At 47.3% G+C, this 241,880-nt stretch overlaps 1 protein-coding gene across 1 annotated transcript; it reads right to left on the bottom strand.

Annotated features, from left to right (window-relative positions):
- Positions 1-22,435: 22,435 nt before the first annotated feature.
- SMPD3 (sphingomyelin phosphodiesterase 3) lies at positions 22,436-212,534 on the bottom strand. The gene is made up of 10 exons (XM_066637360.1): positions 212,420-212,534; positions 152,461-152,551; positions 137,198-137,267; positions 73,612-75,238; positions 44,566-44,641; positions 35,520-35,675; positions 32,320-32,409; positions 30,222-30,285; positions 25,022-25,184; positions 22,436-23,128 (listed from the first exon to the last, which is right to left on the bottom strand). The coding sequence occupies exons 4-10, from the start codon at positions 74,953-74,955 to the stop codon at positions 23,027-23,029; spliced, it is 1,995 nt and encodes a 664-aa protein (XP_066493457.1). The 5' UTR covers positions 74,956-75,238; positions 137,198-137,267; positions 152,461-152,551; positions 212,420-212,534; the 3' UTR covers positions 22,436-23,026.
- Between the last annotated feature and the right edge of the window lie 29,346 nt (positions 212,535-241,880).

Here is a 241,880-nt window from a genome sequence, read left to right as displayed (position 1 = left end):
TTTATTGATAATTCTTACCAAAAATGCCAGAAAGTGTTGGCAAAGACAGGGCAGGTTGATCACATAGTGGGTGAGGGGCAGCGAGGAGAAATGATTGAAACAAGTGCAGGATTAAACGGGGTGGGGGAAAGAGAGAGAGAGAGAGAATGTGAGGCAGTGATTCTGTATCTTTGGAAGGTGTGGACAAGTGAGGGGAGGGACAGTAAGAGAGTTGCTAACTGTGAGATTTGGGGGGGGGAATATTCCTGGGGAAGGGGGTGGAGGAGAAGAGGAGAGAGAAGTGCCAATTGCCTGCTTATGTATTTGAGAAAAAAGAGTGCAACCAAAAGCCCAATCCTATGCATGCCTGCTCAGAAGTAAGCCCCATTATAGTCAACGGGGCTTACTCCCAGGAAAGTGTGGATAGGATTGTGGCCCAGCACCCTTCCTCTAAAAGCCCCAAAGTGCAGGGGGGGGGTCGCTTTGGGGAGTTGCAGGCAAACTGGCAAGGAAAGGGGACTTTCAGGGACTGCCAGCCAGTCCTTAGGTTGGGGGCCTCAGCAGACTCGCTGGCTCTGTACCTGCTTGCCTGCTTCTGGCTCCCTCTTCTCACTCACTCCGCAGCTCCCACCTCCTGGCTCCTCCGGGCTTCTCTGGTTGGGCAATCAGCACGCAGGCAGGCAACAACCGCCTTTGCGTCCAACCCTATGCATGTCTACTGAGAAGTAAGCCCCATAGTAGCCAATGGGGCTTACTCCCAGGAAAGTGAGGATCAGGTTGCAGCCTGAGTCATGCTCAGTGGCAGGAGCAAGCGCCAAGCGGACTCTGCAGCTGCTGCGTGCGACCAGCCCCTTCCCTGGCTGCTCCCTTGCTTGTGCTGCCTGCGGCTGCCTGCCACAGGAGGCTCAAAGCAGCCGCTTCTCCCGATGCAGGCACGCAGCTGCTGCCTGCCTCCTCTGATCCCGCAGCACACCTGAGGCAGCCTCATGGCACACCAGTGTGCCACGTCACAGTGGTTAAAAACCACTGCTCTAGAGGGTAGTTTTCTCTGTCCTGAGTTTTGGTCATCTTTAGCTATCTAACCTGCCATTTACTGAGCAGCCTGAGCAGGGCCAGGCTTAGGGGCTGTGGGGCAAGACAGTGGAAAAGAGACTGTGTAGGATTATGTTAAGAACTCAGTTTTGATGAGGCAGTACCATTATTAGGTTGGATCCAAGCCCTCTCTTGCACAGGTTTTGGAAGTTTTCCATGGCCCCCTTCTTCTGAATGAAGCTTCGGGGACCCCATTGGGTTCACAACCCACAGGTTGAAGAACACTGTTTTAGTGCCTTTGACTAAATGCCAAAGGGTTATTAAAGGAACAGCCTACAGAGAAGTCTGCCCTCCAGTGGTTGTGACTGGAAGTGCCATAAGGTTGGCAATGCAATAGAGAATTCCGCCCTGTAGTGGCTGTGAGTGGAAATGCTATGGGGCTGGCAAAGGAAGAGGGACCCTCTGGGTTACCAAAACTTACTAAAATTCAGCCAAAACTCCTAACAGGCAGTGTCTCTGCCATCTGGCCAGTATCCGGTGAGTTCTCAATGGTCTTGTGTGCTTACATGGTCATGGCATGATTCCCAGCAACAAAACACAAAAGAAAATAAATATCTTAAGAAGCAGATCTGTACAAAATGATGTACAATGGAAGCATATCAAATTTGGTTTCTGCTGGTTAGATATAGAGAGAGAGAAAGAGAGGGAGTATGGTTGCTCAGTCTTCCTTAGCACTTTTCCTTCTGTGAGCAAACTGAGGGTGAAAAGTGCTGGCCAGTGCCCATACATGACCGAGCTAGGATTTGAATCCAGTTCTGCTAGTCCAAGATAACCCATTGGACTCCACTGGATCTCCGTTTCTGTTTTCATTGGCTTTGTTTTCATTGTCAATTTAAATTACACAAATGAATTATTTTAAATGTTGGTATATAAATAACCCTGTAATGCAATAGTTCTCATACATTTTGCCTTTAAGGTCCCGAGTTCAATCCCCAGAGCCTCTTAAAACCTGGAGAAAACCTCTACCCAAAAGCTTGGTTTGCTGCTTGTAGTTAAAGCAAGGTAACACTGGGCTAAGTAGACTAATCAGTGTTCCACTTCTAGGAATGCTTGCAATATTGATTCATTTGCTGGAGGCACCCTAGAATCCCAGCAGAATCCAGATGATGACTATGGGGTATAGTCTAGGTGGGGAGCAGGGCACCCCAATTTGTGCAGAGCACACACTCCCCTTTGGCCACATGTTGTAGTATTGCGAGGCTGATAAGCAACTCAAATAAGCAACTCATAACAACTCGGTGCACAGAGATGAAGTTTCACAGGCTTTTATTTGAATTGTATACAATTGGTCCACGGGACTCATGTCCAAAGCATGAACCCCGTTTTGACTGTATCCAGAACTCTTATACGACTCTTGGCCCTTTGTCTGAAAATCCAGACTTCCCATTCGCTGGAAGTTTGACATCATAAATGGGGCTAATTCCTAATAGGATATAGATAAAATACCATTTACATAGAAGATAGAAAAAGGTGGGCAACAAGTGAGCAAAACCATTGATTGGCTCTGATTTACATACGGGTGGGGTTTCACCTTAAAACTTAGCCAAAATTACACAATTTCCAAAAGTTTTCAAAAACCAGTAGGGTTCACTGTAACATAAAAGAGAACACAAAAACACAAACACAGGTGTGGAGACTCCAGTTTGGCAGAACTTCTGACCCATTTATTGACATATATTCCCTTCAGACCCTTCCTAATTAGGATGGTCTTGGTTGAGCCACCTATCCTATCTCTTCTGCATTTCTTCTCCTGGTTTTAGTAAAACACTGTGGGCCCTCTGCAAATCTCTGTCCTTTAAACTTCTATTAACAGTTTCAGTAACATAATTCTATATGACTATTGTGACCAGTTACTTTGAGTACATTGGTACTGAGGGATCTAGAGTGGTGTGTATCCTTGCTAAGAAGTGACCCCTTTCCTTTTGATAGTTGCCAAGCACCTGCTAAAGTGTAATCTCGTTGAGCTAAGGCTTCAGCCAGCTCTTTGCTCTCTTATACCGTTGAAACATCACAACAATGTCACCTTCCCCGCTTGATTTTTCATATATCAAACTTTCACTGCATCACATTTTCCTTTTTAACAAATCCTTCTCCCATTTACCTTTAAACAAGTTCCTGATGTTACATGCACTAGGCCTCTCTCTCTCTCTCTCTCTCTCTCTCTCTCTCTCTGCACCTTCCTTATAAACCTGCACCAATCCCTCTAAACATACATTTCTCCATTTCAGTTGCAATTCAAACAAAGAGACTCTAAAAGCAGAAGTTTGTGGTGTTCTCTGTCTTCTAGAATTCATCCCTTGCAGATGTCCATGGTTAGCTAGCTAGACGCTTTGTTAATTTGTCAAGAAACATTGCCAACTGCTAAGCCTAATGTTGAAGCTTTTGTCTAAGGCTTTTCTAAAATCAAGCAGTTTACCCTGTACATGCCCAGTCTCGTCTGATCTCAGAAGCTAAGCAGGGTCAGGCCTGGTTAGTACTTGGATGGGAGACCACCTTGGAATACTGGGTGCTGTAGGCTTATACCATAGGCTTTAGAGACTGAAGGTTGCCAACCAAAGCTTACTTCTACTGTCTACAATGTTTCCATATATGTGTGTCCCCAGCATTGTAATGTCCTTGGTTAGACGTGTGCTTCTGCCAAGATGAAGCCTATTTATCTTTGCCTTAGATACGGCTCCCTTTTCCAAATTCCAAAGTGTATCAACATAGCCTTTGAGGCTCAAGGTCTCAGCTTCTGTGAAACTAGCAAAACAGCTTCTAAATAACCTTATTAACACAGCCTTTTGTGAGACTCCCAAGCTTTTTCTATATGTCTTCATGCTTTAGACAGACTTTTAAAATGATTCTGTCTTTGCTTATACTTTACTGGGCTTTTACGGTCTAGGGTCAAAGGTCACCGTGCCTCATTAGAGGAAGATCAGTTAAAAGGAACAAGATATTCCTGAAGGACATGTTTCTCCCAATTACTGAACATCTCTTAAAGAACTTCTGACTCCAAGCTTTTCTAGAACAAAGTTTGAAAACTACTGTAGTAATATATGGAGGCAGTGCAGAAATGCTTGGCGATCTGGGAGATCATACCTTCAGGTGACCACAAGAGGGCATGAAAGCTTTTTTCCTTCAGTAGCATCTGGGAGGTATTCTACTCTGGCATCAGAGGGGTCTAGCATAGAAGCGGTTTGTATTTGCCCTTCAGCTGCTCTCTGGAAGCTTGGATTGGAAAATTTTGCATGTGCGTTTATCTCTGGAATAACCAAGTTCACAAACAGAGGCACAGTAGACTTGCATCACTATGCAGCCTTTCAGAACTTTGCAAATATGAGTGTCGCCTGTGGTGCTTTTAATGGCAGTGTTTGTTGTGCAACTCAGCTTTGCTAGACCTGAAAGTTTCAAAGCACTGTCTACTTTAGTATCTCCTCTTATTAAATGTCGTATGTCCGACCATTGTTTGATTGTACTTACTTTGCTATTGGCTTGTCATGCGTGTTAATACCTTCTTGTAGTGTTCACTTGACCTGGCTTACTGAAGATGCTGGGCGAAGTGACTGTCAGGAAGCAGTCAATGTCCTACATTTACCCATGCCAGCTGCTGGCTTCTCAGCCAGCCAGCCATCTGCCTGGCCTGGCTTGGCACCAGGCACCACTTTTCTTCCTACGCTTATTACTTACCGCTTTAAAAAGACAGATCCTAGAAGAGGAAGTGTGTGAAGAAGAGAGGAGAGTGGTGGCCTAGAGCTCTCATGAGGAGCATCTAGGCCACTACTCTCCTCCATGTGCTTCCTCTTATGTTCTGCCTTTTTAAAATAGGAAGTGGGGTGGGGCACCAGTATCTTGTCACCTCAAGTGCTGGAAAACTGGCCAGTCTTGCAAACCACTGTGAAAAACTTAGGCCCTGTGAAGGTTGAGAAAATGGGCCTGGCTTGCATTTGTTTGGATGCTTCCTGCAGGGGGTCTTCCTTCTGAGCACAAGCTCTAAGAAGGCCACCCTGCAAGAAGCATCCAAACAAACTAAGCCACCTGGCTGTCTCCTGCTCCCACTGTGCCTGGTACTCCTGTCTCAAATGGGCAACAACTGGCTGTCATTCAGAATCCTCTGAAAGTGCAAGGAGCAATGGGGAAAGTCCACTGGCCAATGGGGAGGTTGGGGGCTGCCACCCCAATGGGCTTATGAGTGGTAGCTCCTCTTCCCATCTTCTACATAAGAACATAAGAACAGCCCCACTGGATCAGGCCATAGGCCCATCTAGTCCAGCTTCCTGTATCTCACAGCGGCCCACCAAATGCCCCAGCGAGCACACCGGATAACAAGAGACCTGCAAGGCTTCCTGGGAATTGTAGTTAAGAACATAAGAACAGCCCCACTAGATCAGGCCATAGGCCCATCTAGTCCAGCTTCCTGTATCTCACAGCGGCCCACCAAAAGCCCCAGGGAGCACACCAGATAACAAGAGACCTGCAAGGCTTCCTGGGAATTGTAGTTAAGAACATAAGAGCAGCCCCACTGGATCAGGCCATAGGCCCATCTAGTCCAGCTTCCTGTATCTCACAGCGGCCCACCAAAAGCCCCAGGGAGCACACCAGATAACAAGAGACCTGCAAGGCTTCCTGGGAATTGTAGTTAAGAACATAAGAACAGCCCCACTAGATCAGGCCATAGGCCCATCTAGTCCAGCTTCCTGTATCTCACAGCGGCCCACCAAATGCCCCAGGGAGCACACCAGATAACAAGAGACCTCATCCTGGTGCTCTCCCCTACATCTGGCATTCTGACTTAACCCATTCCTCAAATCAGGAGGTTGCGCATACACATCATGGCTTGTACCCCATAATGGATTTTTCCTCCAGAAACTCGTCCAATCCCCTTTTAAAGGCGTCTAGGCTAGACGCCAGCACCACATCCTGTGGCAAGGAGTTCCACAGACCGACCACGCGCTGAGTAAAGAAATATTTTCTTTTGTCTGTCCTAACCCGCCCAACACTCAATTTTAGTGGATGTCCCCTGGTTCTGGTATTATGTGAGAGTGTAAAGAGCATCTCCCTATCCACTCTGTCCATCCCCTGCATAATTTTGTATGTCTCAATCATGTCCCCCATCAAGCGTCTCTTTTCTAGGCTGAAGAGGCCCAAACGCCATAGCCTTTCCTCATAAGGAAGGTGCCCCAGCCCCGTAATCATCTTAGTCGCTCTCTTTTGCACCTTTTCCATTTCCACTATGTCTTTTTTGAGATGCGGCGACCAGAACTGGACACAATACTCCAGGTGTGGCCTTACCATCGATTTGTACAACGGCATTATAATATTAGCCGTTTTGTTCTCAATACCCTTCCTAATGATCCCAAGCATAGAATTGGCCTTCTTCACTGCCGCCGCACATTGGGTCGACACTTTCATCGACCTGTCCACCACCACCCCAAGATCTCTCTCCTGATCTGTCACAGACAGCTCAGAACCCATCAGCCTATATCTAAAGTTTTGATTTTTTGCCCCAATGTGCATGACTTTACACTTACTGACATTGAAGCGCATCTGCCATTTTGCTGCCCATTCTGCCAGTCTGGAGAGATCCTTCTGGAGCTCCTCACAATCACTTCTGGTCTTTACCACTCGGAAAAGTTTGGTGTCGTCTGCAAACTTAGCCACTTCACTGCTCAACCCTGTCTCCAGGTCATTTATGAAGAGGTTGAAAAGCACCGGTCCCAGGACAGATCCTTGGGGCACACCGCTTTTCACCTCTCTCCATTGTGAAAATTGCCCACTTTGTGGACAATTTGTGTCCAAAGTGGACAGAAAATTCTGTCCACTTTGATAAATGAGACTGGGCCATAGCAGCTTCTGTTCCTCTGAGGAAGGAAGGAGGAGGAAGAGCCGTCATGGGAGAATGGGAGGAACTGTTGCCTGCCACAATTAACTTTCGGGGACAGATGGACAGAGAGCCCCACACACCATGAGGAACCAGGGCAGTACTCCCCAGCGACCTGGCACCAGCATTCTTCAACTAAGATAACCTTTTTGGTGGAGATAATTGTGGATCTCCCCAGAGAGACCCCTGCAGCAACCATGCCTGCAGTTTTTGTTCAACGGTTTCTTCTCAGCTCTGTAATTGCAGTTATTTAAATGCTGTCTTCTAGATATTGTTTGAAGGATGTGTTTATGATTGTTGTCTGTCATTCTTTTGGAAGTCACTTTGATCTCTCCAAAAAGCAGTCTTGAAAATGGAGCAAATAAATACAAATGAGTAGGGGCTGGTTACCGCTGAGTTAGTCTGCAGTGCTTGATGGCCTCATGTTGTGGGAAGGGTCCCTGAGTGACATTGGAACTTGTGCAATGGCAGCAACACGTAACAACATTAAGGTGATCTTTGAATTAAAGGGAGGAGGGTGACCGTTTTTTCCCCCTACAACAGCCACTTGATTCATGCCATCCTTGCTGTGAAATTGCAAGGGTACAAGATGCCCCTTGTTAGGAAGTAGAGTATAAATAGCTTTTCAAACACACAGTAAATATATATTTTCAAAAACCCCGGAGAAGTACCAATGTATTTTCTACAGTGCCTGTCCTCATGGTGCTGAGCTTGTTTAGAAGAAACAGACACTTAAAATAAATACTAAATGTTTAACAGTCATTTCATGGCAGTAAAGGGATCTCAGGAAATAGCTAACAAACCCCTCTGCTGAGTCAAAAGAAGAAGAAATCTCACATACATAGCAATGGTTAACGAAAGTCAAATGAAACAAGGCAGCTTCTTCAGCATTTTGAAATAAAATGAGAAATCAGCAAACTTGTGGTGTGCAGGATTTTCCATTTCAGCCTTCTTGTGGGTCATGGATGTGACTGAATGTGATATGGGACTTTTCCAGAATTGTGCACTGTCGGGGGGTGGAATTACCTTCAAACAGTAGCATGTCTGGGAGAATGTAGAAGCCAGTGAGTGAACCCTTCCCTTGACTTACACATGTCCCTTTTAGTCTCAGCTCCACAGCATAATTGCCAGTTAATGTTCAGTGTGTATATCTGTAAGGCAAATTCTATTTTAGATAGGTGAAGAGGGATGCTTGGACATCAATACTGGTATGTTAATGACAAGCCATTAGTGCCTGAGCTCATCTGGCTAGTGTAGCCTCTTCCTGAGACATGCAAATGGGCTGGAGACCCTGGTCTGTGTGCAAAATTTGCATAGCCAGCCTTTCTGAGGGCTAAAACTGTTGCTCTTGCAGGCTCAGTTTTGTTTCCTAAATAGCAGCTGTAGGGACTTTTGTTTGGATTTGGGACTGTAATATGGGAACTTTTCCTCACTTCTGTCCTCATCTGGATTGGAGCTCCTCACAGTTGTTTTGCCCCATGGTTGTGGTCCCTGCACATTATCTGATACCCCTTTCACCATACTATCTTGTTGGCATCCTTCAGTCTCAGAAGACTATGGTGTCACGCTCTGAATGGTGGTTCTGGAACAGAGTGTCCTCTCCAGTGCGTGAAGCCTGGGTAAAGTAGGTATGGAGGATAGGCTGTTACCCATGCAGCAAATCCCCCCTCTCCACGTCGCTGAAATGGTCCAAGGGAAAGGCAGAGGCCAATACGGTTGGTTCCAGCGGCGTCGCAGGAGTTGCCAGAACGTGACTGTGTTTAGCCACGAACTGTCTCAGGGACTCCGGCTCCAGATTTTGCCTGGAGGTTGACTCCTGAAGCCTCTTCCATAACCGGATGTAGCCACAAGGCAGTGGAGGTTTGGGATCAGAGTTTTCCTTCTCTCAGATGAGCTGCCTTCCCAGGCTGACGAGTCCCATCTACCCGGTGGCTGTTTAGTTGCCTCTTAGGACAAGTACAGCCAAACTGAAGGCCTATTCTTATCCCCAGCCCCCAGGGTTTGTTTATCCTTGGGGATAAACAAAGCCACTGGGTTTGTTTGTTTGTTTATTCTTATCCCCAGCCCCCACCAAACTAAGGGTTTGTTTAATGGGAGAAGATTGGAGAGATTTGCATGGAGGGCTGAGCAGTGGAAGGGAGGCTATTTCAAGTTATGCCCAACTAACTTGAAATGAGATTTTTGAGTGTGTGTATATATGTGTGTGTGGGGGGGGAAGGGTTAGCACTCTGATTTTCCTTCATGCAGAGTCTCACACTGTCTATCACTCAAAAGGCTCAAAAGATCTTTTAGGGATGCATGCTCTAAACTAGACTGCAATTCAAGCTAAGATCTGGGAAAACAGTGTGAAACCATGGCATTTTTTTGTCTGAATCAGAGCATCAACTGGCATCCCCCTCCTATTTCTCTTTCAAGAAAAAGAAGCACTTCGGGAGACAATATCCTGTCTTGCAAGATGAACTGTTTTGAGTTTGTTAGGTTTTCTGGGTTGTTTTTTTATGAGCTCATTAAAACGACTATGTGTCCTCTGCTCAAGTCTTATTAGCCAGAGCTCTATTGATTTCCTTTTTCTCTGACAGGAGAAAAAATGAGGATTTTGGCTGGGTTTTCCCACGTGGCTACTTATCAAATGGCCCAGGGGAGAACTTAGGAACGGGAGCAGAAAAGTAGAAGTGTGGCTTCTTTGACTTCAGTACTTGGGTGGCAATCAATAGGAACCAAACTCCTGTGCACTTCTGTGCATTGATGCATTTCAGCTGACTGCGGAGCTGATCCTTGCTTGTCCAAGGGCCAGTCCCTAAAGAACAAAGCTCAGCTTTCACCTACACAAAGGGAAGTATCAGCATTGTGATATTTTGTTGGTGTGATTTGCCTTGAAGTTGGAGTGGAAATTCTGGTCTGCTGGTCTTGATGTGGTTCAAAGGTTGATTCTGCTATTGATGTCTACCTAGCAGGGCTGCTGGGCAAATAATCTGTTTTTGTCAGTGGCAACACAGAAATGGAGACAATAGTTCCTTCTCCACTCCCCCTCTCACCACCAATTCTTAGTCTTTTTCTTTGCAGTAGCGGCCTCATCGAAAGAGTAGCGTATCTGTGAGCTCCATTACCCCCTGCAAGCCCCCGCGCAGCCACAGGCGATCCTGGGGCCAGGCGTCAAAGTGAGGACAACATTGCTTGGCGCCACCCATCAGGAAGATGCTGGCTGCCAGGCAGCTGGTGGCAATCCCAGGGAGGGTTGTCCTGGCCAAGAGCTGGAAAGATATGGGGGGGGGGGGGAGAGAGAAAGAGAGGCAAGGGGAGGAAGGGAGAACAGAGGAGGTAAAAGTGTGGGGGAAAGGAGCACTGGCAAGGAGAGGGAGGAAAATCAAGAAAACCCAGCTGGGGAAGAGGGAAGCAAATGTGGAAGAGGTGGAGGGGGAAGAGCATGAAACAGGAGGAGAGGTGAGCGGACCAGGCTCTGTGGGGGTTTTGGGAAAGAGGAACAAGAACAGTCTGCCCAGGGAGGAAAGCCCCCAAGAAGTAGAATCCCTTTGCCTTCACCTCTCCCTGAGGGGTGGAAGCAGTGGAGTCGCTGGGTTTGATGTCACCCAGTGCGTAGCGGCCGGGCCGGCCCTGCCCTTCCTGGCAGTGCAGCTTATGACTTGTGCCCCCCCATCCTCTTGTGTCCTCTTTCTCTTCCTTTTAAAGGCAGTGCAAGCCATTCATTTCTGTACACGCAAAGAAATGGATGGAACATTTTCATTTTGGCTTTCTTTAATATATATTTATATATATATTTATATATATATATAATAACAAAAATGCCAGAAGGTTTGTATGTGCTTACCATATAAAAACATTCGTTTTGAGAAGGCTACCATACAGAAAGAAAGAAAATCATTGAAATGAAAAAATAAAAGTTCTTGTAGGCTTTCTAACCCTATTAATAATACAATATTTTAAAAGACAAAGATTCAGAGTTAAAACAGGTGCCGGTCATGGAGAGATGAGAGTGACGGCCGCAGTGAAACCGTTTTGACGTCATCTGTGTTGTCAGTGAGAAGAGCTAATGTGGGTTTTCCAAAAAGTTGTGACATGCTTGAATTCCACGTCACCTCCGTTCACCTCAGCCAGCCAGCATCAGGTGGGCTCTCCTGACTCTGTGAGCTGATATGTCTCGGCTGCAGCAGATTGGCACTAAGTGCTCGTGACTCTTGATCTGGACGCAGGAAAGACATCCACCAGGGGACTCTAAGGAGTGTCTTCAAGCCGCGATAGAGGAGATCCAGCTAGTGTGGCTATCAATTGACAAGCCTCCACGACAAGAATGGCTGTGAATCAAGGAATGGCTGGAGAATGCATTTCCCAGAGAACCTGTGGAAACTGCTTGCTCTGGGAAATCTTTTTCGGGGCAAAGGGGGAAGGTTTAAGAGAACACATCTGAGAGATGTTGGAGTTTCTGGGGCCATATCAGCCCAGGAAAACGTCAGAGCTGCGCTACTGGTTCAGAGCAAAGGTGCATCTAGTTCAGCATTTGGTTTCTAACAGTGCCCCACTAAACTATTGCAGCTCCTACGCTTTGGATGTGGTGGATGTTTGGAGTTCTGGAAGGCAAAAGGCAAACTTGGATAAACAACGTTGTAAATGACCCAGAGCATTTAAACTATTTCTCCAATCCATCCAATCTGAATAAGTAAAAAGGATCAGCAGAAATAGCAGAAATGCCGTCAGATTAGGTCCAAGATTTGTAGTGGAACAACACTCCCAGAGAGTGGCTGGGGCAGGATGTTGTGAGGGTGATTGGCTCTTGTGCACTGAGTACATGGTATGCAAGTTGGAAGCCACATTCTGTGCAACCGCAGGCTGCAGTAACTGAAGATCCCCTTGTGGCAGCCTGCTTGCAGATGTTGCTTCCCTTACGCAGCGGGTGCACTGTGGTCACACAGGGATGTGGAGGGGCCTTTCTAGAAATGTTCCTAGCCTGCAATCCTACACGTGCTTTCTTGGGAGTTAGCCTAATGGGATGTGCATCTGAGTAGACATGCCTTGGATCGTGCTGTTAGTCTTATAAAAAACATATCCTATCAAAATTATTTTAGGTTCCCTCAACCTTCTTCAGCTCTTTCTCCAGAATGAGAACCTTCACATATACCTTGACATTTCACACCTGGTCGTGACCCTGGCCCCAGTTCCTTTTATTCATGTCCACTGTGTTGCACATTTCCAGCCAAAATGGGGTTCTAGTGCTGGTGAGATGTGGGTGACAACACCTATGGCTTCGCTTGGGCCATAACCTGCCTTGGCAGTGGTGTAGCTTCAGGGGGGAGGTGCAGTAAATAACTGCAGGTGCTGCAACTGGGCCGTGTATGTAGCCACTCCCACTTGCCATTGTGCATTGCCATAGCTGCCCAGAATGGACAGCAAGTGGGAGGAGCCCCTTACATGGCGCATTATGGGACCTGCAGTACATACCACCCCTCTCCCCTGTAGCTACACCTCTGTGCCTTGGTGTCCTCTGTGGGTCTAAGGCATGTGACACTCTCCCAGCAAACTCTGTGAAGCTTTTCAAAACCTTTTGCTTCCTTTAAATTTCCTCCAGTGTTTCTGCCGCAGAGGAAGCTCAGAATTCATCTTGGTATGTTTCTTCATGTAAAATTAAGCGGCAACACGAAAGAGAAGATAAAACACTTCATGCCTAGCGGTACTTCATATTTAATTTGTGAAATATTATTTCATAAGAAGTCCATATTTTAAGAGTGCGACACTTTCTCAGGCTGCATCCGAGAATATCCTGTCATCGCTGTAGCTCAGTCCTTTTGCATGCAGAAGGCCCCTGGCTTCAAGCCCTGCCATCTCCAGCTGGGGAACACCCTTGTCCAAAACCCCGAAGAGCCACTGCTAGTCAGTGCAGGTAATGCTGAGCTAGATGGACCAATGGGCTGACTCAGTAGGCAGCAGTTTCCTAGGTTTGGGCACTAGACTCTCTGGAGTTTAGTGACTGGGACCATTTTCCAGGCTGTGTAGTTGGCAGGCCAGTTTAGGTTTCTTCTGCAGAGGTGATGACCCCATCAGCCATGGTCATTTTGTCCCTTAGGAAGCAAGATTCTCACTGAGTCAGAGTTGCTTTGAGGAGATGCACCTGATGTTGCTGCTGCTGCTGCTGCTGCTGTGAAGTTTTCTCTTCTGGTTAAAAAGACATTCTGGGAACTTCCAAGGGAAAACTGGGCCCTCCATCTGTCGGGTCGCAACCAAATCTGTGGCTGCTTTCACAAGGAACAGGGATGATATTTTTTTCTTTCCAACATTTCTGTGCTGACATCACGCAGGCACAGGATACATGTTCAAATGCTAACATTCCCGTGCTCTTAGAACACCACATCCCTTGACGAGGCAGACAGGCTGTCTCTTTTCCTGAGGAACAGCCCAAGGGCCGTATTGAATGATACATTTTGTACTTCCCAAACACCACAGTATTGTCTTAATGATGAGGAGTGCTCATGTGTTTCAATTTGTGCCTCCCTCTTCACCATACACCGGAAAGCAGCTGGGACAGGATTTGCAAAACCATCCCAAGGCCTCTAGATCCCTGGAGTAAAATACCATCCCCTCCCGTTGCTCATGGTTTCATTTACCTGCCACCTCCACTCTCCTCCTCCCACTGCCTGAGTTCAAAAATCAAGAAGGGAACACAGCAGAAGAGGAAATGTGAAGGAGAGTGAAAGGTAGAGTCCACACCCCTCTAGGCGGCCACTCTTTTCTCCTTCAACGTCCTCTTCTGCTCCTTTCCCTTTTTCCTTTTCAAATCCAGAAGCAAGTTGAGGAGGAGCAGAGGAAGTAGGAGGAGGAGAAAAGCAACCCCTGCCAATCTGCCACCTGAGCCAACCACCTCAGTTGGCATCATGGGTGCAACAGACCTGCCCACTTGTGTATTTTGAAGAGAAAACTCTGCCATACGTACAGGGATGCCTTTCCGAAAGGGATGCATTCTGGGCATGCATATGTGTTCACAAATTGGCCCTCAAGTTCAAAATGTATCACACCATGTGGTCTAACTCCTCCAGCACAAGGCACACTGAGAAACACTATTCATGCCCATTTCAAAGACCATCTCTATGTGCCGCCCTGGAAAATGAACAGCCAATTCAAGAGCAAAAAAATGGCGCACCACATCCATTGGATTCCACCAAGTTCAAAAACACCCTGAACAGATAGGATGAAAAAGGAATCACTGTAACACTTGAAAGAGTTCCTGCAGGAAGGTGTTCTGGCACAAGGGGATGTAGATTATAGCTGGGTTTTATAGGATGTGAACTCCCAAATTAGGGTCCCTTATCCTTCCAATCCGCTTTGGTTCTCTTTCACATCATAGCAAGTAATACTGATTCCTAAAGAGTTTCTGCGATCTATGTAGTATGGCTGATATCTGAGTAGCAGGCTGCTTTGCAATAATGGGAAAAATGTGATCATGGTTGCGTCAGGGGCTATTTCCTTTCTCAAACACCTTCCCTGGAGTAAGAAGATTCTTGTTTCCATTTGCCCTCCAACAGGATTCCAGTTGTCCAAAGCATTATCAAGGCATCAGAAGGCACAAGTCAATGCACCAAGGGGGCAAGGACTGCAGTTCCCAGCCCAGGTTTCCCCAAACGTTGGACCCACAAGACTAGTCAGTGGTAACAAATGGCATTGATTATGGCTAATCCAAAAGTAATCAAACGGTTTGTACAACGATTAACTTTCCTACTGTTAAAAACAGAGAATATTCAAGAACGAGAAACTCTGAAAAACTACTTCAAAACTGTCCAAAATAATAAAGAAAGTCATCTCAATGCATCTACAGTTGAGAGGAAAAAAGGCTTTTTTAAAGTTGCAGGAATTCATGGAAAGCAACAGGAAAGGAATTTTGACAGCTGTTGGGTTCATGTGTTTGTTTTCCTTCCCACTGTAAATAATGAAGCACTACTTGGCAGTAATTTCTATAGCACGCAGTAGGTCTACTTCAGCTACTCGGGGAAAGTGGCGATCCCACAGTCACGTACACTGTTTGAACAGCTAGTGGGGCGAGGAGGGCTACTGGTGGCCAAAATTCTAGGCAAAGATGGTGGACGGCACCCAAATTCCAATTCATACGGGTCTTTCTGTCGCAACGGTGATAAAATACCAGGGGATAGAAAAGAGGAGGGGAGGCAATGCTTCAGATAAACAGTCTCTCAGAAGAAGCATGAACAAGCGCACTGCTTGCACTGGGCATGTGTCGAGAAGCATTTTTTTCCTCCTTTTAGGCCTCTGAAGTCCTGTTTTGGGCTGGTTCTCATTGCAGCAGGCCAGGTACGATTGCATGGTTGGGTGCCATCCCGTTACGATGAAGGAGCCTTGTTTTCAGGGACACTTAGAGCCCAGATGTGTTGGTGGAGACTTGGACCTGGGAACTTCTTAAAAGCAGCACAAGGGACATGATTTGGAGAAGAGAAGCAGCAGGTCACGGCAAGTGTTTGACCCTCCCCCTCCCCCACAGCTGCTCCCTTCCGGCACGGCAGACCTCCCAGCTCCCAGCCTCGATTTGCAGCGATGCGTCTGCTGGGAGCAGGGCTGGCCTAAGCAGGTGGAACCCAGCAAAAGAGGCCAGATGTTGCCTCCTTACTTCTGTTCTTCCTGGATTCGGATCTTTCTCTTCATTTCTGTGTTGAACTTGGTAGAAACCCAGACTCCAGAGCCGGGTCTGCTCTAGCCACCAACTTTGCCCCTGCACAATGGGGACCTTGGGCCACTCATCTCCACAGCCCACCGCCAACAGATAGGGACACGCCTGGAGAGCTGCCCCTCCTGATGCCTGCCAGTCTCGTCAACGGGTTGGTTTGCTGCACACACCACGTGTCACCGCTCTGTGCAGTTGAACATGGAACAAGGATGGAGGGGGCCTGAGGGTGTTGTGTCTCTTTCCAGGCTTCAGGACCCTGTGCAGGAAAACCCTGTGAGGAGCTGAGGTTCCTCTCAATGAGGGGAGAGCTCCTGCATCTCCAGGTGAAGTTCTGCTTTGCACAATCCCTTGAAGTGCAGGGAGAGACACAGGAGCAACTTCTGCCTTGGCCTTGGGACACACAAAGCAGCCCTACGAGCTCATCTGGACAGTAAGCGGATGAGATCTGATCTATCCCCTGCTCTCAGCCATTTGCCTTCTGGACTGGCACGCTTTAAACACAAAGGGAACACGTTTGTTTACTGTTCCTTAGGCTTTCCAATCACAAATAAGAGCAGTAAGCAAATGAGAACCCCTGGGCCAGCCTATCCACGTGGCCACCTGAAGTGAAAGGTTAACCTTAACCACAGGTGCCTCCTGCCTGCCTCCAGGCATCTCAGTCTGCCTCTGCAGCGCTGCTCTTCCTCCTCCTCTCAGATGAGGAAGTGTGGAGGGCTGGAGTGTCCAAGCAGATCCCCCTCCCTTCCCCTCCACACTTCCTCTTTCACTCTGTCCTGCCCTGCCTTTTAAATCCAGGGGCAGGTGGAGACGGGTAGGGAGCGGCTTGCACACCACTGGATCTTGGAGAGTGGTAGGATTTGGGAAGGCAAGGTGGTGCTCAGAGGAGGAGGGTGGAAAGTGGCCTGCTTGGGCAACTTGAATAAAGGGGAGGTGGCAAACATCTCTCTTTCACACAGAATGGTGCCAAATTCCTTCCGAAGCTGCTGTCTGAGGTTTCATCATGGCTCATCAATATGAGGGCTTCCTGAAGGCAGCTGCACAGACATCTAATGAAGCTTCACAGACATTTTGGCTTCATTTTATATCCTGGGCTGGATCTCATAATCCACTGAAGATTCCAAATCTGAGTTTTGGGCAGGCTCTGGGCCCACCAGAATCTTTCCAGGGTGGAATGAACCCTCATTCGCTCCAGGATCATTCCTCATTCCGTTTCCACTACATTTTTATTTCTCCAAACTCATTGGCTTCTCTTCTACTCAGTTCCCAAATCGAGAAATTGTTCATCTCACCATAACCCACTGCTTATTTTTGTCTCCAGAAGACACCAAGTATTGTTTCAGGGGACTGCAGGAACCATGACAACCCTGTGCTCAGTTTTGCATCCTGCAATGACTTCTATTCTGGGCTGTTGAAACACTGCTCAGCAAATCTATGTTGAAAGCAAAATGTGCCTCCAGCAGTGGTGCAACTGGAGGGGGTGCAAAGCACTAAGTTTTGCATTCTGCCTCCATTCTGCTCTCACCACCTGAAATGGCTCTAAAGGGGAGGGGCCACTTGCACAGCATGTTCAGGTGCCTGCAAGACTTAGTGCTTTGCGCACCCTCTAGCTATGCCACTGCAGGTGGCACTGGTACAATGATGGAAACTGGGCCTTGCTTCTTCAGATGATCTTGGATGTTGTATTAGTAGCAATGCTGAACTGGCGCCCCCTCCCCCCCAAAAAATCATCACAAGTTGCAAATTAGCAGCCTAATAGCAGCTGTTTCTTAGATATTTTGGTACAGGAATGATGGGCTGGATTGACTCAATTATGCTACATTCTCCAAGTATTTTGGCTACTGGGGAGCAAGCAATGTGGGCACCTCCCGTCCTTAGGGGTATCTTAGATACATGACAGGAATGCTCTTCAGTGGATTGGCAATTAATCATATTGCAACAAAAAGCCTAAGGTTGTTTCCATGTGAAAAACAGATAAGCAAAGCAGCGTCAGCTTATCAGGGACATTTGATCTTTTTGCTCCATGGAAATGACAGGACCTCCTGGTGCTTGAGGTGCTGAGCCAAATGTCACTCCCAGGGGAAGTGCTGGAGGTTTGCCAGTTGGGTCCTAGCCAAGGGCCTATGTCCATCAGAGGGCCACCAGGCCAGGCCCCTTAATGCTCAGTACAGTGGCAATGGCAGCACCCCGTGCAATTGGGGTCCCCAGAACAGGGTTCAGAACAAAGGGAGGCTGATAGTGAGCCCCTCCCCTCACCCAGCACTGCACGCACTTCTGTCTCTGCTGTTGCTCCTCTCCCTGGATCTGAAAAGGAAGAGGGAAACAGAGCAGAAGAGGAAGGGTGGAGAAGGAAGTGGTGGTCTAGGACTTCAGAGATCATGCCACTTTCCTCTCCTCCACACTTCCTCTCTTTTCCCCATTTCCTTCTGGAGCCAGAGAGTGAGGGGCACAATGGAGAAGAGGGGGGTGGTCAGGCAGGCAGCCCTCCCCCCCCTGCCTGAGAAAACCGCTTCAGACAATCTCATAGATGGGCCTACAGTGGTTGGTGGAGTTTTGCATATTACTTATGCAGAGTTCCCCCCTCCTCACCAAGGTGCTCCTGTCACTTTAAGAGGAGGAAGCTCTCACAAGGAAAGTGGAAGGAGGTGTAGACCAGGATCTGTGACAGCTTCATTCATCAAATGAAATGAGATGGGCCTATGGCCTGATCCAGTGGGGCTGTTCTTATGTTCAGGCATCATCAGGCATAGCTAACGGTCTCTGAGCATTTAATACTGCACAAAAAGCAGTGTGGCACTATCATTATGGCCTGAAAATTGTGCCCCTTCTTAACCAAACAGCAGGAGGAAGACATGCAATGAAAAATGATTGTACTTCTCTGTTACTGGAACATCGACTAGGACCGGCTGTCCCAGTCGATGCTCCAATGACACAGAAGTCTAGTTCAATGGAGTTTTGGTTTTTAAAGATGATCAGGCTTCTCATTTAAATTTGGAAAACATCCCATCTTTTATATTTGAATTATATACAGTATATTTTTGTAAAACAAGGATTGCAATACATTTTGTCACTTTCCCTTTGCCTCTGAGAAAGAGCCTAGTCTCTCTTAAATGCGCCAGGTGGGTAAGATTTTATCAGAGCGTTTTGCACTAAATTTTTCCAGTGTTTGGAACTCTCCCCTCTTTTTCTGATCTTGTAGGCACCAATGTTTTTCTCCCCTCCTACCTCATGCCATTGCTCTGAGGGCACGACTGGCCCAAGGCCTCCCAGTACATGAAGTGGATGCCCAGTGGTGCCACCCCCTACCTATTGGCATGGCAGTCACTGCTGCCATTTCTTCTCCTCTTCTCACTCTCTGGATTTGAAAAGAAAGAGGAAGCGGAGCGGAGAGTGGTGGGCGAGACAATGTCCTTTTTGAATCCATGGAGCAGGAGGCAGGCAGACAGAAGCAAGAGCTCCTGGTGTGTAGCAATGTGGTTAAACTGGCAGACCCATTCAGGGTCAGCCCATCCATGAGGCCAACTGAGGATGATGTCTCAGGCAGAAGATTGGCTTTCTGCATACCATCTCTCTTCTCTGTCTAACATTCCTTCTTCTCTTGTACCATGGATCTGGAAAGGACATATGGAGGCAAATTGAGCGGTGGCTTAGACTAGCATTTCACTCCTTTTCAAATCCAGGGCTCAGGAGAAGCAGTGAAGGTGGCGGCGGGTATACCACTGTGTCAGGCAGGAAGGGCATTTGGCTCACCACTGCAGCTCTGGAGAACTTGGGGTGACCTTGAGGAGAGGGACACATGTAGGATGTCCCAGGTTTGATCCCTGGCAGCATCTCCAAGTAGGCGGAGAATATCCCTGTCTGAAGCCCTGGACAGCAGCTGCCAGTCTAGGCTGGCAATACTGAGCCAACGAGCCAATGGCCTGGCTCAGTACAAGGCTGCTTCCTCTGTTCCCTAGCCCCCATCATCTCTCAAAACGTCACCCACAACACCTCTGGCAACAAGAGGGGGCAAAGAAATAGAAAAGCTAGAAACTGACAAGAAAATCAAAGATGGATATAGCTTCAATGGCCTGACTTCCTGCAAGAGATGCAAACAGGAAGTGTGAGATCTTCCAGTTCTTAAAACAGCAGGCGTGTCTCTTTATTGACCTCAGATCCTTCTACATTGCCTTTCAAATGAATGTCTCAAGGCAGCTTACAAGCTGGAGCACGGCAGCACATTTTGGCTGATGTCTTTGAGAGCATGTGCTGTGTCAAGGTGAGCTAGTTCTGCAGTGCTTGTGAAAGCCCCAGGATCCCTTCTCTACTGCTTCTTCCCAAGTTTCCCTGACGCCTGATCCAAATTGGCCCACATTGTTGAAAAAAATAATCATTGCCCAAGGATTCCTCCGGTGAAGCCTGCACTGTGATGGCCTGGCTGCAGCTTCACCCAGGGTGCTCTGAGGCAAGATTGCTGCTGCTGTGCTCAAACTAGGTCCTGCACTTTGGGATCAGCCCATTCCAGGATTGCCAACCCTCGAGTTTCCAGGAATCAACATCAATCTCCATGTGATGACTGAGGGCAATCTTGGATCTCCTCGGCTTCATGATACTTCCAAAAATGATAATTCTAAAAAAACAAAAAACATCTTGAGGAACAGCTTCAGAAGTGGCCATCGCAGTCCACTCCCAAGCTGTCCTTTGGCACCACCATAGGAAGTGTACATGGGCTATATGAAACCTCATCTACTTTAAGCAGGAAAACCCCATCTGTGCTGCACAGCATGACGGCTGCTTGTGGTTCAGTTAGGGAACTCCACCATCTTTGCATGATTCTCCCACAGTGGTGTAGCCAGAGGGGGTGCAAAGCAACAAGTGCTGCAGGGAGCCTCACTGTGGCGTGCAAGCAACTCCTCCCCCTCCCCTTTGGAGCCATTCTGGGCGGGGGAAGCAAAATGGAGGCATTAATCTGGCTCCCGAGGGGAGGGGGAAGGGCTGCTTGCACACCGCAGTGAGGATCCCTGCAAGGAGTAGCACTTTGCACCCCCTCCAGGTACGCCATTGGGTAAGCCTTACACCAGCAGTGGCGAGCTGCAGAACCTCTGCCAGAGCAGGTCGGTTGACGGCAGGGGTGGTTTGGGGGCAGATCAGAGTGGAGATGGGGCCATGCGATTGGTGGCTCTTGGTAGCTGCCACACACATTGGATCGGATCCCCTCTTTCCGGTCTGGACCCGTCTCCTGAGTCTGACTACAGCTAGGTCTGAGGAGACTTGCTGGGGACCAGGCCACCTATGGGGAGGCAAGTATAAATGTTCTTTACATTCCTCTCCACAGTTGAGTGGTTCCCTGCTGGCCCATAGCATGCAGCATGTGCTCGGTTGGTAGTGCTGCACACCCTGGATAGCATGGGGCTATTTCGCTTGCACCATTACCTGGGAGAAAGTCCCATTGAATTCAATGGGGTTTACTTCTGAGTAGATATGCATTGGCTCATGCTATTAGTCACCATGGCACACCTGCTCCCAATGAGACTCAACTCATACATTACTGGAGTAATTGCCACGTCCCTGTGGCTGGACCCCACAATGAAGGGATCCCTTGGAATAACACTGGACACAACCACATCATCCTCACACCTTTCTGACTGGCAGTGTTGGCAATACTACAGCCTACATCATCCACCTGCTCTGTGCGTTCAGGTGTTCCTGTGATGCTGTGGTCGCTCACCAAGGGAAGCAGCAAGCCAGGCGTCTCCAGTGATGCATCCACAGGCTCTCAGGACCAGTTTCTCAGTCCTGGAATCAGCAGTCAGCAGAATCCAGTGATAAAGCGTTTCCTAGAATGTACCATTTCTGTTGCAGGCAAGGAGTTCCGCACTGCAGTGCTCCCCCCACAAATGTCTATGTTTACAAAACTAGTATGTCCAGGAAAAAGAGTCAGGGTAGCTTTTCCCCTGACATGCTAACTTTCTGTGTGCAGAAGAGGGTTCTAGTTTTGGAGGGAGGCATTCAAACATCTCCATTGTTGTTCTGCACACACTTTACACACACGAGAGCCCGATTTCAACTTCTGACATCTCTAGTTTTAAAAAAGAAAAGCTCAGATAGGAAAGATCTTGGGCTTGGAAAGACTCTGACTGGGACCCCGGAGCAGGGCTGGATTCATGTACATGTGAAGTATAGTACAGTATAGGACTTCACACCATGAGGAGCCTCTGTGGTAGGTCAAAAGTATTTTATATCTATGCTAATTAAGAAATCACAAAGGTGATCAGCTCTTCTAATCTGAAAATACTTCATAATGCAAAAAAGCAGAATGCAAGATAGTTTGTTTAATAAGATTTTCACTGCCGCTTCGCTGATGAATACATGCAAGTATAAAACTGTAATGATTCTAGTTCCTTGGTCCTTTCTGTTAGAATAGTATGCTTTTTGGGGGGTGACGCCACGGAAAGTGGTCTCTTAAGCTTGGTCTGTGCTAGGCTAGGTAGACCAATGATCTGACAGCTTAAGGTCATTTTTGTAAGGTCACGTGCCCATCCCATCCACCTGCAAGCCACAGTGGTACAGTCCAGGAAATCCTTCACCACTTGACTCTGTCATTATGAACTGGCCCTTGAGAGCATCTTTGAAGAGTGAGGCTGGAGCCAGAGACCACACGTGAGGTGATCGACTCTACTGTTAAAAGAGGTCCATTCAGGGGACGCTCTGCTGTTTCCCAAAGTTCACACTTCTCATTGCGGTCCTTGCGTTTCTCCCCCTCTCCCTGCCCTCCCCCCACCCTCCCCTCCCCTCCCCCCCACAGTATCTACTGACCATTCCATTTCAACGTGAGTGGCATGCACTGCGGACGGACGCATGCTTCTGATGCAGGCATGCTACTACCACATCAACAGGCTCAGAATGAGAAAAGAAAAGGAAACAAAGAGAAAGTGAGCCTCAGCTCGTTAAGGATATATAAAGGAATGAGGCAAAAAAACCCCTTGCTCCTGGAGCAGCACTAACACGCAGACGGTTACAAACTATATTGTGCTATATATCGGTATAAAAAAAGAAAGGTTATTTAGTAAGAATGGCACTGGTTCAAAGAAAGCGGGACTTCCAGCTGGATTCCTTTCAGTCCACAGTGAAAGTAGAGAAAGAGGCCAGCCCAGCTGCCTGGGCAACTTGTGACACTGGTCTGTGGGCCGACCGCCCCCTGCCTCCCCATGCAAATGCACACATACGTTCTTTTGGCTCCCCTTTTTAACATCCTTCTGTCTGGATGTGAATGGAGAGGAACTGGAAAAGCAGATGGAATCCTGGCCAAGGGATAGTCTGAGTCGGGCCTGGTCCATCTTGAGGTGGGGGGGGGGGGCACCAGAAAGAAAAATCACTCTTTGTCTTGCATCTTGGACACAAGTTTGGAAGTTCCCTCTTCTAAACCCTGGGTAAACGGTCCTCCTTTAAGGATCCTCTTCTCCTGTTGACACCATCAGGCGCATGGCTACAGGCAGATGGTCTGTCAGGCCTGCTAACTGAGTAATAAAGCTGAACTCTTCCACTTCCTGCAGAGAAAGCACAGGCCAAACATCAGCTCAGGGTTCCATTTCCCCCCCACATCAGATGTCCCATGGCGGAACCGACATGCAAGATCCAGCCAGGTGTTTGCTGATTTGCCGTTCGGAAACCAGCATTCCAGATCTTTATTCTTTAACCATCAAAAGAGAATTTTAATTTTGGTGCTAAGAAGCTGGTGTTGCTTCTGAAGAGGGGCCATTTTCCCCCTGCAAGATGAAAAACCAAAATATACGGCAAATCACTTTCTGCATGTTTACCATGAGGCTGGGACTGCATGTTACAGAAGTCAGGGCTATTCTGTCAAAAAAAAAAGGGGGGGGGAGACGTACAGCAGAAGAGCCCTGCTGAATCAGGATCAAAGTCAGCATTCTGTTTCCCTCAGTGGTCAACCAGATGCCTCTGGGAGCTGAAGACACACCCTGGCTACAGCCTCTGAACCTCAAAGTAATATCTCACCATCACGACTAGCAGTCATAGATAGAATTGTTTAGGAGTGTCTGAAAGCCTCCTCCGAATTTCTGCCTGGACTCTGGAGTCAGAATTATTTGGTTTTGTTTCCAAAATGGAACAAAAATGTTGGAAATCCAATGGTGACGTTTTTCATTTTTGAGTTAGTACAGAGCATTCCATGTGCACAGTTTGCTGCGGCTTTCCATTCATCCACCCCCCTATCCCAGCCACATGAGCAATGTGCACTGATCACAGAAGAAGGAAATCTGAAGGGCATGCGTAAGTGATCCCATCCAGATTCTTTTCTGTAAATTTTTACCAATATGCAGGAGTGCAGGGAGACATCAGAAAAACACAATGCTGTGTTGCAGTGTTTGGATCAATGCGTGCGCACGAAGACACACACGAGTAATATAAGGGGGATGCAAATAAATTAAAAGCTGTGGTGAGCAGCACTTGCTTCAATTCCAGAAATAATTTTAGCAAGTTTCTACTAAAACAAAGGAAGAGTCCAGAGCGCAGCCCTGGAACCAGAAAGGAGCAGAATGTAGACAAGCTGCTCCACTCTGATCAAGGCATTCTTGATCTTCTCTTCCCCCCCCCCCCCCGGGTAGCATTTAGAAACACTCATCTTGGGACACGGCCCCATCCTGTGTGTGCTTCAACTACACCCCACACCCACTCATATGCATGCATGCGTGTGGTGCAGGAGAAACAGACACTTGGTCATTCATGCTTAGAGGGGGTTTTCTCAGTTCTATATTTTTGAAGATTTCAGTTTTTGACCAACATGAGAATTGCAGACAGTGTGTTCTGCGCTTTTATTCCAAGGGCCATTTTTATAAATTATAATTATAAATTGCAACTGCTTTAAAAGTGTCCTTGCCAGGCGGTATAGATGGTGTATGAAGGGTCAGCAGATGCAGCCACATGCATGTAGAGGTGTTAATTTTCCACAGATTTTGGAGATTTCATTCTTTAAAATAAAATGAGAATTGCAGAAAGTGGTGTTATGTGTTTTTATTTTGTAAAACCCATCTCTAGTCATGTTATATGTATATATATTTAAAAACCTATTAAATATATAGGTTAAATATTAAGTTAAGCTTTTTTACCAGTTGTCTGTCTAGCCCTGAACTGTCTACTTAGAACAACAATGGGTTTCCCATCAACTGTAACTTGATCTCATTAGTTGCAGACCACAGGGGTCTTCTGCATGGAACCCATGGCGATGTGCCATAGAACTGTAGCTCTCAGCACTGCCTACTGATGGGGGTGGGAAGTCACCCAACATCTGACCTCATATCATAGGGTGAATGTTCTCAGTGATCCTACCAGGAGGACATTTCTTGAAGCATCATCCATTGTAACTGATGCCAGATGTGCATGCTGAAAAATTTCTGTCCACTTCATGGTTGATTGGAACTTACCACCTTCCACTCCAGATAGAGTCCTTCTTCTGTATAAAGCATGTAGTCAATCCGCCGCCCGTTTCCTTTCAGAGCTGCCTTCCTCCCCTTCTGACTTGAGGCGTGGGACTTGCTGGTGGGAAAGACAAGATAACCTTTTCGTCCATCTTCACTTTCCATCGTCCTGGTCCATAAGAAGACATAACAGTTTATAACATGTTAGTTCTTTATCTGTGTCATAATGAAAAAGTAAAGCTGTCTCAAGAGGAACTTTCCATCATTTGCTGGTGCCTAAACCTATAGAATAAGGGTTTCACCTCAAATAGTACAAGATGTGCCCCCCTCCCACTGCAGACTGACATACTCTAAATAGCAATTTTTCAACTAAATATGCAAAATTGTGATCCTGGGCATGCATCCACAGATATATGTGGATGATAAAAATACTTTGAACAGAATAATTAGAGCTTGAGGTAAGATTTAGCATTCTGGGTGCTCAAAGTGCTTCATAAACATGATTTTGATGCAACTCTTACAACAATCATTTTAGATAGGTCAGTGTTCTTACGCCATAATGCAGCTAGGGAAGCTGAGTGGGAGAGGAAGTGGGTCTCTTACAATAAGGAAGTTCCACTTTGTTCAGTGGCGATTCCTTCCAGGTAAGTGAGTTGGGACTGCAACCTCAGCCACTCTTGTGAAGTGCTTAATCTTTGCCAAACCACATCAAACCGATAATGAACTGACTAACATGCAGCCCAATCCCCAGAATTCAGAAGCACACGCCACCGAGCTCCCTGCTGCTCAGTCCTCGGTCAGCACACACACACAGGATCCAGCACTAAGAGGTTCTCTAGTGGAGATAAGAAATGTACAACAGTTCTTTCAAATGATACTTCTAGACTAGTGCTTCCCAATCTTTTTAGCACTGCAACCCAATTCAATGGCTGCATTGGCTGGGTAGCGCCCCAGAATGCCTTGTGGCAGCTGAGTAGTGCCCCAGAATGCCTTGCAGCACCTCTGCCAGCACCACCCTGCAACATTTTCACAACCCACTTGTGGGTGGCAACCCACAGATTGGGAATCACTGTTCTAGACAGTTTCGGATCATGACTTTGACTTCATAAGAAAGGCTGGTGAAAGCAGCACCAGCCTGTCCATGAGGCCAACTGCAGCTACCATGTCAGGCCAAATATTGGTTGGCCAAGTTGCCAGCTCTGGCTGAAGCTGTCCCTGAAGACTCCCTTCCTGCAACATAACATAACGTCATTATGCCAAGGACGCCCCGCTCCAATCTCCAGGACTGCTTCCACTTGTCCCCTGGAGACTGATGCTGTCCACCTGCCTCTGCCATTCCACCACCACCTCACGCTCCCTGGAGCAGCAGAGGCATGGCTGTGCCACTGGGGGGGGGGGCATGTGGCATTTTTTGCATCAACTCATGCAGTGGGAGATCTTTGTCCAGTCTTGGGTAAAAGATCTTCAAAGCAAGGAGGATTGAACCCACAGCATTTCGAGGTCAGGGAAAGAGAAAGTGATTCCATTTGTCTGTAAAAAGAAAGGAGTCATAACGGCTGAAGCCCTACAGCTCCTTTGTGGGAAAATGAGAAATACATGAAAATAATTGATATAATTTATTCCGACTTCCCAGCTCTTATCAGCCTTGAAAATGTAATATCCGGTGCTATCATGTTCTGAAGCCTTATCTTCGGAGACCTCATCAATTGATCCCTGTTTGCAGTTGCTCATTAAATTCAGTATCAGGGAATCAATAATTATCAATGGTCCCCAGATGGGCATTTTTAATTACAAGGCGGGGGGGTTCATTTGTGTGAAGAGGATGGTTCAAGCCGGGATTATTTTCTAATTAATTGCCTTCAACAGCATCAGTGACAGGTCATTCTTCAGCCTGCTTGGGAAAACTCATGAAATTTTCATTTTTTGATTCAATGAAGAGCTTTGCCTCTGATGGAATTGACCTCTCCTGAAACACCAGAAGATTATCTGCACCTCATAACACCAAATTAAATAAAAAGCTGCAAAAGGAGCTGAGGCATTTGTGACACATTTTGCAGTCTTCGCTGCAATACATTAACTCAGTGTTAATTCTACAGAATACTGCAGAGTCTTCACACTTTCAGCCTGAAGGAATCCCTTTCTGCGTCGGTCTCTCCATTGGGGAACCCTTATGGATGGCAGAGGTTTCTGGGGCATCTTTTAGGACACGCACAATGTTCATGCAGGGTGTTAGACAGGCCTTGGGACCCAATAACCCACTCTACAGTGCTCACCTTATGGGGTAGAATGGTCCACAGTTAGAAAATCATTGCTTGACAGCTAAGGCCAGCTGCTACTAATTTGAGGTGAAGAACGCACAAACCCCCCACTGCTTGGCTCCAGATGGCGTCAGGTTTTTGCACATGTTCCAAGCGAATGGTGACAAAAGCTCAAGCCTTTGTGAGCAGCAGATACAAATGCTTGCAAAAGTGTTTGCAAAAGTCTCAAACGAGAATCGCCCACTGCTTCAGGCACTGACTTCCTTGCTCTCCTACCTACAAAGCAAAGTGCTCGCGTTTTGCAATGGGGAATCCGGTGGTGCTGGAATGCTTCCAACTGTCCTTTTCTTGGGGGGAACTGGAACTGATAGTCTCAGTCCAAGCATCTTGGAAGGGAAGCAAATTTTATTTCCATCACTTCCACTGAAGAAAAGGGCCTCTGAGGACTCTCTCCCTCCCAGGTGGAAATTTTCCATATAGTGCTTGCCACCAGCGATCTTGTGAGTGGCAGCCCCAGGTTCAGTCCCTACAAGGAAACATGGCCCCAGGGCCTTGGAAGTGCTGCTGTCACTCTCTTCCCTCATCCCCAAGCTAAAAAACCTGCTTTGAGGAAAGCAGTAGTGCAGGTGCTGCCATGTGCCGTTTAAGTGACCCCTCCCACTCGCCATCAGAGCCATTCTGGCCAGCAGCACTGCTCAGAATGACTTAGGCCCAAATCCTCACCCACTTTCCAGTGCTGGCACAGCTGCGCCAGAGGGACGTGTGCTGCATTCTGCAGTTGGAGGGGCACTCACAGAGGCTTCCTCCAAGCAACGGAATGTTTTTTCCCTTCCCTTGAAGTTGCATTGCCTTTATGTTGGTGCTGGAAAGTGAGTCAGGATTGCGCCCTTAGATGGCGAGTGGGAGGAGTTCCCTGCATGGCATGTTGCAGCACCTGATCGAGCATTTGTGTCAGCTCAGTTTGTCACAGTTGGCCAAACATCAGTTGGCTAACCAAGTGTTCTGTTTGCCATCAACAACATTTCCTTTGGGCCAATGTTCTCAGAAGGCTTCAAAATACAATTGGCATGGATAGCATCGAATCCAGCTAGTTCAGTATTTGACTGGCAATACCCTAAGGAAAGTTCTTGTTTCTGATACCATGGGAAAAGGGGGCATTCCAGAATACTATGCCACTCATAGTGACATCTATTTGGTTCATGGGCAGTGCAATCCTAACTTGCACTGGAACAGGCAGGCCAGCAGGTCTGCACTGTATCTAGTGCAAGTTTGGGAATGGCTGAGGTTTGGCCCAAGGCAAGGGGAACTAATTCTCCTTACCCCAGGGAGAAACGCAGCAGCCCCAATAGGGCTACTCGGATCTGCATCACCCAAAGAGGTGGTGCAAATCCAAGTAGCCTGGAGCTGCCCTGGGCTGCCCAGGGCCGGATCCTGACCCCGCCTTCTGCTCCCCACGGGCCTCTCCACCGCCCACCCTCTCCCTGTTCGAAAAGGCCTCCTCCCCACCCTCCCCCAGCCCTCTGCACCAACCAAGCTCGGCTGGCAGGGACTCACATTCTGCCACCGTTGAGGCGCCTCTGTGCGCTGGCATGGCTGACTCCTAGGGAGGTACAAACATGCTTTACAGCACATTTGCGACCCTCCCAGGTCAGCACAAGGGACCTGCGCTGGCCATGGCTCAGTTTGGATTGCACCCTGAGCTACTTTGGGTCCCCATATGGGAGAAAAGCAGGATAAAAATACAACAAATAAATAAATCTATCCCAGTGATCAACAGAGGAAAACTGCTCTTTGGTGTGAAAAGATTGCATGAACTCACCCAATCACAATGGCTTTGGCCACACAATAAACTTGACTGATATACCGTGACACAAGAATATGTGTTCACTGCCCCCTCTGCACAATGGAATGGTGTTTGGTCAAAGAAACCAAAACTGCATCCTTCTTAGTTTGTGAGTATCTTAATTGAATAGCTTCTTCCACTCTTTCCCTTTACAGGACCCTATTAATCAATTTGGAGATGAAGGCAGATTGTAACTAAGTAGCCATAGCATTTATTGATCTTTTTAATAAGGAAACAGGTTCATGCAGTCACTCTCATTGATGTATTTAATACTGCAGTCTCCTTAACTTTATTAATAGGTTTCCAGAGATTGGTGCTGGAAGTCTAATGGCAGTCTAATTTACTGGGCTCATTCCAGGCTATCGATGCCAATATAAACAGGGTGATAAATTAGTTTTTATAACTTGGTCAAATTTTATTATGGAACGATTTCCGCAAGGGTCTATTTTAAGGCTAATCTAGTTTGTCAATGACATTAGTCCTTTCAGACGGATATTTGGGAGCTCTCTGGTTCATTCTGAAGATGGGGACACCATTTCAAACGAGCTGCTGGACAACTTATCAGAGGCAGTTCAGCTTTAAAGGCAAATTGAATGAGGTGTCCAGAAGGACAAGTACAAAACATGCTATAACAGAAGCAGTTTTTGGAAAAAGAAGTGCTGTATGTGAGAAGGTTTGACATGTGTGATCTTTCCTTGGAAATTCCCTGCAACTGAAAAACGAACAGCCCAATCCTATGCGGCATCTGCTGACACCCCGGAAGGCTCCTCAGGGTATGGGAACATTTGTTCCCTTGCCCCACAGTAATCCCCTGCCAGCCGAGTGGATCAACTCAGACTCGCACCAGTGATACAGCCAGCACAAGTCCATGTTCACCTGTGAAGGCAGTTCATATCCAGGAAGGGGGTTTGCATTGGCCACTGCTACCAAATTCACCCCCTTCCTGGGGTGTACTGCTATTCGTGGTTTCCGGTATCTGCACAAGCAACAGGAATCTACCCCCTGCAGATACCGAGGGATGCCTGCATTCAATAAATAAATAAGTGAAAATAGCGATGGTTATACAGGTGGCATGTATAAGGAGGTACATTAAGATGATACACACTTCTGCAGGTTATCTGGCGTGCACACTTCTTCATCGTAAATTCCCTCTGGATCTAACAACGTACCTGTGAAAAGAAAGGAACTCATGAGCTTCCCATCAGCCTTGGCCCTCTTAACTCCGTAAACTTGACTCTCTACTGCACTGCTTGACATGATGGCTTGCATCAAAGTAAAGAGAGCATAAAGCGCACATTTTTGCAATGGCAGGGCAGCATTTGATCACTACTTGAGTAGGGCATTATTTGATCATTATTTGTTTGTAACCATCTCAGTTTCACACAACAATCTGTTTCTGAGTGACAGTAAAAAAAAGAAAAGAAACTGTCTTTCCATCACTTCTTATCTCCCTGTCAGTTCTTGCTTATTTCACCAAGGGTCAAATCCTATCTAACTTTCCAGTGTTGATGCCGCTGTGTCAATGGGGCATGCGCTGCATCCTGTGGTAGTGGTGGGGGCAATCACAGAGGACTCCTCAAGGCAATACTTTTGAGTTTGATTTGCCATCCCCTTGTTTTGGAAACCTGCCAGTTGCCTAGGACTCAACTAAGAACACACATACACACACGCGCGCACACACAGGGGGGGGGACAGTTAAATCACGGAGCAAACACTCAGAAAACAGGGGAGTTCTTCCAGACACTGGGATCCAGGACTGTACAACCTGAAGGCATTTTGCTGACAGCTTTTGGAACTGTCTCCTCCTTGAGCTGTTTTGTTACAGGATTTCTGTCCCATCTCTGAAGATGGGAGGAAGCCCACTGCTGTCCATCCGCGTGAGAAGCAATTGCTGCGCACAGTTTCACAAGAGCACTTCTGAACCCTTCAAAAACTTTGCAACGTGGTGATAACAGCTCTTGAAGCATCCCAGCTGGAGCACATTTAATTGCCATTATGGGCTGCTCTAACAGCTACCTCCCTGTGGTAGCGCCTGCTTCCTAAAGAACGTGGTCTGGTGCTGCTCTCCACGGTTAAGTTGGGTTATTCTCGTCTGCTGAAAAATTGGACGCACAGCAAAGGAGGGAATGGGGAGGGGCTGCCTTTTGCTTCTCCATGTGGTAATTCTGCCCTCTGAATTTGGAGCTGTGTTTTGCCAAAATGACTCATCCCCTCTCCAACTCAGAGTTGCGTGTAGACAACACTTCAGCAGTGCAGGAACCACCAGTCCTGTAGTTGTTTCCACAGTGGGAAGGTTGAGGCCAGCCTGTCCATGAGGCCCACTGAGACAATTTCCTCAAGAGGCAGGTTGATGAGTGTGCTTGCCACACTCCTCCGTCTGCCTGCCTCGTCTGCCCACCTCCTCCGCTCTTCCTCATTCTCTACACTTGAGAAGGCAAAAGAGCAACAGAGAAAGTCAGAGGAGAAGAGAGTGGTGGGTTAGAGTGACTTCCATTCGATCGGCACGAATGAAATCTTTCTTCCTCAGGTAAACAGCATGCATGCAAGTGTGCAAGCCCAATTCAAGGGTTATGGAGGGACTGGAATTACAGGCTCCATCATCTGATCCAACAGGTAACGATGCCTAGCTTGGCAGTTACTGAAACAGACAAAGTCAGCATGGAGAGTGCAGAAGGGGGGGGAATGATTTCAAGAAAAGGGAAGAATGTGTGCCATGCTCAGAAGTGCAGGTTGCACTACCAGGAAAAACGGGAGGGCCACTGCATCCAAGGTTTTGTGCACCTGTTTCCCACCTGAGCTTTGTTCCCTGAACCAATTCCTCAGTCTGCCAGAGGATAATAATACTTAATGTTTGTACAGTGCTTTCTGAGCATGCAAAGCATTTCATGTGTAATATCTTGATGCTGTCCTTCAATTTCCCTCTAAGATAAGTAAGAATTATTATCCCCGTATTACAGACTGAGCCTAAGGAGAGAGCTGCTTGCCTAAGGCCATCCCATGAGTCCATGTCAGGATTCAAACCAGGCAAGTTCTGGTCCACAGCTCAGGCTCTTAGCTGGTGCCCTACAGAATGAAGATTTAGCTGTGCTAAAGCAGTGTATCAAAGGGACATGCAGGTGTACCACCAGTGTTTGTTGGGCAGGGGCTTCCTTCTAGTCCTAATGAACTCCTCCCAACCCCAAGGCCACAGTGCCAAACCTTACCAATTGCCCATGACTTGTCCTCCCCTGGACCAACGCGGCAGGGGTCCTTGTAGCATGTAAACAAGGAGTGCTGCTGCTCCAGCTTGTCATCTACGGAGAGAAGAGGAAGATCCATGATGCCACGGGGAGCAAGGTCAGGTAACACATGGGACTGGGTTTCAGAAACCCAAACTTTGAGGACCAAGAATATGGACCAATATGGACTAGATGATCCATATGACATCACTTATTGCACAGAAAACCTCATGCTGCTTTTTCAGATCTGTCTCTGTTCCTCTTCACCACTTCACCAACCATCCTAAATAGTCCGTTGTTATAACTATAATAATTGTTATTAAGTTATGGTGGGGCAGATGAAGTCTTCTGATTTTACACTCAGCCATGAAAACATGTTGGGCCATCCAGGTGTTCACCCCTTTAGCTGGGAGCGAACACTTGCAAGGTCGAACGTTCTCGAGTCTGCTGTAACCCAAATCCATGTGCCAATACTTGAAATGGATGAGATCCCCCAATCATTTCCCTGCATCTAGCCTGGCATAACTTCAAAAATATCTTTTATTTGCTTCTCCCTGGAGACTCCCTCAAGAGGCTGCCACAGGTGCTAATGTCGTCATTTGTCACTGTCTATTGTCAAGGCAACAAAATCCATAAATGTGAGTTTCCCCGCTCTGTAAAAAAAGAACTCTCGTTGCTCTAAAATAAGACAATATGAAGGTTATACCACTCACAGCGCAATCTTAACTGTAGCCTAGGAGGGTTGCGCCTCCTCAGGAGGAATCTGCACCAGAGCACAGAGGTGTGCTGGAGCATGGAGGCTGTATCCAGCCTCTGTGGCAGTTCCCCCAAGGTAAGTTGCATTGGCCAAGCTCGGCTGAAGCAGGGGTCTGGGGGGGGGTCGAGGAGGAGGCAGGAGGGAGGCGTTCTGGGGCAGGGGAGGGTGGCCGGAGGGCAGTCCCAGGGGCCAGCAGGGGAGAGCGGGAGGCGGGGCTGGGATCTGTCTGTTATGCCGGATCCCAACCCTGTTCCCCGAGCAGCATGAAGTGGCTTCAAGCCGCTCTGCACTCCTAGGACTTGTGCCGCCTCAGGAGGTGGTGCAAGTCCGAGGAGACCCACAGGGACTGCAGTGGCTTAGGTCTGATGGGGCAAATGCCCTGGGCACGAGTCTCTAGGACCCTGTAGAAGCCTCTCTGAGGCCCCTGACGGGGTAGGAAACTGTGCTTTTGGTTTTCCAGATTGGGGAACCTCAGAGAGGCTTCCCTGATGCGGCTAAGGTTGTGCGAGTCTCCATGAGCCTCAGGTGAGTGGGGGGGGCGATTTGCACAGGGAGGCTGCAGCAGCCCATGGGGGGGGCGCTATCACAGACCTTTGCCCCAGGAGGTCTGCTGCTGCCTGGAGGTAAGGGGAAAGCTTCCTCTTACCACTGGCTGAGCCACTTTGGGCCCCTATCCTGTGCTGGATACAGTGCAAGCCTCTTGGCTTGCCTGTTCCAGTGCAAGATAGGATTGAGCCTTAGACTGCCTAGCTAGAACACGTGTTTCTGCAGCCTCCTTGGGAGGGCTGCAACCTCATTTGTTAGTTGACATCCAGGGTTCTGGCAAAAAATGGGACTCTGTGAGTTTCCAGAAAGCAGCCCTCTGAGCAATATGTGCTGCATTACTGGCCACTACTTGTGAGTAGCATGGATGGCATCAGCAACTGCATTTGCGTGGCAGGGACACCCTCCACATTCAGACTGTAATGCATATAAAGAGCTTATCATGTAAACCAGCCCAATTGCATAGAAAATCCCCATGCCACTAGTAGAGTGTAAGGTCCCAAAGGACTCTTGGAGTGAGATCTAGGTGTCTTTGTCCTATGCCATGGCAGAACTTTGCCAGTAGAGGGAGCTGCTGCACTTCAGCACCAGCACTGCAGGTGGCCAGAAGGTGGAATTGCAGTTATCAGCTCCCCAAAGGTTAAGTGACGCAAGGGACCAATAGGATCCCACTAGCGGTAGAGCCCCTACCTTGCATGCAGAAGGTCCCAGATTCAATCCTGGCAGGATTTTCAGGAAGGGCAGAAAAACTGTCCTGTGTGAAGCCTGCAGAGCCACTGCCAGTCTGTGTTGATGGCACGGAGCTAGACGACCAAGGCAGTAGAAGACCTATACGGCTTGCGGCCAGAGAGGCCGCCTTCTTCCATACAATCTGGCTCAACCCCTTTGATTATCGGAGAGGGCCTTTTGCGGGTGCTGCCACTGGCAGAGATGAGAAGGGTGGCAGCAAGGAGTAGGGCCTTCTCCATGGTGGCACCAGTTCTATGCAATCCCCCCCCCCCAATAGCTTATGAACCACTCCTTCCTTAGAGGCTTTCCAGCAGGGTCTAAAGACATTTCCTTTTACACTCACCTTTGTAAATTTAGGGCTTTTACGCTGTTTAGTTTTATGGGCTGCCTTTTTACTGTTTGCTGCTGGTTGGAAATATGTAAATAAATAAATATAAATGAAAGCGACTTCCTGTCTTGACTTGCTTCTTCATCTTGGTAACACAGTTCTCAGGTACAGGCTGAACTGCTCTCAGACTGCCAGTGCCACTGCCTTCAGACTGTCAACTCTGATGAGTGGCCAGGTCTGGCCCGAGAGCAGGTTGCACCTGAGGTGAGGAACATCTGCTGCCTCTTCCTGCCACAACCACCTTGCTCTTGTCCATTCTCCGCCCTCTAACCTCCAAGCAGGATGGTGATGATGTCAATAGCCGCTACCACCAGAAAAGCCAAACAAAAGGCAGAGAACCACAAAGTACTAAGTGCAATGTGCAAGGGTCCCCTCCCCCTCGGAGCCATTCCAGGCTGTAGGAGCAAAATGGAGCCATATGCCTGGCTCCAAAGGAGAGGGGGAGGCGCTGCTTGCATGCCATGGGGAGGTGACCTGCACTACTTAGTGCTAGTTATGCCACTGCTGTAAACTATCCCAAAACTAAAGCTTCTGTGATTTTATATTAGTTTCTTCTATTTTAACAAATTATTTGAACAGCGTTGCTGTGCCCAGTGATTAACAACAGCGCTGCTCCACTTCTGCCTGGAATCAACACCTGCCTTGAAACCTTGAAACACTGCTGTGAAACCAGGAGAAACAGCAGTGACCAACCAGGAGCAAAAAGGAGCACCATTCATGTTGGTTTGGGGGTGGGAGGGACGCAGGGAAGGAAGGACCTTGTCTCACCTGATGAACAATTGTCAAAATTGAGGTCTCCACAGACTACATCAAATGCCACCAGCTCCTCTGGATTGGCTGTGCTGGAGGAGGAGGTAGATTTTCTGAAATCAGCCAGCCAATCCTGAAGCAGATCCAGTTGTTCACATCGAATAGTTGTGTCCCCTGTACAAAGCACAAGACAAAGCAGGCAAAATGTTTAGTACAGGACTGGTATTTACCATGGTTGTCTCTCCACAGCTGCCAGGGTGCGAATCTCAAAGCATTATGTTAGAATACCATAAAAAGTAGGTAAGGAAGCAGGGATGTGGCTGAGACTTGTAGAATTATGCATGCAATGGTGAAAGTGGACAGAGATGTCTTTCTCCCTCTCCTGCAAAGGCAGAACTAGCGGTCATCCTAGGAAACCAACTGGCAAAAGATTTAGGATGGACACAAGGAGATGCTTCTTCACACAGCACACAATTAGTTCATGGAATTCACTGCCACAAGATGTTGTGGTGGCCACTAGCTTGGATGGTTTTACGAGGAAACTTACCAAATTCATGTCTGCTCAAGACTGCTAGTCATGGTGTCTATGTGCAACATCTATGTGCAGCAGCAACATGTCTCTGAGTACCAGTTGCAAGAGACCAATAGTGGGAGAGAAGTGTTGGGTACCAGGGGCAGCTGTGGGGCACTGTGGGAAACAGGATGCCGGACTAGATGAGTTTTTGGTCTGATCCAGCAGGGCTTTTCTTATATTCCCTCAAATGAAAATGAACAACTCCGGCTTCCCACCCCAACAGCTTCCAAATCTCAAAACATTTTGCATCTTGATTTCTAAGGTTTAATTTAATTCCACAGAATTGGATTTCTCCCCCATCGTGCCTGAATAGTTGGTAATTGCAAAAGCAAAGCTCCAAACAGTTCACTTATCTCTCCCTAACAAAACATAAATATGTATGATAGCCAGCCATACTCCAAAGAAAACTGCCCTGAAACACAGGCTTCTGTATACTGCACATGGATTCTGTACAATGCATGTGGTACTGAAGCATTTCAACACAGTAAGCCAGTCTCCCATATTACAATATCTTTCTAACACCAATTCCAACATTTAATAAAGAATGAAACAGCATGTCACACACTTTCTTTTCTTGCATTACAAGGTAAATGGCTTGAATACCAGTCTTGAAACAAATTATTTTTTTTATTTATGTTCCACCTTTCTGTTGCCCTGGTGACTAACCAAACTATCATAAGAGCTGAAGAAAAATGCTCTCTCCCCCTTCAGAAAAATTATTTTTTGTCACTGCCTTTGGCTGTAGTGATGGACCTGTTCTCAGTAGCCAACAGTTGGTGGTCACCATTTTCTTCTCCCCAGCATGAATTGGACATAGGACTATACAGTATATTGTAATACATTTATTAATGTTTACAAACTTATACACTACTCCATCTCTCTTCAGGTGGACTCCTGGTGGTTTATGACTAAATAATTCAAAAACAGTAATTAAAAAAACCCAACCAAATCAGCACCACTACAGCAACACCTCCAACTGCAGGTCTTGGGTGTGGCAGCCACACACCAATCTCAGTGCCTCCAGCAGTCTCCAAAGTCCATTCACCCATCTGTCCTTCAGTCAGTTAGTCCATCCACAGTTCCAGTAGTCCATCAGCCACTAGTTCCTCAGTCCTTTACTCCATCAGTCCAGTCTCCTTTCCTCAAGCTTTTAACTACCCACACCTCTTTCCTTCCTGCAGGTGCTGCTTATATCACTAGAGACCCCATTGCCTCTGGTTGCTGCAGCTGTGCAGCACACCCTCTGCTGAAAGCCCAGGCCTTCACCCTTAAAGGGGCCACTGCTGACACCACATCCTGTCTCCTCGAGGGATCTTGCACATTTTCATTACAGGCCATGCCCAGGGGACACTTTGCCTCCTTCCTTTCGAGGAGAGACAGATCCCCACACACCGTATCTGAAGCTGCATTTCGAATGTCAAGGAAAGTCTGGAAAGCGACTCGTGGCCTGGTATCGGGGTCTGATACTGCAGCAAGAAAAGTATTTAATATATTCCTACTCCACCTTTCCTGCACTTATGCAGATGTCCAAGGTGATGTTATGTGGTTATAAGTACTGTAAGAAGGGGGGAATTCTATTTGTGTTATTCACAATTTGATCAACTTCAATTGTGTGCTCCACCTTTAGGCATCCTTTGAAAATGAAAAAGTCCGAAGGCAAAAGCCCTGTTCACAGATGTTACGGTCTTGGACTGTTAATGGCAGCTGCTAGAAAATGCATCCTTATCCTTGGCTGAGGCCAAATGCGAATGAATGCAAGAGGCAATCTGAATGATCAGCCAGTCAGTCGAAGGAAGAGCCTGTGCTTGTCTAAGAGAATGAAACTGCTCTGTCTGGAACATAAAGTTGGGGAGAGAAAAGGGTGAGTCCAAGACCCTCTGCTGTCTGAGCCCCCCTCCCCCATTTGGGCAGGTAGGAAGTGGGAGGCAGGGCCAGGATATGGCAGTTATATTGGATCCTACCCCTTTTCCCAGGCAGCCTGGGGCAGTCCCTGGCTGCTTGGATTAGTGCCACCTCCTAAGGTGGTACAGATCCGAGTAGCCCCATTGGGACTGCAGTGGCTGTCCCTGGGGTAAGAGGAAAAGTTCCCTTTGCCCCTGGCTGACTGAAACTTGCACTGGATACAGCACAGGCCGGCCAGCTTGCCTGTTCCAGCGCAAGTTAGGATTGGGCTGCCCGTTGTGCGAACAGAACACTGATGCTTGATGTTGGCGGCTTTCCAGAGGAAAGGAAATGATGGCAAATTCATCCTTAACCAGTCCACAGCGGCTCTACAGCGACCTGCCAAGGTCTAAGCGTACAGCCAGGTTTGCATCACCGGGTGGTGGCCTGTAACTTTTCACCATTTGATTGATTGGTTGGCATCCCAGGTCTGACACACTGGCTGTAAATATCCTTGCCACACTTCCCCAACTCATCATTCACACCACTCACTTGTCTGGCTTCAAGGAGAATCCAGTATCAATTGGGAAATCTTCCTTTCGAACCACCAGTAACAGCTGCCATGTACATGCTGTGTACTTTTTTTTTTTTTTTTTTTTTTGCATTAACTCATATTGAGCTGTTTTCAATATCAGCTCTTCTCAGGAAAGGAGAATTGTGGGCCTGACATATTTTGTGACAACCTGTGTGCTGATGGCACCAAAGACCCTGCCTTGGATCAGGGGACTCCAACACCACCTCACTCTCTGAGTCAATATCGGACTTAACATTTGGAGACTTATTAGGCTTAACTTCACATGAATTACCTCGACAACAACCTTGTAAGGTAAGTATTGCAAACTGCAGATTGCAAAGAACGAGGCTGAGGGGGACTGACTTGCCTAGGTCTCCCTAGTGGGTTCATGGAAGAGGTGGGCTTTGAACCCGGGAATCCCCGGTTCTCAGGTCAGCTGCTAAGCTATACCAGCTCTCACACAGCAGCTCTCCAGAAGAGGGAGCTGTGCCTTGAACTTGCTATTCATGGCACTTGGGGCGCCACCAGCATCTGAAAAGGGTACTGTGGTTCACTGACTATCTCTTGTTAGTAGATACAAAGGACTGTGGGGCTTTATCTGGGCTTCTAAAACCTCAGACTCTGGTCTGGGACCCCAAGAGGAAGAAAAACCTGTTCAAGCCGTTAGTTGAGCAAAGATCAGGCTGCAAGCTAACTGTGTGTATTTGCCTAACTGCCGATCTGGTTGTTGGTTTTCTAGCTCACCAGCCTGTTCAGGGCCTACCCAGAGCCAGTGCTAACATTAGGCCAACTGGGCAGCCACCTCGGCGCAGACCTCAGAGGCTTCTCAGCCCTACTGCTGAACAAAAGAAGCTGCAAAGACAGTTTTGACAGTTTTTTCTATACACACTCACACCGGAAATCCTGATTGACCCTGCCCCGCCCCCAGTTTCTGGGCATTGTCCATAGTAGGCACTGCCCATGCACCATTTAGTAAACCATCTGCACATGTGCACATCAAGCAGGGCATTAGACTAGATGACCTCAACGACCCCTTCCAGCTCTAACACCTGATGATCTTTATCAGGCTACTTTCTTGTCACTGTCGCTGCTTTGGAGGTCCTGTTGTGGACCTAAAAGGTGGGGCAGCAACATTTAAATAAACAGTAGATACACACACTGCAGGAGACATCCATGCAGTGACTGGCAGTCTATCTCTATTCTTCGAAAGCATTTGTTAACTGGGCAACAGCCTCGGGGCATTTCCAGATGAGGCATTCAGATGGTTACATTCGGTTCACTCACCTTCTACGGGAGGTTCACATGAGGTCGTCACTGCCCCCCTCCCATTACCCTCCTGTCTTTTCTCTGTGTTTAAATAGTTACATTTGTGAATGGGAGAAATTCCTACTTTCTGGAGAACAGCAGTACAGCCATGCAAGCAAGCGCTGCAGCTTGGACTGCTGCTGGCATGTGTATTCAGCCACCCCTTTACCGGGTGAGGTGCCAGTCTCTGCTTTTCCCTGGCCTGGTAGGAAAGGAAGCAGAGGAACTTTCTAAGGAAACTGGAGACACCCTAGCCCACCACTCTCCTCTCCTCCACACTTCCTCTTCCACACCACCCCCTCTTCTTTTTCCAAATCAGGGAGCAGGAGAAACAGCAGCGGCAGGTGGGTGGATGAAGGCGGCTGTCCTCACACCAATCTACTGCTTGAGACGATGGCCTCAATTGGCCTCAACAGAAGAGCTGGCCGGGTCTTCCCCACTTCCACTGATGATAAGCTGCAAAATCAATTCAAGCAGGAACCGAAGTTCTTGCACACGTATTTCAGAATTCGAAAATGGAGCCAGGCTTCTTCTCAGCAACAAACCATCTGACCTTTTCAAAACATCTCCAGACATGCTTTTGCTGAAAAACAGACCCAGGCCTGCACCTTCTGTGGCTCAACTTTTCCTGCTCGGCTGTCATTCTCCTCCTCTTATTTATTTATTTTTTCTCCAAACACGAGCAGTGTTTTAGATCAGATAACTAGCACAGCCAAGGAAACGCCAGTGTGAGGAACGGAGGTTCTTCCATTTTGTTCCATAAACGAACCAAGATTTATTGAAGGACATCTAAGCTCTTAAATGTAAGTTCTTGTATTGGAACAGAACATGACAGATAAGCCTGGAAATATGAGCAAACAGACAAAAGACAAACAGGAAAGGGAATTCAGCTCTTGAAAGGGAGACATGCTGTGAGGGCAGAGGAGGGTGATTTTGGTTCTCTCACGGTGTTTGCTTCTTGTCTTAAGGCTGGGCTGGATCCCTTCCAGAAGGCTGACAGAGGCAATCATCTCATCCACCTTCATCCACTTGCCACTGATGCTTCTCCTCCTCAGTTGATTTCACGGATGGGCCAGCCCATAACAAGTTCAGTATGATTGACGACCATATCCTATTGGGCTCTACCACCGCTGGAATGCTGGTGTTCCAGCGGTAGTAGTTGCTTTACGGCTGGCACAAATGTTGCTCCAGTAGCCCATAAAACCCTACCCTTCCAGAATGTTGCCAGAACGGCCAGAGCAGTAGTGGCAGAATAAGGAAGGACCACTGACTCGGGTACGTTGGTGGGGAGGGCGGAATGGGAAGGGTGGAGGGTGGGGCAGAACGAGGGAAGAACTGGGGTGGAGGTGGGAGGGGGTAGAGTCTGACACAGGTGACTTGAGCCAGATGCTATCCCCTCCAGACTGGCACCAACTAAAGAGCTGGCACAGGCCTAAAAAGACTCCTTGGAGAACGGGAGACTTACAGAGTGGTAAGGGAACATAGTTTTCCTTTCCCCTTTCAAACCTCCTGATCTTCCACCACCCCATTTTGGTGTGCCTGCACCCTATGGTAGGGGAAACCATAGGACTGGGCTCTGTTTTTATGGTTCGAGTGGAGAATGGCTTCACCAGTGACTCTAGTGCCAACTGAAATACAAAACAGGAAGCACTTCTTCAAAGAAGAACCAGAGACAAGAGGAGGGTCACAGTTTAGTGGAGGGCACAAGCACTGCATGCAGAATACACCATTCTCAATCCTTGGTATCTATAGTTAAAGGATTGAGGGTTGCCAAGCTGGAAAGTTCTACTGCCAGAGACCCTGCAGAGCTGTTGATGGAAACAGCAATAAGCTAGAAGGACTGATGGGCTAATTTGGGAGCCGGCAGGTTCATTTGGACTTGTGCGCCTGTTATTGCAGGGCTTGAAGCGACCATTAGGGAGGAAGCACAGAAGCTGCCAGGGAGCGCCTGGTTCACAGCTCTCAAGCATGGCCACCACACGGAGTTAAGGAGGGAGAACATTTCAGAAATGGGGGACAGGAGATCCCAAGCTTGTGGCGTTCTGGTTCCGTTTTTAAATAAGGACAACCCCTGCTGCATGGCCAAAAAAGGATCCAGGAGTTCTGATTAATTACAGCTCCCATGAATCTCTGTGCTGGTAATTTCTTGTTCATAAGACTCTGGGACCTAATGCAGACCCAAGGAGAACCCCTTCCCTGCATCCAGCGGTATAGCTAGAGAGGATGCAAAGCACTAGTTTTGCAGGAAGCCTCACCCCAGAGTTCAAGCAGCACCTCTTCCTTCTCTCCGGAGCCATTTTGGGCAGGGGAAGCAAAATGGAGATGTCAGCTCTGTTTTGCTCCCCCTGCCTGGAACGGCTCCGAAGGGGAGGGGGAGTGTCCACTTGCACACTGTGGTGGGGCTCCCTGCAAAACTGAGTGCTCTGCACCCTGCCTAACTAGGCCACTGCCTGCGTATCCTACTTGGTGCTGAAAGGAAGTTTTGGGCTCACAAAGGGGCTGGAGATGAGGAGGCCTCATCACGGTCTTTTGCCATTCGAGTTAAATAAAGCTCTGCTTTGACATCCATCCGTTTTGGACTTCCACCCTGCTCTGGTGCCTAACCAAAGTGCAAGGCATTGCTGTAACCTCGTTTGGACACAATCTAAACTGAGTCTAAATGAGCTCGCTCTAGGAGAGCCCTTTCCAAATTGAGACACGCGAATCACAGCTGTGACTAAACGACACCAGCTCTGTACAAAACAAAGTCTCTGACGCCATCATTTCTGTATACAGTAGCCTATCCAAGAGCAGAAGTGGTCTGTAAAAATATTTTCACAAAGCGAACACTAAAACTTTGCTAACAGTTTATGCTGGAAGTGGAAAGGCCATGACTGGGCATTTATTTCACGGCTAACATGCTCCACAAAGTGATTTTTCCCCCCTCATTCCTTGTGGATGTTTGAAAGCAACCCTTTTAAATTTATAACATCATCTCAGAGTTCTACCAAAAGAAACAATATTTATGAAATAATATTTATCTTGAGATAAGATTCAAATAATATTTAGATTACTGAGTGATCCCCAGATGGGGTGAGAGAAAACAGCTTTACTGGCCGAAATACTGTGGCTCAAGACTTAAAGGCACCCACAGCTCCTTCTTGATACTTTCATTAGCCAAGACATGACTCAACCTGAGGGGCCTTCCCTCCACCACTATGAGATGACGTTTTGCCACAGCTGGGGTGGGGGGTAAACAGTAAGTACTGCAGGTGGTGCAAAATGCAGTGTCCAGCAAAATGCCGTCGGAGCAGTGACGGCAATGCACAGGTGCTTGCCGAATCAAACGGCATCTCCTGCACTTTGCCATCATTGCCCGAAACAGCTCCGATGGTGAGCGGGAAGGGCCACGTATACGGTGTGTTGTGGCGCCTGTAGTACTTACCATTTTGCCCCTCTCTAGCTACACTACTGCAGATCTATGCAGTACGAGGTGAATAGAAAAGGTTCACTACAAGGACCAAAAGGCTGCCAAGAGATTAACAAATGACGTTCGGCAAATAGGCCTGGACAGCAGTTCTAGTGAGAGACGAAACCTGCCAAGGACTTACTTCTATACTGATGAAGGAACTGAGCACTCTAAAAATACACAACATTGACTTTTGAAAGCCAACGAATCAGTGCAGGGTCTTGCCGGAGCCGGCACAATCCAAACATGATGGAGTCTCCCCAGCCCTAGGAGCATCCCAGTTGCACTGGCTTCAGTGGGATGGTGGAAGAAGGAAGAAGTGTCCCAAGAGGCCTTAGAATTGTCAGCTCTGACTGAAGCTATTTCTGGATATTTTTTCCCCAGCATGATGTCATGTTAGCTATTCCTGGAGACCCCGTTAAAATCTTCAGGATTGCTTTCAGTGGTCACTTGGAGATTGGGGCTGACTCCTAGAGACTTTAGACCAATCCTGGAAAGCTGGCAACCCTAAGAGGGCTCCTGGGAGAATCCCATTGGCTGCCTCAAAAGTTGGGGCAGCCACCAAGTTTACTTAAGAAAATGTAGTTACAGTAACTCTAGGTTTCCTCAAGTACTCTTTGAGGCTGCTGTGACTCCTGTGTCAGTCAATGAGGGTGCAAGTCAGGTTGGCCAGGGATCTAAGAGAGTCTGGGTCTGAGGAGGCCCACCTGCTAGATCCAGTCCTGCATAGGAAGCCCTCACTATCTTGGCCCATGACAATTAACCATAGCCTAATAAGTTGGAGAAGAGACGGTTGTTCTACAGCAGAGGCCAGCAATTTATGGTCAGTGAGCAAGATCCAACATGCCACCCCAAATCACCCAGCCCGTAGTCTCAAAAAGATATACCCACCTGGCCCATGGTGATCCTAAAAAGAATTCAAGTTTGTAATTCTAACTTTGTAAGGCTTACGCTGTAAGCAGACCAAGGGCAAAAGCTTCCTTTGAGCATCTTTCTCTGTCTGGGCATGTGCCTCTCTGCACTGAGCCCACCTCCTTCTTGTCTACGGTCGAATTCTTACTGTTGATGGAGACAATGGCCAGCCCCTATTCCCAGCCTCTGTTCTACAGTGTACTTAGCCTAATGCTAAATCTGGCCTCACCTGCCACATTTCTAGTTGAATACATAACTGACAGCAGATCATGAGGGAGGGGTGAACAACCAGGCTGTTGATCCCAATTCTCCAATAGGCAGCTGAAGTTAAAATGGCCCAAGGAACAAAAAGATGATAGGAATCTATTACCTGCCAGAGCTTGCAAGTGAGTGCAGGAAATGTATCCCACGATTCTTTGGTCCTGAGGTGTACTTCCCACTTGCACCTGGAGAAAAAAGGAGCAAAACAATTAATGGCCCATCAGATTTCCATTGAGGATCCAGTGCAAAACACGAAGACTTGTTGCTAGTTACATCTCCACCTCAGGGACATGCAGTGGGTGGGGATGCAGGTGAGGCAGAGCTTCCACAACAGAGTTCTTTGAAAAGCGCTGCTGCTGCTGTGAGAGGTATGCAAGCGCTTACAACCCACACGCACAGCACATGAGTTGTGAGTGCTTGCACACCTCACATGGTGGTGGCAGCACTTTTTGAAGGACTCCAGTGCGGAGGCTCTGCCTCACCTGCCTCCCCACCCACCACACATCTCTGCTCTGTCCCCACCTTCTTCCAGTGAGCTCAGGGCAGCGTAGAAGGTTGCTAGAGAGGGTGATTGGCCCAGGGTTGTCCAATACGCTTCGTGGTCGATGGGGATTTCCTCCGATACGCACGCACAAGTTGCGTATTTGATTCTGTATATTTATTTAATAACTGGAAATGGGGTTTTTTCAAAACTATTTGTGTCTGACTTTCATTACAACCCACAGAGGTAGCGAGCTTCCTCCTTTTCTGTCCAGTTCACTCTCTCATCTTGAACACTGCTTTCAAGTTAGAAAGTTCTCCTACCATAGTGAAAAGAACATTTTCAAGGGCAGCATCGTGTTCACTCAGGAGAACCTTATGCTAGCACTGGAGATGAGTTCCTTCAGGCATTTGAATGCAACTATCCCATAATTCTTAGGAGTCCTGAGTGCCTTGACCGAAGTAGGTCAAAACAATGGATCCCAGATTCCCAGTCCCACCCTCCAAAATCAAGGGGAGCCTTGCACGCCCAAAGAAATGTCAAGGGAAAGCTACACAACAGGTGAACAGAGTTGAAATTAATGTTGCAACATTCCATGAACAAACTGCTGCGATTTGCACCAAGACTGAAAACAGCAGAAAGGTTTTGTGCTATGAAATTTGAAATCTTCGTTTCTAAGTTGAGTTCTTCATAAATGTTTGGTTTTCATGCTCTCAAAAGCTAAACTTTGCACCTGATCTCCAGTTTCTGTGCAATTTACAGGGATGAAGTAGAGGAGGTGTGCACCTCCAGGACTTCTCCTACAGCAGGAGTGCCCAGATACTGCCTTTGAAACTTTTGTTTCAAAGAACCTTATCTAAGGAGAAGCATAAGATTCAGTAGGAGGTCCATTTGCTAGGACCACAGTTCCCAAACTCTCTGGGAGAGCTTGAGCGGGAGAGGTGAAGGCAGCAACACAATCGCCAAGATCACGCCACTGCCAGGGACAAAAGGGTTGGTGTTTTTTGTTTTTTAAACTTACCCCTGGCAGCACCAGCCTTCCAGAGGGTGTGAGGAGCCCGCACTCTCCTCTGCTGGGCTCCCCACACCCCAGAAGAGCTAAAGATAGCGAACCCACTCCTGGTTTGTGATTGTGAAACCGGAAGTGGGTCATGATCATTATTTTTAGCTGTTTTGAGGCTTGGGGAGCCCTGCAAAGTGGTCTGCAGGTTTCTCGCACCCTCCAGAGGACCAATGTTGCCAGGGGTATGTAAAAACAACCCCTTTTGTCCTTGACAGCAGCACGATCATGGTAATCACTGCATTTACCACTGCCCCACCCCTTAATGGATTAGAGTCAGGGGTTCTCTGGCTGGGACATCATAATGCCCCGGTTTGGGAACCTCTGGTCTAGGATCCTAAGTGAATGTCCAGACCATCCTCTTTCCCAATGGCTGCCTGAGAAACAGTATGTAGTTCATGTTACATTAAAACTGCAAACTTATGCAAATTTACCTGGGAGTAAGTCTTACTGAACACAGTGGAACTCACTTCTGAGTAAACATGTATAGGTTAGCACTCCAATACACCTTTTGTATTGATTTGGGCTATGTTTTAATCCCATTTAAAAAATATTTATACATTTATTTTTAAATTATTGTAACCTCCTTCAAGAATTTGGGTTGAAATGAGCTAGATTTTTACATTAACTATAAGACGTTTCAAAGTAGAAGTCAATGGCAGAAGAAGAAACTAGCAGTTAGTATTCAATTAACCCACTTCTGTCCAGTCCACAGGTGTAAACATTTGATACATGTAGCGTATATGCAATGTTGGGCAGAAATGGCTTTTAATAAGAAATGGCTTTTAAATTCTATGCACATTTACTTAGGAGAAATTCCCAGAGAACACAGCGGTATTTACTTCTGAGTAAACATGCACAGAATTGCATTGTTTCATAGTTAGAGAGAGTAACAATTTAGCCATCATGCCTAACAGCCACTGATAAACCTGTCCTCCTCCACCCCATTTCAAGCCCTCCAAGCCAGCGGCCATGAACACATCTTGTGGCAGGGGAGTTCCACCAGCTAATTATGCTGTGCGTAACAAATGCTTTCTTTCCTCTAATCCTTTCTTTCCAAGACAGTTTACAAACATAACATTACAAGATTAGGAAATGAGCTCGTGGAGGTATAATTTCAATTAGATCAATGTCTCTTATGTGGTAGAATTATAGCTGGCCAGGTCATTGTGTTTAAACTAAGAATTCAGCAGGCTGGATTTCAGACATTAATGAGTCAGGAGGCCTGTTAATGGTTCTTGACAGCTCTGTAATTATCCTGAATGGAAGTCTCCATAGGGACCTTCAGGACCCTGTACATCTACTTGGGAGGTAGGGCTGAGATGTGTCAGGGGATTTGGTTCTCCGGAGAGAAAAACGCAGAGTGTGAACTGTAGATTCTGACAAGACTGAGACTTAGATGGGATTTGATCTAAGGGACTGCAATGGACATTGAGAGGAAGAGGAAGTGGCACCCAGATGTGATTAATGCTGTTTGCAGGAGCACTTCCCTCCATGCAAAAGCCCACGCCTGAATATTTGTAGGTACAATCAATATTCCAAAAAGTCACCATAAGTCTCAAAAGGAAACCTGAACCCCGATCACGCTGCATCCCTGGACTTTCCTTAGTCTTCTTCTTTCTTATTATTCTGCTGTTTCTCAGCGAGGGCGACCTGTATTGTATTGTGCTGTCATTCAATTTTTGTTTTAGTCACCTTGGGTGTCCCATTCGTTCAGGAGGATAAGAGGGATACAAATATTTTAAATAAAATAAAAGAAACAGCTTCTTACAGCTCAGAACAAGCAGCACAGGTGTGAGTGATGGGATGGTGCCACCTCTGAAAGCGGCCGTGAGCTCCCATGCCTGAGAAAGGCTGAAGGAAGAAGCCGTCCCCGGAATCCTGGTTAAAACGAAGCTGGCATTGCAGCAACAAAGCCAGCGGCCAAGAGAAGACTTCAAAGCGAGCTGGAGCAGCCTAGGAAATCAGTGTCAAGACAGCAACTGTATCTGCTTGGTGCCGGCAAAGCATGCAAGACTTCTGGAGCAACTGTGAAGGAGAGGTTGGGGACTCATCAGAAGAGCCCTACTGGGTCAGGCATGACAGGAAACCAAGCCTGCCCCAGAAGCCAGCCACACAGCAAACCATCGGGGCAGCTGAGCAGATCCACCAGGTAGACGAGCAGCAGAAGGGCTTGGATGGGAAAGGGCTGCAATCTGTAGATGAAAAGCAAATGGCCTCATCTGTCCAGCAGCCTGCCAGCAGTTGTGAGAGTGAAAAGTTGCCCAAAAAAGCCTTGGAGCAGAGAAAAGAATGTGGAGGAGCTGGAGACGGAGGATTTGCTGGGAGCTAGTGCCGGGGAGGAAGGCGAGACGCCACCCAAAGGGACGGGATCCTGCTTGCAGACTTCTCCACTCCACGTGGAAGGAAATGAGCAGGATGGGAGTGTGTGGGCCAGAAGAGGGACTGCCACTGCCTTGAGACAAAGGCGCTGCCTCATGTACACCCTGTGAAGGCCTTGGTGGGGGTGGGGGGTGGGAATCTGGTCCCTCCAGCCAGGGCACCTCAGTGGGTAAGCCAGAAGCCTGCAAACTGCAGAGGCAAAAGGAGGTGGGGACATTTTTCATTATCATGCCCGGTGATCATCCTGAGTACCATATTAGGATGATGGTGAGAAAGAGGGCATTCAACCTGCTGGCTTGAGAGGTCGCTGCTGGCTGGTCCTGGGCAAGAGACCCCCAATAATAAAGACTTCTGGAGGTGTCCCAGATCTGCCAAGTGAGCGCTGGGACAATCTGGGGTGGTCCAGGACCCAGTCCCAGGGCAGTTGGAAGAAGCAAGGGGGACACTTGCCACCAGTTCCCACTGAGAGTAAACATGCCTGGACTTCCCTTCTGTTCTTCATGGAGGTGCTAATCCTGGGATGGATATTCTCTCAGGGTGATGCTTTGGGAGGCATGTCTTGAGTTCAGGAATTTCTGGCTAACCCTCTGTGAGGGCAGGGTTGGATCTGGGATCCACTGGGGACAAAAGAGCACATGCCATTTTGGAAAAGGGAACTGTGGTTGTTAAGATTTGCATGCATTGGAAGTGGCTGGTGATAAGAGGAAATGGTTTTTCTGAGATGATGCCCAACTCTGTGAATTTGACCAGGGGGGAGAAGAAGAGAAGCTGTGTGCTGAGAGGGTTATTTATTAAGTACAGATTCTGCCAACTTTTCCTTACTCCCCAAAGATCAACCTAAATCTAACACCACAAACAAACACAAGATACTCCTTCTGACAAGTCCACTTCTGAAGCCTTTCCCCCACAGACCCTTCTGAAGACTTAATGGACCTGACTTGCAGAACACAGAGCGAGCCTGGATGCCAAGATGAGATCAGAGGCATCTCTCTTCCTTCCTCCTATAACTCATCTGCATGTTTGACTGGTGTGTTGGAACAGATAGAACGAGAAACTAGTGCAGGATAGGAAGAAGTGGAAGGTTTTCAGGCATCAGTGGACTGCCACAACAGCAGAAGGTAACTTTTCCTGCATAAGTGGTGGGGCAATGAAAAACCACTCACTCAGTACACAGGCAATGGCACAGTACTCTAGGCCAGGGGTGCCCAAACCCCGGCCTGGGGGCCACTTGTGGCCCTCGAGAACTCCCAATCCGGCCTGCAGGGAGCCTCCAGTCTCCAATGAGCCTCTGGCCCTCCAGAGACCTGCTGGAGCCCATGCTGGCCCGATGCAACTGCTCTCAGTGTGAGGGCAAATGTTTGAACTCTCACATGAGCTGTGGGACAAAGGCTCCTTCCACTGCTTGTTGTTTCATGTCTGTGATGCAGCAGCAGCAGCAAAGGAAAGGCCAGTCTTGCTTTGTGTAACGTCTTTCATAGGCCTTGAACTATTGCAAGACCTTCATTCATTTATATAAGTTCTATCTCTAATACATTCATTTATGTAAATTATGTAAATTGATTCAAATTTGAAACGTAAATTAATTCTTTTTTATTCCCGGCCCCCAACACAGTGTCAGAGAGATGATGTGGCCCTCCTGTCAAAAAGTTTGGGCACCCCTGCTCTAGGCCATGGCAATTTTGGCTCTGAATTTGATGGCTTCACCTGGAAGACTGCCTAGAAATTGGGGCATCTGCTGCTGTTTTGGTCAATCGCCTGGTTGATTCACCAGGCACCCCCAAAGCCCTTCCAGTGAAACGTAGGAAGTTTTTCGCTTTCACTGGCCTGTCTGCTCCTAGCGGGCTTCATGTGGGATGAGATGCTTCAAGAACCACAGGAGTAGCTCTGCAGTGGGCATGGTGGCTGTGTTTCCAGTGTAGAGTCCTGCATCCAGGTTACACAAATCCTCTGCCAAGGTGGATTTTGTCACCTGTATTCAGAGACCATGCACACTTCCTTGATTTGCACAGTTCACTCTGGATGTCAGTCACAGGGAGGGGCAGGGCACAGAAGCCCTGCTCACAGCCCCTGGAGACCTTATTCTGCTTCTGTTTCTCAGATTTAGCCAACGTAACCCTCACGCTTCCAAGTACATGTCATGCCTTGTTATCCATTCCAGAACCCCCAGTGGATTAAAAAAAAAAAATCAGTGGATACCAAATCAGTGGAAAGATAGCTTTAAAGACTCACTTACAGGTTTCTTGCTTTGGTATAGATATTATACTGCATTCAGCAACTAGATGGGGTGAATAACGGAATCTCAAGGAATAAAGTTATATTTAACAGCGCAGAGATACGAAATGGTATTTTGGCACTTTTTTTCCTTGTTACAAGGCATTTAAAGGTGGACCCTGGTATCCTTGGTGAGTCAAGGTCTCACCTGTACAAGGGGGTTCCAAAAATGCTGAATTCTCTACCCAGTCTGACATTTTGTCTGAGCTCCTGCAGAACTGTGGCTTACATGCTGCTCGGCCCATTTGTGTCCAGAGGTTTATGTCCTTTTCCCAAGCTAAGCAACATATTGGCCTGAAGCTTTCCATAAGAGCCAGCTGCAAGAGTGCTGGAGGAAGGGGGAGGAGGTAAATTATTTACCCCATGCTGCTTAAGGCTGGCACTCAGACCAATCTAGTTGCTGACTTTTACTTTATATTAAAGGAGTAGGAGGACAGAAAAATCATTGTTTAATTTGTCTTCATTATTAAAACCTCATTCATTTCATTACTGATTTATTAAGATCTCATTTGTTTCAATATTCCTTCATTAGTGTTTCGTTCATTTTCATAACGCCCATTTGTTTTTATTTGCTATGCACTTCAGTGGCAGAATTAGGGTTTTCTAACATGATTGTTTCCCATTGGAGACATTTAGGCAGGTCTGGGCCTTGACTTCCCCAAGGTGCTATCTCCATTACTCAATGGTATGCCAGTCACTGCCACTACTCCTCCTGCTCTGTGGATTCCAAAAGGTAGAATGGAGTGGGAGAGGAAGTGTTAAGGACAACAGAGTGGTGGCCTAGAGTGCCTTATGCTCCAGCTCACCACTCTCTGCTCCAGTGGGGGTGTGGCTTGCCAACTCTGATCCACTGCCTCTGCAAATTACAAAAGTTAAACATTTGCATCTACACTCCTTGCCTTGTTTTCTTCAGCTGCAGAAGTCCAGGGTTTTTGGTTTTATTTAAAGAGCCGGTGCAAATGAAGGCGCTCTCCTTCATTCATACAGTTCCTGTGAATCAAACTGGAAGTCCTGTACTTCCGCATTGGATGAAATTGGATGGAGCCAGTTCTGGAGATCAGTGATCCATTTTCTGCTTGCTTTTAGAGAGCGGAAAGCAGATTCTTCCCTGCTGCTTTCACCCCCAACCTGCATCACCTGCATAATGAATGGGCTGCTTTTCTCCGTCACACTTTCTCTCCGTCACACCCGGTTCCCCTCTACCTTTTGGAATCTCAGGAATGGAAGGGGGCAGATGGAGAGACATGGTGCCTGACACCAGTCCACAGCCTGAGGCTAACCAGCTCAGTCGGCTTCATGGATGGGCTTGTCCTCTTTTAAGAGATTGCCCTGCCCTTTAAAAGCAGTGCTCTCCCCAAATTTCTGTGGCCTGCAGCATCCCCCATGCTGCACATGCAGCATGCGGCTCCTGGAAGTGATATCATCATCACTGTTACTTCTGGATTTGGAGACCTCAGTGGACATGCAAAGGACAGGAAGAGCCTCAGGGTTGCTGGGAGGGTCTTTCCCAGTGTGTGACAATCACATACAGGAGCTCGGCCAGCCGAGTCAAGCATCATGGTTTTGCTGCTGGCTGGTGGGTGACCCACAATGCCCCACAGAGTGCCTCATGACCCTTCAGGGCATTACAATACACAGTTTGGGAGCCCCTGCCTGAAAGGTGACCAAAGAAAAAGCAAAGCAAAGCAAATGGATTTCCATGTGAACCTTTTCCCTTGTCATGCATTGCCTACAGGCCCTGTTCTTTCCTTATCCAACTGCTCATAAATATCTCCTCTTTCTTATGACAGATTTGTGTTCTCTCCTCCCACCTCCCCATTTATATGTGCCCTGGCATGGTGCCAGGTGAAGCAATTGCTTGAAATTAACACTGGCCAATAGGTTTCGTCTGACAAAATCATTTCACAGAGGCTGTTTTGTGTGCCAGATTTCCCTGCATTCAGTATTGCAACTTTTTCACATCCTCCTGCCACAAGGCAAGGCCACAGATGGAATGCAGCAGATTTGCTTGGGGCACCTGAACTCAGAAAGTGACCACAAACGCACTACAGTTCCCCTGTACGTGGTGATCTCTGTGCAGAAAAAAAGTCTTGCATATGGTACATATATTATGCGACTGTCCTACGCTTGATAATACTTCAGGCATCAACTGGCAGGTGAGAAAGATTTGCTGAAAGCTCTGAAGACTGGCTCTTGATTTTATGAAGTATTGCAAAAAACAACAAAAAACACACAACCTCACACATTTCAAGATTATATGCTGAAGGCTTGTAATACATAATGGCAAGAAATTAAGATTGGCAGGCTGGAGACGGGATCTGGGGAGGCCATAACATGTTAAACAGGTCAATAACTTCCCTATGAATGCAGAACAACATGAAAATGGAGACACTGTCCATTTGGTGGGCACCTGGAACCCAACCACTGACTGACCTGTTGTGAATGTGCAGAATATTAAAACCAATGAACTCCATTTGTTTTGGTTAAGAAATGAGCAGGAAATAAAGTGAAAGGGGTCCAAATGAAAAGCTGCTTGTTTTTCTTTTGTTGTGCAGAGAATTTTAAGGAATAGTCAAATCCCTAATAACGTCCTTTCAGAGAAATGATAAGATTGGCGGCTTACGCAGACCAATGGAAGACAATACTACCATCATCCTCATGATTCCCACATGGAACCTCCAAGTGTAGCTGCACTGTACCTTTGAATACCAATTGCAGGGGAGCAATACAGGGAGAGGGGTTTGCCTTGTCTCTGCTTGTGGGCTTTCCAGTGGCATGTAGTGGGCCTGTGTGGGAAACAGAATGAGGTGGGCCTCTGGCCTGTTCCAGCAGGGCTTGTCTTTTGATCTTTTGGTCATGCTGTCTATAGTCAACTGCACAGAGAATGGGGGCTGCTACTTTCCCTCTCCCTAATCAGCCACAGCCCATTTTAAGACTGATTTTTCATACGTGTTTCCCTCCACTCGGTGGGCACGTGTCTAGTTGTGGCAGAACTACTGCTGAACCACATGGAACTTGAACTGAAATATGAATCTACTCCAGAAAGAGTTTCAAAAAGCATGGCTGCTGCCACAGGAGTCTGATGCAGGAGGCGAGAATGGCAACAGAAGTCTGTTCCCAGAGGAACTTGGCAAGGGCACGGCTGCCCTGAGGGCAAACAAAAAGCCTTTGAAATGTATTTTGCAGTTCCCATATGCCTGAGTGTGCAGGCTGGATATTTGGCTTCAAGCAGAGCCTGTGCGAGATTTGCCGAAATCCTTTTTTTATGAGTTTGGCATTACTGCCCTCCTGCCTGCAGAGATTTCTTGCACTGTACAAAGCAGCTGTGTTTGTGATGCTAAGTTAATGTATTATTTAAACATGTTAAAACAGAATTAAATGTAAGACTAAAATGTTAATGGGTCAAGTGCTAATCTCTGGCTGCTAGAGGTGTAGGGGGTGTCTCTCTTTTCCATTTGGAGAGCCTAGTGGTCTCATGTCCCATCTTGTGGAACTCACACCCACAACATATTATTCATTAGCATTTATTATTGATCATGGTGCCATTTGCATGCATGACACTTTACAAGTCAGGAGGAGACAGGTCCTTCTGTCCCAGTGAGTTGGAACAGATGGCTTGAAAAAAAGTACTGGGAAAAAATGAAGGATAACATCGCTGAACGAGAATTCAATCCTGCCAAATGCTAATTGCTACTACACCATGTCCTGTCTCAGCTGGCCAAAGGAGGGGCCCAGGAGGAGCGATGCAGCAAATGAGGAGGAGTCACTTGGAGCCTGATGTCTCTCCATCACCTCTTATCTGATGAGTTCCCTGAATTTCTGAATGGGCAATGAAGGGACAAATGTTTCTGGGTGAGTGGTTCTGGGTGGGGGGGCTGAGTTCCGGTTCCCAGGGTGGCTCCTTTCCCAGTCCTGCACCTGAGCAGCAGGTATTGGCCCCCCCTCCTATGTCTCAGTCCTGGTCCCTCAAAGTTAGGGTTATGACACACATCAAATAGCAAATACAGTATTGCAGAGTTGCCAGCTGTTGACCTAGCCCCCAAAGTTGTCCTTTTAGTTCTAGGGCTATTCTTAAGGCCACTTTCACCTGCAGTAATTAGTGGCAGAGCTGGTTACCCATGAGGCCAACTGAGGCAGTTGCCTAAGGTGGCCGATTAATGCAGTGGCAGGACCTGCCTTCTGGCTTGGCCACTCCTCCTCCTGCTCTCTGGATTCTAAAAAAGAAGAGGGAAATGGAACAGTAGTGTGGGGAAGAGGTGAGTGGGAAAAACATATAGCCCAGTAAGGCATTGCCCAGCATTTCAGATAGCGTGTCAGGTGCCTGGAAGTCTTGGGGAACTTAATTAGCAGGTGGTAGACTCCATGCTACCAAAAGAGTCACTTGCTGATTTCTGCAGAATGAAGACACAGGAAGCGGGCAGGTTTCTTTTTCTCTGGTCTCAAATACTGACCTCAAACAGTGTCCAGTGCAGTTTTTAAAGAATTTAACACAAAGTAAATGTTCAACTAGCTGCACTGAACACTTCCAAACAAAAGAACATTGGAGAAAAGAAAAGGCAGGAGCAAATTCATTTCATCTCTCTTTTGAGGCCCTCAACTGCAGCTGGCCACACACAAATGAAGCCTGGAAGCTTTTCCCATCTCAGTTAATTTCCTGCCTGGAAAAGCAAAGATCATTTCTGCATCAAGCTGCTGTTCGAGGCATAGGAGCAGAGCTGGTAAATAAATGTGGCAGCCTAACCTTCAACTTTAGGATTCAGCACACACCCCCTCCCCCAAGGAGCACCTTTTCTAATGGTTGCTATTGGGAGTTGGCATTGCTCCTGGAGAAGTAATTTATGAACCAAGAGTTAACCTCTACTTACAGTAGCTCCAAACAGATCTCTAAAGACAGTGATCACCATAGCCATTCGGTTTGTGTTCTTTCCTTTAAACAGGGCTTTTATGTCTATGACGCCATTTCAAGTTCATTTGGTCTATTTCATTCCCCTAAATCTTCACTATAGAATGCTCTTATCGGCCAACAGGGAGGGTGGGGGCAACAGCTGCCCCCTTCCGAACTGCCGTCAATCAGCCAGGAAGGTCCAGTACAGGGCTTTATATGGGGTTTCCAGCAACTTGGAACCAGCACTGAGGCCCTCCTCCGAGGTGAGATGGGCGTCTAACAAGAGCAGGACCTTTATAACAGTGGTCCTGAAATACTGTGGAATTTCTGCCCCCGGGAGACCCGCATATCCTCAGTCCTCCAGATGCCGAAGCTTTTTGCAAAACTGTTGGTATGGGATGATTCATAACTGGGTGCTGAGTTGGATTATCATCGTTTTGTATTGAGGAAGCTGTTCTTTTATTGCTGCTGTTACCCCTTTGTTTTGTTTAATTGTTGCTGTGTTTGTGTAAGTGTATTGCAGTCTGCAAAACAGGATAATTCTTCCTCTTCATCCTCCTCCTTGCCAACCTTCACTGGCAGAGATGCTCTTTTTCCCTTCACTTCTGGTGCCTCCAACAGAGGTGGATCTCAGCCAAGCCTTACATTAGAATGGTGTGCAGCAGAGGCAACATGTGTATAAAATATTTAGATTGTCTCCTAAGTATAAATGGGAGGTTTGCTTTTAGAAGCCAACAGGGACATTCCTAGGACAGATCCAGGTGCTGCCATCAGTGTAAGGTGGCAAACTCTTGGAATGATTGCAAAATTCCCAAACAGTTCTGCTTCCTGGTACGTTGGTACCCCTATTCTGTCTCTATGTTTGCCTTTGGGAGATACCTACCTTCCTAATTTTTTTTAACATATGAACAGCCATTTGTCAGAGTTACATAAGTAACTGCCAAATACAGAGTTAGACCATTGGCCTATCTAGGTCAGCCACTGGCAGTGGCTTTCCAGACTTTCAGAGATAAATCTTTTCCATCATAACCTGGCAATGCTGAAGATTGAACCTGGCACCTTATGCATGCCAAGCAGGTGTTCTGCCACTGAACTATGGTCCTGTCTGGAACAGCTCTTTCCACAGAGTCTCTCCAAGTTGAACCTATGAGGGATGCATCTTATCTCCCGCATCCAGAGGGAGCTGCATTCCACCGAGGCAGATCATTGCTCCATCCAATTCAGGGAGCTTGACACTGACTCTGCGGGGTCTCAGAGAGGAATCTTTCCCTGCTGTACCGGGAGATGCCAGAGGCTGAACATGGTCCTTGTGTATCCAAGGGACTGGATAAACAAGGCACCGCTAAGCACTTGCCCCTCCCAGCTTGGGTAAGTTAATGCACGATTGTGCACAGCCTGCCATTTCACATACTGGAACTGCAGAGGTGCATATATTTTTTTTAACTGTCCGTAATATATTGTAGAATAAATATATTGTTCTAGTCTACCTGTCACCAGAAGAACAATACACTCCTGCTTTTAAAACAGTGGAAGACAGACTATTGCTGAGCCAATGAATGTAGCATTCTGTGCATTAATGACAGACGGGGTGGGAGAGCTACGGTAGTGATCCTTGTTATGAAAAGTCGCAACCATGTCCCTATGCTCACGCTGGATACCCTTGAGGATACAAATCACAACGACAACTCACACTAGGCGGTCTTCAACATCAAGCACTGGGACACACATCAAACCTTAACCTGCAACCTGAGACTCACCTTCATGAGTCCAATCAGCCATTAGCCATGTTGCCAGTATTCTCCCTTTTCCCACCCAGTGTTGACCAGTCAGCAGGTGCTGCTACAGTGTCATTCTGTTCCCTCTTTCCTTTCAGGCCAACTGGAAACAGGGGAGGTGTGGCATCAAGTCAATAAGGGTGACAATATGCTCCATGACTGAGCACAAACATGGCCCCCCCCACTTAACTTCAACACCCAAACATTTCCACCACACTGGCCCTTTCAAAGCATTGTCCATCTAGAAGGCTTGGCACAGAAAGCTGCTATTCCAGAAAACCAGGTCAACAACCTCTGCAGGTTCACAGAACGGGTTTCATGATTCTTGGATCCTGGTCAACATCCATGAGAAAACCAAAACAAAACAAAAATCAGAAAAAGTCACTTCAGGACACACAACGGACACAGTTCAAGTCCGTGGATGAGCCTGCTGTGCTCCATTCTAGTGAGATCAATGGGATTTAAGCATATGTTATGTTGCACCCAGCATGCTTCGTCTTCAGAAAACAGGGTATGCACGGGATTTTGGCACTGCACAGAGTGCGGCCCCAGGTAGCCCAGCAAGGCTCAGGGTCCGTGCAAGACTCACTCACTCAGGCGATTTGGAGTGAGAAGAAGAAAATGGGTTCCTGATTTCCAGCACAGTTGTGGTTTTTGGTGAAGATGCTGGATCAATAATTAAGTCTATCAGTCCTCCCAGTAGCTGGATCAGAGGCTTGCTTTCCGGGGGGGGGGGGGGGGGGATGGTAGAAAAAGTGCTGCCAGCCAGCCAGCCAGCCTGCTGAGATGGGCAAGAAATCAATGACTCCACTTTGGGAAGGTGGAAACAGTCTGGTTTCACCTTTAACATACACGCTTGCTCAGTGGTGTGGGGGTGCACACTCCGGGAGTGCAAAGCACCAAGTTTTGCGGGGAGCCTCCCCGTGGTGTGCCAGTGGCCCCTTCCCCACCCCTTTGGAGCCCTTCCCAGCAGTGGGAGCAAAAAGGAGGCATTCGCTTCCCTGCCTCTTTTGCTTCCACCACCCAGAGTGGCTCCAAAGGGGAGCGGAAGGGGCCACTGGCACACCACGGGGAGGCTCCCTAGTGCTCCGCACCCCCTCTAGCTACGCCACTGCACTTGCTGAGAGCCTGGGACATGAGTGATCCCCAAATTCTGATTTGTGGAAGATCTGTACAATGACAGAACCATGCAGGACACTCACGGCCCCTGTCAGTTGTGATGGAGACGGGGAACCTCCTCCCCAAGAGGCAGTTTCCCTCTGAGACCAGCTGCTGGATCCAACACAAAGGGGCATTCTCTTCAAGCTTTGCTTGTGGGTTTCCTAAAGTGGGTTGGCCACTAATGGATTGCCACTGCCAAGGCCCAGCTATCCGAGATGGACCAGTGAACTGACTCTATATTGTTACATGCTTATTGCCTGCTTCCCCCAGCAGTGAGAAATTCCAGGAGAAGCACTGGCTGAATTCTAGTTTCCTTTTGAAAGAAATTACTAGAGGCCTCCCAACCACCCCAAGGTTCACCGGTTCTTAGCATGGGCTGTCTTCACTTCCATTTCCAAGATCTTTAACTCTAGTCTGATCAAATCTGAACCTGGGGTGGACAGAGAGAAATTCTTTCCCTCTCTCAGAACACCAGAACCCACAGCACATGCACTGAAATTTATAGGCAGGGGATTTAGAACAGACGAAAGGAAATATTTCTTGAACCAGCATGTAATTAATCTGTGGAACTCATTGCCACAGGATGTGGTGATGGTGTCTGGCCTAGATGCCTTTAAAAGGATTTATGGAGGAAAGGGCCATTTCAGGTTACAAGCCAATGATGACTATATGTAACCTCTGGGTTTTAAAGGTAGCCTCTCTCTGAATACCAGATGCAAGGGAGTGGCAGCAGGATAGAGGTATCATAAGGTCTAGAGGTATCTGATGGGTCACTGTGAGATACAAGAGGCTGGACTGAGCCAGCAAGGCGCTTATGTGGATTTCTTATGTAAATCCAACCTCTTCCCCGCCTGTTCTGTCTGCCTGTTTTCTGTGCTCTTTCCACATAGATCACAAGAGGGGGCAGAATGGGTCACCTTTGAGGTTACCATGAAGCCAACCAAACTTCAGCATAAGAACAGCCCCACTGGATCAGGCTCTCATCTTCCAAGGGAGTTAAGAAAGCTTCCTTCAAACATTAATCCCATGTGAATGTTCTGGGATGCACTGGCTGAGCACAGTGGCATAACTAGAGGGGGGTGCAAAGCACTAAGTTTTACACCTTGGTGTGCAAGTGGCCCCTCCCCTTTGGAGCCATTCCAGTCTGTGGGAGCAAAGAGGAAGTGAATGCAGGGAGGCAAGGAGGCGAATGCCTCCATTTTGCTCCCCGCCCGGAATGATTCCAAAGGGGAAGTGTCACTTGCGAGCCACAGTGAGGCTCCCTGCAAAACTTAGCGCATTGCACCCCCTCTAGCTACGCCACTGGCTGAGCATTGCCCCATGGCCTGACTACGCCTTTGCTAGCGTGGCAGCCTGTAATTGGCAAAACAGTAAAGATGCTCATCTTACCGCAGCATAAGACGGATAGGACCCAGCAGTGGTGCACAGGATGGGGGGAGAGCGCCCCATACCAGTGCAGGACTTGGGGAGAGGGCAGCGGCCCTAAAGCACAACCATGGGGCAGTTTTGCTGTGGGGTGCTTTAGGGCTCATTATCGTACGGCCTCTGCTTGTCCCTTTACTCCGCCACTGCTGCAGAGCACCCACGGGGAAGCAGAACACTCTCCCTTCCTCCCCACTTGTTCATATCGCCCAGAGTCAGTGGCTGAAAGATGCACCAACCACATCAGAGAATGCAAAAGAAAATCTTTTGAGGATGCAGCTGTTGCCAGACAGCCAAAGAAACGGTCTGGTGCAACAGGGGGCCTGACAAGACCGCACTGTGAGAATTCTCTTCCAAGAGAATTTTGCAAGATGGAGTTGTGGCAGCACGAAAAACAGCCAGGGGCAGCGTGTGCAACAGCTTCAAGAGGAAACACTGCAGATTTCAGAAGGCTGCCAAATGTTTTTGGAGTGGCCAGAACAGATACCTGCTGGCCACGGATCATGAGACCCACTTGGCTTGTGCTGAACAGGATGCTGAGCTCCTTTGCAAAGACCAGCAGAAACACCCCTCTGCTCAATCCATGTTTAGAAGGTTAGGAACTTCGCCTCTTCAGGGCAAACAAGTCTGGCACTCCGTTCACTGTGAACAGGCTTCAACAAAAGCGGAATTCAGAGGCCTGTAGGAATTATGCAGATGTGGCAGCCTTGCATAATTTTCCCATTTTGCATAATTTAATCTGCACTTCATTCTTTTGCATAATTTATCCTGGTGTTCCTGCTCACAGACAAGGCAAGAATTTATGAGGAGTCCGACTCCCTGCCCAGAGAGAACTCCTCAGCCCCCCTTCTGGCTTCTGAAAGTCCAGCACACTCACTTGCGCGCAAGCATTTCTTCAAAGCTATGAGGACTAGAAACTTGGTGTTTTTCAATATGAAAACTATGCTGCATTAATAATGTGTTCCTGCTGTGCTTATAACACTAATAAAGCCAAGGGGCTTACATCTATAAGGACAAGAGGCAGTAAAGGAGAAAGGATGGAGTCATTTGAGGGAGCAGGATGCCTTTAGACAGCTGAGGGTGGAGGAGCTCAAACAGAGAAGGTCACAGGCAGGAGTATAGTGGACTATAAGAGGTGTGAGGGGGGAGGGGCAAGGCTATCGAGGGTGTTGAAGGTAAGGAGAAGGAGCTTGTGCTAGATTCAGGAGTGGACAAGAAGTCAGTGAGGGGATTTAAGGAGTGGGTGATGTGCAGCCTTGGCTCAAACCCAAGCGGGGGGGGGGTGCGTGTGTGAAGTGCCACCTCCCTCAACTTCCTCTCTTGTTTTCGCCTTGCGGCTCTCTGAACGCCTAGCCCCCTGTGCCCCAAGGGCTTCTGCCTCCCCTTCTCTCAATTTTCTTCCAGCTGCCTCCTTCCTTCCTCAGTCGTAGGAAGGGTGCTTGAAGGATGGAAGAGCTGCTGGGGCAATTTTTGAACATTGAAATGGCCGAGTAAACGATCTGCTGGCTTCCCCTTCTCCTGGGGGAAAGATCAAAAGATCATCATCTCCACCAGAGATGACCAAACCCATTTTCATGGGGGAGCATAAGGTCATCCATTCCACCCTGCACTTGTGCAGTCAGTGTGACAAGGAAAGTCTTTCCAGAAACGCCTAGTTGAGGCACCCAAGAGGTTGGGCAGCTCGATCCTAAGCTCCTTGGCACCACTGGGTGAAGCAGCACCAAAATGGCTCCCCCTGCATCTAGTGGGGCAAGGGAGGCTGCTGGAGGTCTCACTGGGGGGACATTGGTCCCCTTCCCCCGAAGAAAGCCCCAGGCCCCGCAATGGAGCTACTCGCAGTTATTTTGCCGGCGCAGGATAGCGAAGTTGAACCTTGAGCTTTGCAGCTTTGACGCAGGGAAAGGATCCAGCAGAGGACTCCTCCACCAGTCCCTCCCCTCCCAGGCCAGTCCCAGTGACTATCATTGCTAAAAGCACATACACAATAGCCTGTTAAAAGGACAGCTCTGTACATTTCCCCAGATGCAGTCACATCCCATGGGGCATCAAGTCTAATATATTAAAAAATAAAATACTGAAATGAATGGGGACCCACCTGAAATTGGCTCGCAACCCACCTAGTGGATCCCAACCCACAGTTTGAGAAACACTGATCAGTGCTAGAGCCCTTAGGATTGGGGTCTGAGAGGCCACTCCCATGCATACCTACTCAGAAGTAAGCCCCATTACAGTTAATGGGACTTATTCCAGGGAAGTGTGGATAGGATTATAGCCTGGGTTCTCTGACTGGAGGCAAAGTGGGATATGGAACAGAAGCAAAGACAGCCCAAGGCAAGAGCTGCAGCGCTTTGGCCTGCAACAAAACTCTGGAGAGTGGACGCAACCCGTGGCTTGCTTAGCGGAGCCCTCTGCTACCGACCTCCATCCAGCGCTCAATGCAAATGTTGGTTACTCAAGCAAATGTCGCCAAGCACTGTAAACTCCAGTGCTCTCTTCAGCAAAGGAAGCCAAAACCTGGTCAGTGTCACCCATGGAACTTCTCCCCACTCAGGGCGATGGGGTGCACACCTCACAATATTCTGTTGCTTTTCTACACTCTTGCAGAATCACAGCTTAAACTCATCCCGGAGACAGGAGCAAGTGACTAAGGGAGAGAAAATCGAGCCGCAGTCACAAGGATGGTGGCAACGAACATCAGCTGTCACAGAAACCCAATTAGGCTGACTTGACTGCACTCTGGCACGGCCTGGTTTTTCTCAGCCTGGGCACTTGCTGGCTCTCCTGTGGCTCCTTCGCTTTCATTTCAACTTTCTGGCTGTACTTCCAGTCCCTGGTTCTTAATCACCACTTCAGTGAATGGCGCCCAGTCATAGAGAGACGTGTTTTGCAGTGGAAAGCTACATATCTCAGAGGATCTCAAGCATTTGCAAAGGAAGCCACAATCTCCCGTTCTCAGAGGATGCTTTTCTTGACAATGGAGCCCCTGCAAAAGCTGCAGGCCTGGCAAGTTTAAATTTTTTTTTAACACTTCTAGAATCTAAGCACCAATTTGCTCCCTTTAAAGTTTACACAGCATTTCAAATGTTGATTGTCCCTTTGGCGCAGACAGAAGCGCTAGGAGGAAAAAGGAGAGAGAGGAAAGGACTTCATGAAATAAAAATAAAAATAAAAATACCGAACAAGACCGAAGTTAAATCTAATTCTGAATTCTGTTTCTCACAGAGGTCCAAAAAAGTCCACAAACAGAACCTGAAAACAGTAGCACTCCCCACACTGTTCCCCTCAGCAACTGGTATTGAGTGACTGACTGCCTCTGCCCAAGGAGTTTCTATACAACCACTCTGGTGAACGGCTAGTGAAAGACATTTTCTCCTTCATTAAAGCATCTAAGCTCCTTTTAAAGTGATTCCAAAGCCAAATTACACCTTATGCTAATCATGTAACAGGTCTTCTACATTGTCGATGTTTTAAAAAGGGACTGGGGGGGTGACAGCTCACAAAACAAAGCAGAAGATTAGGGTGCCTTTAGGGTTTAGGATTTGGCTTTCATTGAAATGTTGGTTCTGATCACACACACCCTGCTGCTATTTTAAGCAGCAGCAAAAATATTCCATTGGAAGTCAGTGGAATAACAACAACAACAGCCAGTGCTGATGAAAAAGGACTAGAAAAATGACACAGTACCTAGAGCTGGCCATTGAAATCACTGACTATGGACAAAACAAACCGAAGTGGTCACTTGGTCTGGGCACTTGGAACAACCTCAAAAAGTTTTGTGATTTACTTTAAACAACTGCAGCTTACTGAGAGCACCCTATCAGAACAGCAAATAAAATGGCGCTTTTAGGAACATCCCACACCAATACCTAGTTGATATTTAGGTCTCAGGCTAAGACTTGTATCAATTGCTCCAACACCAGCTTACAACTGTACTTCATGTAATTTCAACAATAAAAATAATATTGTTAACAAGAGTAATGTCAAGATGAACATGAGACATCTTGCCACAGTGTTAGAAAACGCAAAGATTGTACTAACCACCTAAAGCACTAGTTCGCTGCAGGAAACAAACCAACTCGTGTACTACACGGCTGCAGGAATAACTGAAGTATTTGGCTGCAAAACTGTAAACCTAAAACACCAAAGTAATGCATCACCAAAATGGAAGATCAGGCTAGGGAGCAAAGTGGCCATGCTAAGATCTGATGACAGCAGGCTGAAGGAGATGAAAGAAAAGAAACTGACAAATACAAAGAGCAAAGAATACCTGATCAACAAATACCGTTTAGAAACTAGGAAGACCAAAGAAGCTTGGGAAATAATTAAGCAGCAAGTCAGTGCCATTTCAAAAAAGATCAGCCGGCGTGACGCAAGAATTGCACAGCACAGGCAGAATCTCCAGTTCCAGAAAAATCAGAAGTGTTTTTACCAAAGTATCAACAGTGGTGGAAAGACTGCATACAGCCAGCAAACAATACCAAATAAGGACAGTATCATGCAATTCTGGGCAACCCTATGGGACAACCCGAAAGTATACAACAAGAATGTAGCTTGGATAAAGGAGCTGGAAGAGAAGAAAACAGGAAGGAAAAGAGAGAAAGCAGAAATGGAATATCTAGTTATAACAACAGAAATGATTAGCACGAGGGTGAAAAAATTAAAAATTGGTCTGCATCAGGAGAAAATGAACTGCATGGGTTTTGGCTTGAACACCTGACACGCTCGGACCCACGCATGGCCCTGCAGTTTAAAAACAAACTGCAAGGAGGTGAAACTGAAGACTGGATGACACCTGGCAAAACCTACCTAATCATGAAAGATCAAGCAAAAGGAGCAGTTCCTAGTAAAACTATAGACCAATAACCTGCCTACCAACAACATTTGAGTTGCTAAAAGGGGTCATAGCTGATGCAGTCCAGCAGCATCTTGTAAAGAACCAACTCTTCCCATCTGAGCAGAAAGTAAACTGCCCAAATACAAGGGGAACAAAAGACCAGTTCACTACCTCTTAGCTTAACCTTACAGCAGAGGTCTCCAAACCCCGGCCCAGGGGCCAGATGCGGCCCACAGCAAGCCTGTTTCCGGCCTGCGGCCAACCTCTTATCCCCTGAAAGCCTCTGGCCCACTCAACTGAGCATGACCAGAACTGTGCTCTGATTGTGTCTGGAGCCAGATTCTGTGGGCCAGAGAGGTTGAATGACGGAGCCCATTCATTCATTTGTTCACTCATCTAAGTTCCATCTCTAATTTATTTATTTAAATTTTATATTTAATTTTTTTTTGCGGCCCTTCACACCGTGCCAGATATTTGATGTGGTCTTCTGGCCAGAAAGTTTGGAGACCCCTGCCTTACAACATGGTTAGGAAGATTAAAGGAAGGAGGGAAGACTCTTGCACACCATCTGGAGATCTTTGAGAGGAGTAGCTGAATAGAACAGTTACTACTAATAAAGATCCCACTTCCAGACAATTGAAATTTTACTCCTGGCTTTGTCCATATCCTTACAAGCATAATTTTGCAGCAGCAAGGGCTAGAAACTTGTGGTTTTAGTTTTTTTGAAGTATTCTGAGATTCTCAGAAACCTGAATTCTGCATCTTTGCTACAACCTCACCAAATTGCTGCATTCACACAATCTCAGACCAAGGATTTCTACTTAATAGTTGCTCAACTGTATTTGATTGTCCCCTCCCACACACACACACTCTGCTGCCCTGTTTCCCAATCATAAATTTCCCACTTCGTTGCTTTAACCATGAGCCAAATATTCACGCTATGATGGCAACTCCCACATCTTTCTGTTTGCACAGTATTAGTTTGAAATATCAGTGTGTTTAAAGAAAAATTAATTATCGCCCCAGTTTGTTTTCTGCCCAGGGTGCTTCATCCCCACTCCCCACCTCCCCACACATTCTGTGAATTGGTTCATGCTGCGTGTTTACTTCTCCAAAACATCATCTGTCACTATCATCTGTCAGCCATCTCCCAAAAACTACTTGAAAAGTTTTATACTGAGGATATTCTTGGAGCACCAGCTCATGAGAACAGCTGGCATCTCTAAAACGCAGTGGTACAATCTGAGCAATCCTCAAACTCTTTCAGGAGAGCCCATCACTTATCACATAATTCATCCTCCATCCCACTCCTTGCAGTGGTGGACCTCCCCAGCACCATGACCTGGGCGATGGTGCCCCTCCACAGGATGCCACCGCCCCCTGCATGCAGATCTGTGCCCCCAACTTACCTGGAGCGCACGGTGCCTCATGCGACTCCAGGACGCGTTGAGGAAGCCTCCTGAAGGTTCCCTGATGCTTTAAACTGTGCTTCTGGCAAACCAGAAGCACAGTTTCTGACTCCGCCGGGAGCCTCAGGGAGGCTCCTGTGGGGGCCAAAAGGTGCAGAAGGCGCTGTTCTCAGGGCATTTGCCCCATCAAGTAAATGGGAGGTCCGCCGCTGACTCCTTGCACACCCTTGTTTCATTCTTGCCACAGAAGGGCTGCTTTCTCAACTGAATGACCCGTCTGGTGTATCTGGTGTGACAAGCCCTGCTTTCAAATCCCTCCTCAATCTGTTCTGTTCCGAGACCAACTGAGGTGGTCACCTCAAGCAGCAAACTGGCCGGGTGGTGGTAGCTGCTTCTTTCCATACCTCACCTGGAGTGCTCCTTCTCTTGCTCCCTGAATTCAAAAAGGATGAGAAGCACGGAATGGAAGAGGACTTGCAGAGGAGAGGAGGGTGATGACGTAGAGTGCTGGAGACACTCTAGCCCACTAAATTCTTCTCCTTCACATATTTCTGCTCCATTCCGCTCTTCCCTTTTGAATCGAGGAAGTGGGAGAAGGAGAAATGGCAGAGACTGGAGCATACATTCTGGAGTCATTGGGTAAGGGGGGGGCAGCATTTGATGTACCACCTTAAACACCAGAAGGTCCTAGGCCAGCCCTGGCCATAAAAACCTTTGGATGATCTTAGAGAAATTACTACCTCTTTGCCTTAGTTCTTCAGCTGTAAAATGGAAAAAAAAGTGGGCTAAACTGGGGATGCTTTGAAGCTGAATGGGATGAGGACTGTACAGCTCCCTGCACAAAAAGCACTACAGAAATGAGAAAAAAGAGCCAGAGAAGATGGAAACTGCCCACAAGCCCCAGGGAAATTCTTTTGGGCAAGACCCAATGAAATGAACAGAAGGTACAAAACGGCAGCACTGAGGTCTTGCATGGCTCCCAATCCCTTCAATAAGGCTGCTGCAGGAGAACCTCCCAATGCAACAGTATGGAATCAAAGTGAAACAAAAAGAGATGTGCATACAGGTTATTTCATAAAAACCTGCAGCTCAAAGTTTACTCAGAGATCATCTAGTCCAACCCTCCACTCAGTGCAGCCCACTGCTGTAGAGGTGGCTGACAGGTGGCTGCCCTGCTTCTTCTTGAAAGCCGCCGACAAGGGAGAGCTCACAACTGCACGAGGCAGATTGATCCTGGGCAGTTAAGAAATTAAATTCTATGTCATGTTTAGCCTAAATTGCTTTCCTTAAGTTTCAACCCACTGGTTCTAGATCTGCTTTGAGCAGCCACAGAAGTCTTCCCTTTCTTCTGAGTGACAGCCCTTCAAATACATGAAAACAGTATATCTCCCCTTAGTATCCTCTCCTCCAGGCTAAGCATATCCAGCTCCTTTAAACACTTGTTTCCAGTCTCCTTGCTATCTTCACTGCCCTCCTGCAAACCTGCTCCAGCTTATCAATGTCCTTAAAATGTGTTGCCCCAAACTGAACACAGTATTCCAAGTGAGGTCTGACTAGTGCAGAATCAAGTGGAGGTATTATGACTTGTGATTTAGATGGGTACCTGACAACAACCTCAGCGAGCCCTAGTACATCCTGGGCGAGTTCAGCAGCAGGGCGAGGAGGCCAGGGCCCCATACGCTGCCCTTCCTCTTCCCTAGAGAAAAGGGCTGCTATCCAGTGTACGGTTTTTAAAAGGACCTCTAAATAAAACAACAACAACAACAAAAAAGCTATGCAGTCAGACAGCCAGCAGCAGGGTGGGGGCTATCCAGTGTTCTGCATTGAGTGCCACATGTATGATTATATGCCTCTGGGGCATAAGTCATGGGTGTGTCCTCGGTGCAAGGAGCTCCAGGGTCTCAGGGAACGCGTCCGCTCCCTTGAAGCCTTGGTGGCCGACCTGGAGAAGCGCAGGCAGCCAGAGGAGGACCGTGGGGAGACTTCTGGGGACGATCAGGCTTCGTCCCAACCTCAGGCGTGCAGCTCCTCGGCTGCCCGAGTGGGAAGTCTCGGGACTGGAGGACGTCATCCTGGAGAGGAGGGAAACAATCCCCTAGGGGGGATCCCTTCTCCAGGGGATGGGCCCGTATCCGAGCGCACTCGGGATACTCCTCGGCGGGAGGGGGGTCGGGGGCTTCTTGTAGTGGGGGATTCGATTATTAGAAACATAGAGAGGGGGGTTTGCGACGGATGTGAGGACCGCATGGTGACTTGCCTGCCTGGTGCGAAGGTTGCGGACATCACTTCTCGTCTAGACAGGCTAGTAGACAGTGCTGGGGGAGAGGTAGCGGCTCTGGTGCATGTCGGCACCAACGATGTGAGCAAGTGTAGCTGGGAGGTCCTGGAGGCCAAATTTAGGCTTTTAGGCAGGAGGCTGAAAGCCAGGACCTCAAAGGTAGCGTTCTCTGAAGTGCTACCTGTTCCACGCGCAGGGCCAGCTAGGCAGTCGGAGATCAGGGGTCTCAATGCGTGGATGAGACGGTGGTGTAGGGAGGAGGGGTTTAGATTCGTTAGGCACTGGGGAACGTTTTGGGACAAGCGGGGCCTGTACAAGAGGGACGGGCTCCATTTGAACCAGAATGGAACCAGACTGCTGGCGCATAACATTAAAAAGGTGGCAGAGCAGCTTTTAAACTGATCCCTGGGGGAAGGCCGACAGGAGCCGAGGGGCATCCGGTTCGGGACTCCTCATCCCTATGGGATGAGGATGGGGAGGTTAGAGAACAACAAGACAAAGGCAGGGTAGGAGAAGAAATTGGGAAAGGTAGGGAGATGGGATGTGATAGACGGTTTGGCAAAATGAGAGGATGCGGGGACAAAGGAGCGAATAAGCAGCCCATCCTGGGGTATTCCGTGTATAAATGCTTTTATGCGAATGCCCGAAGTCTACGAGCAAAGGTGGGAGAACTGGAATGTCTGGTGACAAGGGAAAATATTGACATAGTGGGCATAACGGAAACCTGGTGGAATGCGGAGAATCAGTGGGATACCGCAATCCCGGGCTATAAACTCTACAGGAGGGACAGGCAGGGGCGTGTTGGAGGTGGGGTGGCCCTTTATGTTAAGGAAGGGATAGAATCCAGCAAAGTAGAGATTGAAGGTGGGTCCGACTCCACCGTAGAATCTCTGTGGGTTAAATTACCAGGCTTGTGCAGCGATGTAATACTGGGGGTGTGCTATCGTCCTCCAGACCAGAAATCTGATGGGGACCTTGAAATGAGGAAACAGATCAGGGAGGTGACAAGGAAGGACAGGGTTGTAATCATGGGGGACTTCAATTATCCTCATATTGACTGGGTCAATTTGTGTTCTGGTCACGATAAGGAAACCGGATTTCTTGACGTGCTAAATGACTGTGGCTTAGATCAGCTAGTCACGGAGCCCACCAGAGGACAGGTGACTCTGGATTTAATTTTGTGCGGTACACAGGACCTGGTTAGAGATGTAAACGTTACTGAGCCATTGGGGAACAGTGATCATGCTGCGATCCGTTTTGACGTGCACGTTGGGGGAAGAATACCAGGCAAATCTCTAACAAAAACCCTTGACTTCCGACGGGCGGACTTCCCTCAAATGAGGAGGCTGGTTAGAAGGAGGTTGAAAGGGAGGGTAAAAAGAGTCCAGTCTCTCCAGAGTGCATGGAGGCTGCTTAAAACAACAGTAATAGAGGCCCAGCAGAGGTGTATACCGCAAAGAAAGAAGGGTTCCACTAAATCCAGGAGAGTGCCCGCATGGCTAACCAGCCAAGTTAGAGAGGCTGTGAAGGGCAAGGAAGCTTCCTTCCATAAATGGAAGTCTTGCCCTAATGAAGAGAATAAAAAGGAACATAAACTGTGGCAAAAGAAATGTAAGAAGGTGATATGGGAGGCCAAGCGAGACTATGAGGAACGCATGGCCAGCAACATTAAGGGGAATAATAAAAGCTTCTTCAAATATGTTAGAAGCAGGAAACCCATCAGAGAAGCGGTTGGCCCTCTGGATGGTGAGGGAGGGAAAGGGGAGATAAAAGGAGACTTAGAGATGGCAGAGAAATGAAATGAGTTCTTTGCATCTGTCTTCACGGCAGAAGACCTCGGGCAGATACCGCTGCCCGAACGGCCCCTCCTAACCGAGGAGTTAAGTCAGATAGAGGTTAAAAGAGAAGATGTTTCAGACCTCATTGATAAATTAAAGATCAATAAGTCACCGGGCCCTGATGGCATCCACCCAAGGGTTATTAAGGAATTGAAGAATGAAGTTGCAGATCTCTTGACTAAGGTATGCAACTTGTCCCTCAAAATGGCCACGGTGCCAGAAGATTGGAGGATAGCAAATGTCACGCCTATTTTTAAAAAGGGAAAGAGGGGGGACCCGGGAAACTATAGGCCGGTCAGCCTAACATCCATACCGGGTAAGATGGTGGAATGCCTCATCAAAGATAGGATCTCAAAACACATAGACGAACAGGCCTTGCTGAGGGAGAGTCAGCATGGCTTCTGTAAGGGTAAGTCTTGCCTCACGAACCTTATAGAATTCTTTGAAAAGGTCAACAGGCATGTGGATGCGGGAGAACCCGTGGACATCATATATCTGGACTTTCAGAAGGCGTTTGACACGGTCCCTCACCAAAGGCTACTGAAAAAACTCCACAGTCAGGGAATTAGAGGACAGGTCCTCTCGTGGATTGAGAACTGGTTGGAGGCCAGGAAGCAGAGAGTGGGTGTCAATGGGCAATTTTCACAATGGAGAGAGGTGAAAAGCGGTGTGCCCCAAGGATCTGTCCTGGGACCGGTGCTTTTCAACCTCTTCATAAATGACCTGGAGACAGGGTTGAGCAGTGAAGTGGCTAAGTTTGCAGACGACACCAAACTTTTCCGAGTGGTAAAGACCAGAAGTGATTGTGAGGAGCTCCAGAAGGATCTCTCCAGACTGGCAGAATGGGCAGCAAAATGGCAGATGCGCTTCAATGTCAGTAAGTGTAAAGTCATGCACATTGGGGCAAAAAATCAAAACTTTAGATATAGGCTGATGGGTTCTGAGCTGTCTGTGACAGATCAGGAGAGAGATCTTGGGGTGGTGGTGAACAGGTCGATGAAAGTGTCGACCCAATGTGCGGCGGCAGTGAAGAAGGCCAATTCTATGCTTGGGATCATTAGGAAGGGTATTGAGAACAAAACGGTTAGTATTATAATGCCGTTGTACAAATCTATGGTAAGGCCACACCTGGAGTATTGTGTCCAGTTCTGGTTGCCGCATCTCAAAAAAGACATAGTGGAAATGGAAAAGGTGCAAAAGAGAGCGACTAAGATGATTACGGGGCTGGGGCACCTTCCTTATGAGGAAAGGCTACGGCATTTGGGCCTCTTCAGCCTAGAAAAGAGGCGCCTGAGGGGGGACATGATTGAGACATACAAAATTATGCAGGGGATGGACAGAGTGGATAGGGAGATGCTCTTTACACTCTCACATAATACCAGAACCAGGGGACATCCACTAAAATTGAGTGTTGGGCGGGTTAGGACAGACAAAAGAAAATATTTCTTTACTCAGCGTGTGGTCGGTCTGTGGAACTCCTTGCCACAGGATGTGGTGCTGGCGTCTAGCCTAGCCGCCTTTAAAAGGGGACTGGACGAGTTTCTGGAGGAAAAATCCATTATGGGGTACAAGCCATGATGTGTATGCGCAACCTCCTGATTTTAGGAATGGGTTAAGTCAGAATGCCAGATGTAGGGGAGAGCACCAGGATGAGGTCTCTTGTTATCTGGTGTGCTCCCTGGGGCATTTGGTGGGCCGCTGTGAGATACAGGAAGCTGGACTAGATGGGCCTATGGCCTGATCCAGTGGGGCTGTTCTTATGTTCTTATGTTCTTATGTTCTTATAGATTCATCAGTCATCTGAATTCTATTACAGGACCCCAAACTCTGAAATTTTTTAAAGATGTTCTCACAGTTTTACTGCTTCCAAGTTTCTGATTTTCAGATCGTGTGGAATGCTATTTCCCTAGCCCAAGGGGAACAGAGGGAGAAGGCAGATCAAGCTTATGTCTGATTCTACAAGGGCTAAAAATGTTATAAAGAAATGAAACCTAAGCTTTTCTAGATAACAAGTTATAGAACTGACCCAATGTTCTGGTGAATTTTGATTTTTGCACTGACATTTGCATTCTGGACAAGGGGGAACCACCAGTAAAGTACACAAAAACACAAAGGGAATCTTTGTTTTCTCCAGGGCTTGGACACCAAGACCAACTCAGATGAAATTGTGCATGCCTGAAAAAGGCTGGTTTTTGGCACCTCAGAAAGCTGTGAAATTCTGCAGCCAGCTCATGGGCACAGCTCAAGGAAGCCCCTGTGCTTTGGCAGTACTGAGAAGTCATATCGAAAAACAAATAATTTTTTTTTCAACTGAGACAGAAACAAGGAAGAACATTTAGCTCAGCTCTAAATTCCATGCCACACAGATACTGCATGTGCATAGTGACTTCTGGAGCGGCATGACCCGGAACTCCTCCTGCTGAGGTGCTGGGTCGGCTGCCTCTGAACTGCAGTAAAAATACAAAAACCCTTAGCACGCTCCTTGAAACTGCCATGAAACTTGCCATGAAGTGTTGGATTTCCAGATTTCACAGCAGCCCACAAGAAGCACAGTAAGGAGGGGGACCAACTGGAGTGGGCAGGAAGCAGAACATTGGGCCAGCGGTGGGGTTCAAATAAATTAACAAGAGGTTCTATGTCCTAATGAGCAATGAGCAACTCAGCTTCAATTGTCTGCCACAAAGGAAGTTGAAAGACTACGGCTGCACTCCTATACTGTACAGTACACACTTTCTGGGAGTAAGTCCCAGTCTACTCGCCAGTCGGGGAGGGGAGGCGTGGGGCGGGCAGCTGGGCTGCTTCTCTTGCCCTCCTCAGCAGGCTGCATCTGCGGGCGCGCCGGCCGTTCGCACCCTTTCGCAGGAGCTCGCAAGGGCTGGTGAGCGGCAGCCGTGTCGCGGGAGACTCCAGTTGGCCGCGTCCGGCTCGCCCCTTCAGCCCCAGCAGCCTCGGCACCCGCTGGGAGCGACCTCCTTTCCCCCGGGACGGGTTGGCCCCGCACGGCCGCTGCCCCCAGGAGGGTTAGCCCTGACATTTCAAGGCGCAAGCTCCCTGGCCAACAAACGGTTCTTCAAACCTACAGCTGGATTAGGTACGGGTTCTATAGAATAGGTGAGAACCGGCTGAATCCCACCACTGATTGGGGCTTGCATGGGTGGCTGTTTGGAGGCAGACAGAGGCAGTGGCAGATGGGGTGAAAAGTACTCCGAATCCGCTGCTCCCTCAGTCCCCTCACAATTAGCTGCTGATGCAACCCGCCTCAGGTGGCTGCGCGGATGGGCCCGCAGGGGGCAATTTCCCACACAAGCACATGACGCCGATCTGAAGGGTTTCACAACACAGAAAACGGAAGGTCCTACCTTGAGAAACAGGGCCCCCTTAGAAGCCAAGGAGTCTGTTCCTTTTCCGTTGGGATAACAGTGATAGGCAGCATCCATGACTGGATAGCGGCTGGCAAAAAGCAGGCCGCTGTTCACAAACTTAAATGTACAGCAGCCATGGCAGCTGTAGACCCCAACGTCGTATAGAATGTATTCAAAGTAATGATGAAGCTGTTCTTTCAACTTCTCTGCTGCTCTTTTGTCAAACACTTCCTGCAAGCACAGGAAGTCCAAGTTGGCAGGGAAGAAAGCAGAGATCTCGTGGTCAAAGAGCTCGTCTGTGTTTTTCTTTTTCCTCACAGAGGTCTTCTTCATGAGCGAGGCCTTGTAGAGGAGCTTGCTGTTGACGTTGCTTTGGTCTGCTGGGCCGTCCCCAGAGCGCATCTTCACCAGGGACTCTCGTGAGGCAGTGTAGCTATCTAGGCTTCCAGAATCCCCTTCTTTTTGCTTATGGTTGGGTGTCTGGCCTTTCAGGCTCTCAGCTTCAGATTCGGGCGAGCGGTCTGTGGGTCCCCTGTTGTTCACCTGGCCGCCTGTGCCATCGGCGTCTGGGTCTGAGATGTGGCTGTTGTCCTCCCCAGCTATGCGCACAATGCAGGTGTTGCCATCTTCTCCCTCATTGGCATCGCCTCCAGCTTTGGCATCTTTGCCGTCTTCGGTGTTGTTTGAGCCCACGTTATCCCCCTTGTACTCCATGGACGTCGTCCTCTTGATGGCTGCATTGACAGCGCGATTATTGCTATCTCCGCTCTGAGGCGAGACCAGGCTGCTGAAACTTGCGGCACTGATGGATGTATTTGTGGGGGAATCTATGTAGATTTTGATCTGGGGCCTGCTTGCGCCATTCCGGATCCGCCGCCCGATCTCCTTCGCTCGTGCCTGCGTGTTGAAAACATTGTTGAACCTCGCCAAGGAGTCTGGGAGCAGGCAGACATTGGCACTGGCAAAACAAAAGCTCTTCCCATTGCTGGCAGCTTTCCACTCTGTGAGCAAGGTGCTTCCATTGACTTGGCTTTTGTCCTGCAGCCTAGAATAGATATATGGCCGTCGAGCAGACTGGAGGGGGGACCATAAGAGGAAGCCGAGCAAGGCAAACGGAAGGGAGACCACCAGCAGTGCTAAATAGATGGGTGTGGTGATGAAGACACACAGAGCGTGGAAGTAGCACGGATCATCTGCCCTCTGCCGCTTCTCGTAGCTGGTAGGCACAAACGAGGCCACGAGCCTGTCTCCAAGCCAGTAACATGGGAAGATTAAGCCCCAGGAGAAAGAGTGCAGCGCTGACAGAAAGCCGTTGGGAAATGGGGAAGTGTATAAAACCATTGCAACTCAGTTAGGACACCCTCTCAGGACCTTCTACATGGTGTCACCACCGTTAGCCATCCATCAGAACATTCATTTGCGGGCAAAAGGGAAGGAAATCTTCTGCTCAAGTTGTGTCTCTCAGACTGCCCAAAGCAGAGATCACCTTAGGAGCACCATCTCATTTTGTGGCAGTGAGAAGGAAGTGTTCCTTTGGGCCTTGGGCATCGATATGCTTCGGGGTGTATCATTACTCCCGGCAAGGAGCCATCCCTGGATAGTCGAGTATAGTGAGAAAAATCACCTGCAAAAACAACAAAAACAATTGTTACAATAGGTCATCTGTGGAAGACGCATGATGTTGAAACTGCAAAAGAGAAAATAACCAGAGTTCATCTCATCAGGCCACCCACACTTCATCTTTCCCCCACCATTCCGTGTATCAGTTATATGCAATCATGACCACGGAGTCTTCCATGCAGGAAGAAGCTGTAGCTCACTGGCTCATTCCTGCTTATACAGGCTCCCATTCCAACATCTCCAGCAAGTCTGAGGAGAGGGGGCAAAATTCCCAGGGGGTCCAGGCCATTACAAAACAAACTATACAGTACAAAACAAATTTATTACAATTTGAGTTCCTCAATCTCAGTCTATGCAGAGGTGCATTTCCACTACAGCAGTGGTTCCCAAATGTACCTGGGTCACAGTGCCCCTCCAGTCTCCACCATCACTAAATCTTGCAAGATCCAAGATGGTGACACCCAAATCTCATGTGATTTTATGAGACCCAAGAGGGTGGTGCCCAAGGGGATCAGGTACCCAATGGCACCCCATGAATGTGTCACAGTGCCCTAGTCATGACACATACTTTGAGAAACCCTGCACTACGGCTTTAATTCACTTTCAGTGCACTTCTATTCCCCCAATGCATTCTGGAAACTGTACTTTGTTAAGGGTAGCCATAACAGCTCTCACGCTGTGTTCCTTTTAAGCTTCTAGTGCTAGAAGGAAGTGCTAGAGAGCTGGGTCATTCCAGCTGCTGAGAGCAAAACACAGGCATTTGCCTCCCTGTATTCACCTCTATTTTGCTCCCCTCACCTGGAATGGCTCTGAAGGGGAGGGGGAGGAGCTGCTTGCACACTGACATGAAGCTCCCTGCAAAACTTAGTACTTTGCAACCCCTCTAGCTATGCCACTGGGTTCCAGGGCATTCAGGTTGCATTCTTGTTTTAGGTTCCAGCACACTAACCAAGCCAGAACTTTTCCTAGCGAGCTGGGAGCTAATAAGACAGCCACAACCACGCCTATGTCATTTCCACCTATTTTCAATAGAAATGAATGCAGGAAATTGTCCTAAACATGCTGGCCTCCATATAATTGATTTCAATTAGGGGGCACCATTTTGTTGTTTTTAAAATCATGCTACTAGCATGCTGGAAACATCACCTCTGGATTTTTTCTAACTAATGCAGCTTCAGGGCCCAATCCTATCAAACTTTCTAGCACTGGTGCAGCCGCAATGCAGCCCCAAGGGAAAGGAACAAATGTGACTTCTGTGACTGCCTCCTCACCACAGGATGTAGCGCAAGCCTCATTGGCATGGTTGCACCCGCACTGGAAAACTGGACAAGACTGGGTCCTCAGATTCCTTAACAAACCGCTGCCCTCCCAGAATGCACTGGGGGATAGTAGTGCATTGAGAGTGGACTAAAGCTGTAGAGGAAATGCAGCCCAGGTCTTCCCCACAAGTACCAACATGTATTAGTACAGTTTAAACATGGGAAAGTGACGCTTACACCTTCAGACCAGAACTACTAGGCCCCAAGAGTAGGTCCCCCAGTTCAGTTCATGTATTTTCTCAGCCCCAATACCTGTAGTAAACTCCACCCTAGTTTAGTGTGTGTGTCAAACTCATGCCCTTAGATCAAGTTTGCAAGTATTTTGGCACTGTTTGAAGGTGCAATTAACAGTATGGAGTACAAATAGAATTCTGGAGCACAGAAGAGAAAAGGAAAAAGAGGGAAAAAAATATTTTCTTAAAAAAGGCCAGGCAAGGACTAGATGGGCCTATGGCCTGATCCAGTGGGGCTGTTCTTATGTTCTTATGTTAAGTTTATTTCACCTGGGCTTTGTTTCAAAATAAACACATAGTAATGACGGAAATAGTGAAAGCCATTCCTTGGGTCCTTGAATACCTGTGCAGCATCATTGTTTGTTGTTGTTGTTGCTGTTGTTATTAAGAGAAGAAGAAAGCAAATGAGGAGGACATTGCTGAGCAGTAAAAAAAAACCACAGAAGCACTACTCAGAGTAAGGATGTGGTGAGGATGAGCAGCAGCCCTGCAATCTCCAGTCATGAAGTGGCAGACTGGCAGCGGCGCCTTCTTTTGCCCACCGAGTGTCACTACTCCTCATCCTGTTCTGTGGATTGAAAAGATCAAGGGGAACAGAACAGCAAAGGAAGTGTGAAGAAGAGGAGACTGGTGGGCTAGAGTGTCTCCACTACTCTCGTCCACCACTCACACTTCCTCTTCTGCTCCATCTTCCTCTTCCTCTTCCTCTTCCAATCCAGGGAGCACGAGGAGAGTGATTGAAGTTATTTGCTGATGTGGCAGTGGGTAAGGGGGCAGCATTTGATGTGCCACCTCAGGTCTTGGGTGGGTCCTAAACTCAGTCCTGGAGAGCCACTCCCAGTCAGAGGAAACAGCAACAGAGCAACAGAGTAAACAGGCTGGATGGTGTGACTCAGCCAAGCAACTGCATACATGCTCATATAAGAGGAGGCACACCCAAAATGGAGATGCTGCCCATTGCTTTTCGCAGAACAAGGTCCTATATACACATAAAAAAAATGTCCCTACTGTCAATTCAAAAAGCAGGATTGCATTAGCAGCTTGGAATAAATTTGATAATCCCTTTTTGCTTGAGATTCTGCTATTGCTAAGGGTATTTGATTCTGGCAAGTAAGACTGGATCTTACTGAACACAATAGGCTTACTTCTGAGTAAGGTAAATCATACTGTTTTCAAACACCTGTAGTTATTGCTCATCTCAGCTCTGACTGCATCTTCGCCAATATTGCTTGCCAGTTACCTCCAGGTTGTTCCAATCCTTGGCAATATGTGTGCAGCATTTTATCACCTAAGCTAATCAGCCTTGAAATTACACAGAAATATGCAAGTGGCACAGGATGAAAATGGCAAGCTGTGTCATTTCAGGCAGAAGTAAACTGTGATCCTGGAGACAAGAAAACAGTGGAAGCCAATGGATGCTCTTTTTCCCTGTGAGAAGAACACAATGTGATAGAAGAGCAGAAGGGGCCCCTACCCTGGCACCGTGATTTCAGGCCTTCTGCTGCCACTCCTGCCCCATGCACTATTTCTTTCGAAAAACTCAAAGATGGAACTAGAACTTAAGACCCACATTCTGTAACCCGAAGCAGCCTAGCTTACCCTGCTCATGGTAGGACTAGCTGGGAGTTCTCTTTAATTTTCCATCAGTGTAGAGCAGAATGTAATAAGGATCCTGTTCTAAAGGGTCCAGTATCCACTCACTAAGGTAACTGGGGCTCTGTCCAATGTTCTCATTATCCAGGTCTGTGGAGCAGTCATGAAAAACTCTTGCAAACTGTTGGGGGCACCTTGGAATGCCTTGAAAATCCCTGCCTAATTGGTTAATGATCTGGAAGATTAGAAAGTTCTAATCTGCTGCTCTCTCTGGGGCAAATACTATGCAATTCTTAAGATGTGGAGAAGTTATTCCAAAGATGGCACATCTCTCTGGTGGGTAAGATGGCAGTCCTTACAAGAAGTTCAATTTCCATCTAATGGCCAGGTTCTCCTGATCTCCTTTTTACTACAAGGAACCACAGCAGATAAACTATAGCCACTGAGGCAGATTCCAGGGAAATGTCTCCATTAAAGATTCATAAATATACCTTAAAGTAAAAATGTTAGGAGCAATCCCAAAGGGCTTGTCAGATTTCTGGTTACATTTGTGGTTGACATGCCATAAGAATATCTTTCCTGCTTTTTAAAAATTGCTCATCCCAACGAGGACACTATTTCAGGCTAGATGAGGAGAAGGCAGAGTTTCAATGGAAAAGGGACAAGATTCTGACGAAAAGAAAGTGGTGATCAAGGAAACCGGACTGACTTGCCCTGTTTCATTTTCACACGACATATGGGGCTGGCCCAACACATACTGGTACTTGAGGAGATGCACCAAATGCCAACTACACCTCTTACCTGGTGGTAGACAAGCCTCTGATGCTCCTCCTCCTCCTCTGCCTACTTCCTGGATTCAAAAAGAAAAAGGGGACTGAAGTGGAAGGGAAAGTGTGCAGGAGAGGGCCGAGCTAGAGAATTCGAGACACTCTAGCCCACCACTCTCTTATCCTCTGCACTTCCTCTGCTGCTCTGTTCCCTTCTTTCTTTTCAAATTCAGAAGGCGGAAGGAGGATGAAATAGAGGTCCAGGCGTCATCGCTGCCAATCTGCCACCTGAGGCAGCCAACAGCCAACAGCCTCAGCCAGCGTCATGGAAGAGTAGGCTCTCTGTCTAAGCTGGCAGTGGCCCCACAGACACTGTGCTGCCTGAACCATGGCGTGGGGGGAATGGCTGGCACCATTCAGACAAGAGGAAGAGCCTCAGGGCCCAATCCTATCCAGCTTTCTAGCATCGGTGCAGCCGCAATGCAGCCCTGAGGTAAGGGGACAAGTGTTCCAACACCGTGAGGAGGTCTCTGTGAGGGCCTCCCAACCACAGGATGCAGTGCATGCCCCACTGGCACAGTTGCACCGGCACTGCAAAATTGGATAGGATTGGGCCCTCAAGCTCTACTCTGGACAGGCTACTTAGCAGCACCTGACAGGAAAACATTGTCTGGTTTCCCACAGAAGCTGGATTTGCACAGTGCTGACTGGCCAGCCCTTGTGACATGAGGTCTTAGAGCAGGGGTGCCCAAACCCCGGCCCAGGGGCCACTTACGGCCCTCGAGGCCTCTCAATGTGGCCCTCAGGGAGCGTCCAGTCTCCAATGAGCCTCTGGCCCTCCGGATTTGTTGAAGCCTGCACTGGCCCAACGCAACTGCTCTCAGAGTGACTGTTTGACCTCTTGCGTGAGCTGTGGGATGAGGGCTCCCTCCACTGCTTGCTGTTTCACATCTATGATGCAGTAGCAGCAGCAAAGGAAAGGCCAGCCTTGCTTTGTGCAAGGCCTTGTATAGGCCTTGAGCTATTGCAAGACCTTCATTCATTCATATAAGTTCATCTTTAATATATACATTTATGTAAATTTATTCAAATTTTAAATGTAAATTAATTCTTTTTTCCCCCCCAGCCCCCGACACAGTGTCAGAGAGCTGATGTGGCCCTCCTGCCAAAAACTTTGGACACCCCTGTCTTAGAGCAGCGTTGTGCATATTGCTGATTGTTTGGCCTGTATGCCGAACAGGAACCAGGAAGCATCCCTTTCCTTCTTGGAGCAGATTTTTATGTTAGCATTAAATGAAACAAACAGTACGGCTGGGGTCCCCACCCTGCACCCAGGCCCCCACCTTACCTCAAGAGGAGGCTCCAGGGCCAGGGAGCTGGGCAGCAGGAGGTGGGAGAAGCCAGCAGGGCAGGGGGAAAGGCAAGGTGAAGGCAGCACAGGAGAAGAAGGGAGGACTTGAAGCCCAGGGAAGGGCAGCTCCCAGGGAACTGCCTGTATACCTCCCCGGAGGGGCTAGGGGAGGATAGCAGGGAGGCCAGTGATGCTGAGGCTGGCCAGAAGCTGGGTGGCTGTGCAGCCAACAGCTCCTGCCCAGGACCCAGGCAGAAGCAGCCCAGCCAGGGAAGAGGACCTGGGTGCTGTAACCGCCTCTCCCTGCACCAGTGTGAGGCCTTCCCAGGGCTCCCTTAAAGGGCCAGCCAGCCAGGCTGAGCGGAGGCCTGCCCCAAGAGCTCCCTTAGGGCCAGCTGGGCTGAGCGGAGCCCTGTCCTAGGAGCCTCACAAATACAGAACTTGCAAGTGAGTCTTTGAGCAGCACAAAGAAGTTAGAAACACAAAAGCAAAACAACCCAGATAGGATGCCTGAAGGGGAGCGCTGAGGATGCCAACAGAACCCTCTGTTGACACGCATGTTGTCAACATTCACTTTGGACCAGGTACAGCAGTCCTCTGAGCAGAACTCATCCACCCACAAAAGTCCCTGCCTCCTCCTCTTTGCATGAGTTTCCATATGCAGTGCTGGGTTCTCATTATACCAAAGGGCTGGCTGTCAGTTGCAGTTGTTTTTCAAGGAAATACTCTGAGTGGAGAGAGCCAAGGTGGAACGAACCTCTGGGTTCCTGGGGGAACAGTGGAATTTCCAGCAAAGAGGTTCAAGAGAAGCCTGTGATTTCACTGATGAAAAAACAAAACCTGGTCTGAAAATGTCTTTCTTCAGATGAGACGCAGGCTCACACACGGACTCAAGAATGTTTGAAGCTGGTTTCCAGCCAGCATAATTCAAAACTGGACTACCTGTAAATGCAGACCCATCATCACCAAACCATATATGATAAAACTGGACGTTCAGAAGGGCAAAAGTAAACCAATAGCACCTTCCAGGGTGTGGGGCTGAACATTTATGGCTCTCAACTGAACTCTTTAATTCTGTTCCTAACACATTGATTCCTTACTGACAGGTAGCAACTCTCCAGGGCTTCAAACAAAACATTTTGCTACCTCAAAGATGGCAGTGATTGAATCTTCTGCAGACACAGCATAGGCTCTGAGCTACAGCCCCTCCCCAAGTCAACAATATGCTTTGGAATCATGTCTCCAACCAGGACCGGCCATCTATGTGGCCAACTGAAACAACTGCCGCAGGAGTTCTGGGAACAGTCCTGCCACCAACATTTCACAGATGAAAATACAGGCACACTTAATCTCATACCAAAGATGTAAGAGCATGACATTCCTCCCCTGCCCCCCTCCCAACTGTTTCTCCTCTCTCTGCTGGATGTGGTGTTTGGTTAAAAGTAAATACAAGTAGCCACCCCATATCTGTGGGGGATATGGTCCTACTGCTATAATGGATACCTGAAATCATGACTAATAGCAGACCCTAAATCAGGGATGGCCAAACTTGTTTAATGTAAGAGCCATCTATGATAAACTTCAGACGTTTGAGAGCCACAATATTTAAGAAGTATTTAAATTTTTAAATATATTTACTCACCATGATCATTAAACTTACATTTTAATCCAGTGGACTCACAGTTTATATCTGCTAAATAATTATAAAGCTTGAAAATTTCTTATTTATTTATTATTATTATTATTATTATTATTATTATTATTATTATTATTATTATTATTATTATTAAACTTTAGGTAAAACTATTGAAAGGATCCAGGAATTGCAACAATATTATTATTATTATTATTAAACTTTAGGTAAAACTATTGAAAGGATCCAGGAATTGCAACAATATTATTATTATTATTATTATTATTATTATTAAACTTTAGGTAAAACTATTGAAAGGATCCAGGAATTGCAATATTATTATTATTATTATTATTATTATTATTATTATTAAACTTTAGGTAAAACTATTGAAAGGATCCAGGAATTGCAACAATATTATTATTATTATTATTATTATTATTATTATTATTATTATTAAACTTTAGGTAAAACTATTGAAAGGATCCAGGAATTGCAATATTATTATTATTATTATTATTATTATTATTATTATTATTATTATTATTAAACTTTAGGTAAAACTATTGAAAGGATCCAGGAATTGCAACAATATTATTATTATTATTATTATTATTATTATTATTATTATTAAACTTTAGGTAAAACTATTGAAAGGATCCAGGAATTGCAACAATATTATTATTATTATTATTATTATTATTATTATTATTATTATTATTATTAACAGTATTTATATACCGCTTTTTAACGAAAAGTTCCCAAAGCGGTTTACAGAGAAAAATCAAATAACTACTGGCTCCCTGTCCCAATAGGGCTCACAATCTAAAAAGATGCAAAAAGAACACCAGCAGACAGCCACTAGAACAGGCAGTGCTGGGGTGAGGAGGGCCAGTTACTCTCCCCCTGCTAAAAAGAGGAGCACCCACTTGAAAAAGTGCCTGTTACTCAGTTAGCAGGGTTTATTTATCTTTTATTGTATTAATTATAATCCAAAAAGGACCTGAGCCAATGTATTTCTGTAAACTGTGGCCTGGCTAGAGGGGTTGCAAAGCACTAAAATTTGCAGGGAGCTTCACCGCAGCATGCAAGCAACCCCTCCCCCTCCCCTTTGGAGTCAGGTATACGCCTCCATTTTGCTCCCTCCACCTGGAAAGGCTCGGAAAGGGAGTGGCAGGGGTCCCTTGCACGTTGCGGTGAGGCTCCCTGCTTTGCACCCCGTCTAGCTGCAGCACTGTCCATAAGCCACATTTAATATGTCAAAGAGCCGCATGTGGCTCGCAAACTGGGGTTTGGCCACCCCTGCTCTATACTCTACTTACTGTGGCATTGCGAAGAATTCTGGGGTGCTACTCAGTGCAGTCATAGGGGAGGCTTCAAAGCGGGAGGTGAATGCTACCAAGAAGTGGGTTAAAGGGCTGTGATGCTAACAGGAAAGGAATCAGGCAGCGAGAATGCGAACAGGAAGCAGGCAGAAGGGTTGGAGGGCTGCGAGCAAAGATGAGTCATGAGTGTGACGGGGGGAATATGAGAACTATGGATAACTGAAACCGTGGAAACCATGGATATGGGGGGGGGGAACACTACTGGATGTACATCATTGTGATAATGTGCTACCAGACGTCCATACAGACTTTGGCAGCTGCAGTGCCTGAAATTGCAGGCTCTCTGACACTCAATGTCCACCATCCTCCTCTTCTTTCCTTTTATGAAGGAGCAATGGTGACAGCTTGTGCAATTCCAGGTGAGGGGACATCTTTTGACTGCTGCTGGGCTTTCTTGGGCTGGCCTCGTCAACTGGAAGTGAAATAAGAAATGCTCATACTTTGGGAGAAACAGATCCCTGTTTCGCTTCCTCTGAGACTCTTTCCTCCTCCCCAATGCCTGGGGACACATCGCAGCCAGGGGTGTACTCAAGGCAGAGTGGGGGGCAGCAGAGCTCCAGAACTTCTTTTATAACAGGAGTGATGTTGCAACAGCAGGGGCACTGAAGCACTAGCTCTGAAACACTTTTCAGAAGGACCTTCACTTTTCAGAAGGACCTTCACTGGGAAGAAGCATCAGGCCCAGCAACAGGCAAACTGAGAAATGTGCCTAGAGGCAGACAACCATCTTTTTTCCCCCTAAGAGCGGCTCAAGACACAGTATGAAGCTCAAGTTCTAACAAGGCTACAGTCCTATGCACTGAACACAGTGAGGCTTATTTCTAAGACAACCATCAGAGACCAACACTCAAATACACCCATTAATAAATTTCTCTGAGACATTTTTAAATCCCACTTTTCAATTTCTATACATTTATGTTAAACTACTGCAACCCACTCCAAGGGTTTGGCATGAAATGAACTAGTTCTTCAATGAAATATCACAAGTTTCCAAGCAGGAATAAGTGGTGGGAGAAGAAAATACTGTAATGAAGACATTTACAGTTGATTTTTTTCAGGGGGGGGGGAATTCTATAGTTTTGGTGGGGCCTGGCTAGGAGGGGTGACAAGATGAACTACTGTACTCTGAAATTTACCACTGCACCACTGGCCACAGTCCCATTGTCTCTGGAGCCATTCAATTTGATCTAAACTCAAAACACTCTGAATTTCACAGTGACTGCTCAGTGGAGCTGACTCCATTCACTTCCAAAACATGTTCAAGAAGAAGAAAAAGTGTTACTCAAACCTCTGCGTTTGCCCCAGTGTTTGAGCCTTTCAGAGTTGAGTCAAACAGTTTCCGGCTCACCTCAAATATCCAGCTCTGATCTCCATAAGCTACCAGCAGGCAAGAGTCTGCTGTAAACAATCTGTCAATTGGGCTACGCTATAAAAATTTGTTTCAAACAGGTATTCATAAGTTACATGAGATGCTAGAACAGGGATGCTAGAACATCAGGCTCATCTCTGCAGGAATCCTCAAAGACTGCAGCCATCCTTTATTTAATAAAATGGAGCCAGAAAGACGGAGCCGCATGTTTGGCATTAAATGAATTAAGAGCACCATGCGCTGGGCCTATTTATACACACACGAGGCACTGGGGAGATTTCAAATGCATGTGTATGTTGCCCAAGCAATGTGGAGACATACACAAAGCTCTTTGGGCCAGTGATTCATTCGACTTGGACTTCACAGGACTGGATTCAAATCACATTTCAGCTGCCAACACACCAGGTTGCCTGGTGATTGTGACTGTGACTCAGGATCAGCCCAAGCACAATGCTTCTTCCCCAGTGGTGACAGGAGTTGAACCCATAGTGGGCTCTGACTCCAGATGCCTGGTGTGCGCATGCACCTGTACATGGGTTGGAGGGAGAGCAACCTACAAACCACCACAAAGAAAGATCTGATCAAAGAAAGAAACAGCAGAGAAAACAGAAAGCAGCAAGTAAGACTCCAAACATCTGGGCTAGAACGGCTGGGGAGATGGTGTGGGGGTCAGTGCTTGGTACCTGGGGGGAAGTGGGCCCTGCCTTTACTGGTTCAAAGGCATTCCAAACATGATGAGGACTGAGGGGGCTGCCTCGTGACATTGGCAGGGGGTGTTCATCTGCCCGCTTTTCTCCTCCTCCTGCTGATCCCTGACTATGCAAAGGAAGAGGGGAGTGAAGCTGAAGAAACACTGTAGAGGAGAGAAGAGTGGTGGGCTAGTGCATCCACCTCTCTCCCCTCACTTTCACACTGTCTCATCTGCTTCATTCCTCTCTTTCTTTACAAAACTAGAGAGGAGGAAGAGGAGGAGCAGCATAAGCAAGAAAGGGGAGGGGTCAGGACCTGGCAGGCCAACTCAGATGCCCTAAGAGCATTTTTATTATTAAAGTATTTATTATTAACATATTATGATTAACAGCAGGCACCCCTGCTAACTGAGTAAGAGGCACTTTTTCAAGTGGGTGCTCCTCTTTTATTTAACAGGGGCAGAGTAACTGGCCCTCCTCACCCCAGCAGTCACCAGGCGAAAAGTCTTGAAGCTGCTGGCGCTGGGCCCATAACCTGTCGAGGAAGGAGCAGCCTCTTATCTGTTGCTGCCTGCGGAATGCAGCCTCAGAGACTCAGTCCACACGATAAACAGCACTTCAGACATAAATCCTTCATTATTTCAGTCTGTATTTACAAGGTAACGAAAATAACAGCAGCATAGCAAAGAAAACATAAAGACGGCACAACGAGCAATATACATGACCACCTGCCTTCCCACACATGAGGGCTCTTGCAGTCCTTTTAAAGCACTGTGTGCGAATTAGGAAGGGTGGTGTCTCCTCCTGGTGCTAGCTCAACACCTGTTACAATTAGTGAGCTCTCTTTTCACCTGACTCTTGGTGACTCAGCATTTTACACAGCTTAGGCCGGGGGTGCTCAATAGGTGGATCGCAATCTACCGGTAGATCGCGAGGCAAAATGAGTAGATCGCGGAGCCCTGTCTCTCCAAACTGTTAATATGTCAGTTTCGTCTAGTGACTAGACAAAACTGACATATTTAGCTGACACTAAACTGACACTGAAACGGACACTTATAGCTGCTTTTCAGGCATGCAGCAACAAAACTGACAAAACTGACTAGACTCCAGCAGGGGCTCCATACATTAAAGGGGGTGTCTGTCAGACGCTTCCTTCCCCCTTGGTAGATCTCCGGGCCTTGCTGGGTTTCAAAGTAGCTCTCGAGCCAAAAAAGTGTGAGCACCCCTGGCTTAGGCCCTACCTTATCCAGGCCAAATTTCCCCGGGGTTGTTTTCTAACCCTGACATCTTTTCTAGTGGCTGCCTGCTGGTGTTCTTTTGCATCTTTTTAGACGGTGAGCCCTTTTGGGACAGGGAGCCATTTGTTGTTTGATTTTGCAACCACTGTAGCCAAATCTGGTCTTTCCATAGAGCGGCCTGACAGCCATGTCCAGTGGCAAGCAGGGGGCAGGGAGTCAACTGGCAAGCGCCCTATTACTGCCTGGCAGCTGCAAGTCAGTCCACAGTCCACCACAGCTGCTGATGGGGTTACTCCAGGTGGCACGCCAGACTTCTGAGGATTGCAGCAATGGCAACTCCACCACTCCAACTGGCTCCGGGGGCAAAGTGGAGGGGCACTCACATGGCACAGTCGGGGGCTGTGAGCACAATTCAGAGTGTCTTACATTGGCCTGGGAGTGTTGCAAACATGCCATAAAGCATGTCTGCGGCTTCTTTCGAGTCAGGGAGGCTGGTACAAGGACGCTGGTGAGGCTTCAATCCTATATACCCTTTCCTGGGAGTAAGCCCCACTGAACAAAACAGGACTTACTTCTGAGTAAAGACATTATTATTATTAATTATTATTATTATTAACAGTATTTATATACCGCTTTTCAACTAAAAGTTCACAAAGCAGTGTACAGAGAAAAATCAAATAACTAAATGGCTCCCTGTCCCAAAAGGGCTCACCATCTAAAAAGATGCAAATGAATACCAGCAGACAGCCACCAGAACAGACACTGCTGGGGTGAGATGGGCCAGTTACTCTCCCCCTGCTAAAAAAAGGAGCACCCACTTGAAAAAGTGCCCCTTACCCAATTAGCAGGGGTCCTTACCCTGTTAATAATTATTAACAGTATTTATATACCACTTGACAACGGAAAGTTCACAAAGCGGTTTACAAAGAAAATCAAACAAACAACTAATGGCTGCCTGTCCCAAAAGTGCTCACAATCTAAAAGGAGGCAAAAGAATACCAGCTGACAGCCACTAGAAAAGGCAGTGCTGGGGTGAGGCACTGTCATGTATAGGATTGCAGATGTTCTCGTGCACATTTTGTTGATACGGCTGAATGTAACGCATCGCTCAGCTGCAACCACAATGCTCTGCTTTTTAGAAGGAGAGGCATCAAAGAACACAGTTGAACTGTGCCCATCAGATAGCCTTTGCCAAGGGCCACAATGGAAGGCCATAAAGCGTTTTGCTTTGCCAAGCAGGAGGGTCTGATCTCGTGGAAAGTTTTACTGGGTGCAAGGTAGAGCTGTTTGCATTCCTCTGTGTGCAGATGCATTAAACTATCTCAATGGAAAGAGAATCATTTCTTGTTATAATTTCTTGTAAAACCTCAAACTGCCCACCATGTGCAGAGGCCATGAGGGGAGAGGAAAACTGATGGCAAGGCCTTTTGAGAAATCCCACCTCTCGGGAGCCCCTCTTTCCCAATGAACAAGGCAGCAGCAGCAGCAGAAACATAGCCCAGCCAAACAGGCTTTCCTTTCACACACAGGCACACCAGTTCTCTTCCAAGGTGCATAATGCGTACAGGAGCAGCTCCGTTGAAGTAGGAGATGCAGTCATTTGTTCTAAATGAAACCCATGTGGAGGAAGGGATTCCTCATGGGTGTATCCCACATCTGGGAATAAAAGGTCCTTAATTCTGTTCTGATCATGGGCAGAGAAAAAGAGTCTATCCTGGGTGCATCTGGTGGTTGAAGACGATGAGAAGAAGAAGAGATGGCTGTGGGGTTGCTGTAGATTGGGGGGGAGGCTGTCACCCATCACCTTTTAGCCCAATCCTATGCATGTCTACTCAGAAGTAAGTCCCATTAGAGTCAGTGGGGTTTACTTTCCTGAGTGGATAGGATTGTCCTGTTTCTCTGCTACTGCTTGTCTTTCCACTCCCTGGACTGGAAAAGGAAAAGTGGAACACAGCAGAAGTGTAGAGGAGCAAAGAGTGGTGGGCTAGAACATCTCTGAAACTCCTCCAGCCCACCATTGTCCTTTACGGCTGGAATCGCTATAATAATAATATTTAATGATAAAATTTCACTGAAATAGGCAGAGGCCGAGTGAACACAAGGCTGATTCATGCATTACTTTGTTTAGACATACAGACAAGAAGTTTTAGATGTTCCTTTGAAACTAAAAGTGTGAACACCATGCAGATGAACTTATGCGTGCAAACCTGAGCATCATATGTGTCAAGCCTGGATCACACCCATGCATTTGTGCACGATGTGATTCCCCTGCACTATTACTGCACTTCCCAGTGACTGGCAGCTGAATGTGTAAACTGGTTCCATTGAACAGCACTGGGTTTGGAGGGAAAGTGACACAAGTACTTTTCTATTTTTTTAAAAACTTGCATAGCAGCAGCGAAGGTCTCAGTTAAGGTTGAGGCTGTGTGGTACACAGAAGACTCAGCCCTCTCCCCTTAAGCCTTGGTCCCAACAAAAATGGTCCCCCTTGGAACTGTTATTATCCTGGAAAAGGAGCTTCTGTTGATACTAATGGGAGCATCCTTTCAGGGGCTGTGATTTGGGGGAAGGGGTACTTCCAGTGGAATGATGTAAGGCGCGCCCTAGACCTCCTGATGGGCCAGCCTCTGCTCCTCCCACTCTTGGATATTCTAGCTCAGCACTCTCCTCCCCTCCCCTCCCCTCCCCTCCCCTCCACACTTTCTCTCTGTTCTCCTATTCCTTTTCCTATCCAGGAAAAAGAAGGAGAAGGGAGAGCAGTAAAAGTAGGTCGGCAAACAGAGGTGAGTGCCCCCCACCAATCTACTACTGAGGTGACCACTTCAGTTGGCCTCAATGGATGGGCTCACCCTGGAATCGTGGCAGTTCTGAATGGAAGGAAGTAGGAGATAGCAGAGGTGGACCTCCAAAACCTACGTCCTGAGTCTAAGGCTGAAAACCTCAGATCTGGCTGCCTAGCCTAGCTGAAGAGTCTGCGATGGCCCTTGAAAGCCTGAGACCAAGAATTTTGTCTGAGTTGGCAACCCTAATGATGACTCACTCACAAATGCAAGCACTGCTTCTATTCCTCAAGGGAACATCCGACATATGCCTTGTTGGATGCATCCCCAAACCTGAGATTTCAGAGACAGGCCTGGTGATGTCACAAGACTGCCAATCCTTGAAAAATGAGGGGGGAATAAAGCATGGGGGGAATAAAGCATGAGGAGGGAATAAAGCACCTCAGTACCAGAGCAAAACCACCCCTAGGGGAAAGGCAGAGCCACATAGCAGCCTCCACATTACCTGAATTTAACCTTGGCCACTGTCCACCTGAGAAAATAAAGGAATGCATGGAAAATGGGTTCTGAGCTGTCTGAGACAGATCAGGAGAGAGAACCTGGGGTCCTTGTGGACAGCTCGATGAAAGTGTTGATCCAATGTGTGGCGGCAGTGAAGAAGGCCAATTCTATGCTTGGGATCATTTGGAAAGGCACTGAGAATAAGACAGCTAATATTGTAATGCTGTTGTACAAATCAATGGTAAAGCCACACCTGGAGCATTGCTTCCAGTTCTGGTCGCCACATCTCAAAAAGGATATAGTGGAGATGGAAAAGGTGCAAAAGAGAGCAACCAAAATGATTACTGGGCTGGGGCACCTTCTCTATGAGAAAAGGCTACAGTGTTGGAGCCTCTTCAGCCTAGAAAAGAGACGCCTGAGGGGGGACATGATTGAGACATACAAAATTATGCAGGGGATGGACAGAGTGGATAGGGAGATGCTCTTTTCCCTCTCACATAACAGCAGAACCAGGGGACATCAACATTGTTGGGGAGAGTTAGGACAGACAGAAGAAAATATTTCTTTACCCAGCGTGTAATTAGTTTGTGGAACTCTTTGCCACAGGAAGTAGTGATGGGATCTTGCCTGGATGCCTTTAAAAGGGGATTGGACAAATTTCTGGAGGAAAAGTTCATTACAGGTTACAAGTCATAGTAGGTATGTGCAAGCTCTTGGTTTTAGAGGCAGGCTGCCTCTGATTGCCAGGTGCAGGGGAGGGCACCAGGCCACAGGTTGTGTCTGTTGTCTTGTGTGCTCCCTGGGGCATTGGTGGGCCACTGTGAGATATAGGAAGGTGGACTAGATGGGTCTTTGGCCTGATCAGCAGGGCTCTTCTTATGTTCTTATGTAAAAGCAGGGTCATTTTGGGTAAAGTAGCATCCCCATCACATGTGGGAATGGTCCTGTGCATGCCTAAGGAAGCTCAGACTGGCTGTGGCCCCCTGATTAAAGCAAACTTTTGAAAGCAAACCCAGGCTTGCCACTGCAACATGGATGAAAAGCTGTTTGTTGACACAAACTGGACCTTGACAAAAGCAAGGTTTTTTCTCCAAAGGCTCCAATTGGGCAGTACCTGGAAGGGGTAAAAAGCCTCCATGCACCCACTAGCTGACCTCATTAAATATTTTTAAAGTAGCCAAGTCTTGTCTCCAAATCCTTATTTGGTGCAGAGGAACAGTAGCAGAAGCATGCGGATCTGTGGACACTAAGCTCTGTTTACAGAGAACTGGAAAGGAGCTGTGTTTGCAAAACACCTTTGAGTCTGGTTTAGCCTCCGGATTCATAAGAGCTGCTGGAACTCGGTTTATATCTAAATAAATCTCAACTTTGTGGGTAGTTTGTTTAACAAATCCCTGTGAAGGTAGAGCGATGCTTGCTTGGTAGTCTTAGCAAACAGCTGCAAAGGAGAAAGAAAAAGAATGAAATGTGCCCAAAAATGCCTTCCGTATCCCTGACTTAAAGATCTGAGGGCCAGATTCAGAATCTCCACAACTGTGTGAATTCTAAGAGGGTCCTCGGCTCAGGCAAAATGAGAACTCCTGGGACTTCCCTAAAACAGCCATACCCAGAGAGATCACAGTTTGAAATAAAGTCCCTGATTGTGATGAATGATGGGCAGCCACTCCTGAGAAGCCCGGCACACGGGACTGCAGCGGTGACGAAAATGGCTGCCGCTGCATCCAGTGCACCCCAGGCAGCTGCTGCTGCCCCCTTCTCCTGAATAGGCGAGTAGCCCCACAATAGGGCTACTTGATTCCATGGTGACGCAAGGCTCAGGTTGAGGCCTCCGTGTCAGGTGGACAGCCCAAACAAAGATCCTCCAGTCCTGCCTCCCTTCCGCCCCACTCCCTCCCCCAGCACGCCTCCTCCCCGTCCTCCCTCCACCTCCCCCGCCCTGGAATGCCTCCTCCCCGCCTTCCCCCATGCCCCCACCTACATCTCCGCTGCCCAGCAATCTGTGCAACCGCCAAATGGTGGAGCTCTGGTGCTCCACTGGCACTGAGGGCAGTAAAGTGCCTTAGGGCATGTTTGTGACAGTGCGCGCCAGCAGTGAGCCAGTGCACACTGCATAGGATTGGGCCCTAAGTGAATCCTACATAAGATGAACCAGCCAATAAAAGAGTAGGGTGGGGGTTAAATAGGGAGACAGCCCAACCCTCTAACCGTGTCATGAAACAGGGCCTTCTCTGTGCTGGCACCAGGTCCTCTCAGAGGTCATGAAAGGTATGAGTCACTTTCAGTTTTTGAGGTCTCAGGCTGTTATAAAATTGTAAAAAATGACAACACATGAAAGCAAAATAAGCCTCCCCCCTCCCCAAAGGTGTGTGAACATTTAAGCATTTTACATCTGCATGTCTCCCAGGATGCACTTTCCTGGAAGTAAAACCAACTGTACACTTACTTCTGAGGAGACACACATAGGCTTGTACTGTTATTTGTCTAAAGTGGCAGCTCTATGCTGGGAAAGCATGTCACATTTGGTCTTATAGGGATACATACATATAAAAACAAGTTGTGAAACTAATCAAATGCCTCCCCCCCCCCATTAACATGTGCTTACATTTGATGCCACTTTTGAGCTTCAGGCTCAAACCAAACGGCCCTCTTGGCCCCCCTCGACTGGCTCTGGATGACACCATACTGAGGGTACCCTTCTTCAGGGAGGCCAGCCACAGCCAGATGGTGGGAACTTTTCAAACAAACAGTGAAGACATTTTTACCCCATCAAGCTGAAGGGGTGCGTGTGCCAGCTGGGTTTGTTCTGATTGTTTCGTTTTCTTTTGTTATTGAAATTCATTAGTTTTATGTAATCGCCTGATCTGATTACATAACCCTCCTTCAGTTTTCGTTTCAGATGAAAGGCAGGATATAAATTTTAAAATGTACCTATTAGATTGAATGTACCTATAATTAGACTGAGAGAGACAGACAGGTTTTATGTACCTGTCTGTCTCTCTCAGTCTAATTATAGGTACAAACTGTAGAACCAAAGGTTTCCGCCTTGATCAAAAGTTCTGTTTTGCTCACTAGACTAAGGCACAATTGTGCAATCATAGTGTGAATTCTCGTGAGATCTGAGTGAGGCCCGAGATCTGAGTGCCTGAGAGATGCACCAAATGCCACCTTCCCTTGTCTGGGGGTACATCATTCATCTTCTTTGCTGCTGCTGCTCCCACTGCATGGATTCAGACAAGAAGAGAGGAATGGAGTAGAAGGGGGCATTTGGAAGATAGGAGATAACCATCCCCTTCAGCAGCACAGATGCCTTGTCCCTTTCTCATGGTGAGATTTTTAGCAGAGCAGCATTAATACCTTATACCAGGGGTGTCCAAAGTTTATGGCAGGGGGGCCACATCGTCTCTCTGACACCGTGTTGGGGGCCGGGGGAAAAAAGAGCATTAACTTACATTTAAAATTTGAATAAACTTACATAAGTTTACATAAATGAATATATTAAAGATGAACTTATATGAATGAATGAAGGTCTTGCAATACCTCAAGGCCTATACAAGGCCTTGCACAAAGCAAGGCTGGTCTTTCCTTTGCTGCTGCTACTGCATCACAGACGTGAAACAGCAAGCTGTGGAGGGAGCCCTCATCCCACAGCTAATTCGAGAGGTCAAACAGTCGCCCTCACTCTGAGAGCAGTTGCGTTGGGCTAGTATGGGCTCCAATGAAGCTCAATGAGCCTCTGGCCCTCTGGGAGACTGGGGGCTCCCTGAGGGCCGCACTGAGAAGCCTTGAGGGCCGCAAGTGGCCCCAGGGCCGGATTTTGGGCACCGCTGCCTTATACAGTTCCATCCTGGTCAGCCAAATTTTGTCATCCCAGGGTAACTAGCTTTCAAACATTTTTCAAGGTGTCATAGAGGGGAATAAGTATAATGAGCTTAGTTGTTGCTAGAACTTCCACCAGTGACCCTGGAGAGACACTGCGAATCAGGGCAGATGGTCCTGGGGGAAAACCACAATTCACTGGAGAAGTCTGAAATCTCCCTCTGCTCCAGATGGCTCCTCCAGGGGCTTGCAGGTGTATTGATGCAACTCTTGAGAAATAACATTCCTGTCTATTGGTTTGTTCTCCACCACTCCTGCAGCCCAATCAAAATCCATTACCAGAAGTCAATGGAATTAATGCAGACTGAACAACCCTCAGACCATGATATCATTGATATATATTACAGCTTGTTCTACAACTCAAGCATGGTTAGATACTCCCTGCTCATTTTTTAGGAAAGCAGAAGTAATACAGCATTGACACCTTACACTGTTCCACCCCACTCAGCGGAAATTTTGTCATCCCTCAATGCCGAGCTTTTAAAGTGCCTAATGGGGCGTAGAAGAGGGTACTGAGCATAATGGGGGAGGCTTAATGAGCTTAATTATCAATAGATTTCAGAGGACAAGGTGATTTCTATTGGTGTAATGATCTGGAATTCTACCTAGGTGCACACAATGTGCCAGGGAGACAAACAACTGAGCAGCCTCCATGGCTGTTTTATAAGGGCCAAAGTACACGTTAAGTTAGAATGTTAGATGCATCAATGTGTAGTCACAGGCTGCAATCCTATACACATTTACCTCTGAGTAAGTCCCATTTAACTTAGTGGGACTGACTTCCAAGAGGACATGCGTAGGATGAGGCTGCACATTCATTTACAACCAAAGCAGTGTACGGCTAAGTGTCAAATTCTACCCGCAGCACACTAGTTTGTGTGTATTACACTAGTTTGGGGTATTTAAGCCAGAGTCCCTGAGGCAGTTCATGGCTGAACACAGTCACGTTCTGGCAACTCCTGCGACGCCGCTGGAACCAACCGTATTGGCCTCTGCCTTTCCATTGGACCATTTCAGCGACGTGGAGAGGGGGGATTTGCTGCATGAGTAACAGACTATCCTCAATATCTACTTCAGCCAGGCTTCGTGCACTGGAGAGGACACTCTGTTCCAGAACCACCATTCAGAGCACGATACCATAGTCTTCCGAGACTGAAGGATGCCAACAGTAGGGGTATTTAAGTCTTTTGGGGGCTCTTTTTTCTGCCAAAGATCAGCCTCCCACCAAAAGTAGCTATTTAACTCCAAAAGTGCCACTGTAGGATTATAGTGGCTGCCTGTCAGCCAAAAAACCTGAATCATCAGTGATTATGGATTGACTGAAATGGATTAGCAAGATGCTGTATGTGATCAAATTAACATATTACAGAAAGTCAAAGGAGGAGAACGTGACAGATAAATATGTACTAAAATCGGTTTTCTTTACAAATTCTTAGAGTGACAGTTTCAAAAATAATGTTCACCCATATCAGTTAATCAGACATTGGATGTATAAGGTAATTTAATACAGAACCATTAAATGTTGGGTTAAGTTCAGAAACTTTACATTTTTTCATTAGACTGTTTTCTTCTCCTGCCACTTATTTCTACTTTGAAGCATATTAAATAGTATTTGCATGTGTAGGCGGGGGGTGGGGGAAGAGATGCATGGGTTGTAGCAAGCATGCAGGCCTCCACGTGGGACATCTGCACCAGACATTTCTTTAGATGGCTGATGGTGGTGAGACGCATTGTCGTGCCACTCACACGAAGTGTCTGAAAGCAGCTAGTGCAGATCAGAACGACACTTGGTGGTTTGAACTGTGTACATTTGTGATCTTTGCTGAATTTAGAGCTCCTTTTGCACACTTGCTTCTGCTGTAACAGAAGTTAAAATGCATCGTCAGATGCAATTCTAATCTCCCTGAGTTATGAACCATGACACTGAAAAGGGCCATTTTCTCCGACAGATGCTCCACCATAATTGAAAATGCTTTGCCATTAGGTTTTTCTCCCTAATAGATATACATGTTGAGAATGCTGCACTGGAGTGATCCATAGTGTTAAGCAATTTGTAAAATACTAGCAAACTTTTACTTAAGCAAACAGATACACCAATTGCAAAAACCCATGGAAAGCAAACACCCGGAGTCATTGCAGAACAGCCCTGAAAACAGTTGCACTGTACAAAGGAATACAGTTTGTAGAGTACCCACGGTCAGTTCAAGACCTCCTGGTGCCAGAGTAGCATGCCAAATTCTTTCCCCCAAACTGGGGGCATTCCGGGACTGCCACGTTTCCTCCACTCCTTCCTGCTGCAGGGATTAAAAAAGAAATAGGGAAATGGAGTGGAAAAGTGTGATGGAGAGGAAAGTGGTGGGCTAGAGTATCTCCACTGCTCTCTTCCACACTTCCTCCTCCAGTCCATTCTCCTCTTCCTTTTCCAATATAGGAAAAGGGAAGAGGAGAAGAGGTTGAGGCAGGTGCCTTTATGCAAATCCGCTGCCTGAGGTGACCATCTCAGTTGGCCTCCTGGACCAGCTTGGCTCTGAGGTCAGCTCTGAAAATTTTGTGGCTTCCAGAAGCCACTCCAATGCCAGAAAATCTGTACACGCTCTGGTGATGTGTAAAAGCCAGTAGCACAGCTAGAGGGGGTGCAAAACTCGAAGTCCTTCGGAACCATTCAGGGTGCTGGGAGCAAAACGGAGGCGTTTTATCTTATGTGACTTGTCATTAAGGACCCATGTCCATGTTCAAAAGAAGCCCATTCTATCGCGAGCAAGTGAACTGGTTGGAAAAGGAATCCTCAGCCAGATCTGCTGCAGGAACTGGTCCTGAGTCAACCACAAAAGCCCTGTTATTTATGCACCATATGAGTGCATGGAAGTCGAGCAAGATTGCTTAGATTGGCTCTGCCACCTGACCTCCAGGTGTTTACAGGAAGGTCTGAACAGAGCTTTTGGTTTGCTGAAGTCCCTGATTAGTGCTGACAGAGGTCAGGTAGGCCTGCAAAGTCTACAGGCCCCTACCCATCTTAGGGCCCATCTGGCTGGGTTGATACCTAAGAACATAAGAACAGCCCCACTGGATCAGGCCATAGGCCCATCTAGTCCAGCTTCCTGTGTCTCACAGCGGCCCACCAAATGCCCCAGGGAGCACACCAGATAACAAGAGACCTCATCCTGGTGCCCTCCCTTGCATCTGGCATTCTGACATAGCCCATTTCTAAAATCAGGAGGTTGCACATACACATCATGGCTTGTAACCCATAATGGATTTTTCCTCCAGAAACTTGTCCAATCCCCTTTTAAAAGCATCCAGGCCAGACGCCATCACCACATCCTGCAGCAAGGAGTTCCACAGACCAACCACATGCTAAGTAAAGAAATATTTTATTTTGTCTGTCCTAACTCTCCCAACACTCAATTTTAGTGGTTCTGGTGTGGTGTGGGAGGTTAAAGAGTGTCTCTCCATCCACTCTGTCCATCCCCTGCATGATTTTGTATGTCTCAGTCATGTCCCCCCCTCAGGCGTCCCTTTTCTAGGCTGAAGAGTCCCAAATGCCGTAGCCTTGCAAGGAAGGTGCCCCAGCCTAGTAACCATTTTGATCCTGTGGCAGGGAGTTCCACAGACTAACTACACACAGGGTAGCGCTCGCCCCTCTCAAGTCCGCCTACAGTTTGCCCCAGAGAAGTCAGGAGGAAGGGAAGAGGAGGAGGCTCCTCAGCCCACCACCCAGTCCAGCGGGGCGGGAGAGGGGGACGTTTGTCCAGCCCTCATCCCTGCCATTCACAGAACGGCCTGCGCAAGCCACTTGTACCCACCCGTCACGGGCTCTCCCTCCGCACAGTAGCCGGCACCGCAGTAGACCACCCTCCTCCGCACTGCCTTTACGCCAGCTGCGCAGCCAGCGCAAGCAGCGAAGAGCGCGGGCATTCACTGAACGTTGCGGAAGGTACGTACCTGATCATTACCACTGGTAGTGTGGACACCCGCTGAGTGGCACCATGGGAGTTGCACTGCAGGGATTCTCCTTAGACACCCAGCAATGTGGTGCCAGCACTAGTCACCAATCATGTGTGTACTGAGGGCATACAATTTTATGCATAAATGTGTAGAGGCCAAGGGTGAAGGCACAATATCACTCACATTCTCCACATGTTCATAGCTGCCTGCATGTCACACAAATGGATTTAGAGATGGGGTTGGTGTTTGAGGTTGGCCCTACTGAGCATTTGCTTAGCGTCTAAAACCCTCAGGTGGCCCCATGGTGGATCCCTCAGACCATTTCTGAGCTGGTAGCCTTTCGGGGGGGGGGGTGACAATGCAACTCAGGCAGGATAGGCCCATGGGGGGCAGTTTGCCCAGGGTCCTCTGAAGCCTGGAGCCAACCCCAACTAGGCACTTGCTTAGATCCAATGGGTACAAACTGCAAGAGAGGAGATTCCAGATGGACATGATGAAGAAATTCCTGACAGCCAGGGCAGTTCGGCAGTGGAGCAGATTGGGAGGGAGGTGGACTCTCCCTTACTGGAGATCTTCAAGCAGAGTCTTGACAGCACCTGCTGGAGATGCTCTAGGAAGATCTCCTGCCACAGGCAGGGGGTTGGAGTAGATGACCTTGTGGATACCTTCCAACTCTGTGATTCTATGACTGTGAAGAACATGGTGGGTGGGGATACGTGGGGTTTAAATTGCCTTAAAAAACTGATTAGCTACCAGCAATGTAACTGGGCTTAAATGCAGCCCTTGGCGAGATGACTTCAATTAAATCACACGGCCTGCTGAGTAATTCGGCAGGGGCAGTCACTCAAAGCCAGTTTCCACAGCAACTTCTACCCACTTAACCCTCCCCTCTATCTGGCATCAGCAGGGTGTGATAAAACACCGAGATGCAAGAAGGTGACATGGGGTGAGGAGGAGCACCAGCCTTAATATCTCCTTCAGCATGTTGGCCGCTGATTATCTGAAGAGTACAACTCAGATTCAAATCTTTCTCCAATGAATTGCTCTCAGTTGCTAATTTGGAACATTGAGGCGACAGAGAAGTTTATAGGCTTTCTATGGGGGTGGGAGAGCTTCAATATAAATCCATTCTGCACTGTCCTCTTACCCACTCATGTACTTATACAGCACCCCTCAGGCTCTCTCAGCTAGGAAGGAGGCGGGCTCAGAAGCCCAGCCTTTCTTACCAGGAGCAAATGGCAAAATAAATGCTTTTGGGTCAGAGGCTTTAATAAGTTGAGTCGCACAGAGTCACTCATTCATTTAATGCTGACGGCCTCAGCCAATTCTGCCTTTAAACCACTCGTGCTCAGAAGCAGACATACTGCAATTTCTGACTGAAACCCAATGCACGTCTACTCAAAAGTAAGCCCCATTCAAATCAATGGGACTTACTCCCAGGCAAGTGTGTCAAGGATTGTGGCCTGAGTGTGCAAAGCACTTCAGAAGAAATATCTTGATGCAACTGTCAACAAACCTATAAGGTCAGTATTATTCTCCCCATATTGCAGAGGGGTGAGGCTGAGGGAGTGGCTTCTCTAAGGACACTAAGAGCCCAACCCTAAGTAGCACCTGCTCTCCAATGGTATAGTCCCCCCCCCCAAATAAAACATGATGCAGGATTGGAATTACGGTCGGGGCAAAGTCTTGCAGCCTCCCCCCCCCCTGTGGTTTCACCCGGCTTTGCCCCCAGGACACTATTTACAAAAACAAGGCAAAAAGGGACTGGATACATTGCAGTTCATACCTAGTTTGTTAGCAGAGCTGAGAAAGCCCCAGTCCCACTCCTCTCCAGCTTGTACCAGTCTGTGTACACAATGCTGACCTAGAAGCACCAATGCTCTGACACAGGGACAAGCTGGAGGTTTGGGGCAACGAAACTCCTGGCTGTTCTCTTCTCCCTCCCCATTTCACTTCAGGTTTTGAAGCTGAACTGAGGAACACCTGCCAGTTAAATGAAAAGAAAGAGTTCTTGTTGGCATCCTTCAGTCTTGGAAGACTATGGTATTGCGCTCTGAATGGTGGTTCTGGAACAGAGTGTCCTCTCCAGTGTGCGAAGCCTGGGTAAAGTAGATGTGGAGGACAGACTGTTACCCATGCAGCAAATCCCCCCTCTCCATGTCGCTGAAATGGTCCAATGGAAAGGCAGAAGCCAATACAGTTGGTTCCAGCAGCGCAGCGTCGCAGGAGTTGCCAGAACGTGACTGTGTTCAGCCATGAACTGCCTCAGGGGCTCTGGATTTTGCCTCAAGGTTGACTCCTGAAGCCTTTTCCACAACTGGATGTAGCCACAAGGCAGTGGAGGTTTGGGATCAGAGTTTTCCTTCTCTCAGATGAGCTGCCTTCTCAGGCTGACGAGTCCCAACTACCCGGTGGCTGTTTAGTCACCTCTTAACAACAAGTACAGCCAAACTGAGGGCCTATTCTTATCCCCAGCCCCCAGGGGAATTGTTAATAAGAGACAATAAAAGGCTAAGGGCTCAGTAAAGGCAGTGCCACATTTCGCCCCTGGCACTCAACTGAACACCCAGGGGCTCAGCTTCTTCAGCTGCCCTGATCTGCTTCCTGCTCACTAAAAGTGAATCAGAAAGGGGCAACCCAGCCCCTTACCTCATCATGCTGCTCCTTCCCTGCATAGTCCTTTTGAACAGAAGAGTAAGTCTGGGTCATGGTGGGAACACCCCCACATCCTCCTGCATGTCCTGATTTATTTAAAGGGACTGAGTGAGGCAGGAGCAAAGTGAGGAGGCGGGTGGCTGGACTGCCACCCCATGTGGTTTCTCTGGTGGGGCCCACATCAGTGGGTTGCTCATGATCTTGGGAGATCACCATACAAGATCACTAGCAAAGATGAGATGCAACCCTGGGACATCCTGATTCTTGGCTCAGTCTTTTCAGTGCTACACCAACTCACAATGCAGGACTGTGTTTGCCTTTCTAGCCCACAAGGTATTCAGAAATAAATGGCACTTTCGTGACCAGTTTATCTGGGGATAAATGCAATGGAACGGTGTCCACCTGATGCCACTTTTCTGAATTTTCCTGGCACACTTGCTTAGGTGGCTGGGAGGAAAAATATCCTAACCAAGGTGTCAGGCTAGATCACCATTTCATTTTGACATGGAACTCAGAGGAGCTCCGGCTGACGTACAAGATTCTGCCCCACCTCATTCACAACAACCCTGCAAGTTAGGCTAGGCTGAGAGCAAGCAACTGGTCCAGGTTCTTAAAGCAACAATTCTAATCATGAAGCACACCGGTAATCACTGGGTTAACGCAGCGCATCAGTGCTTGTGCTCTTAGGAAGGCACAGAATGCGCATGAATTTCCCTGACAAAGATGGAAATGAGAGTCATCCATAATTGTTGTTTCTCCAGACCCTCTGGTCTACTGATTTCAAATACCCACTTTTGTTTCAATAGTTGTCACTCCTACCTTGCCAGTAGTATTCCACCCACTCTCAGTCTTGACCCATTAGGGTTCTATTCATCCACTTTCACCTTCTCAGTTATTGCTTGCTGCTTCCACATTTAATGCTGAAGCGGAGACTGCAAAGCAAAAAGCGCTCCTATCTTGCACAGGTTTCTTACTTTGCAACTGTATGTCAGTCATAATGTGCCTGGCATCTTGCCCTGGCAAGCAGGTTCCTCATAGCATGACAATTGGGGATGAGTATTTGAGGAGGTTCAGGAAGATCAAGCTGGGTCTGATTTCAGGGATAATGACTGCTTTGGAGGAACTGCTTAAAAAACCAGATTACCTTAATTTAGAAATTTAACTTATACACTAAAAGATGCTTGTTGAGAACATGACGATCCTAGAATGCTGATCCCTGTCATAAACAATGTCTGCATGTTTCTCATCAAGAGCTATGTGGAGCTGATTCCTTGCTCAGAGTGTTGTGGACAAAATTGTCTAAGAAATGCACAGAATTGCAGCATAAGAGGCCACAGCATCAGCACCAGAGATTAACTGCCTCTCACTAGGCACACAAAGTGGATCAAAAGCAGCACAGATGCCCCCAAATAAGTGTTGTGATACCTCCAAGAGCAACAGATTTGCTGTGGCAGAAACTTTCAGGGACCCGTTCACTCCGAGTTTTAAAGGCAACGCAATATGTTTTGTTGTTCTGGTGCCACAGTGTGTGTCATCGATGAGGGAGAGAGAAGCAAAAAGTAATTAGTCTGTGGAACTCCTTGCCACAGGATGTGGTGATGGCAAGCAGTCCAGATGCCTTTAAAGGGGAATTGACAGATTTCCAGATGAAAACTCCATCACAGGTTACAAGACACGATGGATATGGACAGCCTGAGATCAGCCAGTTGCTCATTATGAGAGCCAGGTAGGAATTTTTTTCTGCCTTCCAAATTGGCCATGGATGGTAGTTTTCTCACCTACCCCAGATTGGCAAGGGAAGGAAGGGCTATTCAGTAGGTTTCATGCATTAAAAATTGGTCACTGTGTTTAATAAAGTAGCACAAGTTCAACCCAGTTGCAAACTGGTGTCTTGCTGGGGAGTGTGAGTGTAAATAAAACACTAGATGCAGGGAAGTTGCAGCAAGATGCAAGTATCTTGTTGTCTTGTGTGCTCCCTGAGGCATCTGGTGGGCCGCTGTGAGATACAGGAAGCTGGACTAGATGGGCCCTGGGCCTGATCCAGGAGGCTCTTCTTATGTTCTTAAAAACACAAACCAATGGAGTCCTGTGCACTTGCATTTCTGTCTGTCTGGAGTTCTCAAGGGCTTCGTCAGACTTTAGACAAAAATGCTGATCAACTGGAATTTGGCAACTCCCACATTCATGAAAACAAGAGGCAAATCAACCATGTGAAATGACTTTGGACACTTTCATCTTCCAACATTGAAATTAACAATGTTTGGGCTGATTGGCCACAGTCAAATAAAGCTGTTCTTCTGCTTGCTTATCCAAGGTCCATAGCAGATTCCTCCAAGCCCATGCTATTCCAAATCCCAGCTTGATTCACTGAGCCTGGGGAAATGTGCTCACTGAAGGTCAGCAGCAGAAGCAGCTTCTCATTTGGTCCTCCATCCAGAGATGGAACCTATTCTGACACCCAGAAACAAAAGGGCATGTGCTCCTGCCTAAGACACAGCTGGCCCTGGAGCCACTGCAGATGATGTTTTGTGGTGTCAGGCTAGAGCACATGATATGGCTGTACATGAGCTCATTGCAGTAAACATCTTTGGAATGAATGCCCTGCTAGTTTTTCTCCTAGTACCCAGTTTGTGGCATCACCTCAAATGCAGAGGTTCTTAAAGGGATGGACGGTGTAAAGTCCTACCCATACCCAGCCCAAGGGCAAATGGCCACTGAAGCACCATGAAAATTGTGCCAGCCCCACTATCACTGCTGCTTCCACCACCTACTTCCTCTTCCCAGTTTCAAGGTGGAGGAGAAGAGGCAAAGGTGACCTCCAGCAAGGATGAACTCACCACTTCCATGGCTCCATTGCCAAACTGCTCTTATTGTTCTGAATTTTTTCCCCCTAATATGCAACCAAAATCTCACCTCCTGCTGCTTAAGCTCATCAGATCTAGTTGGAAATAGGGAAAAAGGTTGGCCCCAGAGTACAGGGCAATTCAGTAAGAAGAAGAGGATCTTTTCTGAGACAGGAGACTGTCCTATCCCAATTTTCCCTATCCTGGCGACTACGCCAACATGCCTTGTTTGATTTTCCCTATCCTGCCGACTAAGCCAATTTGTCCCATCCAAATATCCCAACTCCCTTCTAATGCCTGCTTTCTGGCTAATTAACAACCTCCTTTTCCAAGAACAGCTGCAGTGTGCAAAGGAAACAGAATTCCTTATCAGTTTGTGCAATTAACAAAATTTATTGCTATAAACACACTCCCAGCAATTCCTCTTGTCCAGAGGCTTTCCTCTCCCCAGAACTCCACTTAACTTAGCGGGTAAAGGTCCAAAGCCTCCAGTCCAAGTGCATGGTCTAGTCTCCAAAGCACAGTCCAGTCTTCGAAATTCAGTCTTCTGCAGCAGAGTCCCTCCTCTCCAGCAGAGTCCCTCCTTCAGCAGGGTCCTGGCAGTCCTCTCTTCTGTGTCCTCCAGGAGAGTCCTGGCAGTCCCCTTCTCCTATAGGTCTGGATCAGGTAACTCCTTCTGAAGCTGCCTTTTATCCTTGGATGTCTCATAATCCAAAATGCAGCTCATGTTTGAGCTGCCTTGTTAGCCCCTTGTTAAGTCCAAATTAGGCTCAGGTGAGCCATCTCTTCAGTCCACGTCCATTCAAAGTCCCATCAAGGTCAAATGAAGCTCAGGTGTCCATTGGCCTTGATTGATTACAGCTGTGGAGCCAGCCCTGCTGTTCCCAGAGCTGTCAAACAGCTGTCAAAACATGGAATCACTGTCAACACCACATCATCTACCATTCTGATCTTCCGATCTTCCATTACAGAGGCCTCTTTAAAAGGTGCAAGTGTACCCCAGGAAGATGCATACTTATTCCTATCCTTCTGTCTGTCATATGTTTTGCTACAATGCAATCATTTCTGAAAGGGAAAACTAAGAAACCACCCTTTGAGCCAGCCTTCCCTGATGGTAATGGATCCAACACAAATCACAGTATCTGCTTTAGAAATTAATGTTTGCTAACCCCCCCCCCTCCACTTATTCATCTATCATTAAGGCTTCAGGACATCATCAACAGCTGTATTTTTTAAGCAGGCAGATGGGAGAGAAGCTGGCTTTTTCTTTCACTTTAAATGAAAACTGGGCTACCGTGATTTGATCCTCCAAGGAGTCAGCTTTAAATCACAAGCCTTGCAATTAAAGAAGGTGCCTGAAGGTGCTCCTGGAGACAGCCCAGCCAGAAGGTTTGCAGCTGTGATGTATTGCTGTGTGAGTAATGCACTGAGATGGCAACATCGCCTGTCCCTTTGCAAAATCACCTTTCATGTGCAGACCTTTAGTAAGTGCAGGCTACAATGAGAGACGCCAGGGTTGGTCATATTTTCAAGCCAGTCTGTCAAAATGAAGTAATTAAACAAGGAAGCAGTGGGACCCATTAGGAATCCCAGGGAAGCAGTGCTGCAAGAGACAGTAGCTTGTGGCTGTAAGAGAAGAGTTCTGGGAGGGAGAACAGAACACACACAGCTGCCAAGCTGAGCCAGACTGTTGCTCCACCTAGACCAGTACTGACTGCTCAGAACAGTAGCAGTTCTCCAAGGTTACAAGCAAGGATCTTTCCTAACCTGAGGCTGTTTGATTGGAGAAGCCAGGAAGTGAAACTGGGACCTTGTGTAATGCAATGCACCAGGGCTGACCTTAGGCCAGTTTGCCCAATATCATCAAATTGGGCCCTATGCTCTTGGGAGGCCTGTGTTGGCACAGTGAGTGGATTGTCCACTGCACTAAATGTTCCAAGGCTAGCAGGGTGAGCAGAGTGTATCAGGCGCTCCTGCCCGCTCATGGTTTCAAATGGCCTGAAATGGACCTCCTGAAAGCAGTTGGCGGGGACATCTTCACATCACTGCCAACTATTTCCAGGTGCTGTGCCTCAAGGCTCTTCTCACTACAGCAGTTGCCATGGCTGTATGGTGAGTGTATGGGGGTGCAGGGATCCCCGCAGGGAGGGTGGAGAGGCCCACGGGAATGCCCCACATTGGGCCCCACCACTCCTGGGGCCAGCCCTGTAAAGCACATGCCCTCTACCATTCAGCTATACAAATCCTTCCATATTTGCAAAATAAATGCATGTAGTAACTTTAACCTGGTAGTAGAACCACGTGATTCAGGTCAACTTGGATTTTCTATCCTGCCAGGTGAGTACGTTGGGTGGAAAGTCTCACTTCTAATATCTCAATGGATGAGGTCAGCAGATGGCATCGTCTGAACCACCCCATTTGTGCTGGGATGTCACGAGCCTCCTCTTTCCTGCTGCCTGCCTGCTGGTTCCTCTCCAATTCCTTAAGAGCGGAATTGGATAATACCTGACAAGTGGCTCGCCTAAGATGAGAGATGAATCTGGACCTTCCTGGCTCACAGCACAGTCCTTTAGCCTGTTGGTCTTCAAGAGGTGTGTTGAGGTGAAGAAGGGGGCTGCAACCCATCCAGGATCAGGTCGCAGCAGTGCTGCCCATGCCATTTTGGTTTGAGGCTGATGTCTGCACAATTTGACCCCCCAGGGCTGGGGGTGCTTGATGAGGTTCATCCCACCCATTGTGGTTTTGGAAGTTCCTTTGACCAGGCTCTTGATCTTCAGGACACCCCTCTGCCTCCCTCCTAGCCCACTTGATCTCCCCTGCTGCAACATTCTCTGTGATTTGTTTGCATAGGTCAGTGATTTTCAACCATTTTCATCTTGCGGCACACTGGCAAGGCACTAAAATGGTCAAGGCACACCATCGGCTTTTTGACAATTGACAAGGCACACTATGCTGTCAATGAGGGCTCACATCCCCTAATGGTCCTATTGATAATTGACCCTCTCCCAAATTCCCGTGGCACACCTGGGGACCATTCATGGCACACCATGATGTCATGGTGCACAGCACAGTGGTTGAAAATAGCTGGCATAGGTAGAGGAACATTTCACTTCCTCTGACTTTCAAGACTTCAATGAATGCCTTTGCCGTGCTGCTCCTTTGGCCTGGAAATGACAGTTCCTGGTGAATGGTTGCAGCCTGGTGCAAAAAAACAGGGTCTGGATCTCTTATTTGCCCTCTCCTCTTGCCTGCTGGGCCCTTGAAGGTGGGTTCCATGTCGCAGGTTGGAGTCTGAGGTGAGTCCTGGCTCTTGAAAAGCTGAAGACCACCAGTCTTGCCACAGTGCTGCACCAGTTCCACCACTGCAAGGTGTCCTGCAGGAGGACTTCTGATTCTGAGGTGTTTGCTGGTGGCTGGATGGCTCTCATGCTGTACTTATCCTGGTGATTTCATGGCCATTTGGCAAGCCAAAGAATACTTGCTCATGAGATTACAAAAGCAACAACAACAAGCTGTCCCTTGAGGGCACTTTGCATATCCAACATGCACACTCAGAAAACTGGAATGGTGGATTTGGCCAGAAGATTGCCAAGGGGCTGCCAATTCAATAGGTTGACTCAAGAATGAGGGAAATGAGAGATTAAGGCTGCAATCCTAACCACACTTTCCTGAGAGTAAGCTCCATTGAACAAAATAGAATTTACTTCTGAGTAGACATGGTTAGGATTGTGCCCTAATCCAGTCAACAGGTCCTGGCAATACAAACTGGGAAAATAAGTCTACAGTTCTAAAACTGTCTGAAAAGTGTCAGTCCAATCTCCATATAGTCGGTAGGATTCTCAAATGATTAAATAGTTGCATTTTTTCTTTTTTCACATTTTCATTAAATTCAGATTAGAACTTGAATCAAGTTATTGGTTGAATTCAAACACATTTCTTGATTGCAAAACACAGGATGCTGTCTGGAGGCTCCTGAATGTAAAGGGACAATTTCTCTGTAAAATTATTTAACGGTTTAACCACCTTCATCTTCCCAAATGTGCTTGCCAGTGTCTTATTTTAGCAGATATTTTTCATGTGCTTTACAACAATATTGCACGCTCAGGGTATTCATCAGTAAAAGTGAACGTGCAATTTTACAAGAGTAGAATTTTCTCTACCAATATTATTTTACACATTCGCATGGGTCCCAACATCAGCACTCACGGCTTCACGTTCATTGAAAAGTTCAAATACATGTTGATATTATTATTAACAAGAATGTGTAAATGTATGTATGTATATGAATATGAAAGAATATGTAATTATAAATAATTGCATACATATGCCCGTGCTTTGGTTTATTTAACAAGCAAAAAAGATTCTGGGCATAGGGTTTAATTGCACATGGTTTCCATTTATCACACTAGCTAACTTGCTAACATGCACAGGACCAAGCCAGTATTCACAGTTGTTCTCCACTGAAAGCATTAAGGAGTTTTCTATTGCACATGGATACAGGCTATTTTTAAATTTCCAATGGGAATCACAAAATCCTGAGATAAACAGGGGTACCATTTCAGCTTTCAGGATGAAAGTAAAGAGATTTTCATGGGAGGGCAAGATTCATAGCAAGGTTATCTGTGCAGGGGGGGTGCCTGGGAATGGCCAGGTGAGGTACTGACTAAGAGCCCACACCATCAGAAGGCCGACACCATCAGTCTGCTCTCCTGAACTGGTCGTCTGCTGCAGATTTGCCCCCCTCACTAATAGGGAGGGTGCCCTACCATCCGCTGAAAGTAGACTTGGTGGAGAAACAGGGCACACTTTTCTCCCAGGGCCTCCAGCATGGTGTCCATGCCCCAGTAATATACTGATCAGGGTATCACACTGCAATATTAAAGGAACTGCCTCTGAAAATAACTCAAAAATTTCCATTAGTACACCATATGGTGCAGTAGCCGAGGAAAGCAGGGCCTTTTCTTTAAACTCCCTCTAATAAGGGGGCTTAAGAACAGCCCCCTTATCAGAGACAGTCCAGAGGGTGCTGAAGACAGTTGTGTTTCTCCTAGCATTTTAGGGTAGGTGAGGAGAGTTGCTTTTATTCTTGCTGCTGTTGGTGTTATGATTTTTATGGTTTTGATGCTGCTTTGGCTGTCTTATTTTGCAGGCTTGCTTTTAGTAGCTTATAGCATATTAATTTACATGCTGCTCTATGGCACTCTGGTGATTTATGGGGTTTATACTGACACTTTGGAATTTTATTGATTACTTTGGTTTTTATAACATATTTTATGGTGTTTTTTAATTATTAGGTTTTATTGAATATGAAATTGTTAGCAGCCTTGAGCTCTGGAAAGGCAGGATAAATAAATATTGGACTAGAACTAGTCATGTGGAAGTCATCTCCCCAGCCTGAATACATTTCCTGTGTGTTTCCGAGTGCAGTTCAAAGAGCCAGTGTTGGATTCTAAAGATCTTTATGGCTTAGAATCTATGTATAGGACGCCATACCTATTTTCATATGAATCTACCTTGCTGATAAAATCTGCTTCCGAAATCCTTCTCGGGGTGCCCCTGTAGGGTTGCCAACTCAAACTGAAGGTATTCATTGAGATCCCCCTTCCCCGCATGTGATGGAATACTGGGAATACCTGGAGGCCCTGTTAAAATCTCCAGGATTGTTTTCAGTCAACCTCTGGAGATTAATACTGATGTCCAGAGACTGCAGGCTAATCCTGAAGGGTTGGCAAGCCTATATCCACATTTGGAGGTTAGGTAGATGGTGACAAAAGAGGAGGGCTGCTTCTGATTTGGGTTGACAGGTTGGATGCAACCAAACCCTTGAGATTTCTAACTTGGGATCTTCCAATGACATAAAGTCAGGGCAATTTCCAATTTTGGAGATTGCCAATCCTAGAAAAATGGGGGACACTGTGGATAAAGGGGTGTAATACATTGAGAAAAAGGTGGCGTCTAGCAGCAACCCCAAATGACCTGAGATTACACAGGAAGCTGCCTTCAATGGAGTCAGATCACTTGTCCATCTAACGCAGTACCATCTGGATTGAGCAGTTAGTCCATAAGGAAGAACTTCTGGAAGGTTTGGCAGTGGAACAGTCTGACTTGGAAGGTGGCAAACTCTCCATCACTGGAGGCTTTTAAGCAGATGCTGGATAAGCCAACCATCGTGGATATCATTGCCTGCATTGTCAAGGGGTTGGATTTAGTGGTCTGGTAATGTGCCTTCCAACTCCTATGATTCTAGATGGATCTTCCCCAGCTCTACTGGGATAGGCCAGGGACTGAAACCGTCTACATCCAAAGCAAGTGTTCTATCAATGAATTATGCCCCTTTCCCCAAATTAACCTTTCCCAGTCATTTGCCTGATACAAATGAACATAGCTGGAGGGAAAGGTCATTGTTGGCAACAGGGGAATCCTATTTCTGTCCCAAGTCCACCTCCCATTCAAACTGGCAACTCTCCCTGGAGACATTCCCTGGCGCCGACTTTTCATATCGCAGGCACCCGGCAAAACAGAGATGTTTATTTGAGTGCTGCTGTTCAAACGTCATTGTGTGCTATTTATTGTTTTTTGCCATCTTCTGCATTTTACTGACTTCAGTGAATTTGCATTTTGTCATTTTACTGTATTTTAATTGCATTTTTTTTAAATGACTGTTTTGTTTGAAAAGAAAAGGCAGCATGTAAATGTTTTCAATACATTCTAATCTTGGATATATTCAAAAATTTTCACCCCTCCCCCCTCAAAAAAAGTAGCATATTTTACAACCATTTCTTGTGGATATAGTTTTAGACCTCATGGTAAGCAGAAAATATCAATGCTCCTGATCACATGTTTGAAAGGCGCTCTACCCAAATGGTGCTCCTGGCAACATCACCCCCCCCCCTTTTTGGTACTTCAGTGATTACTGTTGTAACTTTGGGACACTTCCTGAGCAGCTTAGAATGTGCAGTTTTGGCTGTGGGATATGAAAGTGATAAAAATAATGACAATTCCCTGCTGCCCTAATAGGAACATTGCTGGGTTCTGATATAGGCATCTGCAATCTGGCAGGCACAACGATTAATCTATTTGTTGTCAGGGGAGAGAGGGCGAGAAAGGCAATTTTCTCTTAAAATCCATCCTGCCCCATTTGCCCTCTTGCGTTCTGGGATCAGCAGTCCTGCAGTGAAGCTTTTTCAGTCAGGCGAGAGACGATGTCATGTGCGTATCTTTAATTTGCCATCAAAACAACTGGTGAGACAGAGGAGGAAGGCAGCCTGTGGGAGCACTTTCTCCTTCAAGTCGTTCATTCCCCACCACACAGAGAACAGCTCTGAAATATTCATTATAGTAGGTTTGAGATCAGCAGGGAACCAGAGGCCTTGAAATCTCCAGTCTGGAAATTTGAGCCAGAGGCAAGGGTCAACATGGAGGCCCTACATCTCACCTATGCAGCACTTCTGCAATGACTCTATGTGTTTCTACACATATATGTGACACGGAAAATTGCTGAGCTTGTGTGGATTTTTTTGTGGCTGGGAGTTGAAGTGTGCAGGTACCAGAGCCTCTTTCGGAGGTTCAAAGAAACACTTGCGGGTGGGGACTGCAACAATAAGCTCCATCCGTGCCAAACATACACACTCATGCGAAGGTTTGAAGAGAACTAACATAACTACATGTGGGGGGCTCCTTCCTAACAGTCCAAAACCTGAAAAAGCAGGGTCTTGATTTATGTACATCTCGTTGGGCACAAGAAGTTTCTTTTCAGATCTTCAGATGAATGCATGGAGGTCAGGCACGCACAATCCCACTCGATCCATCCACATATTCATCTGAACATCTGAAAAGGATGCTGGTATTATTAATTATTATTAACAGTATTTATATACCGCTTTTCAACTAAAAGTTCACAAAGCGGTTTACAGAGAAAAATCAAATAACTAAATGGCTCCTTGTCCCAAAAGGGCTCACAATCTAAAAAGATGCAAAGGAATACCAGCAGACAGCCACTAGAACAGACAGTGCTGGGGTGAGGTGGGCCAGTTACTCTCCTCCTGCTAAAAAAAAGGAGCACCCACTTGAAAAAGTGCCTCTTACCCAATTAGCAGGGGTATTCAGCTGACATTTCTTTCCTGAAAAAGCTGTGGGGGTTCTGATTTCACCATATGCAGGTCAGGAATTCTGAAGCCTGAATATAGTCTTGTAAGCTGGGTGGGCCCCTCTGTGATGCTGACTGAAGTAGTCACCTCTGGTGGTGGAGCGGTGCCTGCCTCTTCAGTTCCTCTTCCTCCTGCTTCCCAGACTTGAAAAGGAGGGAGGAAGTTGGAAGAAGTAGAGAGTGGAAGGCTGCAGCAGCAGAGAAGCTCGAGTCCATCACTCTCCTCTCCTCCACGCTTCCTCTCTTTTCCATTCCCATTATTAAGTATAAAGAATGAGGGAGAAGGGATGGTGGCCGGTGCAGCAGCACCTGAGGGGCCTGAAATTTAGCATGCCGGCTGAGGCACTGGGAGCTCTTGGACCAACCTTGGAGCAATGAAGTCAAAAGACTGTAATGGAATAATGAGAACAACTACAATGACATAATGAGAGACTGGGGTTTGGGGGAGGAAGGCTATACTGACTCAGTTCTGTGTGTCTAAGGTGGTAGAAGCAACCACAAAATCATTGTCATATTTTATGTTAGAAACCATGATGACTATAAGCAACCTTCGGGTAGAGGCAGCTCATCTCTGAATGCCAGATGCAAAGGAGTGGGAAGAATCTTGTTGTCTGGAGTGCTTCAGAGGCATCTGGGGTGGCCACTGTAAGATACAGGAAGCTGGACTGAACTAGATGGGCCCCCTTTAGCCTGATCCAGTGGGGCTCTTCTTATGTAAGCTGCCCTGAGGATCATTCTGGATTAAAATTTTGAATAGAAATCAGTCAAACACACTCCTAACTGTAAGAGCTATCAGGTACCGGAACACTGCCTCATGAAATAGTAGGCTCTCCCTTGTTGGAGGTTCTCAGGCAAAGGCTGCATGGCCCGCTATCAGGGATGCAACTGCATTTGCCTGCAGAGTAGGGCAGCAGTTTTCAAACTCTTGGGAAGAGTTTTAGCCACTCTAAGTTCTTGTGGGGGTGGAACGGAGGCAGCAGGGACGGGGGGAAGGCATTGGGACGGGGGGAAAGCAGTGGCATGATTCCCAGGATCGCGCCACTCAGGGGGGCTGCAGGGGCTTGGGTACACATACCCGAGCCTCCTGCATCCTCCCGAGGGTGTGGGGAGCCCTGCACGACCTTCTGCAGGGCTCCTTGCAGCTTCAGAAGTGAAAGTGGAGCGATTGCGCTCCACTTCCACTTTAGCGGAGGCAGGGCACGATCGCTCCACTTTTGCTTTCAAAGCTGTGGGGAGCCCGGCAGAAGTTTGAGTAAGTGTACCCAAGCCCCTGCAGCCCCCCTGAGTGGCACGATCCTGGGGATTGCACCACTGCCTCCTCCCTGCCTCCAGGCTGCCCCCGCTCCTTAAGGTGAAAGTGGCCAGGGCCCACAGGCTGGGGCATCGCGACGCCCCAGTTTGAAAAGCCCTGGAGTAGGGGATTGGACTAGATGACCTGCAAGTTCCCTTCCAACTCAAACATTCTATGATTCTACCCTTTTTAAGACAGACTTTGCCACCTGTAGCATTTGTAGTATAAATACTTGTATTAAACACCAGGACCAGGAGTGGAAGGTGGCTATTTCTATCTCCACAAACACCTCCATCAGATGAGGGAGGCCTTGATGCTACATGGCTTTCATTGCACTGCATACCGACCCACCCCGATCAAAGGGTTAAACCTTCACTTTGCAGCTGTGATTCGGAAACACAGATTTCATTTAGATGTTTTTGGTCTGTAACATCAATGACATTCTGGCAACTCCCTCTGAGACAGCAGCTGACCTAGTTTGGTAGTATCAACGGAAACAAATAGCAGGGGGCCGGCGGGATGGGGAGAAGGAGCTGTCAGATTCCTGATTCCTAAGAAGCATTTGTAATGAACTCTGAGCAATACCTGAAGCAGCCGTGGGAACCAGAAACGATGAAGTCAGTGACCTTCATCGCCAAAACAAGGGCCTCTAGTCTACAAGGTAAAGAAGCAGATAACTTGGCTGTGACAAACTGACAGGACACTCACAGCAATGTGACTTCACATTGGGACTTCACATGCATTTTGTCGCCACCCAAGGACTTGGTCAGGAGGAAGAAAAACACAATATTTCCAGACTGGGGGTACCTAGGTATGAAACGTGGGCACAGCTGCCAAAATTATGCATTGGAATGACGGAGTGGATAGAGAGAAGCTCTTTTCCTGCACACACAACACCAGAACCAGGGGACATCAACTAAAATTGAGTGTTGGAAGAGTTACAACAGACAAAAAAAATAGTTCTTTACTCAGTGTGTAATTAGTCTGTGGAACTCCTTGCCACATGATATGGTGATAGCATCTGGCCTGGATGCCTTTAAAAGGGGATTGGACAAATTTCAAAAGGAGAAATCCATCATGGGTTACGAGCCATGATGTGTGTGTGCAACCTCCCAATTTTAGAAATGGGCTATGTCAGATGCAAGGGAGGGCACCAGGATGCAGGTCTCTTGTTATCAGGTGTGCTCCCTGGGGCATTTGGTGGGCCGCTGTGAGATAGAGGAAGCTGGATTAGATCCAGCGGGGCTGTTCTTATGTTCTTATGCCTCTGCTTGTTTACATTTTACTTTTTTAAAATCTGTAGTCTCTGGCCAACCTAGTTATGCATGCTGGAACTTAACTGGGGGAAAAACAGATTACTCCTTTCAGAATTGGGCTAAAATAGTTTAAAAGTGATGTGCATGACTGATGCAGGAGTCTGTTGACTAGTGTCAACAGCACCGCAAGAGCCAGTGTAGTGCAGGGGTCTCCAAAACTGGTCCATGGGCCACATATGGCCAGCCAGATGATTTTATCCAGACTCTGAGGCAGGGGTGTCCAAAGTTTTTGGCAGGAGGGCCACATCATCTCTCTGACACGGTGTCGGGGGCCGGGCAAAAGAAAAGAATTAATTTACATTTAAAATTTTTGGGTCCCTTTTTGGGAGAAGGGCGGGATAAAAATAAAGTTTTATTATTATTATTATTATTATTATTATTATTATTATTAAAATTTGAATAAATTTACATAAATGAATATATTAAAGATGAACTTATATGAATGAATGAAGGTCTTGCAATAGCTCAAGGCCTATAAAAGCCTTGCACAAAGCAAGGCTGGCCTTTCCTTTGCTGCCGCTACTGCATCACAGACGTGAAACAGCAAGCAGAGGAGGGAGCCCTCATCCCACAGCTCATGCGAGAGGTCAAACAGTCACCCTCACGCTGACAGCAGTTGTGTCGCGCCAGTGTGGGCTGCAACAAATTTCTGGAGGGCCAGAGGCTCATTGGAGACTGGGGTGTCCCTGAGGGCTGCATTGAGAGGCCTCGAGGGCCACAAGTGGCCCCAGGGCCGGGGTTTGGGCACCCCTGCTCTGGAGCTAAAAATAGCTCAAAAGATGCACTTCTGGGTCTCCCAGCATGGGTACATACCTCATTCGGCCACTAGAGGTGCTGAATGTAATGCAATGTAATGGAAAGAAATTATCCAGTTACATTCAGTACCTCTAGGGACTGAAGGAGATATACACAGATGCTGGGAGACCTGGAATAGAAATATAGTTAATGTCTGTGTTAAATTTATACAGAGCAGAAACTGATTCAAAAAATGTTTATGATTTGTGTCATAGGTTGCTTGATGCTTTTTTCAAAATCCATTCCCCCCTTTTCCTGTGCAAAGCAATGTTGCCTTCTGCTCTCCTCCTTCCACCCCCACCCACTTATTGTATTCAATCAAACTCTCAGCACATTGGTTCTTCAGGTATATATTTATTTGTTTATTTTCCAGCCCATGTCATACATACGATGTGGCCCTCATGCCAAAAGTTTGGAGACCCCTGCATTCATGGCTAGAACACTGGACCAGGAGGACTCACTGTTGCCAATGGCAGCCTTTTCCCCAGGTCAAAGAGCACACATGGCAAGGCCAATGTGGATCAGAACCATGGTGGAGGCAAGGGTTGAAGCACCTCTGCCTGATCCTGATCAGGTCTCCCACTTGCACACTAATTTGCACAGAAAAAAAGAACAAGCACCAAGCTACATAGCATGGGCTTACAATAACATATAGTTGACTTTGCCACACCAAAGCTTGTACCTATAGACACAGCAACATCTGAGCAAGAGGTAGAATAATTCAAAACATGGAGCTAACAAAGAAGCAGGGCAGATGCCATACAAGGGGCTTCACAGGGCAAGTGTTTGTCACCCTACGGAGTTCACAAAGCAGTATCTGCTTGTTAGTGACCTGCCTCATGATACAAGGCAGCCGAGACGTCTATTTTGAACATCTAGTCATGTGATTCCTTTCACCATTCTACATCAAGTCTTATACAGTTATGGCAATCGAGACAGTCACCCATGCAATTCTTTTCAAAATACTCTTCTAAGCTGGTGGAACTCATGGACGCTCTATAGTGTGGCTCTCCCAGGAGTCTTCTACAGAGGACCTCAGCAGCAACGGTCACTGGCAACTGGGGACAAGAGGAGGTGTCTACTCAGGTACTTCCGTCACCTCCCCAGAGGCCAATGACACGTGGTCCCAAGTGGAAGGGTGGGAAGGGGAATACTTCCCCCACTTGTCACTACCAAATCTGCCCTTTCACCTGCTGCCAAGTCTAGATACAAGGAAGACTTTCCTAACTGTAACCTGGCACATCAGCAGGTAAGGGGGGCAGCATTTGGCCTGCCACTTCAGGAGCCAGAAAGTCTTGGGCTGGCCCTGCTGCTAACTGCACCTTTGGTTTCTATCAGAAGACTAGGGCAAAAAAAGAATCCCCTTGCTATCACACAGCTCCCACGGCATTTTCCTGTTTGGGGGAAAAGCAGAATGATGATCCTCATTCATCATCATCTCCCTCTGGGTTGCAAAGCATACTGGGCTCATTTATCAACCACTAGGACCTCAGTGAGTTCCAATTCATCTTCCCAGCCTGACTCTTTCCTTGGATGTGAACTTAAAACTGTTGCTAATCTCCCTTGTGCGTCAAAGGTAAACACTTCTCGTGGGCCATCTGGCTTCCAGCAATAATCCATCCCATTAAAAAACAAACAAGAAACACAATGCTTGCAGAGGTACAGTTTTGTAGGGGGTTCCGGATGTCAAGGTGTTCTGCTGAAAAGTTCTTTGCAGGGGCTGAAGAACATGTGCCTTATCTTTTAGGATTATCTGAAGGATAAGGGCTTATCTTAAGGGCTGCCCTGTTCCATACGAACCTGCCTGAGCCTTGAAGTTGACTATTACAGATTTAAATTAACTTCAAATTTAATTACAGTTAAATTATATTTCCAGAAATTGGGGGATTCAACTATTTTTTTGTTTCCTTTGGCTAAGCAGCCTTCTGTGTGTATTTGAAAATGTGTCATGCCCGTCAAAGACTGATTCAAGTATGTAAGAAAGTCCCAAAGCTCTATCTGTAGGTTTTACAAACTGCATACTATTGGAGAACCTACCACCTCACCCCACTATTAGCGGAGCCATCACCAAAAAGAACCTGGATGTTCCTGCATCCACGGTAGCTTCCCCTATAGTGTGCAGTTCGTAAAATCTACAGAAGGAGCTTTGGGATTTTCTTACATACTTCTTACAGCACAGAAGGCTGCTTAGCCAAAGGAAACAAAAAAAAGTTGAATCCCCCAATTTCTGGAGATATAATTTAAATGTAATTAAATTTAAATTTAATTTAATCTATAATTTAACTCAGCCCAATCTCCAGTTTGAAACTCACAGGTACCTTTGAGGCAAATTTGGGGGGGGGGGGCAAAGCAACACAGTGGGTGTTCTATTCTCAAAGCAGGAGATAATTTCAAGTGATGCACAAGTCAAAAAGTCAACTGAAGCCAAATGTGCTGCATTACCTAATGAAGGAGGGCATTTCACCTCTCCAAAGTAGAGTCAAAGTGGTAAAAGGGATTCATTTGGGGGTTTCTATATGATGCCCTGAGCATGGCTAAATGCAACTTAGAGTCCCCTCCAATGCTAACTTTATCATACAGATTGGCCTACTGGGAAAGGGGTTTCTTGTGCAACAAAACATACCCCCAGCCCTTGGATTACAATCCAGAGCCGCTGAACAGGGTAGGTCCCAATAATTCATAGTGTTATGAGAAAGCCATAGGTTATGAGCTCACATTACATTATTGCCATCAGAAGCATTAACAGCTGATCTTCTCTAATGGCACTTGTGCAAAGATACTGCTTTCTTCTCCAGGTTGGCCCTTTATCAAGAATGCAGAGCAACGGAGGAAATTGTCCAGAAGAGAAGAGAAGAGAAACATCTGTTTTTGTCCAAGCTCTACTGCCTTGTTTCGCTCCTGATAATTTCCTCTGAAATTTAAGCTCTGCATTTTTTCAAGGCTGTGTTGAGATTTTCATCAGCTCTCCAAGGCTAAAGCTCTGATGCAGAAATGCCCCCTGGTCTGGGGATCAGGCCTGGAGCATTGAAGCGCTTTGAATTAATCTTCTTGGAGATTCAGCAGGAGAACAAGGCCCTCCTTGAGGGTGAGCTGCCTCCCCTCCACATTTCAGCTCCTGGGTCACAGCCTTGAGTTCTACTTTCTTCTCTCTCAGTATATGTCAGAAAGGTTCCCATCTATGGAGCTAGTGGCTGGCCTTTTTTTGTTTTGTTCTCAGTCTTTGAGAAAAGCAGAGGAATCTTCCCAAGCACCATCCAGTAGGACCTTCATATTCCCACCCACAGGGATGGCAGGGATGGCGAAAGGGGTTTGCCAATTGGCACACTGGATCGGAGCCCAAGGCCACCAAAAGCCCCTCAACTAACCCTTGGGTCTCTGGGAAAATTGGTTCCTGCCACCATGGCCCCCAATAAGTGCTTGGAGCTGCTGCTGTCACTGTAACTGCCAAGAAAAGCCTTCCCGAAACTTGCAGCGTTTTACGCTCATTAGTGTTGGATTAAGCCATGCTGAGGATCTAAGCCTGGGGCATCCAAAGTTTTTGGCAGGAGGGCCACATCATCTCTCTGACACTGTCGGGGGCCGGAGGGAAAAAGAATTAATTTACATTTAAAATTTGAATAAATTTACATAAGTTTATATAAATGAATATATTAAAGATGAACTTATATGAATGAATGAAGGCCTATAAAAGGCCTTGCACAAAGCAAGGCTGGCCTTTCCTTTGCTGCCACTGCTGCATCACAGACATGAAAAAGCAAGCAGTGGAGGAAGCCCTCATCCCACAGCTCACACAAGAGGTCAAACAGTCACCCTCACGCTGACAGCAGTTGCATCGGGCCAGTGAGGGCTTCAACAAAACTCCAAAGGGCCAGAAGCTCACTGGAGACTGGGGGCTCCCTGAGGGCCGTATTGAGAGCCCTCGAGGGCCGCAAGTGGCCCCAGGGTCGGGGTTTGGGCACCCCTGATCTAAGCTATGCTAAGGGGCCCCATCCCATCAAAATTTATTTTTTTGATGATGTCACAAATATTAACCACAGGAAAACATGAATGGAGACTGCCCCTCATGTTGACACCAGAATACGTACAAACATATTTTTTTGACATCGAAAGACTTTTCTTTAGAGATTTTTGTAGAGATCGCTTATTGGTATATTTTCTGTAGATTGCTTATTGATAAGTTTTGTAATCTATATTTCATGCACATTGTACATGTGCATTTCCCCTTTTAATTTTCTTCTGGATCTGGTGTTGTTTTCTTATTTTCTATTCACAAAAAAGGAGAAAGCACCAGAATTCCAAACAGGATGCAGATCACTGCAAGCTCAACAAGTTTATCTTGGTCATGCTGAAATGAAAACAACACTTTTAGGGTGCAATCCTAACCGACTTTCCAGCATTGACATCAGGGCAATGCAGCTCTGAGATAGGAGAACAAACATTCCCTTACTTTGAGGAGGTCTTCGTGAGTGCCACCCAACTGCCAGATGTTGCACATGCCCCATTGGCACTGCTATGCCAGTGCTGGAAAGTTAGTTAGGATTTGGGCCTTAGAGATTTTTTTCCTAATGTCTTTTATTTTTCAACAGAATAACAGAACAACTGGGGCTACAATCCTGTGCATCCTTTCCTGAAAGTAAGGGCGCAATCCTGACTTGTGCTGGAGCAGGCAGGCCAGCAGGCCTGTGCTGCAGCCAGAGCAAATTTGGGGCCAGAATCGGCACAACCCAAGGCAAGGGCAAGTTTCTCCTTACCCCATGTCACACTGCACTGGCCCCAATGGGTCTACTCGAATCTGAGCCATCTCAGGAGTGGTGCAAATCCAAGTAGAGAAGCCTCTGGCTGCTCTGTGCCACTTAGGAACAGGGCCAGGATTCAGCATAACCACCGAATCCTGGCCCTGCCTACTGTTCCCCACTTGCCTGCCCTGGAACACATAACGCCCACCCTCCCCCATCCCCGAAACGCCTCTTCCCTGTCTCCGCCAATGCAAACTTAACCCACCAGGCCTGGATCTGGTACAGGGAGGCTAGCGCAACTCCTTGCACCAGCCTCCCCGACTGCAAAGCTTTATGACACGTTTGCAACATCCCTGGGTCGGCACGAGTGACTTGTTCCGGCCTAACGCAGGGTTAGGATTGCACTACATGCCCCATTGGACACAATGAGACTACTTTTAACTAGACATGCATAGGACTGTGCTCTAAGCATGTTCATTTCTGGGAGTGAAGTTGAGCCCACCTTGCTCCCAATTCAGGATCTTTCAGCAAATTCCCTGCATTTCTTCATCACAAGGCAGAGAGGCAATTCTCTGCTGGAAGGACATTAAAATACTATACATGCAGCCTGGCCAGTGTGACATGCACATACACTGTATGTTCTGTATGCAGAACACAACTACTCTTCTGTAGTTGATGTATCAGTCAAAAGCAGGACAGGGACTGTGAAAGAAAGCGGTGGTGGTTCTCAGTTTGGATAGGATAGGGAAAAGCCAGATTCATCCCTGGACATTGCTTTGCTGTTATCTTTAAAGCTTCTCTTCAATGTTTGTTCCAGCAATAAAGCAGGACATTTTGGGACCTGCAATAACGGTGAGTAAACATGTGATTTATGTTCTCAAAAGGCAGCCTGTGTGCAAAAGGGGATGAAGAAAAAATCGAAGACAGCTCCTGATGGGAAAATGGAGTAGTTCAGCTTAGCGGAGAAAAAGAGGATTCACAGCAATACGTTAAAGATCGACCGGGTCACTATTTGGCCACCTGAGACTGTAGATGAGAACAGAAAGCAATACTTCTCAGTGACTGGCTGTGAAACGTATTCCCTCTTATGACATTTGCCGCAGACTCGAAAGCCAAGAGGCAACAACGAAATTGCAGGCTTGCACTGGGGAAACCATTCTCATGACAGGATTTGCCTGGGCTGCTGTCAAATATCAAGGCCACTGAAGAGACTTGCAAGTCTTAGTAATAAAAGGGAAGAAGGCCAAAGTCTTTGGCCTACACCGCTTGAAAGCACTCAGACTTGACTGGGGAAAAATGAGTACTGTTGGTCCTGAAGAAGGCGACAGCAGGACAGGCAGTGCTGGGCACCAGGAATGGCTTTTAGGCAACTGGGGAGATTTCACCCAGTTGGGCCCTGCATATGGTGGGGGGGGGGGGTGCCACACTTCCCTTCTACCCACTGCTGCTTCCCACTGGCCTGAAATTGGGTCACTTCGGAAGAAGCTCCCACCCACCACTGCTTCTAGTTGGCCCAAAATTGGTGCCATGCAGGCAGTAGCACGCACACCTTGCTGTTTTCCCACGCTTGCTGCTCCTGGTGCCACCCTCTCCCCCATCTTGCTCCAGAGTGGGCTGCTGCGGATGGGGCAGCGATGGACGAGAGTCGGGGAGCGCTGCAGGCTGGGTGTGTGCTCCCTCATCCCTCCAGCTGACCTCCCAGGCACCTATTCTGCACAACCACTAAAGGTACAGGAAGCCTATCCACTTGCACAGAAGTAACAGATGTTTTTTTCTTGGTCTGCCTCCATTTAAGCAAAGAGCTAAAAAAAATTAGTAGGGGGGACCTGCAAAATTAGAGGGGGGCTCCCGCAAAAATGTTTCCAATTGGGCCCCGCAGCTCCTAAGGCCCCTGCTGGACACCCATCATGCAGTGTCCTTTCCCAGGGGGAAAGGATGAAGTAAGGATGAAGGATGAATTAGTATCTAGGAGTCAACCAAGCACTTTAAAGTCAAACTGGTCCCTTCTCCAACTGTTGGTACAACTGGGACTGCTTTTCAGCTGCCCTCACTGGACACTTTGCTGGGACTTTCTACATGCAAAGCTACAAAGCTACAGCTTCTCCAAGTGTTTAAAATGTTTTTAAATGGTTTTATTGTTAGCCACTTAGGGAAGGTGGGATCTGAATCCCAAATAAACAAACAAATGAACAAATAGCTGCCTCTTGGGGAGAGGAACAAAGCTGGCAACAGGTGCCACTGTTCTTCCTGGGCAGTTTCAGAATGAGCATTGCTCCAAGTGCTAGCAGCTAAGCCAGACCTCTCCTTGGCATCTCTGAAGACGACCAGCTAGACAGCAACCCAGTTCCACTTGCAAGGCTTGGCGAGGGTCAACAAGTCAATAAATTGGACGGATACGAGATACGGAACTAACTTAAATTACAGAAAGTAGGAAGGACTGTAGAGCACACATAGTGCATACAAGACACCTCAAGCTCAGTCTTTGCTAAAACCTGCAAGTAGGACTGAGAAGCTCCCCAAGAGGTCCATGTAGGCAATCCTGAACCACAGGGAGCACTGGTCTGACTCAGCAGAAGCCAGTTTCTTAGGATCCATAAGTCACTCACATCATTGTACATTCTGGAATCAAAGAATCTCTGTATTTCCTGGCATATCATTTCCCAGCCACTTTCAATTTTTTGTGTGTGTCGGAGATGGATTAATAACAATAATATGAAGCAACAATTAAAAAGAGCTGATTTTGACTCTGCTTCTTGACCGTGGCCTCAAGTAGCAGGCAAAGCTCGGAACACAACACGAAAGTTCTGCATTGGCTGCCTTTTCTGCTCCTCTTTGAGAGTTGAAGGTGTTCCTTCAAGAAAGTGCCGGTCCATTCATGAGGCCAACTGAGCTCAGGCAGAAGACTGACAGGTGGTATTCACCTCTTCTCCACATTTGCCACTACTGCTTCTCCTCCTTTTCCTTCTCCCATTCCTTGTATTGGAAGAGGGTGATGGAGTAGAGAAGAAAGAGGTGCAGAGGAGACCCACTCCCCTCCACAGTTCCTTTCCCACCCCATCTCCCTCTTACTTTACAATCCATGGAGTGGAAGGAACAGAGGCTGGCACATCACCAGATAAGGGTGGGCAGGAGGTCTGGTCGAGAGGGTAGAGCCTCCATTTGCCTGAAGATAACATCCACAAGGTCGCCAGTTCGAGACCACCGGCTCCGTGCGACCTTGAAGCAGCTGACAAGCTGAAGCCGAGCAATTCCATCTGCTCTGAGCGTGGGAGGATGGAGGCCAGAATGTGAAGCCAGATCAGAAAGAAACATCTGAATGTTGTGGTTCTTGGAAGATAGAACCTTCTTTCAATTGTAAAAATCCCTACGGGGATTTAAATAAGCCTGCCTATGTAAACCGCCTTGAATAACGTCTTGAATAAAGACCAAGAAAGGCGGTATATAAATATCTGTATTATTATTATTATTATTATTATTATTATTATTATTATTATTATTATGGGGGAAGTATTTGGCACACCACCTCAGGCACTGGAAGATCCTGGGCCTCCCCTGCTTCAAGCTTTCATACAAGGCTATTTTCCCAGCCCAGCTACCCGATATAACTCGAGTGGAAGTGCCCACAAGGGACTGCCAAATGTCCTTGTCCTAAATTGCTTGAAAGCCTTGGAGAGAAGTAGGTGCTTCCTGCATGCAAAGCACTTGCTCTGCATGAAGTGTGAGCCTGTCAAGTTACGCAGCCTGCAGATTCTGGCCATTTGTGTGAGCTCTTCAATGCACACCTCAGCAGGATGCTATCAGATATGAGTTGGCCATTAGCTGAGAAAGTTTGAAAATCACAGACTGAAAACCAGGATTGGCCTGAGACCTCCCAGCAATCAGAGTCCCTGCCAATCTGTGGCCTAACGGGTGGGCCAGCCAGGCTTAAAATTGGAGAACTTTCTGACTACGTGAACCTAGTAAGAGGATTATCACAGATACTCAAGCATAAGTCGATCCCACAGGTAAATCAAGGGCAGGTTTTGAGCCAAAAATCATGGAATTTTCTATTACCCTCAGATGAGTCAGGGGTTAAACTTAAGGGGGTGTCTGACTATAATTTTGTCTGATTTTACCTGAGGCCAGATCCTGAAAAATAACCTAACAGTAACTGTTACCTAAGAACTATACAATCTCTAATTTATTAAAAATTTAGTAAAAGATCATAAGATACATTTTAATTCATAAACTTTTTAAATTCTGGTCTTCACAACCTTTTTGTAAATACTATCAGAGTAAGTGCACTGTAAACAACGTACCCGTAGAACCAATAATCAAATTCTTCTTTAAGGTGCCTCGTGCGTTAAGCTCTACATATAACATACAACATATAACACATAACTGAGAGTGTGCAGTTCAATTCACAGCAGAGAGACAAGCCACAAGGACTGATCCTTTTGATTAATCCTAAGGAACGTCGTGTTATTACACAAGCTAGATTTAATGCTGTTCCTCCGGCAGTAACCTCAGGAAGGTACCATAATGTCCCTCTTCTTGATTGGCTCTGCCCTTGTTCTCTGCTCCAGGTCAAGACCCTCTCCCATATATTTTTCTCTTGTCCAATTCATAAATAAAGCTATGCGCTTCTAATCTATCAAAGAAGAATGGGCTCCCGGAGCAGATGAAACTTGTATACTTATTAAATGACGGTCCAGTAGATGTGTTGCAGGGTAGTGCTAATTTCCTTTTGTCAGTCATAGAAAAGTATCCTCTCCTTTGGGCATCTCCTGGCTGCTTGAACATCCCTGACCCCTGAGTGACCCGCAGATAAGGCAAGGAGATGATTTACACTTGATTTATTGGCAGAACTTTCTCTACTTATTGGCGAGTATCTATGGTGCTGGTTCCCTGCATGCTCCAGACACAATATTCTGGCTTTAAACTTTAAAGCCTCTATGGCTTGGGACTAGGATACATTCAGGACCACTTTCTCCCATATGTGCATATGCTCCGTTTATAATTTGGCCCTGCTTTGGTTTTCCAGGTTATCAGAAGTTCAACAGGCATCCACAAGAAGCAGGGACTTTTTGGTGTTGGCTAGTCCTTTGGAAAGCACCCTCTCTACAAACCTGACAGGCAGCAACATTGGATGTCTAAAGGCATCTGGCTAAAACATGGCTCTTTAAGAAGACTTTTAGCACCGACTGGTACTGGGACTCTCTTGAATTCTCATTTTGAGTTCACTTTATTTTTATTGGGGGGGGGACTTTTCTGCTGCTGATTGGTTGTTGTTTTGTTAGTGTATCTGATTGTGATTTGCATCATCATCATCAGGAGATTTTCACGAAGTCAGGTAGGCGTTATTGACTGGTTTGTTTTATTCAGACATGGAGTCTCTCCCAAGGACCTGGGATGCCTGGCTTTTATCCTATTATTTATTGTTGTTGTTGTTTGTCATGAGACAAATGGTTCCCATGAGGGAAGGGACAGCATGCAACCTTCTCAAATGCATGCATTAGACTTGGTTAATATATAACCAAATCTCATGCCAGAATCCATGTGAGGTGGCAGCGGAGAGACCAGCCTCTATAAACAACCAATCCCAGGAGCAAAGATCTGCCATGCACAAGAATCTCACTGCTGCTTCACAAGAAACAAGGGAGGACTGTTTGGCCAAAGAGTGGATGTGTAGCCAGCAAGACTCTCCTCAACGCCCAGACAGGGTCGTTCAAGGTGAGTGCTGGAGACTTTTCCGCCCTCATAGCTTGAAAACAACAACTACCAAGGTTTGGATTTTGGCCAGGCACAGAAAGTGAACTGAACTGTGAAGAACTACTAATGTTGCTGAGTCTTGTAGTGACTCGGTTTCAGGGCCAGCCCATCAATGGGGCACATGAGGAGGCAGTGGGTTCACAGGGATCACCATCTCCATCCACCTGCATGCTCCCCCACTCCACCTCCTCCTTCCTGGATCTGAAAAGAAAGAGAGTGGGAAAGGAAGTATGGAGGCAAACAGAGAGGTGCGTGTGAGCGTCAGAGACACTCCTCTCCTCCACACTTCCTTTCCTGCTTTATTCCCCTTTTCCTTCTCAAATTCCAGGAGTACAAGGAGAGGAGGAGCCTCAGTGGCTGGCAGGCCACCACAGAAGTGGGTGGAAGTATTTGACATGCTGCCTTCAAGGCCCAGAGGGGTCTTGCACCACCCTCTAAGGCTCAGGCATTGAGACTAAGCGAAATAAATAACCAATTAAAAATGAAACAAATGCATAGCTTCATAACCATAGCAACAACAAGCTGCCTTAATGGAAGTGGGCTAATGCTATTTCTAAAAGATATATGAAGACCATTTTCATTCATGAGAGTGAAATTGCCTGAAGTTTCTCTCCCTGCTGTTGATGTGGTTATTAAAGTAGAAAAGAAAAAAGAGAAGAGGAGGCACTTGTAATGCTAATGAGGATTCTGGCCAAGGCAGGTTTTACATTTGCATTATAAACCAAGTGAAGCAAGGGCTGTTTTTAGCCTCAATGCCCTGAGACTTGGCCTTTGGGTCTCAGGGTAGAAGGCAATTTCACAGCTGATGGGCAGCTATTGAGACTACATAGCCTTATCTCCCTAATTTGAGCACAGATTCAAAAGGGTGCACTCAGCTGAGGACACAGAAGTGGCAGGAACCTCAGCTGTGGCCAGGCCAGCTGGTTCTCATGCCATCTACTACAAAAAATTGCGCAAAACAGTGGTCAAGGACACACCACACTCCTTCAGGCCATCCATGAAGCTCAATAAGCGTGACTAGTGGCATAGCTAGGGGGTATAAAGCACTAAAGTTTGCAGGGAGCCTCATCAGGGTGTGCAAGCCATTCCAGGCAGTGGGAGCATTCCTCTGTTTTCCTCCCACCTTCTAGAATGACTCCTAAGGGGAGAGGCCGCTTGCATGCCAAGGTGAGGGTCCCTGCAAAACTTAGTACTTTACACCCCCTCTAGCTGCACTACTGCCACAGGCGTCAAATTGTCCTTTCACCTGCCTCTGCTGTCCTTTCTACTCCATGGATTCAAAAAAGAAGGAAGGAAGGAAGCAGAAGTATGGAGGAGAAGAGACTTGTGGGCTAAGTTAGCTCCAATACTCTAGCCCACTGTTTCTCAAACTGTGGTTTGGGACCCACTGCATGGGTCCTGAGCTGATTTCAGGTGGGTCCCCATTCATTTCAATATCTTAATTTTAATCTATTAGATGTAATGTTATCATGGGATGTGACAGCATTGGGGGAAATGTTACACATCTGTAGTTTTAATGGGCTACTATGAAGATGCTTTTAACTATGATAATAAATGGGACTTGTGCTGTGTGTTTTGCTTTTCGTATCGTACATTAAAACTGACTTTACTCTGGCTGAAAGCGGGAAGTCTTCTCGGTTGCAAAAGGAGAGTGTGTGGTGGGACTGCCTGGTCCCTATTTACTCCCCCCAGTCTTTGAAGCTGAGGGCAGCCATGCTCTCCTCGCCCCCAGAGGCTTTTCCGAACCTCACAGAGGCAGCCTGCGTCTGCGTGCTGCCACTGCAAGGCTCAGACTGGCCATTTCAGCCAAAAACATGTGACTTCAGTTTCCTGGGAAACCAGAAGTTGCGTCTTTTTGCCCAAAATGGGCATTCTGAGCCTCGCAGAGGCAGCACGCGAATGAACGCTGCCTCTGCAACACTCAGAAAAGTCTCCAGAAGTAAGGGGCGCATGGCTGCCCTTGCCTTTGGAGGCTTGATGGGGGTGCCCGTCCACATCCCTGTCGGTAAGGGGCACACAACTGTATGTATAGAATCACCTGCTTACAATACCTCTATCCTGCCCTTCAGGATCAGGTCCTCTCAAGACAGTTAACCAAATATGCCCTGCCTCCTGACTCTCCCACAGTCACGGCCTTCTGCCCAGTCCTGAAGTGCATGGATTGGTCTCAGGCGGTCCAGATTATTCTCAGAAGACAGGTTCAAAATGTTGACATGTAGATGCTGCGCTGCCTGCAGGGCTCTGGAGGTCAGTCTAATGTCCAGTCTCCTGAGACCCCTTTACCTGCCCCTCTCTGGTTCACACAGGAGGAGTGGTCCTTAACTCTGTTTCCTTCCTCTTCTCCTTCTCACATCCTCTCGTCCTTCCAGACCATCGAAGGAAGATGTGCTCTGCCAGGGCTCCATGCGTGCTAGGCGCATCTTCGCCAGACTTTCACACAAAGGGAACAGCTCTGGGGTTCTAAAGTACTGCAGCCTCTGAGCAATCAGAAGATGCATGTCTGCAACTATGAACTGTGAGAAAAGTATTCTTTTGAAGTCTTTACCAGCCTCTGCTCCTGTGTATGTTTAGTTACAGCAACTTACCTGCATAGTGGAATATCATACCGTAGGAAGGGGGTACTTTCACTGATTACTCTGCTCCCCCCTCCCTCGCAACAAAAATCTGTGTGAGATGACAGGTGATATGACAGAGAGAGGCTAAACTTTGATAACCTGACACATTTAAAACTCTACAGAAGATGATGGTCACAAGGCATTTAAGATGTTATTTGTGAACCTCTTTTTCACAGCAAAAAACTGTGTTGGCCCAGTGATGGAAATTGACATCTTCACCAACAGTGATGAAGTGGTTGTTAAGCCATTAGACATGGCACAAGTGGATAAACTGACAGATGGGTCCTCTGCTGAAAGAAATTGACAAATCACATCAACTGGCTTCTTTCAAGAATGTGTGTGCTCATCACATACTGGAAAATATGCTCTGATATAGGGGATCATTTTATTTATTTGCAATATACTTATGTTTACTGTCTCTAAATAAAATGAATGGTGCACTTGAAAGGCAAACCTCCATTTCAAGTTCAACTTAAGATTTGGGGAAAGGTTACAACTTGGAGGGGCTTTTTAGTTTAGAAAAAAGGTAGCAGCCTAATCCTAACTAAAAAAAACCCCACCTAATGGAGTGCATATTGTATCCTGGGGGGGGGGGGGTGTAGTCCTGGAGGCCTCCTTGAGAATGTTTGCTCCCTTACCACGAGATAAGCTTTAGTTTGATAGGTCTACTTGGATGTGCACCAGCTCTTTGGCTGGCACAACTCGAAGTGGACCAGGGGAGGTGGATCAAGGCCAGGAAAGGAGATAGGATATTGGCAGAGCAATTGCTGCCAATAATCACCCCCTCCCTTCCCTCAACCCTGACCCCCTCCATTCTGCCCATCTCAGTGCAAACTTACGGCATGTTTGCAACAGTGCGTGCCAGCAGTAAGCCAGCATGCAGTCTTTAGGATTGGGCCCAGAGTTCCTTATTTCTGCTTAAAGTTCACTTAGTATCCAGCTTTTGTCAAAGTGCTGTTTTGCTTTACCTTAGCTACTTTTTCCTTGGAAGGGGCAGGACTGATCATCTTGTGTCCTTCTCAAGGGAAACATTTATTAAATAATTCCCCACCCAGCAGCCTTGGTAACAAGTGGGACAGTTTAGAATCTCTAATGTTGCCGGCTGCTATAGTATCGCCTATCACTGCCTACAATACCTTTGGGAGAAACAGCAGACTTAGATGTGCCTGGGAAAAGCTCTCAGACCACTCACTACACATCTGCCAGCTGTCTAATAGGTGTCCATCCTAGCCCGGAGTGCCAATAAGTCCAAGACCAGGGCTGCCAGGAAGGCTTGTGTTCAAGCATATCCACTTTAAGAAAACTGCTTCTTTCTGTGGTTCATCATGTGACATTACAACCTGTGTCAGCATTTGAACTAGAAATTGCAAGTGCTGGTGCCATGACGTAGCTGTTGCTGCTGCTCTTGCTCAAGGTCTCAGAATCCTCTCCAGGCAGAGGTGGAGAGGTACAAGGTCCACAGCGCCAGCCCACAAGATTGACAAAGCCTGGTATAAATATAAAGGCAGGTCAAGTGCCCAGGTCACAGGCACCCCTAAACCCAAGACTCAAGTGGTGGGGCTTGGTGATGTCATATGGCTATGTAATGTTGAATGACCCAAATGCTTCTAGTGCCAGAGAGGATCTCTGCAGCAAAGGGAGGGAAGTCTCAAAACAAAATGTCTGTGGCAATGCTGCCACAATTCACCTGAGGCTGGGTGGCTTCAGCCCATACCTTGAAGATCTCTGATTTAGAAGGTTTAAAAATGGACATGCTCATAGGGGTGGAGAGGTCTAAAAATTGCTCTCAGCCACGATGGTTAGACCCTCCCACTTCAGGGGTGGAATGACACAGACTGCCTAAGGGGGCATCTGTGGGAGAGAACTATTGCATTCAAGCCCTGTTTGGGGGCCTCACTCAAGGCTGGCCACAGTGGAAAACCAGACGAACCTTTGGCCTGATCCACTGAGGCTCTTTCTGCTCAGACGTTCTTCTGTGTGGATTCCCATAATGGCTGCCTACAGCCAGTGACACAGCTAGAGGAGGTGCACTGCACTAAGTTTCTCAGGGAGACTCACCACAGTGTGCAAGCAGCCCCTCCCCTCTGAAGTCATTCCAGCGGGAGCAAAACAGAGGTGCATGCTTGGAACGCCACTGCCCAGATTGCCTCCATTTTACGCCCACTGCCTGGAGTGGCTCTGAAGGGGAGGGGCTACTTGCATGCCACAGTGCGGCTCCCTGCAAAACCTAGCGCTCTGCTCCCCCTCGGTCGGGCCTGGGGGACCCCTGGGTAATAGGAGGCAGCAGCAGGGCACCTCGGGGTCTGGCCTCAGCAATGTCAGCCCGGCCCAAGTGGCCTCAGCAGGGTTGTGAGGGAAGGGGCTTACATCACCCAGGTCCTTCTCCCCACTATCTGGGACTATCCTAGTCCCAGGCCGCTTTGGCTCACGGGCTAGCCAGCTTCTGCTCCAGACAGTGTCTTAGCCAGGTCTGCCCTCATCCCTGGCCGGGCTGGGCTTTAAGCTGGAGACCAGCCCCCTTAGGCTCCACCCCTGCCTCCCTGTGAGGGTCTCATAATGCTGTCCACCTGAGCCTTCTCACCTGTGCCTCACTCTCCTGCTCTGCCTGCCAGCCAGGCTGCAGGGACTGCTTCCCACCCCCTTGCCCCTGGAGTAGACTGAGCTCGTGGGCAGTGTTGCCCCTGCAGACTGGCAAGCCAGGGGGCAACTGCAAGCCCTGGAGCTCTGAGCCGTCTGCTGGAGGTTCGCCCAGTCGGTCAGGGACGGGCTTGGTCCCCCACGGCCCCAGCGCCGGCCTCAGGAACAGGTGTGGTTTACGCTAAGTGCCCAGTCACGGCTTGCTGTAGTTTGCTCCCAGGAGTCTGCAGGCCAAACCCCTCTGGCCTTGCTGCTGCCCTACTGCTATGGCGGGCATGGGGGTCTGCCCTTGACAGCCCCATGGCTCCATTTCCCATGCCAGCTGCAGGGGCTGAGGCAGGCTCTCTCCTCCTGCTGCTGCAGCAGCTGCCCAGCCTAGGGACTTGCGCCTGCGCAGCTCTACTCCCAGGTAAGCCAGGGGAACCCTGACACCCTCTAACTACGTGGCTGCCTCCAGCCCAGTCCTGGCCTGCGCAGCCTGTGTTACATCCATGAGTCAGACCAAAACAGGCAAGAGCAGGGCCAGGCTTCTTCTGTGGAGAACGTCCTTGCTTTTCACTAGTGATTCTTCCCCCCCCCCCTCGCAATTGCACCTTCCCTACTCAGCAATATTAACTTACTCAGAATAACATGAAGATCAACATTCCCCAGCCTATTTAATATTGGCAACACAAGCTGTTCTTTTTCTTAAACATCTTTATTATTGCAAAGAAACAGAGTGCCAGCCCCTACCTCAATACTTAAGTAGGCAATGTTGGCATGCTGTTTGGAAACTGTGTGTAAAATCCTGCCGTTATTTGGAGCTGTGGGTGCCGGGGGATTTGTGGCTCTGGGTTATGCGCAGCACTTAGAATAGAACCCTCCCTGTTTCATTCCACAGGGTCACTGTAGCACAGCTGCCCCACTGCTTGCCCCCACATTAAACTAACATAACACGTATTCAGGAAGCCAAAATCTCTCTCAGCAAAGGGAACCTCAAGCTGAGGTGACCTCTGGTTCTTTGGCTGCATTATAAGAGCAAGCTGCTGATCAAGGCTTAATTATATAGTGGTGTTAAAAAAAAGCAAAGGCATTACCAGATTCTTTTTTTTTTTTTTAAGAATTTTACTGTTATGTTTGAAGTGACAGTTTCTACTAAACTGTGCACTACACTGCAGAATGGGAGACATTAGCATTCTCAGTGTCAGGGCTGAACCATTCATGAGGTCAACTGAGACAGTTGCCTCAGGTGGGTAATTGGCAGGGGGAAATCTTATCCACTGCTCTTCCCTCTCCTAGGATTTGAAAAGGAAGAGAGGAGCAGAGGGAATGTGGAGGAAAGGAGCGTGGTGGGTTCCTCTCTCTGGGATTACTCTAGCCCACCCTTCTCCCCTCCTCTAGTCCATTCCTCTCTTTTTTGAATCAGGGAGCAACACCCAGGGAGAAGCAGTAGTGATGCTGGCAGACTTCTGGGTATGGAAGGGAAGTGGCTTCTGATGTGCTCTGTCACACTCTAGGACAGGGGTGTCAAACCTGTTTAATACAGTGGGCATTCATTATGCCTGCTGAGGGCCGGAAGTGATGTTATTAGGAAGAAACTGATGTCTCATTAAACAGGTGATAACCAGAAATAAACTTCTTTTCTCACTTAGGAACTCATTCACTGCAAATGACAGAAGAGAAAATATACAAATCTTGATCATATTTCAAGATATGGGAGAGCCCAGTTATCATGTGGGCCGCCCTTTCAGCAGTGACAGCACCCCCGGGCCTGATGTTTGACACCCCTGCTCTAGGAGGTCTTCGGCAGGCTCTGCAAAGGAACGTTTTAAGGGAAATCTCACCACAAGGTGAGAAAGTCCTGGAATTCCTCCATAGTCATTTAGATTTCAAAGTGCAGGTAAGAGGACGACTGGTACGACTTATGCCAGCGGGAGCTCCACACAGCGCAATTCGGGTACATGCAGAAACTTAGATTTCTAGTTCTATAAACCAAGCAACTCATGAAAGGGGAAGTGGTGCAATTCCCTTCAGTACCAAGGCTTTGAAATGAAACGGAGCCAAGGAGATAGAAAATCTCTGATGACCCCAGCTAGAAATCTAGGCTTTGGTTCACCAGCAAGTGTGAAACATTTACTGCTCTCTCTTCACCACCTATCTCAAGTGATTTATAGATAACACTCAGTGGTTAAATCTTTCAGTCAGCAGGGCTGATCGAGGGCTACTTGTGGCAGGGAGTCAGTCAGAAGATTTCTGCGCTATATTGATGAAAAGCTTTCAGCACCCAGAAGAGAGTCAGGGCAGGGGAGAAGTCTCAACAAGAGCAACACAGTCAGAGCGACTGGAAAGCAAGCACTCACTCTGGCACTGAGACAACGGAGGGAAAGGACAGCGCCTCTTTGTACTATGGAGCAAAGGAGCCCTCATCTGCATTCCCCTCTAACACCTGTACAGCTTGCAGTGATCCACCAGACTCTGGGGCTTTGCTGTCTGCCTGGATTTTCAAGAAACATGGAGGGGTTGTGCCAGGGCCCCGCTCCCTCCAGCTCCTCCCACAAGGAACATTCAGCACCAAAAGGGGTGGCGTAGGACAAGAAAACTTGGGAGTTTTCCAGTTCAAGGGATCGGTCTGTGCCACTCTATGTTGTACGAAGCGGTTTATGGTTTCAGGCAATTCCAGTCCTTAGCAGAATGTTCAAGCAGGGCCAAGAAAGACCCCCAAACCTGAAACCCTGAAAAGTCACTCCCAGGCTGTGAAGACAACCCTGCGACTGATGGGCCAATGGGCTGATTCACTATATGAGTGTGTGTGTGTGTGTGTGTGTGTGTGTGTCTCTCTCTCTCTACCTGGTTATGTCCCAGTCTCTGACACCCACTCTCTAGATTGAAAAGGAAAGGGGGAGTGGCCTCTTCTGCTCTATCCAGCTCTTCCTTTTCTAATCCAGCGAGGGGGAGTAGTGGAGGCCACTGGGTGGGTACCCCCACCAATCCACTGCCTGCTGCAGCTGCCACAATTAGCCTCAGGGATGCAAGGATCCTGGCAGGGATTCACAAGTTGTGCATTCCTGATTTAAGGTACTTTCACATGAAATGCAAAATTGTATGTATGAAGAATGTGACGCATCCCAGTCAAGACGGCATTTGGGGGTTGCTCCTGACAAATCAGGAAGTTATCATTATGCTTCCCATTCCTGCCCCCTCCCTCTTTTATTTAATTAAACATATTAACTCCCTGCTTTTCAGAAGTTCAAGGTGGCTTACAACAAAATACATCTATGAAAACCACCAAAAATGAAATAAATAAAACCAAATGAGTAGTCTTAAAAAGACTATTAATCGTCACTTCAAGTTAAAAACCTCTTCAGCAAGGAGTGTCTTAAGGTAACAACAAAAGCAGTGTATGAACTTCATATCCCTTTTCATGCAAAGGTACGTTTTGGACACACACCCCTGCCAAGGAATTTGCTACAAGTCTAGTGATTTTCCAGATATACTGGTGTGTTTTTCAAATGTGTCATTCATCCACATGGACCAGTCTATTAAAACATACAGCCTCAGAGAAGAATACATAATATTTGCATATTGCTTTTTATCACATTTATTATCTTGACGGAACCCTTACAATGAGGAGGAGAATAAGAACCCTCTACAACTGGAGTGTTAATATTCTCCATATAAAAACTGAGGAGCTGAGGCTCAGAGAGAGGGTAGCACTTTTAATGCCTTTTATATTTATATTTATCTGGATACGTATCTGAGATTTTTTTAAATTCCATTTTTAGACATTTGTTTTCAGCCATGGGTTTGGGGTGAAATGAGCAATCTCTAAATGAAGCAAAATAGGGATAAGAGGCAGGCAAAGAAAACACGAATGAAGAAATTTAAAGTTGATTATTATTATTTTTTGCTGTATAGTTTTTGTGGGGTGTGGCAATGGGGGAGGTCATGACAAGCTTCTAAACCTTCAACATTTACCATGACCACACAGCTTGCAACAAACCAGACCCAGCAGCATAACCTTCCTCCAGAGACTTCAGCCCCACCCCCTCTCTGCAAATCACGTCTTCAGTAATCCTCAGTCTCTGTCTAAGCACCTCTTTAAGATTTCACAGACACCAAAGCAGCTCAGCACAGCCAGATTAACCCAGCAACCCACTGGGGGAGCGAGGGAGGTGCCAGCTCCACACACAGGCTTTGCTCTCATGCTTGTTCCTTACTCCAGAAAGTAATCCACCGGAGAGAGAGGAAAAAGGTCAAGTGATGAGTTGGGTTCCTCTCCTAATGTCGCCGCAGAGGGCTGCAAGGGCCATCTGTTGATTAGCTTGACGCTTTAATAGGCTTTCTATATTTAGAAGGCAGCCAGGTTTAATATTTATAAGGCACACTTCCAATCAGGTGCTCAATTTCCGCTTTCAGGCAATTTGATGTGTTAATTCAGTAGCACGGCTCCGGTTGTGCACCAGAATACAAAGTTCATTTCCTATGTAGCAGAGAGACAGGCAGCAAGCAGCACTGCCTTTGCAATCTGGCATTGGCACCAGGGCTGCTTGAACACTGGGACGTGGCTGCAAGATTAAAGTCCCCTTCCTGGACACGGCCCACTTTTGGGTCAGGATTAAAAGCTCTCTGTTATTCATAGGCTTGCTTATTACTTACTGGGGAAAGAATTTGGTTTAAAAAAGCTTAATCTTAGCAGCATAGATTGAACCATTGTCCGTATTCCTTTGCAACAGAAAATTCGAGCCCATTGTGCAAATGTGCTGTTTGCATTCTCTGAAATCCTTGAATAGCTCAGCATCTTTCAGAAGAGCACAAGAACAACCTAGCTAGATCAGACCACAGACCTAACCAGTCCAGCACCTGCTTCCCACACTAGCCAAACAGATTCTTTAACATTTCTTATTTGATTTCTTTTAAACATTTAGTATGCTGCCTTTCCAATCCTGGAAAATAAAGTGCAAGGTGGCTTCCAAGTGAAAAACACCGCATCAGAGGAGGCAAAGGGCCAGCTTCCTGCATCTTGCAGAAGACAACAGGATTCCTTTATCCCACTGGTTCCCAATCTGTGGGGAGCCACAGAAACCAGCCAGGGGAGCCGCAGGATCCTCGCGAAAAACCTGCCACCCTATACAATGTTTAGGATTGTAGCCCTGATAGGAAGCCATGGCCAGAGTAGGTCAAGGAAACTGCCCATCATAAAGGTTTGGGAACCACTTCTGTATCCTATTGCCACTCCTTATCTATCCTATGATATGCTACCTCTAAAACATGGAGGTTTTTATAACAATAAAAAATAAATTAATAACAATATAAATCAATAGAAAAACAGACAGGTCACAATACTAGCCAACTTTCCAGCACAATCCTAAGGGCAATGCAGCTCCAAGGTCAGGGAACAAATATTCCCTTACCTTGAGGAGGCCTCCGTTGACTGCCACCCAACAGGACACAGCACATGCCCCATTAACAGAGCTATGTCAGAGCTGGAAAGTTGGTTAGGATTTGGGCCCTTAAGCAATACAAATCACACAACAAACACACACACTATGTGGCATTAAGGGGACAAATTATCCAAGGTCAGCCTGACCAAAGAGAGACTTCAGTTGGCTTTCAAGCACTGGCAAGCAAAGAGGTCTTCTTAACTCCTGAGGGTGGGCATTCCCGAGACTAGGCACCACGGCTGAGAGTGTTCTGTGAGGGTAACCGCCATCTCCTTTGGAGGCAGAACACAAAATGGAGCCCCGCAGATGTTCTTGCAGGTTGGGCGATTCATGAAGGCAGGGGCGGGGCGGCCCTTTAAGTATCAATGCCCAGATCCAACTTTGAAGTACCCTTGGAAATGCACAGGAAGTCAGTGCAGGTGATACAAAGAAGAGTATGAGTCAACCTCCCCACTTTCATTTGGCTCTAGCAACCACATGGCCAGATCCTTAAAGAGTGGTCAAAGACCAAGGAAAGCCTGTTAAACACACTAATTTTTTTGGCTCCAATCTAAAATCTGCTATCAGGCTTGCAGAAACATGTTCCAAACAGGCAGCCAATGTATGAATATAATATTTATTTATTTTAAGGATTTCTAGCCTGTTCTTCAAACCATAGCCTCAGGAGGAGGTCACAACTGCAACACACACAAACCCCAAGGAAACAGCGCAGGAAAACAGTACCACAGACTCAAAACAGTAGGAGTAGAACAGATTAAAAGTCAGTCTTGCTAAAAAGGGAGGGGGGAGATTAGTGGGCAGGACTGAGCTGCTAATCTCCCTTCTGATTTCCAGGAAACTAAAAGGCATATTTATTTATTTTGTTATGTAAACTGTTTTGTGAAGTAGTAGTAGTAACAACAACAACAACAACAACAACAACAACAACAATGAAGAAGAAGAAGAAGAAGAAGAAGAAGAAGAAGAAGAAGAAGAAGGTGTTCAGTCTTCCTCCAATGAAGAAAACAAATATCAAAACATTGGTGCGTATCTAATACAACACTTACACTGAAAAAAGAAAAGAAAAAAGTTGCCCTCACCTTGGCAGCTGCTGAAGTGGGCTTTTACCCATGAACACTCATGCCACAATAAATGTTTTCACTTGGACATCTGCAAAAGAAAACAGAATGCTCCGTTGCTGGTTTCTGTATTGACCTGCCTGGACAACAGGCGACTATGCTCATTGTTCTTCCAGGCCATAATAGAAACAACAATGCTTTTTCTAATTCTTTAAAAGGTGCATAGGTCGATTTGCCTGTGAAAGACATAGAACTGTTAAATCTCTGTATTTTCCCATGATATGATTCAGGCATGATTTATTGTGTAGACAAAGTCCAAGCAAAGTGTGGGGGGCAGTGCAAGAGTCTCAGCCCCGCCCTGTTCCTACCTCCCCATTATTTGTGTTTTTCTGCAACAACAAACACTGAACACAGGGAGAGATCATCATCCCCAGGAGCACCAACCAGGGATGTTCCAGTCACGGATGACAGGGCTGGCCCATCCATGCGTCCAACTAAAATGGTAACAGCAGGTAGAGAGTTGATGGGGTGCCCATCTCTGTCCTCTTACTTGCCTCCACTGTTCTTTTTCCTCCTTCCATTCCCTGGACTGGAAAAGGAGGAGGAGCACAGAGAGGAAATGTGGAGGCAAGGAGAGTGCTCAGCTTGGACACTGGAGAGTAGGAGGAGCAGGCGCTCCTGGCACTCCATCATCAGATAGGGGAGGCAGTTTGGCATGCTGCCTCGTCTTAGCTGGCCCTAATGGAGAGGATGGGTTCAGAAGCACATTGGAGTAGGGTGTAGGAGTAGGTGTGGCACTCTTGCTCCCCTCCTCCTCCATGATACAAATTTATATGAGACGTACAGGCTTAAGGCTCACTATACAACAACACACTGAGACAGCAAAGGAAACCACACAGGTGGGTTGTAGGAACTAAAACTATTGTATATCAAGTCAGTATTGTCTATGCAGATTTCAGACAAGGTCCTTTCCCAGCCTTAGCAGGAGATTCCAGGAATCGAGGCTGCATATCAAGGCATGTGCTATGGCCAAAATCCCACCTTTCCTAGCTTTCCATGCACTTGATCCAGCTGAGAGGGAGGGGATTTGCCAGTAGCATCTGTCAGCAGCTCTCCCCCCCCTTGAGTGTGTATGTGCCTGATTTGTGTTAAATTGGCCCCCCTCCAGCCATCTTCCAACCAAAATTTATATTCCCATTTGCCATTCTGCCTCTACACCTGCCAGGAGAGTGGATTTCCTAGAGAGGACCTGCAACTGAAGTGAGTGTTCGTCCCTGGAGAGAGATCACATGAAGGTGCTAGACTTGTTTCTGGGCTGCACCCCTTCAGAGTAGAAGGTAAGGGCTCACACTGAACGAGTGCGCATCTATGGGTGGGGATCACTGCACACAAAAAGGAACATGTCAGGAATAAACGTTCTAAACTAGTTACTGTATATAGACACCCTTGTTTACACAAAGAAAAGACTATTTGTCCTGCAGCATGATACTGTGTGAGCTCTCACACTGTGTGGGAGTGGAGAGGTGGAGGGGAGTGTGGGGAGCGAAGGAGGCAAATGGCAGAACCTTAATGACTGAGCACGGAAATGTAAATCAGCACGTCTAGAGATTAACTTGGAGGGATGCATGGAAAGCAAACACACACACTTCTGGAAGAGGATTCCCATCGGAAGCAGGCTTACTTTTCATTTCACGGCATTTGTCTCTCCTTAGATACACCCTAGGGAATAGTGTTGGCATGGAAACTGCTGGCTCTGTGAACAGTTGGCTGTTCCTTTCCTTTTTTAAAACAGTCATCTGTCTTTTTCCAGCCTGCTCCAGGATCAGCTACGTTCAGATGACGAGTGTGTATGCAGGTGAAGGTCTGGGGAGGTTTGGGGAGCAGGTGGAGGCATTGGGGTTATTTAGCAGGATTAGTGTTGACCATCAACGATAGAACCATTCAAAGAACTGGATGCAAGTGGCGAGCCAGAGTGGAAGGATTTGTACCATATGCACACAAAACATTCTGCAATCAGAGGCATAAGATGACTCCTTCAGTTCAAAGGGACTATCTGGAAAAATCCAGCATGAGCATTGCCATGTGCCTGACCTGGAAAAACCTGAACTGCACACAGTTGTGACTGTTTCAGAGGCGGCCAGAACCCCACACAACCCCAAATGACCTGGACAGGTTTTGTCCTGAGACAAAAAGGCTGAGTACCAGGTTTCCCATCCCTCTTTCAAGGACTGGCAGTCTTGTGGCACCACCTGGCCTGGCCTTGTGACATGACCAGACCCCCTTCTCAGGCATGCATCCTACATGACAACTCTACTTTTAAGCCATGTAGTCTCCCTGCAGACAAAGCGTCCATGGGGAGAGGAGGGTTACAGGATACTAGGATATCTGTGTCCTGAATGATCCTGTCCTAGTTAAACGCATCCTGGTCATTGGCGTCCCCAGACAAATGGCATCTGGTCATTGGCGCCTCCAGAAGAAAAGTCCAGCCTGGCCACTGCTAGCAGCCTCTAGCAGCAAATTGGCAAGATGTCCATCTGTCTGCCCACCCATTTCCTGTGCTCCCTGAAATGGAACTGAGCAGAAGGAGAAATGTGAAGGAACAAAGAGTGGTGAGCCAGAGTGTCAGTCTCTCCAGTTCACCACTATTCTTTACTCCACACTTCCTCTTCCACTCTGTTCTCCTCTTCCTGGGGATGATGTGTTTGAGGCAGGGGTTCCCAAAGTGTGCCTCCTGATGCCTTAGGACTGTGGTTCTCAAATGTTTTAGCACCAGGACCCACTTTTTAGAATGAAAATCTTGTCGGGACCCTCCAGAAGTGATGTCATCAACCTGGAAGTGATGCCATGGCTGGAAGTAACATCAATTTAGGTTTCAAACCTGCAATCGGTCAAAGGTCTCATTACATCGCACGTTCGTGCTGCTTTATTGTATAACTCAGAATTCAAACATTCCAGCTAGGAAGTCAAAGCAGAGAGCAGACTTGGATCCTTCTCCAACTACACAACCCTCCCCTCTTCCCAGCATTCCATCTTTCCACCCATTCAGGCAAAGCGTCATGCCTCTCTCCCACTGGGAGCCTGCACTGCCAAGCAGTTCTGTAACTTGTATTTTCAGCTCTGCATTCAATGGCGGCTAAGCTAGGTGCTTCAGGACCCACCTGAAATAAGGTTGCAACCCTCCTAGTGGGTCCTGACCCCGAGTGTGCCTTAGGGTGTTGTGGCACACTCACAGGATGCCACTGGATGTAGCTGGTGCCTCTCCAACCTGTTCCCCTGGGGCACCACCACTTTGGATCTCATGCAATCTCACAAAATCTGGGTGCCGCCATCTTGGATCACAGGAGATTTCATGACACCCAAGATGGTGGTGCCCAGCTGAGCCAGGAAGAAGAGGCTGTGGGGGTGTCGTGCACCAGGTAAGTTTGGGAACCACTGGTTTGGGAAATTAACAGCCCAGTCCTAACCAACTTTCCAGTGCTGATGCAGCTGTGCTAATGGGCTGTGTGCTGCATCTTGCAGTGTGGGGGGGGCAGTCATAGAGGGCTCCTCAAGGTATGCGAACATAAGTGCCCTGACCTTGGGGCTACATCAGCACTGGAAAGTGGATTACAACTGGGTTTTAATTTTCTTTGCTCGCTCTTTCACTCCAAGCCAGCCTGGAAAGCTCTAGGTTGGTGTTCTGGGTGCTTCTCTCTCAAGTAACTACCCACCTCACTCTGCTGTGTGTTTCTAGATAAATAATAATAATAATAACAGGTATTTATATACCGCCTTTCTTGGTCTTTATTCAAGACTTTATTCAAGGCGGTTTACATAGGCAGGCTTTATTAAATCCCTATTAAATAGGGATTTTTACAATTTCAAAGATGGTTCTTTCTTTCAAGAACGACTACATTCAAGGTGTTTCGTTCCGATCTGGCTTCACATTCTGGCCTCCATCCTCCCATGCTCAGAAAAGATGGAATAACTCGGCTCAGCTTGTCAGCTGCTCCAAGGTCGCACGGTGCCGGTGGCCTCGAACTGGCGACCTTGCGGATGTTATCTTCAGGCAGATGGAGGCTCTACCCTCTAGACCAGACCTCCCACCTCCAATCTGACCAAGTCATTTCTTTCTCATTCCACCAAGTGCAGACATTTGTCATCAGCCTGCTTGCTATGCTTTTTTCTGCCACCTTCTCTCATTTTATTTAAATCCTTTTCCTTTGGGGTTTTTAATGCTCTGTTTTCAGCCCAGACATAACCAACTTTCCAGCACCAAAGCAGCCATTCCAATGGGGCATTCGCTGCATCCTGCGGTGGTAGTCACAGAGGCCTCGTCAGGGTAATGGAATATTTGTTCCCTTATCTCAGGATTGCACTAGTGCTGGAAAGTTGGTTAGGATTGGGCTATTTGACTCCTTGGCTGCCTAGTCCACCTTCACAGGTAATTTGGGGCCCAATTCTATCCAACTTTCCAGCACTGATGCAGCAATGCCAATGGTAGTGCACTGCATCATGCAGTGGGAAAGGCAGTGAGAGACCTTACTAAGGTAAAGGAATGTTTGTTTCCTTGCCTCAGGGCTGCATTGACACTGGAAAGTTGAATTGGATTGGGCCTGTGATGGGTTGTCACATTGGATCTCTTGCAGCTACTACTGTGATTTGATTTTAAATAAGAACCCCTGAGGTTCTGTACACTCCTGAGAAAGGCAGTTTTTCCCCAGATGGTCCCCCTCTGCCTGGTCTCCTTAGCTTGGGATAGTGGCAAAGAATTGTTCTACCAGTAGTCATCCCCCCCCATTCGACTGCTAATCCAATAAAAGCAGGAAGGGGCATATGAGCACTAAACTCTAGGGTTTGCTCAGCCTGCAGTCATCTCCAGTCCCTCCCCTTACAAGGGATTAGGTCAATTAACAGAGGATGAGTCTACCAATAGCTAGTAGTCATGATAGCTCAATGGAACCTCTATGCAGTGTAGTCCTAGGTAGATAACAGGTGTCACTGGGCAATGAGCAATGCAGGTCTAGAACTTCCCTGTCTTGCCTGTGGACTTCACAGAGCTGCTGGGCAACATCTTGCATGGTAACTATATTTTTAAAAATGTAATTCGGAGCAGAAGCTTAGAGGTAGACAGTTTCTACCTTAATTCCTCCATAACGCCTGCATGTCACTGATTAGCTTCCTTCGTCACCCTCCTTTTAACTGCTAAGCAGTTTGAATGACAAGTATGTGAAAATGAAATCAACGTAATTAAGGTGTGACTAATGAAAGCAACTCAATATTGGAAAGAAACCTGGAGGAACAGCAGTTAACCTAATAGCATGTTCTAGAGACAGGAGAAAAACACTTTTCACTGTCCTGACCTTTTGAAAACGTCAACATAAAAAGGGCAAGGTAATAACCTATTTGAGAATTAGGGTGGGTGTTCATTTAAATAATTTTTTTTTCAAGGCACAGACTTCTAGGGTAGATTAAATTATAAATATTTATGGATTCCGCCTTATGCTCTTGGAACTGAGCAAGTCATAAATCTGGGGACAAAATGGGATATGGAAAAAAATCAGAACAAAAGCACACTCAGCCAGCATGTCACAGAAATAACAAAAGTGCATTTTTATCAACCGATTACAGAATTTTTCATGAGTTAATCATTTCCTTTTAACCAACTAATTGGTCAACAAGTTAAGCACAGGTGGCTGAACGTGTTATTAAAAAGCTCAATACTGAAGCTCTGCTCAGACACTGAGGCACAATGAGGCCTCTGTCACAAGTAGTTCAATAAACTAAAAGCCTCTCTTTGAAAAAAGGCCGTTTGTAATGATGGAGGAAAGGTATTTTTATTTATTGTGCATTTACATGGGGCTTTATAATAGAGAAAAAGATGATTCACAACCCAAGGGACACACAGTCTAAAATAGAGTCCAGGGAGACAATGGAGGAAAAGGAGGGATACCTGGGCAAGGATTTACAGTTTTCATGTACAGTTCTTCGATTTAGCTACAGTAGGTTAACGAGACTGGGGTGAGGGGGGAGCCAAAGGAGGGATTTGAAGGAAATAAAAGAGTAGGGATCCCACAGGAGATCATAACCTAAGAACATAAAAGAGCCCTGGTGGATCAGGCCAAAGTGCATCTAGTCCAGCTTCCTGCATCTCACAGCGGCCCACCAGATGCCTCCCGGGACGCACACGACAACAAGATGCATGCTTCCTGGTGCCAATGCCTTGTACCTGGCCTTCTAAGGTATCTCAGAAGGGATTCCAGACAGCAGCAGACCCAGTGCTGGCTGAATGGGGCAAATGCCCTGGGCACTGGGCCTGCGCTACTTTGGGTCCACGCAGAAAATCTCAGCGAGGCTCCTGATGTGGTCAGAAACTGCACTTCTGGTTTTCCGAAAATACAGTTTAAGACTATAGAGAAGCGTTCTAACACTTCTTCAGTCTGTCCTATGGTCACGCAAGGCTTTGTGCTTTGGAGGTGGGGGGCTACTTTGTGCTGGGGGGGCGGGTCCACAGACCTTTGCCATGGGGGCAGGGAGGGGGAAGTCCACCACTGAGTCCAGATATCAGGAGTAGTAAGGCAGCAGAGGCAGAATCATTTGAGGGAGAAAGGAACCAATTGCTGTTGATCATCATGGCTGTGCAGAACCTCCACACACTGAGGAATTCTACCAAACATTAATGCGCACTGCCCCCCCCGCCTCAATTCAAATTGCCTTTGCCAACTTATCTGGAGGTTGAGTAACCGCCTTGCCTAAGAAAGTTAAGCTGGATCACCTCAGGTCTCACTTTGGATGGGTGACTGGAAGCTGCTAGCTAGAGGCAAGACAAGAAACTGGCAAGAAATGGATAACAACCTGAGAACCAGCCTGAGGTGTGTTTTGCAGCTGCCTGTGGAAGCTTGGAAAGTGCAAGAGCTGTGCAGCCAGGATGACAAGTGCACTCTGAAGGGAGATATCTGGAGAAATAATAATAATAATAACAACACGGTATTTATATACCGCCTTTCTGGTCATCAGGTTACTCCTCTGACTTTATTCAAGTCAAGCCTATGGTTTACATAGGCAGGCGTTTCTGAATCCCTCAAGGGGATTTTTACAATCATAGAGGTTCTCTCTTTCAAGAACCAACAACATTTCAGATGGATCCTCCTGGTTTGGTCTCACTTCTGGCCTCCAGTTCTCCCACGCAGGCTGATAAGCAGCTCCATCTCTCACATGGAGGGCAGCCAAGACACTCTTGCTCACACCAAGAGCAGGTGGAATCACTCAGCTCAGCTTGTCAGCTGTTTCAAGGGCCTTCTCAGCCATTCAGGGAGCTGCCGGTGTTCTCGAACTGGTGACCTTCTGATGTTATCTTCAGGCTAATGGAGGCTCTACCCTCTAGACCAGACCTCCTGCCCAGAAATGGACCAGACCAGAAATGGAAGGTTCTGCGAGTTCCTCTTGTAGAATAACACTTTATAAACCCCATCTGATTTTTAAATAAATGGTGTTTATGGTCAGCCTGCCTATGTAAACTGCCTTGGGTCTGAGACTCACGTCTACAACAGCACAGTCCTATGAATATCTACTTAGAAGTAAGTCCCATTGGGTTCCATAAGGGTTACTTCCAGGAAAGTACATATAGGGTTGTAGACTGAGAATGGTGGTACATAAATACTGTAACAAATAAAAATAAATCAACAGCTGATTCACTGACTGGTTAAGGCAGTGAAAATTTGCAGGGGAGAATCTACAGCCTGTAACTTCTGGCTACAGAGCTCTTGGTTTACAGCCTGCTGCCCTTCAGCACAGATTGTTCACTGACCCCTTTTTGTACTTGTTCTGCCGAATAAACAGTAGCATTTGCCAGCTTGATTCGGATAAGCACAGGCCTACGTGGTCAGGATTCCTGGGAGGGATTGTTGGTTGGTTCAACAAGATCAGTAACTCTTTATATCGATCAGCAAGCAGGACTAGCAACCCTTGTCGGCAAGAGCCCCACACGTGCTCTCCGATTGCTGCACCGTGGACAGATATGGACCACTCTGGTTGCACAGGAGGACCTGCCTTTTTGCTATGGATAACAGGGGACTTTGCATTGTCCAGTTATCTCCAGGCGCTTCCATTTTCATGCTAGTGAACCACACCAACCTAATGGCAGCACCGCATCTTTGGGCCAGAAGAAACCTGATAGAATTCCAAAACTGTGACTTCAGCAAACGCTTTGCAGTTGAAAAAGCAACCTGTTTTTGACAGTGCTTTTGGATTTTGCTCATTGTGCACTCCATCTGCAGTTCTGCCTGTCAGCTGCAAGGTGGCACGGGGACTGCAAGTTGCCTTCCTGTTGTCAGTCTCATAGCAGAGACTGGACCCCACTCTCAACATATCGGGAGCCTTCGTCAGTTGCAAGTCACTGCCTTTTCTCTCTCAAATCCTCACCTGGAATCAGGACCAGCCCACCAGAGAGACTAGTGTGTGTGGCTTCCTGTCTGTGCCTGTATGGTTTGGGGACTTAAACATCTCTTAAAATCTTTAAAGAGTTCAAGCAGTTAACAGCACAATTCTATGTCTGACTTCTCAGAAGTAAGTTTCATTGAGGAAAGCTGCCCCTGCCCTTTGCTGTTGGAGCCACTCCCAGTGGCAAGAGCCAAGGGGAGGAGATGCTTCCCCTTTGCTCTTGCTGCCCCGAAGGCAAGGCGGAGGGACATCTTGTGTGTTGAGGCACCCTGCAGAGCTTAGTGCTTTGTCCCCAGCATAGCTACGCTTCTGGAACCCTCCAGTTATTACAATATCCCCGATTCCCCACAGCTACATTCACATGCTACTTGCAATGTGCGTAACCTGGGTACACAACTGTAGATCAGCAGGTGAGAAAGTTATTCATCTGACAACTTTCAATGCCTTAGCAGAACAAACAATCTGCACATTTTCAAGAGATCAGGTACCCTATAAACTTTAAATGAAAACATATACACTCATCTGTAAGCACATACAATTACACTAGCGACTTGTATTTGCATGGAGTGTGTGAATAGCCCTTAACCACCTAGATCAGGGGTCGGCAACCTTAAACACTCAAAGAGCCATTTGGACCCATTTTCCAGAGGAAATAAAACTTCGGGAGCCACAAAACCCTTTTGACACCTAAAATGAAGATACACTGCATATATAGTTGTTGTTTTTTTTTTACCTTTATGCTCTTATAGGTCCCATTTTTATAAAGTAGCCCCCTCTTGTAGCTTTTAGTTAGTTTTATCATACATTCTTGTCCTGTGTTTTCAGACACCTGGTCCTCTATGGTGTTTTGTCTGATTCCAAGGCCATTCTCTGCCTGGAGAATTATGCCCACTTTAAGCAAATTAGCTCCCCTTTCCCTCAACAAATGACCCTGGTTCTGCCCTGCAGTCCTGCTGGACCCCACCGCCAGGGTAGCTCGCCTGTTCAACCTGCAGAGGTCCTCTCTCCTGCCAGCAGCCTCCCACCACTACAGCAGACCCTGGATCGTCAGCAGGTCTTGGGCACAGCAGCCGCACTTCAAACTCCAGTGTCTCTAGCAGTCCCTTAGTCACAAAGTCAGAGTATCCAGGGCAGAGTCCAAAGTCAATAAGCCAAGTCACAGTCCAAGGTCAGATTCCAAAGTCAGTCAAATCAGTCAGAGTATCCAAGTCAAAGTACAAAGTCAATAAGCCAGGTCAGATTCCAAAGTCCACCTGCACTCCTTCTACAACCCACAAACACTTCCTGCCTCAGGTGCTCTTATATCCCTGAGGGCCCTATTGCCTTCAAGTGGCTACAGCTGTGCAGCACACTCTGCTGGATGCCCAGGCCTTACCCTTAAAGGGGCCACTGCTGACACCACATCTACCTCCTCACCAGATCTTCCTCGATTCCAATACAAGTGGGGGGGGGGGGAGCAGATCTCTATACAGACCAGTGCAAAAGCAGGGGAAAGGTGTGGGTGAGGGAAGATCTCTGTATAGACATCACAGCAAGACCAGTGCAAAACCCCTTGCACACAGAACCAACAGATGGAAGTTGGTTTAGTCATGGAGGAGCGGCAAGAGTTGAAACCAAATATATAAAAATGTTTAAAAAAGAATTGAAAAATACCCCGCCTAAAGCTAAAAAGGAATATTACAATACTAGGCTACACATGTTCATTTAAGACCCACTATGTTCTGTAGGCTTATTCCCAGTTAAATTTGAATAGGACTGTAGTCTTAATATAACATGAGCTTTGTTGGCATCCTTCAGTCTCGGAAGACCATGGTGTCACGCTCTGATTGGTGGTTCTGGAACAGAGTGTCCTCTCCAGTGCGCAAAGCCTGGGTAAAGTAGGTATGGAGGATAGGCTGTTTTCCATGCAGCAAATCCCCCCTCTGAAATGACCTCGCTGAAATGGTCCAATGGAAAGGCAGAGGCCAATACGGTTGGTTCCAGCAGCGTCGCAGGAGTTGCCAGAACGTGACTGTGTTCAGCCATGAACTGCCTCAGGGACTCCGGATTTTGCCTGGAGGTTGACTCCTGAAGCCTTTTCCATAACTGGATGTAGCCACAAGGCAGTGGAGGTTTGGGGTCAGAGTTTTCCTTCTCTCAGATGAGCTGCCTTCCCAGGCTGGCGAGTCCCATCTACCCGGTGGCTGTTTAGTCGCCTCTTACGTCAAGTACAGCCAAACTGAGGGCCAAAAGGCAGACAGAAACCAAAAAGCTCAGCCATCTGTCTCCAGAAGCAGCCAGCCTGGAAGCCCACAAGCAAGCATCAGGGCAGCAGACATGCCTTGTCCGCACATGAGCTACATGAGCTACAGGTTATATTAAGGCAGCCCTTGGGAAAGACAATGGCCTAGATGTAGGCATTTGTGTATGCCCAACTTGCCTCCTCCTGAGCCTATTGCATGTCGCCTAAGGTCCTTTGAAAAAAGTGTCACAGGTGACATCTGAGTGCTCCTTCTGATGACATCACCTCTCTTATGGTGGCAGAAGTCCCCCTGCCACCAGTGGTCCCCCTGCTGGCAAAATAGAGTCTCATCTTTCCTGTCCCTCTGCCTAAGTTTGGACCTTACACTGGTCATCCCAGCTTACCCCCAAGAGAACAATGGTAATAACAGCTTTCACATTTGCATCATCAACTGATTAGAAACAAGAGCCACTTCAAACTTCATTGGGGACAATGCCCAGATGCTCTTCACAGAGAGTCCCTCTGCTTCCTGGAGCTGCTCTTTATTTCTTTCTACTCTAGCAATGCATAACAATGAATGAATAGTGTTTTGATAGCCTCACTATGTAGTTACCTAGATAACCCTGTTATTTGTCTGTGCTGTCTCTGTTATCTGGCTGAAAAGGAAGATGGGCTATTTCTTCTGCACCTAATGAATGCAGAAGTACAGTTGCAGGTTATTTTACATTGCCTTTGTGTGCTCAGTTCAGCAGGAAGGAGCTTGGAGAGACAGATAGGAATCTCCTTTTGCCAGGGCTCCCAGCATCAGCAGCTGATTCTGGTCTTGAAGGGTACACTCTTTAGTATGGCCTCCCCAAGATCAGTGGTCAAAGCTGGAACCACCTGTGCCTTAGGGCACAATTCTAACCAGGTCTATTCAGAAGTAAGTCCTATTTTGTTCAATAGGGCTTACTCTCAGGAAAGTGTGGTTGGGATTGCAGCCTAAATGCCACCCCTCTTTAGTGGCATGCCAGCTGCTTCTGCTCCTCGGATTCAAAAAGGAAGAGGGAAATGGAGCAGAGGAGGAAGTGTGGAGGAGAGCAGAGTGGTGGGCTAGAGCAGGGGTGCCCAAAAGCCTGCCCTGGAGCCACATGCGGTCCTCGAGGCTTCTCAATGCAGCCCTTAGGGAGCCCCCCAGTCTCCAATGAGCCTCTGGCCCTCCAGAGATTTGTTGGAGCCCGCACTAGCCTGAGGCAACTGCTCTCAGCGTGAGGGCAACTGTTTGACCTCTCGCATGAGATGAGGGATGAGGGCTCCTTCCACTGCTTGCTGTTTCACATCTGTGATGCAGTAGCAGCAGCAAAGGAAAGGCCAGCCTTGCTTTGTTCAAGACCTTTTATAGGCCTTGAGCTATTGCAAGACCTTCATTTATTCATATAAGTTCATCTTTAATATATTTATGCAAACGTATGCAAATTTATTCAAATTTTAAATGTAAATTAATTCTTTTTTTCCCCTGGCCCCTGACACAGTGTCAGAGAGATGATGTGGCCCTCCAGCCAAAAACTTTGGACACCCCTGGGCTAGAGCATCTCGGAGGAAGACTACATCTTTAGACTGCCTAACAGGAAAAGGGGCACCTGTGCCCTTCTGAGCAGTGGGTCAGGGTGACATCAGGACCACAGCCCACTGATCACACCTGCCTAGTTGGCTACATCCACCCACCTGCCCATGGCTGGGGAAGGTCCTAAGAATGGGGTTAGGTTTTCCTACCTCCAGACAAGCCCATGAGCAAAGTAGAAACCCAATCCATTCCCACCCAAACTAAAAAGGTTGGTCTGAAAGGAGGAACATTTTCTTCCAGCCACTTTGGGGTTAGTGTTCAGGCTGCCATACCCTGTGGTCCAGAGATCTTCAGCCTCCACATAGTGCAGGGACTCTACTTCAGTTTGGTTTTGGAATTCTGCCTATGTCTGATTTACCATTTTGTTCTATGTCAATTCCTCCCTACCTTTTCTTAAAACTTACCCTATTTTTAAGAAACAACCAATCTGCCTGTCTCATCATGTCAATAGCACTGAGCTACTGTGGCTGGCTTGCTAACAGACTGCTTCTGGCAAAATGCTACAGGGACTTGGAAAGAGTGCTTGCACAGGAAGTTGAGCCAGGCTCTTCCTTTAGCAGCCAGCTTCAAAACTGAGAGATCCCGAGGTTAATGGGCTAACCCCAGACTAGAGGCAAACTATGAGATGGAACCTTAATCCCATCTCTGGTGGCCAGTGGCACAGCCAGAGGGGGTACAAAGCACTAAGTTTTGCAGGGAGCCTCACCACAAGTTTTGCAGGGAGCCTCACCACAAGTGAACGACTCCCCTTCGGAGTCGTTCAAATGTCACTGTTTTGCTCCCCCCACGAGGGCTCTGAAGGGGAGGGGCCACTTACCCCCTGTGGTGAGGCTCCCTTCAAAACTTAGTGCTTTGCACCCTCTCTAGCTACGCCACTGCTGGTGGCAGAGAATCTATACTCCAGGACTCAGGATGGGAAATTGCAGTGACAGGCAGTTCAGGTTGCCATGGCTTGCCTGCCTCTTCCCTCGAGGAACTCAAGAGTTCATGGAAGTACAACACATGGGTTTAGCACTCCACCACCATGTGTGGGTGTCATAAAATGTCTATGAGGGTCAGAGATCTCTAAAACAGGTTTTTGGTCAGCCTCCCAGATTCTTTGGAAGAAGACAGATGCAGTTAATTTGTGTGGATACACCCTTAACGCATATAATGACATCACTTCTTCCAGGTGGGAGAAACCATGCTTCAAAATCTGGCCCTCTGCAATGGGCAAATGGGGTTTAACCAGAGGCTAGGCAGGAAATAAAAGGAAATCAGATTATACTAATTCAACACTGCATAAAGAATGGACCTGTTGCCTTAATTCAGGCAAATTTGAATTATTAATGACTCTTTCTGGCCTCTGCAGAGGCTTGTTCTATTGGGAAGACTTCCTCAATATCTGGACCAGGAAATTGAGGAAATCAGTTTTCTGAAAGGTCAGCTGCTACAAGCCAGAGAGATCTCTCCCTTCACCCAGAGCCTGGCTTCCTTCACTGGCACAGGTTGGAAATAAATCACCTCGCATGTTCCAGAGGCAGGAAAGAAAATACAGAGAAAAAGGCAGCGGAAGCCTGAGATTTCATACTGAAAATGATAATGCTAAAGGCACTCTTGCACCAAACCTGCAACATGGAGCAATTACCCCTGCAGATCAGACTGGCTAATGAAAACCACATATCCTAAAATACAGTCTACAAATGACTAACCCTGATATAAAAGTCAACAAAATACAGCAAAAAAGCCTGAGCAAACAAAAAATGCTGCAGATTATAAATACAGTTTTTTGTTTCTTTTTACAAAGAGCTATATATTATGTACACCACAGGGATGGCAATGAAATTAGCATCCCCTATAATAAGTTCTAAGAACAGCCCTGCAGGATCACATCAAAGGCCATTCACCATATCCTGTTTCAGTTTCCTCCGCTTTGCTACCACCCAGAATTGCTCCAACAGTGAGGGGGAGGGGCTGCTGCCACTGCACGTTGATGCACCCTGCAGAACTTAGTGCTGTGCCCCCATAGCTATGCTACTGTCCTGTTTCCCCACAGCGGAGAAATGCTACTGGGAACTCACAGGGAAGAGGAACCCCTCTTCTGAGTCACCTACAGCCCAATCCTAACTAGCATTCAGCATTTCTACCTAACTAGGATCAGGCTGGTGCAGAGGCATTGACGACAGTGAAACAGTGTTCTGCTGTCATAAAATGGCCGCCGACGGTGCATGGAGCGCTGAATCAGCAGCCATTTTGTGATGTGCTGCTGCAAAAGGTAGTGATACCTGAGCCTCATCGCCAGAGCCTGCCATGCCTGCTGCAGCCAGTAAGCTGCTGGTGGGTGGGGAGGAGATCAGTTATGTCAGTATGTCTTCCCTGGACAAGCAAGATCCTGCCAGGAGACCAGTTGCCCCCTTCTCAGTGCTCCTTCCACAAAGGACAACACTGATGCGATAATCATTTGCTCAACAAAGTGACAGGGTGACTTGAGGGCAATGGTGGGTGTGCAGCCATCTTGAGAGTCTCTCGATCAGGACAATACATTCTGCTTGTGTTCTGCAAACTTGTGCCAGGGAAGAACAATCTGTGATTCCAAAGCTTGTAAAGACATCTTATGCAATACAACATAACTACAAATGTAAGAAAACTGCTTTATTCACACAACCAAGTATAGAATGTGCAGGAATTGGTGCATCCACACACAGGCCACCTCATTCATGAGGCTGACCAAGGGAGCACCTCAAGGGTGACTAGGCAGGGGGTCACACATCTGCACAATTCCTGCTGCTCACTGAAGTCAAAGGAATGGGACTCAAAGGAACAGAAGAGGCATGTTGCCCACCCTGACTTGCCAGTGCATGAGCCAGCCCGGCTGTTCCTCATCCTCCAGCCCCCTGGATTCAAAAAAAGAAGGGGTTAAGGAGCAAAGGAGGAAGTGTGGAGGAGATGAGAGTGGCGGGCTAGAGTGTCTTTGCCACTCTACCTCACCACTCTCTTTTGCACTGCCTCAGTCAACCTCACCACCAGTGTATCAAGAAGCAACTACAGAAACAAGTCACCAACCTGAAAATGATGTTTCTGTTTGGCGCTCTCAGTTTCAAGGTTTCATTCAGCCTTTTCCTTAACAGAAGCTTGTGACTGTAGGATTCCTTTCCTGAAATAAGATTCACTTTATTCAGTAATGCATGCAAAGACTGGGAAATGAACAACAACCCAGCCCTCTCTCTCTCTCCTCCCCCCCCCCCCCCCGGCCTCTCTGGATAATGTCCCAGCTCAAAATTTAGTATAATTATGCATCAGAATTTACAAGAGACCTTTTGTGATTAGTGGTTGGATTTATTGCTGTCTGAAAACTGTCTGAGTAACTATTCTAATTTTCATTTCATTTTGAAACCTCTCTTAGCCATACTTCACTAACGTATATGACTACATTTTTAGAACTGCTTATTTTATTTTTAAAATATGCTTGTGTTGTTTGCAAAAATAATTTGTGTGGGCAAATCTGAAATGCATGGAATTAAAAAAAACTGGTAAACATAACAAAAGCATAAAATGAAAACTACAACTAAGAAACCCAGACAGTGAACCACACCCCCTTCCCCATTTGTCTTATGGGATCAAGGAAGAATACCAAGAATTTTGAACAAACCAGATGGGTTCCTTTCCCAGACTTTATTCTATATCATGCAACAACCTTGCTACACAGGTGGGTGCAGAACCAGTCAGTGACTTGATGGGAGACCCGGTGCATAGTGCAATTCTGAAGTGCAGGGGCTGTCATGTCATTCCCCCTGCCCCCAGCCACACTCCAGCAGACTATGCAAAACAAATCAACTTCCAATTTAGTCATTCAAGAGTTTCCTTCTCTTGCCACTTAGCCCTGCTTTGAAACTGATTCTCTTTCATTTAAAGATCCAGCTCCTTTCATCCTAAACCAGGGTGTCAAACTCACTTCATTCACTGGGCTGAAGTTGGCTTTCATAGCTCTTGCTAAGGGCCAGAAGTGACAACATTAAGTAGGAAGTTATGCAGGTGATGACCAGAAATAAGCATTTGGTTCTCACACAGAAACTCATTAGCTGCAAATGACAGAAGAGGCAACGTGCAAATCTTGATCATATTTTCCAGATAAGGGACAGCACATTTCAGCTACGCCACTTCTGCTGAGCTGCGTTCCTTCCAATATTTACCTTACCATGGAGAGCGGTTAATGACCTGAGCAGTACAGAACCACGGTCACCTCAAAATAGGCAATGACCAGCCTGCTCTCCAGGCAATGTGAGGTGCTGCAGCACAACCACAGCAGTCTGGTGGCACGTTACAGAGAACTGCCACACAAGACACACAGGATTTCACCACCATTTGGCTCCACCATTCAAAACTAAGAACAAATACCATCCATCTCGTGAACGTCAGGGATTCTGCAAAACTGTAACAGACCCACTGAAAACATTGATTTACAGCACAAGCTAATGCACATCTACTCAGAAGTAAGTCCCATTGTGTTCAATGAGAAATACTCCTATTAAAGTGTGTATATAGGATTGCAACCTTAGACTCTAATACAGCAGTCCTAACCTTGTGCTGGGCCTGCCTAGGGTGTCACAAATGTTCTGTAAAGCACATTCAGATCAAGTCCAGGGGGGAGGGGGATCAGTGGCAGAAGTGCACATCAAATCCTATTTCCCCTTCTGGAACCAAGAGCTCAAAGTGGGGCTTCTTGGATTTGCACCAGCAGTTTTGCTGGCACAGATTTAAATAGCCCCATGTGCAGGTTGGGGCTTTACCCAGGGTAAGGAAGCAAATGTCTCTGTTCTCCAAGGAGACCTCCAGCCTGCTCCTAGCCAGCACAGGATACCGTGTAGGACCTGTGGCCCTGCTGCACCAGCACTGGTTAGGACTGGGCTGTAAATCAGGGTGTGTTACCAGAAATTGCAGCCCTACTTAGGCATGCCAAGGACTGAAGCTGGGAGTGGGACCTTATCCTTCTTAAACTTCCTTAAGCCATTTCTGCCCAATGCTGCATATAAACACAACAGGGGCTAAATGTGTACACCTGTGGGCTGCGCAGAAGTGGGTTAAGATGTTGTGCCTTTCTGGGTGATGTTAATAAGGATAATACTATATTGTGACTTTTCGAGGTTGTCTCTGCTTCCTAGTCCAAACCATGTCTAATTTCATAAACTTCCACCTTCTCTCGGCCTCTTTTTTCCCCAAGCTAAAAAGTCACTGATCATCTGGTAGCCTTTCTTTGCACCTCTGTACAAGGTGCAGGGTTCTACCTCTGCCCACTGTATTTTTTTGAAAATGAGGCAAAGAGAAGCACACTTCTGCCTGCACATGCCTGCATCACTTCTATTGGTGATCTGCACTCTCGTCTGACTACCAAGCATCACTTCTGTCAGGAATCTGCTCTCACAGCTTAGAGAACAACAGAAAGAGACAAGAGTCTAAGCACTTGAATGGGTTGCAGTAGCAGAAAACAAATCTCTTGCCAGGCTTCCCCTGATTTACCTGAGAGCAGAACTGCCCAGGAGCAAGTCCCCAGGCTGGGTAGCTACAGCAGCAGGAGGAGGGAGCCTGCCTCAGCCCCTGTGACTGGCAGGGGAAACGGAGCCGTGGGGCTGCCACTGGCAGACCATCACACCTGCTGGGAAAACAGTAGCAAGGCCAGAGGGGATTGGCCTGCAGACTCCTGGGAGCAAGCCATGGCTGGGCACTCAGTGGCAAGCCTGGCCTGTTCTGGAGCCGTGGGGGACCAAGCCAGTCCCTGAGCGACTGGGCAGACCTCCAGCAGACGGCTCAGAGCTCCATGGCTTGCAGTTGCCCCCTGGCTTGCCAGTCTGCAGGGGCAACACCACCCATAAGCCCAGTTCACTCCAGAGGTGAGAGGGTAGGAAGGAGTCCCTGCAGCCTGGCTGGCTGACAGAGCAGGAAGGTGAGGTCCAGGTGGGAAGAAGGAAAGGCTCAGGTGGCCAGCATTATAACCCTCACAGGGAGGAAGGGGCGGAGCCTAAGGGGGCTGGTCTCCAGCTTAAAGCCCAGCCCGGCCAGGGATGAGGGCAGATCTGGCTAACTCACTGTCTGGAGCAGAAGCTGACTAGCCCATGAGCCAAAGCGGCCTGGGACTAGGATAGTCCCAGATAGTGGGGAGAAGAACCTGGGTGATGTAAGCCCCTTCCCTCACAACCCTGCTGAGGCCACTTGGGCTGGGCTGACATTGCTGAGGCCAGACCCCGAGGTGCCCTGCTGCTGTTGCCTCCTGCGACTCCGGGGGTCCCCCGTGTCCCAGGCCTGACATGTCCAAAACTTGAAACAGATAATTAAAAATAACCCAGTTAAATATAAAAAGGTATATTAATGTGTCCGCCTCTGGAGGTTTACTCACAGGTGCAGCCCACAGAGCTTACTCCCTGGCAACATTTGCCTAGGATGTAGCATTGATGCAACATGAATTGCATACTAACTACATCTCAGCAAGTCTTCGAGAAAGATAATGTCCTAGACATTAACATCTGACCCTTGACAAGTTTCTCAGTTTGCCGCCTGATGCTTCTTCTCAACTAAGGTGTTTATCACATTTCTGAAGATGTTTCAAATATCAATTTTCTCCTTGGTGAAACAATTCAACTTAAATAAAGAACTCGAGATTCCAAGTGAATTCCATCTCTTCTAGTTTCAATTCATTTACTGTCACTCAAAAATTGGAAGAAAATGTTCTATTCAAGTTGCTTGTCACAGTCTCATCATATTTAGCTAACCAAAAGATCAATTGCTTAATGCATGTTGAGCGATTTTCCCTATGAGAAATATTTATACTTATGCAATAAGCAATATGTATTACATATTACTTTTACATTTATCAGGAAGTTAAAATATTTCTATCCTGCCTAGCCAGTTACAACACCCACATAACGGCTGAGCATTATCAAAATTCAACACATACAATAAAAACCACAACAATATAAACCACAACAATCAAACAGTAAAATAAGAAATCAGTAGCAATGCTTCAGAACCCCCCCCCCCCCATTAGCAGCAGCAAATCAATGCATAAACCTTTCTCAGAGCCATCATGCAATCTGTCAGGGTTGGGCCACAGACAGCAACCATGGAAGGTGAAAAGTCCCAGACCAAGAAGCAAGCTAGGATCAGAACCAAGCCAAGAATCAAGACAGAGAGACCAGATGACAATGATTATTACTTATTTTTATTTATTCAATTTGTATTCCACCTTTCTCCCCGAAGGACACCCAATTAGAAACAAGCCAGGAGTCAACTCAGGAGCCAGGCATCAAAGGAAAGAAGCATACATAACAGAGACAAGGAAACCTCAACCCAAGGCCAAGGGATGCTTTTACAGAGAGGTCCAATTACCAGCCTTGGCCATTCCACAACATGAGAGTCTTTTGCTCCAGCTGTGATTTTGGCAGCTCCCCACACAGGGCAGTTGCAAGCTCTGTCCCAGGCTGCATCTAACACTCTCAAAAGCCCAATGTGACAGTGATGTCTTAGCCAGCCACCTGAAAGACAATGGGGGAAACGAATGCCATTTCCACAGTGCTGGCACCACTACCAAGAAGGTCCTGTCCTCTCTGAATAACTGCTTATCACTCTTATCATGATACACCTTAGAACCTCCTCTGGATATCCAAGCTGAATGAGACGCAGAGGGCATCAAACAAAAGCATCAATCAGTGCTGGCACCAATCCTTTGGTTTGCTCTTTCCATGGAAGGTTAGGTAAGCCCCTTCATGCTACCTCTTTAGGCGTCAAACTAAGATCCAACTTTTCCACACAACTTTTAATACCAGCTGCATTTCTGGAGGCTTTCCACTGCTGAATTGAATGGTGTTGTTCTGCTTTTATTTGTTATTGCTGCTAGTGCTAAAGTGGGTTACAGTAGTACTCATGCATTTAGGTGCCCTCTGCAGCTCCTGCAATCCAGGGACATTTTCTTACAAGTCTGAGTCCACCCATGTAGGCTGAAATAGGAAACCACCTGTTCCTAGTTCCATACTTTCTTCAAAGCACAATCCTATGGGGAATGGGAGAAAGGGAAGTCACTCCCACTGAGGTAGGTATGGATATGACATCACCCTAGAGCTCAATCAGAAATAAGCCCTAGTGAGCATAAGGTTGCAGCCTTAATGGGCAGCCCAATCCTATGCTGGCCTCCATTGGCGGGACAAGCATGCACTGTCACAAACATGCCATAAGGCATGTTGCACCAGCAAGGAGGCTCATTCTGCTGGCAGAAAGACCTGCAACGGTTTCCCACTGCCAGTTGGAGACCAGTGCCCTTTAGGGAAGAAGGCACTCTGTGGGATGGTGGGAGAGTGAAGGGAGGGCGAAATGGTGCAGGGAGGGATGTTTCTGGGAAGGAGAGGGTGGAGAGGAGGGTAATGAGGTGCAGGAGGATGGGGATGGCGGAAGAGGCCTACACCATATCTTATCTCCCCATTGAGCCTGAAAGCCCATCACAGGGTGGCCGAGATTTGTGCCAGCTATCCAAGTAGCCTCACTTACCCTGAGGAGACCTCCAACAGCCACAGTTCCCACGCTGGATACAGTGTAAGCTACACCAGCCCTGCTGCACCACAGCGCAGGAATTTGGTTAGGATTGGGCTGCCCATCAACATTGCCAGGAAGACTGCTCTATCCACAGTAATCAGGGATATTAGAAGTCTGCTATGAAACACACACACACACACACACACACACACACACACACACTCACACCCCGGCGATTCAAATGTTTTAACAGAGTCCAGACTCTTATGAATGTGCCCACAAACAATTTGAGCCTCTGGGGCCCAATGATACCGTCTTCATGTGGACCTTTGCAAGGGGTCGGTGCTCACAACGGCTTGACCTTCTGTAGGGGCGGCGAGCCTTTGCAGGAGATGGACCTGGAGGTTTGCATATTTTCACTTGGAAGTTGTGCAGAAGCCCACTCAATTTCAGGCAGAATATTGGAACGCTGGAGAGATATACAGCTGTTGAGAATTGTCACGGAACTTTACATAATAATGGTCACTTCCACAGCTTCTGTTCTACAGCATAAGTCAGTGAGCACATCTTTCACCATCTTTTATCTTTCCCTCTATTTGTATGTGCGTGTCTGTCTGTAGAGATATTGGATAACACTTGAGGCAACTGACAAAATAGAGTCGCCAAAGCTGAGGCTGAAATAAATGAGTGTGTCCGCAAGACTATTGCTTCGGCTGCAACAGGACAGCATGGCTGCAACCTGCTGGGAAGGTAGTTTGGTTTACTTGCTTATCTGTTTGTTGTACTGCTGTTTAGTACACAGTTGTCAATGTTACATTGTGCACTGCAATATACTGTCAGCCACTGATTCTAAATGGAGGAGGTGGGTACAGTGGCATAGCTAGAGGGGGTGCAAAGCACTACGTTTTGCAGGGAACCTCATGTAGCTTGCAAGTGGCCCCTCCCCTTCAGAGCCATTCTGGGTGGGAGGAGCAAAATGGAGGCGAATGGCTCTGAAGGGTAGAGGGACGTGCTGCTTGCATGCTGTGGTGAGACTCCCTGCAAAACGTAGTGCTTTGCACCCCCTCTAGCTACACCACCGGGTGGGTACAAGCTGTTTAATAGTACAATCCTGGGTACATCTACTCATAAGTAAACTGCACTGAGTTCAGTCGGCCTTTCTCCCAGGTAAATATGAATAGTACTTCATCCTTAAAGGCCTACATAAAATATCGAATGTAGCTACCCACTGTACTGTAACTGGAGTGGTCATGCAGATCAGGACCTCCAAGATAGGATCATATGTTGAGCTTCATTGGGTAGATGAAAAAATAACTCACTGGGACTGTTACTCTCCAGTTAACAGCAGTAGCTACCAATGCACTGGTGACATTGAGATTGGACCATTGTAACACACTCCACTTGGGGCTGGCTTTGAAGATGGTTTGGAAGCCCCATTAGTACAGAATGCAGCTGCCAGGCTTTTGAGCAGGGCCCGGGGCCAGGACCAGATCACATTCCTGTTAGAACATAAGAACATAAGAACAGCCCCACTGGATCAGGCCATAGGCCTATCTAGTCCAGCTTCCTGTATCTCACAGCGGCCCACCAAATGCCCCAGGGAGCACACCAGATAACAAGAGACCTCATCCTGGTGCCCTCCCCTGCATCTGGCATTCTGACATAACCCATTTCTAAAATCAGGAGGTTGCGCATACACATCATGACTTGTAACCCATAATGGATTTTTCCTCCAGAAACTCGTCCAATCCCCTTTTAAAGGCGTCTAGGCTAGACGCCAGCACCACATCCTGTGGCAAGGAGTTCCACAGACCGACCACGCGCTGAGTAAAGAAATATTTTCTTTTGTCTGTCCTAACCCGCCCAACACTCAATTTTAGTGGATGTCCCCTGGTTCTGGTATTATGTGAGAGTGTAAAGAGCATCTCCCTATCCACTCTGTCCATCCCCTGCATAATTTTGTATGTCTCAATCATGTCCCCCCTCAAGCGTCTCTTTTCTAGGCTGAAGAGGCCCAAACGCCGTAGCCTTTCCTCATAAGGAAGGTGCCCCAGCCCCGTAATCATCTTAGTCGCTCTCTTTTGCACCTTTTCCATTTCCACTATGTCTTTTTTGAGATGCGGCGACCAGAACTGGACACAATACTCCAGGTGTGGCCTTACCATCGATTTGTACAACGGCATTATAATACTAACCGTTTTGTTCTCAATACCCTTCCTAATGATCCCAAGCATAGAATTGGCCTTCTTCACTGCCGCCGCACATTGGGTCGACACTTTCATCGACCTGTCCACCACCACCCCAAGATCTCTCTCCTGATCTGTCACAGACAGCTCAGAACCCATCAGCCTATATCTAAAGTTTTGATTTTTTTGCCCCAATGTGCATGACTTTACACTTACTGACATTGAAGCGCATCTGCCATTTTGCTGCCCATTCTGCCAGTCTGGAGAGATCCTTCTGGAGCTCCTCACAATCACTTCTGGTCTTTACTACTCGGAAAAGTTTGGTGTCGTCCGCAAACTTAGCCACTTCACTGCTCAACCCTGTCTCCAGGTCATTTATGAAGAGGTTGAAAAGCACCAGTCCCAGGACAGATCCTTGGGGCACACCGCTTTTCACCTCTCTCCATTGTGAAAATTGCCCATTGACACCCACTCTCTGCTTCCTGGCCTCCAACCAGTTCTCAATCCACGAGAGGACCTGTCCTCTAATTCCCTGACTGTGGAGTTTTTTCAGTAGCCTTTGGTGAGGGACCATGTCAAACGCCTTCTGAAAGTCCAGATATATAATGTCCACGGGTTCTCCCGCATCCACATGCCTGTTGACCTTTTCAAAGAATTCTATAAGGTTCGTGAGGCAAGACTTACCCTTACAGAAGCCATGCTGACTCTCCCTCAGCAAGGCCTGTTCGTCTATGTGTTTTGAGATCCTATCTTTGATGAGGCATTCCACCATCTTACCCGGTATGGATGTTAGGCTGACCGGCCTATAGTTTCCCGGGTCCCCCCTCTTTCCCTTTTTAAAAATAGGCGTGACATTTGCTATCCTCCAATCTTCTGGTACCGTGGCCGTTTTGAGGGACAAGTTGCATACCTTAGTCAAGAGATCTGCAACTTCATTCTTCAATTCCTTAATAACCCTTGGGTGGATGCCATCAGGGCCCGGTGACTTATTGATCTTTAATTTATCAATGAGGTCTGAAACATCTTCTCTTTTAACCTCTATCTGACTTAACTCCTCGGTTAAGAGGGGCCGTTCGGGCAGTGGTATCTGCCCGAGGTCTTCTGCCGTGAAGACAGATGCAAAGAACTCATTTAATTTCTCTGCCATCTCTAAGTCTCCTTTTATCTCCCCTTTCCCTCCCTCACCATCCAGAGGGCCAACCGCTTCTCTGGCGGGTTTCCTGCTTCTAACATATTTGAAGAAGCTTTTATTATTCCCCTTAATGTTGCTGGCCATGCATTCCTCATAGTCTCTCTTGGCCTCCCATATCACCTTCTTACATTTCTTTTGCCACAGTTTATGTTCCTTTTTATTCTCCTCATTAGGGCAAGACTTCCATTTACGGAAGGAAGCTTCCTTGCCCTTCACAGCCTCTCTAACTTGGCTGGTTAGCCATGCGGGCACCCTCCTGGATTTAGTGGAACCCTTCTTTCTTTGCGGTATACACCTCTGCTGGGCCTCTATTACTGTTGTTTTAAGCAGCCTCCATGCACTCTGTTAATGCACTCCATGCACTCATGTTAATGCACTCCATGCACTCTGTTAATGCACTCTACCTAGACTGCCTGCCTATGGATTTCTGAGCCCAATGCAAAGTCCTGGCAATAAAGCTATGATTGGGGGCCTGAAGAGTCAAAGGAACATCTCTCTCCATGGAAGTCTGTTCCATGAGACCATCTCAGAGGGCCCTGTTGCGGGTGCCATCATGAGGGGATGTACAATTGGCAGTGACCCCTCAAAGGGAATGTCCTGTTGTGCTCACCTTGCAGAGCCCAGAGCTAATCAAGCAAAGTTTGCTCCTGTTCTTTTAGGATGCTGTTCATTTTCAGCTGGCTGCCATTTTTATTTTTAAGTTAACTTACGGTAATTTAAATTGTGCTTATTGCTTCATGTGATTTTTCTTTTTGTTTCTTTTTTTTATTGTTACTCTCCTTGAGTTACCTGACAAGGCTTGAAAAGGAGGTAAAATATTTGAATAAATCAATTTAGAAAAAAAAAATTCTCAAAAGAATTGCCCTTAAAGTCCAAAACTATTATGTGTTGGGAAAATGACGTAAACTGTATTTTCAATGGTTTAATAGTGGAACTTGTGAAAGAAACAGCTCCTTCATGCTGAAAAGGGGAAAGGAAGACTCAGTAGCATAGCTAGAGGAGGGCAAAACAGTGAGTCTGCCAGCCATGCAGTCTTTCTGTAATGGTGATTATTTTAAAGTGTCACAGTGAAGCCTTAGATGGGAAAAAGATGGGAACGAGGAGAGCTCATTCATCTCTGGTATTTTAAAAGCTGCTGCTGGAAATAAATAATTTGGGTCTACAAGGAGAATTTATTGGGGGTGGGGTGGAAGGGGGTTGGAACATCTGTACATTCCTTGCACCTAAATTCCAGCTCAACAATATATACATCTTGTGAGTCAGCTTCTCATCAGCTATAAACATCCACCATTGACTGCACTTCTACTAAGGAGAACTGTTTGCCGAGTTAAAGTAACTTATACAAGATAGGAGGCTGTTGTTCTAAAAAGGCCTGGCAAGCAAATCCACACCTTGTGTGCTTTTACTGCATCCAGGATCCTAAAATAAGCATCTGAAAAGCCACACAGCATAGCCAGGTAGCCAAATATTTGCATTTTAATATGGTTGTGTATGTTTTCTCCACTTCTAAATTTAGCAGCTGAAATGTGCAGGTACTGGATAAAATAGTGATCTCCTAAACAAAATGCAAAAGGCCATTGGAACACGATCTCCAGAAATGAAGGCCGTGTCTGTGCTAGACACTTTGTAAAGGTCCGGGCCCATTTCAAAGCATCATTAATGCATTCCCAGCTAGAATACTAAGTAAAATCTTTTCTAAGGAGGGAAAGCTTGAGGTTTAAATAAACACTTTCCGAGCCAGAAGCTTTGCTTCCCAATTAGAGATGACTAGGGCCGAATAAATACCCATTGATAAGGCAAGCTCCATTCAGCTCCCCTCAAAACTGGCCTGGTAATTAGAAGCTTTCTTGGTGAACATTTGGGGGAAATAATCATTTCTTTCTGGAGAGTTGTCTCCTGGCTCACAATGATGGCACAATCTTGTCAGCTGTGATTGTTCAATTAGTTTCCAAATGGCACACCAAACATCATCTTTGGGGTGGTGGTGTCCGTCCTAGATATTAGCCACACTCGGGCATAACTGTGCACAACAGTAACACTCAAAGCTCCAAGGAGCTGTGCATCCCCTGCCTTGGGGCAAGGGAATGCAGCATTTCCTTCGCAGTTCCCTGGAACCTTATAAACCAATTATCTGGGTGTATTTACACACCTCTGTCTGAGCTGTGATGAATGTCCAGGATTTGGACCTTAACAGATGAAGAGAGGCTGTTGAAAACTTACCAATTGTGCAAGCAGACCATCTCATCTAATGATTAGTTAATGCAATTGTAACCCCAAACTCCAACAAGTAGTCATAACAACATAAGCCCTGTTGGATCAGATCAAAATGAACCCAACTAATCCAGCATCCTGCTTCCCACACTGATCCCACATCCTGCCAAACAGATCCCTCTGGGACACTCAGGATGTGTAGGCAGAGAGCCCTCTCTTGTTACTGTTTTCCTGCAACTGATGTTCAGGTGGCCATTGCTTCAGAATCTGGAGGTAACATGCGGTCAGCATGGCTAGAAGCTGTTGATAGACTTGGCCTCCATCAATTCATCTAGTCCACTTTTAAAGACACCTAGTAGCTATGCCACAGCTTGAGGCAGAGAGCTCCATAAGTTATGTGCTGTGAGGTTTGGGGAGTGCATCACTAGTCAATGTGCTGGAGCCTCGCTTGTGATTGGAATGAATGACAATCCATGTGACAATCCATGGTGATCAGTACTGGATTAACCTAGTAGCAAAAGTAGCATATGCTCCGGGCCTCACAAGATACAGCAGCAACACAGAAGACTCATTCTGGTGTAATGGTTAGTGTGTCAGACTAGGACTGGGAAGACTTGGATTCAAGTCACCACTTAGTTATGGAGCTTACTGGGTGTTGTTGGCCCATTTTCACTAAGGACTAAGGTGGTGGTGGTTGTGGGGAGAACTGTGCAAGCCACCTTGAGCTGTTATGAAGAGTAGGATAGAAATGTAACAAACATGGCAAGCAACGTGGCCTGGTCCAGTTTAGGGTGTATCCAAAATTTAGGCTTACAGTGCTGTTTGTGTTTCCTGCTTTATGAAGAGAACAACGTACCTGGTCAGAACAATGGCTGACAAAGCCAGATGGGTGGTCTGATTATAAAAAAGAGCTCTTCAGCATGCTATACCACATTGGCACTCACAGATTATTCATCTCAGTAAGTCCTGTCAAACTCTTACTTCCAGGTAAACATGCACAGAATCAAATTGTTTGTCAGTTTTACTTTCAGTTGGGAGAAACCTGATGTAGACATGGTTGGCGACCCTGCAGGATTGGCCTGGAGTCTCTAGGAATTAGCATCTCTCTGCAGATGACAATGGAAAGCAATCCAGGAGAACATTAACAGGGTCCCCAGGAATTTCCAACTTAGCATCATGTGTTTTTTTGTTGTTTTTTTTTGGGGGGGGGAGACATCTCCAGGAAGAAGTTGAGAAAACACCTCCATTTTGCTCCCCCTCACCCAGAATAGCTCTGGAGGGGCCACTTGCACACAGCATTGAGGCTCCCTGCAAAACTTAGTGCTTTGCACCTCCTCTAGCTACACCACTGGCTACATTACTATGTTACAGGCTTGTTCCAAGGATGACGTCAAGATGATACATGTGAGGTGCTCTCTGAAAGCTCTATGCAAATGACAAAGCACTATTATTAACACAGACCAGACCAGAGCAGGGATTTGAGGGTACGAAGAGGTGCCTCTAAATCCACCACTCGGCTTTCAAAATATGTCACCAACCAGCTCCCTGCTGAAACTAATTCTCGGAGGCCCCAATTTTCTGCAATTATTCCAATGTTCGTATGTTTCCCTGTGTTTGCTTCTCAGTACTTCGAAGGTCAGAGAAACTTATATTTCGAGGCAGAAATGTGGCTGCAAATCAAACCCCCCTTGTCATAATTATGCTGCTGGGCCCTGGTGTTTAAGTCGTAGGCACTTTGCAAGTCAAAAAGAGCAAAAGAAAAAGAAACCTGCCTGCAGAACAGAAGTGAACATTTACCAATCCAGGACTACAGCTACAGTTCCCCAGACCCCACAACAATTCTATTGCCACTCACTTAGAGATCACCCTGCCATGCAGAGAAGTTTCTACAACTGCAATTAAATCGGTTACTTCCCAGAAACAGTCATCAAATGCAAGTTGCCATTCAGTCATTTTGTGTGTGTTTTTTTTAAACAACGTATATAGATAGAAATAGTTAAGTAGAACAACTTGTTCTCCCGAAGGGGCAGAATAATGGAATTCATAAAGAATACATTAAAAACAGCTGAGGTGCAGTTAAAATGAGCACATTTAATGCTATCTGAAAAGGCAACCTCTTAGGAAAGAAGAATAGCTGTGTCTGGGTAATAAAAGAAACCATGAAGCTATACAAAACTCCCATTGCTTCTTTGACATCTGCAGAGAGAGAGAGAGAGAGAGAGAGAGAGAGAGAGAGAGCGCAGTGCAGACATTTTATTTTCATATACTAGGTGTCACGCAAGATAAACTATTGGAACTGGAACTGAAGACCTGAAGATATATGGAATGAATGGGCTCCCCTTGTTCCCTGCTTTCCCCCCAGCTTTCTGCCTTAAGAAAAACTGGTGTATGGTTCAAGCAGAAAGAGTCCTCCTTAAAACACTTTAAAATCAGCAGCACTGCAGAAAGATTGCATGGCCAAGCAGACAAATTGTCTTGTGGATTCCCTGTCTTCTTCATTTTGGACAACAGCCCTTGCTGTCCCACCTTCTGGGATGGGCATGCATCAGCTGATTAAGCATCCAAGCCCATAAGAACATAAGAACAGCCCCACTGGATCAGGCCATAGGCCCACCTATTCCAGCTTCCTGTATCTCACAGCGGCCCACCAAATGCCCCAGGGAGCACACCAGATAACAAGAGACCTCATCCTGGTGCCCTCCCTTGCACTGGCATTCTGACATAGCCCACTTCTAAAATTAGGGGGTTGTGCATACACATCATGGCTTGTACCCCGTAATGGATTTTTCCTCCAGAAACTTGTCCAATCCCCTTTTAAAGGCATCCAGGCCAGATGCTGTCACCAAATCCTGCGGCAAGGAGTTCCACAGACCAACCACACGCTGAGTAAAGTAATATTTTCTTTTGTCTGTTGTAACTCTCCCAACACTCAATTTTAGTGGATGTCCCCTGGTTCTGGTGTTATGTAAGAGTGTAAAGAGCATCTCTCTATCCACTTTATCCTTCCCATGCATAATTTTTTATGTCTCAATCATGTCCCTCCTCTGGCATCTCTTTTCTAGGCTGAAGAGGCCCAAACGCCATAGTCTTTCCTCATAGGGAAGGTGCCCCAGCCCAGCAATCATCTTAGTTGCTCTCTTTTACACCTTTTCCATTTCCACTATATCCTTTTTGAGATGTGGCGACCAGAACTGGACACAATACTCCAGGTGTGGCCTTACCATAGATTTGTACAACGGCATTATAATACTAGCCGTTTTGTTCTCAATACCTTTTCTAATGATCCCAAGCATAGAATTGGCCTTCTTTACTGCCGCCACACATTGGGTTGACGCTTTCATTGACCTGTTCACCACCACCCCAAGATCTCTCTCCTGATCTGTCACAGACAGCTCAGAACCCATCAGCCTATATCTAAAGTTTTGATTTTTTGCCCCAATGTGCATGACTTTACACTTACATTGAAACACATCTGCCATTTTGCTGCCCATTCTGCCAGTCTGGAGAGATCCTTCTGGAGCTCCTCACAATCACTTCTGGTCTTCACCACTCGGAAAAGTTTGGTGTCGTCCGCAAACTTAGCCACCTCACTGCTCACCCCTGTCTCCAGGTCATTTATGCAGAGGTTAAAGAGCATGGGTCCCAGGACAGATCCTTGGGACACACCGCTTTTCACCTCTCTCCATTGTGAAAATTGCCCATTGACACCCACTCTCTGCTTCCTGGCCTCCAACCAGTTCTCAGTCAGGAGAGGAGCTGTCCTCTAATTCCCTGACTGTGGAGTTTTTTCAGTAGCCTTTGGTGAGGGACCGTGTCGAACGCCTTCTGAAAGTCCAGATATATAATGTCCACGGGTTCTCCCGCATCCACATGCCTGTTGACCTTTTCAAAGAATTCTAAAAGGTTTGAGCAGGTCAGAGGGCATGGCCAAGGTAAACTATTTGGTTAGACCAGTGGCATCATTGACTGTAGATTGCTTAAGGTCAGGGCTTGGCTTCATCAGAGATCACCAGCTTGCACACTTATTCCTGTACACAAACTATCCCTGCAGGTATTATTATTAATAACGATAATGATAACAATGAGTGGTGCACCATACGTTCCACCATGACGACAGTCACAAAAAGGGAATCTGAAGATCCCAGAGTTCACCAGATTGGTAGGTGGGTGAATTACAGTAAACATACTGTATATTGTGGTTTCCTGTTGGATGTCAGTGGGAGAATGTTCCTTTCATCCTCATCGACCAGGAGACTTTTCTAGGTGGTGCTTCCCAAGTACTGAATGAAAAAGGGAGGTTTTGATTGTTCCCAGCAGTGTTCTCTATTCAAATTAAATCTAAGGAAGAAATTAAGTTTTCCTTTGCTTTATTACTTGGCTAGATTCCTAATTATTAGAGAGGGAGGGAGAGACGAAAAACAGATCATGTACCGCTTATACCATAGACTGCTCACAACTAGAACATGACATCTGAATCAATAAGGGTCAAGACAAGTAAAGTTTTCTGACAAGGAGGAATTCCTCCCTGTTGTCCCTCTTACCAGGTCTTTTCAGTAAGCTATTTGACAATATTATTCTGTAGGCCAGTACAACGCTCTGGCTTTCCTTAAATAACTAGAGGCCCCAGTTTACTGGGAAGTCCTCTTTGTGACTTCCGTACAGGGTGAGGGATTCTGCACAGGGTGAGGGATTGCATAGGAAGGGATGTGCGAAGGAACCAGCAAGTGCTCTTCAGGGACAAGAGAGGGAGCAGGAGGGGGAGGGAGGGGTTTGCAGCTGGCCAATGGGGAAAAAACAAGGGAGTGGATCAGAGAGAGAGCTTTCTTCCCTTGGTCTGACCCAGAGCATTTGGAATGGCATCACCAACAACGCTGAGCTCTGGAGTGCCTGAGAGAAGCTGTGCAGGACTCCTATTTCACCTGTGCAGGTGCAGTGCAGCTTACAGAGAAGGCTGCCTGGCACTGGCCAGTTTGTTCCAGCTGGCTTGAAATGAAGAGGCAGGGCAGGGAGGGGGGCTCTGTTGCCACTGCCCTTGCTCAATAAGAACCTTTAATCTTCCTTAAATAAGGCCAGGCACCCGAGTACAATTTGGCTGAACTGGAACAAGACCATCAAGACACACATTTTTACCCTGGTGAGCACAGAACTGTAGACCCCCTCCTGCACGTTTATTTTTGAGTTCTCCTCAGATCACTAAAGTGTACACAGTTAAAGCACAAGTGTACACAGTTGGCTATGGTGGGTGTGTGTGTGCGTGAGAGAGCATACTGGGAGGCCCCAGATGCTTGCCAGATGAAGCCATCTGAAGGGGGAAAGCTGTGCCTCATGGGTTGCCGCTCAGGGCCTCCTCCTGCTGGAATGCAAAGAGAAGTTGTAATTCAGTGGTTGAGCAGCTGTTGTGCACGCAGAAGGTTCTGGGTGCAAATACTGACAGCCTCCCCAGGTAGAGCAAGGAAAGGCCCTATAAGGGAAAAACCTGAGAAGCTGCTGACAGCTAGCATGGACGTAACTGACCAAGCTGGACGAATGTTCTGACTCAGTAGGGGGCAGCTTCTCATCTCCATTCACTAGGCTGTGCAAGCTGGCCCTTATGGAGGTTCAGCTGGGACAGAATGAACATGCATAGGAGCAGAAGGGCATTGAAGCAGCACTCCCTGAGCATGTTTGTTTGACTGACAGAAGACAGTCTGTGCATGTACAAGTCTGTGCACGGAGGGAGCTCTACATCATCAGGAACCCCACAGTCTCTGAGCAGGCGGGGAGATCCTTACACATGCACAGGACAGCTTTCTACCTTTCGGGTGGAAGTGCTCTTAGCAGGACACCTACTCACCAACTGTTCTTTTTGAATGGAATCCAACAACATCTGTACTTGTTGTTTTAACACAGCTTGACCCTGAGGAATTTTTTGTTTTTAAATCTCAGCCTCCATGCTAGGCAACAAGTGATTTAACATCTGCACGGGATGAAAATGAATTATATTACGAAAATGAGTAGTCACCAACTGTTTTCTCAGAGAAGAATGAGCACACGGAGAAACAGCAAGGATTTGTTTTACATACATCCCACCACTTTCCTCTCTTCCACATTTCCTTTTCCTCTCCATTCCCATCTTCCTTCCTGGAGACATTCTAGACCAGGGGTGTCCAAAGTTTTTGGCAGGAGGGCCACATCATCTTTCTGACACTGTGTCAGGGGCCGGGGGAAAAAAAGAATTAATTTACATTTAAAATTTGAATAAATTTACATAAATGAATACATTAAAGATGAACTTATATGAAGGAATGAAGGTCTTGCAATAGCTCAAGGCCTATAAAAGACCTTGCACAAAGCAAGGCCAGCCTTTCCTTTGCTGCCACTGCTGCATCACAGATGTGAAACAGCAAGCAGTGGAGGGAGCCCTCATCCCACAGGTCATGCAAGAGGTCAAACAGTCGCCCTCACGCTGAGAGCAGTTGTGTCGGGCCAGTGCGGGCTCCAACAAATCTTCAGAGGGCCAAAGGCTTATTGGGGACTGGGGGCTCCCTGAGGGCTGCATTGGGAGTCCTCGAGGGCCACAAGTGGCCCCAGGGCCGGGGTTTGGGCACCCCCTTTCTAGACCCAGCACTGTCTTTATTTTTTTACTTATGTCCAGGTAGACTGTCTAGTCACTTATGGATCTCCTCAAACCCATGCCATCTATTTTGCTGGCTCCAAGGAGAGGAAGGAGGTGGGTCCAGACCATCAGAAGGGGATAGGATCCAGTGTGTGCTGTTTTTGCACAGCCCAACATTGGCTAAAGAGCTGCTGCAGAATCAAGGAGCCCCATTGAGGGCTACTTCCCTTACTCAGGGGGAAGGGGATGACTGTTCCCTTCCCCTGAGGAGCTGGTGGCAGCTGCTCAATGTGCTCAGGATGCCACTGTAGCCATTTTGGCGCCACAGCATCCCGTGAGCTGGGCAGCTCAGGATTGGGCTGTTGGACCCCAATTAAAATGAATGGGGAAAAATATGGGCAGCCCAATCCTAACCTGCACTGCAACAGGTAGGCCAACTGGCTTGCGCTGTATGCAGGGCACATAAGGAGGTGGCTGTGGCACAACTCGGAGGAAGGAAGTAGTCATCCCCTTACCCTGTGTCATGCGCCAGCCATGCCAAGGGGCTACTCAGATCTGTGTCAGCGAAACCACTGATGCAATTATGACCCCAAGTGGTTAGGAGGGTTGAATAAGGCTGTGCAATGGGGAAATAAGGAAGGACTGGAGATAAGGCTTGTTGCCATGCCGATGCATGAAACGCATGGTTAGAATTAGCAATTTACACTGCCTGAGAAATATGCCGTAAACCAGAGCTTTTGAATCTGGTTCATAATGCAGGAATAAACTCATAGTGTCCTCCTCCCAGCCTTGGCAATGTACCAAAGTCATGTATCTCCATGATTGCTTGAGCATGGATTATCTCTTGAGATAGCTGTGAAAGTGTCACTATATTGTGCCATGCAGATGTTTTGCTTTATTAATTCTAGCAGGCATGTTCCATGTGAAAAATCAGTGCACACAGTCCTCCTGTGATCCACCCATTCTGTCTGCATGTTCACAGCCCAAAAAATGCTCAAGAATACTTTCAAAATTGGAAAGACCGTGACATCCAGTTGCATAGCTGAGGGGGTCACAGAGATGCTGTGACTCTGGTGACACTCCATGGAGGCTGCAGCAATGCCGCCCCACACCACAGCCACTGGGGTCCTGCCCCCCTCACTCTCAGCCTATCACAACCGCCTGCACCCCTCCAAATGTGACCAGAGCACAGCTCCAGTTACGTTCGGAGGGTCAAGTAAGGGGGTGGCCGAGGTTGTTGAGCCCTGGGAGGGGTTCCCCAAGGTGGCACTCCTTCCAGCTATCCATCATGAGAGCTGGAATCAAAGGTGGGCCATTTTGCTAGTGCTTTTGAGCTCTTCACACTTTTAACATTCTTCCCACAGTTAAAGAGAAGAAGGAGATGGCCACAGTCCCAGCCAGAAGTAAGGACAATTAAACGCATTGATTTCAAGAGACCTAAGTACCCATAACTCAGTGCATTGGATTGTGGCCCTGGGGGAATGTGTCCCCCAGGGCCTGCCCCCCAGTGGCGTAGCTAGCGGGGCGGGGGAGGTCTGCCCCGGGTACCACCCTTGGGGGGTGTAACACCACAAACGCCACAACATCACTAGCATCGTGAAGGCTAGGAGTAACCCCATCATGCCATATACTGTTGGATGCGGAATTTATAGCAGAATGCAATGCAAAAAACAGATTGAAATATCTCCTTTCTATCAAACGTTATGGCCAAAAAACCGGAAACAAAAAAATGCATTGAACCCTATGGAAAACGAAACTGAGCCATATCGCGCGTTTACTCCTGAGTAGACAAACTTGCCATAGTTCGTCGGAAAGGGCAGGCTGAGAGGAATCCAATGACACCGGAATGGTTCCTATCCAATGAAAGCAGCCCCCAAAAAACACCCGAGAAGGAAGTCCCTCCTTCCAAGCAGACGAATGTATTGAGCCCTATGGAAAGCGAAAGTAAGCCACACGGTCATGTTTACTCGCAAGTAAGCAGATGTGCCTTGGCTCCTGGTCAAGTCAGGTAAAGAGGAATGCGAGGCTAGCAGCATGGTCCCCATCTAATGGAAGTAGAGCTCAACAAATGCTCCAGAAGGCAGCCCCCCCCACAAAAGAATATTGCAGGCAGCAACCTCCCCCCCCCCCCCCAAAGAATAAACCAGTGGCTTGAGCTGGTAAGGTGGGCACTGGGGAGGGATGAAAATCTCACTGCTTTATTTGTGTGCGTGTGTGTGTGTGGGGGGGTGTTATTGCAGGCAGGCTACAGAGAAAATTCACTTGGTGAAACAGGGCTGGCTTCCCCTTTAGTTTTTCTTTAATTTAATTATATTTTATTTTGCTTGATGATGTCACTTCCAGCCATGACATCACTTCTGGTGGTTCCTGGACAGACTGTCATTCTAAAAAGTGTTAAAAGTTTGAGAACCGCTGCCTTAACTCAAAACAGGCCAATGAGACATCGGGGGGGGGGGTGACACCCTAGTGACCAAAATTCTGGAAATTGTGGCTTTTAGGAATAATACCACCATGTTATATACCATTTGATGCAGAATTTCATCCATTGCTTGTGGGGAAATATGCACTGCATTTATTTTCTGGCCATTATTATCATTCATTCCATGTCATGACTGTTACTATCTCTGTCTCACCTACCTCACAGGGTTGTTGTGAGGACAAAATAAGGGGAGGAACCATGTGCACCACCCTGAGCTGCTTAGAGGAAGGGTGGTATAAAAAGTGAATTAATTAATTAAACAATATAATTAATAATTAATTAATAATTATTAATAATTAATTAAGTCATATGGGGTGACAAAAATGTATGGGCCCTGGGTGTCAAATGACCTAGCTACGCCTCTGTGCCCCCCAACCCATGTCTTAGCTGGAGGACTCAAGTTCCATAGAAAACTCTTGCACTACCTCAGGGCAGCTGCTGGGTTGGAGGGAGCCCTGGGAAAAAGTCCTGCACTGAGCCCCACATGGCACTCCTCACCTGTTCTCTGATGACACAGATGCAATTGCTGCCATCAGTCCTGAGGGTTCAGGAATTGTCCCAGCCAAGTGCACCTTTGGCCAATGTCTGATGTGGTTGATCTCTGATGCCACCTTTGCACTATCCTAAGTTCACTGTGCAGGAGCCAACAGCCAAGGTTGGACGATGGTCATGAGCTCAAGAGAGGCAGCCTTCAAGGGCCCATCCCCTCAGCACTGTGACAACAAAAGTGCAGCCCTACTTGTCATATCATACTGTCAGGCAATGGACAGTGTTTCCAGTGCCCCCTGGTCTTATGGGATATGGTAATCAAAGGAAGCTAGCAGGAAACAGGAAGTGGGCATGGCATGGCATGGGTGCAGGAGGAAGCAGCAAATGAGGACAAACTGGGAGGCAGTGATGTGTTTTGAAGTGATTTTGAAGTGATGTGGCTGGGGAGAAACCTGCCCCAGAGCTCCACTGCACAATAGCCAGGGTACAGTACAAGTAGTAGTAGTAGTACATTTTGAAATGTAGGCGCTTGTTAAGACACACTGCGTGCATTGCCCCTTATGATTATATAACTAAAATCAACTTTATATTTCATTATGAGAGTGTTTTCTCCTCCTGCTGCTTATTTCAACCTGCAAACTTATTGAGTACATCACCAAGGCCCCAATCCTATCACCCACCATGAATGATGATGCAGTCGTGCTGATAGAGCCTGCGTTGTGTCCAGTGCCAGGGTGGGGGGTGATCAGAAGGCCTGCCAGAATTTAGTAAAAATATTTTCAACTTATACCTGCGTAGGCCTCCTGATGGGTCTCCTCAGATCTACACCAGCTGTACAAAGATATAGCTGGTGTTAAGTCCAAGGAGATAAAAGGGGCATGGTGGGTTTTTAAAGAGGGGATAGGATCCTGGTGACACACTGGTGTCGCCAGTATCCACTTCTTCCCTCCCTGCCCCCAGACCTCCCCTTTCTACTCCCAAACTTGCCCTGCCTCCTCCTACCTGCCCACAATACACTCGGGTTACCAACAAGTGGCGTTGCCGCTACAAATGAAACTGGAAGTCCTGCACTTCTGGGTCTGGCACAGCACTTGAGGAGCATGGGAAGGATGGTAATATGACTGGCTCCTCGCAGGAAGCATGCCACAGAAGCTTGGCGCTGGTAGCAGGTTAGAAGGAGGCAGCAGCAGCGATGGCAGACTGGGGTGTAAAGCACCCCAAATCTGCCTCCCCCTCAGACCTGCTGCTGCTGCTGCTGCTGCTGCTGCAACCTGCATGAAGTGGCATCATGGATGGGCTGGCCACGCTCCCACCTAGTAATTAAGATCCAGTAGCACTGACTGAATGGAAAATCCCTTTAAAATCAGCTCAACATGCAGTTCTGAAAGTTCATGACTTGTCAAAGGTTGCCAACCCTCTGGGAGTGGCTTGGAGTCTCCGGGATCTGGTCTGACTATCCCGGGGAAGACCGAAAACAATCCTGGAGGTTTTAACAGGTCTCTGGGAATTCCCAACATTGCACCATGTTGAGAAAAATAATATAAAGTATATCTCTAGGATTGTGAGCCGCTTTGGGTGCCCTTTGCGGAGAAAGGCGGAATATAAATCTAATCTCTCTCTCTCCAGGAACCGCATCAGTCGGAGTTAGCAAACTTAGCTGGGGCGAAGTTGCTGGGTCATGCTCAGAATGTCAAAGGCATCTTGTGCCAGGCAGGGGGCCTATCTGGAAAAAGAAACAGAAGCCAACCAGAAATGCATCACTTTTATCTCCATTCACCACATTGTGAAAGTGATTGCCTGGAAATGTTATCACCAGCAAAAGCTGCTGGCTGGGGGGACAGGGTGGCAGAATATGAGCCCAGCCTCCATCCGGGTGTGCGCTATATTTAGGATTTCATTTTCAAGCCTCAAACAAGTCACACACACCCCACCAGGCTCTCTCCCTCCATTGGTGAGGCAAAAGCTTTTAAATAAAATTGGGGAATCAAAGAAGTGTTGAAAATTAAGCCTTGTTCAAAGAGGCAGGTGGCTTGGTTTCCTCCTTACCTCCTCCTTTAAAGAAAGAAAATAAAATTAAAGCATGCATTGTGGAGCAGAATCATGTTTTTCTGTCTTCAGATTAATAATGAAGCTATAATTTACCTAAAAAGGGCTTTGTGTGTGTGTGTGTAAAAGATGGTTTTATTTGCATTTTTCACCACCTGCAATCACACAAGGGCAGAATATTGTGCCATTTTCCCAGTAGTTTCCAGCACTTGATAACCTACCGATGTGGAATGGACAGTCAGTGGCGCAACTGCACAGGTGCAGGCAAACATCAGTGATGTGTGGGGGGCACTGCGGAAGCGACAATAACTCCTACTCTCTGCTGATCTGCTGCTTGAGACGACCACCTCAGTCTGCCTGATGAAGGGGTCAGCCATTTGGAGTTTCACCTGTGGATGAAGCCATTTGTGTTCCTAACTCTTAACATTCCTGCTGCTCCTTTCCTTCCTTGCAACCAAAGTTTTCACACAGGTGTTTTGCATTGGTCCCAGCTGCCTTAACTACATTGTTGGCTAGTCACAGTTTGTGAGTGTGAACAAAAAAGTGACTCAAATTTATGAAATACGAGCAATTATATGAAGAGATGTACCAACATGTGTGAATTGGCTCTATATCTCAGGGTAGATTCAGAGTCACAGCTGAAATTGTAGCAAATGGAGTGGAGCTTTTATGGGACGATTGTTTGACTGGCAGTGGCCACTCTGGAACAGTTGCACAACATCTGAAATGCCTTCAAAGGGTGGGGTAGTTATGAGGCACAAGCGATGAGATCCACTCTCTGTGACTGAAGGCAGGAATCTGATGTCATCATATTCTGGACACACCCAAGACCAATTTTTGAATTATGGGGGGATGGAGTTGGGGGCTATTAATATAATCCATAATCACAGCACTCAAATTCAAGCCAAATCATGACCCTCCGTAGCCTTTTCAAGGGTGGAGCTGGCCAGATTGCGTATCTGATCCAGCCTACCCTTGACCACTCAGTACTGCCGATAGTACTCAATATTTCATCGAGGGAAGTGAGGGGTCTCAAGGGCCACCAGGGCAGCAACCAGACACCAGCACAGAGCCTTCTCAATGGAGTAACAAAGGCTGAAATTCTATAAACCCTTTCCATTGAACCCCAATGACTATAAGCCCAATTCTGAGCCGACATAAACAGGATTGTGTTGTGAGGGCTGCATCCCAAAGGATCAGGAGCCTGGACCCCGGTCCCCTGCAGTTCAACCCCTGTACAAATCTGAGAAGTTTCAAATGAACAATTCTGTATCTTGAACATCAGCTACTTTAGGAATACAAAAGTGGAAGGATATCTTTTCAAAGAAGAAGATCTCAACAGGCATCCTGATTCCTGGAAAGCGTATCCAAATACAAAGTGGAACAGAACATTATTCCTAAACGTAAGCTTAAGTTTGGATATTTTGATTTGCTGTTGGCACTTCGCTCTGATAATGGCCGTAATGCAAGCCAAGCAGCGGAACTAACACAATAGCAGCAACACTACTATGGAGCATTTTTAGAGCTCTTTTTGGACGTTCAAAGTATCTCACAAACATTATCTCAGTAACCCAAACATTGCTGTACAAAGGTATTATTATCCCTGCACTGCTGCTGGGAAGCTGAGACTGAAAAAAACAGTCGTTTGCTGTGGCCACCCAGCAAGTTCATTCCACAGATGAACACTGAAAGAGGACCTTCCTAGTTTGCAGCCCAGTTTTCTGGAGAGGTTGAGTTTCCTGTGGCTTAGATCCTGACACTAAGAGGGGGGACGTAGGAGCCAAGGGGTGGTGCCTCATAGAGGTGGAGTCAAGGAAGGAAGTGGAGCCTAACTCTATGTGGTAGTTCAGGGGTGGATTCCGATGGGCTGAACTAATAGCAGGCATTATCAAACCCAAGGGAATACTCTGTCCCCTGGGTTTTTCTTGCTCCTCGTCTTGAGATTTTTGTCCTTTTCTGAAGACCTCTGACACTTCAGCAATCCTCCTGACATTTCTGGCAATCCTAATAATCACTATCATAATCTCTATCTCCCTATCACTTTCCCTGTCTATCCCATAGTTAACTCAGAGTTACTATACACTCACTACTAAATCCAAACTAAATTCCCATGCAACAAAGCAGTGGTGCTTGCGCAAGCTACCCTATATGCCATGGGGGAATTTTGGCTGCTGAAGGTCTCCTTGGGTAAAGGGACATTTGTCCTCTTGCCTCAGTGTAAGGCCCAGCAGCCCCAGTGGGTAGGAAAGTGCTTTTAGCAAGTGTGTAGCAGATTATTGTGGCTCCATCCAGGGAAGGCTGGAAAGTGATGGTGGCAGACTCAAGGCGAAGGCTTGCTTCAGCTGATCTACTTGCTGTTTTAAGGTGTTAATTTGGTGAATTCAAGGATCATGGTTTGCTGTTTTCTTTTGCTGTTCAATTTCAGCCTCTAGGTTAGACACAGCTTTTACAGCATTGTCTAGATCCTGCTGTAACTTAACAACAATCCTATCCAACTTTCCAGTTCCGGTGTAGCCACAATGCAGTCCAGTGGTAAGGGAACACAAGTTCCCATACCTTGAGGAGGCCCCAGTGACTGCCCCTCCACCACAGGATGCAGCGTACACCCCACTGGCACAACTGCACCAGCACTGGAAAACTGGATGGGATTGGGTCCTGAGTCTGTCGCTTCCCTGCCACCCACTGCTCAATGCAATCCACATTGTTCATGCTATATCGAGGAAATGGAAAATGTTAAGGGAGGAGTAGCAGTTAACTGAGAGCTGGGGAGGAAACAAAGGCAAAAGAGGAAGAGGAGAGTGCCAGGAAGAAGGGAGACTGGAAAGGGAAAGAAGGAAGGAAGAAGACTGGGCAAAAGTTGTGTGTGCATATTGCCAGAGGTGGAGACAGTCATTGAAGGTCCCTGGAGCCAGGAGAAGCAGGGGATCAGACAGCCTGCAATTCAGGTCTTCACAGAAACAGCTGAAGGACCCTTCACCAGCCAGTAACCATGGCAAAGAGGGCTGAGAAAACCCATGAACAAGGCTAAGGAGTATTGACTTCAAGTAAATGATGACGATAACGTTTTTGTCACAATTAAGGTTTCACTAGATTGGGCTGCTCTGGTTTAAGTTCGGTATTTTATGAAATGTACAATAAATTGTTAGGGTTTTTTTTTGTTTTTTTAAAATTAAGCTGTGTGAACCGAAGGCCCGGAATCTGGTATTTGTTGTTACATTCATTATTGTTTTGTGTATCTTGTTATTCATTTCAGCCAGAACGCCATAAATCATGGATGACAAGCCAGGAGCACTGCAAACAATGGCAACCAGAGAATTTTCTTTGGGAACCACAGCAGCCCTCACACTGCAAATGCAAGAGTTTGTGAGGCTTGATTTGTTGCTAAATTAATGCATTCAGGAGAGGAGGTCACGCTCTTGGCTGGGATTATTGAGTCTTTACAATTCAGTCCTGTAATTAGGTTCTGGGGAAAACTAGTAAGGAATTAATGAATATATTTCCCTATTTTTTCAAAGCGCATTGTCTAAAGAGTCCGTGCGCAAGCTGATCGTTATGATAGGTGGGGTGGTGGAAGGCTCTATGGACTCCCAGGTTGCCACTGGGAGGTGAGTGAGAGGAGAGGCTGAGTCCGGTTCTCTGCCTGAGAAACCTGCCTGAGCTGCCTTTCGCTGAGAGAGCTATGGGAGCAAAAAGCCTGCGGAGGAAGCAGGGACTGGGGAGACCCAGTTCATGTACTGCAAGAGGCAAAGACTTCCCTCTCCTGCAGTCAGGGCTGGTCCAAGACCTCCTGGCACGCCAAATGCTACCCCCTTACTCAGTGATGTGCTAGCCTCTATTCCTCTCAGGCTGCAACCCTAACCACACTTTCCTGAGAGTAAGCCCCATTGAACAAAACAGAACTTACTTCTGAGTAGACCTGGTTAGGCTTGTGCCCTCAGTCCCCAATGTCTTAGCTCAGTCCTCTCCTCCTGCCCACTTTTTCTTTTCCTCTCTGCCTGCCTCTTCCTTTTACAGTCCAGGGAGTGGAAGGAGAAGGGGGAGCTGTAGAGGTAAGAAGACAGAAAGAGAAGAGCGCCCCTCACCAACCTGCTGCCCGATGAGACAGTTTCAGTCGGCCTTCTAGATGGAGTCCCAGCCAGCCTGTTCACTAGGCTGACTGAGGTGGTTTCCCTGAGTGGCACATTCATGGGGGGTGCCTGCTTCCCTCCTCTACTGATCCTCCTTTCATTCCACAGTCTTGAAAAGGAAGAGGAGAATGGAGCAGAAGAGGAACTGTGGAGGAGCGGAGAACAAAGGGCTTGAGTATCAGAGACCCCTGCAATTTCCCTGCTGACAATCCCTCCATCAATTGTCCCAGAGCCCAATCCCGAGCTCTTAGCACCAGCTCTCCACTGGTGCTGAGTGTCACAGGCACTCTGCAAGTTGTGTCAGGCACGTCTCCAGCTCTCAGTGCTGGCTCACTGCCACTGCTCCACCACTCCGTGGTTGCCTGGACCACTGGGTGGCGGAGAGGTAAGGGTGTGTGGGGGGAGAAGGGAAGGAGATGTTCCAGCATGGGGGAGCTGGGGAGAGGGCGGAGAGGAGGCGTGCCAGGGAGGGAGCAGGATGGGAGGAACTGCAGGAGCTCTGCTCCTCCACATCCAAAGCCTTCATGTTGGGCTGCGGGCCCGACATGGAGGCTCCTGATTCTATGGTAGCCCAAGGGTTGCTGCAGAATCGAGTAGCCCCATTGCGGGGCTACTTGCCTTACTCGGAGGAAGGATGCCATGACAATGGGCAACTCAGGATTGGGCTGCCACTAGGTAAAATCCTTTAGGCACAGCTTGTGTGCACAGCAGTAAACCGACTGGAGAAGCAGGGGGATTGTGGCGGTTTCTTCCTCATCACCATGAGACTCCTGCTGCCAGGTAATAGGTAGCTGGACTGCCCCCTAATATTGCCACCAAGAACCTGTGGTCTCAGTGGGGCTCATTAGAGGGCTGACCCTGCTGTCAGAGGTGGTTTGGTTTCATTCCTTCTAGGGCTGCCTGATCACAGCCCTTCAGTAAGGAAGATGTGCGCCTTTACCAAGAGCTGGTTTTTCTACAGCCTGAAAAATTCTATCCATTACACTTGTAGTATTTATCATTTGGTGAGCACCTAATAAGAAGTACAAGGGGCAGGCCTTCTGCAAAGCACACAGAAAGGCAGGCACTGCCCACATAGACCAATTACCTAATAAAACCAACAACATACAAAAGAATTTCAAAATTAAACTCATAGCAACTTAGGCATTAGCTGGTTGAAGGAGTTGAATCATGAGACATGTTTGATTGTGTTTTAATGGAGAAGAGAATCAATGAGCTTAATATCAGCAGGCTACCAATTTAATATGGTAAGGAGTAATAAAGAGAAAGTGCAGGAAACAGGGGGAAAAAAAGATTGAAAACACTGCAATTTAATGAGCGGTAGAAAACTGACACTTCATGCAGCTGAGGAAGTGGCCTGCAGTCCACAAAACCTTTTGCTGAATAAACGGGTTCATCTTTAAGGTACCCCAGGGCCCTTTTGTGGCTTTTGCTGCTACAGTCGGACACAGCTACCCCTCTGGAAGAGAACTCTGGAACGTCAAGGCCAAGAAAGTGAGCACAGAATGACCAACGGGGAAAGATAACAAGGAGTTAGAGAATCCAGGTAGATATCTGAAACTAAATGACACAATTTGAAGTTGAATGCAAAGTGCCCCAAACCGTCCTAGTGAGGTGGCACAGCATATTCCGTTCTCTCCTTACCTGATGGCAGCAGGCCAGGAGATCTACTGCTCCTTCTCCTCCTGCTCCCTGGATTCAAAAAGGAAGAAGGGAATGAGAAGGCCCCCATGAGATACTCCAGACGTCATCCTGGCCACTGACCAAAAGGGCACAGGTGCCAGACAGTTGCGTTATTACATTGTCCCTTTTCCTTTGGGGCAATCTAAAGGTGTTCTTCTTCTCCAAGATGGTCTAGGGCAGGCCACTACTCTCCATGCCTTCACACTTCTGCTCCATTCCCTTCTTCCTTTTCAATCAAATGAGTGGTAGAGGTGGGTAGATGAAAACATCCCTTGCCAGTTGGCACCTGATTTGGCCACTTCTGTCGATCTCATGAGTGGGCCAGAGGGGGCAAGGGCAAAAAAAGGCTCTCTCCTGCCCTGTTCCCATAATGCACAGAATAAAGATACCTTTAAAATATGACACCACCTTTCCTCTTTCTTTCACGTATTTTCAAGTGTAGTTATTGAAACGTGTATTTGGAATACTTTTGGTATTCCAATTTTTATAGCAATATTTGTTGTTTTCTGTTATATCATTGATGAAATAATATAAAGATTATTTCATTTATTGCTGAGATAACTAGTACAGTATGAATTTGGGTAGCTCAGCGCGACTCATCAAGTGCAAAAAATATATATTATTAAAAATAAATTGAACATTGTAAAAAAAGCTGGAATTTCCTGTCTGGGTTTCAGATGACCATCCCACCCTGCCTGTTAACGTTTTTCTGCCCCTGTTATTTCTGCAGTTCCCCAGCCCTGGTTACATTTCTTTCTCTGATACTGGTAGCTCTGTTTCTTCATTCCCAGAGAGTGAGAGAGAGAGAGAGAGAGAGAGAGAGAGAGAGAGAGAGAGAGAGAGAGAGTTGCAATCCTATTCACACTTACTTGAGAATAGGTCTCATTGAACTTAATGGGACTTACTTCTGAGTAGACATGGCTAGGATTGCACAGTCAACCAATTACACAGAAAAGTCATACTTTTATCAATTTATTTTCATTTCTAAAATCTTTTCCTTCTGCCAAGGAGCTGACATATATATGGGGGGGGGGGTATTATCCTATTTTATTTTCGCAGCAACACTGCAAGGCAGGGAACCCTAACATAGGCTTGTTCCCAGTGGTGACTGGCCCAATGTCCCTGAGTGAGCTTCATTATTATTCATTTAAATAGCGTCATCAATATGCAAGGCAAAGAGAGAATTTGTACCCAGATCCCCTAAGCATGGGTCCAGGTCTTTATCTATACCACAGCAGCTACACCACCAACACCATCCCAGCCAACAACAAGAAAGAAATGTAAGCGCAAGTCTGAGTAGACCCCTGCATGCAGTGTAGGCTTACCCAGTGAAAACCTGCAGGACTGCCCCCTGCAGGATGAAGCATGAGCTGCTTTGGCACACCTTCATCAGTGGGGGGACATGACAGCATGCACTGTCAATATTATATTTATAATAAATAAATTATATATAATTCATATATAATAATTTGGAACATCTTAAATTCAATTTTTCAATGCTTACACATTTCATTCAAAAATACTGCAATCCACTTTGAGAGACTTGCATGCAAACCAGCTAGAACCTTAAATTAAATATAATACATTTCAAAGTAGTAACAAGTGGTCAAAGAGCAGACTCAAATTAAAATATTTAACATTGATTTTTTAAAAATAATTTGAATGGACCACGGCTACTGGGGGAGGGGAATATCATAATGAGCTCCAAATGTACTGCTGCACTTGAGATGGACAAGAACTTCTGAGCAAACAGCACACGGCTACTACTTAAGAACTGGGAGGTTTGGAACACAGACCTGGGAATGTCTAACCAGAAGTAAGTGCCATTCTGTTCAGTGGGGCTTACTACCAGGCAGTTGTGTATAGGATTGCTGCGTAGATATACGAGTACCTCCTAGCACCACGTGGTCCTCCTTGCGTGCAGTGCGGTTCCTGAGTAAGTGGGTCAGAGAAAGGTAAAATAATAGTAACTCACTCCCTGACCCAAATCTTTCCTGTGTTTACTCAGGCAATGAACCCTCAATTACTGGAGCCTGCCTCAGGGAAGATCTCATTCATTTCATTTTTCAAAAATGGGCTTATTTCTGCCTGACACACGGGGTAAGCACCCAAGTCCCGACAAGCATGCGTCACTGGCTTTGCTGTGCAAATTACATCTGTCAGGATTATCTGACTTGGCTACAACACTGCAAAATGAAAACCTCACATGCCAGCTTTGCTGCACCACAGCGCTTTTCTCTGTTCGCCCTCCTTTTGGAAAACTCTGACAGCTTCTATGTCCAGTTGCCATTCACTTCCTGCTCCGTCTTTTCAGGAGGATGTGTGTGGATGGGGAAACTGCCAGTATGGGAAGGGTGACACTTTCCCAGAGGGATCCATAGCCAGACTTTTAGATGGAGCCCTGAGGTTGTTTTATTTTAAAGGTAATGAAGATGTTAAATGTCATAAGTAGAAGTGGGAGAAAATGGTTTTATTTTTTTGCGAATTTCAGTGTTTTCCAAAACTTAGAAGTGCAGAAAGTGGTGTTTTGTGTTTTTATTCAAAAGTTACATTGGAATTATAAATTATACTCGCTTTAAAAGTGTACTAGGTAGGTGACATAGGTGGTATAATGTCAGCAGATGCAGCCACAGTTATTACCAATTACCCCATTAAATAATAAATAAAAACCAAATTGTATTGTATTGTATTTTGTGGTTGTATTGTGGTTACAGGGGATCCAGTTAGAGAGGAAAGACGCACATATTGCTGAGTGTCAGAGAGAGCTAAAGCTACTACTAGAAAGACAAGACATGGGGTGTCCAAAGTTTTTGGCAGGAGGGCCACATCTGTGTCGGGGGCCAGGGAAAAAAAAGAATTTACATTTAAAATTTGAATAAATTTACATAAATGAATATATTAAAGATGAACTTATATGAATGAATGAAGGTCTTGCAATAGCTCAAGGCCTATAAAAGGCCTTGCACAAAGCAAGGCTGGCCTTTCCTTTGCTGCCGCTACTGCATCACAGATGTGAAACAGTAAGCAGTGGAGGAAGCCCTCATCCCACAGCTCAAATGAGAGGTCAAACAGTCATCCTACACTGAGAGCAGTTGCATCGGGCCAGTGCGGGCTCCAACAAATCTCTGGAGGGCCAGAGGCTCATTGGAGACTGGGGTCTCCCTGAGGGCCGCATTGAGAAGCCTTGAGGGCCGCAAGTGGCCCCAGGGCCGGGGTTTGGGCACCCCTGAGATAGAAGAATATAAGAGAGATCATGAAAAACAGTGGAAGAAATGTCAGCAGCAGCTTGCCAATCTTACACAAGAGAAGGATGAGCAAAAAAACAGTGTGGAAGTTCTAAAGGGACAGTTAAAAGAAAAAGAAAACATGGTGGAAGATCTACAAACTGAACTAGCACAATGTGTTGAGGAAAAGGATGAAGAAATAGCTGAGAGAGACACTGAGCTAGGTGAAAAGGAAGAAATTATGGCAACTTTAGAATACCAATTAGAAAAATACCTCCAACAACTTCATTACTATAAAATAGCACAAAGAGAACCCAATCGAGTCTACCAAGCCACTATACCAGATCTAGAAAGACAGAGTGCTTCCCATTGTCAGGATCTTCACTGGTATGAAATGGAAAGTAGGAAAAGTGCTAAAGAACTAGATCAAAAGAAGGAAGAAATTGTTGAGTTACAGCAGGACCTAGACAATGCTGTAAAAGCTGTGTCTAACCTAGAGGCTGAAATTGAACAGCAAAAGAAAACAGCAAACCATGATCCTTGTATTCACCAAATTAACACCTTAAAACAGCAAGTAGATCAGCTGAAGCAAGAACTTGATTCAAAAGGAAAAGCAGAGGAAACCTCCCCTCTGGATACATTGCCCAGCTCTCCTATCAATACACAGCTGGAGAGTGAGGGAACACACCCAGTTGCAGGAGTCGCCTCTACAGACCATACAAGTACTCTCTCACCTTCCATGCATGCACCGCCAGTACTCTCACCAACTCCTGGCCCATCCAAAAGGCAATCTTTAAGAAGGTGCTATGCTTGCCATAAATGGGGTCACATAAAAAGTCAATGTACTACTACAGCACCCAAGATACATTTTGTGAACAGTCAGAGGAGCAGACAGTAAGAAACATGCTCCCAAGAGTAGAAATCCACCTAGGCAAACTAGCACAGCTGCTGCTGCAGCAAGTAGAGGAGAGCAACCTTCAGGTCTCTCTCCCTCCCTCCAAGAAGTCACTTTTCAGCCTAGAGGCAGGAGAAGAACAGTAAGTGGAAGATTTTCAACCCCAAAGCAATCTTCCCTTTCCAAATAAATAAATAAATAAATAAATAAATAAATAATTAAATAATTAAATAATAATAATAATAATAATAATAATAATAATAATAATAATAATAATAATAATAAAAAACAACTTTATTTGTATCCCGCCCTTCTCCCTGAAAGGGACCCTCCAAAAAATGTGCTCCAAAAGTAAAACGTCTCTTCATCCTATCTGCTTAGCAATTTTGTATGTGTTATGCCTCCCCTTGTCTGGGAGACAAGGATAAGATAAGAATAGGTCATGAGGTCAATAACAGAATGTACAACAGAATGAAGAAGAAAGAAAAACAGAGAGGGGCCAAGAAATTTGAGAGATTCAAGAAGAAAAAAAAGAAGCAGCAGCAGTGGGAAGAGTAAGAAGGAATACTGATAAGACAGAGAATAAAGCAAGCACTAAGACAGAAAGTTAAAATGGCTGAATAATAAGTAGAATTTTTTTTAAACCATATTAAATAAAAATAGATGTAAATGAAAATTTGAAATATAAATATTGTGACAATTAAGTGGTATTAAGGTAAATAAGGGTTATTTTTCAAAAGAGAAGTTATATAAGATAATCTACAGATGGTATTTTATTCTAGAGGAAATGGTAGAAGTGTACCCTGGATTATTAAACATGCTGGATCAGTAAAGAATTGAGGGAATTTTTTATTATGTGGGGTGGAATGGTGAAAAAGTAAAGAAATTTTGGAAAGTGATATATCATGTTATAAGAGATACTGAAGTTTGTATTACCATTTCAATTGGGGACATTCCTCTTAAGTGTAATATTAGAAACTAAGAATTGGATAAGAAAAACTTTATTTTAAATATTAGTTTAGTGGCAAGAAGACTGTGTAAGTAAAAGTTTGAAGCCTTTTTATGATTGGATAGATAATTTTAGAGAAAGTATTGATTGTTTAGCTAAACTATTAATTGGTAGATTAATAAATATGATAATTTTTTGTATTAATGAATAATTTAGTTTGGATCAATGTATGTTGTAATCGATGGCCAATACCCTTATGTGTAATCTGTATAGTCCCAGCCCTAAGTTTATTCAATCTTCCTTACCTGTATCTGTAATAAATAAATAAAGTATTGCAAAAAAAAAAAAAATGAAATGGAAAGGCTTTGTGTCATCTTTGGGCAGAGCTCATGAGTATTCCATGCTAAACCTCACCAATGTCGTCACTGTGATGGATGTCAAGTAAGGGCCCAATCCTATCCAACTTTCCAGCACCAGTGCAGCTGCAGCTGCAAAAAGCATTCCCTTACACTGAGGAGGCATCTGTGTGACTACCTCTCCGCTATAGGATGCAGTGCATGCCCCATTGGCACAGCTGCATTGGCACTGGAAAACTGGATAGGATTGGGCCCTAAGACTCCAATGTTTAGTTGATTAATCTGTTTAGGGTCCACCTGAGATCTACTTGCACCTGAGACAGGGAGCCAAATGCTACTATCCTCTTACTCGGTGGCACATTAGCCAGTGTGGAACAGTTGCCTCCATTACTACCACTGTTTCCATGCCTCCTCCTCCCAAGCTTTCTAGATTTGAAAAGCAAAAGGGGAACACAGTGGAAGAGGAAGTGTAGAGAAAAAGAGAGGAGAGGGGAATGGTGGGCTAGAGTGTCTCCTGGGAGCCTGCCTAGCACGACCCTCTCCTCATCTCCTCCTTTCCTCTTCTGCCCTGTTCCCCTCTTCCTTTTTAAACTCAGAGAAGAGCAGGAGCTGTGAAGATGAGCAAATGAAGGTGGGCACCCCCTCCACCAATCCATACCTGAGACAACCATGTCAGTTGCCCTCATGGGTGGACCAGCCTTCCGTGTCCTGGTTTGCAGTTTGAACATAGCTATGCAATTGCCACAAACTTCTCTATTTGGATGACTGGGATGATTTCTTTGCAAAACCTGCTCTTCTCAATTCGTGCACATGGTGAAGTTCGCTGCCACCTCACGCTGCCACTGCTTCCAAAAGGTCTCACATGAGTTGGCATTTTCCATCCTTATTAAATCTTGGTTTGCCCAGCAAAAATGCACTGGAGAGACCAGTAGTGTTCCTGTCCTGACCCCTTCCCCACAGATTCACAGACAGAGGCCCTGTCTCTTCTGCACTCAACAGGCAACAAAATAATGGGTGCTGTGGGAGCAGGCAATGGCAGGGTTAGCATATGCTTTGCTGGAAGGAACACCCCAACCACAGTGCTGTGGATGCAATTTGGGCATGCGAATGAAAAGCCTCCATCCTTGTGAGAACAGACGCAAAAAAAGCTCCAGCGTCACTGAGGACACCACTGTCATCGGCAACTGCTCATTCCGACAAAGCAGTCCCCCGAGGGCTCTTTTGGTTCTGTTGTCATGTCAGTAAAAATGGTTTGTGTGCTGCCACTCCATTTTTAGGGATCGCTTCTCCTGCCCGGTTGTATTTTTCCTTCTGCTTCCTGAGCCACTAATCCAGATGAAATGACTCTCTGTCTACTTCTGCTTGCTGTGACCCTCGGGCTGCACAAAGGACACTAAGTTGCAATTTGGAGTTTCCCCCATGCATTTAAATTCCATGGAGGCAGCTGGGGCTCCTTTGGATGGTTTCCTCCCCCCCCCCCCAATCCTTCCATCAGGCATCACCTCCAGCAGCACATCACAACTTGGGAGTCCTGCTTATGCTGGGGGGTGGGGCAGAGACATGAGAAGATAGCAAGGTGCCACCTGACTTTTTTCATTTGGACAGCTTGCTTTACTCCCCCCCAGTGACTGACAGAGCTTTCTGGTGTCCCTCACTTCAACAGCTGTATTTGAAAGGGGCCTGGATCTGGAAGAAATTTGGGGTCGCTACTGAGCCAAATAAACGTTTTTCTTGGGTTCTGCCTACAGGTGCATTGGAAGAACTGGGCCCAGGTATAGGAAAAAGCAGGTCCAGCCCATCTATGAGGCCATCTGAAAAGGTGGACTCAGGCAACAGCTTGATGGGGCAGTGTCTGTCTCTGTCCGCCAACCTGCGTCCACTGTTGCTCCTTCTCCTTCCACTCCTTGGACTGGAAAAGGGAACAGGAGACAAGAAAGAAGAGGAGATGCGGAGGGGAGGAGATTGCTGAGCTGGAGCATTGGCGAGTGGGAGGAGCAGAGGCGGGCACTTCAGCTTAATGCGCTTCAACCGAGCAACCCTCTTGGCGTGTACGTTTATTTGCCCAGTATGGTAAACAGCATCGTGGCCTGCAAAGCCTGTGAACTCAAGATGCCATCAGATTTTACCAGGGCCAGCCCACCCATGAGGCCAACTGAAGCCATCACCTCAGGCAGCATGTGGGTGGGAGACACCCCTCTCTGTCCGTCTACTTGCCTCCACTGCTCCTTCTTCTGCTCACTGGTTTGGAAGAGGGAGGCAGAGAGGAAGAGGAGGTGTGGAGGGCAGGAGAGTGCTGAGCTAGAACACTGCAGAATGGGAGCAGCTGAGGCTGGCACAGCATCAGGTAAGGGGAGCAGCATCTGACATGTCACCTCGGGCACCAGGAGGTCTTGGGCTGGCCCTGGATGACACCCATGATTAGCCTCGCTGAATCAGGCCAGATGCCTATCTAGTTCAGCTTCCTGTATCTCACAGTGACCCGCCAGATGCCTCAAGGAGCACACAAGACAACAAGAGACTTGCATCCTGCTGTCACTTCCTTGCATCTGGTATTCTGAGGTAGCCTACTTCTAAAATCAGGAGGTTGCGCAGACACATCATGGCTTGTACCCCGTAATGGATTTTTCCTCCAGAAACTTGTCCAATCCCCTTTTAAAGGCATCCAGGTCAGACACCATCACCACATCCTGCGGCAAGGAGTTCCACAGACAAACCACACACTGAGTAAAGAAATATTTTCTTTTGTCTGCCCTAACTCTCCCAACACTCAATTTGAGTGGATGTCCCCTGGTTCTGGTGTTATGTGAGAGTGTAAAGAGCATCTCCCTATCCACTCTGTCCATCCCCTGCATAATTTTGTATGCCTCAATCATGTCCCCCCTCAGGCGTCTCTTTTCTAGGCTGAAGAGGCCCAAATGCCGTAGCCTTTCCTCATAGGGAAGGTGTCCCAGACCCATTTTGGTCTCTTCTCCACTTCCCTGATATCCTTTTTGATATGTGGCAACCAGAACTGGACGTAATACTCCAGGTGTGGCTTTACCATCAATTTCTACAATGGCATTATAATATTAGCCGTTTTACTCTCAATACTTTTTCTAATGATCCCAAGCATAGAATTCACCTTCTTCACTGTTGCTGCACACTCGGCCAACACTTTTATCAAGTTGTCCACCAACAACCCAAGATCTCTGTCCTGATCTATCACAGACAGCTCAAAACCCATTAGCCTATATATGATCTGCCAGGATCTGCCCAGAAGATGCCAGTTTCCACCAGGCTCTATCCATGTTATACTTGGGATTCTACCTACAATTCCATCCTCTAAACCTGGCTCTGGACTCAGGTCTTGCCCTCAGCCCCATATTTTTGATCTCTAAAACTGGCTCTTCTTTATGCATAAAACTGCAAGCATTATTTTGCTCTCAACCCAACTGCACATACAACCAATTTATTTTTGACTTGCAATAAACTAGTTCTTGGATGTATTGTATTGGCAACCTTCAGTCTCGAAAGACTATGGTATCGCGCTCTGAAAGGTGGTTCTGGCACAGCGTCTAGTGTGGCTGAAAAGGCCAATCCGGGAGTGACAATCCCTTCCACACCGGGAGCAAGTGCAGTCTGTCCCTGGTCTGTCTCCCTGGCTATGGGCCTTCCTTCTTTGCCTCTTAGCCTCAGACTGTTGGCAAAGTGTCTCTTCAAGCTGGGAAAGGCCATGCTGCACAGCCTGCCTCCAAGCGGGCCGCTGAGAGGCCAGGGTTTCCCACTTGTTGAGGTCCATCCCTAAGGCCTTCAGATCCCTCTTGCAGATGTCCTTGTATCGCAGCTGTGGTCTACCTGTAGGGCGCTTTCCTTGCACGAGTTCTCCATAGAGGAGATCCTTTGGGATCCGGCCATCATCCATTCTCACGACATGACCAAGCCAACGCAGGCGTCTCTGTTTCAGCAGTGAATACATGCTAGGGATTCCAGCACGTTCCAGGACTGTGTTGTTTGGAACTTTGTCCTGCCAGGTGATGCCGAGGATGCGTCGGAGGCAGCGCATGTGGAAAGCGCTCAGTTTCCTCTCCTGTTGTGAGCGAAGAGTCCATGACTCGCTGCAGTACAGAAGTGTACTCAGGACACAAGCTCTGTAGACCTGGATCTTGGTATGTTCCGTCTTGGATGTATGGATTCTTGGATGTATGTATACATTCTTGGATGTATGGATTAAACAAAAGGACAATAACAAAATCAGGGTGTTTTTTCCCCCCATGTAGGTTTTCCTAAGGGTATCCTTCCAGCCACTTTCATTAAAATATAAGCAAATCTGAACTGATCTGCTGACTACCTTGGTAGAGCTAAGCAACAGAAAAACCCAGCTAAGAGGGAACAGAATGGTCAAGCTGATTGAAAACTAGCCAGGTGGTATCTCAGCTGCCACCTTCCATTCAAGCCTGCTTATGTCAGCCATCCAAATTCCAGGCAACATTTGCCAATGTTGTCTCCATATCAATGATTTCATTTTTGTTTTTACAGCTAAACACACACACACAGAGAGGGGGGGGCACCAGCAGCTGAACTTTGTTGTGGGGAGCCCAGCAACATGACAAGGCAACATCGTAATGGCACAGCTAGAGGAGGTGTAAAACACTAAGCTTTGCAGGGAACCTCACTGCAGCATGCAAGGGTCCCCTCCACTTCGGAGCCATTCCATGCGTTGGAAGCAAAATGGAGGTGAATGCCAGAGAAGACCCAGAGAAGAGGGGAATGCCTGCCTCCATTTAGCTCCACCCACCTGGAATGGCTTTGAAAGGGAGGAAGAAGAAGGGACTCTTGCATGCTGCAGTGAGGCTCCCTGCAAAACGTAGTGCTTTGCACCTCCTCTAGCTACACCATTAGACATGGCCTGAGTACATTAGCACTGGGCCTGAGTACATACGTGGCAAACCTTTCCAAAAGCCAAATCCAACCTTGTTCAGTATGAAATGAGGCATATTTGTCTTTTTTTTCTTTTCCAAAATTCCCAGCCTACTTATTTTTCCTTTCCTTATTTTTTTTCCCTTTCCGAAATTCCCAGCCTACTTATTCATCTTGCACTGTGTAGCTTTGTTCCCAATGGTTGATCTTTTTGAATAATTACACATCCCCGCTCCCCCCCCCATGAAGTGGGGCTGTTCATTCATAAGGTGAAATGAAAATTAGTATCCTGTTTGCAGTGACTCTTGCATAAGACCTCTCCTTTCAAAGCAACATAATAACAGGGCGAGGCTGCAATTATCTGCCGAGGTCTCATCTCTGCACAATGTTGGGTAACAAAAAATTGAAAAGTTGCAATCAACTAATTTACAGAGCTGTTCTGTCTAAGGGTGGTTCACAGATGCCACGTCACCACTCAGGGCTGGCCTTAGGAGCTGTGGGGCCCAATTGGAAACATTTTTGGGGGTCCTGGGTCCACATCCAAGGTCTGCAGAATCTTAGAGATATAAATAAAATGTATTACAGACTTTATATCACTAGGGTAGAATGAAAAGCAATCAAAATGTGCGCTTAAAAAGTGCATGTGAGTTAATGGACCAAATGAATCTAAGCACACGTTAATGCCAAATGGCATACACGTAAAACAAAGTGCGTAGATTACCTTTGAAAAGTAAATATTTACAAAAACACTTGCTATAGGGACAGTGCAAAGACTGAATAAAAATATTAATTTTATTTTTCATTTTTACCCTGGTGTGGGGGCCCCACAGTAATGGGTCCAATTGGCTTAAAGCCAGCCCCTGGGGCTGGGCATAATAATACCCCTGGGGCTGGGGATAAGAATAGGCCCTCAGTTTGGCTGTACTTGTTGTAAGAGGCGACTAAACAGCCACCGGGTAGGTGGGACTCGTCAGCCTGGGAAGGCAGCTCATCTGAGAGAAGGAAAACTCTGATCCCAAACCTCCACTGCCTTGTGGCTACATCCAGTTGTTGAAGAGGCTTCAGGAGTCAACCTCCAGGCAAAATCCGGAGCTGGAGTCCCTGAGGCAGTTCATGGCTGAACACAGTCACGTTCTGGCAACTCCTGCGACGCCGCTGGAACCAACCGTATTGGCCTCTGCCTTTCCATTGGACCATTTCAGCGACGTGGAGAGGGGGGATTTGCTGCATGGGTAACAGCCTATCCTCCATACCTACTTTACCCAGACTTCGCGCACTGGAGAGGACACTCTGTTCCAGAACCACCGTTCAGAGCGTGACACCATAGTCTTCCGAGACTGAAGGATGCCAACAAATAATAAATATTCAAAAGGAAAGTTATATTTTTGTTTTTTAAGGAGACCAACTCAGGATGATTGAAACTGGAATTTGCATGGGGAGGAATGAGGCTTAATAATGACTTCTTTAAATAAAATGCTGGCTTGTATGGAATCCTGCCCAGGTAAATGAATGCATGAAGCAGCATTCTCCGGAGTCAGCTCATTGATCTGTATGGTCTGCCCTGACTGCAAACACTCTCCAGGAGCTCAAGACAGGGGTTTCTCCCAGCATGATCTTGAGACACTGCCAGGGATTTAACTCAGGAGAGTGGCAACTCCAGGTTTTGGTTGGCCCTGGGACAAAAACCCCGTGGAGCCCAGCAATCGCATTCTCTCTCCATGCTCTGGAAAGTGCATGTGCCTGCCAGCAACACTCCCCCCCCCCTTTGTGCCCGGGACATTCCATTTCAAGCCACCACCTGGTGCAGCCACAGCATCAGAGAATGGGGACCCTCATTCATCCAGTGCCTGAGTCCTAGTTAGAAGCGGGGGTGGGGGGGCAGAGTGGTAAGTACAACAGGCTCTGCAATGGCTGTATAAGCAATGGTACTTTGCCATTGCTGCCCTAAATGGCTCTGACGCTGAGGGGAGCAGGAGGCAGGAGTGGGCTGTCCTCTTTCTTCCCCAGGGAAGGAATATTTAACAATATTTAACAATTCTAGTATGTCTTGGCCCTTTCACAGTGTCAGGGATCTCAGTCTTGTCAAATGGCACAGTGGAAAGAATATGGTCTTCTCTTGCCACTGCTTCCCCACCCCCCACTCTCTCAATGAGCATCTCCATGGAGGCGTGCTTGCCAAGCAAGAATGGAGAGCAGCAGCTGCAGCAGACCGCTCACTGTCACAAGGGGTGGCCAGGCATGACTGTGAGCTCTTGCAGAACCAGGGGCCCTCTGCTTGCCCCCCCCCCGGTATCACCCATGGAACCACCACAACTGCACACTCATGCACAGGCTCTCCCACTGAATTGCTCCCAGTGTGTTCCCCCCCACTCCAGCATCTTGCTTAGATCTGCCTTAGGTAGTGGAAATCTCAGGAAAATAAAGCATAAAAATCTGCAACACCTTTACCTTTGGCAGAAAAAATTTGACCTTGCAGCTATTCATTTATTTCCTGCGAATAAATCTTTTTTGCTCTCCGTCAGGCCTCCCAATTTAGTGGGAGCCAGCTATCATCAGGGGACTCTTGCATCTGGCAGCTTGTCTAATGAATATTCCATCAGGCAGAAGCCTCAGGGACTTCGTTCCTCACATTAAACACCAGCCTCTGCCCTTTGTTCTGAGCTCCTCAATAATATCCTGCACTGAGGCTTCAAAACAAAACAGAGGAGACAATCATTCGTGTCAAAAGCTGAGGCTGGGACTGAACGGATTCCATCACGAGCTGACGGCCTGGCTATTGGGAAGCTGTCTCAGCTTTCGGTACCTCACTTTCACTCTGCTAAGCGAGGTTAGTACACAGCACAGAGCTGTTTGGTTTGCAAAGGCCTTTATGATCCCCTGATGGAAGGTGCTTGGGCAGGTATTAATCATCTGAGACCCACAAAGACATCTTGTGGATGTGCATAAAGCTCTGCGAGGCAGGCAAGCCTTCACCTCCACTTGTCCAAAAGCTGCTCAGAGAAAGAAAGAGCAAATGGCTCCTTCTCTTATCCAGAGCTGGCTCAGGAACTCCTGGAGCCTGAGGCAGTGTCCAAATGATGCTCCTCAGAGCATCTCCATCGTCTCTGTGATTTCTCATCTTATGGGCTTCCAAAAAGGAAGATGGGAACAGAGCGGAAGAGGAAATGAGGAGAGGTGAGCTAGAGTGTCTCCAATGCTGCAGCCCAGTGGTTCCCAAAGTTACCTGGCTCACGACGCCCCCACAACCTCATCTTCCTGGCTCAACTGGGTGCTGCTGCCTTGGATCTCACAAACCTTGCAAGATCCAAGATGGCAGTGCCTGGGGGAATGGGTAGGAAGGGCACAGTGGACCTCCTGTGGCCCCCTGTGAATGTGTCTCTGCCCTAAGGCCTTGCGACGCACAGTCTGGGAACCCTGCTTTACCCCACCACTCTCCCCTCCACACGTCCTCTCTCACGCCATTCCCTTCTTCTTTTACCAATCCAGGGAGTGAGAGGAGCAGCAGCAGCAGCAGAGGAATCTAGTGGCTGAACTGTGACAGGTGCGCCGAACAATGAAACACTGAGGTAACCGTCTAAGGGCACAGTCCCACCCTGCAAGAGGCTTGCACTGTATCCAGCGCAGGACAGGAGCCAGAACTGGCTTAGCCAGAGGCAAGGAGAAACTTTTCCCCTTACCTCCTGGGTAAGGTGCCCTGGCCCTATGGGTCTCCTCAGACTGGCACCACCTCCTGAGGTACTGCCAGTCTGAGGAGAGCAGAGCAAGTTCAAGTTGCTCTGACTTCCCCAGGAACGGGGCTTGGGATCCGGCGTAACTGCCAAGTCTGAGCCCCGCCTCCCGCTCCCTGCCCTGCTGCTCATATATTATGACACAATCTAAACTGCAGCTCTGCCACAGGCAGAAAGAAGGAACTGTTGCAGGGCCAGCAGAACAGAGAGCTCAAGGGAGTGAGCCAAGCCACACCCCGTAGAATCATCACCCATATATAGCACAAGATTACTGATTCAAGTTCATAGAAGTTATCCTCTTAGAAAACATTCTTCATATAGCACAGATGTGGTACAATGAGGCTGAGAGTCTTCCCAAGGACATTTACAGCCCAGTCCTAAGCCCGGCAGTGCCCAGGGCTCCAGTGTCGCTGAAATGGCTGCGACTGGATCCTATGGGTGCTGGACTAGTGCTGGGAGCCTCTTTGGGGTAAGGAAGCATTTGCTCCCTTACCCGAGAAAACACAGCCATGGTGCCAATGGGTCTTCTCAGATCTGCATCTGCTTTTGAATGGGTACAGACCCGATGAGGCCCATGTCAGGCTATCTGGACCAGAAAAGATCACAGGATACAGTAGCAGAGCCTGCCACTGTCTCTGCCCCCCTCCTGGGCCCAATTTTCCACTCCCCCACTGTCACTCTGCCCTGTTCCACCCACTCCCCACCTCCTCCCCACCCCAAAAAGTCTTACTGCAATCTAAACACAGATCCATGGCATGAGGGATGTTACAAAGACAGAAGCAGGTCTCTGTTTTCAGCTGTGAAATATGATAAGGTATTTATTTACCAGGGGTGACTCCGATAATTTGTCAAAAATGTTTTGATAGATACTGACAGCCCAATCCTAACCACCATTCCAACGCGTATGCAGTCAATGGGGCATGTGTTGTGTTCGGGGGGGGGCAGTCATGGAAGTCTCCTCAAGGAAAGGGAACAAATGTTGTTCAGGGCTGCATTGCAGCTGCATTGGCACCGGAAAGTTGGTTAGGATTGGGCTGTGAGCTATCACTGGGGCTCCAGAGGATGCAGGGACAAATCATAACAGCTTTGTAGGAGCGGTATGCACTGGTGAATGACACAATACCACAATGTCATGTCATTCCAGGTGTATTCCTGGGTTAAAAGGCATCCCAACCTCAGAATAATTTTCACCTAAAATGCACCAGGAATTAGGTGATATAATAATCACCCACTTGGTGTGAGAATAGTGTCATCCAGAAAGAACCCAAAAGTATCCAGCCAGATACCCAAAGAGTCTGTGAATGTCCTAAACTTGCTAGACTGAACAATGTAGATCGAACAATAGCATCATCCAGAGTCAAGTCTGATGGATAAACTAATTCTAGCAAATGTTCCCTTACCTTGGGGAGGCCTCTAGAACCAAAAACTCCCCTGCAGGATGCAGCGCACACCCCATTGGTACGTCTGCATCAGCGCCAGGGGAGTCAGGTAGGTTTGTGCTGTTAGTCTAGGAAATGGATCCTGCTTTACACTGATGCCTTCAGGACAAGTTCAGTTAAATTCACTTACTCTGGGTGATAGCTGGAGAAAATCAGTAAGTGATGGGACAAAATGACAATAGCAAAATCTGTAAAGGAAGGATGACAACTGGTCACACACCAAATGAGAAATCCTCAGAAATTAATAGTTTCATGAGCGAGTAACCATTGGCTTCACTCTAGACCAGTCCAAAATTCCTTTTCTGCAGATAGCAAATAATAACCAGAGCACTTTCATTCCCGGAGAATTAACCAGAATTTGAAGTACAAACATAAGGAACAGTTTCTTTTGACATGTCAAGCATTTATACAACAGCTTATCGATCCTCTTATGGGCCAAGCATTGCTCCAAACTGTACATCAACTATGTCTAGCTGACATCATGGAAGATTCCTAAGGCATCAGTTCTACACTGAAAACAAGACTCAGTAATTTGGGATGCTGAAATCTGGGAAGAAATGCAGATGAGAACAATTGTAGAAGCACCTTAAAAACTGCTGCTAAAGAAAGGCAAGTTTTAAAGAACTGGCAGCAGCTCTGGTTCCTCACATTGCAGCAATCCCACTTCCTTCAAAGGTGCCACTGCTAAGCTGTACATTTAATTTCCATCAATTAAGACTGATTCACATGCTGTGTTCAAAGTACCATGATCCTCACCCAGACATTCCAGTGGTCCCAGTCCATGCGCGCACAGCAGGATACACACCATCAGCACATTTTTGAGGGGCCCAGTCTCTGTGTGGGCTTTTCACATTCATTCCCATGTAGGCTGGCCGATCAAAGAAGGTGCCAAAGCCAATCACTAAAGGAGTTGGGTTGGCTGGGAGTAAGTGGGTGGATATCCACCTCTGTCTACCCACCTGCTTCCAAAGCTCATAAAAGACAGTGAGGAATAGAGTGGGAAGGGAAATACAGAGGAGAGGTGTAAGCTAGAGCATCTCTGACACTCTAGCCGAACACTCTCCTCTCCACCATACCGCTCCATTCACCTCTTTCTTTTCAAATCCAACAGATAGGAGGAAGAGGCTAGTGGTGGCTGCCAGGCTACCCAGTAAGAGTGGGCAGCATCTGCATGTTGTACCAGGCCCTTCAAATTCTGGAGCAGCCCTGTTCACACAAAACTCATACATGCCTGCAGACACCTGTGTGCACACAGCGTTACATGTGAACCCTGGAAGACAGAGAGTGTCTATGGAAGGAGCTGAAATGAAAAGGATAACTTGGAGGCCTGATGGGGTCACAGTGGAAAGTGCTTTCGAGTCCTGCCATCGCCTGCTGTTCCTTACGGAACCTCGTCTCAGCCACAAAGTCATTAGTGGCTACCAGCCATGACAGCTAAACATATGGCTTCCATCTTCAGAAATTTTATACCTCTGGCTACCGGCTGCTGGGACGGGGACGTCACCTTCACGCCCTGCTTGTCAACCACCCTCAGGCATTTGGTTTGCCACTGCTGGCTGACAGACTGCTGAGCAAGGAGGAACACTGGTCTGACCGAGAAGACCCAGCCTCATATTCCTTGTACACCCAGACTTAATTGCTGTCGTCCAGAAGCCCTGGGGCAGATTCAGCCACTGTGAGGTCAGGGCTGATGAAGCCGCACTAAGCAATTGGGGCACAAGCTGCAATAAATCTTTTGGTCTATAAACTGAAAGAGGCAACATAGTACTCAAAGACACGCAGGGTGCAATCCTAGAGTCTCTTGCGTCAGCCCGGAAGCGTTGCAAATCTCTCATAAACCACGTTTCGGCCAAGCTGGGAGTTGGGGAGGCCAGCTCAAAGAGTTACATCGGCCTCCCTGCACTGGATCCAGTCCTGGTGGGATAAGTTTGTGTCGAGTGAGCTTGGCCAATGCAGGGGTCTGGGGGTGTGTGGGGAGGGCAGCAAGGAGGCAGGAGGGAGGCATTTCAGGGCAGGGGAGGGCAGGTGGCGGGCATTCCTGGGGCGGGTTGGAAGGGAGCGGGAGGCGGAGCCAGGATCCAGCAGTTATGCCAGATCCTGACCCCATTCCTGGGAGCACAGAGCAGCAGAGCAGCACCTCATCAGGTGGCGCAGATCCAAGTAGACCCACTGGGGCTGCTGCAGTGTGAAATGGGTGCACTGTTTTTGGCCCCAAACTTGTGCTGGATGCAGGGCAGGCCCAATGGCCTGCCTACTCCAGCGCAAGTTAGGTTTGGGCTGCCCATTGCAAATCAGGACTTCCCCAGTTCAAATCTCACCTCTGCCACAAGTTCACAAAATGTCCTTTGGCAAGTTGCTTTCCTTTCCACCTCTGTCGCAAAGCGGAGATGATGAGGATAACAGCTACAGATCTTACAGGGTGGTGGTAAAAATAACAGTAGGACGATTCATGCCAAGTGCTTTAATCACTTGGAAGTGCTGCACAAATGCTATATTTGGCGATGGTTGTTTCTGTGGTTAATCTACGCAGGTAGTATAGACTATGCAAGCACCAAAGCATGAACACAGATCCAAACCATTGTTAATGGAGCCAAATTGCATCTCAGCTATACAAGCAATTCTGTACGCATCTCTACTACCAATGCTGATTGGGTTTGTAGACAGCTCTGCCATGGCTTCCCCTGATAAATCCTGGGAACCGTCGTTTGATGAGGGTTTGATGAGGGTGCGAGAACTGTCAGCAACACAAAGCTCTCAACCTCAGGGTTTCCTGCAAGGAAGGGATGACTATGACTGTGAAGCAGACTCTGAGCTCAGCTAAGAAGCCGTGCCTGTCGAATCTGGTGTTTACACTCGAGCTTGATGAAAACAACGGTGAAGCAATTCGGTTGGAACTTGCTCCTGAATCCACTCCTCAGATGACTACTCTTAGGTGTACAATCGGGGTCTGCCTAGCCGTGAGGCCAACTGAAGCAGTTGCCACAGGCTGCAGATGAGCAGTGATGCCCGCCTGCCCGCATCCATCCATCTGCAATGCTCCTTTCCTTCTACTTCCCAAATTCAAAACAGAAGAGGGGAACCAAGCAACAGGGGCAGGGATGGCTCAATAAGTGTTACTGCCTGACACTGCCCTGACCCACTGCTGCCGACTCTGCCATGGCACGTGCACATGCACCCCCCGCTCAAAAAAGCCCCTCACTTCCTCACTGCCGTTCTCATGCAGCTCTTTTCCAAACACAGGATGTCTGGGACTTCCTGTTTTATTTAAAGGGACCGTGCAAGGAAGGATCAAGGGGAGGGAGTAGGGAAACTCTCCTTTCTCATGCGGTCCCTTTCAACCTTAAAATATGCAAGGAAGGAGGGCTTCCCTACTCCCTCACTTTGGTCCTTCCTCATGCGGTCCTTTTAAAGAAAACAGGAAGTCCCGCAATGCCTGTTTTCAGAAAAGAACCCAGAGAAGAAGGAACAAAGCAGATCAATGCAGTGTCATTTATGGTGGGCTGGAGAGATGCAGCAACAGACTTGGGCTGAAGGGCACTTGAATCTGTCACTCCCCCCCCAGCCCCCCACTGCTTGATGCAAGCCACATCAATTGCTTCATGGATGGGCCAGCCCTGTGCAGAGAAGACAGTGATGAGCTGGAGTGCTGGAGATCGGAAGCCAATGGAAACTTCTTTTCCCATTGTCTTTAAAATACAATTCCATTGTCCATTTGTCTTTAAAAAGGGATTGGCAGATTTATGGAGAAAAAGTCCACCACGGCAGTGTTCCCTGGAAGGGTCCATGCCACACCAGTGTATGGACCCCTTCTGTAGCTTCATGGCACTACAATGGTGACAGGACACCACTTCTGGGTGTTTGGTGATGATGTCATCATATCACTGCTGAACTTCCTGTTTGCCGAGCTCCTAATTCAAGTTGTAGCTCTCACTTGCCAGTTTGTTGCCTTACGTTCCTTGCCTAATTTTTCCCGTTAAGGATGATTACTCCTTAAGCAGGTTCAGCTGTTTAAGCAAGCCTTCCTGTTTTGTTATGCCATATCAACATAACATCAAGCACCTCTTGCTCAGGTGCTCAGCAGCTAGGAGATTTCAAGGTCTGTGCCACAAATAAAGTATGAACTGATGAGTCACGTTAGCGCCTTTTAGGAAAGCAAAATGACCATAATGTTGTATTCACCACCAGCGAGAGTACATAAAAAGTAACTACATTCAGCTTGCTTGATACAGTTCCTAACAACACAGTCCTGGAACGTGCTGGAATCCCTAGCATGTATGCACTGCTGAAACAGAGACGCCTGCGTTGGCTCGGTCATGTCGTGAGAATGGATGATGGCCGGATCCCAAAGGATCTCCTCTATGGAGAACTCGTGCAAGGAAAGCGCCCTACAGGTAGACCACAGCTGCGATACAAGGACATCTGCAAGAGGGATCTGAAGGCCTTAGGAGTGGACCTCAACAAGTGGGAAACCCTGGCCTCTGAGCGGCCCGCTTGGAGGCAGGCTGTGCAGCATGGCCTTTCCCAGTTTGAAGAGACACTTGGCCAACAGTCTGAGGCTAAGAGGCAAAGAAGGAAGGCCCATAGCCAGGGAGACAGAGCAGGGACAGACTGCACTTGCTCCCAGTGTGGAAGGGATTGTCACTCCCGAATTGGCCTTTTCAGCCACACTAGTCGCTGTGCCAGAACCACCTTTCAGAGCATGATACCAGAGTCTTTCAAGACTGAAGGTTGCCAATACAATACCTGATACAGTCTTCCCACAGAAATACGCAATAAAGCAGCCCAACCTGCTTTCTTTACTGTAGTGCTGTGGGAATTGCACCACACAATGAATTTGTCAAGACTGAGCCCCTGAGCCAGAATTTCGGTTCCTAGCGTGGTTAGTTCTACCACTGGCAAGATTAGCAAAACTCTTGGGAATCCCCAAAGGCTGGGAGGAGAAATTGGGTCAGGAGATACAAAAGAACTCAACTGGAACTAGGGTTCTATAGGCTCAAGTTGCTCTCACTTGAGTTCTCTGGGATCCTGTAACTCTGCCTGCCCCTGCCTTGCCTTCTCACTCCTCTTGGGTCCTTGTGTGAGGTTAAGACAAGATACCAAGACTCCTTTTTTGGAGACCCATCATCAGCTCTCCAGCAGAGCAGCCCAATCTGTAGACACTTGCCACTTCCCCTACTTCTTCCCTCTCCTCCTCCATTTGACCTGGAAAGAGACAAATAGGCATATTTTTCATGTTACAGTCAACAGAAAGTCAACCATGTGACCATCATCACTTGTATTTCCTTTTTGGGAATACTCTGACTCAACAACTCCCTGCAAATAACCATGTTCAAGAATGCCTGTCCTCCATCACTGATCTGCTTGAGGCTTCAAAGAACCTCAGATACGTCCTGAACACATAGTTTGAAAAACCAATCAATTAACTAACCAATCAACGGGTAAAGATACAGATTATTAATCAGCAGTATTTAGTCAGTTGACAAGTGCCATCATTCAAGGAGGAATAAATTTCCACAGTATCAACTGTGGCTACCTTATAGCACAATCCGTTGCCTGTTCACTCCTATTGTGACTCCTATAGTGTTCAGTGGGGCTTGCTTCCAGGAAACTGTTCACTGGATTGCATTCCTAGCTCTGCCGCATCAACAAATGCTCTCAATGTACACATCTCAACATGCAAAAAGAGAGTTTGCTTCAAGAAGACACAGATCCCAAATCTATTCCTAATTATAGGGAGCTAATGAACTGGTGGGGGAAAGCTACAAAAGAATCTTTAAGCCCATTAGGCTGGCGGCCAGAAGAATGAATCATCACACAGAGAGGGACACTGGGCAGATGGTCCACACTGTGGGCCCCCTGTTGTGTGGAAGAGTGAGGGCAGACAGTTCTTACACAATCTACCTATGCGGGTATTTCCATATGGACTCTGCAGCACCAAGCAGTTAGTGCTTTTCTGCTTGCAGAGGATATTGCATCGTAACACTCTTTCTGCAGGCAGCCAGTAGACAGAGCCGGGGTCTGGAACACAGTAGCCCAGTGATAAATTCTGTAGGGCAGGTGCACATTCTGACACTGTTATGGTATCAGCCCCAGGCCTGCAGGGAATTTACAGGCTGGATAGAGCAAGGCCCTGATGTCTTGGCCTGACACACAGTATAGCATCATGGGAGTGGCTGATGCAATACCTGTCACCTGGTATGTCACCCCATGTATCACCAGATGGTGAGTCAGCACATCACCAGACAGTAGCTCGCCTCTGATTGGCTAGCGCCAGTATATACTGCAGCCTGTGCAAGCTGCGTTGTGGGAGATGAGAAGTGGACTGTGTGCGGGAAGCTACGTCGGTGAGGATCGTGATCTGTGTGTTGGAAAGGAGTGCTATATGAACTGTTTGCTTGCAGGTCTGCTTGCAACTGTAAATATCTTGTACATAGTAAAGGACATCTGGTGGTGGACAACTGCCGTGTGTCGTCTTCATTCCCGGGAGTACGTTGCCTGGCCTTGAGCCGCAGTGCTTTGGGCTGCTTGCTTACTGCAACAGACACCCCTCACAGCCACACACTCTCAGTCATGCCTCACTAAGACTACGCAACAACACCAAAAAATCCACTTTAAATCAACTGTTTTCTTCTCCCGTCACTTATTTCTAGTTTGAAATGTATCACAGTGTACTTCATTTAAAGACCTCGCTCCTTTGAGCCCAAACTCTTGGAACAGGTTGCAATAGCTTAAAATAAATGTCTGAAATTTTTTTTTAAAGGAATTAAACAATATTCCAGGTAAATGTAAAAGGTGTATGACAGAGTTAGTCTCTGCATGTTCACTGAGAAGTAAGTCTCACTGTGATCAACAGGGCACAGGCCCCTCTTGCCTTTTGGCAGGGCAGGGTGCTTTCCAATGGCATACAAGCTGGGCTGCTACCAAGTGCACATGGTGAGTGGCACGGCACATACGGATGCAGCCTTGGGAGACTCTGCTGGCCCCAGGAAGTTGTTGGCAAAGGAGGGCCCTGGGCAGGGATTGGCAGTAATGGAGCATTTGGGGGACAAATTGGGGGCATGTTGCGGGAGGGAGGGAACCTGTGGCAGTCATGTGTGCTGGATCCTATCCCCCATTTTTCAGCCCCATCTCTTCCTGGACTTACACCAGCTATACTGCTGGAGTAGCCATAAGCCATCAAAAAGCCTACAAAGAGATAAGGGGAAAATAATTTTCCTTACCTCTCGCAGGCCTTGTGGTCCCCCACCCCGGCTATGCCACCTGCACTTCCATGGTGCGCCTGCATGCTAGAGTGTGGCAAGGGACTGGGCTGTTTCTTCCAGATAACTTGGCCTAAAATTGAAGACTTAAATGGAACAAAGCTACATACTGCCTCTCAGGAAGTCCTTAGTGCAGTCAGCAGCCTAGACATTAAGGTTTCTCCTCGGCAAACGTCTCTATCTTCTTCCCGCTGCACCTGATGATGCCTCTTCTTGGCTTCTGCACCAAAAAGTTCTACAATTCTTCCAAATCCTCCAGCACAACTAGGCAGATCAAGTGAAAGTGTGCAAATATGTTTGCTTAGATTGACGTATTCGGCAGCAGAAGCTGAGAGTTACAGAACTGTGTGTTTTTAGTACCGAACTCCAGAGGCTCCCCTCAGGCCACCCACGAGACGGTGTTCTGTTAACTTGTTTTCCACCTTCCTTTGGCTCAAATGTCTGCCTCCCATCTTATCTTCAGCAGTGCAATTTTGCCACTTGGCTGTAATATTTCCATGACTTCAGCAGCCTGCTCAAAATAGCTTTTGTTTGAACAACTGTGCCCTTTCAGTGTTTACAATTGAACGCTTCCCCATGTCGTGCTTAAATGCAGGACAAGTATGTGACAAGGAAATTTCACCAAAACACTTCTCAGGCACACCTGATGGAACAAAGTGAAACAGAAGCGAGCTGACGGCTCAACACAGGAGACCCACTGAAAAGAGAACAAAGATCAATCTGCATATTCCTCAAATATTCAAGCAGGGGAAGAACTAGTGTGCCAGTCAAGATTCCTGCTGCAATTCCAGGTGCTGGTTGTGACCTACATGGTTCAGGACCAGGGTACTTGAAAGACTGCCCCTGCGTGTTATAAAATGGCCCCTCCCTTGAAACTGGGGAGGAGGCTCCCTGCTATGGAGTCCAGCACCAACAGAAGCTCTGGTGGTGACGTGACAGAGCCTGCCCTGTGGTAGCACTCGACATGTGCAACTCCCCACAGTTAGACCAGATTGGCTTCTTCTAGGTCTCCATTTGGATGGCAGCTGAACAGCCATCTGTTTTCTTTAGCTTTGGGGGTTTCGCCTAATTTCTGCTGCCATAGATTCAATAATTTTTGCTCTCTGCAGCTTTGATGTATGCTTTGTTCTTTTTAAAAAAATTTTCTGGTTCTGCTGTCTCAGGGCCCAATCCTGAACAGTGCGCACTGGCACTCGCTGTTGCAAATGTGCCTTAAGGCACGCTTTCAAGTCCTAGCGAGAGGTGAGCACTGGTGGTGGCTGGTGCTGGGCTACCGCTGGGCGGCCCTTGGAGCTCCACTGCTCGGCGGTCGCATGGATTGCCAAGCGCCAGAGCTGTAAGTGGAAGCATGGGGGGAGGTGGGGAGAAGGTGTTCTGGGGAGGGGAAAGTGGGCGGAGGGTGTGGAGAAGGTAGGGAGGAGTCGTTCAGGGGTGGGGGAGGCAGGGAGAAGACAGGCAGGAGGCGTTCCAGGGGAAGGGAGCGCGGAGGGAGGGAGGTGGGACCGGTGGAGCTTCGCTCTACAGAATCCAGAGCCTCTGTATCGGGTTCACTGCCCAGCACGGAGGCTCTTGATTCTCCACCAACCTTTGGGTCGGTGGAAAATCCAGTAACCCCATTGCGGGGCTACTCCTTTTACCCGGGGAAGGGGACAAAAGAGGAGCTGCCGATGGATGCCCAGAGCACCCCGGGCAGCTCAGGATTAGGCTGTTAATGCTTTCTTGCTATAACTGTTTTGATTTTAGTATTCTGTATGCCTCCTTGGGACACCTCTCTGTGAAAAGGGAAAGGTAGGATATACGAGTAAATAGTCTTAAATAAAATCACAAATGCCCAGTTTTGCTGTGAAGCCTTTGGCTGAAGTCCCATTCATGCTTGTCTGGATGTCAGTCCCATTGAACACGGTGGAACTGGCTAGCTTTGGGTTGCAGTAAATTTGTGGGTGTATGTGTGACCCCCATTTATTCACATGCATCCATCATTAGCCTTGTTTCACTGGGCCCATCCCCCCTCCCTTTCCTTTGTTGATACTTGCATTGCAAACTGTATGTGGGCAGACTTACCTTTTCTGCTCACATAAGACACATAAATGTTGTGTATTTATTTATTTACAATGCAATCGCATGCATTGTTCAGTGCAACTGAGTCCTAGATAAAACCTACACTCCTATACTTTGCTGGGAGTATGTCCCATTTAACACAGTGGCACTTACTTCTGAGAAGACATGCATAGGCTGATGCTGTAAGTGTGCATAAAAGTGCAGCCCTGTACTTAATATACTGACAAATACTTAATATACTCCAAACAACACAGTCCTGGAACGAGCTGGAATCCATAGCATGTATGCACTTCTGAAACAGAGATGCCTGCGTTGGCTCGGTCATGTCGTGGGAATGGGTGATGGTCAGATCCCAAAGGATCTCCTCTATGGAGAACTCATGCAAGGAAAGCGCCCTACAGGTAGACCACAGCTGCGATACAAGGACATCTGCAAGAGGGATCTGAAGGCCTTAGGGATGGACCTCAACAAGTGGGAAACCCTGGCCTCTGAGTGGCCCGCTTGGAGGCAGGCTGTGCAGCATGGCCTTTCCCAGTTTGAAGAGGCACTTGGCCAACAGACTGAGGCAAAGAGGCAAAGAAGGAAGGCCCATAGCCAGGGAGACAGACCAGGGACAGACTGCACTTGCTCCAAGTGTGGAAGGGATTGCCACTCCCGAATCGGCCTTTTCAGCCACACTAGACGCTGTGCCAGAACCACCATTCAGAGCGCGATACCAGAGTCTTTCGAGACTGAAGGTTGCCAACACACTTAATATACTGCTTAATATACTGACAAATAAATACCACAAATATTAATGTATTTATTTTGCAAATTATTATAAAAATTTAACATAAAACTATGTTTATTTGCAAAAATAAATTTTCCAATAAGAAGTGAAAAGAAGTGAAAATATACAACATAAAGCCAGAAATTAAAATAAATTCCAAAAAAATAAGATAGTACATTGGCCTGCAAAACCCCGGTATCCCCAAACAAATCCATACAAGCAGCAGGAATGTAAAATACTAAAACATTAAAAGACAGACTGGTGGAGTAGTTAAAATGTTAGACAATGACAAGAAAGATCCAGGTTCAAATTCTTCCCCTTAGCATGTGCTCATTGGGGAACTCTGGACTCAATCTAACCTGCCTTATAGGGTTGTTGTGAGGATAAAATTGGAGCAAGGACCTCCAGACATGACTAACCCTAAGGGGATGGACAGAGTGGATAGGGAGATGCTCTTTACACTCTCACATAATACCAGAACCAGGGGACATCCACTAAAATTGAGTGTTGGGCGGGTTAGGACAGACAAAAGAAAATATTTCTTTACTCAGCGTGTGGTCGGTCTGTGGAACTCCTTGCCACAGGATGTGGTGCTGGCGTCTAGCCTAGACGCCTTTAAAAGGGGATTGGACGAGTTTCTGGAGGAAAAATCCATTATGGGGTACAAGCCATGATGTGTATGCGCAACCTCCTGATTTTAGGAATGGGTTAAGTCAGAATGCCAGATGTAGGGGAGGGCACCAGGATGAGGTCTCTTGTTATCTGGTGTGCTCCCTGGGGCATTTGGTGGGCCGCTGTGAGATACAGGAAGCTGGACTAGATGGGCCTATGGCCTGATCCAGTGGGGCTGTTCTTATGTTCCTATGTTCTTATGACTAAATATGCCCTCCAGTTGCATCTGGAGGTGTTCTGAGGTGCAGAAAGACCAGGTGCAGCCTCACCGCATCTCAAAAGGCCTGTCTGAGGTCTCTGAAAGGCACTTCTGGTTTTTTTAAGAACTGGAAGTGTGCCTTAGAGACCTCAGACAGGTCCTACAATATGTGGTGAGGCCACATGCAGTCTCTCAGTGCCCCAGAACACACCCAGATGCAACTGGAGAGCATCTCTGGTCATGTCCAGGAGGTCAGGTGGGGCCCTCCACCACAGGTTTGGAATCCGCGCTGAGTCAAATCTGCAGGTTCCAAACCAACGGATTAAAAGGGCCAACATGTACATGGTGGGCCAGAAAGCAGGACCTAAAATGATGATTTTAGAGTCTAGGCATGTACATATGGGTGGAGGGAGTCCTTGAGGTAGCATCGCCCCCCAGGCCCTTTAAGTAATAATCAGAACCTTGTACTGGGCCCAGAAATGACATAGTAGATAATTTAACAGCAGTGTAATACGCTTGCATTTTGTGGGGCTGCGCATATATATATAATGTGCATATATATATATAATTCATAATTAAAGAAAGGATTGAGGAGGGAAGGAAGAATGTTTTAAAAAGAGAAAAGAAGATTTGGGGCAGTAATAATAGGTACTTCATGTTCATTAGGTGACTTGGGGAAAAATTGTCAAACATACAGCAGGGGAATTCTGGAGTGCTAAACTGCAAGCATCACATCACTGCCTCTAAGTCATCTCCTGGGACAGCTTATGTGCCAGGGGAAAAGAGTCCAGCTGATGTGCAGGGAAAGAGCTGGAGTAAGTCACTGCTCTGTCTTTTCCAGGGTGCTCCAGCAGTCATTCTCAAATTGTTAAGAAAAAAACAAAAAACTGTAAACCAAGGCTCCCTGTAGTCCAGGGTTCACTGAGATCAATCCTGGAACCTATTTTTCAGTGCCAAGTACACTCCTGGGACATGGGAGGTGGCATATTAACGCCTCTGAAGCAGTAAAAAGGCACCTCTCTGATCCTGCTTGCATTCATTTCTGACACTAGGATTCCTAACCTACAGGGAGAAGACTGGAATACATTTTAAAAAATCCTGTCTGTGCTACAGGCTGGCCCACAGCTAGAGGAAACATAATCTCCCTCCCAATCAGACTAACTGCCCAGCCCAATCCTAGGATTTCACAGGCCAACACACATTTTGCTTCCTTAAACGTTACACCAATTCCTGGGTATATTTGGGGTGCCGATTCCAAAAATGGCATCCGTTTTGCCCTATCGCATCTAGTTTTGGAGACATGGCATAGCCTCTTTAGTGAATGGTTCAAGCAGCTTCCTCATGAGGAAGCCTACACCATGAGGCTCATGAGGCTATACAATATCTCCAAAACTAGACGTGATAGGGCAAAAGGGATGCCATTTTTGGAATCGGCACCCCAAATTCATATCAAACCACTATAAAATTTGGGAAAAACTTTTCTGATCCTCAGTTTTGTACGCCTGTGTTACAGAAGCAGGATGTTCCACTCTCAAAAAATCAGTTGTCACCACCATTCAGAACATGCCATTTTTGAGCCGCCACCACGAAGCAGCAGCATAGTAGGCCTGCAGGAGAGCAGGGAAGCCAGCGTGGAGAGCAGTTAATGGGTGGGGAGTACTGGGATATGTTGTTGGAGGAACTGAGGGCGTGTCAGGGAAGGGAGTGGTGTGGCTGCATTGGCAAGGGAGGGAACTGATAGACCCACGCTTGACTCCCACCTCGTGCATTAGGCCTATGATCATGTTGCTCTGCATTTGCCAAAAAGTGCCTCTGAGCAGGTACCAATTGTTCTCTCCCCAAAATGAGTAACCTTTACACAGTCTTTTCACATCTAGGTTTAAAAGTTAAGATTTCCAGAGTTCTATGGGTTATGTTAAGCCAAGCCTAGAGACACAATTCCTTCAAGGAGTGGGAGCCAGTGTGAGATAAAGCCAAAAGGAAACATGGTCATAGTTTAAAATTTAATGTTTGAATTTCAAACATTTTGGGCACTGCTGAAAACCTGTTTTCAAACTTGGGGGGGGGGGAATCTTATGTCCTACTGGTGAAGTTTAAGGCAACAATGTTCAACATCAGTAATGTTTAAACCTTCCTTCCCCTTCTAAACCTCCTGAAACCAGCACCCCTAAATGGGCTCACTGCAAAATAATAATAAATGAAACAACCATATAGGAGCTGCAAAAAAACAATTTTACTTGGAACTGCACACATTTTAAGCAAATACCTCTAGATATTCTAGGTCCTTGGGAAGGACTTGTTATTTAGAAAATACCAGCCACCTTCAGGTGGGTAATGAAGTTAATAATTATAATGATAATAAATAAATAATAATAATAACAATGATAATCCCCAAGTAGGGGAATAGAAATCAGAGAGTTTGGCAAGCTAATCTGAGCAAGAAAAAAATGTTTGCGTGTTTACTTCTCCACAAATTAGTTTCAGCTCTTCTGACATGCCACGTTGGAAGGCTCTTAAACTCCTACAGATTCCACAGCCTGGTTGGGAATCACAGTCAGTGCTAGGTGCCAGACAATTCCTAATGTCCAAGGAACTGGGGTTAGGATTGGACAACAAACTCTCCAAAGTCTGTTTTATCTCAAGATCCACCCACTTTAACACAGCCCTTTTTATTTCTTTTCTTTTCTGTTTAAGAAGTAGGTTGGGTTCTCAGCCTGCTCATTTTAATGAACATACAGAAGCAACAATCATAAAACAATCATATCTTGATTAACAGCAGTCCCTGAAATGAAGGCATTGTGGGAAACACACCTATTCATAGTCCTGGACAGGAAGACAAAGGCAGAGGTGACAAATGTTAGTCTAATTCACATCCCTATGCAGAGTCAATCTATCCTTAAGCAATGGTCCTTTACTAGAAAGCGCGCACAAACAACACACACGGGAAGAGAGGATTATTTAACCTGGGATGATGATGATCACCATTCTGGGTTTTGTGCTCAAAATCATGATGTAGCTGGTATTCAATGTCTTATTTGAATTTCTGTTCTACTCAGAGCCACGCAGTGAACGGATGGGGGGGATGGGGTTCATTTTTCTTCCCACCCACCACACAGATAGCATATACACAAAGTAGCTAAAGGGTGTCAAGAAGCAACTGACGCACATTAAGTTGTCTCAAACAATGAACTCCAAGGATTGCAAGAGTATCTGGATAAGACAATGCAGGAATGTGATTCCAATCCCCCCCACACATCCCATTTTTCTTTTTATTCAAGACCTTCTTGCTTTGCCATTCTGACACATCATGACAATGGATCAGCACCTGGACATACAGTACCAGAGCCAAAACCTGACAGGCAATTCCAGTAGGATACCAGGAGAAGCGGTGCTTACTCGGCCAACTGCTTTGTCCCAGAAGGCGGAGGCACAGCTCTGTCATAAAAGCCTCACAGGCAGTAGTCCATGAAACACACTGAAATCACCTCCCCAAACACACTGAGCGAAGATTGCAATAAAAAACACCCATGACAATCAGAACCGTTTCTGTTTGTCACCCAAAAATGGCTGACATTATTCAAACATGCTCACAATGCGTTCACACACGCACACACGCACACACACACTCTCTCTCTCTTATCCTGGCTGGTTATTCTAAAAAAAGAAAACAAATTGCAGGCTTTTCCATAGCTCTTTGATTTCAAAACCGATGTCTGCACATGAGCTGTCCAGCTGGCATCTGGAGACAATAGCCTGGTGGCAGAGGGAGAAAAAGGCAGGGCCATATGGCACCAGGGTAATTGACTTGCATAGGAGTTTACTCCTGGATTAAGCATCTCTCTCTCTCTCTCTCTCTCTCTCTCTCTCTCTCTCTCACTCTCAGCTGTGCATCCTCTGACTGAGGAGGCACCAGCATTCGGCTTGATCTTGCAGCAGGCAGGCTCCTTGATTAAACTCCAGCCTCTCAGCCTGCATGCCTGAAATAAGCGTCTGCTGTGCCCCTGACCTCTTTTTACTCACTGGCGGTGGAGAAGCTGTCAAGCGAGCCATGCTCCTTGGCCTCCGCCCACCTCCCTGCCACACATGCAGAATCCATCTCGATCCACTACACCTGAAAGGGGTCGGACAAAGCCTGGGAGGGGCTGATCCTACGCAGCCAGCAACCAGCCCTGGGCAGTGGTGGGAGGTGCTGCTGTGCAAACCTTATTCCTGCCAGGACCCCCTGGCTTTGTTGTCTGTGGGGGTCAGGATTCCTGTCCAACCTCGCTTCAGAAGCCCAGATTCCACACAGCCGCAGGGCACATCCAAGCACAATGGGTAGGAGTGCCATGGACTCCTTTCAGGAAAGAGCTCACGGTTTGGTCACGAAGACCATGCTGGATTTGCCTTCCCCCCCCCCATGCTGGTGCCACCTGCGCCTCCTGCATGCCCCCCCCACGGCTTGCTACTGCCACCCGCCCATCTCAGCCAGAGGGGGCTGCAAGCAACCAGCAGGACCAGCCTGGGAGCAAACCGACCAGAGACCCCAAGGAAGGACTGCTGTGCGGGGGGGGGGGGAGGAGGACCAATCTGCAAGGGTTCCAACTGATGCCCTCACGTGGCCCCTGCAGAGCCTCCACCCCCCGCGCTCTGAGTTCCCCAGGGGGGTTCAGCGTGGCGGGCGTGTCCCGTGAGGGCTCCCACTCCAGGCAGCCCACCGTCTGAGAGGAATCAAGCCCCCACCTCTCGCAGGGACCTTCCCAAAGCGCGAGGCCTCAGTCCTCCGACAAGCGCCCCCGCTGGGAGAGGTGCTCGGGCAGCGCCTGGGCTGAGCCTGCCTCGCCCGCCCGCCCGCCCGCCCGCCACATGTCCCCGACCTGCTGCATGCAGGTGTCGGGGGGGCGAAGAAATGAGGAGGGAGGCAGGGCCGGGCCAGGGGGGGCGCCGGGGAGGGGGCACCGCCTGCGGGACGCCTCCCCCAGCCACGTGCCTGGAACTCCACCCGCGCAGGCGGACAGGTCGGGAGCCGCGCAGAGGCCGCGTCCCGCGGGCAGGCAGAGCGGAGCAGCCGACTTACCGTGCGCGGCGGCGGAGGAGGCTGCAGCCCAGCCCCGGTCCCATCCCCGGCAGCCGCTCCCTCAGCACCTCCGGGCTGAACAGCTCCGCGCTCTGAGCGCCGCCACAGCCCAGCCCAGCCCAGCCCCGCCACGCGCCGCTCTCCTTCTCTCGCGGCCGCCCGCCCGGCTCCGCCCCCCGCCCGCCCCGGCGCCTGCCATTGGCTGGCCCGCCTCCCGGCCCGGCCAGCTGTGCGCGCGCCCGGGCAAGCCTCGCCCCAAGCGGCGCACGCGGGCGCCTGGACTACGCCTCCCAGAAACCTCCCCCGCCGCTGGCCCCGGCGGGGCTGCTGGGAGGGAGAGTTCCGGTCCCCGGGCAGCAGGGGTCGCCTGCGGAGGGTCGCAGCGGGGCCAGGAGCGCCTCCTCCGGCGCAAGCCCCTCAGCGGAGAACCGCTCCGGGGGGGGGGGGGGGCGCAGCACTTGCCTGCAGGACTGCAGCAGGCGCTGACCTGCTCCGCTCCCCCAAGCCTCCCAGGCGCGCCTGTCGGGTCTCGCCCTGAGTTGCTCGCAAATGCTGCGGGAGGAGGCAGGGCTTCTGTGCGGGCACCAGCGGTCAGCCGGTCCTCTCCGGTCACCAGAAAAGGCCTTTGCACAAGTGCCGCCGCCTAGGGAGGTACTTGGAGCGGCGGCAGGAAACGGGGCCTTCTCAGTAGTGGCACCGACGCCATGGAACCCCCTTCCCCTTGACTCCAGGGCGGCTCCCTCTCTGGAAACTTTCCGGCGAGGCTGAAGACCCTTCTGCTGAGACAGGCCGCCTGAGTTGCCGCCTTTGAAACACCTTTTAACTTCTTTTTTAACATCTGGTTACGGGCCTGATCCTTTTCTGATTTGCTGAGCTCTTTTGCCTGACTGCTTTTTTATGATATGTCGTTATGTTTTTATCTGTCTTTAAATCATGTTTTTGAATTAGTTTTAACCTGGTTTGTAAGCCGCCTTGAGTCCCTCTGGGGAGAAAGGCAGGGTAAAAATAAAGTTAATAATAACAAGAAGAAGAAGTAAATAAATAAAAACTCAATAGTACTTACTTCTAGGTAAGTGTGTATTTTATTCTTAGTAGCAGCAGCAGCAGCAAAATAAAGCCAATCGAAATACCGTTTTTCAACAATAATAATTCACAAAGTGTTTTTCAGAGCAAAATAAATCAGCATGTGGTTCCCTGCCTCCAAAGGGTTCAGTAGTTGGCAACCTTCAGTCTTGAAAGGCTATGGTATCGCGCTCTGAAAGGTAGTTCTGGCACAGTGTCTAGTGTGGCTGAAAAGGCCGATTCGGGAGTGACAATCCTTTCCACACTGGGAGCAAGTGCAGTCTGTCCCTGGTCTGTCTCCCTGGCTATGGGCCTTCCTTCTTTGCCTCTTTACCTCAGTCTGTTGCACAAGTGTCTCTTCAAACTGGGAAAGGCCATGCTGCACAGCCTGCCTCCAAGCAGGCCGCTCAGGGTTCACACAATCAAAAAAATTGCAGAAGAGACACCTGCAAGAGCCACTGGAAAAGAGGCCAAGCCGGGGTAAAGAGGGGCAACTGCTTTCCTCCCTGTTAAACATAAGAAGAACACGACATTAAGAGGTGCCTCTGTGCCCAGTAGTTGCAATAAGGAGGGCTGAATCCTCTCCAAGTTTCTAGCACTGATGTAGAGCCCAATCCTATCCAGTTTTCCAGTGCTGGTGCTGCTGTGCCTATGGGGTGCTGTGCACTGCCTCCTGTGTTGGGAATGCAGTCACAGAGGCTTCCTTAAGGTATGGGAACATTTGCTCCCTTACCCTGGGGATGCATTGCAGCTGCACCGGTGCTGGAAAGTTGGATAGGACTGGGCTGCTAGTTCTGCTAACAGGGCATGCACTGCATTCTGCAGCAAGGGGACAGTCATGGAGGCCTCTCCAAGGTAAGGGAGCCTTGTTCTCTTACCTCGCTGCTTCACTGCAGCTGCATCAGTGCTGGAAAGTTGGCTAGGATTGGGCCCTTAGAGTATTCTCAGAGTATTTGCAATAAGGGTATTTACTCGTATCACTGCTTATTTATCACTTTTCACTCATCCTCATGGCCAGAAGAAAAATACAGAGAGCTGTGCTGAGGTCTGAAATATCTTACACTAACAGATGTATTGTGATTGCATTTTAATGAGCCTGAAGGACCACACCATGCTTCCTTTTGTGTTCATAAAGGCATATCCTGCTCCACAGCAAAACTTTCTCAACACTTTACAAGAAAATGTAATATGATGTCATGTACAACTCCCAAAATGGAATAATGCCAAGAAGTTGACCTGCGCCAATGGATGAAGTCGGGTGACCCCTTCACGAGGTGATGTAGGCTACATCAGCAGTGGATTTGGCAGAAGGGGGAGAGAGTGAGAGCGCAGAAGAGAGGTAGATTGAGGGTGCCCTTAATTATGCGTCTGCCACTGCCACTGCCTCCCTCCAGCCCGCTGTCAACATGAGCTGCACCAATCTGCCTTATACCTGCTGGTTGGCAACCTTCAGTCTCCAAAGACTATGGTATAAGCCCACAGCACCAGTATTCCCAGGCTGTTACCCTGCATGTGCCTGATCTTGGAAGCTAAGCAGGGTCAGGCCTGGTTAGTACTTGGATGGGAGACCGCCTGGGAATTTCCCAGGCAAAAAGCAGATAATCTGCCTCCTTATCTTCAGTGGCATAGTTAGAGGGGGTGCAAAGCACTAAGTTTTATAGGGAGCCTCACTGCAGTGTGCAAGCGGCCCCTCTCCTTTGGAGCCATTCCTGGTGGTGGAAACAAAATGGAGGCGAACACCTGGCTCCAAAGTGGAGGGACCACTTGCACACTGCAGTGAGGTTCTCTGCAAAAGTTAGACCTTTGCACCCCCTCTAGCTATGCCACTGCTTAACTTGCTGCCGGCACAGTTTCTTCAAATGTGGAAGTGCAGAATTTCCAGTGTGAAAGAGTAGAGGTGCCCAAACCCTGACCTGGGGGCCATTTGCAGCCCTCTTGGACCCCAATCCAGCCTGCAGGGAACCCCCAGTCTCCAATGAGCCTCTGGCCCACCAGAGACTTGCTGGAGCCTATGCTGGTCTGATGCGTCTGCTCGCAGTGCAAGGGCCAACTGTTCAACCTCTCATGAAAGTTGCAGGCTAAGGGCTCCCTCCACTGCTTGCTGTTTCACATCTGTGAAGCAGCAAAGGAAAGGCCAGCCTTGCTTTGTGCAAACCCTTTTAAAGGCCTTGAGCTCTCTCAAGACCTTCATTCATTCATATAAGTTCCAGCTCTAATATATTAATTTACGTAACTTTATTCCAATTTTAAATGTAAATTAATTCATTTTTTCCCAGCCCCCGACACAGTGTCATAGAGATGATGTGGCCCTCGTGCCGAAAGGTTTGAACACCCCTGATTTAGTGGGACAAGGCAAATGAAAGAGCTCCTTCCTTTGTGTAGTCCCCTTGAATCAGAACAAAAGTCCTGCACTTCCCCAACTGAAGAAATCACCCCAGGAGTGCAATGAGCGGCTGCTTTCACTGTGGTGCAGAGGCAGTGGATCTGAGGCAGCATCAGAAGGTGTTCCAGGTCGCAATTCCCCTAAATGAAGTGCTCTCCATGGAAAGTAGGTATGTATTTACTTTTATTTCTAGATTTGTACCCCACCATTGGATCAAAAAAGGTTTTTTTGAGGGTGGAGGTGCTTGCAATACAAGTCAAAAACAACCAAGGAGCGCATTAGTCCTCTGACTGATTCCCTCACTCTGCTCCTCCAATCCCTGGGGCATCTGGTAGTGGGAGTTTTTCCAGGGGGGGGGGGAAGGCAACCTCCCTGATGCTGCTGCATTATTTGGTTGATGCTGTGGAGGGGGAGGGGGGAGGCAGACCTTTCTCTTGCCATGCTGTTTGCCCTGGGTGTGTTTTCTAGTCAATGGCAGAAGCCAGAAGACACTTCCATTTGATGGACTGCATGCTTCTAGTCCCAGCAGCTGGAAGAATGGGGAAGCTGCAGGGCACTCACTCCTTGCCTGAAAAGTCTTCTCTTCCAGCTGCTGGGACTGGAATTAATCCTGGAATTAAGGACATTTTATTCAATTGATCAAATTAATTTGACTGTCTTAAATCTGCATAAATGTACGTTTGACTTAAAGCAAACATTTTAAAGGAGAAAAAAAGCACTTTTTCCCAGACAGGGCAGGCCTTCACAGGGCAGGTACCCTCTTCAAAGAGGCATTCCTTCCAGCAGGAGAGGGCAAGGGAAGTGTCTCACCACTTGCAGCTTTGCATGCTTTTTTTATTAAAAATGATGGATTTGTTGCAGGACCATTCTGGCCATTTGCTTGAGAGCAGGTGGACCTTCTTCACTGTGCAGTCTCAGTCCTTGGACCAGCACACTAAAGAGCCATGACATTTGAAATGCAGACCTAGAAACATAAATAAAGAAGCCACCCCAGCTAATTAGGAGGGACTGGGTTTAAAAGAGGGGGAGAGAGAAGTGACACCAGAGGTTCCCTTTAATCCTGTGGTGAGTGGTCAACCCAACCATATGATCAGCTGGGTTTTTACAGATGTCCAATGGCACAGAAGAGCTGAGAGTGAAATGGAACATTGTTCTTATGTGTCTTTTTAATTTAAGCACACAGAAAGAGAGTTGAAATGGATCTTGGGAAGAAAAACCAAAAATTTAAATCCTTCATTTTTAAAAGTGCAGGCCAAATAATTATTAATACATAATAATTTAATCAGACTTTGAGTAGATTTCTCTATATGTAGAGTGAGTTTTAGACCTTCTGGACTCCTCACACTTGTCCTTCTGGCAGAGCTGGTCCATCCGTGAGGCCAACTGAGGTAGTTGCCTCAGGCAGCAGTTTGGTGGGTTGCCTGCCATTCACTTCCAATGGCCTCCGAGCAGAGGCGCACACCTGCCTCTGCTTCCCTTTCTCTGAATTTGAAAAGAGAGGGGAATGGTACAGAAGTGTTGAGAAGTGGGCTAGTGTGTCAGGGACTCCCAGGAGACACTCTAGTTCCTCCAACTCTCTTCTCCTCCCTAGTTCCTCTTCCACTCTGTCCCCCTATTCCAGTGGTTCTCAAACTTCTTCAGCTGGTGGTTCCCTTGACTTACTGGGTCATTGGCCATGGGTCCACATTAGGGCTACAATCCTATACATTGTATAGGATTATGCAGGGGATGGACAGAGTGGATAGGGAGATGCTCTTTACACTCTCACATAATACCAGAATCAGGGGACATCCACTAAAATTGAGGGTTGGGCGGGTTAGGACAGACAAAAGAAAATATTTCTTTACTCAGCGTGTGGTCGGTCTGTGGAACTCCTTGCCACAGGATGTAGTGCTGGCGTCTAGCCTAGACGCCTTTAAAAGGGGATTGGACGAGTTTCTGGAGGAAAAATCCATTATGGGTTACAAGCCATGATGTGTATGCGCAACCTCCTGATTTTAGAAATGGGTTATGTCAGAATGCCAGATGCAGGGGAGGGCACCAGGATGAGGTCTCTTGTTATCTGATGTGCTCCCAGGGGCATTTGGTGGGCCGCTGTGAGATACAGGAAGCTGGACTAGATGGGCCTATGGCCTGATCCAGTGGGGCTGTTCTTATGTTCTTATGTATAGGTGGCAGGTTTTTTGCAAGGATTCTGTGGCTCCCTGGCTGGTTTCTGTGGCTCCTTGCAGAGCCATGGCTCACAGTTTGGGAACCACTGCCCTATTTCATTCCAAAAAGAGTGGGAGAAAGACAAGCAGCAGCTGATGTGGGTAAGAATGGGGCTCCATCCATGACTGTGGATGGAGTCTTCCTTGCGTGGTTCCTTCCTGCATGTGACTGGCCAGGCTGCCATCAGGCAGGCTGGAAGGAGAGGACCTTGTCGGGCTGCTCTACAGCACCAAAGCCTCTTGCAGCCATTCTGCACCTGGTTGCAACAGGATCCCACCCACCCACGCACTAGGTAACAGTCTGGGATTAGCTGGCTGCCATGTGGGGCTTGGTAAGAATTTTTTACTCCTCTCCAGATTGACCAGGGAAAGGAGTTTTTTTCACCTAGCCCAGACTAACCTTAGGCTACCAAGGTTTAACCAGGTTGACTGGAAGGATATTCTGGAGCACAAAAGAAGATCAGGTGGTCTGCCCTTAAGCATGCAAAATTCAGGGCAAAACCAGGACAGGTTCCCCAGAGGCTGCTCGATTTGGGGATGCAAGCTATTGACCACCAGGCTTACAGTTCCTATCTTATTGAGGTGGGTGGAGCAATTCAGCTTCCTAGACCCCTCTATAGGATGAGGGAACTGGGTGAGCCCTGAGATGATCCCAGATTCTGACCCAGGGTGACCTGTGAAAGGGACAGGTCAGCAGTATCCTCTAGTTAGGTGCCCACATGAAGGGGGGGGGTCAAGACCCACTGCATTTTACCAATTGCTGCCTAGCATTGTAACTTTCATAAATCGTGGCCCTGATTTCTTCCAAGATCTGTGTCGTGCGTATTTGGGGAGAGAAATACCTGGGTAAAGGGTGGCTTTAAGTACAACAGCTCAGATGTTGGGAAACCTGAACTGGACCTGCCCTTTGCCTTCTTCACTAAGCTCTTCCTTCTCAGCTTCTCTACTTCCTGAGCTCATCAGCAGGTCAGGGGACAGCACTTGGCATGTCACCTCAGACACAAGGAGGTCTTGGGCCAGCACTGATCAGAGTGTGCACAGCTGTTCACATGAAAAAAGGAGCAGAAAGGAAGCTGAAGAAATGTTGACCTGGCTCTCCTTCAGGCAGCAGAAAGCAACCGAGCTGCATCCTGGCATATGCTTGGGATCTGGGGTCCAGCCTGAGCTCCTGGGCAAACCAGTTGCCTGCTCTTCCTGCAGGATTCCTACCTGCTGAAGCTGGGTTATGTGTGATGTGAAGCAAGGTGGAACTTTCCAATCATGCCTGGCAGCTCTCCCTCCCAGGCTGCAATGGGAGCAAGCGGTCCTTCTCTCTGAACAATGTTCCAGCAAGAGTCAGTACACAAAGCAATGCAGTCAAAATAAATTACTCCGTAAGTGAGTTTGAAAGGGGGAAAAAAACCACTGTAAGAGAACAATCTGCGCTGAGCAAGTGACAAGGAATACAATGTTCTTGATGGGGGAAAAGAACAGAGACACAAAAGAGCAAAAAAAGGGACAGAAGAATGGACATTGTGATGCTGAATGGAGCTTCTCACAGGTGTCCTCTGGCAGGTTGGGACAGATGAAAAACCACCTGAATGACTGGTGCTCAAGCCAAGTGCAGGCAGCACCTCAGAGGAAGGCTAGAGAAAGAGAAGCTGGAAGCAGGCCAGAAGACAAGAACTCTGAGTGTGGAGGGGAGACCAGGTGGCCTCACCCAGTGATGAGCTTCCCAGTTCAGGGAAATCAAGAGATCCGCAAGCCTTCTTTCAGCCCTTAACAGCCCTCTTTCCACCCTGTCCTTCTCCCTCCTTGCCCTGTTCTGCCCCCTTCCCATCACTTACCCCTGGCATGAACTTACCGGTGCCAGGGCATCTTCAAAGGCTCACTGTTTATGGTGGTAGCATGGTTGAGTGCAAAAGCATGTTGCATTCTGCAACACTGGAAAGACCACTGCAGTGTTGAAACATGAGTTCCAATGGCATAGCGGCCTGTTAGGACTGGGCCCTGCAGCTAGATCAGTTTGGTCCAGAAAGAAATGCAGCTGGCCTACCAGCCAAAGAAGGACAGAAGCCCAGATCACAGCCCAGTAAAGTTAAATCTAGGAGTACTCCTAAGTACCTGACCACAGTTATCCTTGCACCCTTTCAATTTTGTCTTCAGTAGAGTGTAAACCTGCAAACCTCTTGACTCCAATTTGTGGACATTCCCATGTACATTGTAGGCACCTTGAGAAAGCACCAGTAATGATGCCCACAATAGTGCCAGGTTGGATAGATGGGGTGTGTGTGTTCCTTTAATGTGGTATTCGATGGGCCCACATTTAATGTGAAGCCAATTTGTCTAAAAGATACATTCTTCCTTTCAAACAATGGCTCAAAATACCTTTCATCAATACCATCTCTTTTAGCAGTTAAAAAAATAGATTTAGTCAGACGGTGTTGTGAGGGCTGTCAGGCGCTTTCCATTTCTAAACAGAAGGGAAAGGAGAGAAAAAACCAAGGCCCCCATCACAGTATTTTAAGACACAGTGGGAATCTCGCAAAGCTTTCTTCAGTCTAACACAAGCAATTACATTTTAATCACCCTTTTATATTCTGCAACATGTCTGTGGATTGCACAAAATGGTATTTTGGTTGAACACAGCATCACTGCAAAATACGATACAATTCAAGTGTACTTTTCTATACCCAAAAACCCAGCTTCCCGCTGAACAGCCAGCATATGCAAAGGTCTGTCACTGAAAAACAAAACCAACTGGCCATGCCTCTTCCTTCTGTATCACACAGCTACAGGGCCAAAACAGATGTGCGATGAGGATCTGTAATCAGACTTTTTTTTACATCTTAAAAAGGATCATCTTAAGAGGATCTTAACATTCCTCTTTTTTTAAATTTTAAAATAGCCATGGGAAGCATGAATTCTGATTCAGATACTGAAGGAGGGGAAGTTATCCTTTCCAACCCAGTGCCCAGCACCTGAGACTGAGCTCAGGTGCTCTCCTGCCATCACAAATGGCACTGTTAACATTTTGCTCCTGATCTCTACTGCTTAACTCTTCCTCTTCTAGCACCATCCGCTCTTGCCACTATCATTGTCCTCCCCCTAGTTCCCTTTCACCACCCTTTCAAAAGACAGAGATTGTGGGAGAAGGAGAGAGGAAATGGGCAGAGGCGCCAACATTGGTGGCCCAGAGTGACTCTTCACTCAACTTCTTCCCTCCTCCTCCCCTCTCTGCCTTTTGAAAGGGGAACATTCAGGTAGCTGGGATGGCTGGTGAGAGGGGAGGCAGCCAGAGCCTCCAAGAGAAATTTTATCAAGGGGCAAAACGTTTCTTTCAGGCCCCTTCCCAAAGGGGGATGGGTTGCCTGAAACAGAGTGGAGGTGGTGACAGGGATGGGCAGAATTGGGGTGGGAAGGGAGCAAATCAGGGTCAGGGGTGGGTGGCACTAGCAGGAAAGGTTTTTGGATCCCAAATCTACTGGGCTTCCCAATGCAGGCCCCAGGTCTACCCACCTGCACGGTGTTGGCAGCTAGATACAGTACATATTCCTAAGTGTGTGAAAACCAAACACTCTTAAGCCTCTCTAAAATCTTTTAAATATAGAAAATCATTGCAGAAAGTTAGCACCATCCTATTTAGGTTCATACTAGAATGTGTGTACTCAAACTGTGTTTTGTCCTGTGTGCACTAAAACTTCCTTTTGCAGCAGCTGTAGCCCTGCAGCTGTGTCCCTGAACTCCTATACACTCCTTCAGGGTAAGTGGATCCACAAGCCAAAGAGCCACTGTAGCAGGTCAGTTCCCTCCCAGATCTGACATGGTGTTAAGGAGAGTCATGCATGCATTCCTCGGCCCAGTGCATATGGCTCACACCCCCCAGCATCCCATGTAGGCAGCAAGTCCAGGTGAGATAGGAAAATGTAAGATTCCAGGAAATTTCCAGGCCCCTCTTTGGTTCCTAGGTACAAATTGCTCCCTGTACCCCCCTCTCATGGACCCTGGAGGCAGCTTCTCCTCTCAGCTTCTTGCTAAGACAGTTTGGGCCCCTGAAGAGATCATAGAGGCCCAACCACTCGTGCAGCCTTCTGCTACCAAATGAAACTTCCCTCACTCCTCTCCATGGCCTTCTCACCCATTTGCATAGCTCATTTTTCTTTGGTGAATACCACCATTCCGACAGAGAGATCAATTGTGCACTGACACAAGTGCAGGTTTGCTCTGCTTCCTCCTTCCCAAACCCATGCCTCTTTGGAAGGGCCAGGGAGCTGCCTGCCCAGCTGCCCCATCCACGCCCACTTTCAGTTGGGTCCAGCCAGGAGGGGCAGTGTCCCATAATTACAACAGCAGGAGGTCCAGGCACCATCTGCTGGACTGCAAAGTATGGCTGGTGATGGGAAAGCTCTGTGGCATCAGTGGCTGGAAAGCTCTGCTTTACTATCCAAAGTAAAGCAAGGTGTTCCTGCTTTGGATGGATTTAACCCCTGCCAATTGGGAAAGAGGCACTTTGGTGTCCTTTCTACTGAGCAGGGGGAGAGCAACTGCCCCTCTTCAGCCCAGCACAGCATCTTTTCCAGTGGCTGTAGCTAGTGTCTCTTCTGCATCATTTTAAAACTGTGAACCCTCTGGGGACAGAAAACCATTTTGGGGTTATTTAGGACCCAGTCCTATCCCCCCACCAGCCCACAGCACCTTCAACAGAGTATGCACCGTATCCTATGGTAGGGGGTCAACCAGACAGCCTGGGAGAGGCAAGCAAAAATCATATTTCCTTACCTCGCTGTAGACCACCAAGTCATCAATGAGTTTCCTCAGACTTATGCCAGCTCTTTAGCTGGAGTACCTCCAAGGAGACACCATGGGGGGTGTCTGGACCAGGAAAGGGGAATAGGATCTGGTGCTGCTACAGCCAAGATCCACCTCTGCCCTCCCTGCCCCAAACCATCTCCTCCACACCTTACCTGCTCCATTCTGAGAACTGCTGCCACATGCAATGGGACCTCTGACCATTTGCACCAGTGGCCCCAATGCACACAGTAAGTGGCCTATAGAAGTGGTTCTCAAACCGTGAGCCATGGATCCCCAGGGAGCCACAGAAACCAGCTGGGGGAGCCATGGAATTCTTTTGAAAAACCTGTCACCCTAAACAATGTATAGGATTGTAGCCATAATGGGGAGCTGCAGTCAACAGCCCAGTAGGTCAAGGGAGCCAGCAGCTGGAAAAGTTTGGGGACCGCTGGCCTATAGGATTGTTATGCAACTTGCTTAGTGTGAACTACTTTTTGTTGAAAAACAGTATACAAATATCCTTAATAATAGTAATAAATAATTTACAGTGGTCTTCCCACTGTATTCTGCACCTGCCTCACCACTGCTCCAATGTTTTGGGCTATAAACTTGCAGCTCTCACCAGTCTAAAATGGGTTCTCTTTTCTCAGGAGCTGTGACAGTTGGAATGTTCCCAGCTCTTCTTTGGAAGCAGCACAGACCCCTCCTCTAATCTTGCTCCACACAGTCCATGATGTCCCCCTTGCATAGTCATAGGGAACACTTGAGAAGCAGCCCCATGGCTCAGGCAAGCTCCAGCCCGAGCTTCGCATGCCTGCTACCTAGGCAAAAATCAGAACATTTGCATTTCCAGCTAAGCAAGAAGGGCCGGGCAAACCCACTTGGTAAACAAGAGGCGGCTGAAGGGAGCGTTTGGAGAGTAGCCAAAGGCCTTGCTGGCAGCGGAGACCAAGCTGGAGTAGGGTCAAGGAATGGAGAGGAAGCAAAGTGCAAAGAGGGCCGAGAGAGCGTGATTTGCTCACTGACAGGACTTGGCATGGAGCATTTAACTGAAAATCATCAGAACATTATCTTATTCCTCAGACAGCAAAGGATAGCTGGATAAGCGTGGAAGGGACAATGGGAGAGCTGTCTCCAGATGTCACCATGGAAAGAAAATTCCTGTCTGAAACCCTGGAGAGTCACTACTAGTCAGTGTTGACCACAGGAGACGAAATGGACCAGTGGTCTGATAAGGGAGCTTCCTATGTACATAGTGGAGGCCCCACCCTCCACTGCCACTCCAGTGCCATTTGGGACTACTGCCCAAAATGACCTTATTTCTCCAGCTTTTGTTCCTTGATTAGCAAAGGGGAATCATAGGCCGTCTTGAGGGCACTGAGACACACACATGCCCCGCCTACTGGACCCGAACATCTGATGGTGGCCACAAAAGTTCATGCTGAACCAAACTGGTTAGAGTTTAAGGTGCCACCCGATCCCTGCTGCAGCACGGTAGCAGACATGTGGCAGACAGATTGCAGATGACACTTGGATTGATGAGAGCTGCCCCTAACCCTTCCTATTCCCAGCTGAAGCTTCCTCTGCCTTCCCCACCCTGCCCTGCCCCTCCCCCGCCCATGACATGCCCCTGATATGTGTGCCTGCTCCAGTGCACACCTAGAAGCATGTGACAGTAGCCCAGCTTTTGCACCACCATAAAGGGCCTTGCGTTGCCAGAACACTAGTTCTTGCAGTGCAGGGCCCCAGTAGGATTGGACCCTACGTGTCCATAAGGTGGGTGCTTCTTGTTGGAGGAAATTAAAATTAGTTTCCTCTTTGGAGGGGAAGCAGAGTAGCTTAAGCAGCGGACCACCCCCCCCCCCTTGGGTATCCCTCACCAGGCTGACTGCTAATCAATGAAAAAAGACAAAGAGGCAATGGCTTGTTACAGTTGCCAATAAGAAGTTATTTACTTACAGTTCCATTGAGTGTATATTTACAGCATCTGATTAGGATCAGAGGTTCAGCTAACACTTAGAGACAGCAAGGCCCTGGAGCTGCCTCACCCTGCATGCCTTGTGCTCAAGATGGCCTGGGCATCAGAGCCCTGGTGTGCGCATCTTAACAGGTCGGTGGTCAGAGGACAAGAGGAAGTGCTCAGAGGAGGAGGGAAGGATAAAGGGTTAGGGCCACACCCCACAAGGATCACAGAGAGAACAGGTAGAAAGGTCAGAGTCACTGGGCCATAGCTTGACCCCTTCTGGACAGCATCCTGCCCCCTCTGGACAGCAGACAGAGTTGCACCAACTCCAATGTTTTTCTCCCCAAAGCACAAAATACAGTAGCTGCTTTCAGAACAATTAGTCAGAGATAAAAAGTGCAAGGGAAAACTGCGAATCTCCCTTGTTGTGCCCCAGAATCCTGAGCCATCTTGGGGCCTTCCACAGGTGTATTTAGATCTAAAACAGCCGCCCTGGTTCAAATATCTGTTCTTGGTGGGTTTAAGCATGTCACATGTGCTTGGTCCTAAGGGAGACCCCACAGCTGCAGATTTGCTAGCAGGAGACACTGATGTTTCAAAGCAAGCACCTTTGGTCATCCATGTACATTTGTCTGGGACACCTCATTGGGTCAGAGTCCCAAGGTATTTGAAGATGTACAAGCGCACACAACACCTACATATTATGAGGTTGCCTCGTAATGTCTGAAGCTCCCTAACAAAGTTGATGGGAATATCTCTTTTATGACACATTGCAAAATTATTCAAGCTCATGCCACAAATTGCTGCTTTTTAAAGCCAGCTGAAAATGAAACCAGCTCTGAAATCCCACAGCCTAGTTTTGTTTTAAAATCTTCCAAGCCCTGGCAAAGTCCTGTTTTCTTTTTTCTTTTTTAAATGAGAGTGATTGTCTTCTGCTTTTGCAGGCAGGATTGCTTTAAAAAAAACCCAGATGAAAAAATCAGAACAGGATGTCGGTGAAATGCACGAGGGGCGAGGCATAGAGAGGAGCCAAAACGGGGGATTCTATCCCCAAAATCTTTCACACCTCCTGAGAAAAAGGCCCCGTGTTCTGCCACTGGAGGGAGTATACAAGGGTGCAAAACTTGTTTTGAAGTGTGTAGGGGAGGATTTGCGCCTTTGTCCTAAAGAGAACTGGCAGACATTCACCATTTTTCCACCCTGTGCTGGGATTTCATTGCTCAGCTTCCAGCTCAGTATTGTCTACACAACCGCTTTTCAACCAGTGGTACTTTACAGTATGGCAGGAAGCATATCGCCTTCTAGATTATTCTACATATTTGCAAAGCACTGCCCTGGGGAACACACAACTCTGCTCTGCCTGACCCCCACAACCAGGAGATGGCCAGGGTGGCAGTCAGGGGCATCTGTCTGGCAGCCCAGGCTTTGACCTTCAAAGAGGAGCAGTTTGAGGAAGGAGGATGCAAAGTTGGGGAGAGAGCAGGAGGCAGCTATAACTGGTGAAATCTCTTCCTACCTGTAGAATTGACCAGGTGGCAAGGCAGCCCTGAGGGCAGTGGGCCTTGCAAAAGAAGGTTGACTAGCACTGATCAACACAGACCAGTTATAGCTCTCCAGGTTTTCAGCCAGGAATTTTCCTCTGTCCTACCTGGAGATGCCAGGGACTAAACCAGGAACCTTCTGCATAGAAAGCAGGTGTTCTACTACTGAGTTACATTCATCACCAGGTGAGATGAGATTGCCTCTGTTCCATATGCTCCTCACTTCCCCATGTGATGAGAAGTTCCAGGGGAAGTGCTGTCCAGAGGAGAAATTGCAAGTTTACAATGTCTTTGAAATGCTTGCTTCCTTTGCAGATAAACAGGTCAGGCACTGGATGGAATTAGATAGCAGAGCTTTCCTTACAAGCAACAACAGATGACATCAGTTCTCCGGAGAGGCATCCCTGCACCCTAAAGGAGCTCCAGTTCTTTTTTCAAGCCCTGAAGTGTCAGTTCCATCTCTCCTTCTCCCTCTGTCTCACACACAGCTTACATTAGTCCACAAGAGAGCAGCTGGTATGGCTGCTGCAGTTCTTGCTTTGCTTTCTCCCAGCTTTGCCATTCCAGTCCGATCGATCACTTGCACCAACTCTCTGTTCACAAGCTCACAGCAAAACTGCTTCTTGTTGTTCTTTGCATTCTCACATTGTCCTCCCAGAGGTGAGAGAAAGAAGGATCAAACACCTTTGATTGCTTTTCCACACTCAGATGACTGTTCATCTTCCAGGGACATTTCCCATTAGGGATGTATCCTGGACCATTAACAGTTGTTAGCTCTTTCATCAAATCCCAGGTGCCAGGCCCATCAACAAAACACCATGCTCCAAGTTTGTAATGCTCACCTGTTTGCCTCAACAACCCTGTAAACATAACTCCACGCCCGTCCCTCCATGCGCCACTGAATTCCCTCCCTGACAATGCTGATATGCCATCTGTGACAGTGTTGCATAGCCAAATCTGACTGGTCACATTGTGCCTGTGGTGACATCCTCTCCCAAACTATATGATCCCTAATTGGTTGAGAGGATCATGCAATGAAGAAGAAAATGGTCATGGAGAAACAGCAGAGAGGCTGCAGGTCACAAAGAAAATTTTAAAAAAGTGGGACATTTTGTACCATTAGTGGGACATTTTGTACCATTGAAAACTCCATGTGTACCATGTTGGGCAGCTCTAGTTTCTTTAGTTCAAATAACTGGCAGCAGACAGTATCTCTCTAAAATCTTTAGAGTCTCTGGGCACTGAAGACAGTAGTCCCTGAGTATGGTAGTGCTCTTGCATTTGAATGGAGCTTGACCGAGAACTTCCTAGTGGATCATGCCCAGCTATTATGCTTCCATCTCCACTAGCATTTTGACTTGTGAGAAGTACTTCTTGCCCTAGTGCCCCACTCTCCTTTCAGAAGCTTGAGACCAGGACAGCAAATGGAGAAAAACATCACCCACACAAATAATCCAACTGAGTCAACGAAGCAACTGATCATATGATTTCTATTTACTCGTATGCTTGGCCGTTTGCAAAGGTAAGCTTTCAGATATGAAGCCTGCATATTATTGAGATGGAGCACCTGAAGTTCCCAGGTGGAAACACACCATGAGAAGGAACCAGAACACTTTTCCGTGGATTCATTGATTAAAAAAAGAAAAACACCTCTGTCTCTCCTCCTCCCCCCGTGTGGATGGCACCGAAATAATTGAGCGCTAAGCAAATAAATTTAGAGATGCCTGCAAATGTATTTTGTTGTTGTTGCCGGGCTCACAATCCAAAAAAGACATTAAGACACCACAGCAAAGAGCCACTAGAAAAGACACTATACCAGGATTGAAAAGGGCAGTTGCCCCTTTGGTTTGTCTGCTAAATGTAAGAGAGCTACCAGTTATAGTGTTTCCCTCTTGACCCACTTAGCAGGTATTATTCACTGTTTATAGTACTTTTCATTGTGTCACAGGCAATGTTGGCATCCTTCAGTGCCGGAAGACTATGGTGTCACGCTCTGAATGGTGGTTCTGGAACAGAGTGTCCTCTCCAGTGCGCGAAGCCTGGGTTAAGTAGGTATGGAGGATAGGCTGTTACCCATGCAGCAAATCCCCCCTCTCCGTGTCGCTGAAATGGTCCAATGGAAAGGCAGAGGCCAATACGGTTGGTTCCAGCGGCGTCGCAGGAGTTGCCAGAACGTGACTGTGTGCAGCCACGAACTGCCTCAGGGACTCCAGCTCCGGATTTTGCCTCGAGGTTGACTCCTGAAGCCTTTTTCATAACTGGATGTAGCCACAAGGCAGTGGAGGTTTGGGATCAGAGTTTGGGATCAGAGTCGCAGGCAATATCCCCCACAAAAGCCTGCAAGTATAGGCAATAGGGGTGTTCCTCACAATTCCACTGGCGCCCTGCAGTCTGCCCATATGTTCAACTACCTGTAGCTGTGCCTTAGGCTCTTGGGTCAGCTCTGAACACCTCCAGACTCTACAGTATTTGCAATCAAGAGCCCTGCTCAATTGGCATGGAAGGATCTTTGTGTTTGCGCATGGACACCCAATTCTAACCTTTGCCCCAATGTGTGAAAGACAGGGCAGGACTAGCTGGTGTGATCCCAGTTCTGTCCACGTGTACAGTGAGCGTGTGGGACAGTTGTGGGAAGCAGAAGAGTGCATCATGCAGATGTACATGTGTCCATTCTGTGCATAACGTGTGATGAATGCATGAGAGTGGGAGTCCCCCTACATCCCTCCTTATAAAAGGGCTTGTGCCTCACTGTTCACTGTGAAAGCTTCCTTCTCTGGAGCACATTCTCAGTTTCTGCCTGGCCTGAGGGTAATTGCTAAAAATACCCCTCCTGAAGATGAGAAGGGTCTCTTTTATTTAGCAGGGGGAGAGTAACTGGCCCACCTCACCCCAGCAGTGTCTTTTCTAGTGGCTGTCTGCTGGTATTCCTTTGCATCTTTTTAGATTGTGAGCCCTTTTGGGACTTAAGCCATTAGATATTTGATTTTCTCTGTAAACCGCTTTGTGAACTTTTTGTTGAAAAGCGGTATATAAATACTGTTGTTGTTGTTGCTGAAGATGAACCAACCCTTTGGACAAAATCTCAGAATTAGCTCCCAGAACAAAACCACGTGCCCTTCCCTGAAACTGCTCTTTCAACAAAGTGGTCAACAAGCAGGATTTCACTCAAGGTCGTCCTTTTGCCAGGGTTTCTTTGTGGGTGTGGCTGAGGTGCTGAATTGGTGTGGTCCCCCTGGTTTCATCTCAGTGCCCACCCTGAAACAAACAAACAAATGACTACAAATTTCCAAAGCAAAACCAAGAATAGTAGGGAAGTGAAACTGGCAATGCCTCTAGACTGGAGGGAGGGGAGGAAGAGAAAAATGACCTTGGTATTTATACCAGATGTGGTTGGATGAGACCAGGGAGGGAAGCAATAGGGTAGCCAGGGGCAGTGGTGTGGTAAGTACTGCAGGTGTAAGCAGCCCCTCTCACTTACCATTGGAGCCATTTGAGGCGGCAATCGCAATATGCATGAGTTCTTGTTGCTGCCTCAAATAGCTCTGACAACAAGTGGGAGGGGCTGTTTGTATGGCACCTTATAGCACCTTAGTGTGCCACTGCTCCCTCTGGCTATGCTACTGGTGGAAACGTAATACACAATGTATTTTGCTGTAAAGCTGCTGTTGAAGGGGAGGGTTGAGACAGGGATTCTGGCAGCCTAACCGGGATGCTGCATTCTCTGTGCCACTGCGGTGGTTCCTAGAGGCAAGAGATGGTGGCCAGTTCTGTGCTGCACTGCAGCGCCCCCAGTGCAGATGGTCAGAGCTGACATCACACATCCAGCTCAGTAGGGGGGCCAGAGATTCTAGGCCCTTTAATTAGTAACTAAATGTTGAAAAAATGCCATCCAGTCACTTGCCACTGAAAACGTCCCACTGAAAACAGCATTTTAACAGAAGACTAAAGACTTCTGTTTAGAAGACTTCTTTCTTGAAGTGGAACAAATAAATGCCAATGTTGCAGAAAACTTCTAAATCCTCCACAAGGGAATAAGAACAAAGCAGATCTATAGCCACATGCAGCTATTTCCACCAGAAGCATAAAACAAGATGGATTCAGATTGTTGCTTACCCAGGTCACTCGTCATCTCCTGAGTTGATTTGTTTAATTAACCCCACCTATTAATTAGACCCCATCTTTCAGGTTCTTAATGCTTTGTGAATCGTCTTTAATCCTCTTATTAATCAGGATTTGGGGGTCACTGTACTGTTTTAAATCAAAGGATTTTTTGTTAATTTTTTTTGTCTCCCCCCCCCCCCCATATAATACTTTTGAAAAATGTTGAGCTTTCTTTGGAACGGGTAGGAGTCTCTGAATCATTTCTGAAGCTGCTATTTTGTTCATCATGAATTTGCAAGCTGCAAAGGGCTACAGTAACCAAGCCATCTAGTGGTTGTGGAGGCCATGTCTGTATTGTAACTGAGTGCAAGGAGGAAAGGACAGAACTGCAAAAAAGGAAACAGCACCATAAGAACATAAGAACAGCCCCACTGGATCAGGCCATAGGCCCATCTAGTCCAGCTTCCTGTATCTCACAGTGGCCCACTGAATGCCCCAGGGAGCACACCAGGTAACAAGGGACCTGCATCCTGGTGCCCTCCCTTGCAACTGACATAGCCCATTTCTAAAATCAGGAGGTTGCACATACACATCATGTCTTGTAACCCATAATGGATTTTTCCTCCAGAAATTTGTCCAATCTCCTTTTAAAGGCGTCCAGGCCAGATGCCATCACCACATCCTGTGGCAAGGAGTTCCACAGACCAACCACATGCTGAGTAAAGAAATATTTTCTTTTGTCTGTCCTAACTCTCCCATTACTCAATTTTAGTGGATGTCCCCTGGTTCTGATGTTATGTGAGATTGTAAAGAGCATCTCTTGATCCACTCTATCCTTCCCATGCAAAATGCATGCACCAGTGACAAACATTTGAGTTTTCGGCCAAGTTGAAAACCATATTTTTCTATAGTGGGGTGGATGGATGCAGAAAGTTTCCAAGCCGTAATCATGTTGCATTTTTCTCTCTTTCTCCCTCCTCCTCTCCTGCAATGCAATGTCCAGTGCATCGCAGTCCGTTTTGAAAGGCTAGTAAACATAGGGATCCTGTCCTTTTCCAGAGCGTGCAAAGCATTCCATATGTACTGTAATATGTTAATGTAAACCTTGGAACTACACTGTAAGGTGAGGATTATTATCCCTATTATTGCAGCTGAGGCTGAAAGGGAACTGTTCACCTAGATCACCAGTGGAGTTCACAGGGGGAGGTGAGATTGAAACCCAGGAAGTTCTGATTTGCTGCTTATTCTCTTAACCTGCAGTCCTATACATTTACCTGGGGGTACATCCCATTCAACTCAAACATGCATGGGATTGTGCTGTTAGACACTATGCTGTGCACACTATGTCAATCTGGGGGTACATGCAAACTGAAACCTGCACAAATCCCCTCTGCTAGGAAAGTTTGACAATATTTCAGGTCAGGTTCAGATCCTTCTGAGCTGGATCCAACTCAAAATAGGGTCCACATGCTACCCCTACCATTAGCTTCTAGTCCCCTTCCAAGTGCCCACACCGCTATACAGCTGTCTCCTTCCTGAAGCCTCTAACACAGTGTCCCCTACCCTGGTTTGAATCTTGCCTCTACCATGCATTTGTTACCAAGGGAGTTGTGTGGGGAATTATTAGTTGAATAAGGTTTCCCTGGTAAAGGATACAGGGTGATCAATTTTGCCATGGGGGGATAAGTACGATACAATGAGAGAGCTTCCTGATAATGAATCTTTTAACTGGTTACAAGCTAGCACAATACAGAGAGAGAGAGAGAGAGAGAGAGAGAGAACAATTATACAATAAGAGGGTGGCTGAGAACGTCCAATCAAACAGTGTAGATTTATTGTAAAAGAATAGACATCGAAACTACAGCAAGAAATACAATTACGTGCATGAAGCTGGATTGTGGTGTTTATTCATTTGTATTAGGTGCACAAAGAAGAAGGGGAACAGGCTAATTATTAGAGGAAAGGAGGGTTAGGAATGCTCTACTCTCTGCTCCCTTTCCCAAGGCTGGTGAGAAGGGAACAAAGATTATCAGAGTGACACAGTACTGTAGCTACCTTCTTGTAGATAAGCTGGACCAATTCCTAGTGCAGAACTCTGTGTGGCTGGCTCCAAAGTTGTTGTCAGGGGCTTTCCCTGCCTTATTCTTGGACATGGCAAACAAGAAGAAAACAAGTTGTGTGTCAGCTGTTCTTTTGGGGAGGAGGGACATGATTGCCTGTGTGAAAGTTGTTTCACTTTCCCAAAACTCCAAACAGATAAGAGGCAGAGTAGCAAACCCTGACCAAACAATCTCACACCCACACATTCCTTCTCAGGGTATACAACTTGCAGGATAATAACAGGCGTCATGGCCTTAAATATCAGGCCTCATGTTTCAAAGCAATCAGTATCCATTGTCCATTGATTCAACTAGTCCAGAATGCAATGCTGGGTTGGCAATGCAAGCCATTGGGTTCGAGTGCAACCCTGCATCATACACAAATCATGGTTATATTTGTATATGCATTATATTAAAAGCAATACAAATAATAAAATTGAAGAAAAGCACCATGGGTAACACATGCACTATGTGATCTTGGGAAAACCACACCCTTTAAGCCCCAGTCTTTCCCTTCTGCAATATGGGGAGAATAATACTAACCCTAAAGGGGTTGTGGTAAGAACAGCATCAAAATAATACAGGTGAGATGCTTTGCAGACTCATAAAAGAGCTATGCAAATGGTAGGTGTTATTGGTGGAGACTTCCTTTCTCCATTACTATTCTTTGGTGTCACTTCAGGGTGCAAGCAATCCCAGTGGAGTACAATATTTTAATAGGTTAGCAGTCAGAAATGCCAGTTGGCCAGATCGCTTGTAGATTTTTGGGCCAAGCTAAGAATTCAGGAGGCCATCAGACAATTCTTAACCTTCCTGAAGAGGGGCCCAAGCTTTTTAAAAACTGGAGGATCATCCAGATAGAACAGGGATGCCTCTCTAAATGGGAAGCCTCCCCTGGAAATCTGATAAAAGTCAGGTAGGCACCTGAGGGGAGGGGCTGAGGTTTAAGGCTATTCCTTCTCCCCTCTCTTCCTGGGTTGGTCAGTGAAAGGATGTATCTAGTGTGCCTGGTGCTTCCAGGGCAGTCCAAGTGAGAAGCTGAAGGAGTTGACAGAGAATGCCTGACGCACAAGTAAACAGTTGCTGTTTGCAAGAGTGTGATGCTACTGACTCAGTTCCAATGCTCAGCTTGTATATTTGTAACAAAAGGCAGATATTACAAAGAATCCGAAGGCTGCAGTGATCTCTCCTCCAAAGGAAGCCAGAACCACGCAGTGCTGCAGCTCTGGAACTTCTTGCTGGGAAGTATACCGCATTGTTGTGTCACTATGCCACAGGTTCTAGATATCATTCTATCCAGTTTGCAGGCTGCAAGCATCTCAGAATGCCTGGGATGATTCCTGCTGAAGAAATGCCCTGAATACTTGAGACAGTGTAGGGGGGAAAATATCTTCTGTCTGCGCCTTTGTTTGATGTCTTTACAAAACAGATGTAAAAGCAGGCCTCATGGTGTTCCTCTGTACTTCAAGAGAATACATAGCCTGGAGCTGCAGTGATAATGTAGGTCAGTGCAGCTAGATTATGACAAGCACATCACCTTTGATTGCTCAGTACGAACTTGATTCTAATAACACAAGTGGAGGTTGGCTAGAGCTGAAGATGCGGCAGACGAGGCCCTCTAGCTCCTTGACAATTCGCTTAAATGGACGAACACACATTTTCATTTAAAAAAAAAAAGAGTCTGATAATACAGAAAGAACCTCTGATACACTAATGGAAAACATGAAGATGTCACACTGCACACATGACAACAGATTTTTTCCCATAAGGCAGCTACTTATTAGAGGATTTTTAATCCATTAATCATCTGCCTTTTAATTCAGGAAGCAATTACATTTAAATATATTTGCACATGATCAAAACCTTAGCATAGGTGCACTTTTGAGATGGATGTGCAACACAAATGAACAGTTTAATCAACGAAAGCTACCAGACATTGCTGGAAGGAAAGGTCATCCTGAATATTCAGAATTTTCATGTCCTGTAATGCAGCTGTTCCTAGTCTTCTTGGCACTGCGACCCACCTTGGCCTCTGTGGTGGGTCACAGTGAGAATGACTAGGAGGGTGGGGAAGGCTTTTCTGGGTTGTGCTGGGAGTAAGTGCCATTGAACTCAATGGGGCTTTCTTCTGAGTAGTCATTCATAGGATTGCACTATGGGGTGAGTGAGATTCATAAAATTTTGCAGGGTTTGTGTAGAGGGGGAGATAAGTTTTTCTCCTGCTCTTATAACACTAGACTCAGGGGGCATCCAATGAAACAGATGGATGAAAGATTCAGGAAAGAGAAAAAGCTGTCAAAGGATTGATGGCTTAACCCTGGAATCCACTGGTGGTTTTGCTTCATTTTTTTTTGTCAACCTCAGATGAAGCTAGCAGAAGATCCTGCCTGGATTCTTGCCTATCTTGCTTTAAAATAAGAGTCGAGAATGCTGGAGTTGCCCAGCATAACCTTAGTTCATCTAATTATAACTAAGGAGCTTTCCTTGTTAAATGTTAATCTGGGAACGTACTAAGAAAATAACTCCACCACTAATGCTGGGTGATGACCCGGAGTAAGACAGATATTGCTGCCACTGCCAGTCAGCTGCTATAAAGCAAAATATGCTTGTCCATCACAAGAAAATGCTGTATAAAGTCATGGACAGAAAGGCAAGGTGGACAGGGATTGCACTCTCTCTCTCTCTCTCTGCTCAAATTTCCACCTATAACATACTGTATATAAAATATCTTTTAGATACCAGCAACATACACACCAAATGGTGGCATGTTTCCAATCTGCAGCAGTGGGATTTAAAAATATCCCAGATAAACATAAAATGTGTATTGGAGAACTAGTTCATGCGTATTTATTTAGAAGTAAACCCCACTGTGTTCAATAGCGTTTATGCTACATTTTCATAAGATTGTAGCCTTATACCACAATCTTAAACATGTTTGCTTGGAAGTAAGCCCCATTTTATTCAATGGAGCTTCCTCCCAGGTAATCTTAGGATTGTAGCCTTAATCCAGCACCAGCTACTGTCTGTCTGTCATGCAGATGGAAAGGAGAAACCATGGTTTGGTAGGAAAAAACACCTTATCCATGGTTAGTACACAGCACAGACTTCCAAAAATTAAAAAAAGTTCTTTTTCCTTTGTTTAAGAAACTCCAGCTTAACTGTTACTTGTGCCAAATGGTCTTCTGGCACTTAATCTTGAAAATGCAAGACTCTTAATACTGTGGACACTCTTAAAAATTCTAATCGTATTAAGCATTTGTAATCCCTGTGTGAAATATTTCAGATGTTTTCCACTGAAGCAAGCTATGCCTTTTCAGCTTTGCTTCTTCTCTTAAGGAAAGGGCCTGCTGGACCTCCAGCAAAACATACCAGGATCTCAGGAAGACTTAGGAGTCAGGGGCAAACACCCCTCTGTTCAGTTTGGAATTGACTTAGAGCCCAATCCTGAGCTCCCGGGGCATGTGGCTGCAACGACACTGAAAACAGCTGCCACTGCATCCTGCACACCCACAACAGCTGTGGGCAGCATCACAGAAGACAGGGACTTTTGTCCCCTTCCCCCAGGTAAAGGGAATAGCTGTTCTGCCAAATTCCCAATGCCAAGCTCTGCCTGGAGAATTATGCCCACTTTAAGCAAATTAGCTCCCCTTCTTTCCCCCAACAAATGACCCTGGTTCTGCCCTACAATCCTGCCAGACCCCACCGCCAGGGTAGCTCGCCTGTTCAACCTGCAGAGGTCCTCTCTCCTGCCAGCAGCCTCCCACCACTACAGCAGACCCTGGGTCCTCAGCAGGTCTTGGGCACAGCAGCCAGTGTCTCCAGCAGTCTGTTCCAGCAGTCCATTAGTCACAAAGTCAGTCAGAGTATCCAGGGCAAAGTCAATAAGCCAAGTCACAGTCCAAGGTCAGATTCCAAAGTCAAAAAGCCAAGTCAGTCAGCCTTCTCTCCAACCTGCACTCCTTCTCCAACCCGCACCAAACTCTCCCTTCAGCAGGTGCTTTTATGCCTGAGAGCCTTATTGCCTTCAGTGGCTGCAGCTGTGCAGCACACCCTTTGCTGAAAGCACAGGCCTTAATTCTTAAGGGGGCCACTGCAGACACCACATTCTACCTCCTCGCCTGATCTTCCAATACAGTAGCCTCACAATGGGGCTGCTCCATTCACTGTTGACCAAAAGGTTGGTAACGTGAGGTAAGAGTCTCCATGTCAGGCAGGCGCCAAGCCTGACGCAAAGGCTCAGGTTCCGGGTGGAGCATTCCCCGGCACGCCTCCTGCCTGCCCTTCCCCCACCTCCAACCTCCCCGTCACACCTCCTCCCCGCCCTCTCCCTGTCCTCCGCCCACCTCCCTGGAATGCCCCACTTGCCTTGCCGCGGCTCAGCAGTCCATGCCACCGCCGAGCAATGGAGGCCAGGTGCTCACCCAGCACTAGCCCAGCTCCAGCCAGCGCTGGCAGCTCACGGGCATTCACCCAGCGGTAAGCCGCACATAAGGCACATTTGTGACAGTGCGTGCTGGCAATAAGCTGCGCGTTGAGCTCAGGATTGGGCTCTAAGTAAGCAACAGTTTAGGGCTTCATGTTGCAAGGAGGCCTCAAAATCAGAAAGTTTCAAATTTTACCTGAATGTCTACAAAACAAAGCTTTGACATTTCTTTGTTCTTCCTGTTGGAGTCATACACTTTTTAATAAGCTTATGGGTCAGGCCTTCTTAGCGCTTTCAGGGTGTGCACTTCACAAGCATTGCTCTGATACTGTCCTCACAGCTAACCTGTTAGTTAAGTAATAATGGCACAATCCTATACTTACCCTGCTCCAGTGCAATGACTGCTGTGCTGTCGCAAACGTGTCGTAAAGCACACTGTGCTAGCGCAGAATATAGGGGCACTGGCAGAAAGCCCTGCTGGGGCCAGTGCAAGGAGGAACGCACGCTGGAGCTGTTAAGAGCTGTTCCAAGCAGCACTGGGGCAGGGGACATGTGGGGGGAGTGTGAGAAGGGGATAGGTGCTGGAAGGAACAGGATCGGTGGTAGCTATGCATGCTGTATTCTGTCCTCCTTCCTGGATATGACATCTTGACAACTATCTTGGCTGAAAAACCACTTTTTCCACTGGCAACTATCTTGGCTGAAATCCTGGCTATTTAGCAGGTGCAGGTCCAAGTAGACCCATTGTGCAGGCTGGGGCTTTCCCCAAGGGAAGGAGACCAATATCCCCTTACCTTGAAGATACCTCCACCCGGTTCACTTCCAGCATAGGATGCCACATGGCTGCGCTGTTCCTGCTGCATTGGTGCTGGTTAGGATTAAGAACATAAGAACATAAGAACAGCCCCACTGGATCAGGCCATAGGCCCATCTAGTCCAGCTTTCTGTATCTCACAGCAGCCCACCAAATGCCCCAGGGAGCACACCAGATAACAAGAGACCTCATCCTGGTGCCCTCCCCTGCATCTGGCATTCTGACATAACCCATTTCTAAAATCAGGAGGTTGCGCATACACATCATGGCTTGTACCCCATAATGGATTTTTCCTCCAGAAACTTGTCCAATCCCCTTTTAAAGGCATCTAGGCTAGACGCCAGCACCACATCCTGTGGCAAGGAGTTCCACAGACCAACCACACGCTGAGTAAAGAAATATTTTCTTTTGTCTGTCCTAACCCGCCCAACACTCAATTTTAGTGGATGTCCCCTGGTTCTGATATTATGTGAGAGTGTAAAGAGCATCTCCCTATCCACTCTGTCCATTCCCTGCATAATTTTGTATGTCTCAATCATGTCCCCCCTCAAGCGTCTCTTTTCTAGGCTGAAGAGGCCCAAACACTGTAGCCTTTCCTCATAAGGAAGGTGCCCCAGCCCCGAAATCATCTTAGTCGCTCTCTTTTGCACCTTTTCCATTTCCACTATGTCTTTTTTGAGATGCGGCGACCAGAACTGGACACAATACTCCAGGTGTGGCCTTACCATAGATTTGTACAACGGCATTATAATACTAGCTGTTTTGTTCTCAATACCCTTCCTAATGATCCCAAGCATATAATTGGCTTTCTTCACCGCACATTGGATCGACACATTCATCGACCTGTCCACCACCACCCCAAGATCTCTCTCCTGATCTGTCACAGACAACTCAGAACCCATCAGCCTATATCTAAAGTTTTGATTTTTTGCCCCAATGTGCATGACTTTACACTTACTGACATTGAAGCGCATCTGCCATTTTGCTGCCCATTCTGCCAGTCTGGAGAGATCCTTCTGGAGCTCTTCACAATCACTTCTGGTCTTCACCACTCGGAAAAGTTTGGTGTCGTCTGCAAACTTAGCCACTTCACTGCTCAACCCTGTCTCCAGGTCATTTATGAAGAGGTTGAAAAGCACCGGTCCCAGGACAGATCCTTGGGGCACACCGCTTTTCACCTCTCTCCATTGTGAAAATTGCCCATTGACACCCACTCTCTGCTTCCTGGCCTCCAACCAGTTCTCAATCCACAAGAGGACCTGTCCTCTAATTCCCTGACTGTGGAGTTTTTTCAGTAGCCTTTGGTGAGGGACCGTGTCAAACGCCTTCTGAAAGTCCAGATATATAATGTCCACGGGTTCTCCCGCATCCACATGCCTGTTGACCTTTTCAAAGAATTCTATAAGGTTTGTGAGGCAAGACTTACCCTTACAGAAGCCATGCTGACTCTCCCTCAGCATGAGGGAGACTTACAAGATTGAGCTGTAAGTCTTGTAAGTATAAATGTGTTGTAAGTGCAACACACCTGTGGAATCAACTGCCAGAACATCTAGGGGCAGGTTCTATAGTATATGGTTTAAAGACCCATCTGTTTGGCCTGGCCTTTGGGGAGGGAAGCACTTCTTAGGAACCCCTTATACACTTTTATGCTGCTGACATTTTAATCTGCTCTTTTATTGTTATCTTTTTAATTGTTTTAATGGTTTTTAACAATTGATTTTAATTTAAAACATAATATATTGCTTGAGTCTTTAAGCCATGAATTAAAACACATTATAAAGCCTTAGTGTGTTTGTAATTGATTTTAATGTTTTATCTTTATGTCTATTGTACACCGCTTTGGGTGTTTAGAAAAGCAGTATATAAGCACCTTAAGTAAGTAAATAAATAAGGGCACAATCCTAACCAGGTCTACTCAGAAGTAAGTCCTGTTTTGTTCAATGGGGCTTACTCTCAGGAAAGTGTGCAGCCTAAGGCCCTCAGACCTCCCCATTTCATAATACTGGTTGAGATTAAATTTGGGTGGGTTCCAAGCACTCATGTGGATGGCAAAAAAAGGCTTTTAAAATAATGCTCAGTTCTTTCTAAGTGTTCAAAGTGCTTCACATGAATTACCTTGACGTAATCCTTCCAACCTCTCTGTGAGGCAGGTAAGTATTATTATTCCCATACTGCAGCTGGGAAGATTGAGGCTTGCCTGAGGCTGCCTAGTGAGTTCACACTTGAAATAGAGAAGCCCTGATTTGCAGCCCAGCCTCTTCCCCACCACACTCTGCATGAGCTCTTTATAAAATACAACCATTTCTGAAGCTTCAGGTTTAATCCACTCCTGGTGTTTGATTTCTCCTTCTTTAAGTATATATGTTTGAAAGAGAAGGGGAGAGACTGAATGGCCTTGACTTCATTGTGCAAATATTCTTGACAACAGTCTTGTGAAGGGAGATATGCTTTTCTTTCCCCACCGCTGTGGTGCTCTAGCCTGAGATGCTGCATTAGAGATCTGAGAAAACCTTCCCTTTAATCCTGGGATTACACAGACTTGTTCGTGGGATGTGATTGCACTTCTCCTGGAAACCCAGAAAAATCCTTTGAAGCTCTGAATTCTGAAATGGCTGAATCTTTACTTGGCAAACTCGGAGTTTATATGGTGGTTTAGCAGAGTAGCTTTGATTCAAGATCATTAGTCAGTCAAGTCCTCAAAAATTACACTGTGTTATTTTGCAGGGTTGTTTTTTTTTAAACATGCTGGTCTACCATATATTTCCAACTTCTCAGTGAAAAGCTCAGCACATCTACCTCAGAGTGCCAGGTGCAAGGGAGGGCACCAGGCTGCAGGGATCTTGTTGTCTTGAGTACTCCTAGAGGCATCTGGGAGGCCACTGTGAGATGCAGGAAGCGGGACTGCTTTCTTCTCCAGGCCACCCCACTGTCTCATATTACCAGCTGTAAAGTTTTGGATTCTCACCACGTGTACCCAGCCCTGCGTTTCTCAGCATCAGTGGTTTTTGAACTCCCATCATCGCCCTATCATTGTTGCTGACAATAGGCTGTGCTCATGTTGCATTGCTGCTGCTATCACCCAGTCAGGCCCCATCTGGGGAAGTGGCCAAGCACAATTTCTGTGGGCCTGCAGTATGTCTGTTAAATGGGGATCTTCCTCCGCCACCCCCCGCCCACGATCCCTTCTCTGTTGTGAAAAAATAGGGCACTTTCAGGTCAGGTTCAGATCCTTCTGAGCTGGATCCAACTCAAAATAGGGTCCACATGCTACCCCTACCATTAGCTTCTAGTCCCCTTCCAAGTGCCCACACCGCTACACAGCCCTTTAGCTGTTTTTCAACCCTTTGCTCAAGCTTCTGGGGTGTGTTGCATTGATAGCTGGAAACAGCAGCACGATATACATAATGTACTGTTGCCCACAAGCGCATGACCAAAACTTTTCAACTCTCTTCCAGTCCCATAGATCTAGTGATGGTGTTGGGTGCACTCTGGCACTGCAGTCCTTGACACATCCTAGGGCCATACATCCTGTCTTAGGCCCTGGTTCTCATCATCCCTGATGACGATGGTACTTGTCCCTCCCTCCTGCTGCCACACCCTGTCAGCTCCTTCTCCTGCCACCTGTATCGGGAGTGCCAGCAGACACTCTGAGGCTTTTCATTCTTGAGAAAGTCTAGCCCATAAGTAGGCACATTTGTGTCTCTCAAATGTGACAAGTGAAGTCCTAGATGTTCCCATACAGGAGCCTCTCTCTTGGAACTGAAAGGTTATTGTTCTGTCCCATCAACAGCTTCTGATTACCTCTAGCAAATCTCACAAGATTTTTCCAGATCTGGGCACCTGTTATAATTGCATGGAAATAAGTTTGCTTAAACATCCATGGGTGATTATCATTTGTTGGCAACCTTCAGTCTCAAAAGACTCTGGTATCGCGCTCTGAATGGTGGTTCTGGAACAGCATCTAGTGTGGCTGAAAAGGCCGATTCGGGAGTGACAATCCCTTCCACCCTGGGAGCAAGTGCAGTCTGTCCCTGGTCTGTCTCCCTGGCTATGGGCCTTCCTTCTTTGCCTCTTTGCCTCAGACTGTTGGCCAAG

The sequence above is a fragment of the Tiliqua scincoides genome, chromosome 9 (assembly GCF_035046505.1).
Source record: "Tiliqua scincoides isolate rTilSci1 chromosome 9, rTilSci1.hap2, whole genome shotgun sequence".
Classification (NCBI taxonomy): Eukaryota; Metazoa; Chordata; class Lepidosauria; order Squamata; family Scincidae; genus Tiliqua; species Tiliqua scincoides.
This window is presented reverse-complemented; position numbering and strand designations above follow the sequence as displayed.

Excerpts from the sequence above, each read along its gene's own strand:
- SMPD3 (XM_066637360.1), bottom strand. The coding sequence starts at position 74,955 with ATGGTTTTATACACTTCCCCATTTCCCAACGGCTTTCTGTCAGCGCTG. Across the intron at positions 32,410-35,519 it reads TTTTGACAATTGTTCATCAG|ATGACAAGCTGGAGCAGCAG; the intron begins GTGAGACAAGGT and ends TTCTCTCCGTAG. Across the intron at positions 25,185-30,221 it reads ACGCCAGATAACCTGCAGAA|GACGATGGAAAGTGAAGATG; the intron begins GTGTGTATCATC and ends CTTATGGACCAG.